The sequence below is a fragment of the Asterias rubens genome, chromosome 19 (assembly GCF_902459465.1).
Source record: "Asterias rubens chromosome 19, eAstRub1.3, whole genome shotgun sequence".
NCBI classification, from domain to species: Eukaryota; Metazoa; Echinodermata; class Asteroidea; order Forcipulatida; family Asteriidae; genus Asterias; species Asterias rubens.
In genome coordinates, this window is record NC_047080.1 from 10059395 (window position 1) to 10331429 (window position 272035).

General features: G+C 39.3%; 11 protein-coding genes across 18 annotated transcripts; 8 read left to right on the forward strand and 3 right to left on the reverse strand.

Annotated features, from left to right (window-relative positions):
* The first annotated feature begins 6305 nt into the window (after positions 1–6305).
* Positions 6306–13334, forward strand: LOC117303075 (N-sulphoglucosamine sulphohydrolase-like). 2 transcript variants are annotated; one of them, XM_033787145.1, is made up of 7 exons: positions 6306–6509; positions 8187–8453; positions 10053–10117; positions 10278–10369; positions 10941–11179; positions 11758–12242; positions 12886–13334. In XM_033787145.1, the coding sequence occupies exons 1-7, from the start codon at positions 6389–6391 to the stop codon at positions 13177–13179; spliced, it is 1563 nt and encodes a 520-aa protein (XP_033643036.1). In that variant the 5' UTR covers positions 6306–6388; the 3' UTR covers positions 13180–13334. The 2 variants fall into 2 exon arrangements, with proteins under 2 accessions (XP_033643036.1, XP_033643035.1); XM_033787144.1 differs by lacking the exon at positions 10278–10369 and having other exon boundaries at positions 10053–10209.
* Positions 13335–17072: 3738 nt separating this feature from the next.
* On the forward strand, positions 17073–39531 carry LOC117303494 (von Willebrand factor A domain-containing protein 7-like). Its single transcript, XM_033787716.1, has 19 exons — positions 17073–17509; positions 18953–19075; positions 20318–20530; positions 23921–23999; positions 24678–24760; positions 25881–26069; positions 26385–26600; positions 27321–27450; positions 28604–28752; positions 29429–29556; positions 30478–30625; positions 31626–31877; positions 32364–32536; positions 33109–33229; positions 34627–34849; positions 35414–35513; positions 36914–37146; positions 38518–38644; positions 39164–39531. Exons 1-19 carry the CDS (start codon positions 17257–17259, stop codon positions 39386–39388), a joined length of 3165 nt encoding a protein of 1054 aa, XP_033643607.1. The 5' UTR covers positions 17073–17256; the 3' UTR covers positions 39389–39531.
* Positions 39532–42234: 2703 nt separating this feature from the next.
* LOC117303397 (von Willebrand factor A domain-containing protein 7-like) lies at positions 42235–76175 on the forward strand. 2 transcript variants are annotated; one of them, XM_033787579.1, is made up of 24 exons: positions 42235–42680; positions 45155–45353; positions 45834–45956; positions 53194–53412; positions 54753–54834; positions 55914–56002; positions 57254–57430; positions 57923–58135; positions 58522–58651; positions 59317–59465; positions 60451–60584; positions 61429–61564; positions 63254–63502; positions 64470–64642; positions 65192–65312; positions 65574–65817; positions 66220–66316; positions 66938–67158; positions 69464–69590; positions 69833–70053; positions 70754–70880; positions 71690–71916; positions 72915–73041; positions 74891–76175. In XM_033787579.1, the coding sequence occupies exons 1-24, from the start codon at positions 42666–42668 to the stop codon at positions 75080–75082; spliced, it is 3792 nt and encodes a 1263-aa protein (XP_033643470.1). In that variant the 5' UTR covers positions 42235–42665; the 3' UTR covers positions 75083–76175. The 2 variants fall into 2 exon arrangements, with proteins under 2 accessions (XP_033643470.1, XP_033643468.1); XM_033787577.1 differs by lacking the exon at positions 42235–42680 and having other exon boundaries at positions 45072–45353.
* Positions 76176–77982: 1807 nt separating this feature from the next.
* LOC117303283 lies at positions 77983–96531 on the forward strand. The gene is made up of 5 exons (XM_033787444.1): positions 77983–78200; positions 80901–80969; positions 93223–93359; positions 94900–94997; positions 95820–96531. Exons 2-5 carry the CDS (start codon positions 80934–80936, stop codon positions 95936–95938), a joined length of 390 nt encoding a protein of 129 aa, XP_033643335.1. The 5' UTR covers positions 77983–78200; positions 80901–80933; the 3' UTR covers positions 95939–96531.
* Positions 84005–92432, reverse strand: LOC117303282 (1-acyl-sn-glycerol-3-phosphate acyltransferase alpha-like). Its single transcript, XM_033787443.1, has 7 exons — positions 92273–92432; positions 87807–88046; positions 86923–87059; positions 86378–86553; positions 85782–85904; positions 85241–85313; positions 84005–84566 (listed from the first exon to the last, which is right to left on the reverse strand). Exons 2-7 carry the CDS (start codon positions 88022–88024, stop codon positions 84418–84420), a joined length of 876 nt encoding a protein of 291 aa, XP_033643334.1. The 5' UTR covers positions 88025–88046; positions 92273–92432; the 3' UTR covers positions 84005–84417.
* Positions 96532–98135: 1604 nt separating the features above from the next.
* LOC117303357 (centriolin-like) lies at positions 98136–133423 on the forward strand. Its single transcript, XM_033787526.1, has 46 exons — positions 98136–98147; positions 99040–99218; positions 99994–100127; positions 101152–101424; positions 102048–102234; positions 102663–102856; positions 103573–103701; positions 104388–104619; positions 105032–105141; positions 105613–105801; positions 106481–106634; positions 107409–107647; positions 108153–108332; positions 108634–108765; positions 109361–109624; positions 109776–109883; positions 110397–110567; positions 112133–112255; positions 113072–113221; positions 113694–113847; positions 114962–115069; positions 115958–116184; positions 116682–117174; positions 117614–117972; positions 118262–118315; positions 118453–118500; positions 118930–119093; positions 119673–119874; positions 120468–120739; positions 121412–121538; positions 122040–122204; positions 122728–123003; positions 123695–123912; positions 124466–124623; positions 125109–125182; positions 125809–126051; positions 126638–126821; positions 127348–127436; positions 127623–127706; positions 127937–128077; positions 129181–129372; positions 130086–130211; positions 130798–130989; positions 131428–131565; positions 132215–132311; positions 133275–133423. The coding sequence occupies exons 2-46, from the start codon at positions 99062–99064 to the stop codon at positions 133376–133378; spliced, it is 7815 nt and encodes a 2604-aa protein (XP_033643417.1). The 5' UTR covers positions 98136–98147; positions 99040–99061; the 3' UTR covers positions 133379–133423.
* A 1951-nt stretch (positions 133424–135374) lies between these two features.
* Positions 135375–140602, forward strand: LOC117302866 (ribosome-recycling factor, mitochondrial-like). Its single transcript, XM_033786826.1, has 6 exons — positions 135375–135464; positions 136383–136628; positions 137262–137408; positions 138264–138382; positions 138738–138829; positions 139445–140602. The coding sequence occupies exons 2-6, from the start codon at positions 136433–136435 to the stop codon at positions 139683–139685; spliced, it is 795 nt and encodes a 264-aa protein (XP_033642717.1). The 5' UTR covers positions 135375–135464; positions 136383–136432; the 3' UTR covers positions 139686–140602.
* Positions 140603–140850: 248 nt separating this feature from the next.
* Positions 140851–160164, forward strand: LOC117303098 (large proline-rich protein BAG6-like). 3 transcript variants are annotated; one of them, XM_033787185.1, is made up of 22 exons: positions 140851–141105; positions 141816–141857; positions 142248–142422; positions 142786–142877; positions 143402–143545; positions 143969–144201; positions 144702–144825; positions 145832–146017; positions 147867–148242; positions 148531–148665; positions 149196–149563; positions 150214–150340; positions 150673–150906; positions 151631–151800; positions 153069–153122; positions 153818–153920; positions 155486–155607; positions 156141–156285; positions 157225–157364; positions 158028–158189; positions 158914–159021; positions 159519–160164. In XM_033787185.1, the coding sequence occupies exons 1-22, from the start codon at positions 141043–141045 to the stop codon at positions 159780–159782; spliced, it is 3567 nt and encodes a 1188-aa protein (XP_033643076.1). In that variant the 5' UTR covers positions 140851–141042; the 3' UTR covers positions 159783–160164. The 3 variants fall into 3 exon arrangements, with proteins under 3 accessions (XP_033643076.1, XP_033643078.1, XP_033643077.1); XM_033787187.1 differs by having other exon boundaries at positions 150673–150900; XM_033787186.1 differs by having other exon boundaries at positions 143405–143545.
* A 7118-nt stretch (positions 160165–167282) lies between these two features.
* Positions 167283–175898, reverse strand: LOC117303289 (peptidyl-prolyl cis-trans isomerase-like 3). Of its 3 annotated transcripts, XM_033787455.1 has the most exons (5): positions 175766–175898; positions 171424–171551; positions 170821–170929; positions 170161–170279; positions 167283–167748 (listed from the first exon to the last, which is right to left on the reverse strand). In XM_033787455.1, the coding sequence occupies exons 1-5, from the start codon at positions 175766–175768 to the stop codon at positions 167613–167615; spliced, it is 495 nt and encodes a 164-aa protein (XP_033643346.1). In that variant the 5' UTR covers positions 175769–175898; the 3' UTR covers positions 167283–167612. The 3 variants fall into 3 exon arrangements, with proteins under 3 accessions (XP_033643346.1, XP_033643344.1, XP_033643345.1); XM_033787453.1 differs by lacking the exons at positions 170161–170279; positions 170821–170929; positions 171424–171551; positions 175766–175898 and adding an exon at positions 168475–169383 and having other exon boundaries at positions 167662–167748; XM_033787454.1 differs by lacking the exons at positions 167283–167748; positions 170161–170279; positions 170821–170929; positions 171424–171551 and adding an exon at positions 173963–174917.
* Positions 175899–175959: 61 nt separating this feature from the next.
* On the forward strand, positions 175960–190398 carry LOC117303251. 2 transcript variants are annotated; one of them, XM_033787406.1, is made up of 11 exons: positions 175960–176099; positions 176876–177460; positions 178367–180019; positions 180721–180822; positions 182127–182366; positions 184175–184273; positions 184891–184923; positions 185622–185961; positions 187084–187176; positions 188105–188226; positions 188804–190398. In XM_033787406.1, exons 2-11 carry the CDS (start codon positions 176957–176959, stop codon positions 190307–190309), a joined length of 4692 nt encoding a protein of 1563 aa, XP_033643297.1. In that variant the 5' UTR covers positions 175960–176099; positions 176876–176956; the 3' UTR covers positions 190310–190398. The 2 variants fall into 2 exon arrangements, with proteins under 2 accessions (XP_033643297.1, XP_033643296.1); XM_033787405.1 differs by having other exon boundaries at positions 175960–176046.
* A 14047-nt stretch (positions 190399–204445) lies between these two features.
* On the reverse strand, positions 204446–246222 carry LOC117303508 (prokineticin receptor 2-like). The gene is made up of 4 exons (XM_033787731.1): positions 246002–246222; positions 220880–221240; positions 210854–212468; positions 204446–205452 (listed from the first exon to the last, which is right to left on the reverse strand). The coding sequence occupies exons 3-4, from the start codon at positions 211375–211377 to the stop codon at positions 204648–204650; spliced, it is 1329 nt and encodes a 442-aa protein (XP_033643622.1). The 5' UTR covers positions 211378–212468; positions 220880–221240; positions 246002–246222; the 3' UTR covers positions 204446–204647.
* Between the last annotated feature and the right edge of the window lie 25813 nt (positions 246223–272035).

Sequence of the window (272035 nt, forward strand, 5' to 3'; positions counted from 1 at the left end):
ATGGGTATCATCCACTAGGAGCCACATACTCCTGGGGCTGAAACAGGGTTACCCCCTTCACACTCCGTAGGGATGTAGGCATGGGTATCATCCACTAGGAGCCACAGGCATTTGGGGGATTGCAGCATTGTTCGAACGAAAATATGGTCTCAGTGTCTGAATAGCCTTGTTCGACCGCATTATTGAGTAAGGATTCTTCACACAAAGATCGTTGATTTGAACTAAACATGAAGGTATTTTTTATTTCACGCAGTGATCATAAAAAAAAAATCAATCGTCAGCAGACAAGGCGCACCGAAAGATAAGACGCATCAATGTTTTTGGGGTCTAAAAAGTCAGATAAGACGCGTCTTATCCGCAGGAAAATACGGTACTCCCTTCCCAGTCTGTAAGGATGTAGGCATGGGCATCATCCACTAGGAGTCTGGATGGTAGAGCAGAATGCACTACCTTCCGAACTTTTTGTGAAGCAATTATGGTTAAGTGCCTTGCTCAAGGCCATAGGTGTCATGACCGGGTATCGAACCAACACTCTGCTAGTCTACTGAACTGGACTGCTCAGCACACCACGGACACACCACAGACGTGTACGGTATGGTACATGTATGTGTAATGCTATTGCTAACAACCAGCGTTGCATTTCATAGGTTGTATATGGGAAGTTCTAGTTACGTGTGTGCATGAGAAGTTCCAGTAACGGCACATGTAAATACTCCAGCTTGGCGGGTTAAAATTGTAGTGTTTATCTAAAGTTTACTTAGGAAAAAGTATTTAAAAAAATTGTTTTTTTCCACTTTTTCCACAATGCATTTTCAACAGTGTTTGTTAACTTACAGTTGAAAAAAAAGATGAAAAAACCTGATGACTGAAAAAATAATTACTTATCTAATCAGTATTTACATTTCTATACTCTAAAAACAAATATCCCATTATTGCCATCTTTTCAGTGAAAAGAAGCTTGTAAATAAATCATGTATGTGTGTATTATAATGTATCGATGGTGAATTGAAAAAAAGGTTACGACGGAAATAGGAACAATTACTCTGATGAAGTATGAAATAATATCTTGAATTTATGAAAATAATAATGATAACCTCCCCCCTACTGTTTCCACCTTGGCCCAATTTCATAAAACTGTTAAGCAGAAAAATTCTGCCTGGCAAGTTTCTTTGCTAAGCAAAAATTGAGACGGGTACCAGCCACAACAATGCAAACTTGTAATGTGGGCTGGTAACCTGTTTCTGCTAAGCAATACTAATCTGTGCTTAGCAAGTTTTGGTGCTTACAGTAGTTCATAAAACTGTTTAGCAGAAACGTCTGCTCGGCAAATTCCTCTGCTAAGCAAGAAATGTGCAGGGTACCTGTCACAGCAATGGTGAATGTACTGTATTTTGACTGGTAACCTATTTTTGCTAAGCAAGAGTTTTGCTGTGCCTAGCAGGTTGTTTTTGTGCTTACAGACTTCATGAAATTGAGGCCTTGAACCTCCAATCATGGTGCTTGGTATATTGGTGCGTTATTTAGTGAATCCTTCACTTAGTTGAATCTCAGAGAAAAGCTAACTTGACGTCTGTTTTAATTTTCTTGGTTTTATTCTTTGCTGATGAAAACAACAAATTTGTTGAAAACAGTTTTACACATCTTTTACTTGTTGTTTCGAATGATTTATCTGAAATTTTTTTCTCATAGATTTGAAATTCAGACTGGGTTGTGATATATTTAAAAAAAACGGCTCAGTGAGAGTAACTTTACAGGTAATTTCCTTCCAAAATCTGTATGTTGTCTGTTGGGAAAAAAGGAGACACCATTATTCATAAAACCATGGAAAACCATTGAAAGTAATGAGAATTCAAGGTCGTTGTAGATGTAGCATTGTTGTAATGTGCATATTTAACATTCTAATTGGTCAAGAGTAATTTGACTATTACAAAGGTGATTGGTTGAATAAATTCAGCCAACTTTGATGTTAATCTAAACAAACTTAGCACGGAAGTTAGAAGGTAGATTTTTTTTACAGTGAATTTCACCACCCAATGCTTACCAACAAAAATCATCAAACTTCTTTGTATCACATGTATGGGGATTCGAACTGCCTCTTGTTACTGGGCAATCTGGGTGGTGTAGCTGGTAAGACACTACTCTAGAATTGCAAATGCCGTGGGTTTGAATCTCACCCAAGTAGAATGCCTGTGATTTTTTTCACAGAACTTGGGAAAGTATAGTAGAGTATACATTGCTAACACACATCGGTGAACATTCTTGGAGAATTTTTGCCTTTTCTATGGTGGAGATAGTCTCTTAGTTCCTACAGGCACAAAGGGTATAAATCTCGTCCATTAGAAGTGCTAGCTATAGAACAAATAATCTGTTTGGTTTGTCTTTGATGCTTGACTTAGTATGTTTGGTACAACCACACTCTTCAAATTTTGAGAGCAAACCAACTCATTTTTAAGGTCTGTCAGGTGCTTGATAGATATCAAAAGGCGGCTATTTTCTTTTTTCTCTCCAGTCAAAAATATAGAGCTTTCTTTCGTAACGTCACAGCTCGAATTTTTGCCAACCCAGGTTGGGAAACTATGGAAAGCCATAAATGCAAATCAAAAACAGATCGGCACTGTTTGTTAAAATGTTGCAAAAATATTCAAATAACAGATTGATTTTGTTGCAAACAAAACAACTAATAATAGGAGATATGTTATTGAATTGAAAGATTGCAGAAATTTTTGACCGTCCGTGCCAACCAGGGCGGTTTGTTTGTCAACAAAAGAAAGGTCTATTATGACTTATGTATAGTAAGTACTGTTATTGTACAATGGGGGACAGGGAACTAAACAAATATGGCAGTCTGTTGGAGTAGAAGTGTTTCTGTTCTTTTTTTAAAAACTTTTCTAAACACAGTGATTTTAAATTGTTGTTTTGCACATATGTAAACGTCTCTCCAAATGCTTTTGTATGCGTGCTCTCACAGACTATCGACATGTAATTTTAGCTATTGTGGATGTTAATATGTTTGCAGTCCATGTTTCTTTAACATCATAGTGCCTCAGAGATTGTCGGTGTGCGATATTTTGGCTCACTGCAAATAATTTTTAACATGTGAACAATTTCCTGTAAATCTTTAAAAATAGGTCAAAGGAATGCAGACAATATTGTCGTGCAGGGCTATAGACCTTTGTCACGGTGCAGCCATCTTGAATTTCTCCCATTGATATCAATGTAACCAAACCGAGGCTGGAAGATTAATACAGTCTGGTTCCTATTTGCATAATGATTATTAGCATTCATTATTGTTATTCGACACAAGGAACATGACCAAGATGGAGGCAGAATGATAAATGTCTATAAGGTCGTTAGTGCAGTTTGTATGCTTTCATAAAATAGCCTTTGCATATTTTGGAGCTCCTGGTAAACAGAGTTTATTGATCAAGAGTTGACTGTGTGTATCTACTTGCCAGGTAGAGTTTGTTTTTAGAGAACTGTCTTTCTTTATTCTACTTCTGCGAAGTAGATTTATCTGATGTTCGGGAAACTTCTCATTTCTGAAAAGAACTGTCCTGCTTTTTAACTACTACCCCGGGCAGAAGGTATAGATTATTACGAGTGTGAAACTGCAGTTAACGACCTTATAGCACCGAGACGATGAAATGCTTTATGTAATTGTTTATACTTGTAAGCCATGTGAACTTTGTTTCTGCATAAGTATAGGGCTTTTTCCCTTTGGTGATTTTTGCTGTGTGAATGATTTATGTTGTGAAAATATTAAGAGATGTGGTAGGCCTACCCGGAAAATCATAAACTACCATGATATAAAATGTGTTGTGAATCAGTTATTCAAGCAATGGGAGACTTTCTGGGACGATAGAGGGCAGCAGACTTACCGGGTAAATCCATTGTTCTCAGAATTATGCGCATGTTCAGAACTACGTAAACAATGGAAATTTACCCGGTATGTCTGCTTCCACCTAGCGTTGGAAAGTCTCCTATTGCTTTTGCTCAAGCAAATGATAAATTTACACACGGACTAAGGAGAATTTATTTTGGACCAGAAGAGGCTGTTTTGAAAAACACAAACTACCCAAAATTTACAAAATGAGGATAGAACCGAAATGACAAAACTTCAAGATGTTGAGGCAATGTGAATATGGGTTAATTTGTGCATTTTTGATTAAAACAACCTTATTTATGTCAGTCTACCAAATTATTATGACCCAGTTACATTTTAAAGTATTTTTCATAAACTTGTGTATAAAGTGTTTAAAAAATTTTTTTAAATTTGTTTTCTTTATTAAGATATCTCTTTCTGATCGGTTTCCTATAATAGTAATCTAACATTACATCAAACTATAAACGAATTATCTGTCATAATATTTTGTATCAATGGCTTAAAAAAATGTAAATGTTTTATTTGAAATCAAGCTGTGTAAAGATGCAAAATGTTTTAACTTCACTGTGTGGTGAAAACGCTGTCTTTGTTTGTTCAACTTTTATTGGAATTATCTTGAACTGCTGCATAATTGCTCTATTAGGGTCATTCAAGAAAAGGTACAGTTTGGGCAAATTGGCAAAACTTATTCAATGAATTATTAATAATTTTGCTGTAATTGAAATGTATCATCAACTTAAAAATTACATCAATGTTGTTTTCTCATGTTGTTCCTTAAAGACATTTGGACACTATTGGTAATTGTCAAAGACCAGTGTTCTCACTTGGTCAATCTCAACATATGCATAAAATAACAAACCTGTGATAATTTGAGCTCAATTGGTCGTCGAAATTGCTATGAGATAACTATGAAAGAAAAATACCCTTGTCACACGAAGGTGTGTGCTTTCAGATGCTTGATTTCGAGACCTCAAAATCTAAATCTGAGGTCTCGAAATCAAATTCGTGGAAAATTACATCTTTCTCGAAAACAACGTTACTTCAGAGGGAGCCGTTTCTCACAGTGTATTATATTATCACCAGCATCCCATTACTCGTTACCAAGTAAGGTTTTTATGCTAATAATTCTTTTGAGTAATTACCAATAGTGTCCACTGCCTTTAACAAAGAAAAAAAAGACTTGAGCGGGATCGGACTTGAACCTGCAACCTTCAGATTAACGTACCAGTGCTTACCAACTGAGCCATCTAGCCCCTAATGTTGGTGGGGTTGATTTCACAAAGAGTTAAGACTAGTCTTACTTCAAGGATTGGCCTTAAGTTTGTAATATCTCCTAGGACTAACTCTTTGTGAAATCGACCCCAAGTCTCCCTATTCTGTCAATATCTTTGTTTTGAACTTATTGGAACACTATGTGTTTCAATTTGTGTTAATGTTTTAACCATGTTTGTTTCTGCTTACTTGATGATCAAGTAGAATAATTCTTCCAGTTAATGATGTACCTTCTTGGAGCAATTTTTAAGTTACAGGACAATGACTTGTCCAGAAATTGAAATGGAATCGGACTAGCTTTGTTTAACAAACTGTATGTGTTTAATGCGTAGATTGTTATCATCATCACATCATCATACACATTTTTTTAGCAAGAATTATCAGAAATAAAAAAAAAAGAACAAATGAAGAGTCAGTTTTCCCCCGGTTGTCATTTTGTGTGTCTCCATGTTTTTTTTGGTGTTTTTATTGGTCACTTTTTATCAAGGTTTTACCACCATGGGACCGAGGCTGCACTAGTCCGTGTGAGCAACGATATTCTCTCTTCTATGGACAATGGTAACCTTACAGCACTAGTCCTGCTAGACTTGAGTGCTGCTTTTGACACTGTTGATCATAACATCCTCTCTCGGCTCCAGAATCACCTTGGCATTGAGGACACAGCCCTAGCATGGTGCAAATCGTATCTCCATATAAAGACACCTAGACCATAGTATCCATTCTCTATGATTAGACCAAGTAACTGGGTCGCTGTACTCCTTTACAATAGCTTATTTTCAAGTGAACTCGGCAAACAACATCGAACAAGGGGATATAAATAAAAAGCAGCCAATCTCTCTCATACAAACATTGGTTCAACGTCTATGATTATGAACTACACAAACCAAGAAGTTGTGATTCAAAATGACTAGCAACAATAATTAGTTACTTTAGTCATTGTGAAAGCAGCGGTTATTAGCTTGGGGAATCGAACCCACAACCTTGTGATTGCAAGTCCTTCAGTAAACCACTGGTATAAGTAATCCGTGTGTGTGATGTAGACTTTATTACAAGGATGTGACCGTTGCTTTTTTCTACCTGATACAGTATTGCACAAATTGGCGCCCTCTTGTGGTTTTACCCTTGACATAGAGCGCGTGGTGGCCGGGGAGTTTTGCGTCGCTGTACTGTTTGTAGCGATCTCAAACTTGAAATAAAGTCTAGCATCTACCTACAAATTGTAAACATTACAACATGGCGGAATTCGTGAATGTCCGACAAGTTCTCTTTTTACTAGTTTTATCATGTTTAATTTTGTCTCAAAACGGGATTTCATCTGAACATGTGGGCAAGAGGAACGTTCTTCTCTTTATAGGTTGGTAAATTTTGGTCGTTCTTTATTTTATCGTCGCATTTTATCATAATAGTAATGTTGCACACTGTTTTTACTTTTATCCTTCCTCCATGCTTTTACTTAGCCCTGGGTGTGTGGTGGGCGTCAGTGCGGCGTCAGCGCGGCGTGGAGCCCAGGGTAGGGTGGACTCCTCTGTTGCACAGCGCATCCCTGCCCCTTGTGTGGTCGTGCATGGTGGGTTACTAGACCCAGTAATTGGGGCGCTGTACTCCTTTTTTTCGAAATTTTGAAATTTTGACATTCTCTGTCGTGAATGTCAAAATTTCGAAAAAAGGAGTATAGCGCCCCCAGTAACTGGGGCGCTGTACTCTTTTTTTCGAAATTTTCACATTCTCTGTCGTGCACGACAGAGAATGTCAAAATTGTATGTCAAAATTTTGAAAAAAGGAGTACAGCGCCCCAGTTCTAGTTCGAGTGTAGTAGTAGGACTCTAGTGGGTTACTCTTCTTCACAGTCTGTGCTTGTGCAGTGAAGAAGAAGTCCGCGTAAAGGATGTAGAGGTGAATGTACACACCTTCCTAGATCAACTAGGGCGCTGTATTCCTTTCTCAAAATTTTGACATCGGTCATGCGCTGTATTCCTTTTTTTCGAAATTTTGACATTATCGATCATGACTGTGTATTAAAACGGGGGCTGGTCATCTCGCCACCTAGCAAGCTCGCCACCAACAAAGTCGCCCCCTGCAAAGTCGCCCCCTAACCGGCTCACCCCGAGTTGTTACAAAGTCGCCCCCTGACAATGTCGCCCCCTAGCAAAGTCGCCCCCTGACAATGTCGCCCCCAGCCAATGTCGCCCCCTAGCAAAGTCGCCCCCAGAAAATAGTTAGGATTAGGGTTAGGGTTAGGGTTTAGGGTTAGGTTTAGGGTTAGGGTTAGGGTTAGACCTTCCACAAGCACATTACTTCATACGGAATTTCTTCTGAAAATGTTTTAACGTCATTTTTTTACCATAATTATTGTAGCCTTAATTATTTTCCGAACAACATCTGGGGGCGACTTTGCTAGGGGGCGACATTGGCTGGGGGCCACATTGTCAGGGGGCGACTTTGCAAGGGGCATCATTGTTTGGGGCGACATTGCCGGGGGGCGACTTTGTTTCAACCCGGGGCGAGCCGGGTAGGGGGCGACTTTGTTGGTGGCGAGCTTGTCAGGTGGCGAGATGACCAGCATTCATTAAGACAATAAGGGGGTGAATTTTCACGGAAGTCTGCTCCAGATCACTTGGTCCACAAGGTCAAGTTCAAGGTCAAAATGTCATCAAACCTCAACATGTTCCTACATGAAAATAAATGGCAGTTTTGGAATGCTTGATGCAATTCCCTTTCCAAAAACAACCAATTTGACTGAGTGGTTCTTGATTTATAGTCGTTTGAATATTGGCTCTTTTTTGACCCCGAAAAAAAGTATCTGGGGTTGAGCTAAAATCTCAATCTTCAGCTTGCTGAGCCAATTCACCCCATTAATTTTAGCAAAATTGACGGCTTAAAGTTCCATTTTTGGGGTGATTTTACCGTGATTTGACATGGAACCCGGTCAAAAAAACAAGAACAAAAGCTTTTTCTCCTTGTTTTATTTCCCCAAAACTAAATTTGAATAGGCCTATTTCAATAATGGCATGCTATTTATTTAAATCTACAGGTGATGATGCAGGATTCGAAAGCCAAGTCTACAATAACACAGTGTGCAAAACTCCTAACATCAACGCCCTAGCCAGAAAAAGCGTCATCTTCAAGCATGCTTTCACGTCAGTCAGCAGCTGTTCGCCGAGTCGCTCTGCTATACTTACAGGACTCCCACAGCATCAGAATGGAATGTATGGCCTCGAAAATAGCGTTCATCATTTTGTGTCGTTTGATCAAGTCCGTAGCCTTCCAATTATACTAAAAAATGCTGATATAAGAACAGGTTTGTTGAACTTACAACTCGTCCAAATAATAACTGGATAACTTTCCGTATGGCACCACCACTTTTTCACTCATTTTTACAAAAAGGGATATCTCATTGAGGTAAATTAGATACTATATTATTTCATATCGAATGAAAAAGTGGTGGCGCCATACGGAAACTTTTCCTAATAACTTATCAACACTTCAAACTTCCTTTTTGCTTTATGAACAATCCTGTTATGATACATGTACTTGTTCATTGAGCAACTCTGTAAAATTGGCCCAGGTCCTTAGTGCCTAGTTCCGAGACTCCAGGCTTGCAGCGGCATTCTGTGCTCATGATCACCATTCTCCGCTTACTGTGCAAGCACCGAACTTCTGCGTTTGCTGTGTAAGCAAAGAAGAGGCATCCTAACATGGAGTGGACACATGCGAACATTCCCTGCTAACCCCTCAAAAATGCTTGGTGTTAGTTGCGGAACTCCTTGCTTCCTTAAAGACAGTGGACACTATTGGTAATTGTCAAAGACTAGCCTTCACGGTTGGTGTATCTCAACGTATGCATAAAATAACAAACCTGTGAAAATTTGAGCTCAATCGGTCATCGAACTTGCGAGATAATAATGAAAGAAAAAAACACCCTTGTCACACAAAGTTGTGTGCGTTTAGATGGTTGATTTCGAGACCTCAAATTCTAAATCTGAGGTCTCGAAATCAAATTGGTGGAAAATTACTTCTTTCTCGAAAACTACGGCACTTCAGAGGGAGCCGTTTCTCACAATTTTTTATACCATCAACCTCTCCCCATTACTTGTCACCAAGAAAGGTTTATGATAATAATTATTTTGAGTAATTACCAATAGTGTCCACTGCCTTTACACCATCTCAGCTCCCTGAGGAGTATACAGCCTGGCTGCCAAATATGTAGCGCACAAAACTAAATCAATCACAAGAACCCTTTCTGCCCTCACAGGTAGCTATTAACCCCTGGGGGATGAGAAGCAGTTATAGTTAGGCGTCTTGTTCGGGATTCACACCCACACCTTGGTGACTCAGCAACCAGAACTTGAGTGCATTGCACTAAACCGCTCGGCCACGACACACCTAATGGGAAAACAGCTACTCTGAATATGTTAACAGAGTTTAAAGCCAGTTGACACTATTGGTAATTGTCAAAGACTAGTCTTCTCACTTGGTGTATCTCACCATTATGCATAAAATAACAAACCTGTGAAAATTTGAGCGCGATCGGTCGTCGGAGTTGCGAGATAACTATGAAAGAAAAAAACACCCTTGTCACACGAAGTTGTGTGCTTTCAGATGCTTGATTTCGAGACCTCAAGTTCTAAACTTGAGGTCTCAAAATCAAATTCGTGGAAAGTTACTTCTTTCTCAAAAACTACGTCACTTCAGAGGGAGCCGTTTCTCACAATGTTTTATACTATCAACCTCTCCCCATTACTCTTTACCAAGTAAGGTTTTATGCCAATAATTACTTCGAGTAATTACCAATAGTGTCCACTGCCTTTAAGCTAACAAGAAACTTTCAAAATCAAAATGAATCATTTTGTATTCTGTTTCAATGATCACTTATTATCATTCCTCTTCTGGTGAACAGGAATTATCGGCAAGAAACACGTTGGACCAGAATCCGTTTATCCTTTTGACTACTCAAGGACGGAGATGGATCCTCATTTATCAATACTTCAAGTTGGCAGGAACATTACTCAAATAAAGGAGTATGCTCACGAGTTTTTGAGTAGCAGCGATGCGAGGTGAGTCAGCTGAATGTAAACATGTTGGACCAGAATCCGTTTATCCTTTTGACTACTCAAGGACGGAGATGGATCCTCATTTATCAATACTTCAAGTTGGCAGGAACATTACTCAAATAAAGGAGTATGCTCACGAGTTTTTGAGTAGCAGCGATCCGAGGTGATTCAGCTAATGGACCCTTCCCATGAAATATGCTAATTACATTCACGCATGCGTACAGACCCTTTTGGTTGGCAAACTCCATAGAGTTGTGCACTAAGCAGACGCGCAGTCGCGTCTGCGTCACGCGCCCATTAGCCGTGTACAAAACAGCGCGATGTTCCCTCATGTTGCCAACCAAAACATTAACGTATTTTCAGGATGCTAGTGAGAAATCACTAACAAAGCAACTTGTTGGTGAGCCTAAATTTTACACCCACGCTCATGTTGTGATCAAATACTCCATGACTACCATAGGGAAACTGAACTAGACATTTGTAGAAAATCTAAACACTAGGTGTTCAGGTTTTGTGAAAAGCAGGGCCTATTTTCATTGCGTAGCAGAATCAGGTTACCAGCCAAAATTACATTAAGTTTGCATTGTTGTGGCTGGTGAACGCTTCCTTCATTGTTACCGAGTACAAATATTTCGAAGTATTTAAAATATTAATTTGGATTTGTGATACTGATGTGAAGTGCATTTTGCAAATTTGCATTATAATTGTATTGAGTTTCACCTTTTTCCATCCAGACCTTTCTTCTTATACATTGGCTTTCACGATCCCCATCGATGCGGTCACACACATCCCCAATACGGACAGTTCTGTGAGAAGTTTGGTAATGGTGACCCAGGAATGGGCCTTATTCCTGATTGGGTACCTACTAAATACGACCCAAGTGAAGTTGTTGTACCTGGTTTTGTACAGGACACCCCGATTGCTAGAGGGGATATATCTGCACAGTATACAACGATAAGCCGTATGGATCAAGGTATGTACGGACCTTGTGTTTTTTCCTACATGTTCTAGGGTTCAACCTCGGATTTGTCAAATACTGTGGGGCATTCTGGACCCAGTTTTTGTAATTTTTTTTGCATACAAAGACATTTTCCTGCACGGAAGGACTTTTCCAAAAAAAAAAAATAAAAAATGTGAAACGAACATTACCAAATTTGGTATATGGTTTTCTCGTGATTATTTTTGTGGAGAAAAAACCCCTGGAAAACCGTTTTGTTTTCTTTTTTTTTGCGCATCGGCTAAATTTGCGCATATCGGTATGCAGCTTGTGTATGTGGGCCTGATACGCTAGCTTGTGGATGGGGATAACCCGGCTTTCTACCGTTACGATCTACTTAGTTGTTTACTTAAAGCTTAAAACCCAAGATAATTTTGGCTTCAACAAAGAGAAAATTTGCTTAAGTGGGATTTGGACCAATGACCTCCGGATTAACTTGCTGACTCTCTCATTACTGAGCTACATCTATCTATCCCTATGTTTGCAGTCTTTCTATTCTGTCAATATCTTTGTTCGGGGTTGCCAGCTCAAACTCTAACTGTATCTTTCCCCAGGAATTGGTCTCATTTTAAAGGAAATTGAGCTCGCCGGACACAAAGACGACACCCTCGTCATCTTCTCTTCAGATAATGGTATTCCATTCCCCAACGGTCGGACAAATCTCTACGACTCTGGTATGTCCGAGCCCCTCCTCGTCTCATCTCCGGCTCATCCCCAACGGTGGGGACAAGAGAGTAACACCTTAACGTCGCTAGTCGATATTGTCCCAACGATCCTGGACTGGTTCGACATCCCATACCCTAAATATACCCTAAACAGACGGACGGTGGAACTAAGCGGGAAATCCCTTCTGCCAATTTTACTGAAGGAACCGAGCGAAGGATTTGACACAATCTACGCGAGCCATAACCTGCATGAGGTGACCATGTATTACCCGATGCGTGTCGTACGCGACCGGAAGTACAAACTGATACACAATTTGAACTTTCTGTCGCCGTTTTCAATTGATCAGGATTTTTTCATTTCACCGACGTTTCAGGTAAGTTTATACCTATAATTTAGACTCGCTCTACCCAACTTCGTTCCCAGTTTGCCGTGCCATTTTGTGTTCTTTCCCAGAATGCCTTGCTTGACTGAACCCGTGGAAGTGTGACTTTGAAATATCTAAATTTATTAGATATTTCTAAAGGGTTAATAAAGGCTTTTTGTACTTTCAAACAAATAGAGGCAGTGGACACTCTTGGTATTCATTACTCAAAATAATTATTAGCATAAAACCATACTTGGTGACGAGTAATGGGGAGAGGTTGATGGTATAAAACATTGTGAAAATCGGCTCCCTCTGAAGTGACATAGTTTTTGAGAAAGAAGTAATTTTCCACTTATTTGATTTCGAGATCTCAGATTTAGAATTTGAGATCTCGATATCAACCATCTAAAATTGCACACAACTTCGTGTGACAAAGGTGTTTTTTCTTTCATTATTATCTCGCAACTTCGTCGACCGATTGAGCTCAAATTTTCACAGGTTTGTTATTTTATGCATTGTTGAGATGCACCAACTGAGAAGACTGGTCTTTGACAATTACCAAAAGTGTTCAGTGTCTTTAACTTGCTTAAAAAAAAAAAGAAGAGAAATAAGTTTATAAAGTTTTCTTTTTTTCTTCCTTTCTCTCCACCAGGACCTTTTAAATCGCACAAGATCAGGAGCTCCAACCCACTGGTATAAGACCCTCAAGAATTACTACTACCGATCTCAGTGGGAGCTCTACGACCATCAATCAGACCCTCTGGAAGTATCGAACCTGGCTCAAGATCAGAATTATTCAACGGTGCTGTCCGGACTGAAGGGGAAGATGTATCAATGGCAGAATATGACTAATGATCCGTGGATTTGTTCACCGTGGGGCGTGCTTGAGAACCAGGGACTGTACTCAGATAATCCACATTGCTTTTCTATGTACAATGGGTTATAGAGAGAGTCGGCTGCTGATGTAAGGTAAGGTTATTGTAATGAATAATGAAGGGTGCGTTGGTCGAGGGGCTGAGAGCAACAAGTTCAAGTTCTGGTGGTTTAGTCATGAGGGTTTGGGTTTAAATCCCAGTCATGACACTTGTGTCCTTGAGCATGACACTTCACTATATTTGTGCTTCTCTTCATCCAGGGGTATAAATGGGTACCTGCGAGGGTAGAGGTTGAGATTTTGTTTGAACAAGTCATTGGAGGTCCACATCAGCCCACTGCTGTATACCCACCAGATACTGTGTGCTTTTTAAGTAATGTTTATTATTATAATTGTCTGCCTGATTTACAAATAATACAAGTATTAAGATTTAGTTAAAATAGTCATGATAAGCAATAATTACTCGATGGTAATACATGTAGATTATTTTAAAGGCAAGTCTCGAAATCAAATTCGTGGAAAATTATATCTTTCTCCAAAAACTACTCCACTTCAGAGGGAGCCGTTTCTCACAATGTTATATGCTACCAACAGCTCCCCATCACTCGTAATCAAGAAAGGTTTTATGCTAATAATTTTTTTGAGTAATTACCAATAGTGTCCACTGCTTTTAACAGTACCATGACTCCGATTTCTCAATTGAGTTTTTTTTCTGCTTGCCAGTTTATTTTGTATGAACCAAGTATGTTTTTCTATTTTTATAATAAAAGTTGTAATTACATAAATTGAAAGGTTGTTCAAATATTGTGCTTTTTATTCTGCTGTTTTTGTATTATTTCCTGTGAGACTTCTAAGTATTTTTCGTGTATTTTCTTTATAATTAACATTTTGCATTGTATGCTATGGAAATTTATTTAGTGGTTGCACACTCGAGGGAAAATTAGCCTGAACGTCTGACTTCACACCTCGAGGCTCCTAAGTAACGCCAAATATCGGCCTTGCCCGACTGTCGGATGTAGCTCTAGGGTCGACCTTTGGCATCCCATCCAGATTACGTGTTCACACATTACATTGTGAATAAAACAACAAAATCTGTGCACACACCGCCGCATCAGTAGCAGACAATCCAAAATAGAACTGCTACTGGTGTGTACGTGACAAACTACGTCACTTCAGAGCCGACCAATCGAAACGCAGAAATTGACAGCTTACGTCACTGCACGGCCTGCTTTACCAGTCTTGCTGATAAAGACAGGGGACCAGTCAATTGGGAAAATGTCCACATCTGGCTGTTTAGCCTGGGGGATTAGTGTTTGTAACGGGATCGTTAGGGTTCCCCTTTAAGTGTTACTGTCTAGGAATTACTTGCCAAAAACGCTAAATATTTATCCTGTATTAATAAAAAAAGAACATTCAAGCCGACATTCGTGGATGAAAGTGGATGATGCCCATGCCTACATCCTTATTTGTGTGGGGGTTAACGGGTAACTATGTTCCAACCGCAGGATTGTGCAACGTGCCCCTGGTGGCAGTTGATTTGGTTGGACAGCCCGAACCAGTTAAAGCCATCGGACACTATCATTACAGAAACAAAATTAAAAGTTCACGGATTTACAAATAACTTACAGGGATTACAGAAGGTATGGTGAAAGACTTCTCTTGAAATATTTTTCGACGAAATGCTTTACTTTTTGAGAAACATTAAAATGATATCAGTTCTCGATATCGAGAATTACGGATTTATTTTAAACACCATGTAATGACACGGCGAAACGTGCGGAAACAATTAGTGTGGGTTTTCCCGTTATTTTTTCCCGACTCCGATGACCGATTGAGCCTAAATTTTCACAGGTTTGTTATTTTAAATAGAAGTTGTGATACACGAAGTGTGGGCCTTGGACAATACTGTTGACCGAAAGTGTCCAATGGCTTTAAGTGCAACCCTCGCCTTGAAGTGGCCGTTTTGTCCCAAAGTTGGGTCATTCCGTGTCAAATCAACCAATATTCTAAAAACTGGAGCGGGTCACCTCCCAGATCTGGCTCTTGGTGGATGATACCCATGCCTACATCCTTAATGGACTGGGAATGGGGTAACCATGTGCCAGCCCCGTGTAGGCAGTGCACCTAGTGGTAGTTGTGGTGTCGACAGCCCAACTCGGAGGGTTAAAAGGTACAGCCGTCACCTTGATGTTACCGCCAAACCCTGCGATTACATCATGATATAAACCTATAAAAAGAACATTTTGTAATAATTCAAATTGCCTGTACAAATTCTGACAACATTTTTTGACAGGTAACGATTTGACATCAGCCAAGTGAGATTGATTGGCAACCTTGTCTGTATCAATAATTCTCCTTATAACAACTATAGTAGGGCCTACCTGGCAACCGTGAACAATGTTGACCCACTACGGTCAGGGTTGACCAACCTTAATTTTCCAAAAAGCCCTATTTATTCACGATACGATTCAACTTGTCATCTTGATCGACTGAAAAGTAAACTGATAACAAAATGTGTGTCGCGGCATCCGGGAAGGAGGTGTTGGTATTGCATGAGAATCTTAAAAAATAGTTGAACAAATCTCACCTGGAAAACAATGGCCCTTTTCGAAACCACGGCTTCAGACTGTAGAGTCGGTTCAGGCTAGCTTGGCCATGCGGTTGTTTTAACAATTGCGCTTGCTTTATAGCGTACGCGCCCGGGGCTTCAGACGAGAGAACGGAGCCTGAAGCCGAATCCAAAGCCGAAGCCGTGGATTCGAAAAGGGCCTTAGCATTATCTCATCTGCCAGTGGCTGCGTTTGTGCATAAAAAAATAGGCCTACTGGATTACAGTTTGAAACGCGTGCAAATGAGGTTGAGGTGGCGTTTTAATGAAGCATTGAATTCAAATTATGTAGGTGACTGTCTAGACACACTTTGTGGACTTTTATCATGTCCACACAGGTTTTTTGACAGTGTTGAAGAGTTTGATGTTCTTGAAGTTTTCAGAACAAAGTAATGTCCACACATTTCCCCCTGATTTTCTTGAAGGATAGTGTGGAGAACAAAGGAATGTCCACAGAGTGACTGCAACACATAGCTCTGTGGGCCGGGTGTATGCTTAAAGTAAGGACACTTGGAGTTGTGTTTGAAAGGAAGGGTTGGTGCAGCCAACCTGGAGCTAGACTTGACTCAAGTCCCAATCCCGTGCCAATCTCAGAAAACTCTATTTTTGTGATGTCCGCATGCGGGACAGGGACTTGATATGTAAAACTATTCACTTATGAATATGTAAACATTACTGCGTGATCACGCCGTGATACGTGTTGTCCAATCAAACGCTTTCATTCTCGGGACCACATAGCTATACATTTTGACGGCGGCGGGTATACATGTATAGGAACCTGCCGCACGAGAACGGGACTTGAATCAAGTCTAACCTGGAACATGAAAAACAAAACTAAGAACTTGTGTCAAACTTGAGCCTGATGGGCTTTATAAATATAGACCTTATCGCAAATACCAATGCGCAAGCGCAGACTGTTGAATGAGGTGCACTGTGGGATAGATATGGATCAAATTTGGATACCAGCTAGACCACAATGCATCAATTTCAAGCTTTACGCGCGCGCCCCAGTATTTGCGAAATGGTCTATAACGGGCGCAGTGCCCCTATAAGGATTTTGTTGAAGGGGGGTGGGGGGGGGGGGCTGTCTGAGTAGATCTGGATCCGTACCTGAGTTGTACATAGGGGGTGGGGGGGGGGGGTTAGGTTAATATTGTCTGGTTTTAACATGAATACGTATTTTGTTGAAACATTCGTGTTTGCAAATCTGTTCTCAACACTGATTGGTCAGACACTCGGTTGATGAAGGAATCATTGGACCATTAAGCGGGTCATCACTAGGTGAAGTAATTGCGCAGTACACTTCTTCCCAATAACCAATACAGTGTTCATATTACATTCTGAATACACAGTGGTATGGGTATAAAAGGGCTAGGGTCATATTGAAACGTCACCCTAGCTGGGTATGTTTATCTGAATTGCCTTTTGTTCGTTTCGAGTGTTTTGTGGTGCCGTTGATTATTAATATTAGGCAATAGTCAACTACACTCTACCACTCTGTTCAAACGTCGCAGCCAACTGACATCTCAAAAAAAAAAATCATGGAGCTGCCAAAAATACTTTTCGTTTTGGTGTCCGTACTCATGATTTCAGGGACCGAGGCGTTCCTGCCAAGCCATGCCGGTAGATCGCTCGCGAGTGCGGACTATACTCTGACTGACATCACGGTGGCTGGGATTGTCCGGGTTGTAGCGAGGTACTTCGAAGACAGCGACCCGGACCGGTATAGCCCCGGGGACCTGACGGGCCTGATCCCACTGACTCCGTCCAAACTGTATCAAGTCCACTACGGAGGTAAATATCACATTTTAAAAACTGTTTTAGCCTTCGGGAAACTCTGTTATAAGCCTAGTGTCGAAACGTCGGGCAATTACCTATTTTGTTTTGCGTTTATACATTCAGATTCTTTTGTTGAAGCAGTTTGCAACATCTAATTATATTTTCTCTTTTGAAAACTTGTCACATCACATAGTTTGGTTTGCTAACTTCTGTGATTGGAGGTATATTTGTTTAGCCTTCGAGAAATACTCTACTAAATAGGGTCGAAACGTCTGGCCATGAACTATTTTTGGCATTTTTATACCATTAGGTCGTTTTGGTAAGTTAGCAGTTTGCATCATAATTATATTTTCTCTTCTAAAAACTTGTCACTTCATAGTTTGGTTTGCTATAAACTCTGTGATTGGAGATGATATATTTCATGAAATATTGTGTCGATTTCCCCCCGGATTTATATCGAGGTAAATGTAAGTTCCGAAAAAGAAAATAGTCGAATTTATTTAAATTCCTAAGTTGGTTTGCTAACTTAATGGAGGTATATTTTTATGAAATTGTGTGGATATTTTCCCGGATTTTTGTTAAAGGTAAATGTAAGTTCCGATTAGGAAAAGAGTCAAATTGATTCAAATTCCTAGTTTGGTTGCTAAAAACGAGGATTAGAAGTATATTTTATTAAATATTGTGTTAACTTTTCCAGATTTTTAGAGGTAAATCTAAGTTCCGAAAAAAGGAAAATATTCAGATTAAATCATTTTTTCTATACAGACAAAATGAATTTCAATGTTAAATTTCACTTCAATCACTGGTTTCATGGAAAATCCTCTTATTTCACTCTTTAAAAACGTCAAGGGCTGGCCAAACTTAATAGAAATCTTCAGCAGAAAAAGGTTGCTTAAAATTTGTCAATTAGCAAAAATCGACCATTGATATGAATTTTGTATTTGCCGTATTCTTATGGTAAGCATAACTTTGAATAATGAGTCGCGGGGAAGTAAGTTAAAGTTGCTATGTCAGATTTTTGGTCGATTTGACCCAAATATGTTTATCTAAAATTCAATAGGTATTTTGATGGGGGTCGAGAAAGTTCCAAGCTTTCATTTGAGCCATTGCTCGAAAAAGTCCGCCAAATATTAGTAGCAGTGACATAAAGTGCTCAAAACTAGTTTTTGTCGGGATCCCGATAATATATCACGTGACCAATTCTTATGTGTTTTATAAGAAACGTTTTAAATTTTTGTCATGGTTCCTGACCATTAAAAGTAAAAGTTAAACCTTTTTTCGTTAGAGCGGGTGATACTCTTTGAAATACCATTCACTCAAAAAAATCTATTTGTTAATGTTTGGGGCCAAAAATCTGACATAGCATCTTTAAATGCTGCAAATTTTCATTAATATGAAACCATACGAAAAGCGCCCCTATACGTCAATTAATTATGAACTTTTTCAACTCGTTGACAGGCTGTGTTTACTCGACAAAATTTGAGCGAGCAATCAGTGCGATTCTTAGTGAAAATGTTCGCATTTCAAAGGAATACGCTCAGAAGGCAGTGTGGCACTTCAACGGAAATCAAATAAATAAAGGTGAGTTTTATAGTAAAAAAGGTGAACAAAATATTTCTTTAGGGTTACCTTACATGTACTTAATTAGTTATTATTTAGTTATAAAGAAGAAGTTTTTTTCACCTCACATTTTGAAAGTGAGAAAAGCACACAATTCTACATAGCAACAGGTGTGTTTTTTCTTTCAATTATGTACTTGCAAAATTCGATGATTAATATTGAGCCCAACCGTTCAAAGATTTGTTATTCTACGAATATATTGGCATGCCTCGAAATGACCAACGGCACCCACAACAATTGCCCTGTTGCCCTGTGCTATTGCTGTGGTGCCCTTTGACATTCTCATAGAGGTGCCCCCATACCAGGGGGAAGTTGCTGTGCCGCTTCAAGAGTGAAGTTCAAGGCCTGTATTGGAATACACCAAGTAAAAATACTGGTCTTTGACAATTACCAAAAGTATTCTTGCCTTTTAAAGGGAATGTACACGTTTGGTAATTGTCAAAGACCAGTCTTCTCACTTGGTGTATCCCAACACAAGCATAAAATAACAAGCATGTGAATTTTTGAGCTGAATTGGTCACCGAAGTTGCGAGAAAATGATGAGAGAGAAAACACCCTTGTTGGACGAATTTGTGTGCTTTCAGATAGGAATAAAAGACTTCTAGCGAGAAGTCTTTTATTATTTGAGTGAGAAATTACCTCTTTTTCAAAATCTATGCTACTTCAGAGGGAGCTGTTTCTCACCAATATACTACCAACAGCTCTCCAATGCTCGTTACCGAGTCAGTTTTTAAGTTAATATTATTTGTTTTGAGTAATTACCAAACGTGTACCTTCCCTTTAAACCGCCATCTTATCTATCAAAATCTGATGGCAGATTTTGTTCTGCTTGGTTGTTTCTGTTTTGGTTTTTGATAATTCTTCGATTTGCCTTCAATATTGTATTTTGTGTGCTCGTTTGGTTGAGGTCAAATAAATAACAATAGCACAAACATATACAATATTAAACTATTTCTCAGGCAGATCTTTTGATGGAAGTGTAGAATATGTGTACGAATCTACACTGAATACTGTATGTTCAACTTCAAAATGACTGTCTTTCCAAATTGAAAGATAAAGTATTATGTAAAACAAAACTGTTACCTTTCAATGTACACACAAATTTCACATTAGAAACAAAATCACTTAAACAAACACATTATTAACTGCGCAAACTGACATTGTACTATTATATAATAATAATGATTTTGATTTCAACTTTAGGAAATCGTAAGATGATCAATATTCGTGACACTCTCTTGGACAACCTGGGCAAAGGAGACAAGACGGCACCAGACTATGACGTAGCACGCCTTTACTGTGGTCAGTTCCTTCACATGGCTCAGAGTTTCTACTCAAACACCAATTGGATTGAGCTGAACAGATGGTTAAATGGCGTCGATGATGAGGATACCATAACGACATCCAGTGATCTAGGTAACAAAATATGTACTGATAGTTTTTCAGCGGGTTGTTTCGTAGACTTGTGGACAAGTCGTTAAATGTCTGCCGCGCGCGGTGATAGCGAAAATAATTTCCTGCGTGATCGCTAGAACAGCAGCAGTCTCGCGAGACAGTTCGTTTTCACTGCGAGACGGACATGTTGACGACTTGCCCACAAGTCTAGTTGTTTCGTTGTTTAGAAGAAGTATCACTCGATACCATTCTACTTCTGATGAAGTAGTTGTTGATATACGAAAGCTAAACTGCATTTTTTAATGTAGTTTAAGTGCTATATATTCCTTGTCTTTTCCATCCCCACTTTGCAAAAACTAGGGTGTTTAAAATGACTATTGGGGTAGATTAGAGGAAAATTGTGGTAGCACTTATTAATGACTAACTAATTACATTGAAAACTGCATGAAGTCGTGTAAAATGTATCTCCTCAACAACGAATTCACCCGCTGAAGCCATATTTCCATAAGCATTTCATAACGGTTTTCCCGGCCGCTTTCATCAACAATTTATTCAATTTCATTAAAACGCGCATTCAAATTCACGCATTTTTTTTCAAATCCACTTTAAGTGCATTCAACTTTGTTTTCGTGTATAGCCTACCTATGATTACTTTTTTTTTCTCCTTCAGATGCGTTTCCGTCAATCAAAACATGCATAGGCATCAGTCACTCTTAAGTTGATTTTTGTCTGTTGCACTTGGTTGATGAATGACCACGCGCACTTAATGCTGGCATTTACGAAATTAAGTTAGTCTTGCGGTTTAGCGAAATTGAATGATTTTGTATGACCAGTGAATGCCAAACTGATTCCTTTTTTCCTTTTTTTCTTTTTCAACATGTTGAGCAAAACACAAAATTTCCAATGACAGGTAGTTTGATAGTACTCTGGGTATAAAGTCAGTGGTACCATTTGTTGTTATTTTATAATGCTGCTTATAGGCACAGGACACTATTGGTAATTACTCAAAATCTATGTTAACGTAACAGCTTTCGAGCAAAGGTGAGCTGTTGACAGTATAAAACATTGTGAGAAACGACTCCCTCTGAAGTAGTCTATTTTTTTTAATCTGAAAAAGACCTCAGGCCTGGAGCCCTTTTCGGGCATCCGAAAACACACACAATGTGCAACAAGGGTGTTTTTCTGTCATTATTCGCTTGCAACTCGATAACCAATTGAGCCCTTTTTCACAGGTTTGTTATTTTATGCATACTTTGAAGTTTGGAATACTGATCCTTGACAACTACCAAAGGTGTCACGTTTAAGACAACAAAACTTGAACATTTCGATGTAAGCCTAGTACTTTTTAAACATAGTAACTTAGAGATGACCATGTGCGTCACCACATGTTTCGATAGTTTATAATGGTAGGCATGACAACCTATTCGTCAATTATTTCATATAATAACAAAAGCACCTTTTGTGTGTTGTACTAACAGTTCTCTTCTTGTTTCAATTAGAGGCGTATTTGCTCAGTTAGTTACGGGCTTTCTTTCAGTTTGCATTTAAAACTGTCAATTAAAAAACATTTCGGACGTGTGCTTATAGTCGATTTAACGAACAGTGACCTGTGTCCACTTACCGGCATTTTATTTTCATTTCATTTCATTTTATTAAAATCTTATTTCGTTGCTAACAGACCCAAAAGTTGGATGTGATTTGCAATCAGTAATAAGTAGTAATAAGTATTTAAAAAAAAATTACTGTAGGCCTATGTACGAACAATAAAACTACCAATATCAAGACACTTAACTATAATTGCTTCTCTCCACCCAGTGGTAAATGGGTACCTGTGAGGGAGAGATGGTTCTTGTGATTGGTTTAGCCAAGTAGCGCATACATTGCGCACAGGCTGTATACTCCCCAGGGAGCTGAGATGGTTTAAGGAATGAATTAAGGCCAAGTGACCAGGGGTAATAATGTCGGAAGCGCTTTGAGACACCCCGTGAAAAAGCGCTATATAAAAACCGTGTATTATTATTATTATTAAACAGCGACTCTAAAAACATGGTGGGAAACAGTATATGAGATGTGAGGACGAGTAAAAACCATTTGGGAGGTTCTTCTTCACGACAATATTTTGTCTCTCTAATAAAACAATCTCTGTTTTATTATACACAACATACACTTTTAAAAACTCCCATCGTATTTTACTGCGAACAATACAAATAAAAACCTTACCAAAAGTCCCGTCACTTTGGGAGTTGATAATAATAATAATATTTTTTACTAGAATTTTGGTTTAAAACAGATTTTATGACCATTTGCAGGTGTTGTTTGCCCAGACATTGCTCGCAGCCTATCACAATAATATTGTTTGTTTGTTTTAAATCTTTATTTGTATTAGTGCAGGTGTTGTTTGCTCAGACACTGCTTGCAGCCTGAAAAAACTTTGTACTTTAAGCCTTTGCTCATACCTAATGATTGTTTTGAAGTTATTCTGAGCCCTAAATTGGGTAATTTGTGAATAATATTTGATATTAACCATACCTGGAATTTGTTATCGTAAAGACAGACTTTACAACCCCGTATCGTTTTGATCTTTATGTACCACATGAATATTTCAAACCGATCGGCCTACCGGTTATTCCTTTGTGTTCCTTGCTCTATACTTTGTTACTGCATAGTTAGCCGTATCAATTTCAAGAAATATAAAAACCACCTCACCACCATGAAACACAAAATAAAAATCCCCTTTGTTTAAAGCCATTATACACTTTCGGAACAGAAACAAAAAATAAAAGTTAACAGATTTACAAATAAATTACAGGGTTTACAGAAGGTAATGGTAAAAGACTTCTCTTGAAATAATATTCCATGAAATGCTTTACTTTTCGAGAAAACATTAAAACAATTATCAATTCTTAACGAGAATTACGGATTTAGTTTGAACACATCTCATGACACGGCGAAACGTGCGGAAACAAGGGTGGGTTTTCCCGTTATTTTATCCCGACTCCGATGACCGATTGAGCCTAAATTTTCACAGGTTTGTTATTTTATATAAAAGTTGTGATACACGAAGTGTGGGCCTTTATACAATACTGTTTACCGAAAGTGTCCAATGGCTTTAACAGAGAACTACCTTAAAGACATCGAACACGGCAACAAGCGGTCTTTGCTGAATTCGTTTTAATATCTTTTAAATCTTCCCAAAATGGTACCGCTAGCTCATTTGGTTAATAGCCGTCCCACGAGCCCATAAATCAATCTATAAAAACATAATAAAACAAATAAAAAATAAAAACAACAACGACAACAACCACACCACAAAGGCACCTAAAGATAATATACTTTTTGTCAAAAACGTAGCAACCGTTCATTGATGGATATTTCTTTATGAATTTTGTTTTGTTTTAACAAACCATGCAGGGATTGTGAGTCCATTTACATGGCGCCAGAGTCCCGGAAGTGTCGACATGTGCCAAAACTGCGACATTACAGTTTCTCCGTGAGTATGACATTCTCGTATAGGCCTACTATTTAAGGGCAGTGGACACTGTTGGTAATTACTCAAAATAATTGTTATCATAAAACCTTACTTGGTAACGAGTAATGGGGAGAGGTTGATAGTGTAAAACATTGTAAGAAACGGCTCTCTCTAACGTAATGTAGTTTTCGAGAAAGAAGTAAGTTTCCGCGAATTTGATTTCGAGACCTCAGATTTAGAATTTGAGGTCCCCAAATCAAGCATATGAAAGCACACCACTTCGTGTGACAAGGGTGTTTGTCTCCTTTCATTGTTATCTCGCAACTTCGACGACCAGTTGAGCTCAAATTTCCAGAGGTTTGCTATTTTATGCATATGTTGAGATACACCTTATGGATACACCAAGTGAGAAGAGTGGTTTTTGGCAATTAAACCTTGTCGTCAAATCAAATATCAGTGTTATGTTTTTGTTCTTTGGTAAAAACAAACCATGCAATAATTTCAGCAGAATAAAACATATTCACGTTAAAATAAATAATGAAATAATTACCTCGGGAATTTTTTTTACACAAAATTTGTTTATTTTGTTTTCTCGTTTTTGTTTTGTTTTTGCAAGACAGTAAGGCAAGATGGGAGAAAAATTACAATTAAATGAATTATAACACCATCTTGCAATTGCTCATTTCTTCATCTATAAAGCTTGGATTGCTCAGACAACCTACGTCCTTATGTCTACTACATAACAAGCGGCTACAAGTCCGGCCAAGACAAGAAAAAACCAGGTATGCTTTGGATTTTAAAGTGCTTCATAATGGGTGTCACGTTTGGCTTGTGCGTAAAGCGCTCGCCTCTCACCAAAGACCCCGGTTCGATTCCCGGCCAGGGCCATATATGTGAGTTGAGTTGTGCGTTGGTTCTCTGCTGTGCCCCGAGGGTTGTCTAGAGCACTCACTTTTGCATTGGTTATTACCAGTTGGAACTTTTCAGTCCCAGACCTATCGTGTTCACTGCTGCTTATTATGTTTTATTTGCTTTACTACGCAGTAACGTGTACTTATGTATATGTGTATATATCTGCATTGAATTGAATTGAATTCAATTTGCTGTATGTATTCCTTACATTGTATACCTTCTCGACCTTTGCCAATTGCAATCACTTTTGCTGGTTATTGTCAGTGGGAACTTTTCATTCTCAAAACCTAGAAGTACAGTTCTTTACACTATGGTCACAAAGTTCAAATCGTTTCAGAATCGGTAGTAACCGATAGGTACACAAACTCTGAAGAGTTGTGATGCGCCATGCAGTCTTTCAAAACGATTTGAGTACTGGGGTTTGACAATGTCAAGTTCCTACACGCTACCTGTGGGTGGTCTATTTGCAGAGGCAAACAAGAACGAATTTTGTTTTGTAGCTTAGAGTCAAATAAATTTAAGAAATTTCAGCTATGTTGGGTTTGCCTATTATGGTAATTTATTTATCTAGCCCTATAGGACCCCATATTTCATGCAATTTCTGGTGTCAGTAAAGACAACTGGCTTACGTGATTGATATTACATTGACGCAATGGTAACCCGTAGTGATTTAATGACGTCACGAACTGTTTGACTACCGTGAAAAGAGTAAAACAAATTAAGCAACATCTTTTGTTAACTTTCCAGACAGCTGGTGGCACTCCTGTCATCACAAAGTAGACAGACAAGTTGGATTAGAAGCCATTATGTGTACATTAAAATTGACGTGGTAAATCGGATTGGGTTTTTTTTTGGCCAGATTTTTTTTTAACAAAAAGAAACATTAATTTAATATGTTTCAATAATTCATTCGTTGGTTTTGATTATTTTGTTATTCAAATGTATACGCATTTTTAACTGAAAAACTTTGCTAACGGTTTTACCTCTCAGCTGCGGACCCGGAGAGTTCATGGGGGGCTTGTTCACACGGAGGGAAATATGACGATTATCGTGAGACAGTAGCTTACGGTGGCATCAATAAAGAGACATCTAACCCCAACTATTCCCCACATCACCACCTCCATGATCAGTCAGTCTCTACGGCGCTGCAGGCTACCGAGGATTTCTTCTATCATGAAGGTGAGATGGTCAGCTTTTCCCGCCGAAATATTTCATAAAGTTATCTTTGCACAAAGTGGCATGAACTCAAATAAACTAGAAGGGATGCACTCTAAACACAGTGTTGAGGATTTCTACGCATTTCAAGCATTTTTGCCCACTTTTTGTTCACATGCAACTTTAGGCATGTTTATGTTCTTGTGTGTGTTTGAAGGTTTCAACTATTTAAGCAGATGTCATAAATGCTGAGCATTTTTATCATTTAAACATGTTTAAAAAGTGTTTGTTTCTTTGCTGTTCTATTCAAGTAGATATGTCCTATCCTTTCTCCCCCAGAAACTGGCCTTTTCAAAATCATAGGTGAGGAAAAGTTCCGTAAATTACTCAACTTGGATGTGGGAACTTCTCTATCCTTCGTAGTAGACACAACGGCGAGTATGACGGACGAAATAACAGCCGTCAAACAGCAGATTATTGAAATAGTTGAGACCCACGCTACTGGGACGTGTCTAGCGCCCTCTAAGTACGTCATCGCACCATTTAACGACCCATGTAAGTTCTGTATATTATAGCTGAACACCGTTTCGGTCACACTGATTACAATGTTTAACCAATGGGAGACTTTGAGGCGCTAGGTGGCAGCAGACTTACCAGGTAAATTTCCATTGTTGACGTAGTTTTGAGCATGCGCACATAACCGAGAACAATGGATTTTACCTGGTAAGTCTGCTGCCACCAAGCGTCCCAAAAGTCCCCCATTGCCAAGTCACCCGAAACAGCTACTTGTTACAACTGCCCAAAACGTACACCATAACATTTGACGTCACACTACGAGGCTCGTAAATTACGCCAGACATCTGCCGCTGAGGCTACACGCCATTTCCCGTCCATATTCACCTTTCACCCACATTTAATTTCACATGGAGATACGCAGTCAAATCATACGTACATTATAAAACAACATTACACTCAGTACATGTATATTGTACATAATACTCAGTACACAATGCAAGCAGAAAACTGAAAGTAAGCTTTCCATGGTCCAAAGCGATGTTTTTCAGCTGCAAATATATTAGCTCGGACCAATTCAATCAAAGCACAAATAATATCAAAAGCTTACGTCACCACACCATGAAATTATTGTATCCAATGACATCAATGGTTCTGTAAAACCATACCTGTCCTTACCCTTATGGTTAGAGACAGGGGACCAGTCTATTCCACGGCCGTGGCTAACAACCTGAACATTGCCCTCTATTTCTTGCTTTCCAGTTGTGGGACCAGTGTTAGTCACATCGAATGCATCGGTCTGCATTAACTTCATCGATAATCTGGATGTTGTCGGTGGCGCTGACTGCCCTGAGATGGCAAATGGTGGAATGGAACTTGGCATATCAAATAGGTAAGCACGTTCATCAAGTTACAATGGCCGGATCAAAAATGGCGGCTACATACAGCTACCATGCTAAACATAGGCCTATGCTTAAAATGCAGTAGACACTATTGGTTATTACTCGAATTAATTATTAGCATACAACCTTAATTGGTAACAAGTAATGGGGAGCTGTTGATAGTATAAAACGTAATTGTGAGAAACGGCTCCCTCTGAAGTAACAAAGTTTTCGAGAAAGAAGTAATTTTCCACGAATTTGATTTCGGGACCTCAGGTTTAGAATTTCAGGTCTCGAAATCAAGTATCTGAAAGCACAAACTTCCTGTGCAAGGGTGTTTTGTCTTTCATTAATATCTCGCAACTTCGATGACCGATTGAGCTCCAATATTCACAGGTTTGTTATTTTATGCATGTTAAAATGCATCAAGAGTGAGAAGACTGGTCTTCGACAATTACCGATAGTGTCCAGTGTCTTTCAACAAAGTGATGTCTAAAAGGAACTCAAATTTTAAGCTGTAAACCTGTGACCAATGAATTCATTGAAGCACTTATTTTCATATCACACTCGCTAAAATGACCCCTATACAAAGATGGATTGAGTATGACGTCATTGACCGCCATCTTGGATTTTAAACAATGGTAAATAACACCCGTGTACGCGCTGCCCTAGACTTGATTCAAGTCCCGTTCTCGTGAGAGAGGTCCCGATTCCATACCAACTACACGTTACAAAAAAAAGGTTTAGCAGTGCGCGCTCGCCGTAAAAATGTGGTCCCGAGAATGTTGAACAGGTTGGGGAATGCAGAGCATCACAAAACAGTAGTTTTCTGGCGATTGCACGGGATTGGGACTTGAGTCAAGTCTAGCGCTGCCCACGAACTTTAGCCAATGATAGGCCTTTTCGAAACAACGGCTTCGGCTTTGGATTCGGCTTCAGGCTCCGTCCTCTCATCTGAAACCCCGGGCGCGTATACGCAAAGCACGCGCAATATTTTTATGTCAAAACAACCGCAGGGCCAAGCTAGCCTGAGCCGAATCCAAAGCCAAATCCAGTTGTTTCGAAAAGGGCCATATCCTTTCACGCGTGCACAGTTCATCAAAGATGGTGGTCAATGCAAGAGTTCTGTAGGCTATCTTCAATATACGTTTTTTTTTACCGTAGTTTGGACGGAACAATCGTGTATGTCTACACGGACGCTGACGACAAAGACAAGGACAAACTCTCAGATGTTCTGGCGTTGATCAAGAAGAAAAAGATTCAAATGAAGTTCTTACTGACTGGCGAGTGCAGTGGATCGAGGCGTAGAAGAGGTATGGATTGAGGCAATTGATTGGTTGATAGTTATAACACGTGATGAGAAATGGCCAGTGACGTCTACAACAACATTTTTTGTTTTATCAGACGGCTGGTCTATGTGTGTTATCTTACCGTAGTGTAGTGTGGTATACTGGGGTGCGTCTTTGCGGTCGTAACCAAAAACTGTTTCGGGTGAACTTGCCGTTGGTTGATCACTGACCATTGACCAAAACAGTTTTGGGTTTAATTTACAACCGCGAAAACGCATTAGTGACCTTCTTCTGAAAACATCAGGGAATTTAGTTCAGGGATTCCTTTCTCGTTAGCAGTCACTCTCTTTCAAGTTAATTTTGGTTGTCTGACTTATTATCTGTTGTAAACTGATTTCTATTTGTATAAGTTGTAATTTTTCGGCAGGGGGTTGTGGGCTTTATATTATAATGAATTGGAAACCAATTGTTTATAATGTTTTCATGATGAATCGGTAAATGTAATCTACAGAAAAAATGACCGCAGTGTTATTATGGTGAAACTCAATATTATTGCCAAACGTAGGCCATTATATGATGAATAGCTGCACCATTTTGTATTAAAATGCTAAAAAAATGGGGAAACTAAAAAGTGTTATCAACCCATACCTTTCTGCTGTTGTTAAAAATTGTATTTCTACAAATTTGGATTGATATATAGCTGCTGCGAGAGTGACTTCCAGTTATGATATCATTGCCAGCGTGTCTGGAGGGGAAGTCTACCGTACTGATGACGCCGGAATTAAAAATTTATCCCGTATCATTGAAGGGGATCTTCGTGCCTCGAAGGTAGATCATAGTTTGTTTTGACATTTTTATTCTGATTATTGTTCATTCTTCGTTCATTAAAGACACTGGAAACCTTTGGTAAATTGTCAAAGACCAGTCTGTTTACTTGGTGTATCTCAACATCATGCACAAAACAACAAGCCTGTCAAAACTCAACCTGTTGAACTCAATCAGTCGTCGTTGCGAGATAATAGGGACTTTTCGTTTTCGACGATGGATGGTTCTGCGACGGTTGTTCAGCTAAACGTTGTCGTTTTCAGCACAACGAAGATTCATCCCAAGTACTGTCGTAGAAATTGAGGGACGACCGTCCTCAAAGCTGACGCATGCGCAGATGACGTCAAATGTCATCTTTACCGTCGCAGAACCATCCGTCGTCGAAAACGAAAAGTCCCTAATAATGGAAGAAAACAAAACGCTTGTCACATGAAGTTGTGTGCTTTCATAATCATCATAATGCTTGATTTCGAGACCTCAAAATCTAATTCTGAGGTCTCGAAATCAAATTCGTGGAAAACTACTTCTTCCTCAAAAACTACTTTACTTCTAAGGGAGCCGTTTCTCACAATGCCTGTGATGGTGATAGAAACATCCTTTGAAATATTGCTGTCTAAAGAGTCATATTGGTAATAAATAAATAAAGCTAATTTCCCGTTTGGAGTTTATCGTTTAAAGAGCGTTTTGTACATTTTAGTTTGAATCGATAACATGCAAAATATGTAATCGGGTTTTTTTTCTCACTATTTTTTCGTGACCCAGATGGCCGATCGATTTCAAACTTCAGGTTTGTCAGTTTATTTATGGTAGATTACACAAAGTGCTTACACTGTCAGCAACTATTTTGTTAGCAAATTCTGTAATGTTTCTTTAAAACACATAGTAGGTGTCTCCCATTGATCGAGCATTTAATATATTCAACAGGTTACTATAACCAAGAAAAGCGTCACGGTGCCAGACGACGATGATATGTTTAGTGTGGACATCCCAGTTGATTCCACCGTGCTGGAGGTATTGGTGTCTATAGTCGGAGACCTGGCGGGTACCAACGTAACCATCGTCACCCCTAAGGGTAAATGAAACTCTCTCTCTCGAAAAGTATTGACTATTGAGCTTCTTTCTGATTATTTTAATAATATCAAATTCTGATGAAGCGGAAAATTGGAAGAATTACTTTTTCGTGAAAACGGTGACGATATATTTACTACCCCTTTATGTCGGGATCTAACTGATTATCTGGACCACTGCTTGCCCTTTTTGAGGGGTTGACCTGCTTTCCCTTTTTGAGGGGTCGTTCAACAAGACGGACCCGGTCCGCTCTGTAGTTTGTCCCTGCCTTCCACCTCTGTGAGCCCCGGTTCGAATCACTCGTCAGACCGTTAAGCCTTGCATGTGGATCGGGTATTCAGTCCCTACACCTGATTGTGTGGATTTTCTCACATTGGGGTTTTTCCCTCCGTCACCTAAAGCTGAACATTTCCCTCTTGTCTTCCTTTCATTCTGTTATTGACGCTCATTGTGCTATTGGGTATGAAAAATAAAAAGAAATTAAATAAGGGAATCAATGTGTGGTGAAGAGGTTTTCAACTAGTAGTTTAATCCCAACGAGGCCTGGTTCTTGATAACTCTTCTTATCAAGAACCAGGCCTCGATGGAATTAAACTACTAGTTGAAAACCGATTCAACACACTTTGATTCCCATTCATAAATACCTTTTCGGTCAAAAACATCATCACTTTTTGGTCAAAAAGTAAAATAAATGCAAACATTATAATTTTTAAATGATTTCTTTCAACACAACACCCCTCCAGCTATGAAATGGTAAATCCCTCCGCCGGCCTCGGCTAAACAACTCCTTATAAGGGAATGCTGTGCGCGTCGCGCGTATCGCGTGATGTGGCACAACTGTCTCGGCCGTTGTCACGCATATGAATTAACACTTTTTACCGGTCATAAACAGAGGTTTATTACACACCCACGTGACGCGCTCTCCACCAATAGGAACAGCGAAACTGTCTGAGGTATTTATGAATGATCGTTAATACCAATATAATGTGTGCATTTATAAACAGGTGAACGGGGTACGCTTAGCGGTGAGTTAGGGGTAGACGTCTTCACACAATCCGACGAGCAAGTTGTATTCAGCATCGCCACAACCACAGAGGACACCAGAGGGGAATGGGTCGTTGAGGTGCAGAACATCGGGAGTTTAGCTCAGTACAGAGTCAAGGTGTCTGCAAATAGTCTGGTCGACTTCAGTTTCGACTTGCTTGAACTCGATGAGTCGGGAGCGCTTTATCCCATCGATGGTCTGCCAGTACAAGGTTTTTTCAGTTTTATGGTTTTATACTCAGACCCCGGTGTTTGTGTAAAGCATTGTATGTACCTTTTTTTCCGAGTCATGTGAAAACAAGATTTGGTCGTCATGTGGGGCCGGGAGTTTCTCTTTGATGGTAATATACGATGGTTATATCTCCATGCTGCAACAAAGTGATCGGGGTTACCACATACGTCAGGGCTTTGGAGAAGTTTATTCATTACACAGTTAAAATCGAGTTGTAGCAGCACGGAGGTATAACAAAGCAAACTCTTAGAAGTTTTTGTAGTTTTTCCAAATCTTGATGTGGGGCCTTATGTTTTGATCGATAATTACGAACAATTCAGAAGTATAATAACAAAATTAAAATTCCGTGTAAATTATTTTTTTTAAACCAAGTTAAAATCTAGAGTATAAACTCAACCCTGTTTAAAGTACATATTAATGTTGGTAGTTTATTTAAAATGAATGATATCGTGAATACTTTCTGTAGGTGATTCTCTGAAGATGAGGGTGAAAGTAAGTGCACCAGAACATGTCGGTTCCGTTAGCGGCGTGTACCTTCTCGACACAACGGGGAAAGAGACGCTTTTCACCGGGGAGGTCGAACCAATAGCAGGGATAACTCCCGGGCAATACTTAGCCGATATTACAGTCCCCAGCCAGGTGAGTTGCTTCGAAGGAAGGGGACATGATAAAATAGAGATGCCACAATAACAGAAAAGAGTTATTTGCGATGCTATTATACTCTTGATGAAAAACAAAATTAGGAATCGGAAAAATCGGTATAATAATTTCTTTAAAAAAAATATTTTGACAATTATAAGATTGCGGGCAGGGAAAGACAAAATGAAAAAAAAAAAAAAAAAAAAAGCAGAAAAGATGTGCCCTTCCAGATCCCAGCTCATTTTACAATAATTTGTATCATAATACACAGAAATCGAACTTGTAGTGAAAATTTAACAAAAGCTCACAAGTAAAATTATATATAGAAACCACCGTTACTTTAAGAACATCAAGTAAGTAGTCAAACAACAGCAGAAAAACAAACAATCGAACTAAAACTTAAAAAGTAAAAATACAAAAACATTTTATACAATAAAACAAACCATATAGAAATGACAAATCGAAGCCCGAATGAAGCACAACTCGAAAGACGAAAAAAACGAAACAACGTAAAAGTAATAAAGTGCCCGTATGTTATTCAGAGTGCCTTTTTTTCTTCCAAAATGTTACAGCCGTTTATCGCAGTGATCCGTGGCGTGGACCTCAATGGCATGGACTTCATGCGTACACAACCATCAGAAGTACAAGTCGTACAGGTCAAAGTTGAACATGTACTTGGAAGCAGCACAATAGGTCAGTATAGCCAATAGAGTGGTCCCCTGTCTATAAAACATGTATTGGTTTCACAGATCCAGTGATTTCATGGGATAATTGAACAGTGACGTAAGCTTTCAATGTATATGTGTTGATTGGTCCGATGTGATGTTTAGCAGCTGCACTTGTTCGTCTGCAGTGCAGCGTGCATGTTGTATGTTGTATATGTATACATGCACATAGGGTTTGACTGCAAATCTTCATGTGAAACGACTGCGAGGTCAAAGGTGCTTACGGACGGGGATCGATGGTGCGAGACGGCAGAACAGCCTGAATATAATAATAACCTTATTTTAACGAGCCCTTTTCAAAAGGATACAAAGAGCCAAATAGTTGGTTCTGAACAAGGACAGAGAGCCTGTCTTAAAGGCAGTGGACACTATTGGTAATTGTCAAAGACTAGCCTTCTCACTTGGTGTATCTCAACATATGCATAAAATAACTAACCTGTGAAAATTTGAGCTCAATCACTCATCGAAGTTGCGAGATAATAATGAAAGAAAAAACACCCTTGTCACACGAAGTTGTGTGCGTTTAGACGGCTGATTTCGAGACCTCAGATTCTAAATCTGAGGTCTCGAAATCAAATTCATGGATTACTTCTTTCTCGGAAACTATGGCACTTCAGAGGGAGCCTTTTCTCACAATGTTTTATACCATCAACCTCTCCCCATTACTCGTCACCAAGAAAGGTTTTATGCTAATAATTATTTTGAGTAATAACCAATAGTGTCCACTGCCTTTAAACATGATAGCTGTGGGCTTAGCATACCTCTGCGAAGCTTGTAGACTGGAGCTAAAATCCCGGCCAAAATGCTTTGGCCACCCATTTGCAATATGACTATAAACATTCCCCCCTCCCCCTGCTCAATGTTAATGGCAGCGAAGACCGCTCAATGAGAGGCAACATTAGGGGGCACGGGCCGTGGTGCGGTGGCTAAACGAGATACGGCCGGGATTTTGTAGGACCGAGACATTGAAATGCAGTGGACACTATTGGTAATTACTCAAAAGAATTATTAGCATAAAACCTCACTTGGTAACGAGTAATGGGGAGATGTTGATAATATAAAACATTGTGTGAAACGGCTCCCTCTGAAGTGACGTAGTTTTCGAGAAAGAAGTCATTCTTGTCCACGAAATTGATTTTGTGACCTCAAGTTTAGAATTTGAGGTCTCGACAATCGTGTGACAATGGTGTTTTTTTCTTTTATAGTTATCTCGCAACTCCAACGACCAATCGAGCTCAAATTTTCACAGGTTTGTTATTTTATGCATATGTTGAGATACACCAAGTGAGAAGACTGGTCTTTGACAACTACCAATAGTGTCCCCTGTCTTTAAAACACTTTAAACATCATTCTACCCTTTTGCAGATACTATTTATCCCGGTGGTACTGCTGCCTTCAGTTTTCAACTCTCGAACAGTGGTCCTAGTGATAACTTGACCATGAGTGTTTCTGTATCGAGTGAAGCGACGTCCACTTCAGGAGTTCAAGCAACCGTTGCACCAGAAATGGCGTCTCTTGATACCAATGAGAGATCGGAAGGTGTGGTCACTGTAACTGCTGGTGACGATGTGTCAATTGGTACAACAGTGTAAGGCTCATCCACTAATCTGTCGTGCTTAGTTGAATAGATGTATTTTCTAACCACATCAACGTGGGCAATTTTTGAGGCGTGTCGCAGATAATGTTTCTGTTCAGCAGGGTGCGGGATTTGGTTGTGCAAGAACCTAGAATACTGATTCAGGTACAGGGTTAACCCTAGTGTTTATGGTTCACATAGCAAACACCCTTGGCTTCCTGATGCTGGCAAGTTACACAAATATTTTATTTATGAGGCATTCTTGGTTTCATGAACAGAAATATATAGTGATATAGTTGACCATCGCAGTACTTGTCTATATTGTCAGTCCATCACTGTGGCTGCAGCTGCATGCCATTAGGCAAAGTTTGTTTGTTTGTTTGAAACAACATTAAAGTTGAAAGTCGTCAACATTAAAACACAACCCCACCTTGTATGGGATTTGAGGCATTCCATAGTGAGGCATCAATTTCTATTTGGTTTAGTGCGGTATGTATCTACTTGCTATGTAGGTTATGTTCGTTCTCACAGTGTAGATAATGTTCTCGATCCCACCTTTGTTTTGTATGCACACAGGAAAGTGACCTTAACCGTTCGCAGTTCCTTGACCCCTGTCCTGAACTTCCTGTCTGTTGACGTCACTGTCTTTGAGTTCCAGAACGATACTGATGTCACGGTGAGCTCGGAGACCTTTTTAAACAGTTAGATTTAATAGAAAGTGACACAAACGGGACCGGGAATGTGCGAACGTAATGATAAAAATACAGTGCGCCCCCAAGAGTTTCAATTAAATCGGAGATGCCATTGTTTTCACAGTTTAGGCTAGACTGAGGCCGTGTCCGAAACGGCGACTTCGGCTACAGCTACGGCTAGATCGCGCGCGTCTGCCTATTCTTCAACACTGGTAAACGCGCTGATCTAGACGTAGCTGTAGCCGAAGTCGTCGTTTCGGACACGGCCTAAATGCAATGATTTTAGTGGATAAACGGGCAGTGACGTAGGCTTTCCATGTGCTTTGATTGGTACAAGGGGTGATTTTCGGCAGCTGCACTTTCGCCTGCGGGCAGCATGAAGTGGGTGTGTGTTTGTGAAATGAATGCGGATGATATGTGATTATAGACGGTTATGCAAAGTCTGAAAGCCATTGGACACTTTCGGTACAGAACAAAACATAAAAGTTCACAGATTTACAAATAATTTACAGGGTTTACAGAAGGTTATGGTGAAAGACTTCTCTGGAAATTTGAATTGCTTTACTTTTTGAGAAAACATTAAAACAATATCAATTCTCGATAGCGAGAATTACGGATTTATTTTAAACACATGTCATGACACGGCGAAACGTGCGGAAACAAGGGTTGAATTTCCCGTTATTTTCTCCCGACTCCGATGGCAGATTGAGACTAAATGTTCACAGGTTTGTTGTTTTATGTATAAGTTGTGATACACGAAGTGTGGGACTTGGACAATACTGTTTACCGAAAGTGTCCAATGGCTTTAAAGGTCTTTAAATACAAGTCCACTATAGTCCCTCGCTCGAACTTGCTCTAAGATTTATCACCGACTTTCTGATATTTCTTTGAAAAGCTCGATTGCTAGTATTTTCAATTATACAATATTGTAAATAAACTCATGCGTCCGTAGTAAAGCGTTAATCCATCAGATTCAACACTGTACTTTAAAGGCAGTGGACACTATTGGTAATTACTAAAAAAATAATTATACTCCTAAAACCTTTCATGATTACGAGTAATGGGGAGAGGTTGATAGTATAAAACATTGTGAGAAACAGCTCCCTCTGAAGTGACGTAGTTTTCAACAAAGAAGTAATTTTCTACGAATTTGATTTCGAGACCTCAGATTTAGAATTTGAGGTCTCGAAATTAAGCATCTGAAAGCACACAACTTCGAATGACAAGGGTGTTTTTTTCTTTCATTTTTATCTCGCAACTTTGACGACCAATAGAGCTCAAATTTTCCCAGGTTTGTTATTTTATGCATATGTTGAGTTTTCCCCCAGTGAGAAGACTAGTCTTTGACAATTACCAATAGTGTCGACTGTCTTTAACTATTCAGGACAATCCAGACTTTGATGACTTCACCAACCCAACCTGCACCAAACTGACCAGCAGTCACAAGTGCACTGCAGACCAGATGGGGAGTGAATGCTACAACCATGAGTGGTCGGTTAAATTCCAGGCAACAGATGACAGGATAGTAACAGAGACTCTTCTAGAACCAGCCCTAGGCGATGGCCAGACTCTGAAGTTCGAAAGACTCGGACTCAAGGATAAAATTGCCACCTATACGTAAGTAAACATTGAAACTGTTCACCGTGTTGAATTCCCTCGAATTGTATTATACATCTGATCTTCCGTTTTATCCTAACAGAAGTTTGAGGTAAAACCATGTGAATATCTCTTTTGGAAGTGTTGGTTCTGAAAAGAAGAAAAAAATCCGGTGGTTAACGACTCGACGTTTCGATCAGTATGCTCTGATCGTCTTCAGGAGAATGTTGGACTCTGTTTCTGAATGCTGCTGATGTATCCAGCAACATAGTCCAGCATTCTCCTGAAGAAAAAAAATCAAAGCATACTGATCGAAACTTTCCACCAGGGCCCAATTTCATAGAGCTGTTAAGCACAAAAGTTTGCTAAGCATGAAACTTCTTTTCCAGATAAAAACAGGATTACCAGCCAAATTTTCATTTGTTGCATAGTGCTTGTTACTGGTATTCAGCTTTTGTTTGCTTATCCTGAAAATCACATGGAAATTTGGTTGGTAAACCTGTTTTTATCAAGGAAGAAATTTCATGCTAAGCAAATTTGTGTGCTTAGCAGCTCTATGAAATTGGGCCCAGTTCTTTTCAGAACAACCAACACTACTCCAAAGAGATATCCACATGGTGTTACCCCAAACCTGTCCTTAAAGTTATACTTCCACCATGCACAATTTCAAGTCCTACTTCTTTATGTGCATTTTCTCGAAGACGATCAGAGCATACTGCTCGAAACTTCGAAACATTAACCACCGGTTCTTTATTAGAACCAATACTACTCAAAAGAGATTTTCACATAGTGATTAACACTACTCAAAAGAGACTTTCACACGGTGATTAAAGGCAGTGGACACTATTGGTATTTACTCAAAACAATTATTAGCATAAAACCTTACTTGGCAACGAGTAATGGGGAGCTGTTGATGGTATAAAACATAGTGAGAAACGACTCCCTATGAAGTAACGTAGTTTTCGAGAAAGAAGTAATTTTCTACGAATTTGAATTCGAGACCTCAAGTTTAGAATTTGAGGTCTCGAAATCAAGCATCTGAAAGCACACAACTTCATGTGACCAGGGTGTTTTTTCTTTCATTGTTATCTCGCAACTTTGATGACCAACTGAGCTCAAATTTTCACAGGTTTGTTGTTTTATGCATATGTTGAGATACACCAAGTGAGAAGACTGGTCTTTGACAAATGCCAATAGTGTCCAGTGTCTTCAAGACCATGCGTGTGAATTTTTCACAGAACTCGGGAAGTACTGAGCATTACGATGCTTATACACATCGGTGTAAGGGTAGAAGCCAAAGAATATTATTATTTATCCCCAATGCAAAGTTAGCATCTATCCAATTTAACATATATTTAAATCTAGATTTTCGTTTTTCATTTTGCTTTGAAGATCGACCTGTTGTTGCCCGATGTTGAACATTACTGTCCGAGATGGGAACGGGAACACTGCGTATTGTACCGTTGATTATTACACCCCAGTGGCGGGAGTTATCAAATTGCCAGTCTGCAATGGCCCGGTAAGTTAAGTCAGACTACACCCCTTGAGCCCAAGTGCTATTTCAACTGATAAGTATTTGAAGTTACAGGGGTGTTTGGTTTGGGCTCAACGAGCGTACCTATTTGGGGCTCACGCTTATAAGCTTTGCTTCTTAGTGATCTCCCCCTGCAGTATCCCAAAAGGTGTTTTTTTCTGTAGCAAAAAGTGTATTTATAGATTGGCACACTAATTGGGACGGAGAAAATGGCTACGTTCGATTAGCTTCCCGGGTGCAATTTTGTTTCATGTAGTATATATTTACAATATTCCAAAAATCTTCCTGATTATTTTTTTAAGGATTCCCTTAGAGTCGGTTCAGACGAAAAACATTCCCATTCAAAAGCACTATCACTGGCAAATTTGATATACACAACAAATTGCACCGGGTGAGCCCCAGGAATGACGTCAATGAGCTCCCATTTAGTATGCCGTGTTGAATGCTTTCATAAACGGCGAGTTCACTTTTACGAGAGTCCGTGTTTTGTTTCCTAAAACGCAGGTACCCTTTGACGACTCCGGCCTGAGTACCGGCGCGATCGTCGGTATAGCAGTCGGCGCTGTTGCCGCAGCCATCCTCGTTGTTACCATTATTGTCCTTCTTGTGAAGTCTTGCGGTGGGGGAGGTCACGGACACAGGAAGGGTATGGTCACCCCAGAGGATCGCCCCTCCACACCTGTAGTGGGTATGCAAAACTTCAAACATCCTCACTCTGGTGTACTGTAATGCTGTAAGCCTTAAAGGAACATTACAGAGTTTGTTTTTGCTATCAAAACAGTTGCTGCCATAGTGTGAGCACTTTATGTAATCCACCATTACACATAAACTGACAAACCTGTAGAAGTTTGAGATCGATCGGCCATATGGGTCAAGAGAGAATAGTGAAAAACCGATTACACATTAATTTTGCATTGCATCGATGCCAAAATGAACGCTCACTGAGCGATAAACTCCAAACGCGAAGTTAGATTATTTATTTCTCATCAAAATAATATGACATTTCACACGGAAATATTTCAAGGGATGTTTTCAACTATCATCATCATTAGACCGTGTAAGTTTTATGTTAATCTGTGATCTTAACCATTTTTGTTTCTTACCAATTCTGTAACGTTCCTTTAACGTCAGTCGGTTACATCGTGGAACGTCAAGACTTAAGATTAAGGCCCAATTTCCTGAAGCTATTAAGCAGAAAATACAAATTAACATGGCCCAATTTCACAAATACTGTAAAAATACAAATTTGCTAAAGCGCAGACAAATCTTGCGTCATAGAAACTTGTTACCAGCCAAAATTCCATAACTGGTGCCACATTCGTTTGTTTTGCTTAGCATATATATTTGCAAAGCAGTGTTTGCTGCTTAACAGCTTAATGATGGACCCTGGTTCGGATAATAGCCATTATTTAGTTTACGAAAATATATAGAGTAGTGACGGGTCCATTTTGTTTGGTTTGACCCTTTTGTTTCAAAATGTAAACCTATGTTTTTAAAAGTTTGTTTAAGTTTGCCATTCCGTTTTACGTGTATATGTTTGCTTTTGGATCTCTTGTTGCAGAAATACGTTAAATTATTTATTTTACGTGAATTTTTTTTAGGTATTGTTAGGTAAACTGCATTTATTACAGTGCTGAATTAAGGGATATGTGATGTAGTATAAGCCGACTGGAATTGTTCAGTTAATGCCATTTTGTTTGCTAATGAGCCCCAGGTTGAAAATCTGTATAATAAACTGATCCACCTCTGACTTTTTGCAATGAGTATATTTCTACAACATTATTAATATGATCGAATTTTATCCGATTCATTTATTTGTTTCATTGGTTTTACTCCCTAGTTTCAATGAAAGAAATTTACACAATTTGAGGTAATTTTTTGAGTAATAGATCAGGACCCAATGTCGTAAAGCTGCTTATAAGGACGAACTGTAGCTAAGCACAGAAAATCATGCTTACCAGAATCTAGTTACCAGCCAAACTACCATGTCACATATTACATGGTACCCTCATCCTGCCCATTGCTACTTAGCAGACAATACTGTTAAACAATGTTATACAAGAGTAAGGCAACCAGTTAAACTATAAGTGTAACATGTACAATTTGTGACTGGTCCTGCTCATTTCTTATTTGCAGAAATTGTTAAGCAAAATATGTTTTCTGCTTTTAAGCAGCTGTATGAAATTGGGTTTCATTTTATGTTTTTAACACCATGGTGGAAGGGAAGTTTTTTTCTTCCTCCTTTTGTGATTCCGATTTGTTGTTTTTGTTGTTTTTGTTCCGTTTTGGCCTCGTAGACTGGAATTAAATTCCAAGTAAATTTGGAAAATAGTTATCAAACGGTTCTTATTGCTTGGTGTACAATTATTTACTAACGAATCCGGGTGTCACAGTGTCCAGAAAAAAAACCACGTTTTACTCTTTACAACTGTAATCTGCGCCATATTGGATTAGAAGCGCGCCATTGTAAAAACTACTAAACTCTTAAGAAAAGGGATTAATAGCACAACAATCGCAGCCATACAAATTTGATCCGTAAAGGGGAGGGGGGGAGTGATCCATAAGGAAATGACATCAGCGTTTATGCATGGACCAGAACTGCAAGAATTAGAAATGAATGGCGACTACATGAGGAGGGCTACATCTTTAATACACTGGATAAACACAGCCTAAATGAGGGTGCGTCCGATTAGCTTCCCCGTGTCGACCCCGCGGTGCTCACTCAGGTGAGCCTCTGACAAGATCACACACGCGCTCTGGTGGTGACGCCATGCACCTCGGGTCACCCCAAGTGACCCTCTCCACAAACAGGGCAGACCCGGGTGAGCTCCTGGAATGACGTCAAAGCTATTTGAACGCACCGGGTACAGACCGCGGGGTCGACCCAGGGAAGCTAAACGAACGCAGCACCCCGAGGGACATTCTAAAGACCTGGGTACTCCATAAGGAATTTTGTATACAAAGTCTATGGCAGGTTCTTAACTAATAGGGACAAAGGAAAGAACAAAAGATTTCCCCACAGCATAGGGACCCACAAAAATAGAATGTGTTTGTGTCCAATGGGTTTCTAGTATTCAATTACGTAATGAAACATTCAAACTTAAAACTAGTGAGATGCCTCTATAACAATTATCATTGTCAAGTTCTTTCAGAGTCAACAGTGCGGGCAGGTGCAGCAGAGGCGTCAAATGATGGCGTGAACTAGAAATGGACAACTCCCACTACACTCATGTATGCTCATGTTCGATAGGCCTACCTTATGGGCACAAGTTTTCGGATGCAGAATACAGTGCAGATTTTGATGTTAATTATGTGTATCTATAGACGATGTGACCTCTGACGTCACACTAAAAAAAAAAAACATGCTTCGCGCGCATACCGCCGGGCAAAACCTTTGTGTTTTGGCAGCCAGCTAGAAAGTGTACGCAATCTTACTATGACGATACGCAACTCAGTGCCCGGCGAAACATGACGTATATAATGTTTTGTCAACATAGGGCGTTTTGAATGTAAACATAGGTCACATCGTCTATAGCACACTAAGTTCAGGAGTTATCATCATCATCATGTCGGTTTTAAGCTTGTTGTCCAGTCTGTTCTGGGTTGACCTGCTTTCTCCAAATGGCTCTCCTCCTCTTAAGCCTGCCCGTCAGGTCCATTGCCAATTGCGTTGACGAGTCGATCCAAGCAGTTGCATGTCACTGGACACACAGCTCTGCCACGTCTTGCGCGCGGTCGGCCAACGGTGTGGGCTCATCCACAATATTGGGCCTGCCCACATTATTTGGATACTGGTCTTTATATATCTTGATCTGGGAGCAGACATTTCGTCAGCTGAATATGGACATCCGTCGACAGCCGCATCCTTGTCTAGATGCTGAATAGACTTTGACAAGTAGCTGAATAGATGTAGATGTAGATTGATACAGCTGGCAATTAGAGAGGAAATAGAGAAGCAGTGAACAGACCACCAGAGCTCGAGTCCCGTGTTCTTAACCGCTATGCCATGACACGCCACAAGGTATAGTAGGTACAAACATCACATGACAGGTATACATTAAAGACACTGGACACTATTGGTTATTTTACTCAATATATCATATTTATTAGCACAACAAACTTACTTAAAGTCACCTGGAAATAGATTTGTTTTTCTTTCAAACATAGGAGTATATGCTTACGAACAATAGCACAATTTTTTTAGTAATTGCTTGTCAGTTTAAAAAATATATAAAGTTGTTTGGGAGGCTGATTCCGCCTACCCCTTTTGAGACGTCAATCGAGGCAGACTTTGCCTGCAATGCGTATAGTAAACACACGTGCAAAGTACATGTACGTCCAAGTCGTGAGTTGGTACGTTTCCAAAAGTGTTTTTCTGCATTCAGCAGCAATACACCTGGGCGACATTGCCGGGAAAACCAAAAAATCTTTTTTTTTTAATCGTACAAACTCACGACTTGGTCCGTACATTTGCTTTGCAAGTGTGTTTACTCTACGCATTGCAGGCAAAGTCTGCCTCGATTTACGTCACTAACAGCGCCCTCTCGGGTCGGAGTCTACTCTTAAATTTGTAAATAACATAAGAAATAACTTTTACAAACCTTAGTTAACTGTTTATTCACATTCCACTCATCAAAACACATATGTAAGTGGCAAAAGCTTTATTTTGAAAAAATACCACGTCCAGGTGACTTTAAAGATAGTGGACATTATTGGTAATTGTCAAAAAACCAGTCTTCTCACTGGGTGTATCTCAACATAATTATGCATAAAATAACAAACCTGTGAACATTTGAGCTCAATCGGTGGTCGAAGTTGCAAGATAATAATGAAAGAAAAAACACCCTTGTCACACGAAGTTGTGTGCTTTTAGATGGTTGATTTCGAGACCTCAAATTCTAAACTTGAGGTCTCGAAATCAAATTCGTGGAAAAATACTTCTTTCTCGAAACTATGTCACTTCAGAGGGAGCCGTTTCTCACAATGTTTTATACCATCAGCCTCTCCCCATTACTCATTACCAAGTAAAGTTTTATGCTAATAATTATTTTGAGTTATTACCAATAGTGTCCACTGCCTTTAACGAGAAATGGAGTGCTGTTGTAGGGTATAAAACATTCCCTCTGAAGCAATGTAGTTGTTGAGAAAGGGTTATAATTGTCACTCAAGAGTCAAGATAATAACGGTGTTCAGCTGAAGCCTTTTATCACGCATCTGAAAGCACACCAAGGTGTGCACCAAAGGTTTTTCTTTCAATATTCTCTTGCAACTTCGATGACCAATTGAGCAAAAGGAAAAGTTTCCGTATTTCCAAAGGTGTACAGTTCCTTCAATGCCATCCAAGTTAAACACAAAGTGTAAGTTTATTGTTCAACAGCCCTTATAGACAATTCGTACATCACTACTTTGATTAATCATTGAACAACTCTGTGGAAGCCAATGACCTAATCGACTCTCGTGTTTTGATGTGTCGAATCATGTTGGCACCGAACCAACAACTCAAATAAGTTGGCAAATGAAAAAGCAGCACCCTCAACACTGGCAACATGAAAGTCATTTTTTTTCCTCTGTGCCGAAAAGTAATTTCCTGTTTCAGACGGGAAGCTCCTGCCAAATCCTGTTTTTCAGAAACTGTTGCCAGTCAACATTGGAACACTTTCTCCCAGGATGTGAGACTGGGATTTTAACCCCATTTATCATGATGTGAAAAGAAAAACCCGATAAATCAAATTGAGTTGCGAATAACATGACTTTTATGAACTCCCTGGAATGTGTTTTTGAATGGGTTTTTTATTTTCAAAGCTGAATCTGTTACAAAAACTGCAGCTCATCTTTACACCTTTGCCACTGTTTTTCAGGCAGTATATATTTGGTATTTAGAACCCAGTTTTACCGTAAACGCAAACCTCTGATAAATCTAAACCTTGTGTACCCCATCGCAAGGGGTTATGTGCATCTTTTCTTAAAGTCGCCAAGTTGAATTTTAAGCTTTCAACACTTTTCTTCGCCATGTTTTGGCATGGATCCTTGGTTGTTGTGGTAAAACATTTTTAAAACTGCATCTTTAAAGATGCAGCCTTTAAAAGTAACAGCATTCTTGGTTCCACATCTCTCATGGTGTTCAATGAGACAAACGTTGAAAACACCACCTTGGAGAAAATGCGCTAAACCTCCCTTATATCTCAATTTGCCCCCAAGCGGGCTATGCCTGGACCAATGTCAAGAAACTTATAAGCACTTCCCGTCATGTTGTTATGTTCGTCTGTCACTCCATAACTTATTTGAATCATTCAGTTATTCCGTGGGGGTGTCCCTTTCCACTCAATTTGAAGGCGTTTCCTTTGGCCCGTGACTGTTTCTGCACATGTTGTCTAGCACTCACAGAAATCGTGAGCACTATACGAAACAAAAAACTACTGCGCCACATCAACATTATTCAACATGGAACCAATGGTTATGTTGCATGTTTTGATCTCTGTGTGTCTGATCACCCAGGGCGTGGCGTTCTTGCCGAGTCGTACCGGCATAACGCTCCCAGACACGGACTATACTCTGACTGACATCACGGTGGCTGGGATTGTCCGGGTTGTAGCGAGGTACTTCGAAGACAGTAACCCGGACCGGTATAGTCCCGGGAACTTGACGGGCCTGGACCCACTGACTCCTTCAAGTCTGTTCCAAGTTCACTATGGAGGTAAGTAATTCTGATCCTGCTATTTGCTTATTTTCAACATAAGATATTATACCCATTTGGACATCTTATAGACCAGTATTCTTACTGAGTGTATCCCAACAGCATAAAGTAACAAATCTGTGAAAAAGTTGGACTCATTTGGTCATCGAAGTTTTGCAAGAGAAATAGTGATAGAAAAAACACCCTTGTTGCACAAATTGGTGTGCTTTCAGATGCCTAATAAAAGGCTTCGTGACTGAAGTATTTTAACATTCGAGTGAGAAATGATCTCTTTCAAAAAAAAAAAAAAAAAAAACTGTGTTACTTCAGAGGGAGCCGTTTCTCACAATGTTGTAAACTATCAACAGCTCTCCATTGCTCGTGACCAAGTTCGTTTTTATGCTAACAATTATTTTGAGTAATTACCAGTAGTGCCCAGTGCCTAATGTATTTACGATGTTGGTATGCTTTAATTCTCTTGTTTTGCTTTTACCTATTCAGATTGTGCGTCCTTTGACAAATTTGACGGAGCGATCGACACGATAACAAACCACAATATTCGCATGGCCAGGGTGTTTCCCAACAAGGCAGAATGGCATTTCAATGGCAATCAGATCAATGCAGGTTTGTATACAATTAATATGCATTTAGTGTAAAAGGAATTCGAGCCCAAGTAGAAACCCTTCGTTAGAAGGGGAAAGTATGCTACCAGGTAGAGATGGGGCCTATAACGAAATAGTTTTTAGTTTTTTCACGGCCCAATTTCATAAAGCTGTTAAAGCAGAAAATACTGCTGGAAATTTGTTTTTGCTAAGTTAAAATTGAGTGGGGCTCCAGCCATCCATCTTTTTATAAACTAAACTAAACTATGAAATATTAATGAACAAAAGGCATCAATTATGAAATAAATGAGTAGAACTCGGTTAAGCTTTGCTTCTGAAAATTGATATTTTTATTTTTTTGTTTTCCCTAACAGGCAAAGAGGTTTCCGAAATACTTTATATGAAATATTAAACTATGGCTGATATCCAAACTGCATAAAATAAAACATGAATGATTCCCGGTAGAACTATCAAAGTTTTGTTTTTAAGAACAATGTAATTTTTTTTTTGAACCCTTGTTTAATGTAATATCCAAAATGTAATAGTACTTTAAAGTCAAGATATAAGATAAGTCATTATTTAACATTTTAAATAATTACAAAACATTAAGGTGTTTCAATGGGGTATTCTCTACCCCATGGCACATATTATACCTTTTATAAATTATTTAAGTGTTGCAATGGGGTATTCTCTGCCCCATGGCAATTTTTAAAAATAAATTAATTAGATATTGCAATGGGGTATTCTCTGCCCCAGGGAACATATATCTTTTATAAATTAGTTAGATATTGCAATGGGGTATTCTCTGCCCCAAGGCACATTTTTCCTCTATAAATTATTTAAGTGTTGCAATGGGGTATTCTTTGCCCCATGACAAATTTGTTTTGTATAAATTATTTAAGTATTGCAATGGGGTATTCTCTGCCCCATTGCACATTTTTATTTATTTATTATTATTTAAGTGTTGCAATGGGGTATTCTCTGCCCCATGGCAAATTTGTTTTGTATAAATTATTTAAGTATTGCAATGGGGTATTCTCTGCCCCATTGCACATTTTTATTTATTTATTATTATTAAAGTGTTGCAATGGGGTATTCTCTGCCCCATTGCACATTTTTATTTATTTATTATTATTTAAGTGTTGCAATGGGGTATTCTCTGCCCCATGGCAAATTTGTTTTTATTATAAACTATTTAAGTATTGCAATGGGGTGTTCTCTGCCCCATGGCACATTTTTTTCATTTTTTAAAAACAATTATTTAAGTATTTCAATGGAAGTGCTCTGCACCCACTGAACATTATTTATGAATACATACAAGTTGTTGCTACAAACATATTTGAGATAATTTATTTGGTAATTTACTTATGTACAAACCCGTAGCCAATTTATACTTATTTGGTTTTCATTTTTTTGTATACTAAATGAAGATGTTGTTTTGAATGCAATACCGGATATGAGTAAGCTCAGGTCGCTGCGAAGGATCTGGTGATTTGCATTGATCACCAAGTTGTTCTAGAAAGGGAACTGCTCCCAACTTGCCGATGAAATAGAGAACCCAGCCGAGTTGAAAAATATCACTTTGGGTCGACTGGGGCTTTGCATTATCGACCATTTCAGGGGCGATATGGCCATGGAACCTGCGATATTTTTTCTTCTCGTCACTTGTTAGAACATAGTTTCTTGGGGTATTCGTTGTTGTGGCCACGCCTACATCAATAACATATGCACGCCAGCGATGTGTCGGAGCGTCATAGGACATCAAAATATTGTCCATCTTGATGTCATTGTGTAGCAGCCCTTCAGAGTGCATGTGTTTGATTCCATCCACCACGTTCATGGCAATGGATCTCCAATCGGCCGGGTCTAAGGTCAAACGTCTAGACCCCTCAAGAGCCTCACCTAATGTCAGACACTTAGCTAATGCTTCATCGCCAATGAACTGCATGGCTACCGCCCTAAACTGACCAACTTCTATAGTTCCATGCAAGTTTGGGAAACTATCGTGTTCAGAGAGAAGGGACAGGATTCGAACTTCTCTATCCACAGTGTCTTTATCTCCAGTTGGTACACATTTGACAGCTACGGGTTCATTGTTGTAAAGCATCATCAAGACACCTCCATAGGCGCCTTGCCCAAGTACAACCTTACCCTGCGGAGGTGTCTTAAGATCAGACAGCTCAATGGAAGGAATACTTATTCCTTGCAAGTAGTTATCTAAAGCTTGGGTCACAGGACTGAGAAGTTGTTTGGGCTGCTTTGGTGATTGTTGTTGACTTGCAGAACTTCCCTGAGAGGATGTTGTTGAAGCTGCTGCGGCTCCTGCTGGCAATGCTGCTGCTGCAGATGGTTGTGGTTTTGGTGTCTCGACCTTTGGTTGATGTAATGGAACTGCAGACTTAGACTCTGGGGCTGCAGTTTTTGTCACTTTAGATGGTGGTCTTGAAAACAATGACGTTGTTGTTGCAAACGAAGAGCTTGTTGGTGCTAATGCAAAAGCTGACCTTTGTGCTCTGGGTGTCTTGCATTTGGTTGTCGTCTGTTGTTGGCTTGGTGATTCCACTACCTTTAGAACAGAAGCTGCTGCTGGTGCTGCTGTTGCAGCTGTTGCACAAGTTGGTCCTGTCTCTTTTTCTGCTGCTGGTGCAACTGCTTTTGGCACAGCAGGTGCTGTTGGTGCTGCTGTTGCTGCTGCTTTACCAGTTGATCCTGTCTCTATTGCTGCTGCTGGTGCAACTGCTTTCAGCACAACAGATACTGTTGGTGCTGCTGTTGCTGCTGCTTCACCAGTTGATCCTGTCTCTATTGCTGCTGGGTGTGCAACTTCATTTGTCACAGCAGGTGCTGTTGGTGCTGCTGTTGCTGCTGCTTTACCAGTTGATCCTGTCTCTATTGCTGCTGCTGGTGCAACTGCTTTCGGCACAGCAGATACTGTTGGTGCTGCTGTTGCTGCTGCTTCACCAGTTGATCCTGTCTCTATTGCTGCTGGTGGTGCAACTTCATTTCTCACAGCAGCTGCTGTTGGTGCTGCTGTTGCTGCTGCTTTACCAGTTGATCCTGTCTCAATTGCTGTTGGTGGTGATTGACATACCTTTCCTTTGGTTGGTGTTAATGTTGCAGTAGCAGACTGCGTTTGTGCGTGGACTGATCTTGTCGATGCCGGCACGATTGACGCTATAATTGTTGCAGGTGCAGATTTTGCTTCTGTTTTAGTCTCATCGGCTGTTTTTGCTTCTTGTGTTGTTTCTGGTGAAGCTGTTGTCGGTTTGTTGGCGGGAAGTTGTGGCAGCTTCCTTTGCAGAGATTGAGGTTTCTGCTGTTTGTGTTTTTGCTGCTGCGGCTGCTGCTGCTCCTGATGTTGCTCCTGCTGCAGTTGCTGGTGTGGATATTGATGCTGCTGACAACTATCCGGTTGTAGGTTGGATACTGAAGGCGTTGCCTGTAACTGATTTATTTGAGTTACAATTTGAGAAGGGGTGATCTTGCCTTCCAGGCAGGAGTACATCGGAGGTTGTGTTGCTCTTGTTGAACTCCACACGGGAGCAAATTGGCACCTGTATCCAAACTTGCTTCTCAGAGTCGCTGATGGCGATAGGGGTGTTTCAGACCATGGTGTCTCCAAAAGATCCGAATGTATTTCGGACGAGTAATGATGCTCAAGGTGGAAACGGAGAGATGTCCTCCTGATTAAAAATAAACAAGAAACAAAGTATTTTATGATGGATTTTGCAAACGAAGCATTTTGCTCAAGTTTAAAACGGAGGAATATGATCTCCTGATAAATGTAAATATGAATGAAATTATTTCATTTAAAGTTGATTTAAAAATGTATCACCCATAATTCCACAGCACTTCATGTAAATTAAATATTATTTTACAGGAACAAAAAAGATCGAAGTATTTTATTGTCATGATAAAATGCATGAAATTTGTTTTCCATTTGTATAAGGAGGAAAAATAAGCACAAAAGCAGCATCAATAAAAAGTTACAAATTTACAGAAATATGTAAAGAAAGCCATCAATTTTTATTTGATCAATTTCTAGTGATTATTAAGACAGTGTGGGCCTACTTACTGTATCCCATGGTTGGATAATGGCATCAGAGTATGAGGCTCGAGGTACATGTACAGATGAAGCCAGTGCTGTATTGAAAAAAACAAGATAGAAAGTTGTTCTTACGTAAGAATGACGACCCAAAAAATTTAAGATCCACTTCAGCTGTTGTATTGAATGCCCCACGATCACGTACCAATGTAGGATCTAAAGCTTTTGCTGCAACTGGGCCAAAATGCTGGAATCGTCTCCCCCAATCTGTTCGTTAAGCCAATTCCCTGAGTTCCTTCAAATCCCAATTAAAAACCCACCTCTATCCTAAGTTACTCTAGATTGTATCATTGTTAATTGCATTGTTTTGTCTGTAAAGCATGTAGTTTATCTTTTGTTTTTGTTGCTATTGTATTTCGTTAGCGCTTTGTATCGCTTTTGTAAAAAGCGCGATATAAGTAAGGTTATTATTATTATTATTATTATTATAATCATTGAATCAACTATTATCAATCAACCAATCAGTTTATTTTCCACAGTAACAAAATCACAATATCAGCTGGTGAGAATAAATAGAAATAAAAATAGATAAATGATTGAATAGACAAAGGTTCAATTCAATTAATTAGTTAAAGTCGACATTTATTTGATACTCTCTTCTCAAGATATATTGTTAATGTACGAATATTACACAGATAAGAAAATTAATAAGCACAGAGATTTATATTTAGGGGAAAATAATAGTTTAAAATGTGAACCAAAATAAAGAGAGTATGAGGCTGTCAGGTTAAACTAAGACTTGTAGAAGACAGCCTAGACAGACAAACTTCAAACAAGGAGACAAGACAAACAGGTATAAGAAAACAAAGCAAAAACCCTGGGTTGCTATGAGATAAATATGAACAAACTAGCAAATATTTACAGATATTTTAAACTGCCGGATTTTTTTGGGCGAAATTTATCTTCGATGCAAAATTCTCCTGAAAAACGGCACCACAATAGTGCCATCCACTGAGATCAAAACATAAAGTTTATTTGCGTCTCTTTAAAACATCTTTGTTTAATAGATGGAAATTTGCATCGGTGATCAAGAATATTAATCTTGCCTCTATAGATACCGGACAATCTTGGTGATTTAGTTGGTAACACACTGCTCTTGAAGTACAAAAGGTGTCGTGGGTTCGAATCCCGCCCGAGTAATGATCGGTGTTTATGGGGAAAAACCCCACAAATCTTTATTTTACTAAACATTATCTCATTTTGTTTGAAATGTTAAGTAGTTATTAAATAGTTTTAAGGATGAGACTCAGTATTACCGTAATCAAATTTATTTATTTATTTTCCAACGAAATGTTGCAACAACTCAGATTCCAAAAAATTACCTGACATGTCCCCGCCAGTTCACCGCAATCAACGCAAGTTTCTTCCCCCAAGAAACCCATCTCTCTCCGTACGTTCCATACCTGTTTTTGTACAGATTGTAATAAATATTTCAATGGTTGTTCCTCTTTCAAAATGCTCTCATGTCTAAAAGGGCTAAACTCAACTCAATTCAAGTCAACATTTTATTTCATACTACTCTTCTCATACAAGATATTACATAGATAAGCGAAATATTAAGCATAGAAAATGGAGGGAAAATAGTTTATATACGTAAAACAAAATAAAGAGAGTTATATGAGGCTGTCGGATTAAAGACAGTGGACAATTTTGGTTATTACTCAAAATAAATATTAGCATAAAACAAGTAATGGGGAGAGGTTGATAGTATAAAACATTGTGAGAAACAGCTCCATCCAAAGTAATGTAGTTTTCGAGAAAGAAGTAATTTTCCACAAATTTGATTTCGAGACCGCAGAATTAGATTTTATGGTCTCAAAATCAAACACCTGAAAGCACCCAATTTCGTGTGACAAGGGTGTTATTTCTTTCATTATTATCTCGCAACTTCGACTACCAATTGAGCTCAAATTTTCACAGGTTTGTTATTTTATGCATATGTTGAGATCCACCAAGTGACAAGACTGGTCTTTGACAATTACCATGAGTGTCAAAGGTCTGTAATAGTAAACTTGCTGCTACAACCATGTAATAGTTCTCTTTTGAGGGACTGTTGGCTCTGAAAAGAGCCGTGTATATAAAAGCTTAAAGTCAGGTATTTTTATGTAACGTCATCACAGTAACTTCTGAAGTTTGTATCGATTAAAACTCAACTAACCTGTCCGCCGCAATCGGTACAACTTTCCCTCTTCCTAGGGAAGTTCAAGTGAACATTCATAACATTCATCTTTGAGTACTGGATTGAGGAGAGTAAAAGAACACATTCAACCATTTGTTTAAAATACGACCTATGAGAATGTGGATAAAACAAACTAAGCTCTAGAAAGAAACAAGAATATATGCTATCCCTTCACTTGTTTTGTTTCTGAAGAAGCTCCAGTTTGGATCGAAAGCTTAGGCCATCTACCCTACTCATTATAATAATTATAACTATTGGATATTATTATTAACATTTCTTTTTGAGTTCAGAATCTGTACGTAATCGAGGAGTAGTTTTGTTCAAGCATTTTTTTTTAAGCCATCGTTGAAGTGTTCTGAATTGAAACACTATACTTATGTAAGATAAGTTTATAGTATTACCATACCAATATCAAAATGGAAATTAGTTGTCTTTGACATGACCCGCACACAATCAGGAAAACTTTCAAACATTCTATACAATTTCATATCACGTTAAAAAGAAACGAATAATAGCAAGCAAAGACTATATAATAAAGAGGCATGGTATCAAATACTTACTTGGAAAATGATCAAAAAACGTCTGGTTCTTCTTCACTATAAGTCGTCTCTTGATTTTCACAATTACTGACTCGCTAATCGTTTATCTCAGTTCAAATCGCTGTGAAAGCTCCAAAAAGCACTTGTGTTTTCACGTAAACCTGTGAGTGGTGTGTTTGTATTTCTGTGTTGTATGATGGTCGTAAACATTAAGACCGCGTGCACCAAAGCAACAGAAGTCAACATTCCCGCCAATGTGACGTCACAAACAACTTGGAATGTTTGATAGACCTCTTGCGTGCAGCGCCGTATAGCTGAGAGGTGCGCGGCACGCGTCATGCGCAACTTTTAACCAATGAGAGGTCTTGGGTCTTCAAGACCTCTCATTGGTAGATAGTTGCGCCAACACTGTGTTTTCTTTCTTCTAACTTTCAAGGTCATCAGAAAATGATGGGCATTCGCAAACGCATTCTAGATGTGCTAACCGTTGGAGACGAGAACGCACCAGACTATGACGTAGCTCGCATTAACTGCGGCAATTTCCTTCATTTGGCGCACAGTTTCTACTCGAACACCAACTGGATTGAGCTGAACAGGTTCTATGCAACTTCAAGAGAGGGCGATCCAGAGGTCATTACACCCTCCAGAAATCTTGGTAAGGCAATTTGATGGGTCACCGTGGTCCAGTGGTTAGAATGCAGGACTTGCAATCACAAGGTTGTGGGTTCGAATCCTACCAAGCTAATTGCTTATTTCAAAATGACTGGAATAAGTATTGTCGTATACACAATGGGTGCGTTCGTTTAGCTTCCCTGGGTCTGCCCCGGTCTGCCCCGGTACGGTACGTTCGAATAGCTTTGACGGGGTTCAGCAGAGTCAGCACCCAGTGCCCTGCTTGTGGAGCGGGTCACTTGGGGGTGACCTAAGGTGCATGCCGTCACCACGAGAGGGCGAGTGTGGTCGTTCGATTAGCTCTTGGCAGGGGCTCACCCGAGTGAGCACTGCGGGGTCGACACAGGGAAGCTAAACGAACGCACCCAATGAATCATAATTTCTTGACTGGTGCAATTCATATAGACGTTAAAACAATGTTTTCTTTTGGCTGTTGCACGCTTGGTCCCCTTCCCTTGAGGAGTTTACCGAGTTCCCTTGACGAGAAAATCATCTTAACAAACAAAGAAAACAAACAGACAAACAAGACCATAACACGGCCAATCGGTTAAGAGCACCAAACACCAGCCCTTGTGTTTCTAATCAGCGTAGTGTGGGTTCGAGTCCTGGGCGTGACACTTGTGTCCTTAAGCACGTAACCATTGTTTAAGTTTCTATGGTGTCCGTTTGTGAATTTGTGTGGACGGAGATGTGGTTGGTACCCTGCATACGTCACCTCACTACGCGAATGGGTTCGACATTCCTTGATGATAACACTATGAAAATGTCTTATTTGTTTGCTTTCTCAGTAAGGTATAATAAACTGCATATTCTGCAGTTGTTTTAAATCTGACTGTGGTACAAATTTGGGCAGGAACACGTTGCCTTGGATCGGTCGAGTTGGTCTTTGAAAAGCGTTTGTAACGGTTTGTTATAAAATGCATATGGTTAGAAAGATGTTGTAAAAGTAGAATATAATGATCTACACAAATATGCCTCGAAATTGCGTGGTTTTCCTTTTACCTCGTCGACTTACGGTCGTCCATTTATGGGAGTCAAAATTACATGGCCGATCGTGTTTCTTCGCAACGTAAAAGGAAAATCGTGAAATTCCGAGGCATGTTTGTGTTCTAATCATATGCATTTTGTAACAAACGGTTTCAAGCGCTTTTCAAAGACCAACTCGACCGATCCAAGGCAACGTGTTCCTTTAAGTCTGATTGTGATTACAATTGTGGCATAATTCGGCATGAAGTTAAATAAAAAAAATCCATGGCCCTGCCTTTAAGTTTATTTTTCTCTGTACTAACTCAGGCACTTTTTAAATTCGTCTCTATATTATAGGTATTAATGCGAACTTAACTTTTCAAGAATGTCCCTCGTCTGTGGAAGTGTGCCGGAACTGTGTGGGAGGATCGGCTAACGTGTGAGTTAAGAATCATGATAAAAACACTGGCTGAGTAGTTGAACAGCTATTTTTTCTGATTTCTTGTTTTCAGTTTCTTGTCATGTTTATTTCACAGCAGTTATTAAAGGCGGGGTGTACGCTTTTACTCCACAAGATAATGACTTTAAAGGCTGTGGACACTATTGGTATAATTACTCAAAATAGTGATTAGCATAACGCCGTATTTGGTAAACGAGTAATGGGGAGAAGTTGGTAGTATAAAACATTGTGAGAAAAGGCTACCTCTGAAGTAACGTAGTTTTCGAGAAAGAAGTAATTTTCCACGAATTTGATTTAGAATTTGAGGTCACGAAATCAAGCATTTGAAAGCACACACAACTTCTAGTGACCAATGTGTTTTTTCTTTCATTATTACCTCGCAACTTCGACGACCAATTGAGTTCAAATTTTCACAGGTTTGTTATTTGTGCATATGTTGAGATACGACCAAGTGAGAAGCTGGTCTTTGACAATACCAACCCTATAGTGTTCACTGTCTTTAAACTTGACTTCCTGTGTAAAGAACACTGGAGGGCTATCTATATTTTAAACTATTAAAAAAACCTTTAGATAGTTTTAAAGAAAGAGGTAGTACTTTACTTTTAATTTTGAATCGGAGAAAGGCTTCAGGCACCTGAAGGCTCTCCAAGGAAAAGTACACAAATCTATGCAACAATGGAGAAGTTTCTTTCATTTTGTTCTTGCCACTTCGATGACCAATTGAGCCAGAATTTACACAGGTTTGTTACATAAATATAGATGTGGCATACACAAAGTGAGTATACTGCCGTCGATTTCACAAAACTCTTCCTATCTTAGGATTAATCTTAGGACTTAGGACGAGTCCCAGCCCTGCACTGTAGCATGCAAAACTTAAGATTAATCCTAAGTTAGGACGAGTTACTCGTCCCAAATCGAGATTATGATAATCCTAGCTTTCGTGAAATCGGCTGCCTGTCTTTGACGAATAACCAAAAGTATATCCTGCCTTTAATTTGTACTGTAAGTCAGGATGGATTTAAATCATTGTCTTTCAACCAAAATGTTGTTTCTTGCAGCCCCGAGTCTCAAGACTGTTCAGACAACCTCCATGATACAATTTGTATTGCAAGTGGTTTCAGGTCCGGGCAAGACAGACCTAAGACAGGTAAAGAAGGCTCACAATAGTGCTTGAAAGATTACACCATAACCAACATCTTCTTGCAATTTTTATTATTTGATTACCACAGCGGGATTTGAACCATAACCTCAAGATCAAAGTGTAGGTGCTTTACCAACTGAGTTATCTACTAGACCTTAGGTGGTCTCCAAAATAGATGGCCGGTGTCAGATGCGATTGTGTCCACCAAACCATTCAATACTGTCCGCTCCGGACACATTTGCATATGCAATCGTGTCCGGGCTATGCCAAAATTGTCCGGTGGACATGTACATGACTAGACTATTTTTATACATCATGAATATTCACATATTTTATGATTGCAGCGAATACCCAACGGCCGAACATTTCCATGTCAATCATGACATGCACTTGGCTTGTAAAAAAATGGCGAACGTGTTTCGTCGATCAAGGGCGTTTAATTTACTGCAAGGACGGTTTTGCACGGGGGCAGACAGAAGTGTATATGCAAATGTGTCCCCGCTGACACAATTGCATTATGCAGCAGCGTCAGGGCGGACACGATTGCATATGCAAAACCGTCCGGCGGACATTATTGCACATGCAATACTGTCCTCCGGATAGTATTGCATAGAGGACATAATTGCATGCGACACCGGCTCAGTTTGAAGAGCGTCGGCACGTTTATCCGGAAGTCGTTGGTTCAAATCCCCTTATAAATTTGCCTTTGTTCAACCACAAATCATTAAAACATTTACCTAAATATGTGGTTTATTTGCAAAATCTCACTTTGATCAAAAAGTATTCAGTTGGGGATACATCATGCCTAGATTTCCTGCATCGGTAACATTTTTTGGAATCTTAATTTAGACTGCTAATTGGTGCCATTGAAAGACACCACATTGTTTAATAGGATTTGAAACTTTGCATAGTGGGTATACGATATGGAAAAGTTTGCGGTAAAAATTACTAGTTCTGAAACCAGTTGGGGTGTTGGGGTTGAGTTTAAACCAACGGTTCTTTTCAGAACCACACTAACTCTTCGAGAGATAATCTTTACACGGTTTTTTTTATCGCAAACGGTTCCATGTCAAATTATTTAGATTTGTGAGATTAGCAATTTTGCTGTAAATATTTGACTGGTGGTTGTATTCTGAGACAGTGAGGCTTAAATTGATCAACGATAATCAACTAAAAACTCAAACTCACCTCTAATCCCAAAAATAGAAAGCTGATCTGTGATAACACTTTCACTTTGTCTCTTTTGCTTTCCATCAGTTTCTATCCCGCCAAAATGTTCCCATGGTGGAACCAACGACTGGTCTAGATTAATGGAAGCAACCGGCGGGATCAATAAGGAAACGTCAGACCCGAGTCTGTCCCCTCATCATTTCCTCCATCAACAAGCTGCACTGACTGCAATTCAAGCTACAGTAGACTTCTTCTATCATGCAGGTGTGTGCTTTAAGTATACCTTAGTAGTGACGTCATCAAGCCGCCAATAGGCTCTTGTCACACGAAGCAACTTTTACAGGCAACTTGAGGCAACCAACTGCAATGCATGATACAGGGACACTTTCGGAGCAAAGCTTTTCTCACATTGTCTTACGATAAGAATAATGTGTGAATATTTAAATGTGAATGCCTTTCTTTCACGGAATACCTCGTATGACATGACCCTTAGAGGTAAAGGGATGACGACACTCAAATGTACAGATTTGTTTGAGATTGTGCACAGGTTTCCCCTTTGACCTCTAAGAGAGGGCGCTCTACTCAAATTTAAACATCATTTGGAAAAGTTGTCCACGTGCTTGTAGAAAGCCCATATTCCCATACGCACGCTGTCAAGCCACCTTTCTTAAGAATTCCATAGCAAATTATTTAAAGTGTACGCTCTATGATTGACAAACAACAGTCAATAATTGTTGCAAATACTTTCTCTCTCAGATACCGGTCTGTATAACTTGATCGGGGAACAAAAATTTCGTAAGTTGCTCAATCTGGACGTTGGTACTTCATTAACCTTCGTCATTGACACGACCGGCAGTATGAGTGACGAAATACAAGCCGTGAAAGACCAAACGATTGAACTCGTCAACACTAACAGCGGGACGTGCTTAGCAGCCTTTAAGTATGTCGTCGTGCCTTTCAATGACCCTGGTAAGTTTAAGAATCAAAATCAGATTCACTGGGAAGAGTGAAGCTACCTTGTGGCAGTAGATTCTGTCTCATGCAAGGAGTCGATTTCAAGATGGCCCTAGGACTAAGTCCTAACTTAGGAAGAGTAACTCGTCCTAACTCGAAATAAGACTAGTCTTAACTCTTTGGGAAATCCAACGCCGGAGATCGACCACGTTCATTTCTCATATGGTGTACATGCAGAATCTCCGGTGGAAAGATTTCCCTGTGGGGCACGATTTGATCTTGATCTTGGTGTACTAATCGAACAGCTCCTTTCTAGGACAACACTCAATGTGAGTGACTAAAATCGCTGCTTTCAAGAGGAGTTGTGTACAAAAGCAGCTTTGGTTTTTCATGTTATGTAGATTTTGGTCCGGCATTTGTGACAGCCGACCCTCAGGAATGCATCCAGTACATCAGCGGCCTGACTGCAGATGGTGGCGGTGATTGTCCGGAAATGGCTAACAGTGGACTTGAACTTGGCATCCAAAACAGGTGATTAAAGGCACTGGACAGTATTGGTAATTGTCAAAGACTAGCCTTCACAGTTGGTGTATCTCAGTATATGCATAAAATAATCAACATGTGAAAATTTGAGCTCAATCGGTCGTCGAAGTTGCGAGATATTAATGAAAGACCAAAAAAACCTTGTCACACGAAGTTGCTTTAAGATGCTTGATTTCGGACCTCAAATTATCTGAGGTCTCGAAATCAAATTCGTGGAAAACTACGTCACTTCAGAGGGAGCTGTTTCTCACAACTTTTTATACTATCAACCTCTCCCTATTACTCATAATCAAGAAAGGTTTTATGATAATAATTATTTTAGTCTGTTAATGACAAAATGAATGCATTGAATTTTGTTTTCCACGATTGACTTTTGTAAGTCTTTATTCATTCATTCAGTCGATGCGGAGAATCGAATGGTGGCCCTTTCAAACACGTTGGTCTGCCATTGCTGTACGCAGCGCCCCCCGTTGCAGACCAGAGTCTCGGCACAAGGTGGTTTGGGTCTGCCACGGGAACAGTGTCCCCGAGTAGGGGCACATAGCAACAGCCTTTATATTGTCACAAATTAAGCCAAATTCAGTCACCACAACTCGTTGGGTTGGTAAATTTCTTAAGGAATATTTAACACTTTTTCTTCATCATGCATTCAGTCTGGATGGAAATAAAGTGTATCTATACACCGATGCTGATGATAAAGATAAAGAGAAACTTCCCGCCATTTTGGCATTGATCGAGGAGAAAGGAGTCCAAGTGGAATATCTCCTGACGGGAACGTGTACTTCAAGGCGTCGCAGAAGAGGTAATTACAAAATCACAAGCCATTCATAATATTTGCATATTTTTGCTCGCAAGAAATATTTCGTCACCGTTTTCACGAAGAGCCACTTATGTCCAAACGCTTGATTGAGATTTACATTTTACATTGTGCCTTGTTTAAAACTGAAAAATATAGTTCTTAAGTTTAACCTTTCTATTTTCCCACTTATTTCGTTAATTATATTTGCTAGTTGCCATAGTAATTAGTCAACGATATTTGTTTTCGTGAGAAACTTCAAAACACGTATTTTCGCACACACTGACATGAAGTGGCTCTATGGAACCCGAAAAACGATTTGACGCTCTTCGGTTGCAATGTATTTAAAGGGATGCTGCAGTGAATTCAAATAAAACAGTTAATTTTGCTGTCATTTATTTCTGATATATGTATTGAACATCAATAAAATGTGTTTTGTTTATTCCCGACATATCTCACTTGCGTAATTAGCGAATAAGTCATGCCCCCCCTTTTGTGGATTGTTACCGCCCCCCCCCACCATCGACGTCACGTCGGGAATTCAAACATATCGTCGGCAAAAAGAGTCTGGTCCCTAACTACACGCGCCTAGGTACCAGGGCACACAGTGCACATGCACACAGCCAGGGGGCCCGACGGCTCGGATTACCGACATGACGTCATGTTTATGCAAATGAAGGCTCCCTTTTAGGGGCGGGGTGGGTTCCCCTAATCTCTTGAAAACCATTTTTAAAATACTTGCGCATTAATTTAATAAAAAATATAAAAAAATATTTCAGGTTTAAAAAGTCATGTTTAATCGTTTAAATTATTTTAAAAAAAACACTGCAGCCACCCTTTAATGCATTTTTGAGGGCCTGTGTCTTTTCATGAACCCGCAAAATGCATTTATTGAGATGAAAGCCTTCTCCTGTATTATTCAATAAGTTGTGATTTTAAGATATTATGTGGCTCTTCGTGAAAACGGTGACCATTTTAAAACCTCTTTCAGCTCTGTCTACAACTACCACATCCTCTTCGTTTCTGGCCATTGCCAGCAAGTCAGGTGGAACAATATACAGTACAGACAACGCTGGTATTAGAGGTCTATCGAGAGTTATTCAGGGAAATATCCGAGCATCACAGGTAAATCAACTCGAGGGAACCCTTTCAGGACGGGAATACAATTTTGGCGTCTTTATTTGAAAATATTACTTTAACTGTGGTGCTAAAGACAGTAGACACTATTGGTAATTGTCAAAGACCAGTCTTCTCAGTTGGTGCATCTCAACAAATGCATAAAATAACAAACCTGTGAAAATTTGAGCTCAATTGGTCGTCGAAGTTGGGAGATAACTATGAAAGAAAAAACACCCTTGTCACACGAATATGTGTGCTTTCAGATGCTTGATTTCGAGATCTCAAGTTCTAAATCTGAGGTCTCGAAATCAAATTCGTGGAAAATTACTTCTTTCTCGAAAACTACGTCACTTCAGAGGGAGCCGTTTCTCACAATGTTTTATACTATCAACCTCTCCCCATTACTCGTTACCAAGTAAGGTTTTATGATAATAATTATTTTGAGTAATTACCAATAGTGTCCACTGCCTTTAAATTGATTTATCCGGTATCTACAAACAACACCAACACTATGGTAATAGTTATCCCCATTACCATAGTTTGGAAATAAACACCTATCAATGTTGTGACATAAAGAGAATCAAATTTACGCAAGATTTTTTGCAGTGTATATAATATAGGCAATAATTAAGCACAGGCCTATATAGGAACAGTTTTTATTTTTATCTTTTAATCTTTTAAAACTTTAATCAATTTTAGCCTTTGAGAAAGACTCTGCTAAGGTCTAAACGTCAGGCAATTATTAACTATTTTTAAATTTCATTCCCATGTGGCTTCTGATACAAGCGTTTGATGATAAATTTTGTTTAAACAGTGTTAACGAGCGTGAATTTTCTTGTTGTATGTGCAGGCAACTATATTGAAGATGAATGTACGTAATAGCACCGACCCTGTGGAGATACCAGTTGATTCAACAATACAAGAACTACTAGTGTCAATCATTGGTCCACTCATTAGTACAACAGTGAATATTAGAAACCCACAAGGTAAGTGCTTGCCTGAACATCTGACGTCACAGCCGGCGTGTACAGTGAACCTTTGACCTACATTCATTTCACATAGAGATACGCAGTCAAATTCAGAAGGCACCAAATACTAAACTCCACAGCGGTTCGGCCCATCGGAGAATACCCGAGCGAGAATGACCTTATGACGTCATTTTGCTTATGCTTGCATCTTTTTAGACATGAAAATATTAACAACCAGGTCCTAGTGGTTAGTCCACTCTTATGTAACAACTCCCCAAACCTGCTGCTACAAATGTACTTGAAAAAAGAGGTCTGAAGCAGTGCTTGCATCTTTTAAACATGAAAATATAAACAACCAGGTCCCAGTGGTTAGTCCACTCTTATGTAACAACTCCCCAAACCTGCTGCTACAAACGTACTTTAATATAGAGGTCTGAAGCAGTACTGATCTTTTAGACATGAAAATATTAACAACCAGGTCCTAGTGGTTAGTCCACTCTTATGTAACAACTCCCCAAACCTGCTGCTACAAATGTACTTGAATAAAGAGGTCTGAAGCAGTGCTTGCATCTTTTAAACATGAAAATATAAACAACCAGGGGTGGATTTCACAAAGAGTTAGGACTAGTCTTATCTCGAGTTAGGACCAGTTACTCGTCCTAACTTAGGACTCTCCATGCAATTTGTATATCTCCTAGGACTAGTCCTAAGTTAGGACTAGTCCTAACTCTTTGTGAAATCGACCCCAGGTCCCAGTGGTTAGTCCACTCTTATGTAACAACTCCCCAAACCTGCTGCTACAAATGTACTTGAATAAAGAGGTCTGAAGCAGTACTTGCATCTTTTAGACATGAAATCATTACAACCAGGTCCTAGTGGTTAGTCCACTCTTATGTAACAACTCCCCAAACCTGCTGCGTGGGGGATCGTCGCGAACCGTGCCGGAATGTTCCGATAGCACACGAAAAGTTCCGAACCGCTGTAGAGGTTAGTTTTTAGTGCCCAGTCAAATTCTATGGCAGACGTGATAGGAGTGTACTGTTAACGCATCTATGGGAAGCTCATGTCACTGCACGTTTATCCAATGATATCATTGTATTGTATCCAATGGAATCACTGGATTTGAGTAGCAGGTACCTGTCTTTATCCTTATGGCTAAAGACAGGGGCCTAGTCTAGGTAAGTGCCAGAATGGGGGTCTTTTGAGACGCTAGGTGGCAGCAGACTTACCATTTAAATCCATTGTTATCGGTGGGGCCCATGCTCAGAGCTACGTAAACGATAGCCTGAACATCTGACGTCACACTTCGAGGCTCGTGATTTACGCCAGAGAACGGCATGCCGTTGAGCCACATAATCACCTTTTGCATCATTTCACATGGCTTTCAGCATGGTTTTTGAGATTCACTGTGAAATCCGACCTACATGTGATGACCCTTGCGGAAGTATACAGGGGACCAAGCTATACGTAAACGATGGTTTACCTGGTAAGTCTGCTGTCACCTAGCGTTCGAAGTTTTCCATTCAAATACGGGGATTTAGTGGTCCACTTATTAGAGTTTGACCAATAACGTTGTACATAATTAAGTTATGAAAAGTTAGACTGGTACGGAGTTTGTGTGTTGCATGTAATTAAATGAATGCAAATAAATACAAATAAACAAATAAACTTATTTTTGACTCCATTGGTTTTTTTTTTTAATTGAAGGAGCCGAAGGATCACCAAGTATTCTAGGTGCAGATATTTTTACCAGCTCCGCCCAGCAGACTGTCTTTAGTTTCAACACCACCTCACAGCAAACAAAGGGAAACTGGATTCTTAAACTACAAAATGTCAACCCTGCCTCCGAGTACAAGATCACCGTCTCTGCAAAAAGCCTTCTCGATTTCACCTTTGACCTCATGGAAGTTGACCAATCAGGAACTGCGTATCCATTGGAGGGATTACCAGTTGCAGGTTAAAAGTCTAGACTTTGTGACAAGTCGTTAGTCAGTGTCTATTTCTTTGTCGGCGCTGCCTTGCAAACACATGTTTCATGCAACAGTCACAGTGTGATTATACATTCATGCAACGGTCGTAGGTAGCACGATCCTCACACACATATTGGGATCGAGGATGTGTGTACCGTCCCCGCAACTACAATGGGAACGATACCACAGAGCGGCGGGCGGGGCGAATATAAGACCGCACAATATTACCGACTTGATATTAAGATTATTACATTGTTTTGGTCTGGTCTGATCTTATTTCTAAAGCACAAAACATTTTATTTGTAAGAATGTTCTCGCAAGATAAGACTTGTGGTTCGAATAATGTCTTCGAATTGGGAAGGTAGTGCATTCTGCTGCACCAGCCAGGCTTCTATAGTGGATGATACCCATGCCTACACATCCTTCGGACTGTAAAGGGGGTAATCCTGTTTCAGTCCCAGGGGTGGATTTCACAAAGGTAGTCCTAACTTAGGACTAGTCCTAGGCACTGCTAAGAGATAGGACCAGTCCTAAGTGAGGATGAGTTACTGGTCCTAACTTAGGACTGGTCCTATCTCTTAGCATTGCCTAGGACTAGTCCTAAGTTAGGACTACCTTTGTGAAATCCACCCCAGGAGTAGGTGGCAATGTGCCCCTAATGGCCGTTGACAGGTGGATAACCAAAATCAGTTATAAAGTGTCTCTAGCCCTCACCTTGCAGTGATCGTCCGGTACCCCTGGCAATCTGTCCCCCGATGATTGTTCCTCAAATTGTGGGCTGAAATAGGATGTTTCTAAAGAGTTCACTATAAGAAGCAGTTTCGTCATATGGGGGGGGGGGGGGCACAGAATCTCCGGGGCGACGAGTCGTGCCGTACGGGCCCTGTAAATTGGGCGGGAAAAAAAAGTAACAAAAGCCTGGTTTCCCCGTATGTTTTTTCCCTCTCCACCAGGAGTTAATGTGTTGATTCAAATCAAGATCTCCTCCCAAGACATGATCAGCTCAATCAGTGAGATCAGACTCTTCGATACCTCCGGTCGTGAGAGACTCTTCAGTGGGGCTGCTGAACCAATACCCGGCAGGACTCAAGGATTGTACCTGGCCAACGTGACACTACCGGAACAAGTAGGCTTTATTTTCCATCGTATCAATATCCTTAAAAAAAAAACCAAAAAACAGAACTTTGGCTTGTGTGTAGATTTTTAATTTTATTATGATTGTAATAAAGATCACAATGGTACAAATATTATACAAAAAAGCTGTGTAAAAACAATACCAAAGAAAGAACGAAAAGCAACAGAAATGCTAATGGCTAAACAATAATAGCATACTGTATTGTTGCTTATCCAATTTGTATCTTCAATTATATTGTTTGTGGGTTCCTGCTTCTGCTGTTGATTATATTATTATTATTATTATTATTTTTTCTTTAAGCATTTCCTCTATGGGGTCCAAGTTAAACAAAGACAAACGTTGTGGGTTCTACTGATCCATTATGTGAAATACCCCACAAGATCACTTCAGTAAGCCCACCAAGCTCTGTGCAGAAGCAAGAATAAGACCAAAATAATCTCGACACTCCTAAGGACAGTACCACACAGTCGTAGAAACCCACCCATACTGAGACTATCGCACTGAATTAATTAATTAATTTACCCATCTTCCTTGTTCCAGCCATTTGTTGTCAGCATTATTGGCGTAGACAGCAAAGGTGCGCCATTTCTTCGGGCACAACCAGCAGAGGTGCAAGTTGGTGCGTTCAAGTTAGAACAGGTCATTGGAAATAACACAATAGGTTAGTATACTAAACAAACTTTTCTTATACCTTTTGTTTTGTATTAAAGGCATCCCGGCCTACAAGCTTTGCTTTAATGGGCCATGCCTCAATACAGTCTTTTAACATCCTATCGCTTGTATTTGTATATTGTGTTTGTATATGGAAATAAATGTTTAAAAAAAAACTTTAAAAACACCTACGTCTGAGTAACATAGTTACGTTGTGCTCTTTGTGCGCTCTCCTGCAAAACCATTAACAATTCTTTAAACTTTTTCGTAGAGGAACTTCACCAAGGAAGCGAAGGCAGTTTGGTATTTAGAGTTACAAACAAAGGACCAGCAGACTCCATGGTCATCGCTGTATCCGTCGGGGCCAATAGAGGAGCAGTAGAACTCGATGTTTCAGTCGAACAAGAATTAGTCGCTACTGTAGAACCACTGACTATGGGGTTGGCATCAGGACAGACACAAGAGGGCGTGGTGACTGTCCGCGCTGCGGACAACGTACCAATTGGTACCACAGTGTATGTATTATGTTTGATTATTTTGAGACATATATTAAGAACTCAATCCGCGGTTGTAAAGTTAATAAAGAGAAGTCCCTCGATCAACTAAAGCTAAAGTAGTAGTCCCGGCTGATTTCCTACCATCAGATAGTAGGCAAGAAGTCTCCCGAATTAATAAAATCTTTTCCGCGTTAGTATAATATACAGCAAGACAAGTTCTCAAAAGAACATAATCTACATAGCAAGCCTGACACAGAAATGGTGTTATATTACTTTAAACCGCACTAATAATAGGCATAGTATATTGTATTCTTTTGTTGCTCTGCTCGTATTGAAGTTTCTGTTGTATTTTCTCCGAATTTGAGAAACATACGTGTTTTTTTGTTTTTTTTTATGTCAAGTTTTCTGTTTTTACTCCAGGAAGGTGACTTTGACCGTGTCAAGTAACCTCTCTCTGGCCATTAATATTCTCTCTGTTTACGTCACAGTCGTAGAAATTCCCGTCATCCATCTGGAGGTAAGTACAAGTTCGAGTGCGCACATTTAGTCCACCAGTGGTCGACCACAGACTAGCTACGCACATGCGCAGTGACGTACTCACCCGACCGACTCGTTTGGTAGTCTAGTTAACCCCACCTTTTCGCTTAGTGTCACTGGTTCCCTTCTGCGCTTAACACATGTTAGAATGGAACGTGCTGTTGGGACCAGTGAAGAAACCATGGGCTCGAGGCTGGTTCCAAAATAATGGTCAAACACAGTAGTCAACCAATGGTCGACCAGCCTGGGTTCGAGTCAAAATGGTCAACCTTTAGTTAACCATTGTGCACACTCGAACTTGCTCAAAATAAACTACTGTTTATGAATGCAATTGTGCGAATATTTTCAGTGAAAGATGGAATGTTCTTTTCAACGAGGCGGGGCCGAGTTGAATGGAACATGTATCTGCAGTAACGTTTCTCAGATTTTTTTTCCCTATACGATTCCTGCGTGGACATTATTCTCTCCGAATTTTCAGCAATATCTAAAAAAAAAACAAGACCACCTTTTGAAATGAAATATTCACATAGTTTTATTTTATGCATCTACATTTGTTTTTTTTTATGAATACAATCGAACGGTTACTTTGCCTTTAAATCAGATAATAGACACAACACCTCCCACGTGTGTTGTGCTTGACACTGGAGGGAATTGCACAGCAGACCAGATGACCAAGGACTGCCACCTTCATGAGTGGTGGGTTCGAATCCAGGCGACGGAAGAGAGGGCATTGGCAGCAATTCTTCCCGATCCCGAAGTTGGCTTGAGCCAGTCATTTGTCTATGAGGAGTTTTTTCTCAACGGAGTTACCGCATTATACAAGTAAGATACCAGTCATGTTTAGGGAAGAGGGAAAGGGTTAGGCCGGGGCGACTGGTTAAATTTACTACTCGGTTAGTCGCACTCTAATGGGGGACTTTTTTTGGACGCTAGGTGGCAGCAGACTTAAAAGGTGAATCCAGCGCGTAGCCTGAAAGTCTGACGTCACACCTCAAGAGGCGTTCTTGTTCCAACTTTAAGATCCCGACGGTCGGGTGGTACGGATGTACTCTTGATCTCGCATTCATTTCGCAGTCAAATTATACGTACACGTTTACATATAAAATATCATTGTATGAATGTACATGTGTATACTGTAATAAACGTTGTATCCAATGATATCGCTGGTGTTGTAAACCTAAACCTGTCCAGGGGACCAGTCTAATCCAGCGCTTTCCCAGAACGACGTAAACAAGGGAAATTTACCAGGGTGGATTTCCCAAAGAGTTAAGACTAGTCTTTGAACCCGTTTCTTCACTGCAAATCATTCGACTCATAGCCAATTCTCCGACATCTACCAGCAGTCTTGACCCAATTCCAACTGGTCTTCTCAAAAAATGTGCTAATGAACTTGCACCAGTTATTTGTTGTATTGTCAACAGGTCTTTCGCTTTGGCACATTTTCCAGACATCTTAAAATGTGCACACATCAAGCCACTGATAAAGAAACCTCAGATGGATCCTGAAGATCTCAAGAATTATAGACCAGTCTCCAACTTGAAGTTCTTATCAAAAACTGTTGAGCGTGCGGCAACTATGCAATCAGCGTATCGAAAAAATCATAGTTGTGAAACTGCCCTGCTTCGTGTCATCAATGACCTACTGCTTGCATTGGATAGTGGTCAGGAAGCAGTCTTACTGTTATTAGACTACACAGCAGCATTTGACACTATTAATCACAACATTCTTTTTGATCGGCTAGAGCAGAGATTCGGATTTCACAACAATGCTCTCAAGTGGCTTCAATCTTATTTCACCAATCGCAGTCAGTCAGTAGTCATTGGAGATCAGATATCATCAAACCAGTTCCCTCGACGCGGAGTCCCTCAAGGCTCCGTAATGGGTCCTTCCATATTCACGCTCTATTCCTCCCCCCTGGAAGATGTGATCAAGTCCCATGGAATGTCATACACCATGTACGCTGATGACACCCAGGTTTACACCATTCTCAATCACAACACTCAGTCGACTATCATACCAAAACTTGAAGCTTGCTTAAATGACATCAAAGTGTGGTCTTCAAGAAATGGCTTAAAGTTAAATCAACAAAAAACTGAGTTTCTCCGTCTTTCATCCAAATTCAGAAGCAAGAGTTCACTCCAACCTATCACCATAGCAGATTCATCTCTTGAGCCAACTTCACATGCACGGGACCTGGGTGTCATCATCGATGATCAACTCACCATGGCAAAGCATGTCAGTAATTTGTGCCGAGCATCTTCTTTTGGTTTGCACAAAATCGGAAAAATCAGACAATATCTTGACCAATCGATAACGGAAAAATTGATTCATGCATTTGTGATGAGTCGCATTGACAATAATAACAGCCTCTTATACGGATTACCAGAATGTCAACTTCATAAACTCCAACGCGTTCAAAATTCTGCAGCCAGACTCATCACTAGAACCCGATCACTTGAACCCATCACTCCGATCCTTCGCAATCTCCACTGGCTACCAGTTAAATCACGGATAGTTTTCAAACTCCTAACACTCACCTACAAATGCAAAAACGGATCAGCACCAGACTATCTCCAGGATTTAATTCAGCACTACCACCCTCCGCGAACACTTCGTTCCAGTTCAAAAGGTCTTCTCATAGCAGCTCCAGTTCACACGAAGTTCTACGGTCAACGTTCCTTCCAATATGCTTCACCTAGACTATGGAACTCTCTTCCCAACAATCTCAAAGACTGTGCCACACTAGAACAATTTAAATCACGACTTAAAACCCATCTCTTCAATCACAGAAGCGCTTAGAGACTTTATTTTGTATTATGCGCTATACAAGAACTGTTTATTATTATTATTATTATTATTATTATTATTATTATTATCTCTAACTTAGGACTAGCCATACGTTTTAATATCTCATAGGACTAGTCCTAAATTAGGACTAGCCCTAACTCTTTGTGAAATTGACCCCTGATAAGTCTGCTGCCACCTAACGTTTCCTGCCATATTGTCACGTCTTCGACACTAGTTGCCTTAATAGTCGCCCATAATAATGTAATCGCGGGTAATAATTCTTTCCTATTTACCACATAATTTTTTTTTTTTAATAATTATTTTTTCCGCCCGTATTTAGAGCCCCGTGTTGTTGCCCCAAATTAAACATCACAGTAAGCGATGGAAATGGAAATACTGCATCATGCGGTAACGACTTCTATACACCAGTGGCGGGAAAAATAGAGGAACCACTCTGTAACGGCCCGGTGAGCTTATGCACATTGCGTATAACATAATCTTGCTATTCTTAGTATAAATCGTTGCATTTGGTCGAAAATTATCACTTTCTTTGAGGAAATGAGTAAGCAATTAAAACATTTCTTGTGAAAATTTAGCCCTTCGAAATGTTTTTGGTAGCAATTGTAAATCTGCATGATACACAAATTTCATAAAAATGCCTGCCAACTGGATGAGCGCAAAATAAACTAGATTTGTTTTTGTCAACTAGATTATTGACTCGATTCCTCCAACCTGCACCATTCTTGCCGTTGATGGGAATTGCACAGCAGACCAGATGACCACAAACTGCCATCTTCATGAGTGGTGGGTTCGAATCCAGGCAACGGATGATACAAATCTGACAGAGTTTCTGCTTGAGCCACAAGTTGGCCTCAGTCAGTCCTTGGAGTATGAAGAAAGCTCTCTACAAAATGTGACAGCACTCTATAAGTAAGTACAAGTAGTATGCCCCCTACATAATATCGAAGTCTTATATATAGCGCACGTATCTACCAAACAAGGTACTCAAGGCGCTGAGTATATACAAACTTTCAGAAAGATAGGTTATTGCAGTGATGAATTCTGAGACCCAATAATTTAGCACCTTGTAAGGGTTTACGAGGTGCTACGGCGCATACAGCAGCCACAGCCAGGAACACCGGGGCTTCTCTTTTCGATAAGTGCACTGGGTTCTTTTACATGCGTCACGCAACACATTGGGCCAACGGCTTTACGTCCCATCTGAAGGACGAAGCAATTAGTTAAGTGTCTTGCTTAAGGACACAATATGTCACAGCTGGGGATCCTGTCCTCAATCATTTTACCGTTGATAGGTTTGTAGAAGTATTGTCTATGGAGGTATTATGATCCCTTTTGTATACTTATTTTTGCAAAAATTTGTTACCATAACAACGTATACTTGGTAAGAAGCCCTCACTATTTAGAGAAAGGGCTTCAAAAATATTTCAATCTGAGGAAAGGTTCTGCATGAAACACTCCTCAGACAGTGCGTGCCATTTTGCAGATTATTCTTCCTGCGTGAACCTATTGATCGGTTTCAAGGAAATCTACAATTTGCATTTAAAGATTGCTTCCCAAATAAACAAACATTCAAATAATCTTTTGTTTTTATCTTTTTGTTTCTTGGTAGAGCCCCATGTTGTTGTCCCAAGTTGAACGTTACGGTCATAGATGGCAACGGCAACACTGCATCATGTGGTAACGACTTTTACACACAGATGGTGGGAAAAATTACGGAGCCAGTCTGCAACGGGCCGGTAAATAATCTCGAACTTTATTCACAAAAGTACGGCTAATGTTTATCATCATGGTCATAACGGGAAAAATCTAGGAAAGATTTTCCGAAGTTCACCACATAAACCCGAAAATAATACATCCTTTCCACCAGTGGGTGTGACTTACCTGGATCGTTAAACTTTATGGATGAGCAGTTAATAATCTGCCTGGGTCAGTCAGCAGCGCTTCTTGTTTGCGCATGATCCAACTGAGCCCACTATTTTGAAAAGGAATTACATGGAGATAACAGGTGTTAGTTGTCAGATGAAAAGGTTGCTTTTAATATTCTAGCCTCTTTTCTTAATGGCACTGGACCCTGTTGGTAATTGTCAAAGACCAGTCTTCTCACTTGGTGTATCTCAACATAATATGCATAAAATAACAAACCTGTGAAAATTCGAGCTCAACCGGTCGTCGAAGTTGCGAGATAATAATGAAAGAAAAAACACTATTTTCACACGAAGTTGTGTGCGTTTAGATGCTTGATTTCGAGACCTCAAAATTTAATTCTAAATCTTAGGTCTCGAACTCAAAATCGTGGAAAATTACTTCTTTCTCGAAAACTTTATGTCTCTTCAGAGGGAGCCGTTTCTCAAAATGTTTTATACCATCAACCTCTCCCAATTAATCGTCAACAAGTAAGGTTTTATGATAATAAATATTATTTTGAGTAATTACCAATAGTGTCCACTGCCTTTAAGGATGCTTCCACGTAATGTTAACTAACAATGTTATGGTATTTTTCAAATGAGCTAAAAAACATGAGAATACTTATTATCTGAATCTATAGATACATGTAGTAGACTCGAATCCTCCAACCTGTTCCGTGCTGGACACTGGAGGGGGTTGTACAGCAGACCAGATGAGCACGAACTGTCACCTCAATGAGTGGTGGGTTCGAATCCAGGCGACGGATGAGACAAATCTGACAGAGTTTCTTCTTGAGCCACAAATTGGCCTCAGCCAGTCCTTGAAATACGAAGAAAGCTCTCTACAAAATGTGACAGCACTCTATACGTAAGATAGTGTAATGCATTTTTAAATCAATTCATGTTTGAGCATTATTTGTTTCTTTAATGCGCTTAGAGGCTTTTGCATTAGGCGCTTTACAAATGTCTTATTATTATTATTGTTATTATTATTATTATTATTATTATTATTATTATTATTATTATTATTATTATTATTATTATTATTTCATTTTATCACAGCATGCAAAAGAAAGATCTCATTTTCCTTTGTGCCGGTAACTCCTCGAGCCGGGCTACGTCCCGTAGCCTTAGATCTCAAGGGACTTTCTCAGGATCCTCGCTGTTCCCAAAAGCGCTGCCTTCTGTAATAGATCTACCCTCACATTTGTCCCTATTTCATCTAGATGTTTCCCCAGTGCTTTGGGAATGGTGCCAAGTGCTCTAACCACCACGGGGACTACTTTTACCTTTACCTGCCAAATCTTACGAAGTTCCCTGGCCAGGTCCTGGTACTTCTCGATCTTTTCCATCTCCTTCGAAGCTACCCTTATATCACCTGGCACCGCTATGTCAATGAGATGACACATCTTCTTCGTCTTATCTAATAGCACAACATCCGGACGCCTATGTTGTATAACATGATCGGTCTGAATGTTAAAGTCCCATAGGATCTTGACCTGGTCGTTCTCTACAACTTTCTCCGGAACATGGTCGTACCATTTCGCACAAACTTGAGACGACAGAGGGATACTTCGGAAAGATACCAAATTGGTATCGGGATAAAGATTAGTAATACTGAGTTTTTCCCTTACACCAATGACTGTTAATAAGCACGGTTTGTACTCGCTACCTTCCCGAGCTCTGTGCAAAGAAATCACAGGCATTTATTCGGATGGGATTTTAACCCATAGCATTTGCAATACTAGAACAGTATCTTACCAAATAGACCACCGAGATTGCCCGGTGGCTAGAGGCAGTTCGAGCACACATCGTATCAATTCTTAAATACTAAAAAATGAGAGGTTTGTTTCGCCTTGTATATAGAGCCCCGTGTTGTTGCCCTAAATTGAACATCACAGTTCGAGATGGAAATGGAAACACTGCGTCATGTGGTGAAGACTTCTATACACCATTGGCGGGAACAATAACGGAACCAATCTGTAACGGCCTGGTAAGTTGGACGGCTGGTTGGAAGAGTTTCCCGCAAGGACTTAATACGTCACATGACAAACAACCTACAATTCACTAAAATAGTGTTCCTGATAAGCTGAGTGTGGGTTTGGTCCCGGTGTCAGATGTAATTGTGTCCGCGATGCAATACTGTCCGCTCCGGACACTTTTGCATATGCAATCGTGTCAGGGGCTATGCAAAAACCGTCCGGTGGACATGAACATGACTGTACATGTATGTGCGCGCGTAAGCGAGCGTGCATGCAGTGAACCTACGTATATGCAGCATGAATATTCACGTATTTTATAATTGCAGCAAATAACCAACGGCCGAACATTTCCCATGTCATTCATGACATGCAATTAGCTTGTAAAAATGCAATTAGCTTGTAAAAAATGGCGAACGTGTTTCACGACCAAGTGCGTTTAAAGTTACTGCAAGGACGGTTTTGCACGGGGCGGACACAACTGCATATTCAAATGTGTCCGGGCGGAACACTTTTTGCATTATGCAGCAGCGTCCGGGCGGACATGATTACATATGCAAAACCGTCCGGCGGACATTATTGCATATGCAATAATGTCCCCCGGATAGTATTGCATAGAGGACACAATTGCATGCGACACCGGTCGTGACGCTTAGGTACGCACGTAAAATAACTAAGTGTGCTTAGGCGAAAAGAGAAGAGGTTCACCCGGTGTCACTGGTTTGATTGGCTAACCATGAGCTAACTATGTTAAAAGAGTATGTCTCGTATTTCATGCAAATCGTAGTCACACATACCTTGCATGAAACTACTGGCTGTTGAAGTGCCTTGAGTGTCAATGAGTGACGGATATGTGCGATTATAAGAAGTCGTTGACTCGAATATATAATAATTTGTGTATACTTGGACAGCTATAGTTAAAGACAGTGGACACTGGTAATTGTCAAAGACCAGTCTTCTTACTTGCTGTATCTCAACATATGCATAAAATAACAAGCCTGTGAAATTTTAAGCTTAATCGGTCATCGAAGTTGCGAGATAATAATGAAAGAAAAAACACCATTGTCACTAGAAGTTGTGTGCGTTCAGATGCTTGATTTCAAGACCTGAAGTTCTAAATCTGAGGTCTTGAAATCAAATTCGTGGAAAATTAGTTCTCACTCGAAAACTACTCCACTTCGGAGGGAGCCGTTTCTCACAATGTTTTATACTACCAACCTCGCCCCATTACTTGTTACCAAATATTTTGAGTAATTACCAAATAGTGTCCACTGCCTTTAAGCTTTAAAGTCACCTGGAAATAGAATGTTTTTTCTTTCAAACATAAGAGTATATGCTTACGAACAATAAAACAATTTTTTTTAGTAATTGTTTGTCACGATTTATATGTTTAAAAAATATATAAAGTTGTTTGGGGGGCTGACTCCGCCTACCCCTTTTGTTACGTCAATCGAGGCAGACTTTGCCTGCAATGCGTATAGTAAACACACGTGCAAAGTACATGTACGTCCAAGTCGTGAGTTGGTACGTTTCAAAAAGTGTTTTTCTGCATTCAGCAGCAATACACCTGGTCGGCATTGGTCCGTACATGTACTTTGCAATTCTGTTTACTCTACGCATTACAGGCAAAGTCTGCCTCGATTGACGTCACGAACAGCGCCCTCTCGGGTCGGGGTCTACTCTTAAATTTGTAAATAACATAAGAACTGATTTTTTTAAAACCTTAGTTAACTGTTTATTCACATTCCACTCATCAAAACACATATATTAGTGACAAAAGCTTTATTTTGAAAAAATACCACTTCCAGGTGACTTTAAGTTTTAATACTATGAACTAACTATCTGTGTATTTTTATCGTTCAGATTGTGTACGTGGGCTCCATCATTGTCACTGGTGTTGTTACGGGGATAGTAGTTGGTTGCTGTGTGTTGATTTTGATCCTTTTGATCGTTGCTTTCGTCAAACTCTACAAGACCCGGGAAACAAGCAAGGAGGAAGATGCCCCTCAAAAGAGTAAAGAAGACCCAGCTGAACAAGATGACTCCGTAATGTGAATGTAATGTGGAGAAAAGGAATTCACATAAATACGACTTCTTCGTACCATAACTTATAGATGTTAATTTGAGTAAATTGCTGTAGCTTTTGTTTTTTATGTATCTTATGGAACCCTTTATAAAATTTTCTCAGAATTAATCTTCCATGCTCCCAAAACATGTTTTTTGGTGTGTTTTTAGGCAACTTACTTGGAGGCAGCCAATGGCAGTGCATGATGCTTTACATTACCACTTTTGCATGCAGCACATGAGTTATTTTTCAAATAATATGGTCCAAAATTTGGGTACATGGAATTGTGAATGTTTTTTTTTTTTAAGGCCTGGATCATCTCGTGTGACATGACCGCAATGGTGGAAAGGACCATTTTATACACTATTCGACCATGTTTGTCTTCTCATAATTTTAGTATCCGCACCGTGCTATTGTTAAACTGGCAGATTGGGCATTGCTGGTTTAAAATCAACGTATTGCAAGTTAACGTAAACAGAAATACAAGGTTGTAAAACAAACAATAAGCAATGAAAGTTTGCTAATTTGCCCTTTAAATTTTTGAGAGGTTAACAAATATTTGTTTACACATTATTGAATGTTTTACATAGCCGTATATATAAATTGTATTGTTTATTCATTTTGTATTGTCATTATTATGCTTCACCTTTTTCTTAAGAAAGTTTTGATAGTTGTTTGTGAAATTTATGGCTACATCGCAAGGCGGCTTTGTAATTTGTGTATAGTTGAAGAAGGCCTATATAATTAAGTATTGTTGTAATGACTCATTCTTGTGTTAATGGGTGACTTTTGGGACGCTTGGTGGCAGCAGACTTACCAGTTAAAATCCATTGTTCTCGGTCATGTGCGCATGCTCAGAACTACGTAAACAATGGAAAATTTCCTGGTAAGTCTGCTGCCACCTAGCACCTCATCTTCTCCCATTGGAGCCATATTATCATTTTTAAATATTATCATTGTACGCCTACCCAATGGTCAGGCTACGGCTGGATCGCCGGTGTCAGATACAATTGTGTCCGCCATGCAATACTGTCCACTCCGGACACTTTTGCTTATGCAATCGTGTCCGGGGCTATGCAAAAACCGTCCGGCGGACATGTACATGACTGTACGATGTGCGCGCGTAAGCGAGCGTGCATGCAGTGAACCTACGTATATGCAGCATGAATATTCACGTATTATGATTGCAGCGAATACCCAGTAAAGAATTGCGAACGTGTTCCGTCGACCAAGGGCGTTTAATTTACTGCAGGGACGGTTTTGCACGGGGCGGACACAACTGCATATGCAATTGTGTCCGGGCGGAGATAATTCTGTGTGTATGTTTGGCCAGTCATCAAGTTTCAGACATCACACCCTTCTTATTTATGATATATCTTCCTCTTACCAGTTTTCACTGTATGCCTTTTTCTTTGAATTGGGAAAAAAATAATGATGCCATCAACCGATACCCTAATTATCTTCATTTATTAATATGAAGTATGCAAACATATATTAAAACTTGATGGACATTGAAATGTTCACACCACACACACCGATCTTCGATGACTTCAACTGGCCCCATTTGTTTTGAGTTTTTCCTGTTTTCACGGCAAACAAGAAAGAATGGTTTCCCGGTGAAGCCCTACATGGATGAAACATCTGCAGTGACTACAAGTGTTCTTTGAGGCTCTGATAATTAAATTAAAAAAAATTACCATGGTAACTTGCAAAAAAAATAAAAATAAATAAAAAGTGAATAATTACTGGCTTTCAAATCTGATTTTTTCCCCTTTTTTTCCTTCTTCATATTTATAATAAAGCGTATAAATAAACAGTGATAATTGAATCAACAAGCTGATGTTTAAATTTTAATATTAATAATAATGTAACACAGAGATTTAGATGATTATTATGGCAAGACTCTGGATAACTACAAGAAGATGAAACGTGTTCCAAGCGGACTGGAGTATATAGAGAGTGACGACGACTGAAGAAAACACTTGAGACAATTGTCTGGGTCTGGTCTAGGTTTATTTTCAAGTTGACTTATAGCTGTACAATTGTTGCAGAGGTGCTGGACCTAGCTCGTAGGTTGGAGAGGCGAGCCTCTTGTCAAGAGAAAGTTGAAGGAGTAGTCAAGGCCCAGAGTGAAAGTTAAGCAGAGGTTATATAGGATTTTGGTGGTGGGGGAACTCTAATTTTAGAAATGATGTCACACAGAAATAATATAAGATTGATGACATCATTACCTAGACCATTGTGAGATGATGTAATGGTCAACAGGGGGGGGGGGGGTAAGGGTGGGTGGTCAGGAATGTGAGGGGGGGCTATTACTAGACATGGGCTGGCTGAGGATATGGGCCACCTGTTGAAGTGTAAACAACTATTTTGGGAATTGTACTCTAGAGATAAAATAGTGGGAATACATCCTTACAATAATATTGATATGATGGTTAAAAATTTAAAATCTCCAAAAATATTAACAAATGATATAAGGCAAATGGCTTCTTTAAGCCTCTGTATTTTTTTTCCAGAATGCTCAGCAAAATATTCAGTCACATGATTTGATCATCGTGAATTGTGAATCGAAATAGTGTTTGATGAAACTTTTTCGGTGGGCAAATATTTGTATATGGCCTCAACATTATGACATATTTGTGTACCTTGTAGAAATGCCTAAAACACCAAACTTTTAGCATTTACAAGTGCAAATACCCAGTGGAGCCTTACGTGTTTCTAAATTTTTGTCAAGGGAGAGGAGACTCTTTGCTTGACAAATAAAACCACACAATTTTTATCTAGGGACTGTTAACATCGTGCACAGAGAGGTAAAAGATTTGCCACGATTTTAGGGACACCTCGGAAACAGGACCTCCTACGATATTATTCTGGTCTACAAAGCAAACGAGATGCCCAACTCCCATAAAGCAAAAGTACCACCACCAGCCCGATCCGTCTCAACATTATGATAATCCCTCTGGCGCTCCATAGTAAGCTCGCTTGTCGTGCGTCTGAACGCTTTTGATCACAGATCACGCGGAAGCGTTGTATAGGCACCAGATCTATTCAGGTATACACAATCACACGTGCAAATATTACCACATCACATGAAAAGTCGAGTCAATTGTAAGTAAAACATTTGTTTTCTTCTAACGTTTGTATGGCAATCATTTTATTAGTTGTCATACTTTCACTTAGCTTAACATTTTATTTGTATTGCTGTTTGATGACAAACGAACAGGCCGAAATTGTCAAACACGTACAAATTCGCAAAGAGAATGGGTTCTCCCGGTGTTCCTGGCAGTGGCTGTGGCGGCCCGGCTGTATATAAACTATATATGCGCCTTGTATTGTAATTTGTAAACCATTGTCGCATGTATCACACAATTGGGTCTCAGAACTCATCACTGCAATCAAGTTAAACTAAGACTTCGAGGGTCCTACTTCTACTAGTACTAACTACTACACTACTAGCCCCACTTGTGTCAACTACGAACTAGTGTGGCCAAGGGATAGCTGAATCAGCTATCCAACACAAGTGAACTTACTTACTTGTTGAACTTACTTGAACTTACTTGAATCCACCGACGCCATCACACAACTGGGGAGGAGATGGTGGTTCTGGTTACTGGGGCAGACAGCTTAGATAAGCTTATGTAGAGCCCCCTGACGTTCTTTAGGAATTTATCCACATGGGGCTACTACACTACTAGAATCCTACTTAGCTCTGAACTCACTTTTAAATTGTGACGTCAACTCGCCGTCAACTCCTCAAATATACATTTAAAATCCTTAAAAGAAGCATAGAACTGTAAAGTATTAGGTAACAGAGAATCGCGTAAGTTTTAGGTTACATTTCGGAATAAAAATTGAGGGTTTTATTCTCGTGAAAAAATTATCTCGAAACAGCAAAACCGTCGGCCGCCATCTTGCTTTTTCACATTCAATGATTGGTACTATTTTTTTATCAACACACAGTCGTTTTTATAAATGAAATTTTACCAAAAACCATGAGAAATATGTAGTTTAGCCCAGACTTAACACTTCCGTGCCCCATGAGTTGACACTCAGCAAGTAGTAGGACTGGACTTTGATTCTAATTTGCTACGTTCTATACCCTTTATATTATAACATACTTACGACGGTACTTGGTTAGGCCAAAAAACCAAAAAATACCAGTTGATCGTCCGGATTTTTCAAAAAAGAGGAGGATGAAGACCTTACTATTTACTATTTACTATTTTTTTTCAAGATGGCCGCTAAGTATTTCAAACCAAACAGGCCACCAATTCTTCAGGTTGAATCAACCGCAAACTTATTTAAATACCTGTTAGTTGCATGAGGACCTGCGTTAACACTAACATTAACAGGGTCGGATAACGATTTTTTTTATTATTACAAAAATCGAAAAATATTTAATAGTAAAAAAAAGGATGCGGCCCCAAAAAAGTATGCGGGCGGGGACGATCAACTGGTATTTTGTTTTTGGGGGGCCTTATTCAATGGTTGATAGTAGGACCCAGTAGGCCTCTCACTCTCAATCTCATCATCAGTGTTATTACTTTTAACATAATTTAATTTCAGTATCATTATTTCAGATAATTCTTTGACTTTTTATCGAACCGTGTACAGTAAGGTACAGTTATAACGCAAAAGTAATTACTTGGATTGAGAGTGAAACATTAATAAATAGCATAAGATAAAGTTATTCAATTTGAGTTTGCTGCACAACTGATTTGAAGCATAATGTCCGTCTCAATTATTCATGTCATTTTGTAGGGATGCACAAATCATAACCCTTGATCCTCCTTGCAGTAGTTATATAACCATTGTATATAACAATATTATAGGGTCAACGTTCGTTAGACAGCGTTCTCCATTAAAGGAACACGTTGCCTTGGATCGGTTTAGTTGGTCTTTGAAAAGCCTCTGTGACTGTTCAGTGTTTGTTACAAAATGCATATTGTTAGAAAGATATTTTTTAAAAGTAGAATACAATGATCCACACAAATTTGCCTTGAGTTTGCATTGTTTTCCTTTTACTTTGTGAACTAACACCGTCGGCCATTTATGGTCCGAGTAAAAAAATTGACTCCCATAAATGGCGACCGTGGTAAGTTTTTAGTCGATGAGGTACAATGAAAACCACGCAATTTCGAGTGGATCATTATATTCTACTTTTTAAAATATCTTTCTTATCATATACATTTTGTAACAAACGGTTACAAACATTTTTCAAAGACCAACTCGTCCGATCCAAGGCAGCGTGTTCCTTTAACAGAGTTTCACTGGCCAAATGCCAGTTACTAAGGACTAGTTAACATTCGGTCCAAGCGGTCCTGTTGGCTAGTTCATTGCTTAAAAACATGACACATAAACCATTGCCGGTGTCCCAGGGAAATCTTTGCCGGAGATTCTTTCCCCCATCTGGGTGATTAACGTTGGCTAAAGGAGGATGTTTCAAAAGAGGGCGCTATTTGAAGTAGTTTGTACACAGTTCACCTTATGGGGGACTACGTCTCCGCTGGGACAGAATTTCTTGCCACACCGCCACTGGTTTGAACCAATGAGGTACTGAGGTACGACATAAAATGACTTGCTCAAAGAAAACCATATTAATAATAAATTTGGCAACGACTTTACGAGAGAACATACTTTGCTTGAACTGTGATGCATCTTTATACACAAGGTTTGTGTTTCCATTTTCAACACATTTCATGTTTACTGTTTAAAAAGGAAACATGAAATGTGTTGAAAAGGGAAATTAGACTTTGAGAAATATCATCAGACCATTAACTACTTGTTGTTGCGTTTCCTATTACTTAGCATTAACAAGACCACTTCGCCAAGACAGTAAAGATGGCAGGACCCTCTAACAAAGTCAACAAGCCAAGGGTAAGTCATTGTAGGAGCTACTTTGAAACAAAGGGGGGGGGAGTATTGTAGGAAACTTCTTGAAAGAAAAAGACAAGTGCTTCTTGATTATCAAGGCAACTGTGAATTATTTTTATTCAAACATTTACCATCTTTTACAGGTTACTGCGCAGCTGCACTAAGTCTTACACAACAGTGTAGAGCTGCCAACATTTGCATCTTGCAATCAGGGAGACTTTGTATTACAACAATCAGGGAGATTTTAAATAAAAAATAATAATATCGAAGTCTTATATATAGCACACGTATCAAACAAGGTACTCAAGGCGCCGAGTATACACAAACTGTCAGAAAGATATATTATTGCAGTGATGAATTTTGACACACAATTATTTAGCACCTTATAAGGGTTTACAATGTGCTACGGCGCATTCAGCAGCCACAGCCAGGAGCACAGGGGCGAACCCCTTCTCTTTGATAAGTGCACTAGGTTCTTTTACATGCGTTACACAACACATGGGACCAACGGCTTTACGTCCCGTCGGAAGGACGAAGGTATGGTTAAGTGTCTTGCTTTAGGAAACAAGTGCCAACTGCTTGGGATTCGAACCCACACCCTGCCGATCAGAAACACCAGAGTTTAAATTTGGTGATCTTAACCGCTCGGCCACGACACTTCTAAAGAGTTATATACATTCAACATAATAGGAGCAAAGTTTCCATAACCTGGGAGATTATTTCAAAAATGTGTTCATCGGAACATGGATAGATTGGTTTATTTTCAGAGAACATTCTGCAGAATCAAGGCGAGTTGGCAGCGCTGACATTGTATAAAACACTATGTGACCAACACTATGTGTTCAACAAATAGACTTGTTAAAGGAACACGTTGCCTTGGATCGGTCGAGTTGGTCTTTGAAAAGGGCCTTAGAAAGATGTTGTTAAAGTACAATACAATGATCTACACAAATTAGCCCGAAATTGCAAGGTTTTCCTTTTACCTCATCACACGGTCGGTCATTTATGGGAGTTAAATTTTTGACTCCCATGAATGGCTGACCATGTTATTCCGCAAAGTAAAAGGAAAAACCATGCAATTTTGAGGCAAATTTGTGTGGATCATTCTACTTTTAAACCATCTTTCTAACCATATGCATTTTATAACAAACGGTTACAAACGCTTTTTATAGACCAACTCGTCCGATCCAAGGCAATGTGTTCCTTTAATTGTTCTGTAATTAACAGAACGGTTTCAAACAATGATGGTACATCTAGGCCCTATCCAATGATAAGGGAACCAATTCCAGGGCATTGGACGAGTATGGATAATTATACATCATGAAATAAAACTTGGAAGCTTTCATTGTTTGCTAGTAACTGTCACTTTGGTTGTGAACACATATCCATATCACTGACTTTAAAGACACTGGACACTATTGGTTATTGTCAAAGACCAGTCTTCTCACTTGGCGTATCTCAACAATAATGCTGGTCATTGCTGTTAGCGATTAGGCCTGGCCCACAATACTACATCACAATTTCACAATCACATCACAAATTTTACAGTTAATGGTACACGTCAAATTTTTTCCAATTTCACAATTCTAAGCCATACTATTTGATGCTTTTTGCAATTATTTATATTCGGTGCTTACAAAAATATACAATTGTTTGTGTATGGCCAAGGTAGGACATCAATTTTCTTAAAACAATATGAATCCTCAATTCAGGAAATTATCAAATTTTGTTTGGTCAGAAAAATTAAATATACAAATTCTTAATCTTTAAGGATTCATAAAAACACATCAATTAAATAACCAATATCAAAAGTAAATTTCAAAACATAAAAGGAAAGTATCAAAGCGGAGTGATTGCAAGCATTAAAGCATTGCAAGTTGTAAAAAAAAAAAATCAGAATTAGGAAAAACTTTATCTCAAAAAAATATAATACAATTCAATGTAAAACAATCTATAATACAGGGCAAAATATTGTGGCATTTTGATGGCTTAATAAACCATTTGCAAGTTAGATTTGAATAATGTCTGGTATTACGATGCACCGCTTACATTTGAATTCCTCAGACTATCGAGACAGTTGCTACGCCACGTGATTAGGGGCAAGCTTTTGCGTAGTTACGTAAGAGACGGTGAACACCCATGCACAATTCTGAATGGATGTGTATGACACAATGGTACCAGGGTTTGCTCATCCTGGAGGTTGCTTTACAAAATCTTGCCCCTAATCACGTGGCGAAGCAACTGTCTAGATAGTCTGAGGAATTCAAATGTAAAGGGTGCATTGTAACTAAGCAAGTCATTGTACCAGACATTTTTCAAATTTAACTCGCAAATGGCTTATTATGTAAATATTATAAACAGCACACAATTGGCTATAAATAGAGATCATTATAAACAAGACTATCTTTGCAAAACAGTGAGAATTTACAAAATTACAGTTAACCAAAAAATGTAATCACAATCAGACTTAAAGGAACACGTTGCCTTGGATCGGTCGAGTTGGTCTTTGAAAAGCGTTTGTAACCGTTTGTTATAAAATTGATATGGTTAGAAAGATGTTGTAAAAGTAGGATACAATAATCTACACAAATAAGCCTCAAAATTGCGTGGTTTTCGTTTTACCTCATCGACTATCACGGTCGGCCATTTATGGGAGTCAAAATCTTGACTCCCATAAATGGCCGACCGTGTTAATTCGCGACGTAAAATGAAAACCGTGCAATTTTGAGTGATACTTGTGTGGATCATTATATTCTACTTTTAAAACATCTTTCCTACCATATACATTTCATAACAAACTGTTTCAAACGCTTTTTTATAGACCAACTCGTCCGATCCAGGGCAACGTGTTCCTTTAAAATCCAGAGCACATTCTGACTGTACAAGAACACATGGACGTTTGTCAGTTGTGACTATTCAGCATTTAATTTGGTGTTTAAAGTCGCTGGACACTATTGGTAATTGTCAAAGACCAGTCTTTCAGAATTTCAGAATTGTTATTGTTGTTGCCATGATTAGTAGTTTTAAAATAAAATTTGATTGTTATTTGTATTCAATTTAATTAAATACAAAAAAAACTTTTTTTAATTGCCTTGGTATAAAATAAATATGTTTGGTGTGTTACAATTCTAATCTACAGTGACTTTTAACATAAATTGTCATTTGTTCAAAACAATGGTGTGCTTTTCACTTTAAAAGTTTTATAATTTTTTGCGAGAAAATACTTGTTGTCGTCAAGGTGTAAAAATTAATGTTTATGTGTGAACTTGGTTAATGGTATACGTACCCCAATTATTCTTTTGGAGACATTGGAAAATAAAATGTACAAAATAAATGTACTTGCGGTAGCCGCTATCAGAACAAAGAACAAAATGCTAATTGTCATTAAACACAAAGCACATTTATAACTCTTGCACAAGAAGACACTGCTAGGCTGTTTTACAAATAAAATTTATTTCGGACACTTTGTCTGTTTGAGATCTGACATCTCGATGAATGTGTCAATCATCGTATTGCGTACCTTCTCAGTGAATTCAGGAACATCGTCTAATGTCATATCAGTTGTGGGTATCGGTTTGAGGACGTTCATCGTATATTCCCCTGAAGAAGGAAAATAAAAAAATATTGCAACTTTAAGTTTTAGAACCCTATCAGTCAGTTCATGTAGTATAAGTAGGAAACAATAGACCCTTCTCATGAAATATGCTAATTGCATTCACGCATGCGTACAAACCCTACTGGTCGGCAAACGCCATAGAGTTGTGCACTAAGCAGATGCACAATCGCGTCTGCGTCACGCAGTGCACACTACTATGAATGTTTGTTATCTGTTTAGTGACATTATATCCCTGCTCACTATAAATGAAGTGGTTTACATTTAAATTCTTAATGTGCTCACGTTTTTGTTTTTAAAATCACCTTTCTTAATTACTTGTTATATCTTTTTAGTGTACACAGTGTCCTTAATTGCACTGGACACGTTTGGTAATTGTCAATGACTAGTATTCTCACTTGGTGTATCACAACATACGCTTGAAACACCCTTGTTGTACAAAATACAGTGTGCTTTCAGATAGGAGTAAAAGGCTTCTGGCCAAAAGTCTTTTACTATTTTAGTGGGAGTCGTTAACAGCTCTCGGTTGCTCGTTACCAAGTAAGGTTTTATGCAATGTATATTTTGAGTTGTTACCAACGTGTACAGTGCCTTTAATAGTGTAGCAGTTGTAATATTGAAAGGCTATGGCACTGTCTAAATAAAATAGCTAAATATTTACCGGATGTGAAGCGATTATGCCTTACACTGAAGAAAGACTCTTGGCTGGAAAATACCACCGGCACAACTGGGACCTGATGACAAAATTTACAAAAAAGTGTCCTTTATATAAGAAAGTGTTCATATTCCACTAACCTTTTTTATTTCTCATCACAAAAAATAAGAAATAAAATACATATTGTTGAATTCCAATGGCTTTAAGTAAAGCAGAGACAAAGTTTACTTTCGGGGAACCAATCTTGAAGCTTATCTTTAAGAAGTTTAACTTGCATAGAATTTTTGGAAAATTGTTTGATAAGAAGCTCCCGAGCTTGTGGTACTTGAAGTGTTGTTTGTCAGATGAAGAATCTTTTACATTTTACGTCTGGCCTTGAAATAACCCAGTGCACCCTCAGCAATTGCGATTGAGCCTGTGCTTTTGCTGTGGTGCCCCGTGCAATGTTCCTGTGCTCTTCATTTCCTCACAGAGGTGCCCCTTTAACAAAGGGAATTTTATGTGTGGCCCTTTAAGAGCCAAGTTCAAGGCCTGTTACATGACTCACCTGTGCGTGTACTGCAAGGTTAAAGGCGCCTTTCTTGAACGGAAGCAAGTATCCATGTTTCTCCGAGACTGGTTCAGTTTTGCAAAGTTTTCTTGTGCCCTCGGGAAACACCCAAACTTTTGCCTGTGAATCGAGACGAAATTGTACATTTAAGTATGTAATAAGAAATGAAGTATACATGTATAATGTATGTTTTGATTTAGTGAATAGTCTTGGCCCAAGTTGTTTAGTCTTGGCCCAATATGTTTACTGGTTTTTAGTCTTGGCCAAGTTTGCCTTGGCCAAATATGTTTAGTCTTGGCCCAAGACGGTTAGTCTTGGCCCAAAATGTTTAGTTTTGGCCCAAGATGTTTAGCCTTGGCCCAATATGTTATTCTTGGCCCAATACCGAAGTTAGTCTTTGCACAATACATTTATTCTTGGCCCGAGACGATTAGTCTTGGGACAATAATTATGTTTATTCTTGGCCCATGACGTAAGTCAAGTTGGTTAAATCATGCTGTTAAAGAGGGTGCGTTATGACGATTTACAACTGGTACGTTATCCAGTATTGATCACTGACTCCTAGGGAGAAAACTAGTCTTTGTTGGACTTACATTTTGGTCTTTGATAGTCTTGACAGTTTTCTCCAAGACTTCCTTAGCCTTATCTCTGTTGGTACGATTGACGAAGATGACGCCGCAGAGAATGGCCGCTATGCCCATCGGTCCTGCGTACTTCACCGAATTCTTCATCATGATAGTACATCGCTTTGGCCAGAACTCCATCATTGCTAGAGACATCAACACACACAATTCTGACTGTAAAGAAGTCTCAACCCAAGTGGATTACTGAAACATTGTTGGGTCGCAATTGACCCGGATCATGGAACCTGACAAGTTTTTGGGTCAGAACCCGGTGGGTGAGAGAATTAAATGTCTGGCCACAGCCCCTTTAAGTAAATACGTTTGGTTCTGAAGAACCTGCAGGTTTACTTAATATTTCAAGCAGTATGCTTCTTTTTTAAGTCAGGAGAATATTTTTGAGGAAATATAATCGGCTGTTGCGAATGGCTTAACAACAAAAATTATCTTTGGTATATATAGATGCAAAAAATTATAGTTAATGCATTAATTATAGTAAGACAACGCATGATGCTTACCAATATGATCTATGGTGCTCTGATGGTTACACACTATAATATATGGCGTATCCGAGACCAGATGCTCCAGTCCTTCAGCGCTTACTTTGATCCCAAATAAATGCTTGACTGTAAGGCGTGTGAAAAAGGCTGGCCACCTGAAAAAAAATAAGGCAACCAAGGTCACGTTGGCGTAGTAGTGGTGTCATGCCTTGCCTTCCATCCATTGCTTCCATCTCTGGGACCCTGGTTCGAAACCCACTTTGGGCACTATGTGGATTGGGTTTTCAGTCCCCACACCTGATTGCATGGGTTTTCCCCTTGACTAATTCTCTGGAGTTTTCCTCCCACATCTAAACCTGATACTTCTTTGTTGTCTCCTCCTTCGTCCAGTTGCTGAACAGGCTTGTGACAAGAATTATGTAGATGCAAATGTAAAGGTTCAACCAAAAGTGTGTTTTGTCCGTGCTACATTTATGTTGTATATATTATTAGCAAGGCTTTAGTTTGTTCATACTTGGGGCCCAATTTTATAGAGCTGGTCAAGCAGAACATATTGCTTAAAGGCAGTGGACACTATTGGTAATTACTCAAAATAATTATTAGCATAATTAAGCATGTTAAGCAGAAAATACTGAATGACAAATTTCTTTGCTTAGCAAACATTGAGTGGGGCAGCAGTCAAAACAATTTAAACTTAAAGTAATTTTGGCTGGTAACCTATTTCTGTTATTAAAGCAACACTTTTCTGTGCTACGAAAGTTTTTTGTGCTTATCAGCTTTATGAAATTAGGCCCTGAGCCTTAGGCAAAAGGGAGGGAGAGTAAATGGGAAGAGGGTAAACATAAACACAGTAGGCCCAGTTTGGAATGTCATTAACATTTTCTATCAAAACTTTTACTTACTTGACATTATCTGCATCCCCAGGTTTCAGTAGAATAAATGGAATGGATATAAAGCCAATGGCAGGGTAGCACAAGTTGTACAAATAGTACTTGGTCCAAAAGCGTAATGTCCGACTGGTCAGCAGCAGTATCAGGTAGAGAAGAGTACCAGCTATCAGAATGGTGTTCACAAAATCCCTGGGAGATGATGGGGTTATCTCTTCAATATCGGACTCCATTGTTGTTTGCGAGCAGACGATACTGTAAGATCAAGAAGGCGGGAAAATACATTGTTACTGCACTACACTTGTTTTACTGAACATGGTTCCACTAGGGCCAGCAGTGACCCAGGAAGGCCAGTATAGTGACCCAGGAGGGCCAGTATAGTGACCTCGGAATGGGTCTAGCCGTTACGACCTAATCTGGGTCAATCTGACTCGAAAGTGTGTATTTGGTCCAGTATTTGTTACACAATAATCGTGAGGAGAAAAAGATCTACACCCGTACATACCTAAAACGGCAATTTTAATGAAGTGTAAGATTCGTGTTGTTGATACCGTAGACGGAGAGAATAAAAATAATGTTGTATTTTTATAATTTATTCACTTTCAAATTATAACGTCAGCAACATCACGAAGTGCCAAAAACATGAACGGTCGGAAAACTCGGTTTAACTTTTGGGTGGATTCGATTTAGTTGACCATCTAACATCTAACGAAGTTATATGTCTCAAGCTCATCCAGTTTCTTAGTTATGCTTAGCTGATTAAAGGCAAGCACCCAATGAACACGGAATAATTATACGTTTCCAAAAAGAGCATCAAACTCATTGTACTTTCTTTGTGTGTTAATGCTATACCTCCATGATTATACAGGTGGCACCGTGCTAATTGTCAGTGTCCGGCTTTTGTGTTTTCGAGAGACGCTTAAAACTTTAACCTGCAATTTATAAAGAAGGGCAACAACAACGAACCCATGAACCTGGTGTTACGTAACCGGTCACCGACGCGCCGTCAGTGCTCCAACTTTTGCGTTTTTGCCAACAAGTTTACATACAACGCCTGCACACAGTCCATGTCTATACATGTACTGTTTTCACGAAGCCTTTAAAGATGCTATGTCAGATTTCTGGCCGAGTTGACCCCAAAATTTTGATTTACCATTCAGTCAAAAAAAATTCAATAGGTATTTTGATGGGGGGTCGAGAAAGTTACAAGCTTTTATTTGAGCCATTGCCTGAAAAAGTCTGCCCATTATTAGTAGCAGTGAAATAAAGTGCTCAAAATTAGTTTTTGTCGGATCCCGACAATATATCGCGTGACCAATTCTTATGTGTTTTATAAGAAACGTTTTAACTTTTTATCATGGTTCCTGACCATTAAAAGTAAAAGTTAAACTTTTTTCGTTAGAGCGGGTGATACTCTTTGAAATACCATTCAGTCAAAAAAAAATCAATTTTGTAATGTTGGTGCCAAAAATCTGACATAGCATCTTTAAGTTGTGTTATCATGTAGCAAAGGAAATGTTGTTCAACAACTTTGCATTCCTTTTGAAAGGAATTTCCGGTGAGAACGTAAAGTGGCGCCATGTCGCACAGGGCACTTTTTAAAGGTGCAAGGGACACCTGGGCAGCTTAGCGGTGTGACTCGCTATCCCCAAGAAAATAATGAGAAACTGAAATGTGAAGAAATTGTCTTCCTAAAAATAATAATTGCTTAGAGCTGGTTCGAATACATATTAATTGCCTCATGTAACTTGTCCGTTATCGCCGCGGGGCTTCTGATTTCCTTTGTAAACGGGTGTCATATAAAAAAACTCCGAGTCCCAAATGCAGTGGGGCCTGCTGGTTGACCCAGAAAGTGGTTTAACAATGAAATTTTTATCTCCGACTCTGGGTCATATTGATACTGATTTCGGGTTACAATATTTTATTGTGTATATCAAAATTGCCACTGTCGTAGTGCTTTTCAATGGGGAATTGTTTCTCCTAAATCGATTAAAAAAACGGAATCCTTAAAAAATAAAAACAATAGGCTATTTTTTGAAGAAGGCAATTTTGGTGAACAGGAAACAAAATGATTCTGGGCCACAGAGACAATCGGTCACTAGGCCACTTAGACCCAGATTTCGGGTTAATTCTGACCCATGCTTTTTAAAAAGTTTTAGTAAACCTTTGATTTGTTAAATTTATTTGCACTGTAAATAATATATGTATACACCAGAGTTCGTGTGCCTTCCAAGGTATAATGGGCGTCTACACGTTTAAAGGCAGTGGACACTATTGGTAATTGTCAACGACTAGTCTTTTCACTTGCTTTATCTCAACAAATGCATAAAATAACAAACCTGTGAAAATTTCAGCTCAATCGGTCATCGAAGTTGCGAGATAATAATGAAAGAAAAAACAACCTTGTCACACGAAGTAAGTGTGCTTTCAGATGCTTGATTTCGAGACCTCAAGTTCTAAATCTGAGGTCTCGAAATCAAATTCGTGGAAAATTACTTCTTTCTCGAAAACTACGTTACTTCAGAGGGAGCCGTTTCTTACAATATTTTATATTACCAACCTCTCCCCAGTACTGGTTACCAAGTAAGTTTTCATGCTAAAACTTATTTTACTAACTACCAATAGTGTCCACTGCCTTTAATGCACTTCGGATCAACCCTGATTTATTACGTTTGATAGTATATCATAAATAAGGTGTTTTATATTATATAGATCGAGTTGAAAGTTAATAAATTACTTTATGTTTATTTTGAGAGGTGTTGTATTCCATTATGGATAATGAAATATTTGAGATTTTTTTTTTAAATTGCAGCAACGTGGACGTCAACCCGTTCTATACAAACAAGCCAATATGCCACTTTGTAAATGCTCAGCAGGTTTTTTTAAAATTGTTATTATAAAGTTTGTAAACCTTGGATTTGTTAAATTTATTTGGACTGTAAACAACGTGTGTGATATGCACGCCTTCAAATCATGCAACCCTGATTTGTTACGTTGACAGCATATCGATGAGGTGTTTTTTGGGGAAACTATGTATAGATTGAGTTGAAAAATAATAAATTATATTATGTTTAATTTGACAGGGAGGACGGTGTTATATTCCATATGGATTAAAGAGGGAATTGCATTTTCCCCATAGCAGCACCGTGGACGTTATTAACCCGTTGTGTATAATAACAAAGACCGACTTATGAAAACTGCTGGCCGTTTCAAGTATTACAGCATCGAATGTAAAATTGAAAACAGAAACATCGTAAATAAGAATGAACCATGGCCTTTGCAGCTAGAAGGAACAAAGCAATACTACATTAGGTGTGCCGAAGCTGTTCCTTGTTGTTTTGCTTCGGTTTTCCTTTTACTTTGCGAACTAACACAGTCGGCCATTTTTGACTCCACAAAATGGCGTGCCGTGTTAATTCACGACGTAAAAGGAAAACCGTGCATTTTCGCGGCATTTGTTTGGATCATTATATTCTACTTTTAAAACATCCTTACCATAATGCGTTTCATACAAACGGTATTCAAACGCTTTTCATCAACCAATGCATCTCGACGATCCAAGGCAACGTGTCATGCCTCGAAACCTAAACCTGTTCTTCATTCTGATACTCTTTGCATCAATATGGAGGAACAAAGTAATACAAAACAGAAAGGAAGAAAAGGGGTTGGGGTGAAAAGGTGACCGATCTTTTCTTTAAACACAAACACAAGAAATGCAGCTAATTGGGGAAGCATGCATAGATCAAGGGAAGGGGACTATTTCCTATATGATTTGCCGGAGTATGCACTAATGTTCCGGCCTATCTTATCAATGCAACCATCTTTTATTTCGTAAACATAAGTAGGTCTCTAGCCGACCTTGTTGGGCTGTTGTGGCTCTCTTTAGTCATGTGCCTATATGACAAGACCGATGCTAAAGGGCACTGGAAACTGTTGGTTATGACTCAAAATAATTGTTAGCATAAAAACTTATTTGGTATACCAAGTTAAAACGAGCAATGGCGAGCTGTTGATAGTATTTTTTTCAATTAATTTTGTGACGGTTATTGCAACATGGGCATCTTTTGTGATGGATATACCAGCGCATTATATTCATGTTATTTATTGTGACTAAAACATTTGAATGTGCGAAACGGCTCCCTCTGAAGTAACATAATTTTTGAGTAAGAGGTAATTTGTCATTCCCCACACTATTAAAATACTTCAGGCCTGACGCCTTAACAGTTTAAAATTAAAAATAATAGTCCGGCCCTTGAAAAATACAGACCATAACGCCCCTCACGACTAGTGTTAACTAGTGACACACGACATGTCAATGCCCGGCTAGACTGTTGTATTAAAAACCATAACAAACATTGTTACATAATACCAATCAGCGAATAGCCTCTCTTTGACAACCGAAAACATACAAGGTGAACCAGAAAACCATGGACGTGTCTGAGCAGCACTGAATTGAAAATAAGAAAATATTAATAAAATACCTTGATATTTCTACGAGGGTTGAGCTATCCCAGCTTGTTCGAATCTCTCTGAAACACGAGCCACGACTATCGTTTTAGAATCTTGTCTGGGTCTGGCCTCAAAGATACATAGTTGGTCTGGCAAATTGCCGTCCGTTGCACGGATTGTTTATTATCACAATCCGCCATGTAGGCATGATGTGTCAGTACAGCGCTAGCCTTAGACTTGATTTCAAGGCTGAGATCGCAGTTATTCCTCTGCATCAGCCACGAAAAAACGCCCGCACAGATTAGCTATCACGCACTCGTAGGCTAAGGAGGTTAATCTAACAAGAGGGCGCTATTTCAGCCAAATAGCGGGGCAGACTAAAAGCCACGATCGCAGACTTGGAACCAATTCTACGCTAGTCTCCGTACACAACTCGGGATGTGATTATAAATGACGATGCATCATGCATACAGTGGTGTGATGAGACTACAAAGGCCGTGACCTCGGATCACCCGATCGTCTATGCGTTGTCGATCGATATGGAGCGCGGAAAGGTCAACAAACAATGTGTGTTCCTCCTCCCATTTTGATTGTAAAAATGCTGGCAAACAGTCAAAAAGAAATCTTTGAAGGACTTTAATATTACACAAGGAATTATTAATGATCTTAGTGTAAACTTACAGGCACTTGACACGTTTGGTAATTGCCAAAGACCAGTATTCTCACGTGTGTATCTAGACAAAATCATGCATAAAACAGCAAATCTGTGAACATTTGGGCTTAACTGGTCATTGAAGTTGCAAGAGAATAATGAAAAAAAAACCACACCCTTTTAGCTCCCTATTGCTCGTTCAAGTACGTTTGTATGCTAAAATTAATTTGAGTAATTATCAATAGTGTCTAGTGCCATTAACCCACGAGTACAATAGTAACGACTGTAGACATTTTAATTAATTATTTCTTATCTCCTTTTCTTTCCCAGCCAAGTTTTAGAGCCGTGCAGAAACAGAAAAGAGAAGAACAAAAACTCAACCCATCCGTAGCCAAAAAGAGGAAAGGATCTTTCTCTGGCGGCATGTCAAAACACAGACGAGCAAAAGGCATCGTGAAGAAAAGAAAGTATGCATGAAATCACTGATCAATAACTAAACCATTTATTGGATTTGGATACTTTTTGTAACACAAAACACAATTTCCACAGATTTACATTAAACTTACACCGGTAAGATAACGATAGTAGAAAGCGTACCTCAAAATATTAGTTGTTGAGGTGATGTAGTTTTTGAGAAATGAGTAAAACAATGTCATGAAAATACGTTTTTACATGCTAAAATAATTTTCGTCTCATGATCAGTGAGACGAAAATCATTTTCATGGCATTGTTTTAATAATTTCTCAAAAACTACAGCACCTCCGCGAGTACGATTTCAGGGAAGCTTTCTACATATCATTATCTTCAAACTGAGTAAGTTTAGTGTAAATCTGTGTTTTTTGTCCTACAAAAAGTACATACCCTTTAATGCCAATCTCCACGCACAGGACCCTGGGCAAGTTATACAGACCATAGTCCTTGACTACATGCTTGGTTTCTTAATAGAAATTCACCAGTTTATAATCAATATTGTAAATGAATCAATAAACTGTCAATAGAAAGCAAATCACATGATAAAGCTGGACTCTTTCCAGGAAGTATCTATAGGTTACCAAAGTGTTTCATTTCGCCATCTTTATTGGAAGTGACAGGCAGGGTATATTTTTCTAACTGTCAATGACCTGGGCCCAATTTCATAGAGCTGCTTAGCATTCAAATTTGCTTAGCATGAAATTTCTTCCTTGATAAAAACAGGGTTACCAACCAAATTTCCAAGTGATTTTCAGGATGAGCCAACAACAGCTGAGTACCAGTAACAAGCAATATGCAACAAATGGAAATTTGGTTGGTAATCCTGTTTTTATCAAGGAAGAAATTTCATGCTAAGCAAATTTGTGTGCTTAACAGCTCTATGAAATTGGGCCCAGGGGTCCATTTCACAAAGGTAGTCCTACCCTAGGACTGGTTCCAGTACTCTTTTAGGAGTTATAACAAACTTAAGTCTAGTCCTAAACTAGGACGATTTACTCGAGTTACTCGTCCTAACTAGAGCAAGACTGGTATTACATGTAACTCTTTGTGAAATCCATCTAAGTATCCATATACATAAAATAATAAACATCTGATTTGGGCTCGTTGTTCATCGAAGTGGCAAGACACGAATGGAAGTAGACTAAAACACCCTTGTTGCGTGGAATTGTGTTATTTCAGATGCCTGTGAAAGGTTTCATCAAACGTTTGGGTGAAAAAAATACAACTTTCTCTAAAATTCACTACTTCAAAGAGGTTTTAATTTTGTTTTTAGAATATCAACAGCTCTCATGTGCTCTGTAAAAACAAGTAATATTATGGCCATAAACTTGTGACGTAAAATTCAAATGTACACACTGAATTTAACAAAAGTTATTTACCAAAAGACCAAAGGGTATTCACTAAAATACCAAAATCTTGTCGATTCTTAAATTATTTTATTAAACAAATAAAACAAAATCTAAATCTATGAAAAGTTCCGATCATTTAAACACTTTTTGCAAAGTTTTTATCATTTTGTTGGGTCATTATTTAAAGGGTGAACGTCAGCACGAATTCAACACCTTCGGGAAAGAAACTCCGTAAGCTGCTCAAGGCAAGACTACGAGGTGAACGGGAAGCTAATGAAATGCAAGGTATGTTAAAGCTGGTTTATTCTCCGGAATTCCAAACAATCTACTCCGCGGTAGTAGAATATAAAACAGGACAAGCTTTTAAAAGTATCGTGTTGAAATTTCATTTCAAATAGTGGTCGCATTTGAGATGTCCCGATGGATCCGGAGCGAATAATTGTCCATGCAGGAAAATAATTCGTAATAGGGAGGCACAATCTAAGAAAAGGTACTGACAGTAAACTGGGTCATACAATCGGATATCTTTTTACGAAGTGAAATGTTTTTGCTGTTGAATTCTAACAAAGGTTTTATTGCCATCTTGATCTGTAACGCAAAACAATATTTCGTTTTCATTGACCTTCTGATCAACCTTAAAGGAACGTTACAAAATTGGCAAGAAGAAAATACAAATCGTGAAGATCACAGATTTACATAAAACTTACACTGTCTATTGATGATGATAGTTGAAAACATCCCTTGAAATATTTCTGTCTGAAATGTCATATTTGATGAGAAATAAATAATCTAACTTCGCGTTTGGAGTTTATCGCTCAGTGAGCGTTTTATTCATTATTATTTTGGCATCGATGCAATGCAAAATTTGTAATCGGTTTTTCACTTGTCTCTCGTGACCCTGATGGCCAACCAATCTCAAACTTCAAAAGGTTTGTCAATTTATGTATTATGGTGGATTACATAAAGTGCTTACACTGCAAGCAACTGTTTTGTTAGCAAAAACCAATTCTGTAATGTTCGGTTGGTTGGCCTCTCTAGATTGTGTTTTGTACAATTTTTGTAACATATTTTTTGTATCGGAATCAATGGTTTTGTTTTCCCGTACAGTTGCAATAATATCGCAAGGGAACCAGCGACAGAAGAACAGCCGATCAAGGAAAGCCAAAACACCAGTAGACACTGATGGAGGCGGTGAAGACGTAGAAATGAAAGAAATCTTATCTTAAACTAAAGTGACCTTCAGTTGATGAAACATTGTGTGTCGATTGAACGAACTAAATCCCGGTTGATAATTCCTGCCATTGCAAAAAAGCGATACGAATTTTGACGTCACATCTTTGTTTTCTTGAGGCGAATGATTCGCAGGTTGAAATGGTGGGCAACTCTTCTGAAGTAGGCCCTATTTGTTGCCAATTGTGGCGTCAACATTCGGATCGCATTTGGGCTTGACGACCAGATTTTATTTTTAACATCCCATATAATATTTGCATCTCATGTGAGTCCGTATTCAATTTGGCGATTCGGCTAAGGCCGTGTCCGAATTGGCGACTTCGGCTACAGCTACGGCTAGGGCGCGCGTGTCTGCTATTCTTCAACACTGACAGACGCGCTGATCTAACCGTAGCTGTAGTCAAAGTCGCCCATTCGGACACGGCCTTAGACTGGTGTGGATCAGACGTCTTATAACTCAACGGGTGATGACGGGCGTTCCCGGGCAGCGTTCCTGCCAGCTGTAGCCGTAGCTGTCGGCGGCTTGACTCCTAAGACGACTCGCAGAGAACTTCTGATGAGGGATTTTTTATCAACGAATCATGGAGTACAATCATGAATCTCATCATTTTCAGTTGGCTTCAGATGACGCAGTTTGGTTTTGAGGCATTATCCACTTACGAAATTTATTACGACTGAGATGAGTAAGGCACATATTATATTTAAAGAAAAATGTAATTCAGTTAAAGGCAGTGGACACTATGGGTAATTACTCAAAATAATTATCATCATAAAACCTTTCTTTATACCAGTAATGGGGAGAGGTTGATAGTATAAAACATTGTGAGAAACGGCTCCCTCTGAAGTGACTTAGTTTTCGAGAAATCAGTAATTTTCCACGAATTTGATTTCGAGACCTCAAGTTTCGAAATCAAGCATCAGAAAGCACACAAATTTGTGTGACGGAGGGTGTTTTTTCTTTCATTATTATATCGCAACTTCGCCGACCGATTGAGCTCAAATTTTCACAGGTTTGTTACTTTATGCATATGTTGAGATACACCAAGTGAGAAGACTGATCTTTGACAGTTACCAATAGTGTCCACTGTCTTTAAATTTCCGGTCCACAATAATAACAAAGATGGGTTTGTAAAAGAAGAAACTGTAAACTGTAATGTATGATATTAGAGTAATAAATAAAGTTGTTGAAACATGTTTTGGAGAGAATAGCCTCGTGTATTGTATTGTAATTAGTTGCAGTTCGTAATCATTGTGTTCTAATTACTTACTTTTTATGAAAAATATTGAGAGTTCATAATAAATGTAAAACGAGGTTGATTTTTCTGGGGCCAGGGGCCAATGGTTAATGGTGCGGCTAGGCAGGGAGGGGAGGTCCGACATTTCATTTTGCACGCACACGTGGTTTTTTAAATTTTGATTTTTCGTTCGAAATGTGACGGGTGTTGCCGTCCCCGCGATCGATACATTTAGCTCTACGGTCCTCGCTCTATGATAATACTGACCACTTTTGGCTGTGGGTTTGGGCGGGGGCAGAGCGTACGGATGTGTTCAATCATTCAATTATTGTTAACCCTCAAAATCTTTTGAATAATCATGGCATTTTGGGGATCATGCCAGCTTATAGATTAATTCACGTGTAAATGGTATGACAAGTTACCACATTGTTAAGTTCTAAAACTTTGACGAGACTTCACTAATTTGGGGTCCTATTTGACTTGGAAACTGGGGAAGTGCTTCATGAACAAGTGCAGCAATCGGTGAACACAAACAAAAATTTGTGTCTGTGTTTTTTTTTTTTTTTTAGCAAACGGCTGACCTCCCAAAAATAGACAAGAAGACTGAAAATTGGTTATCTGATAATATATGTGATTGGTTTTCAAGAGGCTGAGAGACTTTCGTTATTTTTTGAGTATATTATTGTTAATTTGACAAAGTTGGTTGCCATGGTAATGGAGTGGTGCGCTTTGCTATAGCTGCCGACCCGCAGAGAGAAAACTGCTGATGAATGGTGCGAAGAGCGCCCCCAGCAAAATTCACGGATCGGGAAGGTTAGTTTTTGGTCGAGTTGGTCTCGCCCTTATCGGTCGAGTGGGACTTCGGTAACGTTAACGGTGAGGGGAAGTACGTTTTCCTGCTGTCGAGTTGACTTCTACTGCGTATGTCAGTATGCCAAAATGGCGGCTAATTCAACCGGTTCGAAAAATTGTAAGTAACGATTCCCAGTCGATAAAGTGTGAACGGCTGTTTGTGTTTGTTATCGTAGAAGTTAAGTAGTACTATGTAGAAACAAACATATTATCAAAATGCTCAAAAACTAAGAAGATCCAATATTTACTAGAAGAAAAAAAACTTAAGTCAAGTTTTCGTTACTGAATCTTATTTGGTTTTATTTTATGTTTACATTTTGTAATTTGACATCTTGTCACCGGAAAACATTGCAAATAGCAATGAGAGGTCATCATGGGATGGTCATTAACTATGATTTTTTTGTTTATCGTTCTTTTACCTTAACTTCGGCTTAATTAACTGAATAAGATGGAAAACTTTCTGTGTCTTCCCTTTCAGTTTTCCCCTCATTTTTACCAGCAGTTACCATATATCATATGACGAGGTTCGTTCCGCTAGCCTATCGACGACAGCGAAATGAACCTCATCATAGGATAGTTCTTGGAGTCAGTAGGGCTCTGTAGTCTGACTCTGTCTGACTCTGAGGTTAGACTTACAAAAAGTTTCTGAAACCCACTAGAACTATTTTGGTTTCGTTCCGTTATCGTCTTCGCGGAGACGATTCGTTCCGCTATCGTCTTCGTGGAGACGATAGCGGAAACCGAAATAGTTCTAGCAGTACTACTATCCTACCATTTTTTCATTTGTTATGAAATAAAATAGTATTTAATTTCAAATGAGATATTCCTTTTTTTGTAAAAATGAGTGAACATAGGTGGTGGCAGGATATGGAAGGTTTTTTGCATGACAGGTTGAAGTTACATAGTTTACAATTTGTTTTAATTTTTAGATTCATTTCAAAATGCGCAAGCATATGATAATTTTTTTCCATTACCTTTATATTAAAGGTAATATTTATTCATGATTGAAGTCCACCACAGCAAAACTCCATCATGAAAAAAGCAAACAGGTCCATTCCGATCTCTCTAACGACCAAACGTCAACCAACAAGAGTATCGGATAAGAAACAGGTGCCAAAGCGAAAACTCCCTCAACCTGTGGGTCACATTAAGCCAGCTGCACCACCGCAAGAGGATGTCGAACACAATGGTAGGTAATAGACCGACTTCTAAGTTCCAGTGGCATTCTCAAACTTGTTGATATGTTCAAAAGGCCTTGGTGCACCGCAACGCTTTATGCATCTACCCCCTTTTTCCTGACCCCTTTTTATTAAAGTTCTTGCACTTCAGAGTTCAAATGCAATCTGGTTCAATCTTTGCTCTGACTGCGATGTAGTTCACCTTTTGATAATCTAGTACAGTATGTTTTACTTGTGAAATCATTGTATCATTTTAACATATTTGTATGATACTGTTTTGTTTGCCCTCTCTCACCTTGTGAAATAATAAACAAAATGAAATCTGAAGAAAAAAAAGTTGCCCAATGAAGTTAGGAGAAAGTAGCCATCACCAACAGAGTGCATCACGAATCACCTTTATCACAAAGCATGTACTTTTGTGTTAACAAATCTTTTCAAGCTTTTTTTGGCAAGCCTTAAACCCCACACCGTAAAGGCTTCGCGCTACTTAAAGTCCCCCCTTGCCCTCCCCGTGCCATCCTTATAAAAATATTTCCCAACTTGCAAAACAAATGTTGCTTAACTCAACTAAATTTAGTTAGGCCATAGACCCCTTTACAGATAGGAAAAACAATGCATTCTGGGATAGGATGCGATGTTTTGGGATATTTGTCATGCATAAAACGTGCATAGCTTACTCGTAAACTCTCCCAGAATGCATCATAATCACCACTTCCGGCCTATCTGTAAAGGGGTCTATTGATCTGTAACTCATTGTTTTCATTTAATAAATATCTTCTTCATTAGACTCGCCAGACAAGTCCTTGGTGCGTTACATCAATGATGTGATGATCAAGAAGCAATCGGGCAAAGATGTTTTCAGGGATGTTACTACACTAAATCTGACTCTCACAACTAAAGATGATGGCAAGAAGATCAGAGTAAGCTTGTTACCAGTTTAGGGATAAAGCATGACTAACTAGTAGTGGGATAGGCATGACTAACCAGTTTAGGGATAAGCACCTAGGGATTTACTAACCAGTTTAGTGATAAGTACCTAGGGGTTTACTAACCAGTTTAGTGATAAGCACCTAGGGATTTACTAACCAGTTTAGGGATAAGCACCTAGGGATTTACTAACCAGTTTAGGGATAAGCACGTAGGGATTTACTAACCAGTTTAGGAATAAGCACGTAGGGATTTACTAACCAGTTTAGGGATAAGCACTTAGGGATTTACTAACCAGTTTAGGGATAAGCGTTTAAGGGCAAGGATTGACTTACCAATTTTGTAAAATAAGTGTAAGAAATGACAAACCTGTTATAAACTAAGCATTGAGAACATTGAACCACTTAAAGTCATTATACACGTTCGGTAAACAGTATTGTCCAAAGGCCCACACTTCGTGTATCACAACTTATATATAAAATAACAAACCAGTGAAAATTTAGGCTCAATCGGTCATCGGAGTCGGGAGAAAATAACGGGAAAACCCACCCTTATTTCCGCACGTATCGCCGTGTCATGACATGTGTTTAAAATAAATCCGTAATTCTCGCTAACGAGAATTTATATTGATTTAATGTTTTCTCAGAAAGTAAAGCATTTCATGGAACAATATTTCAAGAGAAGTCTTTCACCATTACCTTCTGTAAACCCTGTAAATTATTTGTAAATCTGTGACTTTTTTTAATTTTTTTTTTATCTGTACCGAAAGTGTATAATGGCTTTAAGGGGCTAAACTTAAGAGTTTATTTTATAAACAAAGTACTGTATGTGAAGTGAAAACAAATAACCACAAACACTTTTTAAAAGTTTTGATATTTGTTTTTAAAGTTTAAACTGTTATGTGTTGACTTGTCTAAAAGTAACATCTTTTTACTGGAACATTCGTAAGTCATTGTTATTATCTGTTTCAAATGTCCAATTCTTATGTCTCTATTTCAATATCTTTATCCGTCTCAGTACATTGAGAATCTCGAGGGATTAATCAACCTCCAAGTCCTGAAGATAAGCCACAATCAGATCAGCAAGTTAGAAAGACTCCAACATCTGACGAGACTGAGAGAGCTGGACATCAGCTGTAATAGAATCGCTAAGATTGAAGGTCTCGAGACGTTGATCCATCTCCAGAGTTTGAATCTCTCCCATAACCTCATCGAAACCATCCCGGCGTGGCTGGCAAAGAAACTTAAGGCTCTCAGATCCTTCCATATCGCTGGAAATTTACTTTACTCTGTGAGTTATTCTTATTGTTTTTTTCTTTCATTATTTTCTTTGATCAATCAAACTTTTTAATTCTTACCCAGTCAGTTTCCCTTGAGGTTTTTGATACATGTAATTGATATTAAAAAAATCGCATCACCTTAAGTCAATCCCCTGGCTGCTGCTTCCAAAGTTGTATCAGAAACTTTGGTGTTATCCTGTTAACACGACAGTTAACAGTTGTATGGTTTTTGACTGGCACCCACGAACAAAGATGCGCTGGTACATGTACATTAATCAGAAGTTAATTTTTTGTATTGGTTAATTCTGATTGTGAAGACAAGGACTCTCGGAACAGGTAACTTAATCACTACTCTATCCAAGAACCCTATGGAGAGAAGACACGGAAGGTGGTTTCAGTTGTATATGTGGGAGGAAAATCCCAGAGAATTATTCAAGGGAAAACCCATGCAGTCAGGTTAGGGCTGAAACCCAATTCACGTTGGCCCCAGCAAGATTCAAACCAGGCTAGGAAAGACATCACTTTGCTAAGTTGATTACCCAGTGTATGGTCTCGCATGCAGAATTTTCCTTGTCAGCAATAAATCTTTTATTTAATAACTAAATCGATGATGTAATTTTTTTTTTGCAAACAGTTATCGGATGTGTTCAGGCTGCGACCATTGAAAGACCTTGTCCATCTATCAATAGCGGACAATCAGTTATGTGACTTGCCTCATCATAGACTCTTTGCAGTGTTCCATCTAAGATGTCTTCAAGTATTAGACAAACAAACAGTCACTCCAGATGAGAGGCAACAAGCAGATGAACGCTTTGAACAAGGTAAACAAAAAAGAAGAATTAAACTAAGAGGTTTGTGGTAACACTATGTGAATATCTCTTTGGAGTAGCATACTGAATAAAACATTGTGTCGTTAACCACCGGTTCTTTTCAGAACAACTCTACTGAAAAGAGATCTTCACAGTGGTACCGCACACCTCTTTTAGTTGTACTTCCACCATGCAAAGTTTCTAATCCTGCTTAGAATAAAACTAAGCGAAGAATGCCTAGTAAACATGGAGTACGCATCTGCACAAGCAAACATTCCCTGCTAACCCGTAAAATACGCTTGCTGTAAGCGCAGAATTCTCTGCTTCCAAAAGTGCAGGTACTTTACTTTGCCAATGAAAATGAACCCTGTGTGCATGACCGCTCAGCCTCGAGATGCCACATCATCACCTTGACTTTCGTTCCTTATTTTATATTTTAGAAGAAGTAGAGAATCTTGAAGTTCAGCTTGGAGAAGAGGAGAAGAAACTGAGAGCTCTACAAGAAGACCATTCTAAGACGATGACAGAGCAGAAGCAATCTAACACTCTTATTTCATCCCTGAAATCTAGAAATAAGGACAACCAACAAACCATTAATGAGCTCCAGGGAGAACTTCAGGCCAAGACTGACCTGGTAAGGAACAAATGGATAAGTGATGCAATCAAGCAAAATAAGTCGTTTTGAATTTGTGTAGACGTTTGAAAACAGCGTAGTCTATGCTTTAATATTTCGTTAAAACCCATGTTGATACCACATTTGGTTCAAAAAGGAAACACCAAGAGACGCAAGAGAACAAAACTGAGAAAAAGGGGTTTTAAGTCGAGTTGTTTATCAAAAAAACATGGACACATTTTCTTTAATGCTAATTTGGACCCTTTTTAATGTTTTTATTTTAAAATTTCAGCCCTGTTGGCCTATTTGAACTTGTTTCTCTAGACTGATATTTTTTACAAACGTCTCTTTCAGTTTGATCAAATCACATATGAGACGGTGTTCTACATATTCTGAAGTTGTTTTTTGCTTTTTTACTGTTGTCTTTTTTTCTTGTTTTTTTTTCGAATGTGTGCTCAGGGGTCACCATTTATAATGGGCTTTTGTGCCTGTTTTGGGGATTCCCATTACCACCAAGTTGTATTTGGATTTTTGAGAAATAAAGGTAATAACCTAAACTCAGCTAGACTTGAAACACCAAACAACCAATGGAGTTTTGTGTGGAGAAAGTGTGCAAGATACGGAATCCCAAGATACAACCTTTTGACCAAACTGAGTTTCTGTCTTATAAATGCACTCAACAATTTATTCAGAGTAAATTTTGAAAAGGCTATTGCAACATTTTGATTGACTTTTAGCTAAAGCGCAAGACAGCCGAACTGAACAAGGCATGCGAGAAACAGTATCATCTAGAGCAGGAACTGGCTTTCCAAAAGATAGACGCTAAGTTTGAGCCCTTGGACTTCTACCTAGGAGATGGTGATGAGGTAAGATGGGAGAACTAGGTTGAGTCTAGGTTCATGCCAGCGATAGAAATCGAAAGGCAAGGTGTACTTTTGGTAGTAAGTCCACAAGGTAATGACAATGAAAAACTGAGTACTGAGTATAAGTGCTACACACATCGGTGTATATGGGTAAAAACCAAAAATTTATATTCTTTATCCCCGATGCAAATTTAACATCTATTAAGACAATGAAAAACATAGGTATAGAGTACTGGAGAGATGTTGATGTTATAAAAAATTGTTAGAAACACCCCATTTGAAGTGATGTGCTTTAAGAGAAAGAGGTAATTTTTCACCCATTAATTTGAATCTGACAAAAGCTTTAGATCTGAAAGCACAATAACGTGGTGTTTTTTTTTTCCCGACCAAAATCAACTCTCACCAGGAGCATGTTGCCACCTACACTCCTGGGGCTGGAACGGTTACCCCTTCACAGTCTGTATGTAAGGATGTAGGCATTGATATCATCCACCAGGACCAGGAGCCTTGCTGGTAGAGCAGAATACACTACCTTCCCAACTTTTTAGTGCCTGACAACACCAGAGCTTGGGTTGGTAAACTAGACTGCTCACCACGACACAGGACCATGCCATTAAAGTGCCTATTTTTATTATTATTAATAGTCTCAAATCTCTATCCTGCATTATTTGTTGCAATTTCATTTTCAGATGGATGCAGGCACTGAAGAAAGCCCTTACATCGGCAAGGCAGGCTACAGACGCAATGAGCTCGCTCGTCAGCAATTCATAACCCCTAAGCGCCAGACGATAGGAGAATCTCACCAACGAGGGCAGGATTCCACAGACAGCTCCATGGCGCATCTCAACCCAGATACGCAGAAAGAAATGCAGAGGTTGCTGCAAGATCGCCTGAATGATAAACAACGCCAGATTGCAGCAGGTACATGTAGATTCCGGTTCTTCCTTTAACTTTACACAACAGTGATCATTATTCTTTAGAAAGATTGCTCAATTACCTGATGACAGAGTTACTCAGTCGCCTGACGGTGACTAGTAAGCAAGTTGACATGTTTAGACTAAAATGTGAACTCACTCAGAGGCAGTGAAAGTAATAGCGAGAAGTCCCCTTGACCCACTAGCGATAACAGAAGTCTGTGTAGTGTAGAGGAGTTGTTTATAGTGAGCCATGTATAAATCCGATGCTTGCTTTCCATTAGATAGCGATCTAAGTTTCTGCGGTGTGTAAACAAACATAACAAAAATCCTTGTCCCTGACGCTGGTTGTCCTGGACTAATTTTGACCAATCCGTTGGTTTTCTGAAAGAAACATTTTTAACTTTTCCTCTTCATAGCTCAAGATAAGCTGCGTCAATTGCAAGATAAGATTGACAATGCTGAGAAAACTCTCAACGATACTCATAATGAAATGCAAAGACTGTCTGCTGAAACTCCACATGGGCCGGTAAGTATTAGGGAGGGTGGGACGAAACAGTTTAGAATAATAACATAGAGTAATATTAATAGAACGAGGAGGAGCACTCATTATACACACCCTTGCGTCAGTAAAGTTGTATCTGGCACAAAAATTCTCTGTGCAAAAGTTTGTAGCTTGATGTGTCCTTGTTTGTGTGTACATCCGGACTATTTTAAGCGAGATACAACACTTGGGTAATTTCAAACTCACACATAGCGTAAGTGCTGTTTTAGGAGATGCAACGTTTTGCCACTGACATGACGACATCCACCAGCACCAAGGAGATTTAACTTTATGTAACCCCTCTCTGAAACCACATTCCTCAGAAGGGAATATTTTGGGGGTCATTAGTATTTTGAGTACGTTAACCAATTGTATGGTATAAACCTTCTTTTTATGGTATTAAAGCAAACCATATACCATTATTATTTATAAATGGATAATTATTTTCATCCGTAGTTGTCGGAGACTGAGAAGCAAGAGATGAAACGTGAGTTGTGGAACAGACTCCAAGCCGTCAATGATCTCAGACAGAGAGTGGCGGAGCTGGAGGCAGCCATGGGAGATACTCTCGATATCATCCAAGATAGAGATCAAGAAATGGAACGATTGAGGGATCAACAACCGGATCGTAAACACCCAGAATATGTGAGTAATTTGGTGAATACACTTAGGACGTTTGAGTCACTGAGAAACTAACGAGGCAATTACCTTTGAATGACTGGTCTCTGGACTTAACTGAGTGACTACTAGATTACTCACGAGTAGCTATGTAACTGACTAACCACTAGATTACTCCAGAATAACTACTTGATTACTCATGAGTTATTATATGAGTAACTGAGTGTCTATTAGATTACTTATAAAAAGCTATGTGAGTAACAGTGACTACTAGATTGCTCATGAGTTTCCTGTATGAGCAAAATAGTGACTACTAGATTACTCACGAGTAGCTATGTAACTGACTAACCACTAGATTACTCCAGAATAACTACTTGATTACTCATGAATTATTATATGAGTAACTGAGTGTCTATTAGATTACTTATAAAAAGCTATGTGAGTAACAGTGACTACTAGATTGCTCATGAGTAGCTGTGTGATTTACTGAGTGACTACTAGATTACTCACCAGTAGCTATGTGAGTAACCAAGTGACTTCTAGATTACTCATGAGTAACTATGTAAGTAATCAAGTGATTGCTAAGATGAGTATCCATGAGAGTAACTGACCGACTTCTTTCTTACCCACTAGTAGCTGTGCGAGTAACTTAGTGACTGCTAGATTACTCACGAGTAGATATGGATCTTATTTTGAATCTTCTCAGGCAGAGGCAGCGACTGAGATGGCTACTAAGGAGCAGGAGGCAACCGATGCGGGGGACAAGTATCGAGATCTGCAGCGAGAGCTTGAGGAGGTAGTTGCCCTCTTGGCTGATGAGATGGATAAAATGAATCGAGTCAAGCAGCAGATGGCTCAAGGTTTGTCTAGTATTGCCTTGTCTGAAATAAAAAATTAATTTTTTTAAAAGAAATATTTAACAATTATTTATAGTTAAGATCGAGTTCATAAAAACATGACAATAAAACCATACAGAACGCCCTAGATTGCATGCAGAGTAGGTCTTTTTAAATCATAGATAGATGTATGTAAGCAGGCTTCGCGCATGCAACCTTTCAAGATTGCATGCGTTTATACTTTATGCATCCCTTAAAGGCAGTGGACGCTATTGGTAATTACTCAAAATAATTATCACCATAAAACCTCACTTGTTAACAAGTAATGGAGAGAGGTTGATAGTATAAAACAACAGCTTCCTCTGAAGTGACGTAGTTTTTGAGCAAGAAGTCATTTTCCACGAATTTGATTTCGAGACCTCAAGTTTAGAATTTGAGGTCTCGAAATCAAGCATCTGATAGCACACAACTTCGTATGACAAGGGTTTTTTGTTCTTTCATAGTTATCTCGCAACTGCGGCGACCAATTGAGCTCAAGGTTACACAAGTTTGTTATTTTATGCATATGTTGAGATATGCTATAAGTGAGAAGACTGGTCTTTGACAATTACCAATAGTGTCCATTGTCTTTAAGTCCACTGTTTGGAAAAGGAGTTGCATGTAGATCACAGGTGTGAGTTGCCACAGGAAAAGCACGTTTTATTTTTGCCTCTTTCTTTAATGGAGTCTCCAATTATGTTAAAGGCGTGACAGGACAGTCTTCCAAAAAATCACACAAATCTGTTCTCTCATCCCCAGAAAAAGTTGAGCTCAACAATGACCTGAAAGACGAACTCGAAGATACCATCTCAGGATTGACAGACTACATGCAGCAGGCTCAACGCAAAGCGGCAGAACAGGACCGTAAGAATCAGACTCTACTAAAGGAGAGAGATCAACTCCTACGTCGGCTTCGTCAGCTGGAGGAAGAGCAAGGAGGACGGAAAGATGGAAGTGATCTGATGCATGACTTTGAAGACTTGGAAGATATGCAGAGAGTAAGATGTTCTTGGATGTCAAAAACTCAAATGTGACAGAAATTTGTTCAACAGCTGCAGTGTTCTTCAAAGACTTTTTTTTGTTGGGAGGGCGGTATGACGATCCATAGAGTATTATGAATAATACATAACCTTTTGCGGAAGCGGACTAATCGGGTGTTTCGATTTAGTTTCCATTGATTAATTGAATGCATGAACTGTTTGTCCGGGCCGTTTACTGTATTCACAGCCGGCCGGTCCGTGTCGGTTGATCACAACGAAGCGGTTTGGCGATTAGTGATCATGGGAACACTACTACTCGTTTGGTTGAGCATGAAGGGAATTTCGCAGGGATTAAAGTTTCGTTCATCCTTGATTTGTCAATGTTTGGGAGGGCAGTAAATTTGTTTTGGCAGCCCGCCCTTCCAAAATTCACAAGTCGAGAACACTGATCTGCTGTGTATGTGTATTTTTTTCTGATCACATTTTAAAACTCAAATTTTGTTCTTTTTGTCTCGACTCATAGAAATTAGGAGAAGCTGAAGCAGCTCTGAAAGCTGCCGCGGCGGAAAAGGATCAACTGAAGCGATCCTTGCAAGCTGAGATGGAAGCTGAGCAAGATAAAGAGAATGAGAGACAAAGAGCGGCTGGAGACGAGGCTAGCAAGATGAACAGCGCCCTCCAGAGGCAGAAGAAACAGGCGCAGGTAAACGGACATTTAAATTCAGTTTACGCACAGAAACAAAAGTGTATGAGCTTTTCAGCAAGTGATCCTTGAAAATGCAAAAGTTTGTGAATGTATATTATTATATCAAGCAATGTGCCATTTAGCGGGAGAATGACTTTGTTTGGATGATGTTCATCTTCCTGTCATCCAAGTCATCAAGTTTGTGAATGTTTTTTATTATATCGAGCAATATGCCTTTGATAAAGTGGGAGAGAATTAATCCATTTTTAAAATGTTGACTTTGAATAATTTTTGAATTCTCTTTTGTGTTTATTTTTAGGCTGAAATGGATGCATTGAAACGCCGGCTGGAATCCCAGCACAGACAGATAGAGGCATTGAAGCAATCACCTGATCAATCACATGACCCACAAGAAAATGAGTTATTAGCCAGTCAACTCCAGGCTCTTCAGGTAACGGATTTTCTGAATCTTTGGTGGCATTCAACTATGGTGTTGATGTCGTGTCTTGGCCGAGTGGTCTAGTTCGCTGGACCCAAGCTCTGGTGTTGTCAGCAGGAGTTTGAATCCTGGTCATGCCCTTGAGCAAGGCACTTAACCACATTGCTTCTTTAATATAGTCATAAGGTAGTGGATGATACCCATGCCTATGTCCTTAATACGGACTGTGAAGTTTTTTTTTAATTTTTTAGTTTTTTTTTTATGCAAGTTCGCCAAAAAAAAACGCTAAAAGCCACTCTAGGTAAAGGGCTACAAGGAAGAAAACATTGAATGCAAAAACTCTGTGGAGCTGAAGGTAGGAATTGATAGTCCTCTTATAAGATGGCAGATCATAGGATGAATGGGAAACATGCACCAGGCAAGGAGTTAACCCTGTTTCAGCACCCAGGAGTAGGTGGAAACATGCCCCTGGTGGCAGTTGATTTGGGTTGACAGCCCAAATTATTGTAGTGAAGTGTAGCCTTCGCCTTGAAGTGGCCGTTCGACCTTGTTATGTTAAGCGATATCTTGTAAAAATTTAAATCATTTCCGAACATTTTGTGTGTAGGATGAAAGAGATTCCTTAGAGAATGAACTCCGCAACCAGCAAGAGCAGATGCAAGATGCTCTCAACGCCACCCTGCATCCTGAAGACGTCGTCCACCGCATCAATGAGATGAGGAGACATCTTGAGGATGGGCGTGGTAGGATGAGACCACAAGATGGAGACGATACTTTGGGGAAATCTTTGGGCGATGTGGAGGAGATGATGAGGAGGAAGATGAAAGAGGAAGAGGGAGAGAAGGAGGCGGCCAGAAGGAAACAACAAAAAGTATGAATAATCAGTGTAGGAAAGCTCCATTAAAGAAAGAGGCTAGAATGCAACATCCTTTTCATCTGACAACTCACACCTGTTATCTGCATGTAATTTCTATTCCGAAATATGTAATTCGTTTTTTTTATTTTTTATTTTACTTATGAAGGCTGAGAAGGAAGCTGATGCACTGAGGAAGCAAGTCGCTGCATTGAAGAACCATCTTGATCAAGCTCTGAATCAACTGGATAGGCAGTCACCAGAGTCTGTACAACAAGTAAGTAGTTGATTTAGTTTAGACAAATTGACCAAATATATCTTGAGAGATCAAAAAAGAAAAACAGTAGACCTTTTTTCTCCGCACTTTAGATTTTTAATTTTTTTTTTACACCAGCAGTAGGCCTGTTGCTCAGGAGCACCTGGGCCCAATTTCATAGAGCTGCTTGGCATAAACATTTGCTTAACATGAAATTGCTTCCTTGATAAAAACAGGATTAGCAACCAAATTTCCACGTGATTTTCAGCATAAGCAAACAACAGTTGAACACCAGTAACAAGCAATATGCAACAAATGGAAATTTGGTTGGTAATCCTGTTTTTATCAAGGAAGAAATTTCATGCTAAGCAAATTTTTGTGCTCAGTAGCTCTATGAAATTGGGCCCTGCTAATAAGAGTCACTGTGAAACCAGTGAGCAGAATCATAGAGACAGGACCACAGCACTTTCTCTATAGTAGAATTCAGAGATTTTGGCTATTTGGGAAATTCACGTATTGTTTCTCTTATTGTAGGAGATGAGAGATAGAAGGAGACAGCTTGATGATGATGAGGAGGATGAAAGAGCCAGGAGGAGAGATGAGGAAGCAACGAGGCAGGAAGAGGATGATATGATGGAGGTTATGAGAGATGAGGTGGAGAGATTACACGAACAACTCAGGCAGAAACCACCATCTTATGAACAGGTAAAGAGATGAGGCGTGTCGTTCGTTCTGCTGAAGACATGATACTTCAAACTACAAATGTTACTGTTCACAATCAGAAAACAAATACAGCAATACAAAACCCAACCTCGCCAGACTCGGCCAAACTTGACTGTACAAAGTTTAAACCTAATTAACATGTGCCTCATAAGTCGGGCTCGAAGGAGCCTACCGGTAGGCATATGCCCGAGAGATCAAGTGAAGAGGTTACAAGAACAACTCGGGCAGAAACCACCATCTTGCCGTGTACAGGTAAAGATGAGGCGTGGTCATTCATCCAACCAAAGACATGATACTTCAAACTACAGGCCTTGGGTGGATTTCACAAAGAGTTAAGACTAAGTCTTATCTCCAGTCAGGACGGGTTACTCACCCTAACTTAGAACTAGCCATAAGTTTTTTAATAAACTCCTAAAGAGTCATAGGACTAGTCCAAAGTGAGGACTATCTTTGTGAAAATCGACCCCTGGATCAACAGGGATGCCACAGATTGAGTAAACTGCCTGAACAATCTGCTGCACCACAACGTGTGAAAAATGGGGAACATCGTCAACAGGAGTAAAAGTGCACGTCAGCATTTTGAACTGTCCGATGAAACAATTTAGCTGTTCGACATAATAATAATAGACCGTTTTTATATAGCGCTTTTCACGCCCGAGGGGTGTCTCTAAGCGCTTCACATTATTACCCCTGGTCACTGGGCCTTAAATCATTCCTTAAACCATCTCAGCTCCCTGGGGAGTATACAGCCTGTGCGCAATATATGCGCTACTCGGCTAAACCAATCACAAGAACCATGTCTGCCCTCACAGGTACCCATTTACCCCTGGGTGAAGAGAAGCAATTGTAGTTAAGTGTCTTGCTCAGGGACACAAGTGTCACGACCAGGATTCAAACCCACACTCTGCTGAACAGAATCATCAGAGCTTGAGTTCGGTGCGCTTATCCACTCGGCCACGACACCCCACAGGGCCCAATTTCATAGCGCAGCTTAACGGTAAGCAAATTTTCATGCTTACTGTAGCAGCAAAAAGGTGCAATCGTATTTCACAGGTTAGCAGAAAAATTGGGCGACCATATTGCGCTTTGACCATGGATTTGAATTGTGACGTCATTTATTTCGGTGCGGTAAGCACCGGAAGGTTAGCATGCCATTTCGTGTGCTTATGGTTAGCAGGGCTAGGAAATGGAAACCTCACAGTAAGCACAAAATTGGCCGCTACGCAGCGCTATGAAGGTGGGCCCGGGTCAATGTCTGCACACTAGAATCCAATGGGAGACTTTTGAACGCAAGGTGGTTGCAAACTTGCCAGGTAAATTTCCATTGTTTACGCCGTTCTAAGCATATACGCGCATTTCCAAGAAAAGTTCATTTAACTAGTACATGTAAGTCTAGTGCCACAAAAGTCTCCCATTATAATGTTTCTACCATTATGACTTTTTAGAGTCTCAAAAAAATTGCTTTATTCAAACCAGTCCTTGTCAAATCTAACCCTCAACGATATAGAGTAAACTGTAAGATGTTTTGTTCGTTCTTTTATTTGCAGACCAGGGGCGTGTTACATCCAAGACAGGACCCTCATACCATGGCTGAGTTGCAGCAGCTGGAAGCGGCTCTAGCTCAAGCTCAAAGACAGATGAGAGATAACGACCAGCTAGCTGCAGATGAGGTGAGTAGGTTAACATCTAGGGACGGCGTGTCAAGGCCTATCGCCAACCTTAAAGCCATTATACACGTTTGGTACAAAAACAAAAAAGTTCCAAGATTTACAAACAACTTACAGGGTTTACAGAAGGTAATGGTGAAAGACTTCTCTTGAAATATTATTCCATGAAATGCTTTACTTTTTGAGAAAACATTAAAACAATATCAATTCTCGCCACGAAATTATTTTGAACACATGTCATGACACGAGGAAACATGCGGAAACAAGGGTGGGTTTTCCCGTTATTTTCTCCCGACTCCGATGACCGATTGAGTCTAAATTTTCACAGGTTTGTTATTTTATATAGAAGTTGTGATACACGAAGTGTGGGCCTTGGACAGTACTGTTTACCGAAAGTGTCCAATGGCTTTAAGGGGATGCAACTTTTTATAATAGTCGCATCCCTTTAAGGTGATCATCCCCTAGCTGGCATTTCCCAGGTTGTATCGTAATTTTTGTGTGATCCCTGACTGCATAACGGTTGTATGGCTTATGACTGGCACCCGAACAAAGATATTGACAAAATAGGGAAAGCAAAAGTCATGTCCTCAAGTGACTTTTTTCCCAATGTTTTCCATGTTAGCAAAGACAAAACCGATTTTCTGTTTCATATTATTTGTTCAGACACATGTTCAAGAACAAATTGTGTCAAAAACTTAACAATATGAACAATGTCTGCTCGTATGGTGATGATTATATAGATATAAATGGTCTCTAAACGGTTACTTTGGGACCAGGCTGGCAAAGCACACCTTATAATAATCATTCCTTTTCCATCAGCTCACTAGAGCGGAAGCCGAGATGAAACACCTACAAGATGAGCTTAATCGTCAGATGAGGCAGGCCAGAGAGAGAGAGAGGGATGCGGATAAATTACTGGAAGATCAGAGGAGAGAAGCAGAGAGACAAACACAGAGAGCTGTAGCTCAGGTTGGTACATCAACAAAAATAATGAACTCACTCCAGGGTAGTGAAGTTAATAACTAGAAGTCCCGTCGATCCACTAACTGAAAGTAGTAGTCCTGGGATCAAGTTCATAAAGATATTCGTAACTTAAGACTAGTCCTAGGACTCTTGAGGAGATATTAAAAACTTAAGGCTAGTCCTAACTTAGGATGAGTACCTTCCGCCCAGATATTAGTTAAAAAGCAGGACAGTTCTTTTCAGAACTGAGAAGTCTCCCGAATTCCAACAAACTACTCCGCAATAGTAGAGAAGTCTCCCAAATTAAGAAAATCTACTCCACGGTTGTGGAATATAACGCAAGACAAGTTCTCAAATGAACATAACCTACCCAGCAAGTAGATATACACGTGGTGTTATCGCACACCAAATATTCATTCATGCATGTACCTCACCATGCAATGCCTCAAATCCCATTGAATGTTTTGATTCCTTATAGGCGGAGTCTCGTGCCAGAGAACAGGCTGAGCGAGCTGGTCAAGAGCTTGCCAGAGCAGAGGTCGACATGGCAGGATTGCAGAAAGCTCTCGCTGACAGAGAGAAAGAGTTGCAGTATGAGATACAGCATGGAGACAGAGCCTCACAGACACTAGGTAGGTAGTGAATACAGACCATAGTGAGGCTAGACTAGGTTTGTCATCACAGCCTCAGTTTGGTTTATGCTGTCATGGAGTAAGAACCAGATAGATGTCCTTTGAGTGGGTAAAATCTAACTCATTGCGTTGTTCACCGGAAATCCGTTAACCGGAAATCCGTTTTTAACCCCCCACCCCCTTTAAAAAACAATTATCATAATAATAAACGAATCAGAATAATAAAAACATGAAGATAAAACCATATAGAATGCCCAAGTTTGCAGAGAAGGGCTTTTAAAATTTAAATATAAATGTATGTAAGCAGAGTATGCACTCGGAAGCTTTCACGCTTTGCGCTCAAAAGTTTTTTTTTTCATCTCTGTTTATTGCAAGCGTGCGATATTGCAGGTATTTTCCTGAGTTCTGGATTATCTTAAAATCTCTTTCAGCCTTTAAAGTTTCCTGAAAGAAGTAAAGCAGTCACCAAAGGGAGAAGGAACTTATAGCTTACAGTCCAAATCTGTAGTTTTATATTTCTGGTAATGCACAGAGACTGTAAATCTTCTGAATTGTGGCATCTGGGAGGTTCTGGGTCAAGAAAAAGGAGGCACCCAAACCAGCAAGCTACTTTTCATGAATTTTCAAATTCGTCAAATCTCATCCCTGTTTTTCTAATTAGATTCCAGTTAAAGGCAGTGGACACTATTGGTAATTGTCAAAGACTAGCCTTCACAGTTGGTGTATCTCAACATATGCATAAAATAACAAACCTGTGAAAATTTGAGCTCGATCGTTCATCGAAGTTGGGAGATAATAATGAACAAAAAAACCACCCTTGTCACACGAAGTTGTGTGCGTTTAGATGGTTGATTTCGAGACCTCAAGTTCTAAATCTGAGGTCTCAAAATCAAATTCGTGGAAAATAACTTCTTTCTCGAAAACTATGGCACTTCAGAGGGAGCCTTTCTCACAATGTTTTATACACTCAACCTCTCCCCATTACTCGTCACCAAAAAAAGTTTTATGCCAATAATTATTTTGAGTAATTACCAATAGTGTCCACTGCCTTTAAAGATTCTTTTTATAAGTGATTTCTTCTGAATATGAATGTATTTTTTTTCTTCTTCTTCAGCCGATCAGCGCGATGAGATTGGTGCTCTATATGACACAATGGAAGACCAGAAAGCTGAGATTCTTAAACTACAAGATGCACTCAATAGACTTCTCAAACCACAAGGAGGTAAGAATTCAAGAAAGAAAATGCGCCAAGTTTTGAATTGTTGACTTTATTCAGCTTTTAATTTAATAAAGATGACAGACTATAATTTCATATGAATCTTTCGTAAGTCTAAAGAAATAGAGTAAAATAAAAAAAATTGAATTTGTGAATGTTTCTTTGATTTTGTATTAAAGGCAAAGTATACCTCTGGTGTTTGGATAAATGTAGATGTATACAATAAAACAATCCTGTGAAAATGTTATTCCGAACGGTGGTTTTTCGTTTTAGAGAGTATTGGCAGACATTTTGTCCACACAGGAAGAGTAAACCAAAATTGGAGTACACAATCTGTTTTGGAATCCCTCTCTCTAAAACCACATTTCTTCAGAGGGAATTTTTTTTTCTTCAAAATGTTATACACTATCAACAGCTCCAGTCCTTCTTACCAAGTGAGTCTTTTATGATCATACATTTTTATTGGAGTAATTACCAAATGTATAACCTCCCTTTAAAGGATTACGTTGCCTTGGATTGGTCGAATTTGTCTGAAAAGCGTCGTAACCGTTTTTTTACAAAATGCATATGGGTAGAAAGATGTTTCAAAAGTAGAATACAATTATCCAAACTAGTTTGCCTCGAAATTGCGTGGTTTTCCTTTTACTGCGCGAACTAACACGGTCGGCCATTTATGGGAGTCATGGCCGACCGTGTTAGTTCGCACAGTAAAAGGAAAACCACGCAATTTCGAGGCAAACTTGTGTAGATCATTGTATTCTACTTTTACAACATCTTTCTACCCATATGCATTTTAAAAAAAAACGGTTACAAATGCTTTGTATAGACCAACTCGTCCGATCCATGGCAACGTGTTCCTTTAAGAATCGTTTTTTTTTTCTCGCAATGATTCTTTTTCAGGTACAAAACCCCCTCCGTACGATGGCGACATAAATCATCTGTTGGCAGAAATTGAACGACTTCACCAAGCTCTGCAACAACAACAGACTTACATGAGAACGAGTCCCGTCGTCCAGTCTAGTACACAACCTTTTACTGACCTCCGACCTCCGATGACCCGTGGTGACCTCCAAGCCGGGTCAAGACCTGAAGCATATAGGTACAACCCATCGCCAAATCAAGTAAGTCGAAAACAGTTTTAAAATTCGTAACTAAAGAGAGATTTCTCAAAACTCGAGTAGTGCAAAAGTTTTTTCTTTAAACGTGCAATTAATCAAAGTAGAAATAAAGTGTTTTGAGGCATCAATGTATATTTGGTTTGCAGTAACACTATGTTTATCTGCTTTGCTATGTAAATTTTGCTCTTTGGGAACTAGGTCGTGCTGTTTATTCTACTGCCGCAGAGTAGATTTCGGAATTTGAGAAACTACTTAGTTCTGAAAAGAACTCATTGCTTATTAGCTGCTACCTTGGCGGAAGTTAGGAAATGGGCCTGTTCTACTACTTTCGCTTAGTGGATCTACATGTAGGGGACTTCTCAATATTAACATCACTGCTGCGGAGTGAGTTCTTAATTGGTCTCAATTATTAGCCTGCTCTAGTCATCAGCAGGTGAGCAAGTAGTGTTTGTCCAAGATTGTAGAATTTAACCTGTGAAAGTTGTCTTGTTTAATTTTAGTATCCTTCAACAAACGCCCAGTACCCATTGCCATCTGGAGTTCAAGCCGCTACACCACATGCAAGATTTCATCCACCGCCATCCACCCAACCCATCGCCCAGCAGCACCCAACCTCATACCCAGCTGGGGTTCCAGTAGATCCCAGGTTAACCCAACACCCCCCGGCTATGCTCGACCCAAGAAACCGTCCTTATTCCCAACCAGCCATTCCAAATCCACAGGGTTTTGGCTCGGGGCTGCCTAGTGCACCACAACAAGCGGGATATCCTGGCATTACACCCCATGGAAATATAAGAGCCGTGCCACAGTATTCCGGACACAACCCAAGTGATACTCATCCACAAGCGTTCCCACAGCCAATGCATCCTGGGAATACAATGCATGCTGGGAATGCTCCTGGTTTAAACGGGCAGTCGGGCCCCATGGGAAATTATCCAACGACTTCCATGATGGGTCAAGGAGCTGGGCCTGGCTTTTTGCCAGGAATACATGGTGAGTTGAACACAGTTTCTGATAAGTATAGACCATTTGTAACCTGTGTGACCTTGAGCATTCTTGGGCCTTTCTTATGTACCAGGCAAGATACTCCACTGGTCATATGGGAAAGTTTACATTTTGTGTCATTATTTCCACAAAAATACAGTAGTTATAAAAGTAAAAGCTGTAGGTTTTGATATGTGACCCTTTCATCATATCGAAAGCTGACTAAATCAGAACTTGCAATCTCCATAAAGTATAAGATTTTATGTTTTCTTCCATTGAGCTGTGTACAAATCGTGCCTGCTGGAAGTTAAGGCTCTCAGGCTCTTTTGTAAACATGTGATGTCACAGGTCACATCGTCTATTTTTTTTTTTTTTTCATTCTAACATAGTTCCACTGGTATTTCAAACTTGTAGAGTAATCTCAGTTTGTTTGTCTGTTCTATTATAGGAACGAACGGCAACTCTCAACCCATCTCAACCACCATGACAAATCCCACCTTAACTTCAGGAGTTGCTCCCCCTGCATCTGGTCAGCCTGTCATGCCACATGTACCAGTACAGTCACAGATGGGCACTGCACCAGGGGGTGCTACACCCGGACTGTTATTGGGCAGCACTCTACCAGCACAACCCACCACAAGAAATGTAGCTAGTGGTAAAGGGGACAGTGGTCCCTCTGTTAATGTAACGGCAGAAGCAAGTACAGAGTCAGATACAGATGTTTCAACACAGAGAGGAAAGAAAGGCAAAACGGTTATTCTCCCACCAGGGGGGTTATTCTGTAATGTCCCAGAACATCATGATATGGTGAGCATTTTTAACAAACTGATGCCACGAAACTTTAAATGTACGTGTATGATTGAAGATTAAAGTTGAGCAAACCTTTCTCTATTCACTTTTTTTTTACGTTAATGAGGAGGTTTTTGATTCAAGTCCCACTCCAGTAAATTATTCTTTGTTCAAACCCAAACCATTTAAGTTTCAACCAGTCAGTTTCTCTGGTGGTTTATTACTTGATAATCAAACTCTTCTCTGTCAATTTCTTTAAGAAAAGTTTTTTTTTTTTTGATGAATGCTTGTCTCTATTCTCATTTAGGAAGATGAACTTTTACGTCTTAAGAAACTTCTGGATGAATGCAGAAAATCCAAGGTAGTACAATTTGAAAAATTTCTAAAATGAAAACACGGCATGTAGCTCATTGTAAAGTACTGTTTTGATAGACTACATGTATGCCTAAAAATCCAGATGTCGTTTGCTCAAACTCCCTTTCTCTTTTCAATCTTTAGAAGAAAAAATCCAACACAGCGTCTGAAAGAGTCAAGTCTACCCTTGAGGTGAGAGGCTTCTTACAGGATTATTGATCTATTTTAGTAAAATTTTGAAAATTTCTGCACTGAAATTTCAGTAGTAATGGCTTTTCCTGACTCGAACAAACTTTGTGGCGTGTCGTGGTCAAGCGGATAATGAGCACCAGACTCGAGCTGTGGTGTTTCTGACAGCTAATTTTCGGTCATGACACTTGTGTTGTTAAGCAAGACAATTTTTAATCACTTCGTCCTTGGGGCGGTATGGATGTAACGACACAATTCATAAATTCTGAAATGGATGAGTGTTAAAAAAAATTTGTAAGGATTTTAGTTATGGACTGTATTCAGTGCTGGACTTTACTGATTTTAGTTCAGTACTGATACTGATTTTAGTTCAGTACTGATTTTAAACCAGCCATTTCTCTGCTCACTCTTCTCACCCATTACGTCTTACAGAATGGAAATAAAGAACTGGAAGCGTTGGATCTTGCTATCCAGAAGAAGCGCGGCACGTTGAGGGCGCTCCACAAAGCGGACATTGACATCAGACGTCAAAAAGAGGAAGCGAGCGAAGAGTTGCAGGAACTCAACTCAAACCTGGACAGACGTACACGCAGGAGGTGAGCAGATATATGGCGATTCTCCTTTGAGTAATCTTCCTTCTGTTAAAAACGCCAAGAAGAAAGAATTCTTACACTTATGTTCACTTATCTTGTCTACCATAGACACGCTAGGCAAAAAATACCCCAGTTGTTTGGCGAAATTGGGCCTCAAAATATTGGGTCATATATATATTTTTTTTTAAATATTTGTAAGGACTTTATATTTGGGAACATAAACTATTTGGTTGAAAAATATAAGGTCCAAACACAAGACTTTCACTGTATTGAACATTTTATTAAATGTCTTTTAATAGTATTTGAATACTGTTCAACTAACAAGATTTTTATAGTTTTCTTGCTGTTCCAAAATTCAACCAATATTTGTGGAGATTTGAAATGAAAATTTGGAAAAACAAAATAGTAATAAAAAAACAATTCTGAAAAGAAATCTTGGTCACGACGCAAATAAAGATCTTATTAGTTTAAAAAAAAAATTGTAGATTTTTTGTTGAAATTATTGGTCGCGACCAAGATGAAGGTCGGTCACACAGATCAAACAAATAAGGTTTTTTCTTCCCTATTTCCTTAATAATTCAGGGATTTCCTTGAGGGTCATCGGCCGATAACTCCTGAAGATGAGGATTATGAGATGCGGGAGGGATCCATGGACCACCAGGACTACTTAGAAGGTGAGATAACATGTCTAGAGAAGACGCTCGTACAACGAAGAGCTGAGCTACGAGTTGCTGATAGACTCCTCCAGGAATGCCAGGCTGATCTCAAAGATGCCACCGACAAGGTATGTGCTTATATTTTGACTAGTATTAAGTTTCTGCTAAGCAATATTTGTCTGTGCTTAGCAATTTTTGTGTACTTACAGGCTTTATGATAGAGCTGCTAAGAACAAAAAGTAGCTAACACAAAAAGTTATGCTTATCAGAATGAGTTTACCAGACCCAATAACATGTCGCATGTACATTTTTTGACTGGAATCCTGCTTACTTTTGTTAGCAGAAAGTTTTAAACATTATTTACTGCTTCAAAGCAGCTCTATTAAATTGGTCCCAGAGCCTTGCATAAGGTTTGGTTTTCCGTTCCTACTGTTAATCATATCATTGGAGCTAATTGTTTTCTTGGGTTGTCATAAAATAAAATAAAAAACACTTCTCGTTTAATTTGTTTTTTGGGGGTTGAACAAAGAATTGACTAGAGTTGGATTCGAACCAACGACCTCCGGATTAAAGTGCCAGCGCTCTACCGCACGTTAATCCGGAGGTCGTTGGTTCGAATCCCACTCTAAGCAATTCTTTGTTCAACCTCAAAAATCATTTCAAAATTTTCCCAGTCAGTTTCCCTTGTGGTTTGTATTGATTTGTTTTTGTATATCTTCAGGCAAGGTCGACTGTCGAGCAATTTGACAAAGCCAACCTTAACCTGAAACAAGCCGAGGAAGATGCTATTGAGATTGAGAAACGCTCCGAGCAGGCAGCCACTAGTCTCGTTCAAGCCCAGCAACATCTTGAAGAGATGAGTAGAGATATTGAGGAGATGGAAGACACAAGGCGTAACTATAGCGATAAGATGAAGGAAGTCAATGAGGTGTTAACCGAGAAAGACGCTGTGTTCAGGGAACTGGAAGGAAAGATAGAACAAGCAACAAACAGGTAGAGAGATTCAGTAGAAGCGTTCTCCCTTAACGGTGGTCCGCTAGCCAAGTGCCAGTTAACACACAACAGGGATGAGATTGTTCAGACTTCTGGTGAAGAAAATCAGACAATATTTTTTTCCACAATTAAAAAAATTCTGCTCATTGGTCTACTTCTCTAGTGCTTTGGATACTGTTCCCAAAAGCTCCTTGGAATCTATAACCCCAGGGGTTTACCAAACAGTAGAAATGGCATCATTTTAACATACCTTTCAATTTGTATCCAAGTTTCAGACTTTTTCAATAGTAATGACTCTCACCCCTGACACATGGACGGGTCAGAATTCACTCCAAGTGGTCCGGCTGGCTAGTTCAGTGTCGATTTAAAAGTGTAAAAGCTGCCTGACTAGTGAAATGTCAAGATAACTGGCCCTGCTGGCGTGTCGCTGAAAAAGTTAGATTTTGGAATTCAGGACAAGACTTAGTTCTGAATAGAACTGTCCTGCTTATTAACTTACTACCTGGGCGGAAGGTAGGAAATGGGCAGGGACTACTACTTTTGCTTTAAGTGGTTTTAGGGGACTTCTCGTTATTAACTTCACTGCCATGAACTGAGTTCTTAATTGGTCTCAGTAATTTAAAAAATAACTTCTACATGCATCTTTTTGAACAGACCTTTTTTTCTTCACAGACTTCAGAAGCTTCAAACCGATCTCCTACTGACTGAAGAAAAATCAATCATACAGCAGGACAACGCCAGAGAACAAGATCAACTCATTTCAGATAAGACGTCACAACTCCTCAGACTACAAGAACAGGTGAAGACACAATGATCTTCATTACAGAAAGAGGCTAAAATAGTAACATCCTTTTCATCTGGCAACTCACACCTGGTATCTCCATGTTATTCCTTTTTCAAATGGTGGACTTGATTGGATCATGCACAAATCAGGGCTGCTGTTCCCAGGCAGATTTACTACTCATCCAATAAGTTTAACGACCCCAAGTATTTGAATGTAAAAACACCCGCTCATTGAAAAGGATGTCTACTTTCCCCATTTTTTTGTTGGCCAAAGTTGGAAATTCTTAAATGGAGCTCTCCCATAAGGTTGTTTGTTTGAGTAGTCATCATCACAAAAACAGGGATTGAGTCCAGCTTAATATGAACAACTTTCATAGTAAATTTAGTGGTTTGAATATTAGTTTAGTTTAGTTTTAATTCAGATGGTGTCCTCCACAGGGTTCTGTCCTGCATTGCTGTCCATAGCTCTCTGCTGTCTCCAGTTGAGTATTGACACAGTGTCTGTTTTCTTTTGAAGGTTGACGAGGAGGGCCAAAGACTAAGTGGACTCGACCAAGAGCTGGGTAGGAAACAAGCTGACCTCCACGTCTTGAGCTCTGACCTTGAATCCAACCAGAAAGAGATGGTCAGTGCGCTGCAAGATGCCGAGAGTACACTGACTGCATTAAAACAAAAAGTCAAGGTATGTCATGAAAAAAAAGTTTATCACAATCAAATTTACACGTCAAGGCAGACTGGTCAAGTTCACTGGCTCAAGTTCTGGTGTTTCTGGTCAGGTAAGTGCAGGTTCGAATCCCGGTCATGACACTTTTGTCCTTAAGCAAGACATTTAACTATTGTTGCTGCGTCCTTTTGATGGGACGTAAAGCTCTAGGTCCTGGGTGTTGTGTAACACACGCAAAAGAACCCAGTTACACTTACCGCTAAGAAAAGGGGTTTGGCCTGGTGTTACTTGCAGTGGTTGCTGAATGCACCACTGTAACATATATGGTTCTCATAATTTAAAAACTTCAAAAAACATGTCTGGAAATAAATGATAGATGATAAGCCCTTTGAGACACCAGTAGATAAACGCTAAAGAAAAACTAGTTAGTATTATTATTATTACTAAAACTGTGGCCAGAAAATATTCCAAAGACCAACTTTGGCCTGTGATACATGTACTCAATGATTGACTAAGTTTCTCAAAATTTGTCATTCTTTAGGAAACCAAAGCTTCTCTCGACAACCTGAAGCATCAGAAGCGCGATTTGCAAACATCCATCGAGGAGCAGCGGACCGCCCTCTCTCAGACTCGCCTCTCAACAGAACAAGAGGAACGCACCTTACAAGAGACTAGAGCGAGTATCGACAAAGGCCGAGCCGATCTTAAACACACCTTGGAGATGCTCCAGCTGGAGAAGACTGAAGTGGAAGCATTGAAACTTCAACATGAATCCAAGATGGCCGACTTGGAGAAGACGCAATTGGCTGCTTTGCAGGTAGTGATTGTTGCCTTCAAGCCGTACACTACAGGAAAGAGACCAAAATAACAACATCCTTAAGATGTGGCAACTCACACCTGTTGTCTCAATGTAATTCCTTGTAAACACACCCACTCATTGAAAAGGATGTATGCTTTGTTTTTGTGGCCAAACTCAGAAATTTGTACTAGAACTTGTATGAGGACCCCGGTTGGAGTCATGTTTGGGGCACTATGGATTGGGTTTTCAGTTCCTTTCTGACTGTGTGGGTTTCCCCTGGAATGATTCTCTGGAATTTGTCTCCCCAATCTAAAACTAAAATTCCCTTCCTTGTCTTCTCTCAATTGGGTTATTTGCTAGTACAGTGAAAGCCCTGGAATTAAAGGATCACAATGCCTTGGAAACCTGTTTGTTATGAAATGCATGGCTAGATAGATAATTTAAAAGTAGAATATAATGATCCACACAAACATGCCTCAAAACTGTATAGTTTTCCTTATACGTCTTGAACTAACACGGTCGGCCATTTTATGGAGTCAAAATTTTGACTCCACAAAATGGTCGACCGTGTTTGTTCGCGACGTAAATTCTAAGACTGCAGTGATAAAATTCACTTTTCAGAGAGTCCTTCGCTTCACAACCAGAATAAATGAAATGAAAGAAATTATAAAGTATTCACTTGTACAACCGTCTCCTTTACTGTCAACAGGACAAGTCTGATTTAGAATCCCTTCAAGTCACCTGCCAAGAGAAGCGCGCAGAGCTCGATCGCATCAGTAAGCAACTCACCATGCAGAGATCGGACAAAGAGCGGCTCGTGTTGGAGACTACAGCCATGGAGGCTAGAGCGTCTTCATTACATAAGGAGGAAGAAGCTCTTGAGGAACGCTGCAGGCATTGGGATGGGAAAGTTGCAACACTCACAAAGTACTTTGCAATGTCATAATTTCTTCAACCATAAACAACTTAAATTACTCCAAAATCAATAAAACTCTCGGACAAGGATGCTTATTTGATCTTAACTTTTTAGAAACGTACTGTGTGACGTAGCTAAGAGAGGAGGCTAGACTGCAATAAAAAGGCTTTGTTTGCAAATTAGCTTCCAATTCCTGCACAAATTTAGAATTTGTGCACACCTCCGATCACAAAGCTTATGTAAATGCTTTTTGAGCCAGATGCTGTAATTATTACAGCAGCTGGCTCAAAAAATTCTAAATTTGTGCAGGAATTGGAAGCTGAGGTCAAGTTTAAATCACTTCTTTTTTGTTCTCACAATTTTGTTGTAGATTTGATTTTACTTTCATATTTTTCATCTCTACGTATTGCATTCCCAACAACATGTACAATTTTCATGGTCATGAACTGGAAGTTCAAATATGCGTGAGACTTGCAAAGTCTATTAAGCAATCCCTGATTGTTTTATTGTTGACACTTAAGAAAGTTTCTTGCTGAACCAAGAATTTCATTTCCATTTTTACAGACAACATCTTGATCTGATTGACACTCTAAAGGCAGACCAAGTCAAGATGGAGGACCTTCAGAGAGATTTGACCTCTGAACAAGACAACCTGGACAAGGTCAACAGCAAGAGGGCGCTACTCACAAATCAACTTAATTCTTATAAACAGCAGGTCAAAGGTCAGTCCTCTTCAGTTGGTCGTAAATTGATTACAATTGTTTCAAATGTGCCCTCTTTTTAGACTTTGAGTGGTTGGGTTGGCAAAGTGGTATCTTTCCTTGCCTTTCAACTCTAGGACGCCTCTTCAAATCATGCCAGGAGCACTATGTCGCTCGGGTTTTCATTCCCTACCTTACTGTGTGAGTTTTCCCCTGGAATAACTCTCTGGGGTTTTCCTCCCACATCTAAAACCGAAACTTCCTTCCTTGTCTTCTCTCCATTGGGTTCTTGGCTAGTACAGTGATTATGTTCGCTTTTCTGAGAGTCAGTGGTCTTCACAACCAGAACAAGTGAAATTAAACAAAAATGCTTCTAAAGGCCGGTGTGGATTATCTGCTGATGACTATAACGACAGGATTCGAACCCATCACCTGCGATTTGAACTACAGTGTCTGCTTATGTGTCTGTTGTTTATTTGTTTGTTTGTTTGTTTGTTTGTTTCCAGAGACTGGGAAGGAATTGAGACTAGTCCGAGAGGAGCTGCAAGGAACTGAAGATCGCAAACATCATATCCAACAAGTAAGAATCCAACACAATCATACCTGCCTTTTCAGATTTAATATCTTTTCAGATTGAATTGGAGTTAATGTCTGAGATTTTTGAGATACAGGCTGCAAAAAAACAGAACAGTCCTTATTCTGAATAGAGACATTCAATGGGCAAGAGAAAAAAGTTCTTGGGGGAACAGAGGTTGTCATTTGCCTGCATGAGTAGAGATTTTCTTACGAATACTGTGATTGTTATAAGTTGTTTTAAATACATACATTATTTGTCTGTGTGGGAAGCTTTACTTGCATGCTTCTGTAGACTTGTAAACTTGGTGTTCCAAATTTGGTGTTCTCAGGCCTCAATGTTGGCAGGTATGTACAACATTTCAGATGAATTTTTGACATTTAGGCTGACCATACTGTTGCAGGCCTCAAACTAACACACATCATCCACAGCGATTACCTGTAGTGCCCTTTGCAAAGTTCCAATACCAATTTACATTAAGATAGAAGTGCCCTTACCAGAGGGAAAATGCTGCTTCTTTCAAAAGCGAAGTTCAAGACCTGGTGTTGTTTTTTGTAAGGAACACTAAATATTACCCAAATGTCACAAAGTGATAACGTTTAAATATACCTCCTTTGTGCTAACACTCTCAGGAACTCAAAGAATACGAACATCAGAAATCTGAAGCTAGGGCTGATTTATCTCAACTCCGCTCATCCGTCGAGAAAACTAAACAGTCCTTAGCCCTTGCCATAGATGAGCATCGGATCAAGCAAGATGCATTACACAAGCTGAGGATAGAGGTTGAACAGCACCACCTAGAGGTAGATGATGGCCAACGTCATGTGGATAGAGTCCAGGCAGATGTGGAACAGGAGGAGAATAGACTTTCAAGGGTAAGGGATAAAAATGGCGTAGTCTTGAATAGTTTTTTTTTTTCTCAAAAAGTTATGATATTTTTTCGCACATTGGTAGGTGGTGACTTATTGGCAATTGTGACGGTTGCTGTGGTATTCTTTGCTTCACTGCACGTTAGTGCCATGTCACAGGGCAGCTTTTACAGGCAACTTTGAGGCAACCAACTGCAGTGCATGCTACAGGACTACTTTGGTAGCACCTGAGTCATTTTTCAAACAATGTCTTACGCTCCCCAAGAATAATATGTGTATGTGCCTGGAATGCATGATCCCCAGCTGCGTTGTATATTCTGGGCACAAAACTTGAGTGGAGTCGAGGGCTCGGTTTTACAAGGCACTAAGATTCATCTGAAAGTGAGTTTCCAATGTCACTATTGTTACATCAAACTTTGCTAAGCAATTAAAATTGATTCGCTCTTAAGATCAATCTGAGCTCTTTGTGAAATAGACCCCCAGGTCTACCAAGAGGGATGTGGTGCGATGAGAGAGCCAATCATGTGACAATCAAGCAGCAGCCACTCTTTTGGACCAGGCCTCAAGATTTTGATTTTGTTGTTTTCTTCAGATGATTGGAGGTCTGACTGTGGAAGCAGAGCATCTCCGCTCCGATATCGCCATCAAGAATCAGGAATTGGAAGAAGCTCGGCTTAGACTTCATGATCTTCATTCTAAATCTGAACTGGAGCATCAGCAGCAGCAACAGAACAAACAGACAGTCAATGACCTACAAACAGAGATCGCTGAACTTGGTAAGACCAACAAACAGACAGTCAATGACCTACAAACACAGATCGCTGAACTTGGTAAGACCAACAAACAGACAGTCAATGACCTACAAACACAGATCGCTGAACTTGGTAAGACCAACAAACAGACAGTCATTGACCTACAAACAGATCATTGAACTTGGTAAGACCAACAAACAGACAGTCAATGACCTACAAAGACTTCCCTGAACTTGGTAAGACCAACAAACGAGACAGTCAATGACCTACAAACACAGATCGCTGAACTTGGTAAGACCAACAAACAGACAGTCACTGACCTTCAAACACAGATTACTGAACTTGGTAAGACCAACAAACAGACATTCAACAGATCGCCGAACAAACAGATTTTGACTAATCCATAGTATGGCCCTCACTCTGATGTATACAATTTACAAAAGAAATATACAACAAAATATTCTTCAATTCAGCAAAACGATTGTCTTCCTATGGGCCAGATTTGTGTTGTAGACTTGTCACGTATTTATATTTCATGTTTCCATTTCAGAGGATGGGGTTAAAGAGCGACTGGAGGAAAAGACTAAGCTTGCAGAGGCTCTCAACTTCTCACATTCTGAGATTAACTCACTCAGAAAGGTAAAGAAAACTCAAATAACAGTTTATAGTGCAAACATGTTTTAACGGGAGTAGAAGAAAAAGAAATTGCAAGTCCTTCAGTTTAACCACTGCACCATAGTTCTTTGGGATCCACACACAGGGATTGAATTGGATGCAAAAGATTTATAGTGACTCTTACTCATACGTCTTTGATAATTTTCATAGGAGAAGGAGACAATGGAGAAGCGTTTATCTGAGATGGCATCCCAGCTGGCTTCTGGCAAAGATCGTCTTCACCGTGCCAAACAGGTGATATATACAGACTTCTATCTACTTGTAAAACTGTTAGGTTTTGTGGAATACTACCGTTGAAGTAAAATTAGTAACTTCTCATCAAGCACATCCCACTGAGTGATCTTGCTGAGTTTCTCAACAATTTTGTGTGAAATTTCTTTGCAAAATTGGCATACAACGTTTTTGCACTGACACGTTCAAATATAAACTAAAGTGTGTTTTGTGACTGCTGGTTATTTCTTCAGAGTTTCAAAGAGAAGCAGTTGGAATATGAACAAGATCTACAGGAAGCCAACCTGACCACTAACGAGCATTGTACACGAGCAAATAGACTCAGCTTTAAACTCAATGAACTCAAGGAACAGTATCTACAACTCAAATCACAGGTGAGTTGCATTATCCTACAAAAACCCACAGTCAGCTAACGAGCATTGTACACAAGCAAATAGACTCGGCTTTAAATTCAATGAACTCGCGGAACAGTATCTACAACTTAAATCACAGGTGAGTTGCATTATCCTACAAAAACCCACAGTCAGCTAACGAGCATTGTACACGAGCAAATAGACTCGGCTTTAAACTCAATGAACTCAAGGAACAGTATCTACAACTCGAATCACAGGTGAGTTGCATTATCCTACAAAAACCCACAGTCAAAGTATGCCTTTGGTTTTGTGGGCCTGCTGGATGGTTTTTCTTCAGAATGTCATCATTTCTTAACCATTAACAGCTTGAGTTATTCCCAAATCATACTACAAAATTGTTCCCCTAAAGGCAAAGTATACCTCTGGTTTTGTACCTGTTCGAATGAAGATATATACAATAAAACTATTGGCCTGTGAAAATTTTGTTTCCAAAGGGGGTAAAGTTGTTGAGACACTGCTGAAAATCTAGAGCGGTTATGTCCACGCAGGAAGAATATTCCATACTTTGAATACACAATCCGAGAAATTATATTTTCAGTAAAGCTTCCCAGATTCAAAATGTCTGGGATAAAAAGTGATACAAATCTTGTTCCAAAACCGTAGTACTTAGAAGTGAAAAGTTTCTCAAACTGCATTATACTATCCAAAGCTGTTGTAAGCTTCTACAAGTAAGTTTTTCATTTTCAAAGTCATTACCAAACCTATACAGACCCTTTTATTCCTTCAAGGAAATTTTCGGTCCAGTACCATTCTTCTCCTCAATAAACCCAAGTCTCGACACTCCTGGGGTGACAGGTCTTTTTTTTTCCAGCTGCGCCCGCATTTCTGGAACTCTCTACCACTTAATCTTAGATCTTGTCTATGTACCACAAAATTCAAAACTCTTCTCGAAACTTATTATGTCACAGGTTTCCAAAGACAAATTTTGTTGTGTCTGTTTTCTTTTTGTTAGTTTTTGTTTTGTTTACTGTGGCTTAGAACACCCAGCAGGGTGAATGGGTGCGCATTACAAGTCTTTATTGTTATTGTTATTATAAGTTTGTACAATCTTATTGTTTTTCCAGACTACGAGAGAGTTAGAAGAAGAGCGGAAAGCTACGGCAGATGCCTTAGCTAAGCTGAGAGAGATGTCTAACAAGAAAGATGAAGCATCCAGCGTAGATGGGATGTCTGACTTAGAAGAACTTGACGATCTTCAGAGACAGAAAGCTGACCTGACAAGACATCTTGTGCAGCTACAGTCAAATATACAACAGGTAAGATAATAAAAATAATAATAACTTGTTCTTTTAAAGCGCATTTTACAATAACCGTATCAATGCGCTTTTTATTAGTGCCCTGGTCATTGGGCCAATAACATTCCTGTGATCTTTCTCAGCTCCCTTGGGAGCATGCAGCCCTGGGTTGCCGTGGTGGCCCCCAAAGGATTTTGCAAACACAACATCAACCTCTACCCTCGCAGGTACCCATTGATACCCCTGGGTGATGAGAAGCAATTATAGTGAAGTGTCTTGCTCAACGTCACAAGTGTCATGATCGGGATTCGAACCTACACCTCGATGTCTAAAACACCAGAACTTTGTTTTGATGCTCTAAACCGCTCGCCAATGACACCCCTTATAGTGGGTGCAAAGATTAGCTTCCCCGTGTCGACCTTGGGTGCTCATTCTGGGTGAGACCCTGACAAGAGCTAATCGAATGATCACACTCGCCCTCTTGTGGTGACGTCATGCACCTCGGGCCAGCCGCAAGTGACCCGCTCCACAAGCAGGGCACTAGGGGCTGACCCAGGTGAGCCCCTGGAATGACGTTAAAGCTATTCCAACGAACCGGGGGCAGAACAGGGTCGACACGGGGAAGCTAATTGAACGCACCCATCATTGGAATGTTTAACCTTTTTACAAAGAAACAAAAAGTAGCTGTGATGTTATTGTTGAGTTGTTGATTGTTGTTGTTGTGTCCTCTTCAGGCAAGATTAGATGCCTCCTTGATACGAGACGGGGATTATCTGCATGAGATGAGCGCATCTGAAGACAGTCTCAGAAGGCAGGATAAAGAAAGGACTAAGATGCAGGAAGAGCAAGATAGACTCAAGGTAGTTCATTCACCCCTCTCTCTTCCCCACTTAATCTTCCCCACTTAATTAGGACCTCCTTTACACTAGATCCAGAAAGGTGGATCAGACCCGGATATCTGATCCCCAATGTGGATTAACGGCTAGTGTAAGCGCAAAAAAGCAGGATCAGAAGCGAGTTAAAATCCTGCAATTTTAATCCACCTTTTAAGGAGGGTTAAACTGTGCAATGGGTTGATCAGATCCAGTAAAGTGGATTCGAGAAACAATAGTAAAGGCAAATCAGAAACCGCAATTTATTTCCTGGATCAAGCAATGGTAAACTCACAGGCAGTGACACCATAAACCACCTGTTTACGCCTCAAGAACGTTTGATCAGATCATGTTGAAAATGCTCATTCCAAAACCAGTACGTCGTAGGCAAACTTGGGTCTGCTTTTAATAGACGAGTAACGTAATCTGTGTGCTTTGTTTTAGTTAGGTGGGACTTGCCTGTAATAAAGCTTTCTGTGAAACATTTTTAATTTAATCCCTCAAATTTCACTTTGCTCCTTGGTGTGACGCAGAACTGACTATTGAATTTTAGTTTGATTTCTTTACTATGCAGCTTCAAATACGTCAGCGTGTTTCCCGTCAGGCAGACATGCTCGATAACGTCAAAGAGAAAGCCAACTCAACTCTAAATAGTCTGAAACGGAAGCTAGATAATCTGGAAGACCTTGTCACAACAAACTCAGCTACGACAAGAGCGATCTCGGGATTAAACCCTGGGATGGAGGGCGATACTTCTCTGAATGAGGTAAAGGGATTTGTTATCCACCTGAAGAAAAAAATAAGTAAAGATGGAGACCAATTGGTTGCAACAATCGTAATTCTCCATCCTCCCATGGTCGCAGACTGGAGGGTTATGAGAAAATTAATTTAACAAGCCATTGCTATGTAAACCTAAATCAGATTTACAGACAGATGTGTAGACAACCTGTGATGGTTTCTTTAAATGTTTTGTAGTTGTAAAGGTCAAAATGGATGTCCTGTCTTTGGGACAATAATGTGAATTTGAAGTTGAATTTGAATAAATCTCTTTATGAGCTTTGGCAGTTCTGAGAACTATTCTTACTTCTCAGAACCACCACAGCTCTTGCAGAGATTTATTACAATGTGTATCCACAAACCTGGAGATGACCTGGAGATTACTATATTCATAGTACTAGTATTTTCTTGTCTTTGTTTCCCTCAGCATCGGATTTCCTTCTCGGTGAGTGGATCGGATCTTTATCCACAGCATGACACATCAGTAGACAAGACGTCACTAGACAAGATGTCATCAACTCATGAGAGACCTGTAAAGGGAATACTCAAATCAAGACATCATGAGGTAAGGCAGCAATCTCCTAAAGGCACTGGACACTATTAGTTTTACTCAAAGTAATTCTGAGCATACTTGGTATTGACAATGGAGAGCTGTTGATAGTATAAAAATTGTGAGAAATGGCTACCTACATGTATGAATTAACATAGTTTTTCAGAAAGAGGTTATTTCTCACTCAAATATTGACAGACATCAGGCCTGAAGCCTTTTTTCAGGCAACTGAAAGCACACAAATTTGTGCGACACGGGTGTTTTTTCTTTTGTTATTCTCTTGCAACATCGATGACCGATTGAGTAAAAGTTTGAGTCAAAATTTTCTCATATTTGTTATTTGATGCGTATGTTGGGATACACCAAGTATGAAAATACTGGTCTTTGATAATTACCAAAGGTGTCCAGTGGCTTTAAACAGTGGTCCGCTGTAGTGTAACGAGAGGGATACGAGTGCTTGGCAAATCTATAAATCCTTCGACTTGATTTCAGAAACCACTGGGGACAACTCTAACAAAAATCTCAAAAACTAAGTCCAAAAACTGGGAGAATGAAGACAAATTTGTTGGTTAACAATCATCAAGTGTATGTAATAGCCCACGTAGAAAGACATAATTTATTATATGCTCCTTGATTACAACATGCCTTACTCTCCTGTTTGCAGGTCAGCCAAAAATCAGTCTCGCCCCCTCCATCTCGGACCTATTCCAGCCAAAGACATCGACGAACTTCCCCAGTCAGGACCGAGCAAAAACCTACTGGTAAGAACTTATTTTGGTTTTAGGTTTTAGCTGCAGTAATTAACTCTCTTTCTTTGAGCCTGATGAGAGAATCTGTAACAATCTTGGCCCAGTTTCGTAAAGCTGTTAAAGCAGAAAATACTGCTTGACAATTTTCTTTGGCGAGCAAAAATGGAGTGGGCACCTGTCACAGCAATGTGAACTTACTGTAATTTTGGATGGTAACCCATTTCTGTTAAAGCCATTGGACACTTTCGGAACAGAAAACAAAAGATTTACGAATAACTTACAGGGTTTACAGAAGGTAATGGTGAAAGACTTCTCTTGAAATATTATTCCATGAAATGCTTTACTTTCTGAGAAAACATTAAAACAGTATAAATTCCCGATACCGAGAATTACGGATTTATTTTAAACACATCATGACATGGCGAAACGTGCAGAAACAAGGGTGGGTTTTCCCGTTGTTTTCTCCCGACTCCGATGACCAATTGAGCCTAAATTTTCACAGGTTTGTTATTTTATATATAAGTTGTAATACACGAAGTGTGGGCCTTGGACAATACTGTTTACCGGAAGTGTCCAATGGCTTTAAAGCAATACCTCTCTGTGCTTAGCAAAATGTTGTGCTTGCAAGCTTTATGAAGTTGGGCCCAAGGCACAACTTCATGGCTCTGCTTACCGTAAGCAAAGAATCTGCATACAGAAGCAGGAAACTCTACGCTCACGTCAAGTGTATTTCACGGGATAGCAGTGAAACTTTGTTTGTGTGCGTGTGACCTCGCTCACACTGCTATCTGAGACATTCAGCCCTTGCACAGCAAGCAGAAAAGTGGTGATGGTGAGCACATAATTCGATGCTAAGCAGAGCCATATGCAATTGGGCCCAGCATAGCATATATTTTTACATTTCACTTACTTTTTTGTTTGTTTATGTAGACTGCAACACAAGACTCATTGACTTCTTGTGTTATTTATATGTAGACTCAAGGCTGAATGACTTCATGCAGTCACTGCAACGACTGAAGGAAGAGAAACTTGCCCAGCTTGAAAGCTCCACCTACAGAAATACTTCCACGCTTTCCTGACACATTACAACTTCCTCTGGTTTGACAGAGAAACTTAAAACAAATCTCAAAACTTCTGTCCTAACTTATATAAAGTTTGAGGCATTGCATGGTGAGGTATCAATGTATATTCCGTTTGCGGTAGCACCATGTGTATACCCACTTTACTGTGTAGATTTTTGTTCTTTGCAAACTTGGTCATGCTTTTTGTTTTATTGGGGAATTTGGGAGACTACTCAGTTCTGAAAAGAACTGTCCTGCCTATGAACTACGACCTGGGCGTAGGTAGAAAATTGGTTGGGACTACTATTTTTGTTTTAGTGGATGGAGGGGACTTCTCGTTATTGACTTCACTACCGCGTGAATTGAGTTCTTAATTCGTTGGTCTCAATGTTTTCGTCAGGAGACTAGCTTAGCAAACAGGTTATTTCACACCATCTGCATAAAGTTTATGATTTATACATGTTGTTTCAGTTTCTTATGAATGGTTTCCATTTTTATGTGACAGACTTCAAATATTTTGTTCTTTTGCTACCTCATCTGCCCTACATGAGACCCGAAAACATTGCAGATTGTTAAGTATTGTTTTCAACAATTTATTTTATAAATTGTTTACTGCAGTGTTTCTGCCAAATTAAGAGGGAGTTATATTGTTTATATGAGACATGAGAGTCACTGCTGACAGAAACCTGGTTCATACTTTCTTCCAATGGACGCAATAATCAGTAAGTGCCAAAACCAGTACACGCAATAATCGGTACTCGCCAAAAACCTCGCTTTCGCAAGAAAGTATGAACCAGGCGACTGAAAGTCAGGGATGAGATTGTTCAGACTTTTGGCTGAATTCAGACTTTTTATGTCAGCCTGGTGAAGAAAATCAGACAATATTTGTTTCCACAAATAAAGAAATCCTGCTCATTGGTCTACTTCTCTAGTGCTTTGGATACCGTTTCCCATAACCCCCTGGGGTTTCCAAACAGTAGAAATGGCATCATTTCAACATACCTTTGATTTGTATCCAAGTTTCAGACTTTTTTGTTAGAAATGACTCTCACCCCTGGAAAAGTATAGGATCAAAATTTTAGGAGACATGTTGAAACAATGACATTCCACCTTTTGGTAACCCCTGGAGTTGTAGGTTTCAAGGAGCTTCTGAGAACAGAATCCTCGGTGCTAGAGAAGTAGACCAAAGAGCAGGATTTATTTACATCTGAACAATTTATGAGCTTTGGTTATTTTTTGTGACCCAGCTGACATAAAAAAGGTCTAAGTTCAGATGTCAAAAATTGTCTGGTGCTCTGTTATTTACAAAACTACAATTAAAGTGTATGCAAGTATTTATATTCAAATGAATTGAATCTATATTTTGGCTGCCCCAAAAACTTCCACTCTCTAAAATTTCCTAGAGTTTTATATAACCGGAAAATATAACCGGAAAATATTTTGAATGTTGGTGTATTTCTGTTGATCTTTTTGAAGAAAGTAAAGAAATTATTTTGTTTTTTATTGTACTTTCTTAAACCAAGCTCTTTGGTTACCCTGTGGTATGATGTATTTAAAGTTTCCCTTTTTGGAGGGGGGCCCGGGATTGCATCAAAACCGCCATTTGGCTTGCCTAAAACCATCTTTACTCCATTCGTAGGCCCTGGAAATATAAAGTTGGTTGAAATGAAACACTTTGAGAATATTAAGTAGCTTGATTGTGACTTATTTGAGTGGAGGGATATGATATTTATATTTATTAAATAAATGAATTTAATGAATTTAATGAACAATAAAAAAGTTGCCAAAATTTGAAAAATAGTTGAGTGTGTTTGTTTCGTCTACTTGTATGTGTCTATTTTCCCTGTGTGGCAACTTGGTCTAATGTGACCGAGATAAGTCTTAAAGATTTATATGATTCACGTTTAATGACTGAAAAAATGTACCATCAGGCTTATCTATAAAACTAGCGCCCTCTACCATGAATTTGTAAAGAAGGATATCATTCCTCCTGTGAGCGAGAATCTAGCTTGAAACAAGACTACATCAACATCAAAATGGCGGCGCCCAGTTGCAGGAACACAGGTGGTAAAAACGTGAGATAACATCACACATTGACACATAGGTTGGTAGACAATTAAAGTGAACTTTGACTTAGGTCTTGGATACTCTTTTTGAATGCTTGCCGCTCTGTCAAATCATAGAGCAAAGGAACAGGTCAAATTTATGTGACTGAACTGAGTGAAAATTAAAAAAACAGTCACAAACGAAACGAGGGCATGCATGGTCAGTTAAGTGCTTAGCATGCAGCAGTGGAGTGCAGTGTGAGTTATTTGTAAAATTGTTTGAAGAAGACATGGAAGTTCAGTAGTGTTGTGTTTGTTTATAAATTTTGTTTAAATGGTCTAACTCTAACATCACAAGGTTGGATGGATGGCCATTTAAAGGGGAGGGGAACAGTTAACAGCTAACCTGGGGGGGGGGGGTGGGAGGGGATGGATTGGGAGAAGGCAGTAGTGGTGCTGCAGCTGGGCGTGCTGGGTGTGGGGGCAGGCAGGTCATGCAGGGGATAACTTTCCGTATGGCGCCACCACTTTTTCACTAATTTTTACAAAAAGGGATATCTCATTGTTGAGGTAAATTAGGTACTAAAAAACTACTATATTATTTCATATCGAATGAAAAAGTGGTGGCGCCATACGGAAACTTTTCCCATGCAGGTGTCGGCATCTAGTCGTCACAGTGTCTTGCCTATGCGATAAAAAGGTAACCCCCATCATGGTTGTCGTCGGGAGGATGTGCGGCCATGAGTGAAGATGGAGGAGGTAGAACTAGAAATAGTGTCATACTCTGTGTTCTTCCTCCATGCTCTGACACCTATTTTGACTATAATGGGTCATTTAGTAACAATAAATCACATATTGTAGATAAAAATTAAATAATGTTGCATTTTCACCATGTATGGAACTTACAATTTTATATTTCTTTAGATAGTAATAATACACATATGTGAATGTTTGTGTTTGTTATTTTCGTACAGAAGATTAATTCAATCAATGTAAGACCGAGTGTTCCAGTGATTGTTCTTCTACAATGGCTGCTGGAATACTCCACCGTACGATTCTCACTCGCATTGTATCTCTGAGTAGCTACCAATTACATCAGCATAGAAGTATTCAATCAGTGGCTGTATTCTCATTAATAAGACGTTTTAATTACCGCCGAGAAGGAAGTCATGTATGTACATCAAGACAACTTCATGGATCATCTGCTCTCAGTGCTAAGAAAGGTGATTTATTTGTGAGATTGTTTGAAGAAGACATGTTCAGTAGTGTTGGGTTTGTTTATAAATGTTGTTTAATAAGAAATGGTCTAACATCACAAGGCTGGATGGATGGCCACTTGAAGGTGAGGGCAACACTGAACTGCTTTGGGCTGTCGACATAAACCAACTGTCACCAGGGCTACTCCTGGGCCTGAAACAAGGTTATTCCTTTACACAGTCGGTAAGCATCCAAGGATCGTTTAGGAGCCTGGCTGGTAAAGCAGAATGCACTACCTTCCCAAGTAATTAAGGACAATTCTTTAAAGGCCTGACGTTTCAACACTAGCAGAGTCTTTTCTGGGCCGGAAGATTACAGCCCTGAGTGGCTCTCCGATGAAGGCTTTTCAAACACAGTATCAATCTCTACCCTTCGCAGGTACAGTGTACCAATCTTTGGGTGAAGAGAAGCAAGTATAGTAAAGCGTCTTGCTCAAGGACGCAAGAGTCATGACCGGGATTCAAACCCACACTTGAATGACATGAATTCAGTTCTCTAAGCCACTCGCTCGGGCCATGTCTCCTTGGTAAGCAGTTTGCAACAGCTAACGGTAATTCTTTTTTTTTCTCATGCTTTTTCTTTTTAATTTCTGACACCAGGAAGGAAGCATCAGACTAAAGTGGATGTGAATCGCTCCGTGGACGACAGCATTCTTGATTTACAAGATGTTCACCAAGACATGAAGACGGCAATGGATGCCCTCAAACAGAGTTATATAAAGACACTGAACATCAGAACTTCACAGGGTGAGACTTGCATTGATGTCTGTGCCATTCTTATTAAGGAAGTTGACGGTTTGGTTTGCAAGGAATGGTTTTGAAAACCCTTTGCCACTGAGATCCCACAGTCTACTGATACGCCTCACCAGGACTACACAGAACACTCACACATAATGGGCAACCCACACATAACCCTTAGCCCTCCAACTGCAGTTCTATTTTCAGGAGAACCAATCAGAGCAGTGACTGACTTAGTCTTGGTGCAAGATGTCTTGATGAGTACTCAACACTACACACACGTCGCGACACACGTGGCGACTATACCGCCAAAATCCGTGCAATGTGTGAAGGCGATCTGGAAGTTTCCCAACAGCCCCATTATTGTTCGATGGTAATGTGCGCGGATCGGAGCGGGGGATCGCGATAGTATAACGAACAACAACGTCTTGCACCAAGACTATGACTGACTCTACACTGAAACCTCTCCCTACAAATAGGCCCACATCTATCCCAATCTTCAGTCTCCCTGACGATGACTAGAGCAAGCTAGTCCAAATGTTGAGACCAATCAGAACTCACTCTGCAGTAGTGAAATTATCAATGAAAATTTCCCTCTCCACTAAGCTAAAGTAGTAGTCCCGACCGATTTTCCTACCTTCCACCCAGGTAGTTCTTTTCAGAATTGAGAAGTCTTGAAAATTTACTCCTTGGTAATATTTAGAGAAGTCTCCTGAACATCCCAAAAAAAAAAAAAAAATGGGTTATTTTGGTTACTTTACTAAGGTGTGAAGAAAAAAAGCTTTTTATTTCAAAATACTGAGTGTTGCTTTTCCACATTGTTGCATTTTAGGTTGTTTAAAGTAGTACTTTTTTTGTCTTCAGGTGTTTTGGATCATATTCAGGTTTCTACCAACGATGGGAAATTTTCGCTCAACCAGCTCGGTCAGATTACTGCCAAGAGCTCCAATATGATGTCTGTCAACATGACCAGCTTCCCCGAGGTAAACAAACAACAGTCAACAACAAAGTTGTTTGTAGTTTCACAGTGACAAATGTATTCACTGTTGTTTTATTGTAAAATTTCAACAAATTTGATCTATGGTAGAGTGACACCATGAGAAATATTTCAGCGCATCACGAGTGCCTGTTTTTACTGCTGTCTAACAGGCTGTGTTAGGCTCCCCAATGCTCGTTACAAAGTCAGTTTTTAAGTTAATATTTGTTATGAGTAGTTACGAAACGTGTAGCTTCCCTTTAAATAATCACATGTTATCTTGAAATGACCACAACTTGTCTTGAAATCAAGTCAATATTACATTTATTTGACTTTATTACTATGTTTATGTTTTTATTCAGGCTACTCAGGCAGCTGTTAAGGCCATCAGGGAATGTGGAATGAACTTGAATCCGCAAGTGACAGGTTCGCTCATCCAAGTTCCAATCCCCAAGTAAGTTACTTTGATCTTTTCTTCTTGGCTACCAAATGTCATCCATATTTCATTTAATTTATTCTGGATATGAAGCCAAGGACTTTCAGAAAAGCGAACTTACATGTAATCACTGCACTAGCCATGGAGAAAGACAAGAAGGAAATACCAGTTTTAGATGTGGGAGGAAAACCCAAGAGAATTATTCCAGAGAAAACCCCCGCAGTCAAGTGAAGTAGGGACTGAGAACCCATTCGACATAGTGAAGAAGGATCACCACGGTCCAGTGGTTAGACTGCAGGACTTGCAATCAACGGGTTGTGGGTTTGAATCCTACCAAGCTAACCGTGGTCCAGTGGTTAGACTGCAGGACTTGCAATCAACGGGTTGTGGGTTTGAATCCTACCAAGCTAACCGCTGATTTCACAATGACTAGAAGAAGTGTTGTAGCTAGTTACTCCAGAAGATGGTCAGAGCATACTGACCAAAATGTCGAGCAGAAACACTGGCTCTTTTCAGAGCCAGCAATACTCAAAAAGAGATTTTACATAGTGTCACCGCAAACCTTACTTACTTTATTTTCCAATTTTCACTATGCATGGCCTTAAAGTATTATGTATTTTCTTCTTATTACAGAGTAACTAAGGAGCACAGAGAACAGCTAGCTAAACAAGCCAAAGTTATGTGCGACAAATCCAAGGTCTCAGTGCGTCAGATACGCAGTAATTACATCAGTAAAATCAAGAAACATAAAGACTCTGCTTCTAAAGACACTCTCTTCATCCTAGAGAAACAGATCGGACAAATTGCCGACGTTACCATCGAAAATGCTGAGCAGCTGCTGACTGGAAAAACGAAAGAACTTTTAGGAAAGTGATTTTTGTTTGTCTAAGGCCCTTTTAGAAACGACGGCTTTGAGTCGGCTTTGGATTCGGCTTCAGGCGAGCTCGGTCCCGTGGTTGTATTGACAGTTGCGCGTGCTGTGCGTATACATACTCAGGGCTTCAGACGAGAGGACGGAGTCTGAAGCCGAATCCAAAGCCAAAGCCGTGGTTTTGAAAGGGACCTATACATTTTGGTAACGACCCGAAAAGTTTTTATCCGAAAAGCCTACTTTTTATAAAGTTGATTGGTTGTAAGCATCCTGCAAAATAGGTTTCACTGAAGTGCCCACATTGATAAGAAATCAAGAAAAGTATTTCAACAAATTTGAACGTTCTTTTGGAGACTTGGGGATTGTATTTTTATGGTGTCTGTTCACATCACAAACGTTGATGGATGTGACATTCTTGATGAAAATGTCGTGGTTGTGTTTTCCTGTTTTCTCAACATGTAGACACGGTATTCAGCTGTAACTTTCACATGTAACTTTTATTGTAGGCCAATCTTTATTGCAAATTTTTGGCTTTAATCTGTGACCATACCTTTGAATAATATTGTGACGATCGTTCAAAAGAAGAAAAAAGGTTGACTATAAGTCACATGCATGAATTATATTGAATAAGTATGATCAATGGTATTGGAATAACATCAACTTTTTGAGATCGGCCAGGTCAAATAATTTTAGTTTCCTTGGGGGTACAGCATTGTTTTCAAAGAGGGAAAATTAAACGGGACTAAAGTGCATGTTAAAGTAACAACACATTTCTTTAAAACGATATAGATGTAAATCCCTATGTGGTTTAAAAAACTATAATGTTTTCATCATGTATGGAGAATTGGAGGTAATGTAAAAAAAAAAAAACATTTATGCAATTACAAAAAAAGTGTGAACACAATTTCTGTCTCCTGTGTAGTTTTTATCCATAAGCAATTATTTTTGCCTAGTCGGTTTTGCTCTTAATTAAATGGCCATTTAGTTAAGGTTGGGGGAGGGTCACGCCCACATAAGAACACGTTGTCGTTTATCTGTTAAAGCGCCCTCTGTCGACGTTCATTTGAGAACCAGAAGAAAAAAAATCACCCAATCGCCCCGAAAAGCTCGCCCCCGTATGTTGTTGTTGGATGCATCGAATGCACACATATTGCATATGCTGCAAGGAAGAATTCAAGTCATGAAAGAACATTCGTGTGGGTGAGAAATACTAGCATATTCTTTGGTCCTTTTAGAAGGAAATTGACGTGGTTTATGAAGTCTATATTAGTATATGAATCACACTGTTGATAGGTGGATGGTGTAATTCCTACTTTGTTTCCTCGAAAGACCACAGTTTTTCGGTTCTTATCGGTTCAAGATGATGGACGTAACGGTGAAAACGCTGGATTCGCAGACAAGACAATTCTCTGTTCCCGAACAGGTAAATTTCGTAGTCATAAAAACTCTTATTTTGGGGAGGTATTTGAACTTTCATTACTGAGTCATGTAACACTATGAGTTCAGTATATTGTACACTTAATTGTGACTTAATTTTAATCAATAAATCTAGTCATTTTGACTCGTTGAGTTATTTATTAATTTAATTTTAATTATTGTATTGTCAGTTTCCTTTATTAAAAAAAAAAAAAAAAAAAAACCCAGCTAACTAACATTTGTAAGTTGATTAACATTGTTCTGGAATCTGTGTACTGTATTTTTACTGGATGGCAGTCAACTCGCCCCCAATTTATGAAAATGTGAACAATTATCAGATTATTACCTCAAGTCAAAATCAAATTAAAAACAAGTAAATAAACCTAAATTAATAAAGTAAATAACCATCCCGATTCTATCATATATAAATTTCCAGGCAATAATGTAGCGAATAAATGTAGGAGGCTGGGACTTTGTCGGGGAGGGGGGGCGACTTGATGAGGGGTCACATTTCTTTGAGAACAATGTGCTTTCATTCATATTTAAAGTAGACCTAATCAATTTGTTTTCTTCGATAATACAATTTGATTGTATTGTTTTGAATGCTAGTTGCTACTTACAATGACTTATGAGTTGAAGACATTGGATCCAAGACATTTCTCAAGAAAATATTACCCAATAAAATTGCAAATAACCCCAATATTTTTAATATAACAGATAACAGTAAAAGAGTTCAAGGACAGAATCGCTGGTTCAGTGGTAAGTGAAATAAAACTAAGCAGGCCTGACACTTTTATAAAGTGTAACAAGATTTTAAGCCCTAAAATTTTGCACTTGCCATGTAAACGAAGAATGGTGATCGCATGCAGAATTCGGCGGTAAGCAGAGCCATGAATTTGGGCCTTGATATATCAACAATTGTGTGGACAAAATCTGACTAAAGCCTGGTTGATACTTCCTATGATGCGAAGCGAATGCGATATAAATTTTGACGTCACAAATAATTCAGATTATTTGAGATGTGCTCAACTGCTGCGCAACATTTACAGCAAAAACAGCTGTGGCGTAAAAATTCACAAGAAGTATGAACCAGGCTTCAGGGATAACAAGTTAATACCATAATGATGAGTGAAATGTTTGCCTTTGCAGAACATCCCAGCTTCTACTCAGCGTCTTATATTCTGCGGACGAGTTCTTCAAGATTCTAAGAAGCTATCCGAGTATGAGGTGCATGGATGTACCATTCACCTGGTGGAGAAACCACCACCATCCACCGCACCATCTACTTCTAGTACTTCTACTTCAAGCACCAGCGGTCAACATGGTATGGACAAAGCAATTTTTCTCTTAAAGGATTTGGGTACTTTTTGTAACACAAAACAAAATGTCCACAGATTTACATTAAACTTACACAATTTAAAGATAATGTTGATAGAAAGCTTCCCTTTAAATATTACTTGCTGTGGTCCTGTAGTTTTTGAGAAATGAGTAAAACAATTTAGAATTTCTCCTTAAAACATTGCGTTGCTCTGTGATTTTCACCTTTTTTTTTCTTCAAATACTTGATGACTAATGAAGCTGAAACTTCTACAACAGTTTTGCACATTGGACATTGCCAAACACATGTGCCTTTCTTTTGAATTCAACCTGATTCTTAATACACTGTATACTGTGCATTTTTTCTCAGGGGGTGGCATGAGCGATGGGCGAGATAGTTTCTTCATGGGTGCTATTACAGTACAAGCTGACATTGGAGATGCAGGCAATATACACGTCCAGGTATTAAGACCAATTACATTTTATTTCAAGACATTTATTTCCATTCCAAAGGAGAATCAAAATAACAGTAACAAAGAACATGTGCTGACATTCCTCCTACCTTCCTGCCAATTTTTCACCTTCCGCCCAAGTAGTAGTTAATATTATAAGTAGGATAGTTTCCCCCAGCCATGACACTTGTGTCCTTAAGCAAGACGCTTAACCATTGCTTCGTCCTTGGATGGGATGTGAAGCCGTCGGTCCCATGTGTTGTGTAACACATGTAAAAGAACCTAGTATCGAAAAGAGAAGGGGTACGCCCCGGTGTTCCTGGCTGTGGCTGCTATATGCGCCGTAGCACCTTGTAAACCATAATAAGGTGCAAAATAATAGGGTCTTAGAATTCGTCACTGTAATAACCTATCTTTCTGGAAGTTTGTATATACTCAGCGTCTTGAGTACCTTGTTTGGTAGATAAGTGCTGAAAAGAAGCAAGTATTTATCTAAGATTTTTTTGCTCATCATTCATGTCATTGTGTTTTTAGCAGCAACCCAATGGATCGCACATGGATGTACATATCAACCTTGGACCAATCAACATGGCGCCACCCGTCAGCGCTTCACAGCAACGCATCACTCAGATACGCAATCTCCTCAGACAAACCCATCTCACGCTGGAAAGACTTGAGGTTAGTGTGTACCTTTTACTCTTATCAAATACAGTTTCAAACGAAGGAACCTAGACTCACTGTGTAGAGAGTGTGGAGATATTATACAAATATTGAGTGGCTCAGAGTGGAATGGGAGGAATCTTATCGCAAGGTAAAATTTGGACTGTTCCATTTCACGAGGCGCTAAAACATCCAATTTGTCTCCGAGTTACTCACAGAAGTTTCCAGGGACAGGCAAAAGAGGAACTCTATGATAATTTTGTAAAGCAAAACGCCGACCAGCGGCATATGCTAAATGTTTAAAAGACACACCAAAAGCTGCATTGACCATTTGGAAGATTCAAATAGAAGTCTTGTATTTGAGTTTGTTTTGTGAGCGTCCACTTATTCCAAACATTTCCAAATAAAACTCTGACTCATGATTTTAATACTTAACTACAGAATCCCCCACAGCAGCAAGGCACCCAAACTGATCCCGTTGCAGCAACTGGTAGTGGCACCCCTACAAGCAGCTCAGAACCAGTATCCAATAGCAGTACAACCACAAGTAGCAGCTCAACTACCCAGACCACTCAGCAGCCTTCTTCTACAGGGGGTGCTACTCCTAGTCCCGATTCGGCTTCTAATAATCAGACTGGACAAGGTCAGGCGGGCAGGAGGACTGCAACAGTAGTGTAAGTTATTCGTCTTTGTTTTTATGCAATATCTTTTCACGCATTGCTTAAGAAAAACGATACTTCATATGGGCAACTGAGACAATTGCCTCCATTGCCCCATGTCATTGTCTTGGTGCCCCTTGAATTGTTCCAATATAAATTTAGGAGAAACGCCTTGGCGCCCGTGCCCTTACAAAAACAAAGCTTCAGTCATGGAGTAAGGAAAACTGTTTTCCGACCTGGTAGAATAAATAAAAATGCCACAATCAGTCTGGTTGTCAAAAGTAATATGTACAAACTTTCTTCTTGATGTTTTCGTATTTCACTAGGAAACAGTTTTGTTTAATAATTATTCTCTCACCAACCTTCCTCCGTAAATCTATTTTAAAATCATCATTACACAGTAAACTACCAGCTTCAGCTTGGATCTTTTCTCAATGTTCTCTCTTACAGGTATCCGAATGGAGTCCGTTATTAAAATTGATGCATAATATAAACAGATGTTTTTAACCACTCAGACACCCCCGGAGCACCGTCATGGCGGACATCTTGCAGGAAATAGCGGAGTTAAACACCAGACTGCAGCCTCATCTGACTCAGTACCGGGAGCTTCTTATTTCGGATCCGGTCTATGAAGGCGATGTAAGTCAACAGTTTGATTTAGGGTTGAACAAAATTTCCCAGAGCGAGATTTGAACCAATGACCTCCGGATTAACAAGCTGGGCCCAATTTCGTGGCTCTGCTTACTGCCGAATTCTGCGCTAGCGTTGTAAGCGTAGAATGCCTAGTAAACGCGGAGTACGCACGCGCAGAAGCCAAAAATCGCCGCTTACCCGTGAAATACGCTTGCCGTAAGCACAGAATTTCCTGCTTCCGTAAGCGCCGATTCTGTGCTTACGGTAAGCAGAGCTATGAAATTGGGCCCCGGTGCTCCACCAACTGAGCTACCTCGCCCTACGTTGACAGTCTCCGTATTTTGTCCAGGGGTGCCAGTCAGAAGCTATACAACAGTAAATAATAATAATAATAATCAGTGAACGATTTCCTTTGTGAAGCAGAGCAAAATGCTATGCAAAATGTGTCAGTTGCTACTCACAAATTATCATTTGCTACTCAATATTACCATTCAATGTGCACAAAATTTGTTTAGTCAAAAAATGTTGCTATGCAAAAGTGCTGGATGAAAATCGTTCCCCGATAATATACAGTACTTATAAAGCGCATATCACCTTAAGGTGCGTTAACTACCGTGTAGCCAGTACAGGGATCACACCCAAGTTATAAAACAACCTTGGAAACGGCAGCCAGGAGATCACCTTTTAAAAGGGGATGCGACTTTTTGATTCAGATGTCAAATAATAAACCACAAGGGAAACTGACTGGGTAAATTTTAAATGATTTGGGATTGAACAAAGACAACTTGACTAGGGTAGGATTTGTACCAACAACCTCTGCGTCAACGTGCCGTCGCTCGATTTTATTTTGAGTACATTTTTCTTGTGACTTATGATTCTCATGTTTAATGGTGTGTTGTTGCTGAGCATGTCGAGCACACTGGACTTAAGCTTCTGTGTTTCTGATCAGCAGAGTGTGAGGGTTTCGAGTTCGACACATAAAAATAACCTGTTGTTTTTTCTGTCTCCACAGACTGATCGTCAGCCTGCACATCGTCTCCAGACTCTGGTCAATCAAACTCTACATTACATTAGTCATATCTACCACGCTGTGTCGGATTGTATGATGGATCTTCATACTACACCCCCAAGGGTGCTGAGGGCACCTGCTGGTATGATGGTAGCTCCAATACGACCGGCTGGACAAATGCCTGTACATGTAAGTCATGTTTAAAGTTAGTTCTATTACTAGATTACACTCATGGCTACAAAGGTTCTTACAAGAAAACTTGCATGTACAGACCCTTCTGAGGGCACCTACTGGTATGATGGTAGCTCCAATACGACCGGCTGGACAAATGCCTGTACATGTAAGTCATGTTTAAAGTTAGTTCTATTACTAGATTACACTCATGGCTACAAAGGTTCTTACAAGAAAACTTGCATGTACAGACCCTTCTGGGGGCACCTACTGGTATGATGGTAGCTCCAATACGACCGGCTGGACAAATGCCTGTACATGTAAGTCATGTTCAAAGTTCTAATAAGGGAATAAAAGGGTAGCGACGAGTTCTTACTCAGCCGTTTAAAGTCGGCAGGGTCGAATTGCCGTGTGATAAAGGCCCGAGTCGGCTCGGGCCTTTAGCGCACCGCAACGACCCTGCAAGGTTTTTAGCGGTCGTTTAAGAACGAGTCACTACTCTTTTATTCCCATTCATAAATGCCCTTTTGTTAAAAAACGTAAAAAAAAATACAATTATAAACACTTTGACAGTTGAAAATTTGAGGTTTGAAATATTTTTTTCAAAAACTTTGTGAAGAGTCTGTTACGCGTGCGTGCTTAGAAGTAGATAACGCATTGTTACTATTAGCTGTGAATTGCATTCCGCGTCAAAATCTTGCGTGCCTGACACGTGGAAGCCAGCTTATAAACAGTGGTCATTATCAACCGTTTAAATACCCCCACGTGACACGCTCTCCACCAATAGGAGTAGAGAAACTGTCTGGGGTATTTATGAATACTAGATTACACTCATACTAATGGTGCCTGTCATGGCCACCTGGATATGAACAAGGGACTCAAGCTCTGGTGTTTCTGATCAGCAAAATGTGGGTTCAAGTCGTGGGTTCACTTGTGTCCTTGAAGCAGTGAGTCCCGTGTGTTGTGTAATGCATGTAAAAGAACCCAGTGCACTTACCGTAAAGAGAAGGAGTTCGCTCCGGTGTTCCAGGTTTGATCGGCAACATATTGCGTCACAGCACCTTGTACTTGTAGCGAGTAGGGGCACACGTTGCCGGTCTCGCTCGTCTCGGTCCCTCCGTGCATCGATGGCAACTAAAGGGCTGTACCGAACATGGTGAATGAATAGGTCTCATACTTCAATAATGTATTGGCTTACCTTTCTAGAATTTATTTGGTTGGAGTTTTTCTATACGTTGCTCTCTGGATCAAATACAGACATGATACTCTTCCTAGTGTAGTCTGATTTCTGACTTTTTTTTACCCTCAGAAAAATCAGCAAAATTGTTATTAAGTAGCCATAAAAGTATTTTTAAAGACACTGGACACTATTGGTAACTGTCAAAGACCAGTCTTCTCACTTGCTGTATCTCAACATGCATAAAATAACAAACCTGTGAAAATTTGAGCTCAATTGGTTGTCGAAGTTGCGAGATAACTATGAAAGAAAATAGCACCCTTGTCACACGAAGTTGTGTGCTTTCAGATGCTTGATTTTGAGACCTCAAATTCTAAACTTGAGGTCTCGAAATCAAATTCATGGAAAATTACTTCTTTCTCAAAAACTACGACATTTCAGAGGGAGCCGTTTCTCACAATGTTTTATATTACCAACCTCTCCCCATTACTCGTTAATACCAAGTAAGGTTTATGCTAGTAATTATTTTGAGTAATTATGAATAGTGTCCACTGCCTCTAACCATTTGTACATGTAGGTCAGTCCTTGTACTGGATAACATATTCCTACTTGTTTCCAAGGGCCAGCTATCAATCCTGCACATAGTTTTTACTTTTTTAAGAGAATAAATTCACATGTTTTAACCAACAGGTGAACATAGGTCAAATGGCTGCGCACGCTGCAGCCTCTCAGGGCGGCGCTGCAGCCTCGACCGAAGAGAGACCCTCCTCAACAACCTCCTCCTCGACCAGCCAGCAGAACGCCTCCACACGTACAAGCTCTACGGCCACCACCCAGACCCAAAACAGCTCAGCTCCGCCTCTAGTCACCAACGCCTCGGTCACCCTAACCAATCAGCAGACGTACGTCATCACGCCGAGGTCTGGAGCCACAGGTTACATGGCTGTGCCTGTTTCGTCGTCGTCGTCAAATCAGACGCCTGGAGCTACGACGCCGTCATCTCCGGCTAGCCAAGGGGGAGGGAGAGGTACGGGTGGAAGTCGCCCCGCTGCCCCACGACCTTCAGGTACAGTTAAACACCTTCTACGTAGCATTATTGGATGAGGTTTGCTGTAGCACAATTCTTTTGAGAAGTGTTCAGGTGTTGGTTCTGAAAAGAACCGATGGTTGACAACTCAACGTGGTCATCTTCTGGTTTTCAATCAGTGTGCTCGGATTGTTTTTTAGGAGATATACACATGATGGTGCTCCCGCAAATTTCATTTATACTCCTAACATGCTCTAGTTTCAAGGCCTAAAACTTCAAGGCTAATGTAAACAGGGAACTTGACACATTCTTGTATTGTGATTGTAGGTCCGCATGTACATATCCACCAGCTTGGATTGAATCCTGGCAGTATACCACCAGCTGGGCTGCTTCAAGTCATGGCTCAGATGGTTGGTCAACAACAGATGCAGCAGATGGCACAGACTCCAGCAAACCATGCTGGTAAGAACTTCAGTTACGTAATCAAGACATATCCACCATGCACAGCGTTGTGTCTCTTAGTTTTTGTGTTTACGTCTGCGATAGATTAACACTTTCAAACTAAAGTGTCATGTAAATGCTGCTTTTGGTGATGCAATGTTTTTATATTGACACATCAATGTATTACTTGATTGTAGCTTCATTTGCTCGCAACTTCCGGCCTCAAAATAACCGCACAAGACCCACAGCAATTGCCGTGGTGCCCTTTATTTCCCTCATAGAAGTGCCCTTAATGGGAGGAAAATTTATGCGCCCCTCCAAAAGCGAAGTTCAAGGCCTACAACTTGGCATACAAATTTAGATTGGTTTTAGAGGAGATGCAATGCTTTTTTGACAATTTATTAAGTTGGAACCTTTCTATATTTACTCTACCTGTAGTTGATGTTGACATACTTTAATATATATGTCGCAAGACCATCTTTGTGATAAGAATATATCTGAAGTTTCAAAAGAGGAAATTCTAAGGTACGATTGCTTTTATTTGTCCTTAGGTCCAACAAACACTTCCTCCACACCCACTACATCCTCTCCTCGCTCCCAGCAGAACGCCCAGTCCACTCCCTCCCCCCAAAACCAGAACCAATCATCCCGTACCCCAAACCCCATGGCCTTCTTCAACCCGCTCCAGCCACGCCCAGCCTGGGATCCACTGCTGCCCTGCAACTCCCGCCACATCACCATGCGTGTCATGCCGACTGGCCCCGCTGGAAGGGGAAGGGCAGGAGGTGGAAGGCAGAATACTGCATCGGGGACTGGGAGGGCGGATGAGTCTGCCGGTAGATCTCCAGGGGAGAGTGGAAGCGCTGGTGGCGAGAATGTCAATGCTGGTGATGGAGCGCAGAATAATGCCATGCCACAGGTAATAGAAATGTCTTATCCCAGTTAAAGGAATACGTTGCCTTGGATCGGTCGAGTTGGTCTTTGAAAAGCATTTGTAACCGTTTGTTAAAAAATGCATATGATTAGACAGATATTTTAAAAGTAGAATATAATGATCCACACAAGTATCACTCGAAATTGCGTGGTTTTCCTTTTACCTCGTTGACAAACACGGTCGGCCATTTATGGGAGTCAAATTTTTGACTCCCATACATGTTAGATGGCCGACCGTGTTAGTTCGCAAAGTGAAAGGAAAACCACGCAATTTCGAGGCAAATGTGTGTGGATCATTGTATTCTACTTTAAAAACATCTTTCTAACCATATGCATTTTATAACAAACGGTTACAAATGCTTTTCAAAGACCAACTCGACCAATCCAAGGCAACGCGTTCCTTTAATTCATTCATACAAGGCTTTTATTAATTGTGGTCTTACCCATAAACTGATGTGTGTAAGAACTGTATACTCAGTACTTTCTCAAGCTCTGTGAAAAAAATCACAGGCATATTACTCGGGATTCAAGCTATCATGTCACATGTACGTGTTGTGAAGGGTATTCTGCTAATTTCTGCTTAGCAGAACAATTGTTAAGTGATATTTTCCGAACTCTTCCTCTTCTGTCTTGCAGATGATTCCAGTGTCCGCTGATGGTAATATTACTGATGTGATAGGGGGTCTTGTCAACGCCATATTGAACCAGCAACCCAATTTTGTACAGGTTGTACCACCCGGAGCCCAACAGACCACCCAGCAAGGTAGGAATTTACCCTTGTAAACTTTTTATAACCCAGAGATGAGACATTTCAGACTTTGAGTCTGCCTGGTGTAAAGATGGATCCTGCTCTTTGATCTATTTCTCTAATGCTGAGGATAATGGGGTAAAAAAACTCCAGGGGTTATCAAGAGATGGAAATGTCATTATTTCACCATACCTCCTAAAAGTACGGGATACCACTATCGGATTTTTTTTAAATATTGACTCTCACTCATTTTTTTTGGTCAAATGTTGTGATGTTGTTTTCAATGAACTTAGCCTTTTAGATTTCCTTGATTAGATATGTAATCTTTTCCATTCTCATCCCACCAGCATCAAGTCAACAACAGCGCCAGCAACCTTCGCAATCCTCATCCAACGCATCATCTGCTGCCCCCAGTGGCCAGTCAGAGCCAGGCCCGAATAGCGTCTTGTCGGACCAGATGCTGATGAATATGATGCTGAGGATGACTCAAGAGATGGGTTCGGTCGGGTCCGGACAGAGCAGTAATCAATCGCTGAGGAACTTCCTATCCGGTATGGGAATGGCATTAGAGCCAGGTGAGGGTGAGTATTACTGTCAGGGCACTAGACTAGTCTTCTTTAAATTCTCCACTCAACTCATAAACAATATGATAAACAAACCAAGCTTGTTGGCACGGACGGCTAGTAAAACATTCAAACTTTCAACTAAATAAAATGCCTCCCATGACTGGTTGCTCTTTTTCCTTCAAGTTCAATACTATGTTTGATTATTTGTGCAACATTGTTAAACACAGTGGCTATCTGTTTTTTGTTCTCACAATAATGCCTTTCCATAGTTTTCTCACCTCGGTTGGCAAACACTCGGGCTGTTACAGTGGGTGCGCTCGTTTAGCTTCCCTGGGTCTGACCCGGTGTGTGGCGTTTTTTTCTTTCTAGGACGAACGTGGGTAATTATCTGCACACGTTCGTCCTGAAAAAAAAAAAAACGCCACACAACGGGGCTTACCCAGGGAAGCTAAACGAACGCACCCAATAGAAAGGTCTATTACCTAACTGAAGTCGGATGGGCAAAATAGTCGGGTCTCTTATTTTATGAAACGAAGAATCAGCGTTGCTTATTGTGATTGAACAGAGGGAACTTGCCCAGAGCTTGATTCCGGTGCGCTTGACCGTTGGGCCACGCTACACCACTGAATTCTCTTCAAGTTCATCAATATGACCACAAATTTAAGCGGTAGTTGACAAAAAGATTGTCCATAAACTTTGACCCCCTGACTGACCCCTGAATCTATTTCTTAATGACCAGGATTCTTAGGTGAACTTCTGGATCAAGTCACGGAGCAGCTTGGTATGGGTGACTTTGCATCAATGTTTCTCGGCCAATCAGCACCCTTGCAGCAACTCCGCCCCAACTTGGAGCGGTTTGTAAATCAACGGATTATGAGAGGACAGCCGTTGACCCCAGAAAATATTGAGGTAATTATTTATCACTGTATTTATTTTATCTATTAATCCTATCCTTGCCATTAAAGGCAGTGGACACTATTGGTAATTGCCAAAGACTAGCCTTCATAGTTGGTGTATCTCAACATATGCATAAAATAACAAACCTGTAAAAATTTGAGCTCAATCGGTCATCGAAGTTGCGAGATAATAATGAAAGAAAAATAACCCTTGTCACACGAAGTTGTGTGCGTTTAGATGCTTGATTTCGAGACCTCGAGTTCTAAATCTGAGGTCTCGAAATCAAATTCGTGGAAAATTACTTCTTTTATCGAAAACTATGGCACTTCAGAGGGAGCCGTTTCTCACAATGTTTTATACCATCAACCTCTCCCCATTACTCGTCACCAAGAAAGGTTTTATGCTAATAGTTATTTTGAGTAATTACCAATAGTGTCCACTGCCTTTAAAGACTTAGTTGACTGCACTAAAACTTTCTCTTCCTTACCATTAAACTTTAGTCGGCCAAGCTTATACACAAAGAAGCGCTCAAGCAAGGGCACAGAATTTTCATATTTATATTCGTTCACGTCATCATAAAAGTTGAGGAGAAATTTTGATGGTATACGGTTTTGCCTTTAATGCCCAGCCAAGTTGATGATGTAACAATACGGCATGTTGTTAAAGGAACACGTTGCCTTGGATCGGACGGGTTGGTCTAAATAAAGTGTTTGTAACCGTTTGTTATAAAATGCATGTGGTTGGAAAGATGTTATAAAAGTAGAATATAATGATCCACACAAGTATCACTCAAAATTGCACGGTTTTCCTTGCACGTCGCGAACTAACACGGTCGGCCATTTATGGGAGTCAAAAATTGGACTCCCATAAATGGCCGACCTGTTAGTCGACGAGGTAAAAAGAAAACCATGCAATTTCGAGGCATATTTTTGTGGATCATTGTATTCTACTTTTACAACATCTTTCTACCCGTATGCATTTTATAACAAACGGTTACAGAACGCTTTTCAAAGACCAACTCGACCGATCCTAGTCAATGTGTTCCTTTAATATTAAACCAATATTATCATTGTTTTTTTTTTATTTCTACAACTTTTTTGTTGTCAAGTCAATGTTCCTTTATCATTATAGCTAATTAGTTTTGTGTTTGTAATTTTTACACACGTTTCCTTATGTGGATATTCTCTGTGTGTGTCCATAATTCGGATTTGTGTCCGCCATATTTGCATTTTTATTAAACCAATAATAATATGATGACAATGTTTCATATTTCTACACAGGCCGGTGTAAATAGGATACTGGAGGAGCTACGACCTGCAGTAACTGAATTTATTGTAAGTTAGGATTATTCTTTGGATTGTTCTTTAACAGGGTTTCTGCAGATCCTTAAAAAGTATCAAAAGTCTGAAACTGAACTATAAAAATTGAATGCATTAAGAAGCATTAAAAATATTATTTGTTGTTTTAAATCTTAAATAGAGTAATGAACCGTGTAAAGAAACTAGTTTGCTGTGTGTCAAAAGGAAAGTAACTTGTGAGGGGATAGCATTGGGGTTTTCATTTTATCAAGTCATACCCAAGGCTTCATTATAACACCTCGTGGAAGTGTCGTGGCCGAGCGGTTAAGAGCACCGAATTCAAACTCTGGTGTTTCTGATCAGCAGAGTGTGGGTTCGAATCCCCAGCCGTGACACTTGTGTCCTTAAGCAAGACACTTAACCATTGCTTCGTCCTTCGGATGAGACGTAAAGCTGTTGGTTCCATGTGTTGTGTAACGCATGTAAAAGAACCCAGTACACTTTTCGAAAAGAGAAGGGGTTCGCCCCTGGTGTTCCTGGCTGTGGCTGCTATATGCGCCGTAGCACCTTGTAAACCCTTATAAGGTGCTAAATAATTGGGTCTCAAAATTCATCACTGCAATTACCTATCTTTCTGAAAGTTTGTATATACTCAGCGCCTTGAGTACCTTGTTTGGTAGATACGTGCGCTATATAAGACTTTGATATTATTATTATTGTTATTATTTCAGAATGGCGCCCCTACTGTGAATAACATAGACCCCGTTGCTACTCATATGAAGTTCCTGCACAGTGTACTGGAGAAGTTTGTACGTCTCTTTGCTGGACAAGAAGGTGAACATAAAGTGTGATTTATGCAATTGAGAATCTATTCTGAAGTTTGAATGTTCATATATATTTTTTTAAAGCCTCATCTGACACAGTTATAATCGTAGTTGTAACAGTAGTTGCACGGCGTAGGCATTGCTAAAGGGAGTGAACACTATTGGCAATTACTCAAAATAATTATTAGCATAAAACCTTTCTTAGTGACGAGTAATGGGGAGAGGTTGATGGTGTAAACATTGTGAGAAACGGCACCCTCTTAAGTGCCATAGTTTTCGAGAAAGAAGTAATCTTCTACGAATTTGATTTTGAGACCTCAGATTTAGAACTTGAGGTCTCGAAATCAACCATCTAAACGCACACAACTTCGTGTGACAAGGGTAGTTTTTTCTTTCATTATTATCTCGCAACTTCGATGACTGATTGAGCTCAAATTTTCACAGGTTTGTTATTTTATGCATATGTTGAGATACACCAACTGTGAAGGCTAGTCTTTGACAATTACCAATAGTGTCCACTGCCTTTAATAATAATTAAAGCAGTAATAATAAAAGTGCCCTATTCGTACAAAGCGCGCTCTGTTTTGTTTGATCAACCATAGACATCAAATAACAGGGGTCTGGTTTTACACATCTTTTGATGACAGTTTTTATACTTTTGTTTTAACCTTGACAGCCCCTGTACAACTTTTAACTATAGTGTATGTCTGAAGATTTAAAAAAAAAAAATAAAAAAAAAAAAAAAATACCAAGCATGTAAAAAGTTTGGCTTGATAGTTGTGGGTCAGGAGAACATAGTGAAAAACCATGCACAAATTTCATCATGTCCTTAAGTTTTTTGGGGTTTTTTTTTTTAGGTTTGCAAATCCATTTTTTTTTTTCGAATATGAGAAAGGGAAATGTTTCAAACAAAAAATAATTCTAGTGCTATAAGATCATTAGCTGCAATTTTACATCCGTAATAATCAACAGGTCATTAAATGAAAAATGCATGTACGTTTTTCATCTCAAAATCATAATTAAAAGTTTTACTTTGATAATGAATACAACTTTTTGCCAAGCAAACATTTTGTAGACTATCCTTGATCTATAAACCCTATTAACCAGGAGCTCCAAAATGTACAGTATGCAGTTTTATGAACTTAAAGGGAAAAGTGCACTATTGGTAATTGTCAAAGACCAGTGTTCTCACCTGGTGTATCTCAACATATGCATAAAATAACAAACCTGTGAAAATTTGATCTCAATTGGTCACTGGAGTTGGGAGAAAATGATGAAAGAAAAAACAACCTTGTTGGACGAGTTTGTGTGCTTTCAGATTATTTTAGGGGAAATTACCTCTATTTCGAAATCTATGCTACTTCAGAGGGAGCCGTTTCTCACAATGTTTTATACTATCAACAGCTCTCCAATGCTCGTCACCAAGTCAGTTTTTAAGTTAATATTTGTTTTGAGTAATTACCAAACGTGTATACCTTGCCTTTAATAATCAGTAAGCTTTCCGGGATGTGTTGTTATCCTTACCAATCCTGTACAATACCTATGATTGATTGGTGTTTTTTTATTCCTGAACAGAAAGTGCTTTTGGAGAGCAGATGAGGAGGTTAGGTCATGACAGCTTACATCAGTGGGTAGCTCTAATGGTACATATCTTTGGAAGTAGACAGAACGTAGATGAATTCCTCTCTACTCGCATGGTAAGATTTTTTATTTTTATTTTTTTTTCCTCTAAAAGGGAAGGTTTACTTCGGTAATTTTGTAACCATAATAGTACTTGTTAAGAAGCACTGCAGCTGTTAATAATGCAAAACATTTTGAGAAACAATTCCCTTCAAACTAATGTGGTTTTCAGAGAGAGGGTTTGAAAAACTGAGAAATGAAATGCTTTTCAGATTGTGTATTCCAAGAATGGATCATTCTTCCTGCGTCAACATTACGGCTCCAAAACTGGCAATACCTCAAAAACTCTTCCACCTGTTGGAAATTTTCAGTTTTGTTGTCCTGTATATGGGGCATTTACATCTATGCAAAAAAAGGTGTCTCTTTCATTATTTTCTAATTCTTGTACCTTCAACGACCAATTGAGCCAAAATGTTCACATCTTTGTTATTAAGGGGTCTTCAGAGCGCTCTCGCTACGTAATTAATACAATTTCGATATTTGTTATAATAATGCCACTGGTAGTAAAAGTCAAATTGTTATTGTTACTTTACGTTTATTGTCTTCACAGCGTACATGGTTTGGTGTTGACGCTACCCCAGGAAGCCTGGTTGCGACGATGTCACTGCAGAACTTTGATTTAGTCTATCGTATGTTGACTGTCACTCCAGATCAGATTGCTCACTTTGTGGTCAAGAAAAAGCCCTCTACTGCTGGTCAGTTGATTAGTTCCTTATATTTGAAAAATTATGTCATGAACCAGATTTAGATTTTGAGGCATTGCATGGTGAGGTATATCAGTGCATAACCAGTTAACTGTAGCACCATGTGTGTAGCGACTTTGCTGTGTAGACTTTTTGTTCTTTGGGAACTACATTTGTAGGTCATGTTTTTTATTCAGCTGTCAATAGTAGGTTTTGGAATTTGGTTGTCTACTTACATGTATATAGGATTTGAGGCATTGCATGGTGAGGTATCAATGTATATTTGGTCTGCGGTAACACCATGTGTGTATCTACTTGCATGGTAGAGTTGTTCTTAGGGAACTGTCTCGCTTTATTCTACTGCCGTGGAGTAGATAATCGGAGGTTCGAGAGACTTCTCAGCCCTGGTAATAGTTAAAAGCAGGACAGTTCTTTTCAGAACTGAGAAGTCTCTCGAACCTCCGATTATCTACTCCACTGCAGTAGAATAAAGCAAGACAGTTCCCTAAGAACAACTCTACCTGGCAAGTAGATACACACATGGTGTTACCGCAAACCAAATATACATACTTACATGTAGTTCTGAAAAGAACTGTCTTGCTTATAAACTACTACCTGTGGATTGTAGGAAATCTGCCGGGACTATCTCGCAGGGCAACCCCACACAATGGACAAACCACACAATAACCCTGAGCCCACCAACCACAGTGCTCCATTCAGAAGATCCAATCAGAGCGTTGATTGACTCTACACTGAAACATCTGAACCCCTATAAATAAGCCAACATCTCTCACAATGAAGAACTCTCTCTGTGGCGTTGAAGTTAATATCGACAATTCCCCACCATCCACATAGTGAAAGTCCTGCCCGATTTCCTCCATCCCTATTATGAGTACCATGTGAGAATTGTTTTTGTTTTATACATTGATACTTTATTCTGTTCATCCTCAGGTGCAGCTGGTCCGGCTACACCAAGTACGACAGCTGCTAGTGGTTCATCAGCCAGACCTGCACCAACACCTGGCCAATCACAGGGCAGCTTAGATAACGTAGAGGTCATAATGGAAGCTGAAATACATGTCCCAGATGAGGTGAGATAAAAAACAAAATTGTTACTTGGGAGTCTAGGGATTTTGGGGGAGCTTAGTATCTAGCCTAGGACTGAGGGAAATTGGGGTTTCGGGAAATAAAGGGCCAAGTAACTAGACAAGGACTTTGAGTGTCGGGAAATGAGGGGCTGAGTACCTAACCAAGGACTTTGAGTAATGGTCAATACATGTAGAAGGCCGAGTTACTAGCCCAGGACTGTTATAAAGAAAGAAGGCGCTTGGGGCGTTTGGAAATATTGGGGTGAGTAACTAAACAAGGAAACAAAGAGGATATTGGTTTGTTGGGAAATGAAGGGGCCGAGTACCTAAACAAGGACTCAGAGTGTTGGAAGTAGAGCCTGAGTAACTAGCCCAGTACTGTTATAAACACCGAGGGTACTTGGGGTGTTGGGAAATAAGGGGGTGAGTTACTAACCAAGGACTTGGAGCGTCGGGAAATAGAGGGCCGAGTGTCTAGCCCAGGACTGTTGTAAACACCGAGGTTACTTGGGGTGTTGGGAAATGAAGGGATGATTAACTAAACAAGGACTTGGCTTGTTGGGAAATGGAGATCTGAGTGACTAACACAGGATTGAGTGACCAATTTGCATGAAATAATGTATGAGGATTCTATGATAGTAATGATGTGATGTTTTCATCTCGTAGTCAATGAATGCCCTGGTGGGAGCTGTAGGGCAGGCAGAGGCCGCTTCACGTGACTTATCAACACCTTCTAGTACCGAAGCTGCTGCAACTCCTGTACCCTTGGCAGCAACGGGCGATGCAGTTGCCATGGATACCTCTGGTTGGGAAGCAGCTGTTCCAGCGGTGAGTATTTAAAGCTAATCATGGAATAATTGCAATTATTTCCAGGAGAGTTGATAAACACAATTTTAATTTGGTATGGTGACTAACCACCATAGAAGTGAAATACCCAAACATGGGATGAAAGAAAAATCAAATGGTCCTCATTGGGATTTGAAGATCAAAGCTCAGTTGGTAGAGCATCTTTTTTTTCTCTTATTATTATTATTTATTTTTTATTTATTTATGTAAGTCACCAGACACACAAGGCCTGAAGGCCACTTCAAGGTGTGGGCTACAACTATTTTTTTCCAGAGGCTGTTGCCACCTACTCCTAGGGCTGAAACAGGATTACCCCTTTTACAGTCCATACGGAGGTAGGCTTGGGTATCATCAGTCCGAAGCTTGGCTGGTAGAGCAGAAGGCACTACCTCCCCCAAAAGAGTGTTAGGGGGTCTTGGTCTCAGATCCCAATGAGTACCGTTTGATTTTTTCTCTCTTCCCATGGTAGGGAGTATTTATGCAAGGTGCTTTACCAACTGAGCTATCGAGCCCCATGTTTTCGGTCTCCCTCTATTGTCAAATTGAGCGGAAGTAGGTCAGATCTTGCAGCCATTTATGGCCCCTTTGGACATTCTAGGTTGTGCTCTTTCCGGCCACTGTGGCCATTAAAGGGGTGAAAAACCACAAGCAATATATAGAATAAAACAAGCAGACATACTGATGTAAATGATTTTCTGGTTACCAGGAATGGGTACCAGTGATCAACCAGGACATTGGCCGACAGCGAAGGCAAGCACCACAAGGTGGACTGAGTGATGCGTATCTTGCTGGTATGCCACCAAAGAGAATGAAGGTCAGTATACAATCATACATTGGAACTTTGCTCCCCCTCAGCACCTCTGTCCAAAAGAGTGTGTAGTTTTTATACAGAATTGAGTGGGATTTGAACCAAATACCTCTGGTTTAACATACCGTCACTCTTCCAACTAAGCTATCTAGCCCTATGTTGGCGATCTTCCTCTTTGTTCGGGGGTGCGAGTCGGAAGCCATACAAATTATAACTCCTGTGTAGCCTGGGATCACACCCACAACCTGGGAATCTGCAGCCAGGGGATCACCTTCAAATATCAAGTAAATAAACTACAAGGGAAACTGACGGTAATTTTGTTTTAATAATTTGACATTGAACAAAGAAAAACTAACTTCCCATGCTGTATTGTAAATTTGCCTGTGCATTTTTGAGTATATTTGGAGTATATGTAAAATGCATAAAACACCCAACACTCTTTTTTTCGATAATTGCTCTTGTTGCAATATTTAACTAAAAGGTTTTATTTATTTTGCATACAGCTAACCCAAGACAAGAAATCCCCGATCAACAACGGAGTGGAGACATTCTTACCAGGGACACTACGTCAAGCTGTACAAGCCGTTGGTGCCCAGCCCCTCACCGGCGTCGACGCTCTGGTCCGAGATGCAGAGGCAAGCTCTTCGCTCTACGACGCTTGTGAAGAACAGGTTAGAAGCGCTGTACAAGAGCGACTACGTAGGGATCCCGATTATGACGCACAGAAATTCCCCAATACAGATAAATACATCAATAAGAAAAAATAATCACTGAAGATTTTTTTAGGGTTATCTATCATTAACTATGAAGAGGAGAGGAGCACATAGGAAGATGACTCCTCATCCCCTTCTTTTAAAAGTTAGAAGTTTAAAGGCAGGGTGTACCTTCGGTAATTGTCACAGACCAGTATCCTTAATTGGCGTATCCCAACATCTTTCTTGAATCTTTAAAAATAGCTATGCAAATTTAACCTTACAATTTTCGGAACAAACTGGCCTAAAATCAGATCTGCAAAGTGATTTGTGGAATTCTCGAAACCAGCTTAAAGCATAGGCAGGGTACACTTTTGGCAGTTGTCAAACACCAGTATCCTCACTTTATGTATCCCAACATATGCATTAGATATCAAGTCTGTGAAATTTCAGGCTCAATTGGTCATCAAAGTTGCAAGGAAATAATGAAGGAAAAATACCCTTGTTGAATAGAATTGGTTTTTTTTTTCCAGATGCCTGAAAAAGGCTTCACCCCTGAACCTTTCCCCAGATTCAAAATTGTTGGTGAAAAATTACCTCCTTCTCTAAAACTTCACTTCTTCAAAGGGTGTCGTATCAAGACAATGTTTTATAAAACCAACAGCTCTCAAGTCCTCTTTACCGAGTAAATTTATATGTTCATTAGTTTCTTGATTAATTACCAAAAGGTACACCCCACCTTTAAGTCTAAAGCGGCATAGTGCGTTTTAATTTCTCTTCATCTATGACATTGTAATGTGTTGTACACGTTTAGAATCCCGTGCACTTAGATCAATCTCTGCCAGAGCTGTATATTGAGAGAGTTGCGACAACTTGCGATTAGAAGCCATTTTGTGTCCAAATAAAACCCTACATGGGTGGATACAGGTTGCCAGACTAGTCTGCCAATCGGGTTCTTGACGCTGGACAGAGCATACTGTCAGAAACGTTGAGCCCTCCGGTTCTTCAGAACGACCATCACTTAAAAGAGATTTATCTTCATGGTGTCACTGCAAATTTTCTTATGCCTTTTATCCACCATGCAAACCTTCAAGTGTTATTCATCATTGGTTTGTGCTGCATTTAGCCAAAAAATGGCATCCATCAACTGCCCGACCTTAGAAAACTGGTCCCTCACCCCCTTTAACGCTCAGCTCTGCTCCTGGCTACTGTCCGTCAATGGCCTGCCATTTGGAGTCAAATTATTTGTAAAGAGTGTTTAACTGCACACAGCATTTAAAATGCTCACTACACAGAACACATAGGTAAACTAACTACTACTAAAATGGTTCATCTAAGATGTGTAAGGTGAACTGGGTCATAACACTTGTTTGCATCAATGTTTTCCTAGGAATTTGATAGTTTTCAATCAATTTTAGTGCCATTTAAACATGTATGATTTTGTTTATGAACTCAAACAGTGTCATACATGGTACATGTTTGTTGTATTATGTACCTGTTATCACAAAAGATCAATATCACTCATGAAGTGTTGTTGACTTTGGGATGCACCAATCAGCAAGATGCATTTTATTTGTGAGAGACCCTTTTTTTTTTTAATACAGACTTTTGAAAAAGCTCACAAAGCTTGACATGCACTAAAAGATGTGCACCAAAGGTGTTACTCATTGAGGGATCGTAAGAGGTTTTTGAAAGTAACATTTGACACTATTCAGACTATTAGAATATTAACTCATCTTGTCTTAATCATGTTTCTAATTATTCAAGAGCCTCATATCATTAAAGCTAATATCACAAAACAATACTAAGCGCAGGAGAATAGAAAAAACATGACGTTCAAGCGAAAGTGGGTTACCAGGTAAAATATTATGAAGTTTGTATTGATTTTGACTGGTTCCCTTTTTAAGTTTTTTCTCAGCATATCAATTTATTATTAAGAATCGTTTTCTTCTTAGCGTCACTTTCTTCTCAGAAGTTTTGTGATTTTGAGTTGTGTTCATTGAAAAATAGCGGTAAAACTCTTAACCTATCGGCCTCGGTTTGAATTCAATGGAGGTGAAACAAGATGGCCGCCCCCCATTGACTGATTATTTATGAAGATTTTAATTTTATTGTTGACATTCTCTTTTCAAATTTGAAGTTCATTTTGTGAGAACTGATTTTGTAGTTTGTTTTGACTCTTACACCTGATGTTGGCGTAAAAACAATTCATATTCTTTTTCCCCGATGCAAGATGAATGAAAAGGTTACGTTGCCTTACTTCTAACATGGCCAACACTTTTACTCCACAAAATGGCGTTTGTTCGCAACGTAAAAGGAAAACCATGCAATTTCGAGGCATATTTGTGTGGATTATCATATTCTACTTTTAAAACATCTTTCTAACCATATGCATTTTTTAACAAATGCTTTCAAACACTTTTCATAGACCAACTTGCCCGATCCTAGGCAACGTGTCCCTTTAAATGTATTACGGCATGGGACAACCTTATCCACTCATATGCATGACAAAAAAAGATGATCAAAGTTAACATTATCTGATAAAGTAATCTTTATTAGCTTACCAGGTCTAATGATTTAAATATTCACAGTTGAAAAGTATCAATAATTATATCCTCTTAAAAGGTTATGGAACGACAAGGAAAGTTAAACATTTTTAGATCAAGCTTTGGCCGTAATAATAATATTGTTATAAATTTTCAACAAGCAACAAGCTTATGTCAAACCTTTTCAAGGTTTGATTTTTGATTTGGTATTTCGAACCTTGTATTATTGTTATTTTGCGTATTTAAAAAATCTAAAGAGAAATGCATACTGCTTAGTTTTAAACAATTTTTAAAGATTATGTAACTGTTCAGTTTTGGTTTAAATTTAATTGAGAAGTAAGAAAATGTTGGTCATCTCCTCAATCTAAAGGCTTCAATGAGTGGTTTGTTTGAATTCTTGTTTGTTGCTTATGATACCACAAACAGGGGGGTAAGTCCAGCTGTATTATCAATAATGTACAAGGCCTTGTGTACAGTGTACTCGGCAAATTTTGCCTGAAAAAGTGTATAGCCTTGTGTACCCGTACACTTTTTCAGGCAAGCCTTGTACACTTTTTCAGGCAAAATTGCTAAAGTTTACAAGGCTATATATAGCCTTGTACACTTTTTCAGGCAAAATTGCCAAGTTCACAAATTTTGCCGAAAAAGTTCACAAGGCTATAGCCTTGTGATTTTAGCAAATTTTGCCGAAAAAGTTCACAAGGCTATAGCCTTGTGATTTTAGCAAATTTTGCCGAAAAAGTTCACAAGGCTATAGCCTTGTGATTTTAGCCAATCTTGCTGAAAAAGTTCACAAGGCTATAGCCTTGTGATTTTAGCAAATTTTGCCGAAAAAGTTCACAAGGCTATAGCCTTGTGATTTTAGCAAATTTTGCCGAAAAAGTTCACAAGGCTATAGCCTTGTGATTTTAGCAAATTTTGCCGAAAAAGTTCACAAGGCTATAGCCTTGTGATTTAGCAAATTTTGCCGAAAAGTTCACAAGGCTATAGCCTTGTGATTTTAGCAAATTTTACGAAAAAGTTCACAAGGCTAGCCTTGTGATTTTAGCAATCTTGCTGAAAAAGTTCACAAGGCTATAGCCTTGTGATTTTAGCAAATTTTATCGAAAAAGTTCACAAGGCCTTATGATTTTAGCCAATCTTGCTGAAAAGTTCACAAGGCTATAGCCTTGTGATTTTAGCCAATCTTGCTGAAAAGTTCACAAGGCTATAGCCTTATGATTTTAGCAAATTTTGCCGAAAAAGTTCACAAGGCTATAGCCTTAGTGATTTTAGCAAATTTTGCCGAAAAAGTTCACAAGGCTATAGCCTTATGATTTTAGCAAATTTTGCCGAAAAAGTTCACAAGGCTATAGCCTTGTGATTTTAGCAAATTTTGCCGAAAAAGTTCACAAGGCTATAGCCTTGTGTTTTAGCAAATTTTGCCGAAAAAGTTCACAAGGCTATAGCCTTGTGATTTTAGCAAATTTTGCCGAAAAAGTTCACAAGGCTATAGCCTTGTGATTTTAGCAAATTTTATCGAAAAATTTCACAAGGCCTATTGAAAGCATTGTATTGAGATCAAATCTTGCACTGAAAAGTAGTTCACAAGGCGATAGCCTTGTGATTTACGCAAATTTTAGCTGAAAAGTTCACAAGGCTATAGCCTGTGATTTACGCACAATTTTGCCTGAAAAAGTTCACAAGGCTATAGCCCTTAGTGATTTAGCAAATTTTGCCGAAAAAGTTTCACAAGGCTATAGCCTTAGTGAATTTTAGCAATTTTGCCGAAAAAAGTTCACAAGGCTATAGCCTTGATGATTTTAGGCAAATTTTGCCGAAAAAGTTCACAAGGCTATAGCCTTGTGATTTTAGCCAATCTTGCTGAAAAGTTCACAAGGCTATAGCCTTGTGATTTTAGCAAATTTGCCGAAAAAGTTCACAAGGCTATAGCCTTGTGATTTTAGCAAATTTTGCCGAAAAAGTTCACAAGGCTATAGCCTTATGATTTTAGCAAATTTTGCCGAAAAAGTTCACAAGGCTATAGCCTTGTGATTTTAGCAAATTTTGCCGAAAAAGTTCACAAGGCTATAGCCTTGTGATTTTAGCAAATTTTATCGAAAAAGTTCACAAGGCTATAGCCTTGTGATTTTAGCCAATCTTGCTGAAAAGTTCACAAGGCTATAGCCTTGTGATTTTAGCAAATTTTGCCGAAAAAGTTCACAAGGCTATAGCCTTGTGATTTTAGCAAATTTTGCCGAAAAAGTTCACAAGGCTATAGCCTTATGATTTTAGCAAATTTTGCCGAAAAAGTTCACAAGGCTATAGCCTTATGATTTTAGCAAATTTTGCCGAAAAAGTTCACAAGGCTATAGCCTTGTGATTTTAGCCAATCTTGCTGAAAAGTTCACAAGGCTATAGCCTTGTGATTTTAGCAAATTTTGCCAAAAAAGTTCACAAGGCTATAGCCTTATGATTTTAGCAAATTTTGCCGAAAAAGTTCACAAGGCTATAGCCTTGTGATTTTAGCAAATTTTGCCGAAAAAGTTCACAAGGCTATAGCCTTGTGATTTTAGCAAATTTTGCCGAAAAATTCACAAGGCTATAGCCTTGTGATTTTAGCAAATTTTGCCGAAAAAGTTCACAAGGCTATAGCCTTATGATTTTAGCAAATTTTGCCGAAAAAGTTCACAAGGCTATAGCCTTGTGATTTTAGCCAATCTTGCTGAAAAGTTCACAAGGCTATAGCCTTGTGATTTTAGCAAATTTTGCCGAAAAAGTTCACAAGGCTATAGCCTTATGATTTTAGCAAATTTTGCCGAAAAAGTTCACAAGGCTATAGCCTTGTGATTTTAGCCAATCTTGCTGAAAAGTTCACAAGGCTATAGCCTTGTGATTTTAGCAAATTTTGCCGAAAAAGTTCACAAGGCTATAGCCTTGTGATTTTAGCAAATTTTATCGAAAAAGTTCACAAGGCTATAGCCTTATGATTTTAGCAAATTTTGCCGAAAAAGTTCACAAGGCTATAGCCTTATGATTTTAGCAAATTTTGCCGAAAAAGTTCACAAGGCTATAGCCTTGTGATTTTAGCAAATTTTGCCGAAAAAGTTCACAAGGCTATAGCCTTGTGATTTTAGCAAATTTTATCGAAAAAGTTCACAAGGCTATAGCCTTGTGATTTTAGCCAATCTTGCTGAAAAGTTCACAAGGCTATAGCCTTGTGATTTTAGCAAATTTTGCCGAAAAAGTTCACAAGGCTATAGCCTTATGATTTTAGCAAATTTTGCCGAAAAAGTTCACAAGGCTATAGCCTTGTGATTTTAGCAAATTTTATCGAAAAAGTTCACAAGGCTACAGCCTTGTGATTTTAGCCAATCTTGCTGAAAAGTTCACAAGGCTATAGCCTTGTGATTTTAGCAAATTTTGCCGAAAAAGTTCACAAGGCTATAGCCTTGTGATTTTAGCAAATTTTGCCGAAAAAGTTCACAAGGCTATAGCCTTATGATTTTAGCAAATTTTGCCGAAAAAGTTCACAAGGCTATAGCCTTGTGATTTTAGCAAATTTTGCCGAAAAAGTTCACAAGGCTATAGCCTTGTGATTTTAGCAAATTTTATCGAAAAAGTTCACAAGGCTATAGCCTTGTGATTTTAGCCAATCTTGCTGAAAAGTTCACAAGGCTATAGCCTTATGATTTTAGCAAATTTTGCCGAAAAAGTTCACAAGGCTATAGCCTTATGATTTTAGCAAATTTTGCCGAAAAAGTTCACAAGGCTATAGCCTTGTGATTTTAGCAAATTTTATCGAAAAAGTTCACAAGGCTACAGCCTTGTGATTTTAGCCAATCTTGCTGAAAAGTTCACAAGGCTATAGCCTTGTGATTTTAGCAAATTTTGCCGAAAAAGTTCACAAGGCTATAGCCTTATGATTTTAGCAAATTTTGCCGAAAAAGTTCACAAGGCTATAGCCTTGTGATTTTAGCAAATTTTGCCGAAAAAGTTCACAAGGCTATAGCCTTATGATTTTAGCAAATTTTGCCGAAAAAGTTCACAAGGCTGTGTGCAAGTCCAGCTGTTACATCAAATTTGGGTTGAAAATGGGAACAAAAATGGTCAACAATTTAGATCACAATGGGTTAGTCCAGTTGTTTATTTTAATTTGAGTAGAAAAATAAAAAAAAATCACACAGGAGTCTTCCCTTGTGATTCTTTAAAAATTGTCAACCAAAATTTGATTAAACATCTGGATTTATTCATTTTTGTACCCAAATTTGAGAAAACAGTTTGACTTACCCCCTTGTGATTGATTCCCTGTTTGTTCTCATCCACCGTTTTTATCAAATTTATTGAATTCCTTCATGCTGATGGTGCAAATATAAAAACAAAGCAAATGAGAGTCACAAATGGAGTACTGTCGGGTGAAGAACATCACCCATTTAATAAAAATACTTACAATATCAAAATCTAAAAGAGCTCCAAAGTCTACCTAAAAGAATCTTTACAGAAACATAAACTAAAAACCAAGACCAAAATGCAATTTACATAACATACAAAAAATGGCTGCCATTACACTTGAACCCCTGACCGCCATGAAGTGCCCATCTTCTAGGCTAGCATTTGGTCCGTAACTTACAAAGGCAGGGTGTACTTAAGGTGATTACTCCGCAAAATAATGACCATAAAAACTTACTTGGCAACGACCAATGGAGAGCTGTTGATGGTATGAACTATGTGAGAAACAACTCCCTCTGAACATGAAGTAACGTAGTTTTTAAGAAAGAGGTAATTTCTCAATAAAATATTTGAATTGAATTCGAGATCTCAGCTGAGAGGTCTCGGATTCAAGCATCTGAAAGCACACAACTTCTGTAACAAGGGTGTTTTTCTTCTTCCATTATTCTCTTGCACCTTTGTCGACCAATTGAGTTCAAATTTTCTAAGGTTTGTTATTTGATGCGTAATTTGATATACACCAAGTGAGAAGACTGGTCTTTGACAATTACCAAAGGTGTCCAGAATTTTTGGTGTCCAAAATTTTCACAGGTTTGTTATTTTATGCATACATGTACATTTGGATACACCACGTGAGAATACAGGTCTCGTCGTTGACAATTACCAAAGGTATACCCTGACTTAAGGCTTCCTCCCATCGCCATTTAGGAGGTAAAACGAAGACGAAATAATGGAATCTTGCAAATTTGTACGAGTGGCGCACGTGATTGGCAAATAAACGGCCACTTTTTTTACCTCTAGGTGAGGGCGCCCTACTGATATGAGATCATGTGCATCAGGCCTGTTGGTATGATCCGAGATGAATAAACAAAAAAGACAACAACTCCCTCGAAATGTACTTTGTATAAAAAGTTCCTGCACCATGTCTGTGCTATAATGCAGCATCGGCCACTGGATTGGCATGAATCGTGATGTTACTGAGTCTGGTATCACTCAACGGTCGGAAGTTCTTCTCATTGACTGTTAACTTCTCCAAGTCGTCCAGCGTTTCGAAACCATCAATCACTCTAGCAGATAGAAAAGGAGAAAAAGAGTGGGGGGGGGGGGGGGGGGGAAGAGAATTTAAATAATGGGTTTTAATCAAATGAATGCCGTATATTAAAACAAAAGACACCCAGCCTCCCGCTGGACTGGTCACGTGAGTGCACCCGCTGCACTTGTCATGTGAGTGTAGCGTGCCACTATCAAACCAATGCACCCAAGCATGACGTCGACTGGGTATAAATAGCGTTACAACAATTCCATTTATTCAGGCCTGCCGTCGATTTCACAAAACTCTTCCTAACTTCAGGCTAATCTTAGGACTTAGGACGAGTCACAACCCTACACTGTAGCATGCAGACCTTAAGATTAATCCTAAGTTAGGACGAGTTACTCGTCCTAACTCGAGATAAGACGAGTCCTAACTCTTTGTGAAATCGACGGCTGGTTACACACCACCGAGTGTTCGCTTCATATACAAGCATAATACCACCACCACTTTCCAATGCTTTTATAAACCTGATGAAACTAAACAATGAATAGTATTGTAGCTTCTGTTATTGTTGGTGAATCTGTTTTTCATGTGTATGAGCGCAGCGAAGGAGCATGAAATAATTAGTTTCCCTTTTTTCACTTTCAGAACAAATCGGCGTTTAATATTCATAAGCGTTTTGCATGGATTCAACAAAATGCAAATTGAGACACTTTCTTTTGCAACTCCTGCTTAATAATTTTTTTTACATAACACTTACCAACCAAGCAAAACCCTTGCTATAGCAAGGCCAAAAAGAACACAGACTGCTCCAAAAATTAGAAGTCTCACCGGCTGGAAGCTTACAAAGTATGAAGCCGCCATGGAAAAAGCACTTTCCGGACTATTACGCGAGGATCGCTCCAAAGATGCGCTGACATACTGCTCAGATACAGTCAGAGCAGTGAACAAAGCCTCAACTTCCTTCACCCTCACGCCATTCTCACGCACCGCAACCTCCTTAGCCATACTCTTTGCGAACTCCAAACAATCGCTGTCGATCAAGCGATATCGTTGGGGAACAACGCACAAGGACAGTAACTGGAAATACAGATAAGAAACGGCCGACTCCCCGACGTAGAAACTTCTCGATTTGAGAAACCAGTCAAAGTAGAACATGTTCCGTGCCAAGATGTAATTCTTGCGCTCGTCGAGGCAGACGTGATATTGTTGAAGCGGCACCGAGGTAGCCATTCTTTGGTAAACATCACTGGACCGACTCAAATGGTGTTTCGGACCGTCGATCATCTGGCCCCAAACCGGCTCAAACAGCAAAGTATTGAATAACTCTTGATCAACAACAACAATAGACGCATGCATTTGGTAAATGCAAATGAAGACGTATTTATCCTTTTCTGGTGACATGTCTGCTCGGGTTGCATCCAGGTCATAGATACTCTTATTCTTGTTACGCAGTCGTCCAGCAAGCTCAACCAAATCATCCTCAAATAATCTCTTGTTGATTATTTCACCAAATGAAAATGTCCCATCTCCCGCCATGTTGTCTGTATCCACTGATGGCCGATACAGAAAATATGCAAGACCAACAGTTACGACAGCAATTATAATGTAGTGCATAAGCGAACACACAATATATCTCCTGTGAATTATTATGTCCATGTCTCTGTCGATCTCTACAAAATGTTTTTTCATAAATTATCATAAACGGGTACAAAGGCTATGTGTACACACACGTACAAAGTCTTTTGATGTGCTCACACGCATGACCTATGTATTGTGACTTCACTCAACTTGTGCTCCAAATGGGACAAACGAAGCACAATACATGGAGTCAGTGGAATTTCCCACAAAAGTTTTGAAGTCCTGCAAATTCTTTGAAAACAAGATTTGGTCAAAACACCCAGTTACAAAATGTCGAGTTTCACACAAAGTAATAATCTAATAACTCTATTTCATGAACTATTTCATTAAAGGCGCTGGCATTGGTAATTACTCAAAATAATTGTTAGCATACAACCTTACTTGGTAACGACCAATGGAGAGCTGTTGATAGTATAAAACATTGTGAGAAACGCCTCCCTTTGAAGTAACATATTTTTTGAGAAAGAGGTAATTTCTCACTCTGATACTATCCATCTTAAAGCACGCAAACTTGTGCAATAAGGGTGTTTCTTCTTTCCTCATTCTCTTGCAACTTTGATGGCCAATTGAGTAAAATAAAATTACAGGTTTGTTATTTTGTGCATATGTTGGGATACACCAAGTGAGAATACTGGTCTTTGACAATTACCAAAGATGTTAATAGACATAAAAATTGTTTGTTTATGTTTGATGAAACACTAAATCAATTCAAGAACTCATTCTTGAACTTGTTGGATTCAGCGCAAGATCAATTCAAGAACTGATTTTTGAATATTTGGTGGAAAAAAAAAAAAAATCAACTTACTTGCCAATGATGGTGTACTTCATGTCAAGATGTGGCTGCTTAGCGTAGGTGATGAAGAACTGTGAACCATTGGTGTTCGGACCGTTGTTGGCCATGGACACAACACCACGGATATTGTGCTGTAAAAAGAATGTCAACTAATAATAGGCTTTCACAACACATTCGATCAGCTTACTTCATGCATCAAAACCCTGCGTTATACTTTTTACTTAAAAACAAAAATAGTTGACGGTCTCAAATTTCAACCCTAGCAGAGTCTTTCTCAAAAGCTAAAGTTAGAAAGACTCTGCTAGGGTCGAAACATATAAGACCATTAATGGTTTTTTTTGCATTAATAACCTCGTTCAGTTCCTTTTATGTGGTAAGCTGTTTGCACCAGCTAATTTGATATTCTTTAAAAAAAAATGAAATCTAGTTGGTAAGACACTGCTCACCTCTAGAATTGCAAAGGTCGTGGGTTTGACTCCCACTTGAGTAAAATGCTTGTGAGTATACAGTGCTCACAAACATAGGTGCAAGGGGTAACCGAAATGAATATTTGTAATCCCAGATGCAAATATAACATCTATTACAACTACATACATGTAATTTTAATACAGCAAATGGAAAATTCTCCTGACAATATTCATCAACGTCTCCCTTTCTTCTTTAAATCCGTACCTTTAGATTATCCACGATCTCGTCTTCAAACTTTCTGTTCCAGATGCTTGTCCCGCCTTTGCCTGTGCCAAGTGGGTCCCCCATCTGCACCATGAAACCCTTGATGTTTCTATCATAAGAACACATATCTCAAACATTAGAACGAAAATTCCTAGCATTTGTGGGATCATCATGTAAAGTATAACCGTGGTTTTTGGAACGGTTGGATTGTTTTAGTCTTATATAAATGTAGATGTACATTGTACACAATAAAACTAACTGGTGAGAACTTAATTTTGAAAGGTGGTCGCATTTTTTAGATATCGCCAAATATTCAAAGTGAATAATGTCCACGAAGGAAGAACAAGGCTTAATAGAAATACAGTTGAGCGCTTTTTGAGAAAAAGATATGAAGGGCACACTGTCATACGAAGCAACTTTTATTTCTTTTAGTCTTGAGTCAAACTAGAAACAAAAAAACCTTGATTCACATACATGTACTTCATGCAAAAGTGAATGCGAATGCGAATTACGTGACTCAAACAATCTTGTTTGGGCTGTTGTCCAATTGTGGGAGTCGGTGAAATACACTTCGCTTTTGCAATTTGTGACAACAATACAAACCTGTGTATTAACGTGTTGTCATAGTAACCACTTGCACAGAGCGCCAGGAAGTTCTCACTTGCTTTGGGCGCTTGCTCGCAGAACAGTTCGATCTTGAGGTCACCAACATCAGTGTGGAGTGTGACCGCCTGCAGGAGACACAATAAAGGTCAGAGGTTAAAAAGTACCTAACATTGGTATGGGATTTGAGGCATTAATTGCATGGTGAGGTGTTAGTGCCAGACCCGACATTTCAAAGAGGCAACAAAGGCGATTGCATCCATGCCCCCGGTCATTGCCTTGGTGCCCCCAAAATGTAATAACCAATAGTGTCCAGTGCCTTTAAAGGCACTTTTGGTAATTACTCAAAATAATTGTTAGCATAAAACCTTTCTTGATAACGAGTAATGGGGAGCTGTTGATAGTATAAAACATTGTGAGAAACGGCTCCCTCTAAAGTAACGTAGTTTTCAAGAAAGAAGTTATTTTCCACGAATTTGATTTCGAGACCTCAGATTTAGAATGTGAGGTCTCGAAATCAACCATCTAAACGCACACAACCTCGTGTGACAAGGGTGTTTTTTCTTTCATTATTATCTCGCAACTTCGATGACCGATTGAGCTCAAATTTTCACAGGTTAGTTATTTTATGCATATTGTTGAGAAAGGCCTACACCAACTGTGAAGTCTAGTCTTTGACAATTACCAATAGTGTCTAGTATCTTTAAGCACACAAGTGGGCCCATGTCTCAACTTGAAAAGTTTTTTGTCATCATATTGCGATATTATAAAGACCATTTCTAAATAAATTAAGGGCGTTTTTTGTGTGTTTTAAAGGCATTCAATCATGGATGTGAATATGTCCTCTTGGCCTCCTTCTACACTTTTGACCCAATTCTATCGCAAACTAGCTAACTTCGCACTTGCTTTTTCTCAAAATGATTTTCGTTTAGTTAGGATGTTTGAGCATGGAAGGGCCAAACACAGCCCTGTTTATTTATTGCTCAATAATGATACTTTTCTGCTCAACAGGGAACAAAACAATGAATATAAATAGACAATCTAAACAAAGTTAAAACATAACCACCAAGAAAGCCTACAAAATAAAAATATAACACAACATTCTGTAATTTGTTTGAGCACATATCTTTTGGTTTGTTTTCCTGACCTTTTATTTAAATATACGTATAACAGCCTTCAAAGAAATGCAATTATTTTCTTTGAATTTATGCCAAAAACAAGGACTAAGTTTTAATACTTAAAAAATTAGACACACAAATAAAATTAGCTGTTGCAAAACTGCTTACCAACCAAAAAGAAGCTATAATGGTATAAATGAAAAGAAGAGTTAGTGGCTTGCATTTTGACCCTAGCAGAGTCTTTCTGTTTTAAATAAACATGTTGCCTTGGATCGGACGAGTTGGTATATAAAAAGCGTTGGAAACCAATTGTTATAAAATGCATACACGTATGGTTGGAAAGATGTTTTAAAAGTAGAATACAATGATCCAATTGCGTGGTTTTCCTTTTACTTTGCGAACTAACACGGTCGGCCATTTATGGGAGTCAAAACTTTTACTCCTATAAATGGCCGACTGTGTTAGTCGATGAGGTAAAAGGAAAAACGTGCAATTTCGAGGCATATTTGTGTGGATCATTGGATTCTACTTTTACAACATCTTTCTACCCATATGTATTTTACAAACGCTTTTCAAAGACCAACTCGACCGATCCAAGGCAACGTGTTCCTCTAATATTAACATGTATACATGTCATAGCAATATACGGGTCAAGCCATTTCTATCTTTGACTCAGAATAAAAAGTAAATATTTCTTTCTTTCTCCTCCCATCATTTAAAGACACTGGACACTATTGGTAATTGTCAAAGACTAGCCTTCACAGTTGGTGTATCTCAACATATGCATAAAATAACAAACCTGTGAAAATTTGAGCTCAATCGGTCATCAAAGTTGCGAGATAATAATGAAAGAAAAAACACCCTTGTCACACGAAGTTGTGTGTGTTTAGATGGTCGATTTCGAGACCTCAAATTCTAAATCTGAGGTCTCGAAATCAAATTAGTGGAAAATTACTTCCTTATCGAAAACTATGGCACTTCAGAGGGAGCCGTTTCTCACAATGTTTTGTACTATCAACCTCTCCCCATTACTCATATCCAAGTAAGGTTTTATGCTGATAATTCTATTGAGTAATTACCAATAGTGTCCACTGCCTTTAATATTATTGTTAAATAGCAAAATCAACCTCTCCCCATTACTCGTTACCAAGTACAAGTAAGGTTTTATGCTGATAATTCTTTTGAGTAATTACCAAAAGTTGAAAGTGTCCACTGCCTTTAAGGTAAAACAACCAGACAACTGTTAAAGGCCCATAAAGATTGCAGAAATTAACAAAAACTGAAAGAAATCTGTTCATAATGCAACAGTGGTGTTCTGTCAGAGCACCAGAATAGAATTAATTTAACCTTTCAAACCCCCCCCCCCCAATATGGTACTACTTCATGTACATGTCCAATACCCAAACTGTTGGACTCTGATTGTGGTAGTTAACCCAATCCCCATAATCAGTTTACTTGTGCAGTCTCCAGGGGTCGTTAAAGTTAATTCAAGAATTTCAATAAGCAGTCTCTCAGTCAATCAGGAGCATCATAAATTTCGAGATTTCAAGCTGGTCTCAATCTTGACCAATGAAATCTTGACTTTTTCATAAATTCCAAGGAAGATAGCACCTCCTATGCTGACCCACAACGTCCTAGGAACGAGTCCTGCGAATAAACCCCTGACTCCTGAGGTCCTGGCAATATCCTTCAAGACACTTGGGATGTTTCCTCTTGCTGTGACCGAACCCTTCTCCGCCAGAATAATCCGTGTCTTGGCGACATCGAGTGGGGTTGTCAATCCAGCCGCGACACCCCCAGCGATGGCTCCACAGAGGGATGACTGCCAGGGTTCCACGGGGCATCCTTGCCGACGACCCCAGCTTGATTTTAGAAACTCCCAGAGTGGAAACTGGATGGCAGAGAAGGGAATCTCTCTGACGACGGTGCTGAAGTAACCACGGTAGAGACCACGCGCCCCTTCATCTCGTAGCACGGTCTTCAAGATACTGGCGCTGGTCCCTCGACTAGCCTGTGCACGTTGCTTCACCACCTCCACGGGCACTCGTACCAAACATGCCGTGACCTCACCGATCGATGCTGCAAACAAGTGCGTTACTGGCTCTTGGAAACTCCCCACAAATCCAAACGACGTACCAAACTGCTTCGTGGACTCGTACGCACAGAAGAAAAGGCCGGCGGTGGGTGCTGAACCGAGTGCCGCAGCTCCGACGCCGGAGAAGATTCCACGAAATCCACCCGCTTTGAGGAATCCAGCAGAGCTCTGTAGGCGTGTCTTGACGGTGTCCAGAGGGTAGAGCGACAAGTCAACGCAGATCCCAGCCACGGATCCAGACAGCAAGGCTATGTGGAGAGGTGGAGCTTTCACGCTCATTTCTGGGCCAAACAGGATAGACACAAAAGGATTGACACAGGTACATCAAGGAGTTTGGTTTCAACTTAATTTTATTGGATTTAATATTTATAAATGAATAAAGATTACAATTCAAATTCCAATACATGACACGTTCAGACAACCCAATGGGTCAGAAAACACAACGGTTTTACTCAGCACTGCTTGTTGCTGTCTTGTCATATGTAGCTGTGGTGGCAAGGAATACCGTATTAATTTATTGACCCAAAGAGTAAGACTACCTGTCATGCTTGCACACCTACAACAAACACCGATGGTGCTGATTAGGTGTTGCCACTTATGGGAGTTATGGGATCGGAAAGATTTTTTTTTTATCCTGCCACCATTTTTTCACAATTTTTTCCGAAAAGATCTCATTTTTGTAAATTATTCATTTCATAAAAATAACGAATTAAACTTTAACTACATGTAAGTGGTGGCAGGAATTTGAAACTGACAATTTATAATATTTAGGCCCCTAACACTACTACAGTAACACAGGCCTAACTGTAGTCTGTACACTTGTTTTGTAAAGAAAATAGAAAGTGTACAACAATAGAAAAAAACAATACAATCAGACCATTGATAATCATGACACATCGCATCCATCACATGTTATCATTACAACAATAAGAACTCAACTTCAAAAAATATAAATTTCTTTTTCAGTTATTTTTTTTATTAAAAATAAAATCATTTATTTTTTAAATACGATTTTTTACTATACTAGTTAGAAAGATGATAGGCTAGGCATAATAAACAAAATTCTTGATTTCCTACAAATTTAACGTATTTTAAAGTAAGTTAAAGAACTGACAAAACAACTGCTTACCATTACTTTATGACGATAGTTATGTTTAATATTTGTCTTCAGCAGAGAAAGCACATCAATTTTTATTAGAATCAACTCTACCGCACACACTCGATATGGACGACATGTGTGTCAATCAAACTCAACTCTGAACTTTGACCCTGATGTGTTGTACCTGCTTGAGGGCGCTGTTGTTGATGCCCCTGTAGTAGGCGCGTGCGCATAGCAAGCATGTGTATTGCAGTTTGCTCTGCTACAGAAGGGAAAAAACCTGTCTAATTTCTCGGTTGACGTTGGTAGTGGTGAGTGGAACGTGAAGTTTGCTTGTTTTTGTGGAAACGCTAATCTATGGACGGTATTGTTTGATTGTATTTTTTCATGTTGTCTTTTGAGTTTATATTTTTCGCAAGCAAGATAGAGACTGGGACGAGATCTTTCTTTGTAAAAAACACTAAACTAAAAATGCATTGCAGCAATCGCATGTTTAAAATTTTTACAATAGATCAGACATCATCATCTGCTTTTAACCCTTTCCTTCCATCTTGATTGAATCTTCTACATTATTACAGGGTAAACATCCATGTAATGTATGCATTGTATGTTTTTAAGGCCTACCCTAACTTCCTAAAGTCAGTTTGTACAGGACTACAGACAGGGTAATTTGGCAGCTACCAGAGAGAGTTATTATTGTTTTTTAATATTTAAAAAGAACTCCCACTTTCTAGTTTCTGACAACTTTCTGCTAACTGATTTGGGAGGGTTCTTCGCACTTGAAATTGAAGGAGCACAGCAATTTTCATCTGATAAGGGGCACTTATATTAAATATGAGGAAACTTTATGTTGCATTGAAACTAAAGTTTAGTTAGGGCAGCGCGACAATTGCTGTGGGTGCCATCCCCAGCGTTATTTCGAGGCCTTGATTATATTTATTATTATTTTTTAATCCATTTATAAATATTTAATAGTTGACTTGGAAATTGAAAATGCACTGGTCATATTTATTTATTGGTCTCAGTCGTCCTCAAGTCATACATAACCCACCATCCCAATACAACAAATAACAATTTGTGTTTGTAACTTTGAACAATAAATCATTTGTACCCTCTGTTTTTACCCTCTATTTTTCACAGCTGGATCCAATTTTGTCGCTGTTCTGTAAAACACCGAGCGCACCTTTTCAGAGAAAGGAGGATCTTTTCTAAAAAAGCACCATGGATCTAGCAGCTGTGATTGAGACCCTGGGTCATCTAAACACAGCGCAGTTAGCCCAACTACGAAACCACCTTCTTTCTCAAGATGTGTCGTCACTAGGTCTGTCTGCCGACCAAGCCATGGGCCTCTTGCAGGCTATTGAGGAGCACGACACAAGAGCTGCACAAGTACAGCCCAAGTTTGTACCGAGTCAACCTGCCCCCAGCTTCCCAGTTGCCCAACAGCCTCCAGATCTAGATATGCCCAAGGTTATTGATAATATCAACCGACTTTTCACGTCCGCTTTCGGGACTCAACAAGGAGGGGCGGACAACAGTGTGGGATACCAGTCGAACAGTGAGCTGTCTGCTATTAACGAGAGGGTTCAGATGCTTGAGATGCAGCGAGCGCGGATCTTAAATGCGCAGAAGCAGGAGCAGCAAGGCGTCCAGGTGGCTCTTGGTGATGGGAACTTATACACCGGACCAAATCCTAAGCGGAGAATGATTTCCAACGATGGAATGGTTTGTAGTTTTTTAAAGTGTGTAGGGTAAACAGGCTTGTGTGCTTCTTTTTTAAAGGGCAAGGGCACCAAGGCATTGAGGAAATTGATAAGTTCTACTGGAACATTTCAAAGGCACCAAGGCAATGAATGTCTAGGGGGCATGGAGGCAATCACCTTCGTCAAGTGTCAGGGCCCAATTTCATAGAGCCGCTAAGCACAAAAATTTGTTTAGCATGAAATTTCTTCCTTGATGAAAACAGGATTGCCAACTAAATTTCCACGTGATTTTCAGGATAAGCAAACTGGTTTAGCAATTTGGTTGGCAATCCTGTTTTTATCAAGGAAGAAATTTCATGCTAAGCAAATTTTTGTACTTAGCAGCTCTGTGAAATTGGGCCCAGGCCTGGTGTAGTGTGCAGCTGTGCATGAATTGGTTAACGCTGAACAATTAAACAAAAACTGGGGGTTTGTAAGTTTTGGGGATCATATTCAATTTCCTGGACTGCACAGTGGGCTTTCAAAACATGTTTCAGTTCAGTGTGCTTTGCCTAAACCATGTAAACTTTCAATATTTTAATCCAGATGGCCCACCCCCCCCCCCCCACCCCAAGTACAAAAGTTGTTCATATTGTCACCCCATTGCAAAACATTGTATCTTTATTTTTTTTAAATTGTGTCTCGCAAGGAAATGCTTTTACTGCAAAAACGTATCTTGGTGCGTACTTGTTTTGTGTTGGATTCTGCTGCGTGATACAATGTTTGACAAGTTTTTCAAGTTTTCTTGTAACAAAAGTGCTATTTTAGGAGATGTTTTGCAGTGAAATGACGTTGTGATTTTTCATCTTTTTATGGGGGGGTTTTAGAAGCCCTTTGTTACATGTTATATCAAACTTAGTGAATTTCTCTTTCGATTCTTTTAAAATAGAACTTCAATGCAGCTCAAGGATTTCAAGGAAACTGGCCGCAAGGGGGTAACCAGATGAGCCAATCAGCTCTCCAGATAAACCAACCCAGAGCCAAGATGAACCAATCAGGAGGCGGGCAAGAGATGAACCAACCCAGGGGCGGGGCCAAGGCCAATAGAGGAGGATTTACTAACGCTAAAAAGAACAATAGAACCCGCAGGAAGAGGGGAAGAGGCGGTCAGCAACGGAGGTCTCCTGGGAGGTCTCCTGGAAGGTCTGAACCTAGGGGAGACTCCTACGGGAGGCGGTCACCGGATGACCATTACGACCGGAGGAGTAGGTCCAGGGAGAGTGGGGGGCGTGACAGGAGGGATAATTCAAGCGATAGAGGGCGTTCTTACGGAAGGCGGAGTCAGGACAGAGACCGACGAGATGACTCGGGGTATCGCAGAGGAAGAAGGGAGGGTTCAAGGAACAGAGACTTGGATTCACAAGAGAAGAAGTACCATGACGACGATTATGGTCGCAGGAGTGATGATAATGACAACAGGTCGTACCAAGGTGAAAGGTGGTACCAAGATGACCGAAGGTCGTGTAGAGGTGACAGCCCATCCTACCCAGACTCTCCCAGGCGTGATGGATATTCCAGATCAGAATCCATAGACTTCGCCCGGGATGACCAGTTTGACGACGGGAGCGATAGACAGGGCCAGAAGCGTAAGCATCGAGACTTTGATGAAGGCAGTTGGCACGCCGATGGCAGACCCGACCAAGAACCTCCCAGAAGGTACAGCCAAGAACGGGACTACCCTGACCCGAGGTTCAGCGACGGAGATCAACCTAGGAGAGGCGAAGGGCTTTACCAAGAGCCACCGTTCAACTACGGGACTAAGAGAGAACATTCCCGGGAGAGGGACAAGAGGAGATGGGATGATGATCCCAAGGTGGATGTCTTGGATACATTTGCAGAAATAGAAGCCAGATGGCGTGAACGAGACCTAAACAGACAACAATGTCCAGGTGATGAGTTTCTCCTTCGGCAAGGTGATGTGCTCAATCCGCGTTTAGCACGGGCGACGTACGTAGCAGACCAGTTACTGACAAACCCACCGGAGAGGAGAAGTCTGGATCTTGATCTTGGCAGAATCCAGCCGATTCCTTTAGCACTGGGCTTAGGTGCTAATCGACAACTCCCGAGCCAACCACTCGCTAACCGGTTAGGCCCGCAGGTACCTCGAGCCGGTTTTCCGAGAGGTTTTTCAGGACCGGCGACTCCTTCAAGACCGGTGATTCCGCCAAAGCAGACTCCAGTTTCCGCAAAAATGCAAGGGTTCCCCAAGAGGAATCAGGCAAATCTGATAAAGCCAGATGCAAAGAGTTTTTCAATGACAAGAAGGGTTTATCAGACCCAGGGAGACATTGTCCTCGTTAACTTGTTGTTTAAAGCACGTATACCAGACAAGTTACCCATAAAGAATCTTCAAAATTCAACAGGGGCAAATGTGAAAGTGGTAGCTGGATCCGTACCTCCGGCTGGTGCGCCCACCGTCGATCAAAACAAGGATAAATCCAAAGATGTCCCAGCTGTCGGTGGAGGTGTCGCTGGCAAGACCTTGACTAAAAGACCCCGGCCATTACCCTTGAGTCCAGAAGTTAACAGCATCGGCAATCAGGTTAGTTCAAAACTAGTAATAGTCAGTAATACAAAATATTGATTATTAGAAATTATATAATGACAGGCTGTGCACAAAATAGTGTGCCCTTGAAGACACTGGACCCCTTGGTAGGCCTAATTGTCAAAGACCAGTCTTCTCACTTGGTGTTAAAGACACTGGCCACTATTAGTAATTGTCAAAGACCAGTCTTCTCACTTGGTGTTAAAGACAGTGGACACTATTAGTAATTGTCAAAGACCAGTCTTCTCACTTAGTGTATCTCAGCATATGCATAAAATAACAAACCTGTGAAAATTTGAGCTCAATTGGTGATCGAAGTTGCGAGATAATAATGACAGAAAAAACACCCTTGTCACACAAAGTTTGGCGCTTTCGGATGCTTGACCTCAAATTTTAAATCTGAGGTCTCGAAATCAGTTGCGAGGAAAGAAAAAAACGTGCCACACGAAGTTGTGTGCTTGCAGATGCTTGATTTTGAGACCTCAAAATCTAATTCTGAGGTCTCAAAATCAAATTCGTGGAAAAATTACTTCTTTCTTGAAAACTTTGTCACTTCAGAGGGAAGTGTTTGTGTTTCCGAAAATGTTTTATACTACCAACATCTCCCCATTGCTCGTTACCAAGTGAGGTTCTAGTGTGGTCAATAAATAAAAAAATATTCCAGCGTTGATGAACCCAATGCTTGGTTTTTCCCTCAGTGTGAGCTCCTTGAAGCCCTAGATCTCCAAGGATTCTTGTACCAGCGAGTAATGACGCTCTGGACGTGCTACATTTGCAATACATCCTTAAAGAATGGAGCAGTAAGTGTGGACCTTGTAATCTCTTGTCAGTTCCTTGTACAATAGAGAGGTTTCGCAAGCGTGCGGATATAGATACGGATATGATAACCGTATCCGTATACATGTACGTCAGCCGGGTGTTGAGTTTTGTTTCACAAAATATAGGTATGTGTAACTTGAGGGGGCTCGCATTCATGTTTTTCTGACAAGCATGACCGATAGAGACCCTGTGTTTTATACACTGCATTGTCTCATCGTTTTGCTTGCAAATGAATAACGTTTTTGATCTGGGACAAAAAGACGACTAAAAGTCTGCAAAACAGTAGCCATTTTTCACAAAGTGTCGACGTATCTGTATCTGTATGTGTATGCGTAGACTTGCAAAACCTCTCTGTTATACAATTGTGAGATAATAGACTTAGCTGTTGCAAACTGCTTACCAACCAAAAGAACCTATGGTATTTCTACTAAGAATAGTGTCTGACGTTTCTACCCTAGCAGAGTCTTTCTCAAAGTCAGAAAAGAAGGACTCTTTGAGAAACCGGGCCATAAACTATTTTTTGCGTAATAAAGTTGTTGTACGCTGTGATGAGGTCCATGGGTGTTTTGTACACCTTGGGGAGCGAATGTCACATGAGGCTAAGTCGAGGGTACCCCTTTGCCCCCGAAGGTCTACAAATCTCACAAACCCCATCACAGCTTGCAACAATTGAATTTTTTTAACCATCGATTAATTTATATTATGAGTAGGGTAGATGGCCTTAGCTTTCGATTCCAAAACGGATCTTCTTCAGAGGCAACAGATTAATAAATAGATGGAAAGATAGAAAATGGTTTGTTAAAAAAACTGTCCTCGCAAGTATTTGCTATAAAAGCAGAAATGAGGTGCATACCAGTCACAAAGTGTACATGTGACATGTTAGTTTGGCTTGTGACCTTATTCTAGTAAAAGTAATAGACCCTTGCCATGAAATATGTAAATTGCACATAGGTTGGCACATAATGAGGGAACATCGCGCTGTTTTGTACAGAGCTATGTTTTGTACAGAGCTAATGGCTGCGTGACGCATACACGATTGCGCGTCTGCTTAGTGCACAACCCATGGCGATTGCCAACCAATAGGGTCTGTATCCGTGCGTGAATGTATTTACCATGTGGGAAGGGCCCATTTTGTTGTGTTTGGCTTATTTTTGTGCTTGAGCAGCTCTTTGAAATTGCGCTCAAATACTGTAGTCAAATTGTTACGAGTTCACATACCATGCTGGTATTAAACAGTTTCATTCTTTTAAAAATTGTTTTTTTTTTTTTTCTTTTGACGCTTCAGGCGTATCAGATTCACATTGGTTCCAAGAATCACATCAGGACGTGTATCAGGCTGCAAACGTACGAGGGCGCTCTTGAGCGTCGGAAGGTCGCATTCGCCCTGCGCAATCTGCCCAATCAAAGAAGCTACGCCCCTGAGCAGCTCAACGCCGGGAACATGAGCCGAATGTTCTTCTGCTACGAGTGCGGGGAGGGTTACGCATGCAAGGCGCTGGAACACCGGAAAACGGAACGCCATTTGGTAGGTTTTTGGTTTGAGGTACTTTGGGCGATTTTCATGGTTACTCCCTTAGTACACATTGAGGTTTATATTTTTGTTGTTACTATTGTACAGTGGTGTTTAAAGGATTCGGGTACTTTTTCAAAATGTCCACAGATTTACAAGAATCTTACAGGGTTTGAAGATAATGATAGTGGAAAGCTTCCCTTCAAATTTTACTAACTGAGGTTGTGTAGGTTTTGCGAAATGAGTAAAACAAGTCACAAAATAGTTTTCGTCACAGGAAGACGAAAATTATTTTAGCATGTAAAATCCCATTATTTAACCAGTTATGATATTATACCAAAACCATAGCATAACTGGTTAATACGTTTTTCCATGCTAAAACTGAGACAAACATTATTTGTTTTACTCATTTCTCAAAAACTACAGCACCTCAGTAGGTAAAATTTCAAAGGAAGCTTTCTACTATTATAATCTTCAAACTGTGTAAGTTTAATGTAAATCTGTGAACATTGTGATTTGTGTTGACAAAAGTACATAGACCCTTTAATAGTATGTAAAATTTGCATCAGGGATGAAATATATTAATTTTGGTTTGACCCTTACAACGATGTGTGTTAGCACTGTATACTCAGTACTTTCCCCGAGTCCTGTGAACAAATATCACAGGCATGTTACTCGGGTGGGATTCGAACCCACAACCCTTGCAATTCTAGAGCAGTGTCTTACCAACTAGACTACCGAGGTTGCCCGGTAGCTAGAGGCAGTTGGAATCCTATGTTTTGGCAGCGGGTACCGCAACGATATAAGAGATGTTAAATTTGCATCAGGGATGAAGAATATTAATTTTGGTTTGACCCTTACACCAATGTGTGTTAGCACTGTATACTCAGTACTTTCCCCGAGTTCAATGAAAAATAAATCACAGCTACTTGGGTGGGATTGGAACCCACGACCTTTGCAATTCTAGAGCAGCGTCTTACCAACGAGACCACCAAGAGTGTCCCGCAGCTAGAAGCAGTTTGAATCGTTGGTTTAGCAGCGAGTATCGCACGATTTCATAGATTTTAAATTTGCATCAGGGATAATGAATATTCATTTTAGCTTTACTCTCACACCGATGTGTGTGTACACAGAGACATGCACATAGCTAGCTCTGGTAGCGCAAAGATAAATAATTAAAATAATGATTGAAAATATAATTCCAATGCTGCTAAATGCTAATGTGTCACAGGCATTGAAGGGAAGGTACACGTTTGGTAATTACTCAAAACAAATATTAACTTAAAAACTGACTTGGTAACGAGCATTGGAGAGCTGTTGATAGTATAAAACATTGTGAGAAACGACTCCCTCTGAAGTAACGTAGTTCTTGAGACAGAGGTAATTTCTCAATAAAATAATAAAAGACTTCTAGCTAGAAGTCTTTTATTCCTATCTGAAAGCACACAAACTCGTCCAACAAGGGTGGTTTTTCTTTCATCATTTTCTCGCAACTTCAATGACCGATTGAGCCCAAATTTTCACAGGCTTGTTATTTTATGGTTATGATGGGATACACCAAGTGAGAACACTGGTATTTGACAATTACCAAACGTGTACCTTCCCTTTATGTCCCTGTTGAAAACTCATTTATTAAAGCTGCTCTTTTTGTAATTTGCTTATTTGTATATTGTATCTTTCTCTCATTGTTTATTTTGTTGTTCTCATTATGCGCTTAGAGGCATTTTGCATTAGGCGCTTTACAAATGTCTTATTATTACTATTGTTATTTTTACACTACTTTTCATCGTACTGTTGTACTTTCTTTCTTTGTTTTGTTACAGACTTTGGAGGAATACAGAAAGCACTGTAATTTATGCAATTTTTACTGCAGAGACATGAAAGCCCTGGTGAAGCATCAAAATAGCAAACTTCATATCGCGGTAAGATTTCTTCAAAATGTTATCTATTGCGCTGTGGCTTGGTGGTTAAAAGCACAGTCGTCGGTTTCACCAAACTCTTCATAACTTAGGATTAGTCTTAGGACTTGGGACAAAATAAGTTCCGTATCCATAGACGGTAGGACGCATCCAAAGTTGGAGGAGTGTCCCAAATCGAGCTATTATTAATCCTAGCGTTTCGTGAAATCGGCTGCTGGACACGTTTGGTAATTTTTGGTCAAAGACCATTATTCTCACTTGGTGCATCTCAACATACATAGTATGCATTTAATAAAAAAAACAAATTTTTACTCAATTGACAAGAGAATAATGAGAGAAAAACACCCTTGTTTCACAAATTTATGCTTTCAGACACATAATAAAAGGTTTCAGGCCTGAAGTTTTTTATTATTTGAGTGAGAAATAATCTATTGTCAAAAAACTATGTCACTTCAGAAGGAGCTGTTTCTCACAATGTTTTATACTATCAACGGCTCTCCATTGCTCATTACCAAGTACGTATTTATGCTAACAATTATTTTGGCACAGTGCAGGGTTTCTACAGGGTTCAATTTCTCTGATTGAAACTCAGTTCCTTTCTTTTTATAATTTTGTTTCAGTTGAAAGCTATCAAGAACAAGGATGGATCTCAGGTAAGAAACGGTGAAAAGGTTTCAGAAGTGAAAGGTTTTGTTTGTCGGGTTATCTTTTATGAGCTGTGAAGCTTCGCAAGGTCTGGGAAATATACAGTAGATGTACTGCGCCTTGAACACCCAGCAGGGTGGATATGTGCGCATTACAAGTCTTATTATTATTATTATTATTATTATTAACTAGTAAACTTGCAGGTACAATTATGTGAAAGAGGCAACAAAGCCGAAAATTTGTGTAAATCTCATTTGGATGGATGGTTGGCTCTGAGAACAAGCTGTGTTTACCAGCCAATACCAGTTTTTACCAGACAATGTGCGGCAGGGTAAGGGCGAGCCCTGTGCAGTATACATGCAGGTGGATCTTTCGAAGGGATTTGAGAACATCAACAAATATTTGGAAGTGAAATTGAGGATGAGTTCCTTTTACAACCATACTTAGAAGTAATATAGGAGTAATTTAAAAGGTATGCGATTATTAATAATTTGGGGGGGGTAATCATCCTTACTCGCAGCCAAGAGCGGCTACAACGTGTTCGAGAAATAGGCATGCGAGGGTGCCTTTGGCAGCCAGCCACATCAACCCATTATGACCACAAATTGTGAGTGAGGGGGCAAAGCCTTTCATTGCTTCACATTTGGTGGAATTTACTGGGATTATTCTCTCCAAATTGACTGAAAAAGACTTCTCTTTTAAACAGGTCCCGGGAGATGCGCAAAACAAGACACCAATCTTTAGCAGGACGTTCGTTCCCACTAGGGTTCCCGTGTTCGGTCAGAAACCAGTTCCCAACAAAGCAGCCGATTCCAGTAGGACCCCTGTTACCAACAAAGCGTCCTCCACGACAAAATCGTTACCAACCAGGATAACCACCTCCAACAAGTTGTTCACCTCCAATAAGTCATTGCCATCCAACAAGCCATTGAGATCCAATAAGCCAATCACATCCAATAAGTCATTGACATCCAATAAGCCATTGACACCCACCAAAGAGCTGTCCTCTGATATGACTGAAGGTACAGCGCAACCGAACATCTCAGGTACGTTAAGATCAGACAGACGACCAAACTAGATTACACCGGGGCAACCCCTTTCTCTTCACGATAACTGATAAGTGTTCTGGGTTCTTTTAGATGCATGACCAATGTCTTTACATCTTTAATAACAAACTACAGCATTTATAAGGCGCACTTTTATTGAATAAACATTCAAAGGATAAAGCAAAGAACTTGAAACACCAGGGGTCAATTTCACAAAGAGTTATGACTCGTCTTATCTCGAGTTCGGATGAGTAACTTAGGATTAATCTTAAGGTCCCCATGCTAAAGTGCAGGGCTAGGACTCGTCCTTAGTCCTAAGATAAGTCTTAAGTTAGGAAGAGTTTTGTGAAATCGACGGCAGGGCCCATTTTCATGAAGCCTGTAAGCATACAAACTTCGCTAAGCTTGTGCCCCGAGTTTCGAGTCCAATTGACTTGACCATTTCTAGCAACAACAGACTAAAGTGGTTTGGGGTTACACAAAAAATTCTCCCAGACACTAAAAATAAATTATGATGTTGCATTGCTCAAGTGTGTCCCTACCGACTTACTTACAGAACAGATTTTCCTGTATTTGTTGTTTGTTTGGTTAAATCACTAAAGTAGATCACTATGAGGGCAGAGATGGTTGATTTAGCCGAGTAGCGCATATTAATGTTGCACAGGCTGCATACTCCCCACCAGGGAGTTGAGATGGTTTAAGGAGTGAATTAAGGCCCAGTGACCAGGGGTAATAATGTGAAGCGCTTTGGGACGCCCTCTGGGTGTGAAAAGCGCTATATAAAAACGGGTTATTATTATTATTATTATTATTATTAAATCCCATACAACCTGGGAATCGTTAGGCGCATTCATTCAGCTGTGCCTAGTTTCATAAAGCTGCTTAAGCACACAAAAAGTAGGTAGGGTTTGAAACTTTACATAGTGGAAATAGGATATACACAAAAAAGCAGTTAAGCAAAACAAAATGATGCTTACCATAACATGTTTACCAGCTAATAAACCTTGTCACAGTGTACCATTTGTGACTGGTTCCCTCTGCTCATTTTTGCTTAGCAGAAATTGTTTTTTCACAACCACCACTGGCCCTAAGAGGATTATTTTCAAATCTTTGACATGACAGGATTACAGAGTGAAAGAAAATCTATCAAGGTGACACTGAAAGGGGGTAAGACACCGGTCACCGCGACGGACTCTGGTCAGGAAGAACTTATTGGTAAGTCTTTAGGGACATGTTGCCTTGGATCGGTCTAGGAAAAGCGTTTGAAACCGTTTGTTATAAAATGTATAGAAAGATGTTTTAAAGATAGAATACAATGATCCACACAAATATGGCTCAAAATTGCACGGTTTTCCCTTTTTCAAATGCGTTTATCCTAAATAAAAAAACTAAGGGTATGTGTTTGATACTTACTCAAAAAATAAATGACCATAAATACTTTAATGGTAAGACATTTTTTAAAAGCACTGCAGCTGTTGATAATGCATAACATTTTGGGAAATTATTTCCTCCTATGGATTGTGGTTTTAGAGGGATTCAGAAACATTTCAATCTGAAAAATATTTCTGGAAGAGAAACATTTGGGATGGTGTTCCTTAAACATGTTTTTGTGTGGACATAACCACTCCACTTTCGGTAAAAAAAAAAATTTCCACCTTTTGAAATGAAATGTTCACAGGTGATTCATGCTTACATTAAAACAGTTGCACAACATCGGTAAACAGTGTTGTCCAAGGCCCACACTTCGTGTATCACAACTTCTATTTAAAATAACAAACCTGTGAAAATTTAGGCTCAATTGGTCATCGGAGTCGGGAGAAAATCCACCCTTGTTTCCGCACGTTTCGCCGTGTCGTGGCATGTGTTTAAAATAAATCTGTTATTCTCTGTATCGAGAATTGATAATTGTTTTAATGTTTTCTCAAAAAGTAAAGCATTTCATGGAATAATTTTTCAAGAGAAGACTTTCACCATTACCTTCTGTAAACCCTGTAAGTTTATTGTAAATCTGTGAACTTTTAATTTTTGTTCTGTTCAGAAAGTGTCCAATGGCTTTAACACAGGATTAGAGCAATTGATTTTTTTTTAAATATCGTAATCTAATTTAACTTATTTCACTAATATACTTTTGTCTCCTCTGTAGGTTTGGACCTCGTCATCCCTGTGACTGGATTCTTTTGTCGATGTTGCTCCAAGTTTTACAACAATAAATTCATGGCTAAGCGCAATCACTGCATGACGGCAGAGCACAAACAGAAAGCACTGGTGAGCCCTCATAGATAAGCAGATTTCAATTTTAAGAGAAAAGAACAACATAATTTTTTCAGAATAGTTCAAAGCACTTTCTGTTCAGTAGTTGGAGGGTTAAAGGGCAGGACATTCTTTTCAGAACTGAGAAGTCTCCCGAATTCCAAAAATCTACTCTGCGAGTATAAAGCAATATTTTTAAAAGAACATAGTCTACCTAGCAAATAGCTTCACATGGTTAATACTGCAAACAATAATATACATTGATACCGTGCAATGCCTCAAGTCCCATATTGGTTTGGTAAAAAAATAAATGGTCAAAGATTTGCACACAACATACATAGTGGTCTTGGCAGGAAACTGCAGTTAAAATATACATGTTACCAAGAGAGGGCATTATCACTCAAGAAATTATATTGAAATTTGGATGTAACAAGGCAAAAGAAATCAGCAGGATACGTTTCGTTTGGTGAGAAATAATAGGGGTTTAGTTTCTGATCAAAATCCCACAGTAGTTTCGGGAGGAAAACTTTCGTACTGATATAAAAAAGACTTCAATCATTCTTAAAGTTCGCTAATTATGTTTTACACACAGGCTTGGTTTAAGTCTCACGGCACACCCATTCCGCAGAAGAAACCAGGAGCAAGCAATGAAAAAGAAGCCCAGAGTTCAACTCCGAAAGCCCCACAACCAAAACCCTATCAGTCTGAAACCATCATTGTCATCGACGACGATGACGACTCTGATGATGATATTAAAGAGACATCGAAGGAGAAACAGCAGCTACCCCAACGCCAAGACAAAACGGACACTGGTGAGGTTACCACACAGGCTCACCTTGGTCTCAAAGCGGAGGTGAACACTGACTCTGAGGAGGACAATGGAAAGATGCTAGGGCATGCTGAAAACAGTAATGACAGTTCGAAGATTGTTAAAGATAAACAACAACCTATCGATAGACCTGTCGGTAGGAAGCTGCGAGCCATCAGAGCACAGCATCAGACCAAGGACAGTGATCTTGAGGATGGAGAAATACTCTCTGAGGAAGGAGAGTTGTCTTTTACTGTGCAGAGTGAAGCATCCGTGGAGAAAATGGAAGCAGAGACCATCAAAGAACTTCAGTATAAGAGGGAGGAACTTCTTGCTGCCATGAAGATGGTGACAGCAGAGACGGACGAACAACCCGAAGATAAGACGGAAGATCTACCTGCCGAAAAGACGGAGATGGGAGATGTTGTTGAAACCCTGGAAGGAACTGTTGATTCAACTTCCGCTGAGATGGAAGTTGAGGCTTCTGATTCAACTGTCCAAGAGAGTCAGGAGCCGTCCTCTGAAACGATGGAAGTCATGATCAAAGACCAAGCCATAGAGGAAACTGAAGATCCGTTGCCTAGTAGTGTTTCAGATCAAAACGTAAAAGAAAATGTAGAGTCAGACTCCGGGGAGACTGAAAAACCTGATCTATCGGTAGAAGAAACGGACATTACTTATGGTGAGGTGGACAATATGGATACAGTGCAATCTGGTAAGATTCTTGAAGAGCCACCGATTAGAGAGATGGACAAAGAATCCGATGGTCCAGAGAGTGACATGACGACAGAACCACCTATGGAATTGGAAACCGGAACCACCGATTTAACAAAGTCTAGTGATGCTGAGCATGAAGAGACTGAAATACCACAAGCTGAAGGAGAAGACCTCCCAAGTGGTGGAGTTCTCGATTCAGAGGAAATCGAGCAACCCAAAGAAGACGGCGGTGAAACCCCTGCCGATAAAGACATTGTCTTGAACGAGGACGACTTATATGCCAATCTCGTCGAGCACGCCCCAGAGGCAGAAGTTGAAGAGAGCTTAGAGCCTGAAGAGGAGCAGGGAAACGAGGAGCGGGAGGAGGAGGATGATGATGATGAGGACACAAGGTTCTTTATCGATGAGGGAACTTGGGAGGTGCGGTCTGAGGAAGACGGCAGCAACGGGGAGCCATTCGATGATGATGCGATTTCGGAAAGGGATGAGGATGATGATGGGTTGGTAATAATTGAAGATGAGGAGAACACTAGTAAGAATGTAGAAGAGAAAGATGACGATGTCGAGTCTTAGATATCTTTTGTAAAAGCTGCATCTTAAAGGCACTGGACACTATTGGTAATTACTAAAAATATTTGTTAGCATTAATAACTTACTTGGTAAGGAGCAATGGAGAGCTGTTGATAGTGTACAACATTGTGAGAAATGCCTGCCTCTGAAGTATTAAACATAGTTTTTGAGAAAGAGGTAGTTTCTCACCCCCCCCAAAAAAAAATACTTCAGCTGAAGCCTTTTATTAGGCATCTGAAAGCACACAACGTAATGCATCAAGGGTGTTTTTTCTTTCATTATTCTCTTGCAAATTCATCAACTAATTGGGCCCAAATTTCCACAGGTTTGTTATTTTATGCAAATGTTGGGATACGCCAAGTGAGAATACTGGTCTTTGACAGTTACCAAACGTGTCCGGTGCCTTTAAATATCTTTTTTGAGATGGCCATGACTGGTTTTTAATGTGTTGTTCAGAAAAGCACCGTCAATGTTTAAATATGTATGCTTTGACATTTGTCGTTAAGTCAGTCATTCCATTTAAGTTACAGCTCTTTGAGTTAACAAGATTTTATTTTAGATGTCGCAGAAAACCTCATGAGATATAAAAGGTACTAATTCCAGTAAATTTTACAGAGAATTTAGCAGTTTCAGAAGCTATTCTAAGAATAGCTTAGAATAGTATTCTTTATGTTGCAAGAAAAAGCAAGTCCTGCAAAAAAACGAAAGAAAAAGAAAAAAAGACACTCTGAACTTCAGGGCAGTGTGAAAGAGACAAACAACTGTATGCCAGCAAATCTACTTTTCATGCTCAGAGGCAAACAAAATACAGCAAAAATATTAGTTGAACAAACTAATAATTAACTAGGGTTTGCATGAAATAATAAAGACATTTGTGACAGTTGCTTTAGAAGTTTCTTCCCTGCCTTTTGCCTTTGAGGAAAACCCTGTTCTGACTATGGCAAAATTTCATTAAGCTGTTAAAGCAGAAAATACTGCTTGAAAAGTTTCTTAGCTAAGCAAAAACTGAGTGGGGCACCAGTCACGACCATGTAAACTTCATGTAATTTTGACTGGTATCCTTTGTCTATTTAGCAAGACTTTTCTGTGCTTAGCAAGTTTTTGTACGTACAGGCCCTGAGCCTTAAGCAAAATGAAAGGGGGTAATATTGAAGGAGAAACACATTAATTGTTAATATTAGTTTGTACCATTGAAAAGCTTTGAATTTTTACAATAACCAGTGTCATTCTTTAGGGGGCTAATGCGAACATAAATGCATTGCTTGTGGGTGCAATGATTTGATGTTAAATTAAAATTCGGCCTTCTTTGAAGAACTGTGGCAGGACATTTTTATTTTCATTATTTTCATTTTTCAGTATACCTTTGGTTGTTTTAATTGTATCCTGTAAAAGTTTTTGAGATCACCGAAAATGTTAAGTGGTCATGTCCGTGCAGGAAGAATTGGAATACGCAATCTGAGACACGATTCAGGCATAAAACGTTTCTCAGATTGTGTGTCTTTTGTATCTTCTCTAAAACCACTTGACTTAATAGAGGAACACGTTGCCTTGGATCGGTCAAGTTGGTCTTTGAAAAGCGTTTGTAACCGTTTGTTATAATATGGTTAGAGAGATGTTGTAAAAGTAGAATACAATAATCCACACAAATTTGCCTAGAAATTGCGTGGTTTTCCTTTTACTTTGCGAACTAACATGGTCGGCCATTTATGGAAGTCAAAAATTTGACTACCATAAATGGCCGACCGTGTTAGTCGACGAGGTAGTCGAAAAGGAAAACCACGCAATTTCGAGTGATACTTGTGTGGATCATTATATTCTACTTTTAAAACATCATGCATTTTATACCAAACGGTTTCGAACGCTTTTTATAGACCGTCTCGTCCGATCTAAGTCAACGTGTTCCTTTAAAAGTGATTGGTTTCTCAATATGTTCGTACATTATCAAAAACCGAGTAAAGTTCTAACCAAGGAAGTTGTTATTACCAAAGGTGTACCATTCTTTATTTATCAATATTTGTGTTTGTTTTATGTCTATTTTTTATTTTATTTTTTCTTCGGGGGGGGGGGGGGGTGTGCATATTCAACCAGTGCTTTCTTTCCATGTGATGCTACTCCCTATAGTTATCAAGAAATAGAATTAGAAACCCAAATTAGAAATACATGTTGCTTTTGTTCCTTTGCTTTAAATCAAAACGAGCATTGTATGAATGTGTACACGGTCCATGTTTAAATGTTAATTTGTTGTTGTTTTCACTTTAATAATAAAAAATATAAAAAACATGGCCACCAAATCTGATGGATTTTTCACAGGTTGGTTTCAGAGCTTATAAAAAAAGTGTAAATAAAACGTGAGAAAAAGAAGAAGAAGAAGACGAAACTATACAGTGATGAACGTGTAAGAAGATTTCCCTGTAAGATTACACACTGATTATTTTAAAGTTCCTTTCCACAAACCAACAAGTACATGTGTATAAATTTTACTAAAAAAACTCGGTGAGGTGAATGGTATTTTGCAGCACTTAAAAAAATAAACTATGTTTTATGAAGAACAGGCATTGTATTCTTCCTTTAAAGACAATGACCACTATTGGTAATTGTCAAAGACCAGTCTTCTCACTTGGTGTATCTCAACATTTGCATAAAATAACAAACCTGTGGAAATTTGAGCTTGATTGGTCGTCGGTGTTGCGAGATAACTATAAACGAAAAAAACACCCTTGTCGCACAAGTTTTGTGCTTCCAGATGCTTGATTTCGAGACCTCAAATTCTAAATCTGAGGTCTCGAAATAAAATTCGTTGAAAATTACTTCTTTCTCGAAAACTACGTCACTTCAGAGGGAGTCGTTTCTCACAATGTTTTATACCATCAACCTCTCCCCATTACGCGTAATCAAGAAAGGTTTCACGCTGATAAATATTTGGAGTAATTACCAATAGTGTCCACTGCCTTTAATTTACGTTCTTTTATTATTTCCTTTGGTTAAGAATCCCCAGGTTGTGGGACCTTTGAATTGCTCCTTTGAGAAGAGGATAGGATTGTGGGAGAAATGCTTTTGGTACTACATTCATCAATGCCATTTTAAAAACAAAGCCAAATGTTAATTAAACCGTGTTATAAAATGTGTTAAAATAATCATAAAACAATACAAAAGTTGACATAATCATTCAAACAATTATTTGATACTAAGAGTTACTCAGTATTGCATAATGATGTTGCTTATTCTCTTAATGTTTGAGGAATTTAATAAAAAAAAGTATCGAGTTTAAATGCTTCCAAATATTTGTGATCGTGAGATGCTTGGTTGGAATTATTGGTCACAGTGTAGTGACTGGAGAAGATGTTTTAGAAGTGTGTCCATATTTTCTACTTAATGTAGCCTTTGGGAAATTATTGTTATCGGCTGTGCCATTTTTCGGGATTTTCACTTTCTCAAAATCTCCTCGAGCCTTCAAATTCAAATGCTGAAGTGTGGAAATTAAATGCGCCCTTCTAAACCAAGAAAACTGAACAAGGATTTTGTTGATTTGTTAAGTTAAGTGGTATACTCAAGCCTTAGCAATGGGAAGACACCCTGCTAAAAAATCACGGATATATAATGTGCAACAGTTCGTAGGGGACTTAAAGACACTGGACACTATTGGTAATTGTCAAAGACCAGTCTTCTCACTTGGTGTATCTCAACATATGCATAAAATAAAAAATCTGTGAAAATTTGAGCTCAATATTGGTCGTCGAAGTTGCGAGACAGTGAAAGAAAAAAACACCTTATTCACACGAAGCTGTGTGCTTTCAGGTGCTTGATTTCGAGACCTCAAAATCTAATTATGATGAGGTCTCGAAATCAAATTCGTGGAAAATTACTTCTTTCTCGAACACTCGTTACTTCAGAAGGAGCCGTTTCTCACAATGTTTTAGACTATCAACAGCTTCCCATTACCAAGGACCCTTGTCTTTGTCTTACTAAATAAAGTATTGTCCACCTACCATCTTACAAGGTGGACCCACCGTCATGCCCCCCCCCCCCCCTCCAAAACACCGTCCTAGCCAACCCGTCACGGAATGAGTCATGGGGCTCAGCATTTTTTTTTTAATAGAGTATACTGCTCATCTGCATTCATATAGGCCTAGGTTGCATGTTTACTTTCAAATAAAACTTAGTACATATCCACACACCCATCTTATATTAGATCTGTATTAGATCTACGAAAAAAAGTATCTACGAAAAGGTTTCTACGAAAAAGTATCAACGAAAAAGTATCAACAAATAAGTATCTACGAAAAAGTATCAACGAATAAGTATCTACGAAAAGTATCAACGAAAAAGTATCTACGAAATGTATAAGCTTTTGAAAAATAAATTAAGTCCACAAAACTTTTGACTAAGCACAAGCAAATCATGTTGTATAAAGTAATTAAAGTAAACACACATCAGAAAAAAAGACAAAAGTTCCAAGCAGCTAAGCCGAAAAGAGTACCAAGTCTATACAAAATATGTAAGTTAGTTTCTATTTTACAAGGTTATGAGAATAGTCTAAGAATGGGCAGACGAAGGTCGTTCTGTGCATAATAAATACCCCCTTCTTAAAGCCATTGGACACTTTCTGAATAGAACAACAACTAAAAGCTCGCAGATTTACAAATAACTTACAGGGTTTGAAATATTATTCCATAAATTAAATGCTTTACTCTTTGAGAAAACATTAAAACAATTATAAAGAATTCTCGATATCGAGAATAACGGATTTTTGTTAAACACAATGTCATGACACGGCAAAACTTGTGGGAACAAGGGGAGGTTTTCTCGGCGTTATTTTCTCCCCACTCCGATGACCGATTGAGCCTAAATTGTCACCGTTTTTTTTTTTTTTAAATTGTGATACACGAAGTGTTTGCCTTTGGACAATACTGTTTAACGATTTGGGCGATTGCTTTAATCTAAACGTTGTTCTGCCTGTCTCTGTTTTTGAAGAATGGGAAGTTTTCCCCCCGTGTTGACCCTTGAGCGTTTATGATTATACGAGATAATTAAGCCAGTATTAAGAAGGGGCAAACCCTCTAATACATTTCAAAAACCTATGCTAAGTATTTTAAGTTTTCTTCTGATGGGGCATCGAGTTTCATCACGCAAACTTTTTGTAAAAGAAGACAACTCTCTGGAACAATCTCAATCTATAACCTCCTTTGAATCATTCAAAAGTGCCCTGAAAACCGCCTCTTATGTATAATACGCATTTTTTGTACCCATGCTTGTATAATTTAATTAATATGTTATTTATTTGATATAATTTGTAAAGCGCCTAGGGATAGCTTTAAATTGGGCGCTAATATAAATCAACGAAACTACCGATCATGTGCATTTTCTGATGTTTTTTTTAGAGCACAGTAGAGCCTACGTGCTAAATTAGTTTACAGATGCATCTTTCTGCATACAACCAGAGGTATCTCGAGTTCACTCGAAGCAAATTCTATGGATCGAAAACTTAAAAAGAAAATTATATCTTTTTTAAATCACAATGCTATGAGTTATTTGTAATATTAATTATAATCGGTTTTATCTCTCGCTTAACTCACCCGAAGGCCGTAAAGCGCTTCCAACATTATCGTTTAATTAATTCAATCTCAGCTCCCTGGGGAGTATACGGTACAGACTGTGCACTAAATCAATCACAAGAACCATCTCTGCCCTCACAGGTTCCCAATAAAAAAAATTCCTTTACCCCTGGGTTGTTAAAGCCATTGGACACCTTCGGTAAACAGTATTGTCCAAAGGCCCACACTTCGTGTATTGCAACTTATATATAAAATAACAAACCTGTGAAAATTTAGGCTCAATCGGTCTTGAGAAAATAACGGGAAAACCCACCCTTGTTTCCGCACGTTTCGCCGTGTCATGACATGTGTTTACTATACATATATCCGTAATTCTCGATGTCGAGAATTGATAATTGTTTTAATGTTTTCTCAAAAAGTAAAGCATTTCATGGAATAATATTTCAAGAGAAGTCTTTTACCATTACCTTCTGTAAACCCTGTAAGTTATTTGTAAATCTGTGAACTTTTATTTATTTTTCTGTTCCGAAAGTGTATAATGGCTTTAATAGGGGAACAAGTTGCCTTATAGCTGTGGAGTTAGATACAAAAACCTACATACTATTGTTATGATTCACGCATTATCATTTTACCCTAGCTCGTGTACTGCACATAAGTGCAGATTTATGGATCAAGTGCGACTATACTCCTCTTGTAAGATAGATAGATAAAGCTGTAATTTCCCTTCCCGATAGTGCAAAATGAATGAATGATTTGTTTATTTGAACCAGTTGCCTTTTTTACAGGGACGAGAGTGAGGAAAACCCCTAAAGCGTCAACCCACGCAGTCAGGAAGGGACTGAACAACCCAATACACATAAAAAGCTCCAGTCCGGGAATCGAACCGAGGTCCACCGAGGTGGTGAAAGGCCAGGCAGGGACAAAAACCACTCAGCCAAACTGCCATCGACTGGGGCGGGGGGGGGGGGGGGCGGGGCGGTATCCAAGTCCCAACCAAGTGTATTGTACTTATAGAATAGTACAAGCTTACCTCAACAGCGGAATGTGTACTGCTTTTGTTGCAGAGTGCGTTACTCACGTGTATTACATAACAACCAAATATAGCGCCCGCTGCTCTAACACGCGTTTTAGCGTAGCATAGCGATACAGCCGCCATCTTGATATAAAATTGCATTGGGAAAGGCCAACAAATGAAAGATTTCATGCACTTGGTGTGGGCTTATTATAAGAATATCAAAGAGTTTCATTACCTTAAATCCAAACCTTGGAACTGTTGGTGGTTCATAGTTGATACACGGAGTAGGAAGGGCAGAAACTTCGGTTTTTCTATGCACATAATCACGGCGACCCGGCACCACACCAATCTCATCTTCGCAAAATAGAGATGGTCCGTCAAAAGAGGGCGCTCCAAATGGGGGGGGGGGGTACCTCCAAACCCGGGGGTACTGGACAGATTTTGTTTTCAATACCATTGGCATCACACTATCCAGTGTCCAGAAACACTCACATGCGTTTTGACGTTTTGACAAAAGGCTCATTGAAATTTATAATAATTACACGTAGATTTTAGCAAAATATAAGTTCGGAAACGTTCAAGCTTCCACACTGGCTGATATATTTAGATTTTGGACAGACCTGAAGTTGAGGTGTAATAACTTCAACCAAGTCTAAATGTGCGACTGTTTTTAATAAATGTGCTTGAACAAAACAAATCAGTTGGTGAATTCCATCACAAAAGTGTTTCAAAGCGGTGAAAAACGAACAAGCACCCTCCATCTCCAAAATAGCTCCACTCGACAACATCCGGAGGTGATTTCCTTCAACTGCAATCGCGCCAAAAATAAACCTTGTTCTCATTATTTGGGGATTGGTGTATCTAAATGGAGCGATCAATCGGAATGGAAGCTAATAAGCAAACAGTCCGGTTGTTTTTCGCAACACGTTTTTTGGGGGGCGCAGGAAAGACCATTGTACTCTTAAAGTTTGCTGACCTGTGTCACTTGGTATTGTTGTCACTATTACACAAATGTGACTTTTGGGGAGAGAAAGTATAAAGTTGCCTTTTATCACTCTCAAAGATGAAAGATCGCATGGCCTCGCGTTTCAAACCTATACAGAGTGTCCTTCGAGAAACACTCTGCTAGGGTCGAAACGTCGGGCCTAAAATGTTTTGCATTTTATACCATAAGCGTAGGTCATTTTGGTTGGTAAGCAGTTTGCAATTGAGCTAAATCAAAACTCTATCCATAATTCATACCAACAAACACCAAAAACACACTAACATTCTTTTCGAGGATCTATCGACTTTACGAATCAGCCATGATGTGTTCAAAATAAAGTTGGCTAGAACATGAGCCCGACTTCATAAAGCTGTTCAGCAGAAAATATTGCTTGATACATGAACAATTTCTTTGCTTAGCAAAAACAAATCGAGTGGCCGGCACCAGTCGCAACACTATAAACTTTACGTAACTTGGCTGGTAACCTGTTTCTGTTTAGCCATACTTTGCTGTGCTTAGCAAGTTTTTATGAAATTGGGCCCAGCTAATATATGTTTATTTAATGTGGTCTGATGTGCGAACGTTAAATCAACATTCCATTTGAGTTCCTCTACAGAACCTACTCACATCAAATAAAAAACATATTTTTTTTCAAAACAAAACGTGCACCAACACAACACCGCAAGCGCGAATTCGATAATACAGAAGTAATTGCATTACCAAATGCACACATTTGACCTATGGAGTTCTGAAACCCAAGCCGCAACAGTGTTTAGAAAAAAGGGGTCTCGTGAAAACGGACCCCTTCGCTGAGAAAATTTGACGCCGTGTCCCAGCGCTTCGGGACGGTGTAATGTTTTATCACTGCGTAACCCGGTGAGTGTTACTTTCATGTTCAGCATGTAACTTAATCCTTTGATGAGCTTAAATAGGGAAAACATGTCCATATAGTTGAAGGGAAGTTGGGGTCTCAAAGGCTTATCTTACAATATTATTTTCAATAGAGACAGTTTCGATCATTGAGATATGAAGCTGTTACAATTTTTGTATTGCTGTAGGCCACACTGCTAGAATCACGAGTGAAATTAAACCGGGTATATCTATCGCTAAACGGAATTTGAGTAAAACCCAAACAGTCATTTAAAAAAGTGCTGTTATTTGTTGTGATGGCATAACACTTATTCGAGGGAAAATTATACGATTTAGACTGAAACGATTTTACAAACCTGGGCCCAAATTCATGGCCCATGTTGACCGCAAGAAAGAATGACACCTTTAACGGAAACGACAATTCCGCGCTTACGTCAAGCGCATTTCACGGGTTAGCAGGGAATTTTTGCTTATGTGCACTTGCGTACTCCACGTTAGGCAATATCCGCTAACACAATATATTATAGCTATATCACAGAAATTTGGCGCTTGCACAGGAAGCGAATCAGTGGTAAGCACTGAGCCATGAAATCGGGGCCCAGCCGTTGATTTCACCAAACTCTTCCTAACCTAACCTTGCTGTACGATTTGTGCAAGTGGCGAATCCATGCAAGTGGCGAATTGCCAAACTTGATGCAACATTTTAGTACTAAAACCAAAAATTAAAATCACTCATTCCATTCAATCCCTTATGATAATTAACTTTAATGTTTATCTTTATTCCTCGACAAAATCCCTCAGCGAAGCATACAATATTATATTACAGTTCAACATCAACATCAACAATAACTTATTTATTTACATGAATATAAATGCGATATAAATATTATTTTGTTCGTCTGTAGACATTTTGCTTTTGTACAAATGTATATGTATATATATATATATATTTATGCTTTCTTGAAGAGTAATTAAAATGAACATTTTAAGCTCTCTGAGTAAAGTATTTATGGGTACCGTTATTTGCAACCCACATCGTGTAAAGCCCCTTTCACACGAGGGCAATTTAGCAAGGGTCCCTTGCTAAATTGTAGCATGGTTGTACATTTTTACAAGATGTACCTCGTGTGAAAGGACAACAAAAGTTTCTCTGTCCAGGTTCTCTTGAAAAATCTTGTCAGACATTGCTACATTTTAAACCATGCTAATTTTAACAAGGGACCCCAATTAATTTGCTGTCGTGTGAATAGCACTTAAGTTGTATGCACAAGTATTTGGAACCGCGCAAGAAAGTCTTGAAAAGACCAAGTCTCGCACGTATTTGAACATTTCTTCAAAGGGAAGGTACACGTTTGGTAGTTACACAAAACAAATATTAACTTAAAAACTGACTTGGTAACGAGCATTGGAGAGCTGTTGATAGTATAAAACATTGTGGGACACGACTCCCTCTGAAGTAACGTAGTTTTTGAGAAAGAGGTAATTTCTCACTAAAATAATAAAAGACTTCTAGCTAGAAGTCTTTTATTCCTGTCTGAAAGCACACAAAATTTGTCCAACAAGGGTGTTTTTTCTTTCATCATTTTCTCGCAACTTCGATGACCGATTAAGCCCAAGTTTCCACACGCTTGTTATTCTATGCTTATGATGGGATACACCAAGTGAGAAGACTGGTCTTTGACAATTCCCAAACTTGTACCTTCCATTTAAACACAACTTTTTGTATAAAAAAAAACATTTTATGTGGCCGCCTTAAACTGTAGGGTAAAACGAATCTTATGTATGTATGTATTTGACAATAATTAGAGAACAAACACAATTTTGAGTTCCAACAATTTTTGTTCCCTTATCCACTTTTAAGATTATCATAATATTACACAAGCCGGCAATGATTGCAATACACCCCGGAAACCTCCATACATTGCACACCCGCAATTCAAAGTTTCAAGTCCTATTTGGAAATAAAATTTAATACAAGTTTAATCACCAAAACGTTAGATAAAAACAAAATAAAAATGAAAATAAAAAAACGTTTACGAAACAGGTATAACAAAAGTCAATTATATTATATGATACAATGAGTGACAACAGACAAACGAACTAATTAATTTTTGAAAAAAAATTTACCTACAGCAATTTTTTATAAATATAAATACATTTTAAATGTTTACACAATACAATAATTGTAATTGACACTACAATAATCGTCACTTTGTGACGAGGGTTCATTTTGTTAAGAAACCCAATTGCGAATCACGCCCGATTTTGTGCAATACAAACTAAGGTAATACTGATATGCACGTCAGTTGGGCAAATTATTCCCAATTAGGAAAAAAAAGGTGTATGGTCAGTGTGTGCTACCAACAATAACGGATTGAGCAGAAACATGGACAACATCAATACTGATATGAACAAAAACTCAGCACAACACAAAGAGCAATGCTACATATCTCAATAAGAGACAAGATTTCACAGAAATACGAACAAAAACTGAAGATGCATCGTAAGGACAATGAAACAAGCTAAATAGAGATTGGCTGGCCACACTGACCGAATAAATGACAATAGATGGACAACAAGAATAATGGATTGGCAACCAAAGACAGGGAAAAGAAAAGATGTAGACAGAGAAGAAGATGATGAGATGACATTATGGGATATGCAGGAACAACATGGACCAGAACTGCAAGAAATAAAAGCGAATGGCATTTATATGAGGAGGGGCTACATCTTACACTGGATGACTGTACACAAAGCCTAAATGATGATGATGATGTGAAAGCTATTAAAAGGTGCATGGATAGAGTGAAATGAAAACCAGTTTCCGCAAAAAAAGGAAAGAGACAAGAGTAATTTCGCCAGATGTTTGCTTATCGCAGCTTCCATCTCACACGCTGGTTAAACAGTTTCATTTGTACAATACTAAATAGCTCACAGGAGATGCCTCAACTGGTTTAGGTCCTGTTAATTTGCGGTTTTACCCATACACACCAATGTGTGTTAGCACTGTATACTCAGTACTTATGCGAGCTCTGTGAAAAAAACAAAAAATCACAGGCATTTTACTTGGGTAAGGTCTGATTAACCGGTTGATTGATGTCTTCTTTTTATCACCAATAACCAGCACACTCGACCCAGAGACGTTATTTCTGCAACATCTTGACCGTGTTTATTGATGCTATATATAAGCTCTACAGTCAAACCATCCCATCGATCAAAATAGACGGCGATGATCTTTGTAAAAAGGGTTAAGGCTATGTAAGTAAAGGGTATAAAGCACCGGGTAGATCAGATGTTTTTGATTGATGTTTTAGTCGCGCAAAACGGCCCACCTTATTAACAAAGTTATTGCAGTACTTAAATTGTATACCATTTTAAAGTGGCTACCTGCTACGTTTAGTCGTACAAATCACCACACCGGCATTTCTGATTCATCACATTTCCCCAACTCACTCTATTTCTCACTCCGAAATATTAACATGATCTAAAGCGCCCTCTCTCGTTCTTATTCCCATGTCTCATTCACTTTTAATCTCTTCACACTCTCTCGTGACTTGACGACTTAATAAAGGCACTGGACATATTCGGTAAAGTGTTAAAGACCAGTATTCTTACTTGGTGTATCCCATCATTACATACAAATCTGTGGAAATTTTTGCTCAATATGGCCGTCAAATTTGCAAGAGAATGATGAAAAAAAGAACACAATCAATGTATTGCTTTGTGTCTCTTTCAATTGCACATTATAAAAGGCTTCAGCTGAAGTCTAATTATTTGAGTGAGAAATTATCTCTTTATCAAAGAAAACTTCGTTACTTCAGATGAAGCCGTTTCTCTCAATGTTTTATACTATCAACAGGTCCCATTGGTCGTTACCAAGTAAGGTTTTATGCTAACATTTGTTTTGGGTAATTTACCAATAGTGTCCACTGCCGTTAAATGAGCAGTAAATTCATTTACAGCCACTGAACAAATCATCCATTTTGCATATTGTTTGCCGTACATGAGCAGTCCCATCTCTACAACATCCACTGAAATAATTTCTAACTGACTAGAGCCTGGGAAATGCACTAAGTAAGTTTTTATGCTATTGTTTTGAGTAATTACCAATAGTATCCAGTGCCTTTAACTGGCCAGACAGCACTCCGCGAACATCACACACAAAAGAAAACAAAATCGATGGCAACCTCTCGAGAGGAAGTTTACCTGCTCCGAATGTGGATCTTCGATTAGAGCCTCCTGGATTGAAATACCCCCACAGCACCGAAGCGTGCCTGCGCAAGACTAAAATACAGAGTGATGTTGTGGGTAACCCCGCGGGGGTCACCAGTAAAAGAAAACCCCGCGAAGACTTTCAACCGTTGATCCCTCGGTCTAGATATTAGTATGTACGAATTAGATTGTGTGTAGAAATGTATCGAGTTACCGGCAGGTGGAAATGCGTATCATTTTGACTTTTTGGAAACTGAGGCCGTTTCCGAATTTACAGCTATACGGCTATGGCTAATGCTAAGTGCTTAGCCAAGGACGTCCTATACTTGATGGTGAGGAAATCTTGCCGTAGCCGTAGCCGTAGCTGTAGCCGCGAACTCGGACACGGCCTAAGGCTTGGACAAGAAAGAAGTTGCAGCGTTCATGTTCTCGCGGAGATAAGGACAGTATTTTTTTCTGTAATTTTTCCCGTGAGTTTTTTCTTAGAGTGTAAGATACAAATACAAGATAGCTGCACATGAGTAAGAAGATCGGTTACGAGTGATGTATAATATTAATATAATATAATAAAACCATTCTTATAAAGCGCATAATATCGCCGTGAGGTCCCATGTAAAACAATAATTTTCTAAAACACACAACCTTTGTATAAAAAACCTTTTGTAGTACCTGCCTAAATCGGTTGGGTAAAACGAATCTTACATTTGACAGTTAGCGAACAAAACAGGATTTTGTGTTTTCAACATTTGTTTTCCCCTTCACTTACTTTTCTCATAACATTTCACAAACCGGCAGTGATTACAAATAAAGAGTTGTTTAATTTTATATAACAAAACTCGGCTGCTACAAAATTGTATCGAGTAATTACCGACAAGTGGAAATGGGTTCCAATTTGACTTTTAGGAAACTACTCCTTTGGACAAGTTTGTTACAGCGTTCAGATTTCCCCCCAGAGATAGGGAAAGTTATGTCAGTTTTTTTGTAGTCTCTCAAAGATGAGTAAGATACCAATATTTGATATCAGTTTATAACAGCGATATAATAGATATCCGCTCTCTTTAAAGCCACATTAAATTCATCCATTTATGCATTTTGTACACAACTTTTATATAAATTCTTTTTAAATACAAATCTTCACACTTTTATTACAGATTTACAGTCACAAAGACAGTGAGCTCTTTCTTAAAGCCATTGGACCCTTTCGGTTAACAGTGTTGTCCAAAGCCCACACTTTGTGTACCGCAACTTCTATATCAAATAACAAACCTGTGAAAATTTAGGCTCAATCGGTCATCGGAGTCGGGAGGAAACACCGGAAAAACCCACCCTTGTTTCCGCGCGTTTCGCCGTGTCATGACATGTGTTTCAAATAAATCCGTAATTAATTTATATTGTTTTGTTGTTTTCTCAAAAAGTAAAGCATTTCATGGAATAATATTTCAAGAGAAGTCTTTCACCATTGCCTTCTGTAAACCCTGTAAGTTATTTGTAAATCTGTGAACTTTTTTTTTTTCTGAACCGAAAGGGTCCAATGGCTTTAAATATTATTATAATAGACAAAATATTAAACATTTTTTATGGTAAGAAATACATGTTTCTTTGCCTCTTAATATGCTATCGGTTTGGAAAATAAACTCTTTGTCAAGTGGCACCAGAAACGAAGGCTTTATTTCGCAAAAAACCTTTCGGCAATTGAACGGAGGACTTTCAACCGCTGCGTCCCGAAGGCGTCGTGCTTGAGGGCACAGACGGCTCCCTCCGCACCGCCAGACGAGAAATGTTGGTAGAGTGAGTACGGGCCAGGCTGGAGCGGATAGAGCTACGAAGCCCCTGCGAGTTGGACATCAGAGGATACCAATATCGACGCCCGGATTTGGAGCGATTGCCCCGGGGACTATTTTTCATTTTACGGCAGGACTCCGGGATCTGCCGGACGTATTTCCTGAAGTTGGCGTTGAAGACGATATAGATGAGCGTGTTAAACATACTGTTGCTCATCGCCAGGGCTTCCACGATGTAGTAGGCATTCTCAAATACCCCGAACATCTTCAAGGCGAAGTCGGGGTACACGAAGTCACGGATGATGGTATAGGCGTAAAAGGGCGCCCAACAGATCGCGAAAAGCGCCACCACGAGGATGAGCATGCGCATGGTTTTCCGTTTGGACGACTCGGCCGCAAGCTCCTGTTGCACGGTCACGTGACCGCCGGGCACCTCGCGAAACCAGAGCTTCTTGGCTATGATGACGTACGCAATCGACATGATGGTGAGGGGGAGTAGAAACTCCACCACGGCCAGGAACAGTGTGTAGGCTTTCATAAAGTAGAGGTTGTACCAGTAGTCTCCGCACCGCTCCGTAGTCTCGCCCCACTCGTTGCTGATGGTGTGGGTGGTGCTGAACACGGCCATCGGAATAACGACTATCATGGAGACGATCCATATGCAGACTAGCACGATGCTTGCTGTGCATTTGGTCATACGAGGCTTCAGCGGGTGCATTATAATCACATACCTAATATTAACAAAATATATAACAAATACAATCAATCATCAGAGAGCATATAATAGGACTAAAAGACACTAGACACTATTGGTAATTACTCAAAATAATTGTCACCATAACAAAATTACACGGTAACGAGCAACGGAGAGCTGTTGATAGAATAACACATTGTGAGAAAGGTGTCCAGTGCCTTTAAAGGCACTGGACACGTTTGGTAATTATGTTGTCAAAGACCAGTTTACTGACTTGGTATATCCAAACATACGGCATAGAAGAACACACCTGTAAACATTGGTGAAATGGCAGGGACATTATTATAGGGTGCGTTCGTTTAGCTTCCCTTGGTCGACCCCGGTGTGGCGTTTTTTCTTCTTTCCAGGACGAACGTGGGCACACAATTACCCCACGTTCGTCCTCAATTACCCCACGTCAGTGCACCTCGGGCCAGCCCCAAGAGCCCCACTTGTGGATAGGGTCACTTGGGGCTGGCCCGAGGTGCACTGACGTCACCACGGGAATGTTTACGTGGTGACGTGTCTGGGGGTTTTTCCTGGTTCGAGGACGAACGTGGGGTAATTGTGTGCCCACGTTCGTCCTGGAAAAAAATGAAATACGCAACATCGGGGTCGACCCAGGGAAGCTAAACGCACGACCACATAAGATAACCCCTACTCTTGAGTAGCATATTCTCTTTTCATTCTGAACCTCTATGAGTTTCTAGTTTTATGATTATGTTCCGTCCTAGCTCGTTAACGGCACTGTAGTAATGGTCAAAAACCAGTATTCTCACTTTGTGTATCCCAACATATGCATAAAACAACAAACTTGATGTGAACACTTTGGGCTCAATTTGTCATCGAAGTTGCTTGAAAGAAAAAACACCGCTGCTGCACAACTGTGTGTGCTTTCAGATGCATATAAAGGCTGCACTCATTCGTGTGAGATATTACCTCTTTCTCAAAAACTACGATACTTGTTTTATACTATCAACAGCTCTCCACGTTAGTTTTTATGCTAACAAATATGTTGAGTAATTAGCAACAGTGTCCAGTGCCTTTCACCACATGGGTGCATTTACCTTGAGCAGACATAGCACGCAGAATGATTACCATGGGATTCATTATGGGAAATTGTCAAGTGCAATTGTCAACTTTACTGATGTAGGCTACACAAACCGCACTCGGTCGTTCTTAATCAGCACGAGTCGATTAGGGACAGTCCATGTAGACAGCCTCTCAATTCCAATTTTTTTTTATTTGCTAGTATTTTTTAATAATATTTTATTGTTCAGCGCATGTGAACAAAATTATAATGGAATTTACAAAAATTTTACAAAATCAATGCCACAGTATTCTACAACAATACGCTCTTCGTCTCTTTCGCAGTGTTACTATTTTTGACTCTCGAATAATACTCAAAAAACCCTAAGAGCTCTTACATGTTTTCAACCCCATGCAAGGACAACGAACCTCCCAAGTTGTTTTCACATTTTCGTACATTTGGCTTCGAATGTTTTCCAACTCGTTTTTCATCAACGTCAGATGGTTAATTCGCTGTAACCAAATCTCTTCATCGAGAACTTGCACGCGTGAACTTGTTGATATAAATAGAGCCCTTTTTGCCCAATATTTGCACGAAGTGATGCAAGCTTGGATTTGTTTTTCACAATGCATATTGTAGGGATCGGAAAAAGTGGCGTGTTGTGGCCTAGCGGTTAAGAGCACCGGACTCAAGCTCTGGTGTTTCTGATCACCAGAGTGTGGGTTGGATTCCCAGTCGTGACACCTGTGCCCTTAAGCAAGACACTATAAACCATGGTGCTTAGTCCTTCGGATGGGACGAAAAGCCGTTGGTCCCGTGTGATGTGTAATGCACGTACTACAACCCAGTGCACTTATTGAAAAGAGAAGAGGTTCGCCCTGGTGTTCCTGGTTTGATCGGCAGCATATTGCGCCACGGCACCTTTCAATGGTGCTATGTTTAAAGATGCTCTGTCAGATTTTTGGCCCCAAACATTAAAAAATAGATTTTTTTGAGTGAATAGTATTTGCAAGAGTATCACCCGCTCTAACGAAAACAAGTTTAACTTTTACTTTTAATGGTCAGGAACCATGGCCAAAATTTAAAACGTTTCTTATAAAACACATAAGAATTGGTCACGTGATACATTGTCGGGATCCCGACAAAAACTAATTTTGAAAATACTAATAATTGGCGGACTTTTTCGAGCAATGGCTGAAGGGAAAGCTTGTATCTTTCTCGACCCCCATCAAAATACCTAAAATTTTAAATCAAAATTTTTGGGTCAAATCGGCAAAAAATCTGACATAGCAACTTTAAGATCTGATAATTCAAACGTAGTCCCACATACCTTGCAGGAAAATACTGTACGTTTCAGCGCCTTGGGCGTCACTGAGTGACTGATAGGTGTGCTTTAAAAGAAGCCACTACGTGTACATAAATGTCTGAAAACTATGGGTGAATTATGGACGTCGACGTATATATAGACAACATGCTTCCGAGCAACAGTAATCAAGTTTACTGTTGTTGTTCCTGACCCACATAAGTTGTTCCTTGTTGGTCTGTCCAGTTGTTTCCCTCAGTTGATTTACTCCCCATGCCTGCATGCTCCTCCTCAATCCATTCATTTTGTTTGCTCATCTAGTTGTCCTCCTGTCATGTATATGTCATGTTCTGTGTTTTTTTTAAATATATTTATTGTGTGCTTTTTGCTTGAATAATTATTGTATTCGTTATTATTTTGATGGTTGGTTGTGTTATCGTTTAACTTTTGCTGTGCTTTTTGATGTACTTGTATTTGTTGAGGTCAAATAAATAATAATAATAATAATAATAATAATAATGATTTTATAACACCCCTTACAAATATTCTGCCTTTTCATTGGTTTAGAGCGCGTCACATGATATGTCTTAGTTTTACTAGACGGCGGCCGTGTGCCAGTGCATCGTTTGCCGGGTGATAGTGCATCGTTTGCCGGGTGATAGTGCATCGTTTGCCGTGTGATAGTGCATCGTTTGCCGTGTGATAGTGCATCGTTTGCCGCGTGATAGTGCATCGTTTGCCGGGTGATAGTGCATCGTTTGCCGGGTGATAGTGCATCGTTTGCCGGGTGATAGTGCATCGTTTGCCGTGTGATAGTGCATCGTTTGCCGTGTGATAGTGCATCGTTTGCCGGGTGATAGTGCATCGTTTGCCGGGTGATAGTGCATCGTTTGCCGGGTGATAGTGCATCGTTTGCCGTGTGATAGTCCGACGACTATCACACGGCGTGCAGTACCCAGACTTATACCCACCTCGAACCCAATCAGTTGTGCATCTGTGTATCTGAAACGCGCGTTATACGAACGTTACGTGTACGCAGATGATAAATAGTCTGTTGGGGGTGTTATACAACAAATATGATTGCTTTAACCCGCGCTGGTGCGCCTCGGGAAAATAGAACGCTGCGGGGATCACCTCGGGAGTCGTAGTTTTAACCATAGCACTCGAAGCAGTCAGTATTTGTATAATATAGACATAGACTATATATAAATAAAAAGATAAGACGGCTTGAACGATATCAAAAGTGACATATGACCGTTTAAATTCTAGTTGATGAATAAGTAATGATTGAGAAAATCGTCGCCTTTTATACGGACCGACGGTTTAGCCCTGCAGCCATAATGACTTATGTTAAAGGCACGGAACACTATTGGTAATTACTCAAAATAAGTTGTAGCACGAAAGGTAACTTGGTAACGAGCAATGGAGAGCTGATAGTATAAAACATTTTGAGAAACGGCTCCCTCTGAAGTGACGTAGTTTTTGAGAAGGAGGTAAAATAATTTCTCACAAGTCTTTTTAGGCCTCTGAAAGCACAAAAATTTGTGCAACAAGGGTGTTTTTTCTTTCATTATTTTCTTGCAACTTCAATGACCAATTGAGTCGAATTTCCAAAAACTTGTTATTTTATGCATATTGTTGAGATACACCAAGTAAATAGGCTGGTCTTTGACAATACCAAACGTGTCAAGTGCATTTCAGTAAAATAGCTGCCGTTTCTGTTTAGTACAATTTCGCTCAGACCCGACACTCGGTGTAAAAATGTATTTCAACAAAGACGATTTCTAAATGAAATTACAAAAGTGACTACAATTCCTTCGGATATCGAGTAACCCCCTTTATCTTGCCAATGTGGTAATACAATAGGACAACCCTTATGAATTTAATGATTTTTTTCTCCATAATTTTTACCGCGTGGCTGATGATGACATTGAAGTTGACCTGAGAGGAGCTCTTTGGTGAAATTCAGATTTGCAATGCTTTAATCTTCCGATAGATTATTCTTGAAATGAAAGTGAACATTTAGCAAGTATGCCTTTCCCCACAGGAGATGACATCAACATACTAGTTCTGGGTCAAAGCCCACTTTTGGGGTCAAAATCCCACTTCTGGTGTTAAAATCCCACTTTTGGGTGAAAATCCCACTTTTGGGTAAAAATCCCACTTTTGGGTGAAAATCCCACTTTTGGGTAAACATTTCCGGGTCACCCTGGAAGGACCCGGAATCCATCTATCCACTCAAACTCCTTCAATACAGTTTTTGTCTCTAATGAGCTAGCAGTTGACGCACTTTTCTCGATGACACCATTTTTTCGAGATTAGTTTCTAGAATTCTATTCATTACTTTACGCAGGATGAAAAAAATCGCTAAAGAAAAAAAACCCAAAGACGGAAAGTCATTCCTTCTGGTTTTTTTTAATAAATCTTTGTATAGAAACTATGTACTCTTGGGGTAAGGAATGTCAGAGCATTCAATTTGCAAGCCTTGTTTTTTAAAAGCATTTTCTGTCAGACTTGATTAACAGTGTTAAGGTACAACACTACTCATAATTTCAATGAGTGTCACCTGTGAGTGCTTTCTGATTTCAGTTGTGGAATTAAAGTTTTTCTACATTAGTCATTATTTAGTAAAAACTGTTTTGTAATTCCGCGACTTTGGGGGAATAAGTGTCGAGTTGAACAAGAATGTCAAGCGACAAGAGTTTGACAGATATCCGCGCCTTTGGCTAAAGACAGTGGACCCTATTGGTAATTGTCAAAGACCAGTCTTCTCACTTGGTGTATCTCAACATATGCATAAACTAACAAACCTGTGAAAATTTGAGCTCAATTGATCGTCGAAGTTGCGAGATAATAATGAAAGAAAAAAAACACATTTTAAGCATAAGCATAAAATATTGCTTGACATATTTCTGCCAAGCAGAAATGAGCAGGATACCAGTCACAAATTGTACGTGCGACATGGTAGTTTTGCTGGTAACCTTATTCTGGTAAGCATAGTGCCTTAAAAACATGATATTAATTTTTAATTATGATACAAATCACCGTGAACCCTCATAGGCTTACCTGTCTACAGCGATTGCCAAGAGTGAGTTGGTCGATACGTACAGCGATGTAAACTTCAGGTAGTTGGTTATAATGCACAACGCCTTCCCGAACGGCCAGTGCTGATACATGTACTGGTAAAAGCTTAAAGGTGCACAGATGACGGCCACCAGGAAGTCAGACAGTGCCAGGTTTCCGATGAGCAAGTTGGTAGTGGTGCGCATGCGTCTGAAGCGGTAAATGACGTAACAGAGGAGAAGGTTCCCCACGCTGCATACTCCCATCATGAGAGCGTAGCTCGTGAAGAGGAGCACCTTGGCGGCAACGTGGATGTGAGGGTACACCAGGATACCTTTCACGTGGTCCTGGAACTCTTCGCTCGTGTAGTGGTAGACGTTCGGGTCGAACGGAGCGTCGGCCCCGTTGCCGAAGCCGCGAAAGCCCCGGTCCGCTTCCTCCGTGGACTGGTTGTTGCCGTAATCGACGGCGGTGAAGTTCTCAGTGCTACTCACTGGGTAAAGTGGCTCAGACTCAGCGAAAACCATGATTGATGGAGTATTTTTGCCCGGGTCCAATAAACAAACAAACCGTTCGATAATGTATTCCTCTAGCTGCTGTAATATTCTAAAGTCTACACCGAAATCGATCGCAGCAATTGAACTGAACACATGCCAGAATTTGTGCACGCAGAAAATCTAAAGATGTCAAGATCCACGACCGACTCTCCTTGATTTCAGGTTAAGCACCGTAGCACACTCTCCCCCATCAGTACAACCAATCTCCACTCCTCATCTCCTCAATAAACACACGAAGAAAGGAGCAGAGTGAGACAACAACACACACAGATAAATATCCCATCTACTGGAATGCCTCCGAGGCTCAATTTGTCAGAGTGATTCCCATCAAATTCGGGAAACTTTTTTACTGTCAATGTCAAAAGCTTTTCATTTATAGTCTCCCTTCGCCAGAGGAAGGCTCAGCCGTGAAACAGTATCTTCCTCCCACAGATTTACAAGATAGGGTATTTTTAGTAGTTGATGCCAGTGGTGCGAATTGGCTGGGTTACCGGTTTGATTCCACGTTAATAACCTAGCCAGCGACAAAAGGCAGGTGTTTTGAACAAGGAACGCAATGAACACACACAGTAAAAATGAGGCTAGCATGCAATCACCAGTTTAATCCGTTTCAGCTCCCCGTCAATAGCAATAGAGATGTTGAATCCATCTTTTAGGTCTGTGTGTGTCGCAGAAAAAAAGAATTCTCACGTAAGTATTGATGATTTGCGAAGCGCCTGTATCGATGTTTTTGTTTGTTGGTGGTTTTCTCCTGCGTCAAACGAACGTCTTATGATATGTAACACCCCTAAAGCCAAGGAACAAAGCTGGAGACCTACTTACAGCTCGGCGACAGATGGCCTCTTAAACACGTCCAACCCTCCCCTTTGCACAGCAGCAAAACTCACGAAGAGTTGATTAGACAGTTCCCAAACACTTGACGTTGTATTGATGGCAGGGTTGCTGGGAAGTCTTGTGTGCTGTCTATGCCTCAAGAGAAATTAAACCACAAGATCAACTGCAATCCTGCACTCTGGTTGGATGATTGTGAGATGACGACAGAACGCGATGGGATACTGAGCCTGGAACGGGAAAAGGAGGAAACATAAGTACCGGTTAGTTTCTTGAGTCATGAGGATCGGGATGTCAAGACGGTGAGATTGTTAAGGAGAGTTTGTTTCTTCTCTCAGTTTCTCGGGTAAAAGACTCTCTGAGATGAAAAGCTTCAGATCACTCATCTACTGTGTAGTGGGACCTTAAACTAATAAAGTGCAGACGTGCGAAATAGAGTAACTAAACCATGGGCAGGTTAAACACAGCTATAACCTCAAAGGGACACGTTGCCTTGGATCGAGCGAATTTGGTCTATTGGTGAAATAGAGTAAATCATAAAGGACACGTTGCCTTGGATGGGGCGAGTTGGTCTATTGGCGAAATAGAGTAAGTCGCAAGTTAAACACAGTTACATTTTGCGAGGTACACGTTGCCTTGGATCGGACGAGTTGGTCTTTTGGTGGAATAGAATAACTAAATCAAGAGCAGGTTAAACACACTATACAGTTTACAAATTTAAAGGGATACGTTGCCTTGGATCGTTGAGCTGCTATTGGCGAAATAGAGTTATGAGCGAGTTAAACACATTAACAACTTAAAATGAACATTGCATTGGATTGGGCGAGTTCAGTCTATTGGCGAAATAGAGTAACCAAATCATGAACGATGTAACGCAGTTACAACTTTAAAGTGACATGCTGCCTTGATTTGGGCGAGTTGGTCCATGAAAATCGTTTGTAACAATTTGTTATGAAATGCATATGGTTAGAAAATTGTTTTTATAGTAGAATATAATAATCCATACAAAATATGCCTCGAAACTGCGTGGTAATCCTTTTTCTTTGCGAACGAAGAACGGAAGGTGGGAGAATTGTCCATACTTTTTTCTCTTTTAGAAAAAAACCTCCAAGTTGAACCCCCCACCCTCCCCGAGGCCCAACAACTGTGCTACAGGAACAATCATGTCGCCGTGGTCCAGTAGGTAGACTGCATGACTTGTAGTCACAAGGTGACGGGTTCGAACCCCCCAACTTACTGCTGATTTCACATAAAGTATTGTCGTGGATCACAGTTTTTGGACTCGTAAAACTCAAAATCATAGACGTTAAGATTATGATAGTAGAAAGCTTCCCTTGAAATTTTACTTACTGAGGTGCTGTAGTTTTTGAGAAATGAGTAAAAGTAATAATTTTCGTCTCAGTTTTAGCATGTAAAAATGTACTAACCAGTTATGCTATGGTTTTGGTATAATATCATAACTGTTTAAGGGGATTTTTCATGCTAAAATAATTTTGGTATCATGAGACCAAAATTATTTTGTGACTTGTTTTACTCATTTCTCAAAACTACACAACCTTAGTTAGTAATATTTGAAGGGAAGCTTTCCACTATCATAATCTTCAAACCCTGTAAGTTTAATGTAAATCTGTGGACATTTTGAAAAAGTACCCGAATCCTTTAACACAGTTTTTTATGAGTGAGATTGGCTGTTGCCAGCTTGGTGTTTATATCCCATTGTGGGAGTTTGGCGAGTTCCCTTGAAAGGAAGATCATCTTAACAAGCCAGGGGTGGATTTCACAAAGGTAGTCCTAACTTAGGACTAGTCCTAGGCAATGCTAAGATATAGGACCATTCCTAAGTTAGGACCAGTAACTCATCCTAAATTAGGACTGGTCCTATCTCTTAGCATTGCCTAGGACCAGTCCTAAGTTAAGACTACCTTTGTGAAATCCACCCCTGTGCTGTTCATTCTTTTCGTGCAAATCACATTTTGTTTAGGGATGGGGGAGGGGGGGGGGTGGGTTGAGCAAGTCTCTTTCGAAATCTGCTGATTGTTTTTTTTTTCATCAAAGACATCATCTGATTACAAACCAAAGTGGAATGGCGGGCTGAAGTCACGAAGTGGCGGTTGGGTTTCAAGCCTTTAGAATCAATAGACGCCTACTAGGTTTGGGTTTCTGGAGTTTGTTGGCCTATAACGACGCCCCCTAGCTATATGCCCACTTGTTGAGGGATGAGGTGCTTTGAAATGGATGGTGTGAATTAATGGACAACAACTCGATCCTTCATCATTGTAGAAAAATTAATTGAGAGTTGTCCTTGAAAAAAGGGTACATTGGTGATCCTGTTACTGTGTTGGTACTTAATTTCACTTCGGCACCCCTTTAAATTAAGTAATGTATTTCCAAAAAGGGAGAAGGCCAGCATAAAGTGCTAGCAGGCAAGATATTTGGTCCCTGAAACAAAAAATAGGAAAAAGTATCGAGTAAAATGGCCGACTAACATCGATACGTCTCGGGTGTAGGCTTGAAAAGACTTTTCAGGCTATTATTATAATTATTAATAACAAACTTATGCTTACCGGAATAAGGTTACCAGTCAAAATACCATGTCATATGAACATTTTGTGACCGGTGTCCTGCTCATTATCGCTAAGCAGGGATATTTTAGGCTGTATTTTATGCTTAAATTATAAGCCGCTCTGTGGGCCCAACAACACGAGTGTATGGCATTCCTGCCTGTGGCTGCCTGCTAATAATAGAGTTGCAGTTGGCGTCCCGGTCAACGATCACCCTAAAAGACCTGATAGTCACTACGGGGAGTAATCGTGCGGGCAATTATCTTTTCTGAAAAAAAGCAAATACGTGTGGCAACAAAATTTAAAAGGTGAGGGGCAGCGTGTCTAGTACTCGAAATTTTAACGATATTGACAATAAGCCATTTGCGGGTTAGATTTTAATGCTGTTTGGTACAATGACTTGCTTCAAGTTCCACAGACCTTAGAGACAGTTGCTATGTCATTAGATTTGGTACAAGCTATTGTTTAGTTATGTGACAGACGGTGAACACCCATGCACAATTCTGAATGGATGTGTATGGCACAATGGTACAATGGTTTACTCATCTGGGCCCAATTTCATGGCTCTGCTTACCGCCGAATTCTGTGCTTACGATCAAGATTCACCGCTTACGTCCCGAGCACCGAATTTCTTCGGTAGCCTTGAAAGCGTAGAATGCCTAGTGACGTGGAGTACGCACGAGCAGAAGCCAAAATTCGCTGCTTAGTCGTGAAATACGCTTGCCGTAAGCACATCATTCCTTGCCTCCGTAAGCGCCGATTCTGTGCTTACGGTAAGCAGAGCCATAAAATTGGGCCCTGGAGGTTGCTATACAAAAGCTTGTCTCTCACCATTTGACATAGCAACTGTCTCTATATTCTGAAGAAATTCAAATGTAGGCGGTAACTTGTGACTGTAAGCAAGTCATTGCACCAGACTTTAATAAAATCAAACTATGGCTTATTGTTGTTCATCACATTGCAGCTTATCCGTTGGGTTTTAGTTATATTTTTGGTATGCATTTTGTACTGCATCCTTATGAGAAGTTGGATTCGATCAAAGACCACAGGCTACCCCAAGTATACCACGTAAGCTAGCTATGGTTTGCCCTAAAGCGTCAACGAGCAGGGCCTATAAAGTAGCCGGTGCTCTCCACGTATGAAATTTCATCTTTGAGAGGGCAAGACCGAGTGTCATTTGGCAACAGAAAACCTTAAAGTAAATTGGAAACGTTTAAAGGGGCACAACATAGGGTAAAGACCACACGGAAACAAAGGTTATACTTGGTGGCCTCTGTGTTTTAGGCCTGCACGTATAGTTGTTTCATCTGAAAGCTTCGTAACAACAAATTTTCAATTTTTATTAAAATATTTCATCTATGTTCTTTATGCACATCGCATGAAATGTATCAGCGGTTTCAAAGGTACTAACTTAAACTGCAATTCAGATGAAGTTCTATTGCTGCATTCAAACAAGTGCATTGGTTTTATTTTGATATAAAATATACAATTGAGTCAAAAAGCTTGTTCAATAAAGGACCTTCACTAGACTTCATCTTCCTATACTGTGCAGAAACCTCCTCTGGAGTATACTCGCACATTGGTACCAGGGTTAAATAAACGTCAAAAGAGGGCACTGAGATGTCATCCAGGGGAACAAGAAAGCCAACAGGTTACGACGACCCACTACAAGTCTATGTCTATATTGGTTCTGCATGAGAGCGAGGTTGTACGTTAAACTGACCGGAACCTAGAGTGGTACATTCTGTAAACCGTACGGGGACATTATCCAAACAGAACTCGGTAAGAGCTCGGACCAAATGGAGGGAAGCAATTCACATCGCGGGCCGAAAATACTTGAGGGAAGAAAACGCACTTTCGAGGAAAATATTGATGTTGAAACCAACAAGTACATCAGACGGTATTCATTGTGGTCCGTGTTTGAGGGTTGTAAACTATCGTATGTCATGGAGAAAGGTCGGGCCACCGCCTCCACCAGTAGGCCTACAGTCTAACACTCAATGTTGTGAGTACAAGTTTCATGATCCGAGTGTAGACAAAATTGTTTGAACAAACTTTGACAGATGATGCGATATTTTTCTTCAAAATTTCAAACATCCAAAAACTTTCGCACATGTGCCTTGATCAATGCCTGACACACATGAAAAGTAAAATACACACATGTGAATTGTTTATCGGCAGCTTGGTGGCAATCAACTGCATTGCATGCAAAAGGAAAGCTTCAGTTGTACAACATACATTGTTCTAACACTATCTTATAACTGACCTATAAGAAAACTGTATTATATATTTTTACATGTAGATATTTTTTCTTCTTGGGCCTTTACTATCGAACATTTATTAATATCAATGGCAATTTATGTATGCAACAACGAACTTAAAGGCAGTGGACACTACTGGTAACTACTCAAAATAATTATTAGCATAAAAACTTTCTTGGTAACGAGTAATGGGGAGAAGTTGATGGTATAAAACATTGTGAGAAACGGTTCCCTATGAAGTGCCATAGTATTCGAGAAAGAAGTAATTTTCCACAAATTTGATTTCGAGACCTCAGATTTAGAACTTGAGGTCTCGAAATCAACCATCTAAATGCACACAACTTCGTGTGACAAGGGTGTTTTTTTCTTTCATTATTATCTCGCAAGTTCGATGACCGATTAGCTCAAATTTTCACAGGTTAGTTATTTTATGCATATGTTGAGATACACCAACTGTGAAGGCTATGTCTTTGACAATTACCAATAGTGTCCACTGCCTTTAATATCAATGGCAATTTATGTATGCCATAACGAACTTAAGCCATAGAATCAGAAGGATCGATCCAACTTATGAACATGGCTCATAATATCATACTATGGCAGGTGTTTTTCAGGAATACGACCGGCGATGCAAATATGAAAAAGAGGTCGAGCAGTGCAGTCACAGTTTTGTAACCCAATAAAGCACCTTTCAATAGTGACTACACCTTACAAATTACCAAGCTCCTTAAACCCGACCCCTGAACACGAAACTCAATGCAACTAGGGTATATAGGGAAACCATTATAAAAGTCCTCGACAGAAAAATGTAGTTTTCAATCAAAATCAGACAAGTCCAGGGGTGGATTTCACAAAGGTAGTCCTAACTTAGGACTAGTCCTAGGCAATGCTAAGAGATGGGACCAGTCCTAAGTTAGGATGAGTTACTGGTCCTAACTTCGGACCGGTCCTATCTCTTAGCATTGCCTAGGACTAGTCCTAAGTTAGGACTACCTTTGTGAAATCCACCCCTTTACATTTTTTAGGAACCGTTTTACGATTTTGGAGGGAGGGTTTCGGGGGGGGGGGGCAATGTTGGGGCAAACATGTCAGTTGATTTGTGTTAACACGAAGCGGGCTGCGTGCTCTTGGCGCATACGGGGGCTTAATTATATCCAGTCATTGATTTGGCATATGTCTTTACACGCATGCACATCTTTGGAATATTAGAAAGGCAGCATGAAAGAAAAATTGCTAGCAAATAATACGACATGCCAACCCCCCCCCCCCCCCCCCAAGAAAAAATTTTTAAAAAATAAAGTTTTCCAAGGAAAGGTACAAAAGCTGTGCTTCACATTGTTTCCTACATGTTGATATCGTCAAGGATTTTTTTTGTTTACAGTCAAGTTTACAGTCAAAGCTTACTTAAAGGCAGTGGACACTATTGGTTATTGTCAAAGACTAGCCTTCACACTTGGTGTATCTCAACATATGCATAAAATAATAAACCTGTGAAAATGTGAGCTCATCGGTTATCGAAATTGCGAGATAATAATGAAAGAAAATAACACCCTTGTCACACAAAGTTGTGTGCGTTTAGATGTTCGATTTCGAGACCTCAAGTTCTAAATCTGAGGTCTCGAAATCAAATTCGTGGAAAATTACTTCTTTCTCGAAAACTATGGCACTTCAGAGGGAGCCGTTTCTCACAATGTTTTTACCATCAACCTCTCCCATTTACTCATCATATCACCAAGAAAGGTTTTATGCTAGTAATTATTTTGAGTAATTACCAATAGTGTCCACTGCCTTTAATACTGTAAAATGTCATATTATGATTCTATTCTGTTGCAGCAACTACTGTTCAAATTTGTCCTCATAGAAATGTTGTTTACTTATATTGAGGATGTCAATGTGAAATTAATGTCTTATTATTAAATTGAATTTATCCATAAGCATCTGGATTTACGAAGAGATGATTAAAAAAATATATATATAATGTTCTACTCGGCACCACATTTCTATCATGCTCAGCAGAGTTTTAAATGATGACCGCCAAAACACACTCCACTGCGGGGCTTAAACCGACTCGTTGAATAAACAATGTACAGAAAAACAACACAAGGCCTCAGAAACGTGTTCAGGTTTGTGTTTAGCATTTCAAATCCACCAGTCGAAACCGAACGTTGAGGGGAACTTCCTTTCCCTAAACAAACATGCCCGAGAGGTTTTCTATTTTTAAAGTACTATACCCGTACGTCATTGGAAACAACATTCTATTCCTTTTTGAAATCTTTCTGTTTCTTAGAAACGTCAGAATGGTCGAGTTATTTCAAGAACAAACGGGGGAAACACGGCTTGTAGAGAAGTGTCTAAATATCGCTGGTCCAAGTAGTTACAAAGTCTGTTCGGTATTTGGGTCACACTACCGGCAATTTTGCTCAGTACTTCAAAATAGAATCCACTGTCATTGTACTAACGAATTTGGTTACCTATTCCTTATTCGGTTGTTTTTACGAACCTATGCCCCTTGTTTTGTGAAACGCTTCAAAATAGAATCCACTGTCATTGTACTAACGAATTTGGTTACCTATTCCTTATTCGGTTGTTTTTACGAACCTATGCCCATTGTTTTGTGAAACGCTTCAAAATAGAATCCACTGTCATTGTACTAACGAATTTGGTTACCTATTCAGTATTCGGTATTTTTGTCAATACTGTGTATATAAAAAAATGCCCCCTTTAGAATAATACCAGATTCTTATATAGCGCAATACACAATAACCGTATCAATGCGCTTTACATTAGTGCCCTGGTCATTGGGCCAATAACATCCCTTTAATTTTTCTCAGCTCCCTCGGGTACAGCCCCGAGCTGACGTGGCGTTCCGAAGGCTTTTTCATACTCAATGCTTGATAAAAATCTCAACGAATGATAATTCGCGGTTCATATTATCTTTAATCGAACAAGTAACTGATTTCGCTTTAGGGTGGATAACTCTGCACGGAAAAAAAGGAAATATATTCACGCGGGAAAAAAGTAAATATTATTGTCTTGCTAATATTCATGTCACCACAGGGTTTGACCCCAAACCTAGTGTATTGAAATTGTCCTGGCAAGAGCGGCATATAAAAACGATATCGGGGTAACATTTTAAAGGGTCTATGTTACTTTTGAAGGACAAAAAACACAATGTCCACAGATTTACACAAAACTTTCAGTTTGAAGATAATGATAGAAGAAAGTTTCCCTGAAAATACTACGTGCTGAGGTGCTGTAGTTTTTGGGAAAGGAGTAAAACAATGTCATGAAAATAATTTTCGTCTCATGAGACGGAAATTATTTTAATCATTTTACAAACGGATTTGTATGACATTGTTTTACTCATTTCTCAAAAACTACAGCACCTCAGTAAGTATGATTTGAAGGGAAGCTTTCCACTATCATTATCTTCAAACCCTGTAAGTTTAATGTAAATCTATGGACATTTTGAAAAAGTACCCAAATCCTTCAAGGGCAACCTATGTATGTATTCACCAATAAAGTAAACATGTTACCTTCCCAGGGTTGGTCTGGTCCAGTTTCGGAAAAAAATAAGATACAAAAACACATTTGTCTTGCTAATAGCATGTTGCCAAGGGATTTGCCCCAAATCCCATTGTATTTGACATTGTACTGGCAGAGCAGTAAAAAAACGATCTATAAGGAACACTTAAGGTCAACCTAAATATTACCCCTTCTCTTTTATTTAGAATAATGTTCCTGACAGCTCTATCGCTAAAACCAACACTAAAGGTTGCCGTATTGATATTTCGATCGTCGGGGCGAGACCCCCCTTACCTTGTGTGCCTTCTCGCTCGTCACTCCATTATGCCGTGCTGCATCGGAAGTTAGGATGACCACTCCAGACAGATCAGTGTTATGTCTTCTCTTTGGTTTTACGTGATGACACCCAAGATGGACAGGAAACTATCTGGTTGAGATTAGGTGGACAGGTGCTGTGGATTGCCAACAAATGAGGTGTTTTCTTTCTCTTTCTAAAAGGGACCTCTTTTCCAGTTTTTAAGGCAGTGTGTCTTCTTCTTGCAGGTAGCTCCTTGTTGTATGACCGTCTTAAAGAGATTGCCTTTCAGCTCTTAATTTACACCTTACTTTTCTGGTACGTTGTGTGGGAGATGGATATTCTACAATAGGCGTATGTCTAAAAGAGAAGAAAACACAGAAAGGAAAATATGAAAACTGGAGATAATAGTAGATGGATGTTGCAAAACACTTTAAATATGTATATTTAAAGGCAGTGGACACTATTGGTAATTACTCAAAATAATTATTGGCATAAAACCTTTCTTGGTGACGAGTAATGGGGAGAGGTTGATGGTTTAAAACATTGTGAGAAACGGCTCCCTCTGGAGTGCCATAGTTTTCGAGAAAGAGGTAATTTTCCACGAATTTGATTTCGAGACCTCAGTTTTAGAACTTGAGGTCTCGAAATCAAGCATTATTATCTCGCAACTTAGAAGACCGATTGAGCTCAAATTTTCACAGGTTTGTTATTTTATGCATATGTTGAGATACACCAACTGTGAAGGCTAGTCTTTGACAATTACCAATAGTGTCCACTGCCTTTAAAAGTAATAAAACAACACAGCATTTGTTAAAGCGCACTTGAATCCGTAGGAAACCATTCAAATGCGTCGATGAAGATGGAACTAATGGTAGGGTAGGAAAAGCAAGTCTTCAGTTGCTGTTGAAAAAAGGGAGATACTATGTAGGGTTTTCAGTAAGTAAATCACAGGGCCTGGATGCATTGCTGGAAAGACCCATTTTTGTCTCGGAAACCCTCTTATCTAAAACTAATTTGATTGTGTAATTCGCTCGATGGTACATGCCAAGACTTAGAATTATGTAATTCATTTTTCTATGAATAAGTACATTTCTTTTTTCGCTTTTCATATTGAATGTCGGCATACGGATTAAATTAAAGTGTTCTGCTGAGTGCTGACATATATTTGTTTTTCTCGCACATTCACAATGTTATATGTTCCACCCACACTTTTAAAATCCCGGGCTCAGGCTTATTTACAGTATAGTCTTCCCAGGGGTGAATTTCATAATATAGAGTTATATATAAGACTAGTCTTATCTCGAGTAAAAAGGACGAGTTACTCGTCCTAGGACTAGCCTTCAGTTTGTAATAACTCATAAAGAGTCCTAGAGCTGATCGTAAGTCAAGACTACCTTTGTGAAATCGACCCAGGTCCCGGTGGCTTGACCCCTTTTGGGTCAGGTTGACCCCGAAACTGGTTTTAAACGGAGGTTTCAACTCGAATTCTGATGCCAACTAAATGGTATCTTCCAAACAAGATACATTCACATAGAAGTGACTATACTTAAGCACTCCCTTGAAAGATGGCTAAAATTTTACCACAATTTATCTGATGCCCAGAAACTGGTTTAAGGGGGGGGGGTAGCTCGAATTGCCAGCTAGGTGTTTATATCCTCTTGTGGGAGTTTGCTGAGTTCCCTTGACGGGATGATCAATTTAAACCAGGTCAGGCGTTTTCTGAAAGCTGATTGAAGGATTATAAATCTTCTCTTTGATGTCAAAGACTCGATACCAGTGGGATCAACTCTTATTGGTGGAATTAGTGGAATATCCTTCTCTTTAGAGAATTACATTAATTAGAAGCCGAATAAAGTAAAAACCCTCTTTAATATAAAACCGATTAATCAATTATGATTGGAGTTTGCTGGAGTTCCCCATGAATCGTGATACGCTACCGAACAAGACTTTGGACTTTCCATGAGTCTCAGAGAATGTGTTTGTGTTCATTTAGAAACAGTCCCTGTATAATGTTATTGGTTCCCAGAACCATACAAAAAAACTATACCAATGGATCCGCCTTGTAAACCCTCGGTCATGAAGTTTTAAAAGCAGCATAATTTTAATTTCGTTCAGTCACTGAATCTGACATCCGAACATAAAATTGTCTATTTAAGTCCCATGATAAATGTTGGCTACACCTTAAAGTTGAAATCATATATTTCCTTTTAACTAACACTTTCCCAAGGCTGAGAGAATGATATTTCAAAAAAAGCCCAAATCTCCAACCCCCCAACCCCCCAAAAAAGAAAAAAAAAACTTTAATTATCCTTAAAATAAATTTGATTCAACTAATTAAAAGTTTACTAAATTTGTTGAGCTGCGTAACTATGCAAACCAACGTCCTGAACTAAACTACCCATTATATTATATTTTAGCTGATTATTATGTTGTGTGCTTTATATTTAATACTGTGCTTGACAGCCTGTGCAGTCAGGGTTTTAAACAGAGGTTCTGAATGTCGAGTGGATTGGAGCCATCAACTGATGATGGAGTGCTTTGAGCGGGTAGAGGTTCATACGGTTAGATATATGCTGATGTATTTGGTTTACTTTTCGCTATAAATAGATTGATCGGTCGGTTCATTGAAGGAGATGTTTTTTCAAGCACTTCACCCCTCAAAGAGGGCGTGGCATTCCTCCAGTCAAAATGCTTGATGAAAGAGAAGTTGCCAATTGACGGCGAGAGTGGTTATGAGGCCGGATCCGAATTGGCGGCTGCTTCTACGGTTGTTGCTATGGGTGTTTGTATCAGGGAAGTCCTATACTTCAACGGACGATGACGCGGATATCTAGCCGTAGCTGTAGGCGCGAATTCAGACACGGTCTGATCTGACTCTCAATGCAAAATGAGAACAGGGCCCAATTTCATGGCTCTGCTTACCGCCGAATTCTGCGCTTACGAACACGATTCCCCGCTTACGTGCAAGAGCTGGAAACACAGAATGCACAGATGAACATCCAATGAACAGTACACTTCTCACGACCATTGAGGAACTATGATATTGTAGACTCAGGAGAATTAACGAGCCTAAGGAGTGGTGTGAACCTTAGAGTAGACAGTTTGTTAAATAATTGTTGGATTGTAGAGAAGTTGTCAAGTACTGTGATATATGGTTGAATTATTGAGAAGTTGCAAAGTATTGGAGATATAATGTTGAATTATTGAGAATTTGCCAAAGACCGTGATATATGGTTGAATTATTGAGAAGTTGCAAAGTAGTGGAGATATTGTTGAATTATTGAGAATTTGCAAAGTACCGGAGATATATTGTTGAAATTATTGAGAAGTTAGAATTTGAGATCGAGGTGATGCAAGGCGTAGAAACTTGAATAAACTACTGGCGAGTTAAGGTTACTTGAAGCCAGTAACTGTAACTCACAAGTTTAAGAGTCGGGTTGACTCAATTTAAGGTTTGAAATGAGTAAATTTTGATTGTTGGATTTATTGTGACTTTCGTTGTTTAAGCAGTGGCCACTGAAAGGAACTCAGAGAGCAGAATTGTTTTGTAAATAAATTTGTGATATTTTGTAAATATAATCTTGATTGGCTTGAGTGCAAATTTATTTCTGCAGTGTTGGTTTCTTCCTCGGTCGCAACAACAACCCCGATGGGTTGGTTGTGACATTTATTTGTTCTCATTTATTTGTTCTCATTCAAAAGAAGCTTCCTCAAACACACACGTTGTTTTGAATTAAGAAGGTGGGGGGGGGGGCAAATTAAGATTGTAAATGTCATGATAACTATTTTTACTGTCTGGAAACCCAAGCATGTTGCGTGTCATTTCTGATGTCAGCTGAGGGATAGCCCAACTAAAGTAAATATAATGTTATACATTAAAGAAGCGGTTAATGCATGTACAGCCACGATCAGAACAAATCATCCATTACGAGCACTGTGTGCCGTACATGAGCAGTCTCATCGTTATCGACATAGGACTGAAGTAATTGCCAACTGGCGAGAGCGTTAGAAATGCACACAGCTGTAATTCGGCATTCACACTCATGCGTGCATCGGGTAATTTTGACAAATTGCTGATTTGGTAACTCAGTTATTTCGGCTGGAATAGATTCAAAGTATGAACAGGACATTAGAGTTTTAGAAAGATAACCTTAATTTTTTGGTTTAAATATTAACTGAGAAGAAACTATCACTACTAAATAGTTAAAGACACTGGACACTATTGGTAATTGTCACAGACCAATCTTCTTACTTGGTATATCTCAACATATGCATAAAATAACAAACCTGTGAAAATCGGTCATCGAAGTTGCGAGATAATAATGAAAGAAAAAACACCCTTGTCACACGAAGCTAAGCGCTTTCAGATGCTTGATTTCGAGACCTCAAATTCTAAATCTGAGGTCTCGAAATCAAATTCGTGACAAGTTACTTCTTTCTTGAAAAGTACTCCACTTCAGAGGGAGCTGTTTCAAACAATGTTTTATACTACCAACCTCTCCCTATTACTCGTTACCAAGTAAAGTTTTATGCTAATAATTATTTTGAGTAACTACCAATAGTGTCCACTGCCTTTTACCATGTGAAATATCTGTTTAAGGGTGGCTCTGAAAAGACCCGGCGGGTGTGGTCTCGACGTTTCGAACAGTATATTCTGCTCGCCTTCAGGATAACTTAGAATGAAGTTTACTTTACACAAAATCCATTAAGAAATAATTTGGATGACTTTCGACTGAATTGTAAACAAGTTTTCTTTACTTGCTCATCTAATTATGACATATCAGACAAAAATATTTCAAGGGATGTTTTCTACTAGTCACCATGAGATCTTATAATGAGTTATTTTTTTACCAGTTCGGTAATGTTCCTTTTACTGAATGTATTTGAAATAAGAATAGAAAAAAAAAGAAAAAAATGAAAATACCACATTTATTCCGAGTACAGAAATAACAAGTACAGACCCACTCTTGTGGGCGTCTAATTTCAACAAAACAAGCGCAGTTATTTATAGAACATATTATGTTGCATTATCTTAAATGTTGCGCCCATGGGTGTGTTAACAGCCTTGTTTAACAACACCTCCATCGCCAATAACAGCAAAAAAACAAACTTTTAATATCATAGTTCATAGAGTTTGCACCAAGAGTTCCTATTATTGCAAGCTTGAGTTATCCAAATGTTGCCTGATTCAAAATAGATCCGTGGTTCACCTGAATTCGTCCCCAACAACTCGTGACAAAATGACGCCGCAGAATACAACCAAAGCACTGCCTTTCTCCACACCCCTATAAGAACAAAACGGACTGGCCTTTTGCTGAAAAAGAGATTTTCCTCTTTCATGTTTCCCTTTTCCAACAAGATATCTCTATAAACATGAAGCATATTGAAGATTTATTTAGTTTTTACCCGCGGGATTTATTCTCCGTTCTATTCATAAGATCTTGTCGGCTCACGTTCACAGACAAAAGTCTTGCGTTGTAAAAGTAAAACAAAAAAACATGCCAACACGTTTCCGCGAAAAATATTTAACTTGTTGATCGGGTGGCTGCTTGTTAAATTTCGCAAGGACCACTCATCTAAAAAGTGGACTTCATAACTTCATTTTTTTTATAAAATATTTTTTCAAGGTGTTAAGGAGTTTCCCTACGGATGTGGAATAGCTAGAGGAGGTAATGCTGAGCTTATCAGACGACACCCTTCGTTTTTAAGTGAGTGTCAGTCACCCAAGTCTCCCGTTCACCTCAAGGACCCCAGACCCTTTCAACGAGATGAGAGGGTGAACAAATTTCTCACACGCGGGTGAAATTTGTGTGCTCGCTGCCTCAAAAAGATAGGTAAAGATAAAAGTACACTAACAAGGTGCTTCTCACTTCAGGGTCAAGGAAGGGTAATTTTTTATCTGAAGTAATTATACTTTGTGCATTTAGACGATGTGTCTGAGAGTGGGGGAACAAACTTCCGTGTTGGAGCTCAACCGATGAAAGACAAGCTTTTAAATACACTCTGAAGTGACACTCGACTCTGCCCGCGCAGTTGAGATGTCAAAAATGGCCAATTTAAGGGTGGATGCCTTGGAGTGTCGGTGTGGAAACGGATGTGTGGCAAAACATGTTAATTGGGCTGTGTCAGTGTCGTTGAGAGGTGGTTACACAGTTCTAACCCATCTCGATTGATAAAAGGGTTTTATTCTTCGTTTTTTGTTTAACGTCGAAATGGTTTTACGTGGACTTGGGGGAAGCATGTATAGGTCTAATTAAAGCACGATTGCAATTACTTTGTGGATTTCAGCTCTTGTCATTTCTGAAGTAGTCGCCCATGTTTTTATTTGAGATAGATGAAGCCGAACAAGGAGACTAATTGCAATTACGCTTTGTATAGGTACACGACATAATTACTTCTGGGAGAGGGAAACATATTCCGATCCCCAGAAACATGGGTATTTGGGAACGCTAGGTGGCAGCAGACTTACCGGTAAATTTGCACCGCTTACGAAGTTCTGAGCATGCGCGTACTACCGAAAAATGGTTAGTTAGGGGAGTATGAGAGGAACTCATAAAATCCCCCAGAAACACGAACTATACAAGGGAGACTTTTCAACGATAGGTGGCAGCAGACTTACCAGGTAATTTTCCACTGTTTACGTAATACTGATCATGCGCACAAATACCGAAAAGAAAGATTCACCTGGTAGGTCTGCTGCCACCTAGCGTCTCAAAAGTCCTCTTTTGACTAGAAGTGCCCCCAGAAAAGTTGGTGCATCTTCCATGGCCCTTTAAACCTGAACCCCCTTTCGCCACAGCTTTGTCTGTGAGTTGATGTCGAGGAAAAAATACTTCAAGAGTGTTTTTCTCTCGACCAGACCAATCAGCAAACTTTTAACACACAAATTCAGGATACGAATGCAAATAATGAGTCTGTACAATCTATACAACTCAGAAACCAATACTATAACCATTAATCAGTCGAAATGTCCTTTTACTCGACCGCACCAATCATGTAGCCTATCAGTAATATACATAGTCCATGAAAATTTGAACATATCCCTAATGATGCGCTTGCCAGTCAGTTGTAGTTTATGGTTGTAATTAAGATCTCATTTTAAAACCACTGGTAATCTATAACTTTCGACAGCGTCATTTAGTATTTATTATTAGAATTTGTTTTGACTCATGCTGGGGCAGACCGAGTACAACGTTGCTAGACATTTTAATCCAGCAATGTAACCGGAAAATTCTGACAAGTGATGACAAGTAAACGAAGAGCCGAAGATGTCGGTGAAAAAAAGTTGACAAAGTTTATTAGTTGTGGATGGCATGGGAAACCCAAAATGGCGGGGAAACGCGTTATCTTATCACAACTCCATTGAGCTGCTTAAATCTAACCCACCGATTCCTTGTTAAAGGCCATTATACACTTTCGGTACAGACAAAAAAGTTCACAGAATTACAAATAATTTACAGGGTTTACAGAAGGTAATGGTGAAATACTTATCTTGAAATATTATTCAATGAAATGCTTTACTTTTTGAGAAAACATTAAAACAATATCAATTCTCGATAGCGAGAATTACGGATTTATTTTAAACACATGTCATGACACGGCGAAACGTGGGGAAACAAGGGTGGGTTTTCCCGTTGTTTTCTCCCGACTCCGATGACCGATTGAGTCTAAATTTTCACAGGTTTGTTATTTTATATACAAGTTGTGGTACACGAAGTGTGAGCCTTGGACAATATTGTTTACCGAAAGTGTCCAGTGGCTTTAAGTTAAAAATCGGGTAGATGATACAGTCAAAACCATTAAATAAGGACCCCATTAATAATTTGTTTGATGAACGAATGCAGCTGCACATGACTGTTATGAGTTAATTAACCTTCAAATTAAGCATGGTTTTCCCTACAATTTATTTGTCCATAACTATATAATGCAGACAACAAAGCAACCGACTCAAAGGCAGGAAATTATTTGTGATTGATCATACTAACCGGATGCCCATACTATTTCCATGTATAGGCCTACGTGACAAAAAAAGAGATACATGGCAATTCTGGATCTACACGCAGGCCACAGAAGCCTTCTTGCCCGTGCGTCTTGGCCGTGATGCCCCTTCAAAAGTTTCCCATTGATTTTCCAATAGAAGTGCCGTTTGCAAGATGATAAAGGCCTTGCCCTTTCATAGATGAAATTACAGGCACGATATGGACACAAAGAAATACATTGAAGGCCTGGATTTACACGAAGACCACGGATGGCCTCCGTTAAGTGCCCCTGCGTCAAAATGTAAAAACAGCATTGCCCTTTCAAAGATGAAATTCCAGGCCTGACACGAACAGAAGAAATCATGTTCAACGATTCGAACTGCCCTTTGGAGAATGAAAACTTGCCTTGCCCTTTCAAATATGAAATTCCAGGCCTGACATGCACAGAAGAAATTCATCTTGCGAGATCACACAGAGTGTGTACAGTGCGTTTCATCTGACCTAACTAACTGTCTCCGCTGATGTGTGTTTTGGAGGACACCCTCGCGGATCAATCAATCTCCACGGGGCACGCATGGCAGAATCGTCAAGAGCCAATCCAGAATGTTGCATCGCAACCGCAACGTTCCACACAATTACCGCGTTCAGTGTGCAATGCCTCAATCTGGAAAACAAAAACTAGGCTCTTCTTCTACGCTAAGAGAGTTTTGGTAAAAAGGATTGAAGCCGCAGTTGATAGAAGAACACTTTTAGTTGTATATTTTATTTCCATACGCAATTTAGAAAGTTACGTAGCCAATCCTTTTAGGGCAAACACCAAAGCCAGGACATGTATTAGCGGCTTGCCTTTGAAAATAAATTAAAGAAACACGCATACCTAAAACGGATACATTCTACAAACAAACTCTGATCACTTTCAATTTGTTGTCTTCTCTGATCTCTCGCTGAGATTTAATCAGTAGCTTCAAAACACCAATTTCTCTGAGTACACCATTAATTTAAGTGCGTTCTGAGCATCGGAGAGTTCGAATCACGATTTGTTTTGGGGTTGTGACAACAACTTTGGTGTCAATACACGCCGGTTATTGCGGAAATGTAAACAGAAATATTGGTAGCCTAATTTGAAATTGTTTTCACTGTCTCGCGCCTTTCAAAAAAAACAAAAACAACAACAACAACAAAATGTAACTCAGAAGTATTAGAGGCCAGAAGATGTAATCAACAAGTAAACGTGGACGATAGAACTTAAGAAATAAAGACTGAGTGGTTTTGTCTTGAAAGTAATGCGATGGGACATGCGTGGGATTATTCCAAATTGTCAAAAGTGTCAACAGACAGCAATGATTCCAAGTTATACAACAAAATATTGAAATTTATTGACCAGTGGTCTTGCTCAACTATTAATGTAAAATATGAAGAACCCATGAAGCCAATCAAAGTTTAAATGCTATACCATTTATATAAACACACTTAAACATGCTCTGTTTGTGCGTTGAAATTTTTGTTTATCAAAAATGAAGTGACGTTTGAGTATGTTTTTCAATGTTAATTTAATTTTTTATTTTTAGGTGTATTTTTAACGATTGCTCTTTACAAATGGATTACTTCAGATTGGCCTCCTTGAACCAATCATCATGTTTGTCTGTCTTTTACTCTCACTTGAAGATTGCTGTAAGACGCAATAGTTCCCGAAGCAGCGAATCCTCCTCAAAAGATGTAAATATTTACTTGCCCTCTGTGTGCCGGAGCTTATTGGTTGAGCATAGCCAGGATGGACGTACACGCAATTGTCGTAAAACGGGTTTAATGTTTGTAGATGGGCAATGAGTAACCGGATACTAGTGCTCATCAAACGTAATGCGGGTCTACGTGGAACTTCAACAAAAATGACTGCAAAACAGACTACAACTACACATCCGAAGCATATCTCTGAGCTAAGTTTCCCAACCCATATTATATGAAAGGGAAAGAATTTCCGCAAAGTGATCCGTAGTGATGTCATTAGGCCGAATACATGAGGATTTGGCAAGACCCGGAGGGATATCCGTTTTCCCGCCAAAATTCACCAGCGAACGATCATCTCTACTCATCTGGTCCCATTAAATCGACGTTTGGTTGCCTGCGGATGGGGGCACAGGCAGTGATAGAGTTCTAAAGTTTCAACAACACAAAAAAAACTCTGCTGTGTGCAACAAACTCTTAATCATTTACCAGGCACATCAATAGACTGGAAAGGGCAGATCAAGAATTGACAAAGTGAGAGGTAAAAGGATGTATGGATGATTAATGCTACCATACTTAGTACCTTCTTCATTCCACGCCAACAAATAACCATTTCTGTGTGTGTTCAGCTTTTGCACTTAGTTGCACAGCCATTGATGAGCAAGGAATAGGGAGTTGGTTCACAGCCAATGATGAAAAAGGAAAAAAGTAGTACTTCAAAATCTTATCAAGAGTATCTTACATAACATAGGTAAACAAACAAACATACTCCAATAAATATGCATGTGTCAGAATTGCTGAACAATTTCCACACAAGTCATCTGCATCTTGTCTTGAAAACGCCACAATGGAAATTACAAAACTGTTGTTCGTGGCGAGGCTGTTTTTCCCCACAAGCAATTGGCATTTTTGGAGGGTGTTCAAAGCAAATTAACAACACCAATAACAAACCACCAGCAATACAATTTATCTTTAAGTACGCGCTAATACCATCAACCGAATATAATTGCCTATTTTTTTTTTTACCACGCAAACAAACAAACAAACCAGGCTGAAGCAAATCCTGACATTTGGGTTAGGCATGTGCCTACGTGTAGTTGTTATGACCGTGTTGTTCTGTTGTGACGGATGGAGTAATGATGTACACAGGCTGCATTAAAGGCAGTGGACACTATTGGTAATTACTCAAAATAATTATTAGCATAAAACCTTACTTGGTATTGAGTAATGGGGAGAGGTTGATAGTATAAAACATTGTGAGAAACGGCTCCCTCTGAAGGGTCGTAGTTTTCGAGAAAGAAATAATTTTCCACGGATTTGATTTCGAGAACTCAAGTTTGGAATTTGAGGTCTTGAAATCAAGTATCTGAAAGCACACAACTTCGTGTGACAAGGGTGTTTTTTCTTTCGTTATTATCTCGCAACTTCGACGACCAATTGAGCTCGAATTTTCACAGGTTTGTTATTTTATGCATATGTTGAGATACACCAAGTGAGAAGACTTGTCTTTTACATGTACCAATAGTGTCCACTGCCTTTAACTACCTGCTATTTCCATAAATGTTTTGTAAGACTTCATGTATGAAGCAAACACCATGTAGTTGTTTTGTAATATCGACACAGGGAAAAAATTAACCCGACTAGTCTAAAGGGTCGGGAGACTTAAACCAGGAAACGAGGATGGGGGGGAAAACCAACAAACAGAGAACAAAGGTGATCCATGCACCCCGGTTTAATTACAAAAGAGTGTAGCGTTGTCAGGTGGTCGTTATGCATCGATGACTCGAATTTGTCTGTTGTCAAGAAATTGTCTATTACGTAGGTGGAAATTCTTTGGTCGTGGCACTTGTGGTAAGTAGCTTGATTTGGCTCCATTGGGTCAAAATGTTGTATTTCTCGTTTTTTGTTTTTTTAAATATATATTATGTATGAGAGTTCAGCTTAACCTTTTTGGTCAAACCTTTCCTGGTATTTTGCAAAGTAATTTCCCAAGGGTGATAAGATTTAAAAAATCATAGCATTAAAGTGGAAGCAACATGAACAACATGTTTGTAGTTTTTATCTTCGCTATAATTTTTTTTATTTCCTTTGTATTTGCCAGCATTTCAAAACAAGCATGTCTGGCGTTGGTGAAAGCCCCCCCCCCCTCCCTTCACATTGACTGTTTTGTGTGTGTACAATATAATATATTCATTTAATTGTCATTAACTAAGTTTTCTTGACCAGTTCTTGACTGTCTTAGACTTAAATTATTGTACTAAAGTTGTTGAATATTCTCCTTATTTTCACAAATATGGAAGTAAATCATATGATTGAATAAAAATCGAATTGAGATATGGATGAAAGTAAACAGTGCTTGTATAGCGCTATTCCGAAGCGTATGATCATAGTACTTTACAATGGAATCAATGGGAGACTTTTGGGACTCTTCGTGGCAGCAGACTTACCAGGTAAAATCCATTGTTCTCGGTCATGTGCGCATGCTCAGAACTTCGTAAACAACGGCAATTTACCTGGTAATTCTGCTGCCACCTAGCGTTCCAAAGTCTCCTATTGAAACAAATAATTGAACAATCGAAAGTCTCACCCTAACCCGCTGGATTTGCCGTTTCTATAATAGGCGAAAGGTTCACACTTTTTTTTCCGTTAGCAAGCAGAGCAATGTTTACAACCCACTCAAAGATACTCGGCACAGATTGGTGGCCTACTTAATGGTGAAAGTGAGCTTCAATTTGGAACGCCATTCACATCGGATCATCTTGATATGCATTGGAGATGAAAGAAACGAATCCTACACAGCGTGGTAGATTTCATGTTCTGATTACGATAGCGATAAAAACTAAACCAGCGTTTCGAAAAAACATGAAAACGACTTAGTGTGAGTTGAAACGTGTTTTCAACGATTACAGATTGGGTGTTCTTTAGGGAAATTTATGGGGTTTTGAGGGTTGGCTCGATATAGCAAAAGATTAGCTAAATAGCAACCTTAACTGCCAAAGGTGGAATTAAAATACGCGATTACAATTTTAGAAATGAAACATCGAGGTTAAGAAGGTGTCACGCTAGAGAATGTTGGCTTTGAGATAGTTCAATGACATTTTAACATCAAGTTGTACTAGTTTCTCATTCAGACACAGTCGTTCTGTCTACAATCACTCTCTGTCCGCTCTCAACTTTTAAACCGAAACATCAACTTTGTGAATGTTACTTGGAAATATTGGCCAAACTAAATTGAGACATAAAATTGCCATCCCCACAAATTTGGAAATATTGTATGGCCAAACTAATTCGGGTGGCAATATTTTTTTCTGTGTTTTAAAATAACAATCCTCCAAACTTTGGTGTGTTTATTAAAAATAATTTTGTTTAGTTTGCATTCTTTTCAAAGTAAAGAAGTGGGAGCTTTTAAAAAGAAAAGCACTTTCTGTTTCGAACAAAAAATCAATCACTCAATTACCAGCAAATCATCGAAATTGAATTTCCAAATCGACCACAGTCAGACTTCAAAATACGAACCGATAAATATGTCACGCATCCCCTAGTGTTCTCAAAAGGAAACAAACAATTTCGAGTCAAACCATCCCCAGAGTCCTATGTTACCATGGCTACCGTTTCAAAACAGATGAAGTATAGTATGTCACACCATTCAAACTCAGAGAAAATCCTGCACATTGAAATAGAATCATGCGTTGACCTAGTATTGTCTTCAAGAAAAAGCCTCAATTAAAATTGATTCTCCCCCTTCCTGTCTTCGAAGATAACACACAATTGACTATTGGGTTATTTCTCTAGGGCAGGAACACGAGATCCACAGCACTCCCCAAGTGCTTCGTATAAAGCTTTCTTTGTATCATCAACGATCTTTTCGACCACGTGTAGTCTTTTTAAATCGAAGGCTGGAGGTACCTGAAGTCCGATGGAGAAGTGTATAACAACACAACGGCCTAGTTTGGCGCCGTGTAAAAGAACACCGTCTCGCAGGGCCTAATTACTAATTACGTCAGCCTTCTCCCGTGGCGCGCCACACTTCAGCACCAGGCACCCCGTGAAATTGATCCGTGAATTCCAGACCGATCGATATTTTTGATTTGTCGCAGTCAAATTCTTCTTAAATATTTACGCTTCGGGTGAGATGACACCCTTAGTTGTCATGCCTCAACCTGAACCTAAAAGAAAAATTGTTTGCATTTGTAACATCTGATCTAGCTATTATAGTTAGGACAACCATGGAGGGGGGGGGGACAACTAAACAAACAATTATGTCATTTAGCGTTGACAGGAACAACATCGGTATTTACTTTGCGTTGGCTGTCAAAATGGGTTTTAATTATTGCCTTCGGACTGGAGAGACTGTCGAGTTTCCCCGTAACACATTGGCAAACACTTTAACAACCATCCGGGTCTTGCGGGATATGTCAGTGATCCATTAAGTGAGTTCACGACTAATGCTAAGCTGTGATACATTTACACAAGGGTATAGTGACATGTAATCCACATGCTTCACCACATTCCTTGTTGAGGTGGACGTAGGCACTTTTTTGGTGTCGATCGAAGGGTTAAGTGTACTGTACATCACTGTATATCACGCGTTGGACGGGTTCACACGCTTTAGTTTGGTTATTTTTCAATTTAATGTGGTACTTGGCCTCCGCACTTTCCTCTGTCTACCTGAGGGGGAAATAAACGAAACACCCGGGGATCACCGAGGGAGTCGTAGTTTGAAGCGCAGCATGAGTAAAGAGAAGTTAATGTTTGCTTTGTGACACGGTCTGCCTACACGTCTAGACTACACGGGTGTATGGTTGCTACGGGTATAGTGGGTGCTACGGGTATAGTGGGTGCTACGGGTATAGTGGGTGCAACGGGTATAGTGGGTGCTACGGGTATATAGTGGTTGCTACGGGTATGGTATTGGTTGATAGGGGAATGTATACATCGGTTGTTATGGAAACATAACTTTGGTTGCTATGGGTATGTAGTAGGTTGCTTGTTGTGGGTTTAACAATAGTCAGTTTTTATTTCGAGCTTTCACACCCGAAGAGCTTCTCAAAGCGCTTCCAATATCATTATTCCTGGCCACTGGGCCAATTTAATTCATTCCTTAAACTATATATGGGCTGTGAAATAAATGTGCGCTACTAAGCTAATTCAATCACAAGAACCCTCTGCCCTGACATGTACCCATTTATACCATGCAGGGTGGAGAGAAGCAATTAAAGGTAAGTATCTTGCTCAGGGACACAAGTGTCACGACCGGGACAATGTTATGGGTATACACTAGTTGCTACGTTTTATGCGTCACGCTAGTGCAACTTTCTGTAGCAAAAAAATATACTATATGACTACGAACAATATCACTTGACGCGATCTTAAAGACATTTGACACTCTTGGTAATTGTAAAAGACCAGTCTTCTCACTTGCTGTATCTCAACACATGCATACAATTACAAACCTGTGAAAATTTGAGCTCAATCGGTCATCGAAGTTGCGAGATAATAATGAAAGAAAAAACACCCTTGTCACACGAAGTTGTGTGCTTTCAGATGCTTGATTTCGAGACCTCAAATTCTAAATCTGAGGTCTCGAAATAAAATTCGAGGAAAATTACTTCTTTCTCGAAAAGTACTCCATTTCAGAGGGAGCCATTTCTCACAATGTTTTACACTACCAACCTCTCCCTATTACTCGTTACCAAGTAAGGTTTTATGCTAATAATTATTTTGAGTAATTACCAATAGTGTCCACTGCCTTCAACCGATCACACGACCCTTTATCGATCACATGACCCTTTATCGGTCAGCCTGACTCGAACACTGGGTAAGCTCAGACCCTGCGTTCGTTGTCATTTTGACACAGAATCCCGGGGGTCACACAGACCGAAAAAAATGGATCAGGTCCCATTAGACCCGGGTTAATTCTAACCTATGGGAGTTCTAGTACTCTACCGTTATCTTACAAACATCGGCTCAACACATTTTCCTTTGATTTTCAAGTATCCAAATTCCCTCTTAAAGGCAGTGGTATTAGCATAAAACCTTTCTTGATGGTGACGAGTAGTGGGGAGAGGTTGATGGTATAAAACATTGTGAGAAACAGCTCCCTCTGAAGTGACCTAGTTGTGGAGAAAGAAGTAATTTTCCATGAATGTGATTTCGAGACCTCAAGTTTAGAACTTGAGGTCTCGAAATCAAGCATCTGAAAGCACACAATTTCGTGTGACAAGGGTGTTTTTTCTTTCATAGTTATCTCGCAACTCCGACGACCGATCGAGCTCGATTTTCACAGGTTTGTTATTTTATGCATATGTTGAGATACACCAAGTGAGAAGACTGGTCTTTGAGAATTACCTACATTTTTATCTTCACGATTTATCATGCATGGCTTCTCATCCAAATGTTCCTCAGCGATACATTGAAAAGAAGCAGTGTTTCTCGAACGCATTCCCGTAGGCATCGGTAGCCGAATCTCTGGTTAATCACGTAGGTCTGCTATATTGCCCCACATACAGCATTAGGAGTGATTAAAATGAACAAGATCCGTCGACAAGAGAGAATGATCTATTTAATTTTGTTGGACTTCTAACGTGATCTATTTTGGGCGTTGTTCAATTTTAGGTCAGTTAAAAGTTGTCTACTTTCGTAGCAGCTTTCGTCTGAAACTTGGGGATCTCACCAATCGCGATAATAATAATAATAATAATAATAATAATGAGAACTTATAAAGCGCACAAATCCATCAAAGTGCTCATGGCGCTAAATACAAAGAATAATATTTACATGTACAATAACCAAAATTGAAACATAAGCCTAAGCTAAGAAGAAATCCAGAACATGTTGAAGAGAAAATACAGTACAAATGCAATATCAAAGAAAACATAGAAGGGTAGAAATCAAACCATTTTCTCAAATACTTGGTTGAAAAGATGTGTCTTAAGGTTTTTCTTAAATTGTGTTAAAGAAACAGATGATTTTACTAGTGCTGGCAATTTGTTCCAAAGGCGTGGGGAAGCATGTGAGAAAGATCGGTCTCCCCATGAATGATTGGATATGGGCTCAATAAGGAGACTAGAATTGTAAGACCGGAGTTTGCGAGGAGGATTGTATGGTTTGAGTAGATCATCAATATATGCAGGGGCATTGTTGGTAAGCAGAAGTTTATACTCTACTGCTTACGGGAAACCAGTGTAATTCTTTCAAAATCGGAGTTATATGACAGGACTTTTTATTACACAGAGATAAAAACATATAAGCATTCGCTAAGCAAATAATATACGTTTTTCTGCTAAACAGCTTTCTGAAGTCGGAGCCTTGTTATCTAAGCCTAGAGGTGGATAATTGTCTAGAGTCATACACTGCTCAGCAAAACCGAATTGCTTTCATCATTTCGTTCAAACTTATTGCGAGTCTGGTCATCTAGGTGGTGTAAACGTAGGTTCTTCCTGGAAAGTATACGCCATCGAGACGATATCAGGAGTAAGGTAATTAAGATTGAGGACAACAAAACCGTCATCGCCTCAAATCTGCCAAGAGCTGAATCACAGGTTTTTTTAAGCGGGGCTTTTATATTGGCAGCATGGAGACTGCTCAGATCATATTACCAAGTTGTGTGGACTAAACGTCTGATTTATAAAGCGAAACTACAAACTGAAATTATGATAAGGTCACACAACTGTGGTCTCGCAAACATGATATTGGTTCAAAATAACAGTATAGAGTTTTCGCTCCGTACGCCCCCCAAAACAGTTTACACTCCGTTACGGATTCACAATCGGTTATAGCGGATTCACAATTCGTTTACAAGCGATTCGCAATCCGTTGTTACGGATCAACTATCCGTTATTACGGATTCTCAATTACGGATTCGTAATCGGTTTTTACGCATTCACAGTCTGTTATAAGGGATTCAAAGTCCGTTATTTCTGAATCACAATCCGTTATTACGGATTCTCAATTCACAATCGTATCTGTTATAACGGATTCACAATCGTGTCTGTTATAACGGATTCACAGTCCGTTAGTACGGTTTCAAACAGTCAGTATAGAATAACTATGAAGAGAATAATAAACTGATCGGACATCTAATTTGGCCGAGTAATTGCAAACAACGACCCGGGATAACCGACTCATATACTAAACAAACTCATTAATGTGTCGGTAACAAACACGATATCAAAAGGAAAGTAACACAAGTTCTTGATAATGTGTTTAGCTGGAATGTAGATCTCTCGCCGCCTATTTTTGGGTATCGATCGATAAGCATGCTTCAACCAATCTCATTAGCATCGATCAAGGGTGTGCGACTTCACAATCGCCATTTTGTGAACAAAACAAACTACTAAGAAAACGAACTGTTGGAGGTTTGAGTAAGTGTTCTACTAGATCCCTTCACGGCCTTTTAGACCATTATACATGAGTTCTTTTGAATTTCTCATAATCAGCGACTGAATTCCAGAAAATGCGTGTAGTGTTGAAAATTAACAACATATTGCATTGCTTTCTTTCCTTACATATACTGGTAATATGATTTCCTGTACAGTATAATGTCAAATTCATGGTACGAAAAATGTTAGTCCGTTTGTTCAGCATAACCAATATTCAATTGAATCGATTTCAATTTAAAAATTGAATTCGATTAAATTCAATCCCATGCAGTGCAGTACAATTCAGTTCAATTTAGTCAACAACATTATTCCGTATCAGTGAAAAAAGGAGAATAATGAACAAAACAAATTCTTATCAGAAAAGGGGTACCAGTTAGAATACCGTGTCATGTCTTTAATGGTTAGTCATGCTATGTGTGGACGGGCGTAAAAAAAAAGCCTCCCCATTAAACACCAACAAATTCTTAAAGGCATTTTTCAACAGACGGATAAGATCCATTAAGACATCTTCCGGTAAAAAGAACCCTCTTAAAGCCATTGGACCCTTTCGGTACAGAAAAAAACAAAAAAAGTTCACAGATTTACAAATAATTTACAGGGTTTATAGAAGGTAATGGTGAAAGACTTCTCTTGAAATATTAGTCCATGAAATGCTTTACTTTTTTGAGAAAACAGTAAAACAATATAAATTCTCGTTAGCGAGAATTACGGATTTATTTTAAACACATGTCATGACACGGCGAAACGCGCGGAAACAAGAGTGGGTTTTCCCGTTATTTTCTCCCGACTCCGATGACCGATTGAGCCTAAATTTTCACAGGTTTGTTGTTTTATATATAAGTTGTGATACACGAAGTGTGGGACTTGGACAATACTGTTTACCGAAAGTGTATAATGGCTGTAAAGCAACTGATATGTAGGCTAGGCCACTCAATGTGCTTATCTGGTTGTTTTCTGTCAGAATAGAAACGCATCTTATAAATAAGCAGCTGAAAGTTCGCTGTCAGATTGAAATGACTGCGAGGCATGTTTCCAAAGCAATGCATTCTCAACGGTTACAATAGGAGCTTGTTGGCATGTACAGAAAAATAGCGACAATGCTTAAACGCCGATAAGAGCGTCCAATTTCGAATCGGTAACAATTAGCTAATGACCCCCAAAATATTGTACGAACAGTTTGAAACTGAAGTTCAAGTTTCAGGTTTAAACATGAACAAATATTTATCTCAAGCGCTCACAAAATATTGTGAGGTGATTGAAAGCTGGAAGTTTTCGCCCTGCACCGACGAACGAGGGCGTACTGCAAAGATGACGCGAAATGTGACGTCACGGTGAATCCTAGTTTTGCTTGTTACAAAATCAGTATAGGAACATTTGTATACATGTTACATTGACGTACAGGGTGTCTAAAAAAAAACTTTTAAAATGGCTGCCGGATAAAAAGTATATGATTTGGTGAGCAATGCTCACTTTTGTAAAGGGTATGAAAATTGGGTTGTGCGATAATTAGCCTTCCAATTTGTGAGAGGAAGTCTTTTGGATGTCGGCTACTTATTCTTCAGTGAGCAGTGCTCACCCCAGCATGCATTATATAGTTTATTCGGCAGCCATTTCAATTGTGTATGTGTTTTTTTTTTTTTTTTTGAGACACACATATATATATACACGTTGACTTACCAAACCTATCCACTTGAGAAAGGCAACTTAGCTTGCCTGCACAGGAGCGGAAACTAAACTGTCTTGACTTTGCTCTATAGAGCAAAGTCAAGACAGTTTAGTTTCCGCGCCTGTGCAGGCAAGCTAAGTTGCCTTTCTCAAGTGGATAACTGGCGGAAGCTGCCAATGGGGGTATAGGTAAATTGCACTCGTCTAACCCATACTGAAGTGTGAGTTTTCCTGGCTTCGAGTTGATGTGTGTGGTTTTTTACATGGCCACAGTTATCTATGACCAATTAATATGTATATCAGTTTAGAGAAAATCCCCGAGGAGAATTTTGTCACAAACAAAAACAATCATACGATTCAGTTCGGCAGCAGCAGCAGCGATGCATTTTATTTCGAGTATGGTGTCTTTTAGTGGGAATTAAACGCAACAAAAACTACAATCGCCTGACCTCTTGATCCATCTAGACGTGTCTCCAGTCTCTCGTAGACCATTAAGGAAGAGATCTTACATTGATTGGTACTCAAAGGCAATCACTTTCCCATCCTGCGGATGCAATTTCCAATTTTGACATATTTTACGTCTAAAAGGACTTCCTGACAATCTGCTTGATGAGTATGATGAAGTAGGGACAGACCTTATCAAGTAACAGGGGCGAACGTGCAGAAACGAACGCTGGAAGCGGATGCACGGATTTGGGAAAGATGTTCACAGTCTCCTAAAGTGATTAAATAGTACCGATTATTATTAAAGCAAACAGAAACAAAAGTGTGTGTCTGTAAAAGAAAAAGGCATCGCAGACCAAATATGGATTATTTTAGGTTTATGCTCTGTGCATTAACGGTACAGGAATTGACAATAATATTATTGTTGTCTAACCAAACAATTTTGTATGACTAATGAAACGGTTGACAAGGAGCGAAAAGGTTTTTGGATTGCAAATGGTGGAATTGGCAGGATGGGGAAACGCACTTCCCTTTTTTTCTTCTCATTTTCCTTCTTCTTTGTTTTAACCATGAGTAACTAGACGTTAAGGGTCGGGTAATCGTTTGGCTCTGTAATGATAATTAAAGCCGCGTGTGAAAATTTCATCTGAATACAGCGTCTATTTGTAGAGAAAACAGCAACAACGTTTGACTGCACCTCTCACTGTGTTTGTGACCGGTCAACTCTAATTTGAAGCGATTGCATCTATAAAAACAGCCTCATTTTATTTCACCATCATTGGTAAGCCTGGTAAGAACATGGACAAAACAACAGCTTTTTACACTACAAAAAAATTACTTTTTCGCTCGGGCTTGAGTGTTTTTCTTTCTTGTGTAAGCTTGGTCGACTAAAGTCGCCAATGGTAAAGGAAGAGGGGGTATGAGTGCAGTCGACTCAAGCCGCCTGTGGTAAGCTTTACGTATAAAGTGCATTACACGGATACCTGCGCTGTCCTAATAATTATACACTTGTGCTCCGTAACGCCTGTGCCGGGTATCCGCACTCTTCCTCCCCTTGAGCGACATGGGGAGTTTGCGCATTTTGTTTTTGATGCATTGCAACTAGTCATCAGCCTGGTCATTATAGAATATAAAAAAACATAATCCATTAACTTTCCTAATTCCCCGGGGAGCTTGCATAACCCCAAACGGCTACATAATGATCTATGGAGAAAAGTCAGCCAAACACACGACTTACTTGCATGATATTGGTTGAAGGGGAGCAATGTATGGTTGAAATGACTTGCTTTAGTGACTCAAGTACCATGATCCTCAAATTGTTGACTCCCATAAATGGCCGACCGTGTTAGTTCGCGACGTAAAAGGAAAACCACGCAATTTCGAGTCATACTTGTGTGGATCATTATATTCTACTTTTAACATATCTTTCTAACCATATGCATTCTATAACAAACGCGGTTACAAACGCTTTTCAAAGACCAACTCGACCGATCCAAGGCAACGTGTTCCTTTAAATTAAACAAAGCCCTACATCAAACAGTCATGGATGATTCAAATTAAGCCATTTTGAGATATGGTGGACACAATGCTATACACCCAAACCAAACAGTACACCCCTTATAGTGGCCACCATACTAAGCAATTATGATATAACTATGGTGGACACAAAACACTTGGTTTGAGTAAATTTGTCTGTATATATCAAAACCAAACAGTACACCCCTATAGTGGCCGCCATACCTCAAAAAGGCTATTACCAATGTTGTTCTGAGATGAAATTGATTATAAACTTAATATTTTCTTATTAAACCAGAACAAAAGACATACAAAGTACAACAAATAATGTTAAAGGAACATTACAGAATTGGTTTTTGCTATCAAAACAGTTGCTGGCAGTATAAGCACTTTATGTAATCCACCGTATACATAAACTGACAAACCTGTCGAAGTTTGAGATCGATCGGCAATCTGGGTCAACTCAAGAGAGAATAGTGAAAAACCAATAGGAGACTTTCCAACGCTAGGTGGCAGCAGACATACCGGGTAAATTTCCATTGTTTACGTAGTTCTGAACATGCGCATAATTCTGAGAACAATGGATTTACCCGGTAAGTCTGCTGCCCTCTATCGTCCCAGAAAGTCTCCCATTACAAATTTTGCATTGCATCGATTCCAAAACAAAAATGAATAAAACGCTCATTGTGCGATAAACTCCAAACGCGAAGTTAGATTATTTATTTCCCATCAAATATGACATTTCAGACAGAAATATTTCAAGGGATGTTTTCAACTATCACCATCATTAGACCGTGTAAGTTTTATGTAAATCTGTGATCTTCGCTATTTTTGATTATTACCAGTTTGATGTACCGCCTTTAGCTTTCTGTATTATTATTTTCTTGGTTTTCTTGTTGTTTTAGTTCATTTGCGCAGATTTCGCATATACCTATTGCGCAAGCATGCACTAACTGTTTAAGGAGGTGCACGCTGGTCCAGCTAGCGATCGAACTTTATCGCTAGCTAGACCAACATGCATCTCACTCCACGCCTAACGCTGCTTCTACCGAGTACTTGCGATGAGGTCTATACAACGAGTGTGGCAACAGCAATTTCAATCTTGCAGAAGAAAAAAAAAACTCAACGAGGTTGACAAAAACAGTTTCCCAGCACGAATTATCCACATTTTTGACGAAATCTATCCGCAACAACTGCCGTCCTAAACAAACAAAACACCCCCGTTTTGATTTGCACACCCAACATGCGCGCATTTTTGAATCTCAGTCTGGTGCCCGCTAGTGTCCCATACCGTCCAGCGCGCCAAAAACGACAGGGTGTCATACACCCCCCACAACCGTTCCAATTACTTCACCATGATTTGTGTTTATCCCTGCAATGCAACCCCGTTTCGTCAAAACGCGAAAGGAAACCCACCCGGAGTTTTCAAAAATCTTGACATTATGAAGAATTTGTTTAGCCCCGTGGCTCAGATTCCATTCAATCAACGTCTAACACCGTAATGTGTTAAAGACACGGGACACTATTGGTAATTGTCAAAGACCAGTATTATCGCTTGGTGTATCCCAACATATGCATAGAATAACACACCTCTTGGAAATTTGGGCTCAGTTGGTCATCGAAGTTGCAAAAGGATAATGAGAGAAAAAACAACACAAGTGGTTTCACAACTTTATGTGCTTTTATGCATAATAAAATGCTTCAGCTGATAAGAAGTATTTTATTATTTGAGTGAGAAATTACCTCTTTCTCAAAAACTACGTTACTTCAGAGGGAGCCGTTTCTCACAATGTTGTGTACTATCAACCTCTCCCCATTACTCGTTACCAAGAAAGTTTTCATGCTAACAATTATTGTAAATAACCAATAGTGTATACAGTGCCTTTAACACCATGGTGTATTAACTAATGGCTAGGCTGCAGTTTAGCGACAACGGGAACACGACCGGGGCACCCATCATAGTCAGATCCCGCTGTCGTATCTGTACAAAAATAACCCCTTCAATTTGGTTTGTTGGAAAGGGAAAAAAATTAAACAAGCCCAGGTGGTAAATCATTATTGTGTTTCTGTTTGTCTATAGGCAAAACGCATAGAGACTTCTGTGTGATTGTGACATGCGCTCTACAAAAATGGTTCATTATTATATACTACAAGCTTTTGCCTTTCTGTTTTGCAATTCAGTTCAAAAATGGGTTTTTTTTAACATGCATCGCAGTAAAAGAAAAAAAAAAAAAAAAACCTGAATTGTACATGCCAACATCAAACTATGTTTAAAAATACATCACACAGAGATGCCCCCATATCCAACTCTCCTCTTACTGTTTTTTGTTATTGTGATTTCGATTCTCTGCTGGAAAGGAAATAAATGTTTTTGAAATTACTGTTTTTGGAAATAAATGTGTCTGAAATTAAAATTAATGAATGCCACAAGGAAAGGTTGATATTATAACTTACAATCTGCGGCAATGAAGGAAAGCGATTGATCTTAATATTGTCTGAGACAAGACTAATAAGAAAGGATGACAACATTATTTGTTCGGCGAATTGAAAGAGAAGCAGTTCCTGATTTGCGACCTTTCCGGTGTGTCTTGATCGATGACATTTTCAATAAGAAATTGCGTTAGAAACTACAAGAAGTACTGATAAATTGTACTCTGATGCATTCTCATATAGAATTATTCATTTCCAAGAAGAGTCTGGTATAAACGTCACTTCGAATTGAAATAAAAAAGAAGCAATTGTTAAATGGGCTTAAAACAAGTTTCCTTTTTAAACGAACCCGCAATGTTGTTTTTTTTTCTTTTTCTGTTTGGAATTCAAAGGTGTGCATTACCGGTGGTTTAACTTAAGTTGAATGTAAAGCAGTTTACATGAGCTTTGGTCAATTATGGTGACAATCAAATATACTAGTCGAAACGTCAAGTTTTATTATTCAACCGGCATTAATTTCAGAACCATCCCAAACCACTCAACTCTTTATCTTCACTTCTTTTGGTGAACAGAATCCATGTAACTAACTCAATTCGGTATCAACAAAGAACATTTTACAAGATTGAAACTTCGGTTTTTTTTTTTTTTTTTTTTTTTTTTTTTTTGCGCAAATAATTTGTATCTGAACTGTTACTGAACTAAACGACCCAATGAGCTAAAGTAGTTCTTTCCAGAACCGGGAAGTCTCCAGAAAATCCCAAAAACTACTCCGCGGTAGAAGACAGTTATCTAAAGATCAAAATCTACATGAATAGTAGACACGGTGTTACCGCAAACTAAATATATGTTGATACCTACCTCGCCATGCAATGCATTAAAACCCATAACTGTAAGTTGTCAAAACTGAGTACCGGCTAACTGTCTGATTGGCCCTAAAACCGAAGTTCTTGCGGTTTTGCAAAGAACATAACTTTTTTCCTACCTGAGGAAGGGTTGTTCAACCCTGCAGCACTGCTCAGCGAGAAACACAATCCCTACTCCAGCTTTCTGTGGCATACACGCTAAGCTAATCTATCGGCACGGCTACGACAGCTACCTCCAGTGGACATGTCCCGACATCAACGTCTTCACATTTTCTTGAGTCCCATTGCTATAAACCGAAGACACTGTCTCTTCTGTTAAGGGGAGATCCGACCGTGTGTAACGAGATACCTCGAGCATCTAACTACGCGCCAACCATGGGGATCACGTTTTATTTGGACTTGTGCGCACGCGCTGTTCGAGATAAATGAAATACGCATGCGCGGGCTGAACGCTACTTCGCTAGCTGCGCTGGGAGTATAGCGGTGATTTCATTAATATTTTTTTCATTTTGGTCGATGGGGGAGGACAATGGACAATCGAGAGTCGTTTCTCACAACGTTTTAAACTATCAACAACTTTCCATTGCTCGTTACTAATTTGAATTGTTAGCACAAAAACTGAATAGTTTTTGTGCTAACAATTATTTTGAGCTATCAACAAAAATATTAGGCCTAATGCCTTTAAAAACGCACACCTTCGACAAAGCGGAAAATGTCAAATTATTATTGGAAGATATCCCTTCAACGTTACACTGCTCAACCCTGACCTTAACAATGACAACTTCGACGCCAGTTTAGATAAGAAGTAAGAACTACATGGTTGATTGTTCAGACGCAAAGGATAAGCCAAAGCAACTCGTGTTTTCTTTGCAATAATGGCAAATCAAGGAAGAAGATTTCGCACAAATCCAACCGGAAAGTGTTGCGTGTCAAGTTACGACTGCATCAATGCAAGAATGTTTCGTTATGGTTGTATAGTGCCCTCATCCGTTAATGCTTTGCACTCACAATACACCTAATACTATAAGATCATCCGAGGCAGAACAATTGCTTGCCCAATGATCAGTGATAGTAGGCCCTACTTGAATAAACACAGTGTCTTGTTTCGATTAGGAATCTTCTAGAAACTTTACATCATTTTGATGTAAACTAATTATTGGGACAATACATCTGCAGTGATGCACATTCATATTGTGTTCTGATGTGGTGCAAGTGTAGGTTCTTTTACAGCAATTTTTGTTTTAGGTAGTACGGCTGGGGCGTATAGTTAAACAACCTAAATTAAACAGCCCATGTTGTTTAAAGGCAGTGGACACTATCGGTAATTACTCAAAATAATTCTGAGCGTAAAACCTTTCTTGGTGACGAGTAATGGGGAGAGGTTGATGGTATAAAACAATGTGAGAAACGGCTCCCTCTGAAGTGCCATAGTTTGCAAGAAAGAAGTAATTTTCCACGAATTTGATTTTGAGACCTCAAGTTTAGAACTTGAGGTCTCGAAATCAACCATCTAAACGCACACAAGTTAAGGTGACAAGGGTGGGTTTTTTCTTTCATTATTATCTCGCAAGTTCGATGATCGATTGAGCTCAAATTTTCACAGGTTTGTTATTTTATGCATATGTTGAGATGCACCAACTGTGAAGGCTAGTCTTTGATAGTTACCAATAGTGTCCACTGCCTTTAAACACTACAACAATCCCGGTTTTTCAAGTGATGAGTTTTATGTGCTGTGATTTTGTATCAAAGTGTAGCTAGTCTGTATCCCATCTCACATAAAAAACAATCAAATTGTATACAACATGTGTATATCTTTGGCACCTTCATTATCTCAAAGAACTCATCTCTTTCAACATTATCTGTCTATAAACCGCTCGTCATTTGACACAAACACATCCCCATAACCAACAAACTATAATAGTCACATGCTGGAGATAGTGCATTTTAAAGGCACTGCAGCCGATTTCACGAAACTCTACGATTAATCCTATCTCGAGTTAGGACGAGTTACTCGTCCTAACTTTAGGATGGTTTCAACGCGTACTAACGTCTTTGGAAACGGAACTGAACTTATCCTAAGTCCTGAGACTAACTGTTAAGTTAGGAAGAGATTGGTGAGATCGACGGCTGGACACCTTCGGTACTTGTCAAATGACAAAGTGCTTCGAAGTGGGTTCTAATAATCGGTTAAAGCACCACGTAAGGGTTTACAAAGTGATGTGGCGCAATACGCTGCCGACCAAACACGGGAACAACGGCTTTACGTCCCATCCGAAGGACAAAGCAATAGTTAAGTATCTTGCTTAAGGACACAGGTGTCACAACTGGGACTCGAACCAACACTGATCAGAAACACCAGAGCTTGAGTCTGGTGCTCTTAACCGCTCAGGCATGACATCTCACAAAGTATGGAGGAGGCTTATTGTTAATTTATTTAGCGATCAATACACAATAGAGGTCAACTTACCAGCTGTATTGAAGGAACTGAGCCAACCACAAGAAATTCTCGTCCGAAGAAACAACTGAATCAAGCAACTGCAGAAAACAAATAAAATATAACCGTTCTTAAAAAATGCGATAACTGCAATTTAAAATAATTACAAAAAACTGCTCTTGAAAAAATAAACAATGCGAGATAATATAGCGCAAAATGCAGAGGAGCCTCTATTGCAAAAAAAACAAAAAAAAAAAAACAGAATACAGTGAAATTTAATAACTACTGCTCTTGTAAAATAATAACTAAAACTAGCCTCGAGAAACAAAATATCAGCTCTTGAAAATACAGTTTAACTGCTTTCAAATGAAAAAAAAAAATGAAACTAAACGCCATGTGAGCTTTCGTATAAAGTGAACAGGTAGAAACCAAAGAATTCGTAGCGTACGTCAAGTACACGTAAGCAGGTACACCGTGAAAAGATGCGCTTTACGTCAACTTATCAACCACTTAAACAATTTTACCAGTACACCATTTAATTACAGTGAATGCATAGTTGTACAACAGTTTTCTTTTACCTCATCAAAAGGTCGGGGTACTGTTTGTAACACAAAACACAATGTCCTCAGATTATACATTAAACTTACACTGTGTAAAGAACATGATGGTAGAAACAGTGTGAGACACTGCTCCCTCAGAAGTAAAGCAGTTTTTGAGAAAGAGGTAACTTCTCACGAAAATATTTGAATCTGAGAAAGACTTCAGCCATGAAGCCTCTCTTCATAATTTTCTTGCAACTTCGATGACCAAACTGATCCCAAACTTTTCATACATTTGTTCTTGTATGCAAAGTATACGTAGGGATTACACCAAGTGAGAAATACTGGTTTTTGACAATTTTACCAAACGTGTCCAGTGCCTTTAATGATCACACTTTCAGCGCGCCCGCTGCGTAAAAAGACTGGAAACCAGTCTATCATACTTCTAGCCTAAACATATGACGTCACACTTCGAGGCTTAAAATGTCACCTCGGACCAATCAAAACACAGATATGGAAAGTTGTACGTCACTGCACGTTTATCAAATGATTCAAATTGTTGTATCCAATGAAATGACTGGTTGTGAAAAGCAAGTACATGAGAGCCCTTGACCATCAGAGCAGTGAACCGTCCCGAGGAATTGACGAATATCAGGGTTCAACTGTCCACGCGGCGCGGTCTAAATCAAGATTTCTTGATTAAAAATAACGAGAAACCCCCCTTATCTGTCAAGACAAGACCCCCAGGTAAAATTAAATAAGACATCCATATCTGTCTGATTATAACACAAAATTTTGTTTAAGCTGGTCTGTAGAGAGTGGGTGGGTTTGGAACTTAATTTAGATCTGGTCAGTTGACTCATCCCGGGTGACTTTGACACAAATTCTCTCGGGTTTTTATCATTACACCTAAAAACTTAAACTTTCTTTAACAGTGATTTCTCTCCATTGGGATCCTGCCGTCGATTTCACAAAACTCCTCCTAACTTAAGATTAATATCAGGACTTAGGACGAGTCCCAACCCTGCACTGTAGCATGCAGACCTTAATATTAATTAATCCTAAGTTAGGACGAGAGTTATAGACGAGAGTTACTCGTCCTAACTCGAGATAAGACGAGTCCTAACTCTTTGTGAAATCGACCCTGGCTATATGTACAGTGATTAAATTCACCTTTCAGAGAGTCAGAGTGCTTGGCTTTAAAATCGCCAGAATAAGTGAGTTGAAATAAAATTATTATTAATGAAATGATCCCGGGTCATATTCACCAAGAAATGGGTGGGGCCCAAAGGGACACGGATCCGGATAAAATCTGACGCGTAAGTGTGTCTCTTCAAAGTTCGACTCACGAAATGTCACAAACGTTCAGTGGTCTTTAAAAACAACCTTAAAAAGCCTAACATTTGTGTCTTAATATTGCAACTGAGTTGTACATAGACCTGTGCCTCTCGTAAAAACGCGTTGCTTCATTGCTTCAAAACACTCAAAAACAAAACTTGAATTGCTAATTTGTAAATAAACGTACATATGCCTCTCATAAAAAACGCATACAACTAGAACGTGTACAAAGGGTAATTTGTCGCACAGGATACAACGTGGGATTACATCAAATGTCGCATCCCAAATGGGCAAATGTGCATTATGATCTGGCCAAATGTTCTGCAGGGAATTAATTATACATCTTCCACAATTTCCTGTATAAAGGTATGTTAAAGGCAGTGGACACTATTGGTAATTACTCAAAATAATGATTAGCATTAAACCTCACTTGGTAAAGAGTAATGGGGAGAGGTTGGCAGTATTAAACATCGTGAGAAACGGCTCCCTCTGAAGTGAAGTAGTTTTCGAGATAGAAGTAATTTTCCACGAATTTGATTTTGAGACCTCAAATTTAGAACTTGAGGTCTCGAAATCAACCATCTAAACGCACACAAATTCGTATGACTAGGGTGTTTTCTTCTTTCATTATTATCTCGCAACTTTGATGACCGATTGAGCTCAAATTTTCACAGGTTAGTTATTTTATGCATATGTTGAGATACAGAAACTATGAAGGCTAGTCTTTCACAATTACCAATAGTGTCCATTGCCTTTAATAGTGTCGGCAGTGGAAAAAGGTATACCCTCCCATAGAAGTTAAAGTAAAATTGTTAGGAGTGGGGTATATATTAAATAAAAGCCGCATCAATATGGTTCTGGCTTCGTATGGAAGGTGAAAGGAACGCTACAGAATAGGTAAGAAATAAAAATCGAGAAGATCACATATTTACATAAAACTTACACGCTCTAATAATGATGATGATAGTTGAAAACACCCCTTGAAATGTTTCTGTCTGAAATGTCATTATTTGATGAGAACTAAATAATCTAACTTCGCGTTTGGAGTTTATCGCTCAGTAGTGAGCGGTTGATTCTTTTTGTTTTTGGCATCGATGCAATGCAAAATGTGTAATCGGTTTTTCACTATTCTCTCGTGACCAAGATGGCTGATCGATCTCAAACTTCTACAGGTTTGTCCAGTTTATGTATATGGTGGATTACATAAAGTGCTACACTGCCAGCAACTGTTTTGTTAGCATAAACGAATTCTGTAATGTTCCTTTAAACAATAGGTGATAGACATAACACGAGATTGAGTCTGTTTTTACAATATTTGTCTTGGCTTATGCTTTAACCAGCTATAAATAAGTTAACGAGCTATGGTTAACACTCGAAGGAAATAAGTAAATATTCGAGTTTACTTTTTGTGTGAAATAAATCTTATAAATCAAATGGGAGATCGACAAATCCCAAAGAACGAGGATTGTGGTTTCTATATTATATGTGGGAGTGTCGTGGCCGAGCGGTTAAGAGCACCGAATTCAAACTCTGGTTATTCTGATCAGCGAAGTGTGGGTTCGAATTCCCAGCCGTGACACTGTGTCCTTGAGCAAGACACTTAACCATTGCTTCGTCCTTCGGATGGGACGTAACGCCGTTGGTCCCATGTGTTGTGTAAACGCATGTAAAAGAACCCAGTGCTTTTATCGAAAAGAGAAGGGGTTCGCCCCGGTGTCCTGGCTGGATTGGCAGCATATTGCGACACATTTCATTGTAAACCATTACATGGTGCTTAAGGATTAGGTCTTATATCTTAAATTCGCCCCACTCCTTGCAGTAATAATACCTGGCGCTTTGTATCCTTTGGCAAAAGGCGCGTTATAATTATTATTATTATTACCATGTACCGTAACAATGAGGTTAAACAAACAGCATCACAACCCTCGACCTGGCACCAATCCTAAAATGAAGTTACATCCGAATCCGGCCGGTTTACTCCCACGTTGTCTCAGCGATCAAAGATCCTGACGCGTGACCCAATCAGGACTTTGGAAATCCGGTGTGTTCCGAGAGTTAAAGACATGGCCAAAGATTTTGCTAAGGTGTTGTGTTTGAGATATGCTTGTCACGGTGACTTCTTGGTTTGGCTTATGTCCCACTCTCTCCTTATTAAAGGCACCGGACACTATTGGTGATTACTCAAAACAATTGTTAGCATAAAAACATACTTGGTAACAAGCAATGGAGAGCTGTTGAAGTGTGTAAACTTCGACGACCGATTGAGCTCAAATTTTCACAGGTTTGTTGTTTGTATGCATATGTTGAGATAAATGCCAAGTGAGAAGACTGGTCTTTGACAATTACCAATAGTGTCCAGGGTCTTTAAGAGATGTACATGTATACATTCTATGGGGGATTTGAAGGTGAAATCCAGTAATCACGCAATGCGAATCTCAACAAAATCCCACCGTATTTCAGAGATTTGAAGCTTCTCTTTTATTACGTATTTCGTGTATATAGCGATTTACGCAAACAAACATTTTTTTTCAGCCATGGAGTTATTTGGACTTGTTTTTTTTTTTTTTTTTTTTTTTTTTTTGGGAAGACTTTAGAGGATTCAGGGGAGTTTTCTTAAGAAGATGACGTTTGCTCTGGAATCAAGTCCAATCAAAACGGACTTTATAAATGGGTTTCCGATAACCTTTGATAAAAACAAAGGAAAGCAAAAACGTGTCAAGAAGCACCGCGTGCGAAAGTTTAACGTTCTCATAATGATCCTGTAAACAAAAGGTGTTTTCTGTCAACAGATTGTACAGATTTCTTTATTAATCACAATCCTTAACCACCCATACCTTCCTTTCCCTTTAAAATATTGTATACCCACTGCAAGTCTTGTAGGTTTTTTAATACATATAAAACTCAGTGCTTTCCTGTTTTCAAATAATAGTCTTCAACTGTCAGTTATGGGAGTGTTACATATGCAATGGGAGACTTTCTGGGACGATAGAGGGCAGCAGACTTACCGGGTAAATCCATTGTTCTCAGAATTATGCGCATGTTCAGAACTACGTAAACAATGGAAATTTACCCGGTATGTCTGCTGCCGCCTAGCGTTGGAAAGTCTCCTATTAGAGCGTCCCGTGAAATAACATTTTACCGTATTTTCATTTCTGAAGGCACCCCTTATAGGTAAATAAATAGGCACCACTTTGGGCTTATTATCAAGCGAGAGCTGTATATTTAACGTTGATATTTACCAATCAGACTAGAGACATTTAAATGGAAATAATGTTGTATTTCTCCAGGGATTGATAACTTTGGCATGTTTAAAAAGGCTAAGTGGGTGATTTGAAATTACGACGTGTTAGGATTGGATAAATTGCCATTAAAGGCAGTGGACACTATTGGTAATTACTCAAAATAATTATCAGCATAAAACCTTTCTTGGTGACGAGTAATGGGGAGAGGTTGATGGTATAAAACATTGTGAGAAACGGCTGCCTCTGAAGTGCCATAGTTTTCGAGAAAGAAGTAATTTTCCACGAATTTGATTTCGAGACCTCAGATTTAGAACTTGAGGTCTCGAAATCAACCATCTAAACGCACACAACTTCGTGTGACAAGGGTCTTTTTTCTTTCATTATTATCTCGCAAGTTCGATGACCGATTGAGCTCAAATTTTCACAGGTTTGTTATTTTATGCATATGTTGAGATACACCAACTGTGAAGGCTAGTCTTTGACAATTACCAATAGTGTCCACTGCCTTTAACAGATGATTTTATAGGTAAACAGTAATTTATTTAGCAGGTTTATATTTGCATAGAAACAAAACAAGCCAATTATAAGCGAGTCGTTCTAATGCTGGCAGTTTAGGCTGGTAACTAGTCTTGGCTCAAGGCGTTACTTAGCAGTGTGGTTCGAATCCCGGTCGTAAAACTTGTGTCCTAAAGGAAGACACTCAACCATTATTGTTGCGTCCTTCGGATGGGACGTAAAGCCTTTGGCCCGTGTGTTGTCACGGTGGTATTTTTGTTATCCAAGTCCTTGTATGTCAGCACAGGGAAATGCACAAAAGCAGTATATGCTTAATAACCTTTTCCGTGCATGTTGGCTAGCATCATTCCACTCGATAATTACAACTGGAATTTAGATTAAATTTTATTTTTGTATTTTGTGGCATCCATCTGATCATAATAACACTAATTGTTACTTGTCTCAAGGAATTTCCAAGAAACGTATCCGTAATGTATTGAATTCTTACCTTGTAAACCCTTATACGGGTTCTCATGACTCAGTTTAATAAAAAAGGGGCAAGATTACGAAACATTTCTAAAAAAACGTACCAAACCCTTGTATTTGTCCTTCCTGTTATAAAAGACAATAGAAACATATAGAAAAGAGAGTTTCCAAGAAAGTTTGGTCGGGGTATTCGTAAACATATTGTTTTTTAACTTAAACCCTTGGTGCAACATAAGTATGGTCTCATAATTCCGTAAAATAAAAAAAGAGAGCAAGACTACGAAACAATTCTGAAAACCAATAAAGGACAATAGCAATGTTTTTGTAGAGAGAGTTTCTAAGAAAGTGTGGACCGTCACCAGTAAAACCATTATTTTGTTTGTACCTTGAGTTCTTAAAACCTTGTAAATAAGGTGCTTCATAGATATGGTCTCAAAGTTCAACAAACTTATTAACTGTCAGTTCAACAAATTTAAAAACTGTATTAGACTGTTTTTGTCTGTTGAAGCGCCTTGAGTATCTGAGATACGTACGCTATACACTGCTATGGCATCCACTGACGTTTTGTGCGCAATGGTTTCAAAGACATAGATGATTATTTTCAATGCTGAAGGTTTATCCTTCAAAACATACACGGTTTCCCCCATTAGATCGTCGAGGGGGTACGGGTAGGGATCTTCTTTCCTGAAAATGTTAACGGTTCAACGTCATCGGAGGAATTATAAGCAATCCTCAAAGAACGAATGCCTTTTTCCCCTCGTTGTTTGTTCTGTTTGGTTGTACGTTTTTTTTTCCCCGATATTGTAAAGTATTGGTATATATGTTTTTAGGGGTTCGACTATTTTGTCTTGGACGAACCAAACTCGGCAAAACTTTGCGTTCAGAATTAGTCAATCTTCGCGATGACAATCTCTTGAACTCCCGTAAACCATCCAGTCATTCACATTCATCAATAATAGACACACAATAAAAACATGGCTTCAAGCACAACGGGGGGTAAAAATTCACCAGGATACCGGGCGGGAGTCCAGAGCGCCCGCGATCCCGTGAAGAGAGAAATCATCATGGATCCCGGGCACGTGTGACATTTGAAATCGCGACAATAACACGCCTCTGTATACAGTGTGCGACGTACAGATGCTATCGTCGGGTTTTGTCGTATACGTACCCCCTCATCAGCACTTAACACCTTGCGGACAAACTATTTCCATTTTGGTATACTTTAAACTAACTGGGATTGAGTTTCGATATTTTGCTTGGGAGTCGCACTGCGATAAACGTCTTGGCACAGAGTGAGGGGTATTGATATTGATACCCATTCTATGACAATTTACTGGAGTGGAAGGTGGGTTTATTAGCCTTTAGGTATACGATAAAGGAGTGGGTGACTTTACGAGTGGTTGTTTAATATCACAGGGCCTTGTGATATTTCAGCCAAAATAAGTGCTATTTTAAAACCCTTTTTTTTAAGTATTGATTCCTTTTTAGACTCCTTTTTTGAATACTTAAGATTAGACTTTAGTATTCATCATATAAACATGAACAGTTTTTTTCTAAGTAAAAAAACACACACATGAAAAAAAAATACAGACAACTAAACCAATCATACAATTAAAATCAAGAGTATGTATCTAAAACTGTCAACACGCAAAGCAGTTTCTTGTATCTATTATTATGTGAAAATACCCGTACTGTCAATTATAATACCTACATTGTTTGCAGTGTGTGAGGTATTGTATGCTTGGCTAGATATCAATTTATATTCAGTTTGCCGTATAACACCATGTGTACATCCATCCAATTTGCTGTGTATAGATTGTTCTTTAGAACCTGTCTTGCCATTTGGGGGGGGGGGGGCTCATCCTTATTCCCAGGCAAAATATTTACCAAATTACTTCATGGACGAAAATATTCTTCACATTGAAGGGAAAATGGGTCACAGAAACTATTGGTTAGAGGGAAATTAGTTCGAACACCTGCTGTGGTTTATGACATTTCATTTGCCCTAATATTGACAATCATAGATGTTATTTACCCGTACCCATAACCTATGTTGGCTGTCTTCTGTGTATACGTGCCAAACATCCATGGTATCTAAATGTTACCAACACCCCATGCAGTATTTTATTTAGCAAAACCCATGACCACTTCCCTTACATTTAGAGCCATTCGAGATACAAAAGGCAATTTTTAAGTGTAAAAGCCGTTTTGAGATAAAGACCATTCCCATTATGGTGGACAACGTTATATTTTGATACTTTATAGCTTCCGGTAAATTAGTCCGTATACACCCAAACCATACACTGCACTCATGAAAATGTTCGCTATATTTCAAAAGGCTAATGGTCTTCCGCGCCCCGAAGGTGTAATTGTTCCCATTAAAAACAAGTATTTGACATTTTGAGTTGACATTTTATCCTTGAATTCAGGATGAGGATATCCCTTTTGGGCGTCAAAATGTCAGGGTATAAAAATAGTTGCCCAACCACATTGACTTTAGGTTGCATACGTTTTTGGTCAGACCTAAGTGTAGCTCACACGGATAGATAAAACACTTAAAGGAACAAGACAGAATTGTTTTGTTGCTAACAAAACAGTTGCTTGCACTTTAATACACTTCGTAAATTGACAAACCTGTAGAAGTTTGAGAACAATCGGCCAACTGGGTCACGAGAAAATAGTGAACATTTTGCGTGACATTGATAAAAAAAATTTAAAAAATAAAAATAAAAAAAACGCTTACTGAGCGATAAACTACAAACAGGAAATTAAGTTTTATTTATTTCTCGCAAAATATGACATTTCAGACAGAAGTGTTTCAATGGAGGTATTGTATTTATCTTTAAAGGCTGCTGCACACACGCTTGGTAATGGGAGACTTTCTGGGACGATAGAGGGCAGCAGACTTACCGGGTAAATCCATTGTTCTCAGAATTATGCGCATGTTCAGAACTACGTAAACAATGGAAATTTACCCGGTATATCTGCTGCCGCCTAGCGTTGGAAAGTCTCCTATTGTCAAAGACCATGTTCTCATAAGCATAAAATAACAAGTCTGTGAAAATTTGGGTTCAGCTGGTCATCGAAGTTGCGAGAAAATTCTGAAAGAAAAAAAAACACCCTTGTTGGACAACTGTGTTGCTTTCAGATAGGAATAAAAGACTTCTAGCTAGAAGTCTTTTAATATTTTAATGAAAAATAACCTCTTTCTCAAAACTACGTTACTTCAGAGGGAGTCGTTTCCCACAATGTTTTATACTATCAACAGCTCTCAAATGCTCGTTGCTAAGCCAGTTTTTAAGTTAATATTATTACCAAACGTACAGCTTCCCTTTAATGTTACTTTTTTCTTTTCTTTCTTGCCTACAGAAAGATTCCGATTTGTATGCTCGACTGATACAATCCTATTGAACGATTCTCGGTTATCATGAACTGAATAGACAGAACATTAAAGGAAAACACTACTCCACAGTATAGCTTGAGGCTCGATCAATCATGAATAACCACTTGGCTATACGTCTAATCTTAATCTCTTAAGAAAGACTTGAGAACAGTCTAGAAAACAAGATTTCGGGCAAAATATCAAGGTCAACGGAAACAGAGAGTCTCGTTTCCTCACGCGAGAGTTAAAACGCGAAGATCTCGATGTAAATTCAACTTCAGACCGCACCTAACAAGTTTGCATCATTTATCCTAAGCCAACAGGAAAAGCTTGACCGCGTTTTTGTTGTAGGGTTTACGTATGATATTTTGAGTTCCGGATTTGCGTATAAAAATTATTATACAAGTGTTACAATCTTGTTTCAACGGAAACGTAAAAGGCACTGGACACCATTAGTAATTTCTCAAAATAATTGTTAGCATAAAAACTTACTTGGTAACGAGTAATGGAGAGCTGTTGATAGAATAAAACATTGTAGGAAACATAGTTTTTAAGGAAAAGGTAATTTCTCACTCAAATAATAAAACACTTCAGCCTTTTATTACGCATCTGACAGCACGCAAGGTATTGCAACGTGGGTGTTTTTTCTTCCATTATTCTCTTTCGAATTCGATGACCGATTGAGACATCATTTTCACAGGTTTGTTATTTTATGCATAGATGCGGAATACTGCACTTTAAAAACAACTTTTTAGGTTCTGTAACCGATTTCGATCGCGTCAAAGGGTTTAGGTTAAACACTTAACAGTGTTTAGGGCCAATGAGTTGTGTTGTAAAGCAGTGGTTTAATCATCAAACTGGGGACCTTTTAAACGCTTCCTAAACACAATGTTAACGGCTGATGCGTCAAACTAAACGCGCCGAATAATTACAGTTTTTACTATGACGCGTTTAGTTTGACGCATCAGCCGTTTGCATTGTGTTGAGGTATGTTCATGTACATCAAAGTTTGCTATACACCAGTGTTTAAGTTTGATGTTTAAACCACTGCTTTACAACACAACAAAACTCATGGGCCCTATAAAGTGTTTAACCTAAACCCTTTGACGCGTTCGAAATCTGTTACAGAACCTAAACACTTGTTTTTACAGTGTGGTCTTCAACAATAGTGTCCGTGCCTTTAACTTTAATCATGCATTGCATTTAAAGGGATGATATACTTTTGGTAATTGTCAAAGACCAGTGTCCTTACGAGGTGTATTCAATCATTTCCACACAAAAAATAACGAACCTGTGAACGTGTGGTCTGAAGTGGTAATTGAAGTTGCAAGAATATAATGACAGAAAACAGTCATCCTTGTGTCGTCGTATTGTGCGCTTTCAGACACCTGATGAGAAGGGCTTCAAAACCTGATGAGGCCTCTCCCAAAGTAATTTTTTTTTTGTACTACAAATTTCTCTAAAACTGTAATTCGAAGAGTAATGTTATTCACAATGTTTTAAAGTATCAACAGCTCCCCAGAGCTCTTCCACCAAATAATCGTTCATGCCCCTTTAAACGGTAGAAACGATGAAATTTACGTTAAAATAAACACAAGTGTATTCTGCATTTTTTTGAGAAGGAAAAATGTTGATCAACTTATTGATAAATTATGGGGGAAAATGCTACAGGCCGAGGCCCTAATTTATTTGTTACATATTTTAAATCACAGCAAACAAAATTCACTCTCGTGCGCATTGAGCAACTGGTGGATTTTGGCGCCTTACCAAAAAATTAGTCTTGTTATTTAAAGACACTGGACACTATTGGTAAATGTCAAAGACCAGTCTTTCACTTGGTGTATCTCAACATATGCATAAAATAACAAACCTGTGAAAATTTGAGCTCAATCGGTGATCGAAGTTGCGAGATAAATGACAGAAAAAAACACCCGTCACACGAAGTTTGGCGCTTTCGGATGCTTGACCTCAAATTTTAAATCTATATATCTTTTTATAAGGTCTCGAAATCAAATTCGATGAAAAATTCTTCTTTCTCGAAAACTGGAGGGAGCCATTTCTCACAATGTTTTAAACAATCAACCTCTCCCCATTACTCGTTACCAAGTAAGGTTTTATGATAATAATTATTTTGAGTAATTACCATTAGTGTCCACTGACGTGTGCTCAAGTTAATCAAATGTTGTCCATTTATATATAACCCAGACAGAAAAAGTTGAGAAAAAGAAATTGAACAACTGACTCTCTAACTTAATCCGACAAATTTCCAATGATAAGCCTTTCGGCTTAATTCGCGCGGCATGTCAGTACTAATTAACGACCGGGCAAAGAGACGTTTTGACGGCTGGCGAAGATTGAGCGGGAATAGCCAGTGGGGACTCTGGGCTCTCCAAGGTACCCCTCCATCATGGACGGACAGAGGAAATTGTTTCCCGTAAGTGTCTCGGCCAGATTGATTAACCAGTATCAGGGGAGACTGCAAACACCATTAGTGGCTATATACGCAGTGCAATTGCTCTATATAGTCTTTGCGTTTGATGTGATGGCACTGGACACTATTGGTAATTACCCAAAATAATAGTTAGCATAAAAACTAACTTGGTATAACAAGAGCTTTTGATAGTATAAAACATTGTGAGAAACGGCTCCCTCTGGAGTAACTTACTTTTTGAGAAAGAAGTAATTTCTCACTACATATATTGGAATTTAATTCGGGACCTCAGCTGAGGCCTAGAATTCAAGCATCTGAAAGCACAAGGTTTTTTTTTCTTCCACCATTCTCTCGAAACTTCAACGACCAACAGGTTTGTTATTTTATGCATAATGTTTAGGTAACTGATAATGCTGGTCTTTGACAATTACCAATACTGTCCAGTGCCTTTATCCACTCCAAGGCACCGTATACATTACAACAAGATCGACGGGACCTAAACCCCGACAGTGTTAATGATACAGGCAATCACTGCCTAAAGGTGTCCGTCAATAACAGGGATAATGGCCGGGCAATCCAGATTGGGGGTTCGATCTGAAAGCAACATTGTCCCCTCGTTGCGTTTAGATTACCATCATTGAAACAGGTGATTGTCCTGTCATTCTCGAGTAGGATTCTCAAACAACCTTGTCCTCACGCATTCTGTCCCGTATATCAATACGATGCGAATACTAAAGCTGGATAGGGCAGTTCGGGGCCAATTTTCGTAGAGCTGTTTAAGCACAAAAATATGCTAAGCACAACAAAATTATGCTTACCCGAATAGGTTTACCAGCCACCCTACCATGTCAAATACATGTACCATTTGTGATTGGTATTCTGCTCATAAATAATGCTAAATAAATTGTTTCCACGCGGATAAACAAACGAATAAACAACCTCAAAAGTCAAAACACGGCATTTCGGCTACAAAATAAAAATGTTCATATAGTCCCAGGATTATGCACTGAGAGTTTTATATGATTAAACCAACTTAATTACGATGATGAGACAAATAGCCATTGGTTATAATTCTCATCTAATTTCACTGCCACCGACGGGCAGGAATCTCATTATAGCCAGACGTCACCAATCATTCCAGCTAGATTTTCATATCATTTGCTTTTACCCTCACACCGATGCATATTAAAGGCACTGGGCAATATTTGTTATTACTCAAAATAATTATTATTTCATTAAAAACAACTTACTTGGTAACGAGCAACGGAGAGCCGTTGATAGTATGAAATATTTCCAGAAACGACTATCTCTGCCGTAGTTTTTTTTAAGAAAGGGGTAAATTCTTGCTCAAAAATTTAAAAAGTTCAGGCCAGAAGCCTTTAATTGAAAATCATTATGTGTGCTTTCAGCTGATGCTGCGTAATAAGAAATCTGAAAACAAACTAATTGCGTGCAACAAGGTTTTCTTTTCATTATTCTCTTGCAACTACGATGACTAAAATTGAATCAAAATTTTCACAGGTTTGTCACTTTAGTATGTTGGGATACACCAAGTGAGAATACTGGTCTTTGACAATTACCAAATGTGCCAAGTAGCTTTAAGGTAAAAGCAAATTATATTATGTTATATTCCCGTTGCACAACTATTAGAATAATCATACACGGTAGACAATGGAAACCACGGGGCTGGAGGATGTGGTTGCCCGGCTATAGCTACTAGCTAAGAGACTTGATTGATTACTCCCTGGTGACGTTGAGTTTAATGACAGACTTCTTTTTTTAATTGAATTGAGACAAAAGAGTCGCGTGTGGAGGAAACAAACAAATGACACTGAATGTAACAATGTTGGTTTATGGTTGATTTGACATCGCCAATTTGTGATGAAGGTTGATTCAACATTGATGCTTTGTGTTTAGGTGGTGGAGCAGGATGGCTGCGTAGGCCTGTATGCTTCATTTTTGAAAGGGCAAGGGCACCAAGGCATTTTCTCCCTGGTAAAAGGCACCCTGTGAGGAAAAATTGTAATTTCTACAGGAGCAATTGCAAGGGCACCAGAGTAATGATCGGGGGAACGAAGGCCATCGCCTTTGTTGTCTTGGTGAAGTTTCAGGCCTGGCCGGGGCACCAAGGCATTTTCTCCTTCGTAAAGGGCACCCTGTGAGGGAATTGAACATTCCTGCTGGAGCATTTCAAGGGCACCAAGGCAATTACCAGGGGGCATAGAGGCAATCGCCTTCGTTGCATCCATGAAGTCCCCGATCAATAGGGGAACTAAACAATCTCAAATTATTTGAACTTCGGTCGTCTACATGAGGTTGTTTTGAATAAACTATAATAAAGTAGATAACAAAACACTGGCATGCTAACTAAAAGGCATGGACATTTTACTGCCACACTCCTGTTCTATAATTATGCGTATGTCTAGTGTTCCCGCCATAATAATGAGTCGATGAGGGCGCCAGTCGCGACGGCAGCTGCCAGTAAAGTCTGTGTCGTGGGCGTTTAGACAAAACAAACCATAGGATGCTGGGTTAAGGGGTTTTATGCGGTAAATCCATTAAAAGTTAACTTCGATCATAAGATATAATCGAAGTCCAACTCATTATTGATAAAGAGATATTAAACCGGTGCTTGTTTTTACCTAATGGGGATAAATACAGGGGACCAGTCTATTTGACCTATAGCTGCCGGGGCAAGAATGTACAGAAAGCAGATGCAGGTCCCTAAACTTCGGTAAAAGTTCTAGACTCATTGGCTACAACGATAACTATTTTTTTTTTACCGTAGGCATCAGTTTAAGTTTGACAAAAATGCGGGTAGACAAACGTAGGGCTTTCAAGTGTCCATTTTAATTTATGTGCTTATTAACTTCTGGTTAATTGACAAAGACAAGATTAAATTAGAATGATTAGTACATGCTAAGTGAAGTTCGTGGAAAGAGCAATGTGCTCTGCTGCCGATAAAGTTTCGGAAGAGTTAGTCATTTCGCGTGTGGCCTTGCTCTTAAAAGTTCTTCCTCATTTGTGTATGATGGTCAATTGCTCTTCAACCATTGCTGGTTGCCTTTGCCTATTAGGTTAAAGTACACCATATTAAACAGTTGTGTTTTATAACTCTGATCAGTTGAAATGGTAATTAAAAGACATGTTTTGTGAAGCTTTAAAATGGCATGCATGTCATTAATTCAGAGGTTATGCGGTTTTAATGCCGACAGATATCTTACATCAGAGCTTCATGGAGCGCAAACAGCTATCTTTAATGACTTGTTGCCACAGCGACCAAGTATAGGGTATCCTCAACTTACCTAACGGAACATGCTTGATTAATTAGGAGAGTTATGAACTAAGTATAAAGAGACAACATCACTATAGACACCGGACACGAATGGGAATTACTCAAAATATTTCGCATAAAAACTTACTTAAAGTCATTGGACACTTTCGGTACAGAAAACAAATTAAAAGTTCACAGATTAACTTACAGAACAGGGTTTACAGAAGATAATGGTGAAAGACTTTTCTTGAAATATTATTCCATGAAATGCTTTACTTTTTGAGAAAACATTGAAACAGAAGTGTCCGGAGCGGACAGTATTGCATGGCGGACACAATTGCATCTGACACCGGATCGGCCGTTTGAAGCTCGTTAAAAATTTACATGGGTTAGATAACAACACCTTAGCAAAGCCGTATTTAAAGGAACATTGCAGAATGTTTTTTTGCTAAGCCTCACTATACATAAATTGTTCAGTTAAGGATAAAAGAAAACACAGAATTGTGTTGCAGTAATTAATTGGGTATAGCGAATATCCCCAGTTTGAAGTTGTAATGTTTTAATACGCATTGAACCAGTTCCCTTGCAGAGCAAAATGCTTTGCCAAATGTGTAAGTTGCTTTTCCAAAAGTCACTATTATTTTGCTTCTCAGAGTGCACACAACAACTGCATGCGAAATATTTTGCTAAGCAAAAGGACTGGATGAACTCGTTCCCTGTTATTTGGATAATGTTCGTTATAGAAGCAATATCTGGCTAACTGCATCTTTATCTGATACAGACAAAAAGTGATAAATACTGTATAACCGGTACTCATGGCTCTGAAATTCATTTTTGGTCGGTAAAGCTTTAAAGAAATTAACACGAATAATACCAAGTCGCTCTGAAGCGACTTTTTGTTTCATCCCTAAACGTTTGGCCCATACTTGACAGAGAGATGTACTTCTTTCCAGTCTTCACCGGGAAGATTTTTCTTCGCGATGTCCCTCAGTGTCTCTCGACACACTTAATACTAAGTCCCTGAATTTTGCTTCTCGGCCTTTGGCAGTTAAGAGAGAATCCTAAGCTAAACTCCCATTGGCGTTTTTTTTTCGTTATAGCTAACTCGTTCCGGACTGGACTGGCAGGTGATGCATTATCATGCCTGAGGGACAATGCACCGGAACATTATCTGTTAACCGGAACATTGTCTGTTCATACCAGATTTCATAATGGAAATGTCAAAACAATGGGTTCGCTTACGGACATTTCTTGATTATACAATCATCAATTCGATTTCATTCATAGACACATTTATTCCCATACTTCCATAAACAATATCGACGATGTACTACGGAGTAAAGGCAATATAAAATAAGGTTACAGCAAACATAAATAGAGTATGGGGCCATTTTGTAAAGCAGAACTTACACAGACAAAACAGCCAGGCAGACAAAGAAACAAAACAAACAGACAGATATGAAGACAAAAGGACGGACGAACATAAGACATGACACAACTAGTTCATAATACTAGCGACAAGATAGCAGAACACTTTAAGCGTATTAGTTATTGACCAGGCCAGAAGGACATCTCCAGTTATCAGCGGTGGATTTCACAAAGGTAGTCCTAACTTAGGACTAGTCCTAGGCAATGCTAAGAGATATGACCAGTCCTAAGTTAGGATGAGTTACTGGTCCTAACTTAGGACTGGTCCTATCTCTTAGCATTGCCTAGGACTAGTCCTAAGTTAGGACTACCTTTGTGAAATCCACCCCTGGTATTTTGAAACTAATTTGTAAACATTTCTTTTGGTTTTAAGTAATATAAACCGATGTGTATAGCAATGTTTATTTTTCCGAAATATCTGTGAACTAATAACACAGGCATTTTACTCGGGTGGGATTCAAACCCAAGACCTTTGCAATTTTAGAGCAAGTGCCTTACCAACTAGACCATCGAGAATGCCCGGGAGCTAGAGGCAGTTCGAAAGCAGCGGGTACTGCAACGATCAGTATGCATTACAGGGGCCAATTTCACAGCACTGCTAAGCACAAGAATTTGCTTAGCGTGAAATTTTGGCCTCGATAAAAACAGGATTACCAAGCAAATTTCCACGTGTTTTTGAGGATAAACAAACAACAGCTGAATACAAGTAACAAGCAATATGCAACAAATGGAAATATGGTTGGTAATTCTGTTTTTATCAAGGAAGAAATGTCGAGACAGAAGTAATGACTAATGGGATTGCCGTAAAGTTGTCTCTAGTGACCGCCCACTCCACCCGTCCATAGACCCGACCAGAGACCCCTGTTCCGGCCATCAGACAGTGGGCACTTGGCGCCAATGCAATGCAAGGACCGTTGTCTACTGCTGCGTTTATTTCGCCCGCAAGCAACCATTGCACTTCATTGATTTTTCTCTCATCCCATGTTTGGTTATTGCACTTATATATGGTGATTGGCACCAAACCATTTGTTACTCTATTTACAACATTCAAGTCACGTTTCACAGTTCAAAATAATATAGTCTACGCAACAATGTCCAACAATAAGATGAAAGAAAGTGATACACAAAGTTGTCAAGTTTGTCAAGTTGTATTTGAGCTCATTTTTAAAGGCACCGGACACTTTTGGTAATTACTCAAAAATTATTTTTAGCATAAAAACTTGGTGACGAGCAATAGGAAGCTGTTGATAGTATAAACATGTGGGGTAACGGCTCCCTCTGAAGTAATCTAGTTTTTGAGAAAGAAGTAATTTTTCACTCAAATAATAAAAGACTTCAGCTGAAGCCTTTTATTATGCATCTGAAAGCACTCAAAGTAAGGTTACAAGTGATTTCTTTCTTTCATGACCAATTGAGTTCAAAAATGTTTACAGATTTGTTATGTTATGCAAATTATGTTGGTATACACCAAGTGAGAAATTTTGGTCTTTGACAATTTGAAAACATGTCCTGTGCCTTTAAACCATAGAAAATACAAAAATTGCATACACATTTTGTCGAGTCGTGCTCATGTTTAAGTTCCTAAGGCTTTTTTTACCGGGCAGTGGCTTTTGGGAGTAGCACGGCGACCGGCTCGTCACCCTAGCGCACGTGCCTATACTTCCAGTCACCGGACACCCCGGGCAGAACACTCACCTCTCGGCACCTTGACCTTTCTTCACTTTCCTCCCAAATGGATAGCATTCACTTTTACAGAGAACTATTTGCCTGGATTCTAAAAAACAAAACAAAAAACATCCACGTTACTATGGTTTTAAAGACACACCATTGACTGTTGTAAAGGACACCTTTTATTGTTTAAAGACACTGGGACGATTTCACAAAGAGTTAAAGACTCACTGGTCTTATCTCGAGTTTAGGACGAGTTTGTAACATCCCCTCCTACCTACCTCTTTGTGAACTCGACCCCTGGACACCTTTGGTAATTGTCAAAGACCAGGTGTGCACTTTGTTTTAAAATACACAGTGAGTGATGGTAAACTAAATTATGCATACAATACCAATTATTCTGTAACTGTTCTCAATGCTATATCTAACTTTATTCAGCACCAATGTATATGTCAACTGTAGGTGTTGAACCAAGTGAAGTTTTGAATGCAACCACTTTTTACTTCAACCAACTACTTATGCTGACTGACTATAACCATTAGTACAGGACATATAATTTGAACCAAATTAAGGTGTTTTTTACTTTTTTATATTTTAATATTATACCACTTTATACATCAATAAACTACTTAATTCCGACTTTATTATAACTTTCTCTATTTCTATGTGACAGGTTTACATTAGGTGTCGAAAATACATGACATTTCCCTGTATTTTTCTTTAATCAGATTGTGTCTGAAGAAAAAGTAAAATAAACAATAATTGAATGGGGTTTTAAAGAGGCAGGGTTTATTTTTGGAAATTACTCCACAAGATAATAACCATAAAAACTTACTATATTTAAAGAGCACCGGAGAGCTGGTGATTATAAAACATTGTGAGAAGGGACACCCTCTGAAGTAGTGTCATTTTATAGAACGAGGTAATTTTAACCCACAAAATTTGAGCTTGAGAAAGGCTTCATGCATGAAAAGGTGGCTAAGCATAACACAATTATGCTTACAAGAACAAGGTTCCCAGCCGCCAAAATACCATGTCGCGTGTACAACTTGTGACTGGTATCCTGCTCAACTCTGCTAAGCATACAATTGTAAAGCAATATTCTCTGCTTTTAAGCTTAAAAGCAGCTCTGTGAAATTGTTAAGCCAAAACTTTGAGCAATAAGAAAAGCTTTATAAGTAGGATTTGAAACTTTGCATGGTGGAAATAAGATATAGAAGCGTTTGCGGTAACACCATGTAATAACTATCTCTAAACGAGTTGGGGTGGTTCTGAAAAGAACCGTTGGATTAACTCAACGTTTCGATCAGTATGCTCTGATCGCACGATCAGTATGCTCTGATCGCACTGGAAATTTACATTTAAACAACATAACTTGATCCTGGTAAGTCTTTGATTCTAGAAAGAATTTGATTATATTTATAAAAACAGGTGATATTTTGTTTTGCATTTACTCAAAAGATTGATGTACACAGATATCTGACCTGCTTTAAAAAATGTCATGACAAAAACTGGTGTGTTAAAATTGACACTATGATGAGTGTTGTCACGTAGATACCAAACAGAAAAACCAAATGTAATTGTTTTTAAGAAATAAGTGTTATTTTAACAGCCTATGGTGTTCATTTTTTCTTTCCTTTTTTTTTATTGGGGGGGAGGGGGGTATTTATACCTGAAAACACCCATGGTGTTAATTGAACACCCCAGTTTCTGCAGTAATGAACACAGTCTTGCCTTACTGTCCAATCTTTAAACTTTCTGCTTGTCAGTCCATTTTCATTGTTGAGCTTTATTAACTTGTTCTCTCTGAATATTTCTGCACCTAAAAAATAAATAAATGAAAAGTTAATCATATTCATAAATAGAGCTACCAATTATTGAAAAATCTTTAAATCATGGACAGTGATTACTTGAATAGATTATTCACAAATCTTTAAATATGGTGCCCCCCCCCCTCTCCTGCCATTCCATGGCCAAACAGGCCATCTTGACAGTTTTGGGTTCTTCTTTTTTGGTTAAACTGAGGGTGTTTTTATCATTTCAAAGTTTCAAAGACACACAGTACTTTTTGGTGAGGGGCCCAACCAGGAGCAGGTTTTATATCTAGGTATCTAATTGTGTTCTTCGTGCCATCCACCCATCCCTTAATGAGTTGTTTCTTAATTGAAGCATGCAGCATTGGCTAAATTAGCCAGGACTTCTCGTTCACTGGTGTTGGCGAGGAGGGATGGGGTGAGGTGGGGAGGGGAGGAAGTGCTTTTCAGTGAGCTTCCCCCAGGAAGAGGAAAAACACATATTATTGCAAAATAACAATTTTCTTTGCATATAATGAATATGATGAGTCTACTTCAGCTGGGGATTAAAAGTTTCCGTATCCTGCCAACGCCTTTTCACTCATTTTTACAAAACAAAGATAAGTCAATTGAATACTATTTTATTTCATATTACAAAATGAAAAAGAGGTGGCTGGATACGGAAACTTTTCCGAAAAGAATCACTTGTCTCAATGTGTGTCACTTTTCCACACGTAGACCCTGTATACAGACTGTACGTGGTCCAGTCCAGTGGTCGAGTGGTCTTACTCTTAGTGAAAGATTTGTGAAACAGCGAAAATATATCACAAACAAAAAGTTCCACTTACCCATAGTGAATTGCAATACTTCCTCCGGTGTAGGGCCAACTTTTGATAGTTTTTAAACGGTCGTATCCACAAGGAATTCTAAACTTTATTGGTGGCACATTTTTACTTGAAAATTTAGCGCCGTGCAGGATGAAGCACATGCGCAATGCAAACAAAAGACTGGTAACTACATCGGTTAGGTTCCTTAAGCGCACACGGAGTCTAGGTGCCAGAGTCTGTATGTCAATAGAGGGCGCCCTCCCAATCGTACACGACTAGATCGAATTCTGAAGCCGAGTTAAAAGTGTGTTTGCAAGCCGCGTGTGCATTCTAGATTAATACGGTTTTAATACAGAGTCACGTATCAGTATCACATACTCTCCTTGCCCAGAGCAGTTCAGTAAATTCAATTCATCAAGGAATCATGAACCACCTCAGGTACATTATGTGGTCTAGTACCTTTATAAAACAAAAATATGGTCAAATTATTTTCGGATACTAAGACACAACTTCGCTGAAAGCAAAATTCATTACACTTCTTTCATATCATCTGTCCATAATGTCATCCATCTATACAGCTCTAGGAAAAAATAATATTTTCAGATGTTATGGAATTAATTTAAAGGGTTTGGCTACTTTTTTGTTCAATGCAAAACACAATGCACACAAAATTTACACGGTTTGAATGTAACAATAGTATAAAAATGGTAGAAACTTTCATACAAATTCGCTAAGTACAGAGAACTATTGCTTAGCAGAAACAGAGTAACAGCCAAACGTATCTTTGTAATGTATGCTGTCTGTCGCTGGTTCCTAACTTTTGCTAAGTAGACCTAATACTCTTAGCGGCTCTATGAATCTCGGGAATTCTTTAGAGGTGCGTTATTTCTTTGTTTTCTTTTTTCTTGGGTGGGGTGTACTATCAAAAGGAAAAATAGTGTATTAAAGACAGTATGGGAACTTGGTGATGGGGGGGGGGGGGGGGCGGGGGGGTAGGCCTATACCCTCTGGCCCCATATCAGGCGTGGGATAGTATTACATGAATGAAATTATAAAAATAAGAAGGATTAATAAGAAGGTCTGTGTTTACAAAAGTGCAAAAGTGTATCTCTAAGGAAAGTGGTTATTGGCAATGACATCTTAATGGTTGAAGTTTGATGAAAACTCGCTAGAGAGGCTTCTTGACAACTCAAACAAATCAACGAGAAACGAGTCGTTGAACTTGCTCATGCTCTCAAGGGTACAGTAATAATGAACGGCAAGATCTTTGGATCCACTGAACTTTTTTCTTCAACTTTGACTTAAATTTTTAGGCGAAAACACAGCGAATATAGAGTTAAACTTTTGTTTTTTTACCTTTAGAAAGTAGTTTTTCTCTTAAAGTTGTTCTTTGCAATCAGGATAGTTGTGAAATTCGCTTCAAATGTTGACTCAGTGTGTTGCATTTAACTGTTTGCATTATGTGATGAATAGAGAACTGGTGTGTGTGGGTATCATTGAGTGGTCTAAACTGTTTGCATTATGTGATGAATAGGGAACTGGTGTTTGGGTATCATTGAGTGTTCATAAACTGTTTGCATTATGTGATGAATAGGGAACTGGTGTTTTGGCTTCATTGAGTGTTCATAAACTGATTGCATTATGTGATGAATAGGGAACTGGTGTTTGGGCTTCATTGAGTGCTCATAAACTGCTTGCATTATGTGGTGAATAGTGAACTGGTGTTTGGAGTTAATATTGAGTGATGACATGTAAACTGTTCGCATGTAATGAATAACGAACTGGTGTTCAGGGTTCATTGCATGCTTAGGACACCGTTGTATATAATCAATGAAACCATGTTGGATCACGGATCTTTTTGTCGAATACAGAACTACTTTTTAGACACCATGCGAGTATTTGGTGCAATGGCGTTATTTTGGGGTTACTTTGGTATTAATTAGAAAACACTGCCCGAAATTGCTGAAAGGTTTTTAGTGTTCAAGGTTCTTTCAGTGAATTACTGGAATCGGGGTTCAAATTTCAAAAGATATCCAAGGTTTATTATTTATGTGAAATTATTGTCCTTTTGGTAACATTCATTTGATCAGAAGTAATAAGTCCCTTGGAAGCAATAAAATGATTATCGTTAATGGCTATGGTAATTTCTATGGCGATTATTTTTTTGCTAAAGTTTAAAATGAACATAATAGCTTTTCGACGCTTTTATCTGGCTCAATGATCATACTAATTAATTGCTAAGGCAAGTGAATTTATGATGAAAGACAACCATTTTTGTTTAAAAAAAAAGAGCATTTTGTTTGGAAGTACAGCTATAGACCTTATTATTTCATCATCATTAGCGTGGACATTTAAAGCTAAGCGGGGAGGGTGGGTTAATAATTAATGATCTATAAACTAGATGAAATTAACAATTCGTACTAATGACTACCACGTTTTAATTTGAATTGTACTTATTTTTACGAACACAAGCTAGGTTTCCTGCTACCGCATGTTTCAGTGTATCGCTTTCTGTGTGGTCCAGTGGCTAAAAACTGTCAAAATATTTCTGGTATATTTATTATTATCATTTAACATTGAAACATGGTGGTCCAAAGGCCATAATCGATTTAATGTACAAAGGTAATAGGTCAAAAATCTCAATAAAATATTTAAAAGTTACAGTTGCAAAAATACAACAAATACAAGAGCAAGGTGGCTTAAGCAATACACAGGAAATTGAAATAAATTAAACTTAAGACTCGAAAAAATACAAACACGAAGCTAGCATGGGAAACCAAGGAAGGAGTATTAAATGTTGCCCAATTCCTAACCCA

What these genes read in the sequence shown, in the direction of transcription:
- LOC117303251 (XM_033787406.1), top strand. Translation starts at nt 176,957, where the DNA reads ATGGATCTAGCAGCTGTGATTGAGACCCTGGGTCATCTAAACACAGCG. An exon ending in CATCCTTAAAGAATGGAGCA is followed by an intron (nt 180,823 to 182,126) that starts GTAAGTGTGGAC and finishes TTGACGCTTCAG; the next exon opens with GCGTATCAGATTCACATTGG. An exon ending in AGCACAAACAGAAAGCACTG is followed by an intron (nt 188,227 to 188,803) that starts GTGAGCCCTCAT and finishes TTTTACACACAG; the next exon opens with GCTTGGTTTAAGTCTCACGG.
- LOC117302866 (XM_033786826.1), top strand. Translation starts at nt 136,433, where the DNA reads ATGGCTGCTGGAATACTCCACCGTACGATTCTCACTCGCATTGTATCT. An exon ending in GAACATCAGAACTTCACAGG is followed by an intron (nt 137,409 to 138,263) that starts GTGAGACTTGCA and finishes TTTTGTCTTCAG; the next exon opens with GTGTTTTGGATCATATTCAG. An exon ending in ACATGACCAGCTTCCCCGAG is followed by an intron (nt 138,383 to 138,737) that starts GTAAACAAACAA and finishes GTTTTTATTCAG; the next exon opens with GCTACTCAGGCAGCTGTTAA.
- LOC117303397 (XM_033787577.1), top strand. Translation starts at nt 45,101, where the DNA reads ATGGAACCAATGGTTATGTTGCATGTTTTGATCTCTGTGTGTCTGATC. An exon ending in GTGGGAGGATCGGCTAACGT is followed by an intron (nt 54,835 to 55,913) that starts GTGAGTTAAGAA and finishes TGTTTCTTGCAG; the next exon opens with CCCCGAGTCTCAAGACTGTT. An exon ending in CGTGCCTTTCAATGACCCTG is followed by an intron (nt 58,136 to 58,521) that starts GTAAGTTTAAGA and finishes CATGTTATGTAG; the next exon opens with ATTTTGGTCCGGCATTTGTG.
- LOC117303283 (XM_033787444.1), top strand. Translation starts at nt 80,934, where the DNA reads ATGGCAGGACCCTCTAACAAAGTCAACAAGCCAAGG. An exon ending in ACAAAGTCAACAAGCCAAGG is followed by an intron (nt 80,970 to 93,222) that starts GTAAGTCATTGT and finishes TTTCTTTCCCAG; the next exon opens with CCAAGTTTTAGAGCCGTGCA. An exon ending in GGAAGCTAATGAAATGCAAG is followed by an intron (nt 94,998 to 95,819) that starts GTATGTTAAAGC and finishes TTTCCCGTACAG; the next exon opens with TTGCAATAATATCGCAAGGG.
- LOC117303494 (XM_033787716.1), top strand. Translation starts at nt 17,257, where the DNA reads ATGGAGCTGCCAAAAATACTTTTCGTTTTGGTGTCCGTACTCATGATT. An exon ending in TGCGACATTACAGTTTCTCC is followed by an intron (nt 24,000 to 24,677) that starts GTGAGTATGACA and finishes TCATCTATAAAG; the next exon opens with CTTGGATTGCTCAGACAACC. An exon ending in ACTTGGAAGCAGCACAATAG is followed by an intron (nt 33,230 to 34,626) that starts GTCAGTATAGCC and finishes ACCCTTTTGCAG; the next exon opens with ATACTATTTATCCCGGTGGT.
- LOC117303508 (XM_033787731.1), bottom strand. Translation starts at nt 211,377, where the DNA reads ATGGTTTTCGCTGAGTCTGAGCCACTTTACCCAGTGAGTAGCACTGAG. An exon ending in TTGGCAATCGCTGTAGACAG is followed by an intron (nt 205,453 to 210,853) that starts GTAAGCCTATGA and finishes TGTTAATATTAG; the next exon opens with GTATGTGATTATAATGCACC.
- LOC117303075 (XM_033787144.1), top strand. Translation starts at nt 6,389, where the DNA reads ATGGCGGAATTCGTGAATGTCCGACAAGTTCTCTTTTTACTAGTTTTA. An exon ending in TTGAGTAGCAGCGATGCGAG is followed by an intron (nt 10,210 to 10,940) that starts GTGAGTCAGCTG and finishes TTTTCCATCCAG; the next exon opens with ACCTTTCTTCTTATACATTG. An exon ending in TCATTTCACCGACGTTTCAG is followed by an intron (nt 12,243 to 12,885) that starts GTAAGTTTATAC and finishes TCTCTCCACCAG; the next exon opens with GACCTTTTAAATCGCACAAG.
- LOC117303289 (XM_033787453.1), bottom strand. Translation starts at nt 169,373, where the DNA reads ATGGACATAATAATTCACAGGAGATATATTGTGTGTTCGCTTATGCAC.
- LOC117303282 (XM_033787443.1), bottom strand. Translation starts at nt 88,024, where the DNA reads ATGGAGTCCGATATTGAAGAGATAACCCCATCATCTCCCAGGGATTTT. An exon ending in GGGGATGCAGATAATGTCAA is followed by an intron (nt 87,060 to 87,806) that starts GTAAGTAAAAGT and finishes ATTTTTTTTCAG; the next exon opens with GTGGCCAGCCTTTTTCACAC. An exon ending in GAGCACCATAGATCATATTG is followed by an intron (nt 86,554 to 86,922) that starts GTAAGCATCATG and finishes TGATGTCTCTAG; the next exon opens with CAATGATGGAGTTCTGGCCA.
- LOC117303098 (XM_033787185.1), top strand. Translation starts at nt 141,043, where the DNA reads ATGATGGACGTAACGGTGAAAACGCTGGATTCGCAGACAAGACAATTC. An exon ending in TCTCTTTGCTGGACAAGAAG is followed by an intron (nt 153,921 to 155,485) that starts GTGAACATAAAG and finishes ATTCCTGAACAG; the next exon opens with AAAGTGCTTTTGGAGAGCAG. An exon ending in TGCCACCAAAGAGAATGAAG is followed by an intron (nt 159,022 to 159,518) that starts GTCAGTATACAA and finishes TTTTGCATACAG; the next exon opens with CTAACCCAAGACAAGAAATC.
- LOC117303357 (XM_033787526.1), top strand. Translation starts at nt 99,062, where the DNA reads ATGAAAAAAGCAAACAGGTCCATTCCGATCTCTCTAACGACCAAACGT. An exon ending in ACAACGCCAGATTGCAGCAG is followed by an intron (nt 104,620 to 105,031) that starts GTACATGTAGAT and finishes TCCTCTTCATAG; the next exon opens with CTCAAGATAAGCTGCGTCAA. An exon ending in CCAGAAGGAAACAACAAAAA is followed by an intron (nt 109,625 to 109,775) that starts GTATGAATAATC and finishes TTACTTATGAAG; the next exon opens with GCTGAGAAGGAAGCTGATGC.